The sequence below is a fragment of the Chionomys nivalis genome, chromosome 18 (assembly GCF_950005125.1).
Source record: "Chionomys nivalis chromosome 18, mChiNiv1.1, whole genome shotgun sequence".
NCBI lineage: Eukaryota > Metazoa > Chordata > Mammalia > Rodentia > Cricetidae > Chionomys > Chionomys nivalis.
Genome location: NC_080103.1, coordinates 2479790 through 2692356, shown reverse-complemented (window position 1 = coordinate 2692356; position 212567 = coordinate 2479790). Strand labels below are relative to the sequence as shown.

Below are 212567 nucleotides of genomic sequence, written 5' to 3'. Positions count from 1 at the left end.
TCGGAGATGATCACTTCTGCTCCAGTGTGCTTCCTTGCCGTTTGTGGATAGTTTCCCTCATCTGATGGGGGTTGGAGGTTTCCACGTGAATTCAGGGTGGCTGGAGGTTTAAGATAATAATTTGTCTCTGCCTTCAACCTTGAAGGGAATAAAATGGACTTGATAGACACTCTTTGGATGGTTAACGTACCTGTGTGTAAACAGGCGATGAAAAATAGGGGTAAACAGCAGACACAAATGGAGGCAGAAGTGCCGGCCTTTGTTCTGTGTTTGCTGAGGAATTGATATCTTTTAAGAAAAGGAGCATCCGGGGCTGGAGAGATGGCTCAGAGGTTAAGAGCATTGCCTGCTCTTCCAAAGGTCCTGAGTTCAATTCCCAGAAACCACATGGTGGCTCACAACCATCTGTAATGAGGTCTGGTGCCTTCTTCTGGCCTGCAGCCGTACACACAGACAGAATATTGTATACATAATAAATAAATAAATTATTTTTAAAAAAAGAAAAAGAAAAGGAGCGTCCAAGTACCCATTTTCAGTTCCAATTGGTGACCTTTGCAGTGGTTTCTGCCTGGGCCCCTTAGTGATTGGGTAAAGCCGAGTCCCTTTGTCAATTCATGATAAAACATGGGAGTTGAGGGAGAAATTAATCTTCATTTTTCTAAGATATTGAATTGGGAGTTGTCTGGAGATCAAATCAAAGACATTGTGTATGCTGAACAGAGCTCTACCCCCAAATATCCCCAGCTTCCAAGATTCTGATGTTTTGTGATTACTCCTCACTATAATCAACATAGCCCATCCTCGCTAACATGGTGATAAAATCCTGCATTCGTTTCTCTGCATCTCTTTCCTCTTCTGTGAAATAGATTGTTTATAGTTTCCATTCAACCCAAACTGCTTAGTTTTAGAATCTGAAACCCCCGTCATGGTAAATTTTCTCAGACTATAAGGAGTTGTGAAGGCACCTGCCTACTATCCTTTGCTCCTGTCTCAGCGATAGCCGGAAAAGTATCAGCAATTGTCCAGGGGTTCAAAGAGAAGTATGAGCTTCAAAATGAGGACTAGGGTAGAGCTAAGCAGTGCTATGAGTGATACATGACAGGCCCCAGCTCTCTGAGCCACCTTGCCTTTACCTGGAAAACGCTGCGAGCAGTCAGTGGGATGAGAGATACAAAAGTCTTTTGTAAAATGCAGGATGCTATCCAAATATGAGTTGTCTGGGGCCCGTAATGCCAGAGCATTAGAGCATTCCATCTTGGTAGCATCATCCTATACCACACAGCCCACTGCCTAATACCAACGCTCCTCTAGCCATGACCTGATAGTAGAATGTGCTTGCTCAGCTGGGCGTAATAGGTCCTATCTTGCCAGGCCCCAGGGTTATAAATTCAAAAGATCAGTTCTCTGCAAAGAAAGCACCTGGAGGAAGAGAAAAAAAAAAAACAGTTCATTAGCGCTCATTTTCCCATTTCCTTTACTCAGTGTAATTAGCGGCACAGAAGCAACCTCCTGGGAAGAACAGAACCTGTCCAAGCCAGAACGTGGCTGGGGGCTTTGTCTTGTCCTCCCTTGCACAAGCCCTGTTCTCCTGATGGTCTCTGTGATGCTCAGCCTAGGGCACATTTAATATTTTGAGACTCAAATTAATGTCCCCCTTTCCCAAAAGACACACTGGTGAAGACCCCTTTTCAAATAACATCCTGTTGTCATTCCTAGCAGAGGCTGGCTTCTCAGAATTACACTAGAGAAGAGGTTGAGGGGTCCCCAAAACCTGTTTTTCCTCAGAGCCCCCATGATCCCCTCATCAAAATAGATACCTACCAATGCAACACAGAACCTCAAAACAGGAAGTGCCTCTGGGGCCATCTGACCCAATTAAACAAAAATCCCTTAGCCTCAGAGAAGACACATGGGTTCTGTAGTAGGAGCAGTGGGCCGCACCCGCCACCCGGCTCCCGCACCAGCTAGCTTTACCCAAAATAATTACACGGAACCTGTATTCTTTTAAACACTGCCTGGCCCATTAGCTCTAGCCTCTTACTGGCTAATTCTCACATCTTGCTTAAGCCATTTCTAATAATCTGTGTAGCACCACGAAGTGGTAGATTACCAGGGAAGATCTTAACCTGCATCTGTGTCGGGTGGGAGAAACATGGTGACTGACTGACTCGGCTTCTTCCTCCCAGCATTCTGTCTGTCTACTCCGCTTACCTAATTTTCTGTCCTATTAAAGGGCCAAGGCAGTCTCTTTATTTAATCAATGAAATTAACACAAAACAGAAGACTCTCCCCCATCAGGGTTCAGCATCAAGGCCATCAGGGAACATGGTGAGGCTTTGTATAAAGTGTGGAATCTGGATGTTTTGGGGTTGTCTCATTTTCTCCAGGTCCTGTGCCTTTGGGGGAAATCCTTTGACCTTCCTCAGTCTAGGTTTTCTCTTTAATAAAACCATTCATTCATTGATGCTACAACTATTTATTGTCTGTTTACCATATGCTAGTTCTAATTTCAGACTGGAAACCTCATGGAGATCAGCCTTTCCTCTCACTCTTCTCACTACTTCTCTTTCTCCCCCTTACTCTCCTCTCTGCTCCTTACTCTCCCCCTTACTCCCCCTTACTCTCCCCCTTACTCCCCCTTACTCTCCCCCTTACTCTCCCCATTACTCCTCCCCTACTCTCCCCCTTACTCCCCCTTACTCTCCCCCTTACTCCCCCCCTTACTCCCCCTTACTCCCCCTTACTCTCCCCCTTACTCCCCCTTACTCTCCCCCTTACTCCCCCCCTTACTCCCCCTTACTCCCCCTTACTCTCCCCCTTACTCCCCCTTACTCTCCCCCTTACTCCCCCCCTTACTCCCCCTTACTCCCCCTTACTCTCCCCCTTACTCCCCCCCTTACTCCCCCTTACTCTCCCCCTTACTCTCCCCCTTACTCTCCCCCTTACTCCCCCCCTTACTCCCCCTTACTCTCCCCCTTACTCCCCCTACTCTCCCCCTTACTCCCCCTTACTCTCCCCCTTACTCCCCCCTACTCTCCCCCTTACTCCCCCCCTACTCTCCCCCTTACTCCCCCTTACTCCCCCCTACTCTCCCCCTTACTCCCCCTTACTCCCCCTTACTCCCCCTACTCTCCCCCTTACTCCCCCTACTCTCCCCCTTACTCCCCCTTACTCCCCCTTACTCTCCCCCTTACTCCCCCCTTACTCCCCCTACTCTCCCCCTTACTCCCCCTTACTCTCCCCCTTACTCTCCCCCTTACTCTCCCCCTTACTCCCCCTATTCCCCCCCTACTCTCCCCCTTACTCCCCCTTACTCCCCCTTACTCCCCCTTACTCTCCCCCTTACTCCCCCCTACTCCCCCCCTTACTCCCCCTTACTCTCCCCCTTACTCCCCCTTACTCTCCCCCTTACTCCCCCTTACTCCCGCCCTACTCTCCCCCTTACTCCCCCTTACTCTCCCCCTTACTCCCCCCCTACTCTCCCCCTTACTCCACCTTACTCTCCCCCTTACTCCCCCTACTCTCCCCCTTACTCCCCCTACTCTCCCCCTTACTCCCCCTTACTCTCCCCCTTACTCCCCCCCTTACTCCCCCTTACTCCCCCCCTTACTCCCCCTACTCTCCCCCTTACTCTCCCCCTTACTCCCCCCTTACTCCCCCTACTCTCCCCCTTACTCCCCCTTACTCTCCCCCTTACTCTCCTCCTTACTCTCCACCTTACTCTCTCCCTTACTCCCCCTTACTCCCTTCCTTACTCACCCTACTCTCCCCCTTAATCCCCCTTACTCTCCCCCTTACTCTCCCCCTTACTCTCCTCCTTACTCTCCCCCTTACTCCCCCCTACTCTCCCCCTTACTCCCCCCTACTCTCCCCCTTACTCCCCCTTACTCTCTCCTTACTCTCCCCCTTACTCCCCCTTACTCTCCCCCTTACTCCCCCTACTCTCCCCCTTACTCTCCCCTTACTCTCCCCCTTACTCCCCCTTACTCTCCCCCTTACTCTCTCCCTTACTCCCCCTTACTCTCCCCCTTACTCCCCCCTACTCTCCCCTTACTCTCCCCCTTATTCTTCCTCTCCTCCATGCCCTCTTCACTTCATACCCCCCCCCCGCAGACAAAGAAGATGCAGAGCTAACGTACATCAGTTAATGTTTCCCCCTCAGATCCTCCCTGCCACAGACATCCAGTTCTGAGCCCAGAAGGGGTACTGAGGCTGGTACTCAAGGCCCCCCATAGGAGCATACAGATCTTTGACTGTAAGGCCTTCCCTCCACGATGTGCATCTACTGTGAGCTGTGACTCTAAGCGCACACTCTGCTTCTTCGTCTTTAGGATCATCATAGAAAAGAGAAGCACAGGTAGATCACTCTTATTTATGACTAGTCCTAACACTTGGGACTAGTGGAACTCCGTGAGTTCCAGGCCAGTCTACAGTGAGTCTCAGTTTCATAGTGAGATCCTATGTATCCAAGAAAAAAAAACAAAAACAAAAACAAACAAAACAAAACAAAACAAAAAAGCCCCTCAAGACAGGAGCTACTTGTTCACAAAAGGCCACCATACCAAACTATGTGTTCTGCCTCTGCAACCTCAGCAGTCCCTCCTCTTCCTCCGTGAGTTACACTATCATGGTTTCAGTGTAAAAACACAGCTGTCATCTTTAAAAGAATCAGAAATAATTTGTGGACTGGAGAGATGGCTCAGAGGTTAAGAGCACCGGGTGCTCCGGAGTTCAACTCCCAGCAAACACACGGTGGCTCACAGCCATCGGTGATGAGATCTGGTGCCTTCTTCTGGCCTGCAAATAAACATGCAGACAGAACACTGTGTACATAATAAATCCTAAAAGAAATAAAAATAAAAATAATTTATTTTGGATCCAAATTTGAGTAATCACATCCTGGGAAACACCAGGTTCCACGTTGCCACATGGAAGCAATTTTCAGAGTTTTATAGTAAAAGAAAAACAAAACAAAAAAATTCATAAAAGAGGTGAGAGATAAATCAAGGTGAAAGATGCAGGTACAGCAAGAATACAACATCTTCATGCTGTCTGATGACAATGTTAGCTCTGAGGTTGGTGGAAGCTAATAGCCTGCTATATCAACAGATCCCAAAAGGTCCTTATCCATTAGTCACGGGATATTAGATTCCACACAGAGGTGGGCGAGGAATGGCTGTTAAGAGGGCTGAAACTAGTTCAAAGCAAAACAATTAGGCTCCGGGTCAGCACCGTTCCAACCTCTTCACGTCCCTGTTGTCTTTCAGTCAATCAGATTCTTTATCGGAATTCTTATTTATAGTTTTTTATACCCTGTATAGTTTTTGAAGTACTGACAGTTGGAGGGACTGACTGTAATATACAAAATAAAACCATGCTCTTAAAAACAAAAAGCAAACCCTTCCTCCTACAAGTTGAAAATACTTCTGGACATCTGGAAAATACTTCCTCTCTCCCCTTCCAGCCTAGGTTTTAAAAGTCATTGATTTTATTTACTCATTCATTAAACACTATACTGTTTTCTGTTCCTGTACACTAATCAAACAGCTTTCTTGTTAGTTATAAAACCTAATAGTGACTTTTCAGTTATTTTCTTCTGTTGTAGGATACTTTTTTAATTTAAATAACTTTTATATTAATGTAAAAATGAATTTGTGTCAAATTATGTTTAATCACCAACACCTGAGGACTATTTACAGTAAGATATTTCAACTGATTCAAAGGAAAATCCAAAGTGCCATATTTATATAGGAATTCTGAAGTGAATAAATTTACAAATATAAAAAATAAGTTTATTGGCGGGCAAGAATCTCAGAACCTTGTGGGGGAGAGGGAAGCAGAAATCTGAGTTTGAGGCCAGCCTGGTCTGCAAAGTGATTTCCAGGACAACCAGGGCTACACTTTTGAGGGTTGTCTTGTCTATTATTTTATTGTCGTGCCATCAAGTTTGCAGGAATGATACCAAAGCCTCTAGCATGGCTTCTGTAAAGGTCAAACATCCACATTTGCTTCCTCTGTATAGAACCTCAGAAATGACAGGCTCTACCCCCGAATCCCTTTAACTCTGGTCTTTAAGGCAAACCCCAGAGGCGAGGCCACTCTCTTTCCTTTACGCTTGCATGTCCACATGCCTCCATATTCAAGTCCACCAAGGCTGTTTCTCTTTGCCTCCTGTCTGCCTGATTCAGGCTGTCTTTTTTTCTTCTCTACATTAATGACAGAACATCTTCTCTAGTTTTCTGTGCCTCCAGCTCCATACACGGCAGTGCTGCTGGAAGAACCCTTCCAAATCAAGTCTGATGTGACAACATTTCTGGATTCTCTGTGCTTTCTGTTGGGGTAGGGATAAAATGAATCACAGAAATCAGGTTTTTGTGTGCCTCCATGAACAGAATTCCTTTTCTGTAGCCAAATTATTGGTTGAGCCTCTTCCTAGACCTTAGAATAACTTGGATCTTCCTGTTACAAGAGGCACACTAATTTTCACTTTCTTGTGAAACTATTTGGAATGAACGAGTGTTGGATGTCTCCTTGAAATCTTTTTGTCTGTTCAACTTTGTGTTTCCTAACTAATTCACAAAACACTTTTATAAAACCTACTCTGGGCTTTGCTCCTCCTTTAATTGACCTGACAGGAATAAAGATAGTCTAAAGAGAGACATATACCTTTCTGTTCAACTATCAGACTAATGAAACAATGGACACCAAGAAACCAAAATTTTTAGCAGGATCTTATGCTAGAAGACGGAAAAGGCTGGAACAGCTTATCTGCCAGAAAGAGATGTCATACAGTTCTGACAACCTGATGGATCACTCTGCAGTAGACACTAGCATCAAGATGAGGTCTATGCCTTACTAGGATGGCTCAGCCATGTGCACCTCTTGTTTTCTATTTAAATCTGTATGTCATGTCCGGCCTCTTAATGAACTTAGGGGGAATTGTCACTGGATCCCTTGTTCTTCTTTCTGTTATTGAATATGGGTGTTAGGTTACAACCTGTGCTCAAGTTTGGTACAACCATCCATCTTCAATAAGACAAGTTAAAGAGCCAAGTTAAGAGAGAAATGTGGGAAAGTGGGGATGTTTAATGTGGACCTTTCAAGGGGTAGGATGAAAAGATCCAGGGAACCCCAAAGTCAGTCTTCGGGGTTCTGAAGTGAGACCTCAGCTTAATTAGAGGGTCAAGGATATGTCCACCTAAAGAGTCCCACCACCTTTGACCTGTCATTCCATCCTTCTGTCTGTTCCATCCTCTAAGGTGCTCTCAAGTTATTAGAATCTGTTTCTAGTTCTCCCTCTGGAGGTGGTTTTTTTCCTTCTCCCAGCGTGAGATTCTTGGGAACATTCTCATTTTTTTGAGGTTCATTGTTTCAGTAATCTGATCGTCAGACTCAGCACAGGTGTTTCTTTAGAGCACCTTTGTTTCTGCCAGGCCTGTTACATTTCCAGTGTGGTGGCACTGCTCAAATGTTTCCCAGGGCATGGTGACACACTTCTGTAGAGACAGATATAGGAGGGTCAAGGTTCAAGGTCATCTTTGACTATATAGCAAATTAGAGGCCAACCTGGGCTACCTGAGGCCTTGTCTCAAAAAACAGCAACAAAATAAATAGATGGAAACATCAGGCAGGCAAGTTCCAGCAAAGCAGGGAAGTCTGCACTATAGGCCTCAGATGCTACCTCGTGAGATTCTCAGTCTTTGGATTGGTGGAAGCCAGTGGTCTATCAAGTTCAGAAAGGACTTATTTAGTAGCCACTGGATAATAGGTCAAACACAGAGATGGGCAATGAGTAGCTGAAGGGGTTTAAAAATAGTCCAAGATAATTTGGCTCCTGACATACAACATTCCAGCTCTCCACAGTCACAGACATTCTAATCATTAAGTCATCCTTGGAGAATCTTTTAAATTTTTTATTAGATTTATTCATTTTAGTTTATATATGAATGTTTTGTCTGTATGTATGTCTGAGCACTACAGGCATGCTTGGTGCCCATGGAGGTCAGATGAAGGCATCAAATCCCCTCTTAGAACTGAAGTTAGGGATGGTTGTGTACTACTGTGTGGCTGCTGGGAATCAAATCCAGAGTCTCTGCCAGAGCAACCAGTGTTCTTAACTGCTAAGTCATCTCTCCAGTACTGAAGAGGTTCATGTACATACTGGAGATCATGGCAAACTTATGCAGGCTTCTTCATCAGCCTGGTGTCCCCATCAGCCTGGTGTCCCCATCTTTGTGTCAGAAACTGGATCTCTATGCACACACCCCTTTGCCCTCTTCAGTGTCCTCTTTTTGTACAGGGGTGCTTAATTTCTTCTTCTTACCCCTATAAAATAGATCAGGAAAGAACAGGAATTACAAGAAGGGAGTACTGTTGGACACCGCTAGAGTTCAGAGGATATAGATAGCAGAAAACCATGGTTTCTCTTTAGGAATGTGTGGCTCAAAAACTAGAGCAATATTCCTGCATGCAGAAAACAATAAAGATGCAAGCACTAAGTACTTGAAGTCAAAATGGAGAATCAGCTTAGCAGTGAGCAAGAACCATAACTTCTGCTAAAATTTGGGATAGGAGATTCAAAGGAAGGAGGTTGCCTCCTTCTGCACAGGGACCCAGTAAACGAAAGGAGTAGCAGCCTTTTCACATGGAAAAGGACAGGGACACGAGACCATGCAGAGGCAGTCAACGCAACACATGCCCTGTGTGATTTTCCTGGGGCAGAAAGCAGCTCACACATTTCGTATGGACTGGGCAGAAGGACTAGGATGTCGGAAGACACCAGAAATTAAGTACTGCTCAAGTCCCCTGGACATGATGCAATACTCTGGAGGGGTTAGGTGGAGGAGCACAAATCTCCATGCATGCCCGGTGTGTTATGCAAGAAGCAGGAAATTTCCTCTCTGCCTGGAGAACCCATCTTGGAGACAGTATACTGTCTAGTAAGTTCTGTTGGGCTGCAGCATGGTAGACTGGAGCCCATCTAATGGCAGACCCAGAAGAATGTTGCTTATGGCTTGCTTGGCCTCACTCCTATGCTTGAACCCCCTCACTCTATCTTTTGGTGCTCCTAGGCTTGTCCTCGTCTCTCTGCCAACTCCATAGCCCTATCATAACCTCCCATAAGTTCTGTTCCCCAGCTCTGCTTCTTGTGTTTTTACTTTTCATTGCCCTCATGGTTTTGCTTCTGAGCTGTTGAAACTTTGTCTTTTCTTCTCACTTATCCACACCCTTTTCCTTCCTATCACTCCTTTGTGCTGGAGAGCTGGTGTTCAGGGAGGAGTCAAGTGACACACAAGGATGACTAAACTAAAACAGAACACAGGGAAGCTTGGCTGGCTCCTGCCCAGAGTGGATCATCTCTCCTTTCGCCTTTGTCTCCTCATTGTTTCCCGGTTGACGCCGGCTGTTATCATATATGAATGAATACCTCTAGAATGTGCTCCATAGTTTTGAGGTGATGAGAATTCTCTTAAACATATCCTAAGGGTAAGTAACTTTTGTGGGTGCTTGCTCTGTACTGCTTCATCTCCCAGAAGTTTGTTCTTAACTAAAGCCCAGAGGGTTTCTAGGAGGGAGGAGGAGGAGCAGGAGGAGAGAGGGAGAGAGGAACCCAGACTGACTCGCTAGGCTGATACCTCCTCGTGGTGGTCCTTCTGTGTAAGAGATGACAGCATTGCTTGCTTCCACTTTTGCAAAGTACCCAGGATAACTCTGGAAGAAACTGTGAGAGGCTGAGGCCATCAGATCCAGTAGCCTCATGCTCTTATCTTCTCCACCCTCAACCCTCTCGCCAAGTATTGGAGGGAAATACGCATTTGTTTCTGTGCAAACGCCTATATAGCTGGCAATGCCTGCCTGCTGTCCATGTGCCTGCTATTGGAGCAGATAGTGTCACTGCTTGTACACTGGAAACCTTAGTAAGTCGAGCTCAGCCACCTGCCCTCACTAAGCCAAATAAACAATAGTGAAAAGTAGTAAATATTTGTTCAAGTGATCATGTTAGAAAGAGGAACAAAGGAAACCAGTGATCCTGTAAAGCCCATTTTTCTGGGTCCTTACATGAGGTTTAGGTTTAAGTAAATGACAAGAAGTATGCATAACTAAGTGATCCTGGTCAGGGTGTAGCTCCCGCTATTATTGTCTTGGCTCCTGCCTCCCCTGTAAGGTGTCTGATAGGTTGTTAGGACTATGTGATCTCCTTCTAGCAAACAAGCCCCCCTCTGGCTGCACCAGGCCCCAGTTTTCTTCCTTCTCGTGCAGGACTACTCCAGTTTCTTAGTGTTTTGTGTTTTATTACTCTGGCAGACAAAGGGAGGGGCACAGACAATAAAAGACCTCTGAATGAGACTTAACATGTTTAAAAAATGTGCCTAGGTTTGGGAGAGAGAGAAAAAAAGAATATAGACAGTTATAAAAAGAAGTAAATAGTTTTAAAAAATAAAACAAAGTCCTGGTTTTGGAAATTGCTTACAGTGCTCTTCCTGTTTACTTAGGTAATATTATATTCTTCTGGAGTCTTTGATACAGTTGAAGAATATATAGTTATAATTATAGTTTTCCTTAGTTATGATAAAAGATAAAGTAGACATAAATATTTTAACTGTAATTCTTGCTTGATATCTGTTTTATTATATGTAATTTCACTTTGTTAAAGTTAAAACCTTCCTTTTTATTTAGACAGAAAATGGAGATGATATGGGATTCTGCTCTGTATGTTATGTATATGTTTTTTTGTTTTGTTTTGTTTTGTTTTGTTTTTTTTTTTTGGTTTTTCGAGACAGGGTTTCTCTAGCTTTGGAGCCTGTCCTGGAACTCCCTTTGTAGCCCAGGCTGGCCTCGAACTCCCAGAGATCCGCCTGCCTCTGCCTCCCGAGTGCTGGGATTAAAGGCGTGCGCCACCACCGCCCGGCATGAATATATTTTATTACTATTGGTTATTAAAGAAGCTGTTTTAATGACTTAGTAGAGTAAAGTCATGTTGGAAATACAGACAGAGATATAGAGAAAAAGTAGGCAGACTCAGAGAGATTCTATGTAGCTGCCAAAGAAGAAAGATACCTGCTGCCAGCCAGAAGTTACTGGTGGGCCACAGCATTGTGGTGATACACAGACAAATAGAAATGGGTTAATTTAAGATGTAAGAGTTAGCTAGAGATATTCCTAAGCTATTGGCCAAGCCGTATTGTAATTAATATAGTTTCTGTGTGATTATTCAGGTCTGGGAAGCTGGGAAATGCACAAGCAGTCTCTCTACAACCTTTGCCTTTATCAGAGCATTTTTTTTTTACAGTACTTGGCAATTAACACAGCAGGAACTGTCAACATGCAGAGAAAAAGAGAATTCAGAGTTCTCAGCCATGAATGTGATATCTATGTTATATCCCTCCCCTCAAGACTCAAAGATATTTGAAGAAAAGAGGTGGAAAAGTTATAAGAGCCAGAAATGGTAGGTAGATGATTTTAAGGAAGCAACGTTTTCTAGTCATGACAAGGCAGATGTAGATGTGAACTCACAAGAGACTGACATCATGCACAAGGCCTTATAGAGAAGGGCTGGTCACCCCTAGCCAAGGTGCTATTGGCATTTTATGGCTTCTGGGAGTGGGAGAATCATTTTTCTTCATTGGTGTGACAATTAGCATATTAACCACACTCCAAAGCAAGATTCATACCCAGCAGTAATTGACTAACACAAAGTAGACTCAATGATTTTTCAGAGAGAGAGAGAGAGAGAGAGAAAGAGAGAGAGAGAGAGAGAGAGAGAGACCAGAGCAAGGAAGAAAGGAAGTAAAGAAGAAAAGAAGAAAACTGAGCAAGCTGTGGAGAACAAGTCAGGAAATAGTGTTACTCTGTTCCTGCCTTGTCTTCCCTCAGTGGTGGACTCTAACCTGTAAGCCAAATAACCCTGTCCTGCCTAAAGTGCCCTTTGGTTGTGGTGCTTATCACAGCAACAGAATCACCTCTTTATTGGCGAAACTGGCTTATTGAAGTCACCCACTGTTTGTCTGTTGGATTACTCTATGGTTTTATGTCTAGTATTTGTTTCATGAAATAGTCCACCCATGTTAGTACATAGATGTTCAAAGTAGTCATTGTTATTTCTTTGTCTGAGTGTGCCACGACCTGTACGGAGGTCAGGAGACAGCTCTTAGGGAGTTGGTTCTTTCCTGTCACTCTGTGAGATCAAATGATAAAACTCAAGTCATGAGGTCTGTAGTCAAGCGTTTCTACCCCTGAGCCATCTAGCAGGTTCTATATGTTTAAAATTGTCGGGGCTGGAGAGGTGGCTCAGTGGTTAAGAGCATTGCCTGCGCTTCCAAAGGTCCTGAGTTCAATTCCCAGCAACCACATGATGGCTCACAACCATCAGTAAAGAGGTCTGGCGCCCTCTTCTGCCTTCAGGCATACACACAAACAGAATATTGTGTACATAATAAATAAATAAATATTTTAAAAAAATAAAATTGTCATGTTTTATTGATGTGCTTTTTTTCCTTAATCAGCTTGAAGTGACTTTACATTTTCTGGCTAACCTTGGTTCAGAGTCTATTTTGTCGACTTCTTGCTCCCTGGTTCCTTTTACTTGGAGTATCTCTTTCTATTTTCATGCTGAAATAGTGTCCATCTTTGATGATGAGGTACATTCCTGAGAGATAACTAATAGATATGTCTTGTTTTTTTAAACCATTCAACCAGTCTGTGCCTTATTTTTTCAACAGAAATTTTAGTTAATTTTTATTTAAAACTTCATTGAATGTGAAGTGTCCATCTTTACAATAAACAAATATAGTAACAATAACTCACACTAAAATAAACATACTTCTTCTGTTTAGATAGCCACTGCTTTTCTGTTTGGGGCAGTTTAAAGTTTTACTTTGGTCACAAAAACAAGAATGTATCTTTACAAAGGCTCAAAATAGACCATTTATTTTAAACAAAGGTGATGATTCACAAAAGACTATTAATAGAACCTTAACTAGCTGATACAAATCTAATAAGATTTATTAAAAATAAGTTATATCAATAACATATCTGAAAGATTCTTGTATAGATTATCAAATGAAGAAAAGAATTTATCAATGTATAAAAAAGAGAGTTTGTTCATAAAAAAGTCTGACAAATTACCATAAAAAGTGCAACATTCTTCTTGACCCCTTCTTGTCCAAAATTTTCCACTCAATAAAATAGCCAAGGATCTGAAACTGAGAAAATATATTTGAGTACAGTGTGTGAAACGTGATACTATTTTTTCTTTTTCCTTCTTCCCCCTACCCCATCATCGGAAGATTTTACTAACTCACAACAAGCTTGCCTCTTTAGTGTGCTGCTCAGATGTAAGAGACACTTCTCTGTACAGGAGTTTTTGGTTCATCTGTTTTCCACTGTCTCTTGATCCCAAGTTTATATGAATTCTTACATGCATCTTTCGGAATTCCCTGCTATTGCTTGGGTGTTCTCAATTGTGTTTTGTGGTCTGTTTGAGAATGAGAGCTTGGGAAGGATGTGTTACTATGGAGGAGACTGTGAGTCACTGGAATCCATGGCTGTAGGAGGATGCTGAGCTTGCGATGGACTGCTGGCTGGTCTATGACTAGCCAAAGAGTTGAAATAACCAAGAGCTCGTTGTTAACACAGTTTAGTAAGCATTCTTGGATGTGACCTGTAATTGCACCATGGATCTCAGTGGCTGCTGTCTCCCTTATCCTTAGAGACACCTGTTCACTGTACCAGGACATTTGTGGCATGCAGATGAGGTTTAGTGCAGCTTCCTTCCTTCCTTCCTTCCTTCCTTCCTTCCTTCCTTCCTTCCTTCCTTCCTTCCTTCCTTCCTTCCTTCCTTCTTTTTCTTTTCTTCTTTCCTTCCCTTCCTTCCTCCCCCCACTCTTTTTTTTTGAGCATCTTTCAACTGACCCTGCCTGAATGAAGCTATTCGTACACGTGGGCTCAAATTCATGCACATGGAGACTTGCCCCTAGTAATCTTCCTTTGAGGGCCTGAGTTAAGGCTTTCTCATCCTCCAGGCCACCTCATTCACAAGGAATACTTTGTCTTATCTGCTTGATAGTGAAGTTGCTGGTGTGGTGATGCTCCTTCAGATTGCAGTACAAGGAGATGCAGTTGCTCTGATGCAGCAAGTCCTACGTGTTGTAGAACTTCCACACACCCAGGGACTACTCTATCCTATCGTACAAGTAGGGGTAAAAAAATTATGGCTTGAAATCTGAAGGCCTTGGCTTGAACCACAAGTGCCTGCCTGGTGTCACCAAAGCCGATAAGGCCCAGTGTCTCATCATGGATAGAGACGCTACTGGAGCCACCTCACAGATCTGTTCCACGCTCTGTATGCATGTACCTTCCCCAAGCACATGGTACAGATGGGTACTGCCGATATAGATTGATAATGTGTCAGGAGGTGGAATACGCTGTCCCGTCCATAACCATAGGCAGGATGCTTCATGTGGTGACCCCGAGCTTGCCAGCAGCCTTGATATTCTCATTACCATAGTCACTCTCAGAGCCTTAAACTTCAGTCTTCCTTGGTGAGGGTGACAAGTGGTAGGTACATTGTGGCACCTACAGATTTATTTAATACCTTCTCGTGAGACTGTGTGTCTCAGAAGGCCACAGTGGCTGAGTCCTTCAGGATGGACATCTCCACCATGCAGTCTCTGCAATCTGACAGTGCCACTGGTGGGAGGGGTGTAAGCTATGGCTCATAATCTGAGGGCAGATATCTTCACATATTCTGTACAATCATTGTAGCTTGACTTTGAGTTTAGCCACAAAGGTCATTCTTTGTTGAACATGGAGATTAGGAATCAAAGGGCAAAGCAGTCAGCAGTTGCAAGGGGAACTCACAGGAGCAGGAGCTGTGAGTTGTGTGCCTTGCACCTGATATGCATGCGTATGAATCCAGTACAAGTGTGTCAACAAACTACAGCTCTGCTTTTTTAAACTTTTAAGCAGATGTGTTTTCTTCAGTTCACATCCTTTTACTGTGGCTAAGAAAACTTCAGCTCTTGTTGCTAGCTGTTGGTGTGTAGGAAGCCACCGCCTTACTGGCAGTGGCAGTGCAGGGGAGGGGTGTGGTGAGTGGTTGCTCAGGGCAGCATGGCTTCTGGCTGGATCTCCAGCTCCTCCGCTGCTCATGAACAACTTTAAGATCACACACACCCACACACACGATAACAAAACAAAACCCTTAAGCTCTAGAACTCCGAGTCCCATGATCTTCTGCCTCACGCATTTCTTTTACCTTCAGTCTATGTCTGGTGATTGGGGAACTGATGATTGAGAACATTAATATTTAGAAGTTATTGGAAAAGTGTTTATTAATTACTGACTTTTAAACTATTTTGTAGTGTTTATGTTATTATAGTCCTCATTTGTTCATTATTATTTTGTCTTTTAAAATGTTTATGATTGCATATTAATTATAAGTAATGATGAATTTCATTATGGCATTTTCATACTTTTTCAGAGTGTGTTTAGTCCATATGCATGCGCTGCTAATGCTTTCTTTTCCCCTTACACTTCTACTGCTGCACTTCCTTTCCAATCTGGTCCCTATTCTACTTTCATGTCTATTTATAGTTATTTATACAATACAAATCAATGAATTGCATTGGGGTCACATAGAGGAGAATGTGTGGGGTTTGTTTTAGAAGCAGGGTACCTTACCAGTGTTACACTAATGACAAGATGCCTCGTCTCCTATCAACCATTGACAGCATCTAGGTCCTCAGGAGGGATAAGACCAACTTGGTTCTCACACTTTTCAGGACAGGTTGCTTGTGTGAATTCCAGAGCTCAACAGATGGTCAGCATTCCAAAGCACTCTCCCTTTTCTTTGGGGTTTAAATTCTTTCTGATCCTGATGATCTTCCTGATCTTCAGGGATAGTTCTGAGTCTTGGAGGGGGTGACAGAGATGTTCCATTTATTTCTGGGCTTGCAACAATCCCTTATTCTCAGTACTTTGACCAGTTATGAGTATCTGAAATTACCACTGCATAATAAAGCTTCTCTGGTCACAATTAACATTTGTGGGAATTCATGGGCATAAATACAGTTATTTAAAAGGTAATTTGATAGCACATCATGTCCACTTAGTAAAAGAACCACAGTAGCTGCTCCCACAAAGTCCCATGACCTCTCCAGACATTAGAGTTACATAAAACATTGATTATCCCATTAACAGACTTGCCACTGTTGCACCAGTGGGGTTACCTTGTCTAGCTGGTCAGTATGATCACACACAGGGTCCACAGATGAATTGGTGATGATTCTTCCCCTGCAGCCTACATAGCACCACCTGGCACTATCAAGGGATGACAAGTAGAATGGAAGTTTTCAGCTCAGGTCCAGCTTGATCTCTGTGTTTTGCAACCAAGAAGGTGGTGCCATCAACATTAGAATGCCACCACCAGGACTATCTAGTTCTGGTGTGCACCCCACGGTACTGGTAGTTTGCCTATACTGTTTTGGGTGGCAGCTTAGGAGTCTTCCAACCTCTAACTCATTGAAGACTAGTCCACCTCTGGTGATAGATTTTTTTATTTAATAATCTTTGGTTTCTGAGAGCAACTTTATTCACTTATAAGAAGTATCTTTGTTTGAACTTAATTTTTTGAATGTGTATTAAGTATTTTATTTCTTTATGGTTTTCCATGCAACATCAACTTTAGTTGCCATTCCTCCCAATCTCCCCACCCCAATACGAAACTTGCACTTTCATGCCACATACATTCTTCCACCTTCTCCAACCAAAGACACCTTCCCCTTTCTCATAGTCTCCTTTCTACTTTCTGGGGATTGATAAGTATTTTTCCTTAGACAACCAACCTCTCTGCCGACACAAATAAACCTGATCAGACCAATTAAGACTGAGTTAGAAGATGCCCAGGTTTAATGGCTGCCAACACTCCTAGGTGGCCCCCAGGAAAACATAAAGAAGGGAACAGAGAACTGAAAGACCACGGGAAACCGGGAGACCACGTGTTCACTCTCTGGGGGGCAGTTTAAATAGCCTGTGGGAGTGGTCTTGACCTTCCCTGTGGAGGAGTGACTATTTGGTTGGCTTTCTCGGAGGTGGAGTTTGGGCCGAGGCAACTCCCAGGGGAGGAAGCTCTGAAATAGAACTTCTCACTCAAGGTTCCAAAAATGGAGGCCAAGGGGCTGGGGTAAAGCCCCCTAACTAAATAATCCAGATTCTTTGTATAAAGGGGTGCTAAGGTACTAAGGTGATGCTTTTAACCAAACATTCTAGACTTTTTTTGGATAAAGGGATGCCGGCTCAAGTGTGGTTACTTCCTGCCAGCATGGGGCGATGTGGGAGAGGGGAGAGCTGGGAGTTGGTGGACTCACACTCAGTGAGAGGTGCGGCTGGAGCGCAGCATCTGGTTTACTGTCATCCTGGAGATCTTAGGCAGCTGTTCCTGGAGGGAAATGAGAAGGCAGGTGGCTAGGTGGAAAAAAAAAATGTTATTATTGGCCCTATGAATGGGGCTGGCCATGAGAAGAATGGAACAGAGAAGCGCCCTGGGTGTACAGGTGAGGCTTGGGTGTATAAGTGAGACAAGAGAGCAGATATGCACTTTTAAAACCAGATTTTAGTTGGCAGGTGTCCTTGAGCCAGGAAAGTTGGTCCCAATGGTGAAGACCCAGGAGCTTGTGCAGGTGTTGATGTTGTCTGGAGGGCCCTTTGTAAGTTGGTCTTGGACCAGACAGCAGGAGTAAAATATGCTTAAAAAATGGGTGGGGTTAAAAAATGGGTGGAGACTGTTAGTTTTTACCAGACCAGATTTCTTGATAAAGTAGCAAAACTTTTAGAAAAATCTGCAGGTGTCTGTAAGACAGCTAAAACAAATCATTTTAGAAAACAATTAAAGAAAATTGGAAACTCTGGATTTTTTAAGTATACCTGAAACCTGTTAATCCTGGACTATGAAACCTGTTAAAGAGGTACACCGATTTGCATTTTTAGCAGGAAACTTAACAAATGAAGTAATGAGCTACCAGTACCTTAAGTCATCAAATGTCATTAGACAAATTTAAGAGGGATACATGAGCAAAAATAAGACAGCTTTTTTTTTTTTTTTTTTTTTTTTTTTGTTACCCAGGCATTCCCAAGTCTCTCCTTATTTCTTGACCAGCCTTAGACGCAGTACTTGCCATTAGCTGCAGAGTATAAGAGGCCTGAAGATTTTTCTGGGCGGCAGGGGGGAGGGGATTTAGTCTACCTCTCTTGGCAGGCTGAGAAGATTGATCCCCGGTGTAACATCCAGGAAGCTGATGAGGTGAAAGCCCACTTTTTGCTGTGTGGGTGGCTTTGCCATCCCCAAAGGCAAGGCTTGAGGTGGAAGGTCTACTGTAACCATGCATCTTCTTGGAGGAGCTATAGGATGCTGCAGGAGCTGGCATGTCTCCGTGTTAGAAGCTTTTTTTTAAAATGCCATACTGTCAGATCTGTAAAGGCACTTGAGAATTGGGTAACATTACCTGTTAGTTAAATTAGACATATAAGTTAAATTTAGACATGTATTTTACCCAATTAGTTACAGCTTACCAATGGTAGTAAATGTAAGAAGATAAAAAAGAATATTTTAATAAGTTAAAGAATACTAGCATATGTGGGTACTCTTACCCAAAATTGTGGTGGGGTCAAAATGGAGGTTACCCACATGTTTGTATTTCTCCAGAGCTGTTGTAATCTGGAGTTATAGGTCTTACAGATCATAAAACACACACTCAGAGAGAAACAAGACAAACATACTGTATAAACACACCTACATCCTCACACAGACATAAAACAAACATACTGTGCCAACTCACACAGACATAAGACAAGCATACTGTGTAAATGAGCACACATACTCACACAGACATAAGACAAGCATATTGTGTAAATGAACACACATACTCACACAGACATAAGACAAGCATACTGTGTAAATGAACACACATACTCACAGAGACATAAGACAAGCATACTGTGTAAATGAACACACATACTCACACAGACATAAGACAAGCATATTGTGTAAATGAACACACATACTCACACAGACATAAGACAAGCATATTGTGTAAATGAACACACATACTCACACAGACATAAGACAAGCATATTGTGGCGACATTATTTTAACAGACAGACAAAACATTTTTAGAAATCCGTGTAAGCTGACCAATTGAAAATTCCAGTGTAGGTGGCGGGAGCCAGAGAAGCGCACAGGTGGTCCCATTAAGGACCAGATTAGAAGATGCTGCAAGAGGGACAGAAACAAAAGATGGAGCACCTATAGAGTTTAGAGTGGAAAGATGGGCGAGAGTCCCGGTGTGGCCAGACTCTGCCAAGAATGGAGACAAGCAATCAACAGAGAAGTGGAGATGGGGAGCAGGAAAGGGAGTGGGAACTGGAGCATCCAGAAACCACGGGCCTAGGAGTCTTGTTTGTTTTTACATTAGGTGTTAGCCCCAATTTAAAAGGAATTTTGTAAAAGGCAGCCCAAGGGTGTTGGAGATTGGGCTTTGAATCACAAAAACCCATTTTACAAGTCTATGCCAAATCTTGCAACTCAATGCCTGTCACAATGAGTCAACCATGACAAGACTCTTGAGTCAATAACAGAGGTGTGTGTGTGTGAGAAGTGAGTGGGCAGAAGTCTCTATCCTCAGTCCCACCTCAGCGAGGTCTGTCTCGCAGCCTGGTGTCAGACACCTGGTATGGACTGTGACTCCAACAGGACAGCCCCCAAAACAACAAACATAAACTTAACGGGTACTGGACCCTACAAGCATGTATTTGAAAAAGAGGAACTCACCAAGACAAGTCGATCTTAGCCTGGGGGAGAACACAGGCAAGAAGGGAGTTTTCCAACACATGGGCCCTGGACCAGTGGGAAAAACAGCCTCCACCCCCCCCCAACCGTGGGACCTCCAAATGTTAAGTAGTTTTCCTTAGCTGACAAACCTCTCGACCGATGGAAATAATCCCAACCAGACCAAATCAGACTGAATTAGAAGATGCCTAGGTTTAATGGCTGCCAACACTGGTGGCTAGGAGAAAAAAAATATATTGTTATTATTGGTCCTATGAATGGGGCTAGCCATGGAAAGAATGGGACAGAGAAGTGCTCTGGTTGTACAGGTGAGGCTTGGGTGTATAAGTGAGACAAGAGAGCAGATATGCACTTTTAAAACCAGATTTTGGTTGGCAGGTGTCCTTGAGCCAGGAAAGTTGGTCCTAATGGTGAAGACCCAGGAGCTGGTGTAGGTGTTGGTGTTGTCTGGAGGACCCTTTGTAAGTTGGTCTTGGACCAGACAACAGGAGTAATCTGTAAAATATGCTTAAAAAAATGGGTGAGGTTAAAATAAGCCCTGGAGACTGTTAGTTTTTACCAGATTTCTTGATAAAGCGACAAAACTTGGCCCTGGAGATTTTTTTTTTTGACCAGAGATGTACACTTACTCTGTTATAAAAAAACAAACTGCACATATATAAATGCTAGACGCTAAAATCTGTGCACGAAAGAGAACATGTGGCGTTTTTCTAGCTAGGTACTCTTGCTTGATACATTATACATTGACAGCCATTTTTCTGAAAATTTCATGTGTTTATATTTTCCTTATGGCTGAATAAAATGTCTTTGTATTTTTGCCATTATCATTCATTATCCATTCATCAGTTGATGAACTTCTAAGCTAATTTTAGTTTCTAGATATCATGAATAGGACAACATTCATTACGAATGGGATAAGGTAAGAAATCCTTTGAGTGAGTACCCAGGAGTGACAAAACTGGATGGTATAGTAGTGCAGCTCTTAGATTTTTGAGAAAGCGCCACACTAATTTTCTATAATGTCTCTACTGGATTACATTCCCAGAAACAGAGGATAATAGTTGTTCTTGCTGGATGTGGTGGTGCACACCTTTATCCCAGCACTCAGGAGGCAGAGGCAGGTGAATCTCCAAGTTCTAGGACAGCCTAGGATATATATATATATATTTCACATACTTGTTTACTTGAGGACCCCAGCCATTCTGATTGGGGTAAGATGGAGCCACTGCCATTTTAAATAACATTTCAGTGGTGGCTAAATATGTCTGCATTTTAAAACATATTTATAAGTCCTTTGTGTCCTTCCTTTGAGCACTCTTTGGTTGGGAACTGTCTGTTTAGTTCCATGTTCCATTTTTAAGCTGGTTGTTTGTTTTCTTGATGTTTAGGGCTTGCTAGTGTTGTTCTGGTTCTTTGTATATTCTAGATATTAAGCCTCTGTCAGATAGAGAGCCAGTTGTGTTTGTTTTCATTCTGTAAGATTCCTCTTCAATCAAATAAAGGGATCCTTTGCTGTTCAGAAAACTTTCCTTTCATCTAGTCTCATTTATTAATTCTTGGGATTGAATTTTAAAATTACCTTAAAATGTTTATTTATTTTTATTTTCTGTGCATCAACTATGGTATGCCTTGTGCCCATCAGCAGAGAGCATTGGATTTCCTGAAAGAGGAATCACCACATTTTGAGAGCTACTGTGTGGGGGTTGGGAATCAAGTACAGGTCCTCTGGAAAAGCAGCTAGAGCCTGTAGCTACTGAGCCATTGCTCCAGCCCCATTAGTTGCTGGTCTTAATATTGTGCTACCAAGTTCCCAATTCAGAGAGTCATTTCTTGAGCTAATGAATTCAAGTATATTCCCTTCTCTATTTTCTATTATATTCAGGATTTAGAAGTTATATTTAGGTCCTTGATTCAGTTGAAACTTGAGTTTTGTGTAGGGTGAAAGATAAGAATTGTTTCATTCTAATTGTAGCTATCCAGTTCGACTAGAACCATTTGTTGAAGATACTGTCTTTTCTCCAATATGAACTGTTGGCTACTTTTAAAAAAGCTGGTAGCAAAAGAAACGCAGGCTTGAATGTGAGTTATATTCCATATGTCAGTTATATTCCATTGATCAGTGAGTCTGATTTCATATCAGTGTCATGCCATTTTTATTACTATAACTCTGCAGTATAACCTGATATCTGAGATTGTGACACCTACAAATTTGTTATTCAGAATTGGTTTGGCTATCCTGGAGATTTCATGTTTTCATATGAAATTTAGGAGTTTTTTTTTAAATTTCTATTAAGAATTACATTGGAATTTTTGTGGGGATTGTGTTAAATCAGTAGATCATTTTTTGGTAGGTTGGTGATAATACCAATCCATGAATGGGGGAGATGTTTCCATATTCTTTTTTTTAAATATTTATTTATTTATTATGCATACAATATTCTGTCTGTGTGTATGCCTGCAGGCCAGAAGAGGGCACCAGACCTCATTACAGATGGTTGTGAGCCACCATGTGGTTGCTGGGAATTGAACTCAGGACCTTTGGAAGAGCAGGCAATGCTTTTCACTGCTGAGCCATCTCTCCAGCCCTCTTTCCATATTCTTACATCTCCTTCAATTTCTTTCTTCAATGTCCTAAAGTTTTTATTTCACAAGTGCGGTTCTTTTGGAGACAAGGCCACACATGTGCAGAAAATACAGCCTCTCAGTGGACTACGAATCCCAGCGGTACAATGGAAAGCCACGCATGTGCAGGACATTTTCTCCCAGACACACCTGGACTTCCCCTTAAAAACGGGGGACACCTTAACCCGCCCCTTTTCCCTTTCGTCTCTTCACCCCCGTCCCTTACCTGTTGTTCCCCCTCCATTAAAGTTTGCCCACGTAGGACCCCATGTGTCTCGTGTCTCCTTCCCAACCCCGCAGAAATAATAACATTTTGGTGCTGTCTGCTTGGGGACCTGCTCGCCCCGGGGCCCTCACCTGAGGCCTTGGCTCCGGTTTTTCTCTTGGCGCCTCCCGGAGCTCGGGGCCTCCCCGGGACAAGGTCTGGACCGACGACCTGCGACCACTCCACGTGCTCCACTCATCTCAACGTGGCCCTCTCCAACCGTCAGGGCTAATTCGTGAGTTTACCTGGGTTGGCTAACCATCCCCTCTCACCCGGAGGAGGCCGGCCGAGCTCCCAGATTCCTCTGGCGTGTCCTGGGTGCGGTTGCTAACCCCCCCCTCCCCCGGCCTTCCACCCTAGGCTAGACCTGTTTTTATCTGTGCCCAAAAGTTTGGTGCTTTTGGTTCTTCTTCCTCCTCTCCTTTCCGTTCTTTCTCTGTCCTCTGTATGTACGGCCTTGTGCCCCTCGGCTACAATGGGTGGCCTTTGGGCTTAACTGTCCCCTCCTAGCCGAGACCCCCCATTTCCCGTCGAAAACTAGGATCGGGTCAGTTAGCCCATAACACAGTTCTCTGGGCACTCGGATGCCTGTGTCCAGAGCAACTGTGTTCGGGGCATCTTCGGGTGCCTTCTGCGGATATTTTCACGGTTCTAGCCATGGGCGCTAAGCCTTCAAAACCAATTCCCCCTTCTTCCCCCCTGGGACAGCTGTTGGAAGCTCTACAGCCCCACGCCTTAATTCCTTCTGTTAAATTATCTACACTCATCTGTCTTTGCTCTAAGGTTTGGCCCACTTATAATTTACAGGGCAGTTTTAAATAACCATGTCACGGGTCCTTTGACCCCGATATTCTATGGGAGTTAGCTAACTTTTGCCACTGCTCTGCTAAGTGGAAAGAAATGATGTACATTATGGCATTTTTTTACATGGCTTTAAAGACAGACCCCTCTACCGCCTCTCAATGTTCACCTGCACACATCTTCTTAGCAATGCCGCCCCCCCCAGGAACCTTCTGCTCCTGCTATGGACCCCGCGGACGAACCTCCACCTCCCCGGCCTCGAGGGGCTACTCCTTCCCGGTCTGCCCAATCAAACGGCGGTTCCTCCATTCCCCTTTCCTCCAAAGTTTCTTTTAGGCACAGAAAATCCTCCTCCAGGTCACCTAACTGTTCCCCTTCTAGTTCCCCAACAAGCTCCCATTCTAGATCTAAAGGGAAATTGCCCAGCTCCTCCGACATGGCTTCCCCCCGCCCCCGCCCCCACCGCAGGTCGCAGGAACGGCTGGAGGCTTCCCCCCGCCCCCACTGCAGGTCGCAGGAACGGCTGGAGGCTTCTCCCCGCCCCCACCACAGGACACACAGACAGCCTGAAACGTCTTCGGATTCTTCCCCATCCCCCTCCTGCCCTATCCCTCCCCCTCGATCTTCCAAAGCCCCTCTGGGCTCCCCTCCCGCCCGCCACCTTGCACCTTCTTTCACCCCTCCGCTCACGCGCTCGCGTGCTGGGAGTCTGATGCTGTTCAAGTCAGACCAGCCACCGTTCTGCCCTTGTGGGAAGTAGCCGGGGCAGAGGGCATAATGAGAGTCCACGTTCCATTCGCCTTATCAGAACTCTCACATATTTCTAAGTTACTCGGGTCATACACGGCTAATCCCACCAATTTCACAAAAGAATTTCAATATATAACCCAATCTTATAACCTAACTTACCATGACATTTTTATGATCCTGTCTAATAACTTGCTTCTCGAGGAGCGCAGGCGGGTCTGGGAACAGGCGAGACTGCATGCCGATGAAGTTCACCAAACCTTAGCCTCCCATCCTCCGGGGGCAGAGGCGGTGCCAGACCAAGAACCCCATTGGGATTATAACTCTCCTGGCGGCGTTTTGGCCAGAGACCGGTTCCTAACTTGCCTTATGATAGGGCTCCGCAAGACTGCCCTTAAACTGGTAAACTTTTCTAAACTTGCAGAAATTTTTCAGGACACTAAGGAAAATCCTTCCGCATTTCTTGACCGCCTTACCAAAGCCATGTTACAGTTTACGAACATGGATCCAGAATCCACTGAGGGCAGACAGCTTCTGATGACCCATTTCTTCAACCAGTGCTACCCGGATATCAAAGCCAAGCTCAGACGTTTTGAAAACGTGGCCTTCAAAAGTGTACCATGTCAGGAATGACAAGGCTCGTAATCACTGCCACTAACCGCACCCGCCCGGCCAGTAGAGGTGACAGACTCGACCCGTCCTGTTCGTGCTGCTATCCCGCCTCCCGGGGTGCATGAGCCACTGGGCCCATGCTTCAAGTGTGGTAAGGCAGGTCACTGGGCGAAGGGCTGCCCCAACCCTCATTGCAGCCCAAGGGGTCCCTGCCCAAAGTGTCACAGGGAGGGTCACTGGTCCGTAGACTGTGCTCGTGCATTTGATGATGTGGGGGCAACGGGCCCAGAGGATTCCCAGGTTGATCTATTGGGCCTGGCCCTGGAGGACTGAAGGTTCCCGGGCTCCTCCACCGACAACCCAACCACCACGCCCATCTGCATCCAGGAGCCACAGGTACTTCTCACAGTGTTGGGACGCCTCATTTCGTTTATTTTGGACACCGGAGCAACCTACTCAGTTCTAAGGGAATTTTGGGGACCAACCTCTCCCTTAAACTCCCCTATTGTTGGGGTAGGGGGACAGCCTTATTTTCCTCACCAGACTCCACCTCTCAATTGTATATTTAGAAATATCTTTCTCACTCACTCATTCCTAGTCTTACCGACCTGCCCAGTCCCACTCTTGGGAAGGGATCTCCTAACCAAGTTGGGGGCCTCCATTTCTTTCACACCCCCCACCCACTTTGTTCCAGATTCGTCGGTGACGCAGCTGCTTCTTCTCCTCGCCCCACAATCTCCTGACACTAACACGCCCTTTCCTCTTCCAGCCTCCCAAGTGGACCCTCTCGTGTGGGACACCCAGAATCCCACCGTCGCTAAACACCACTCCCCCATCGTTATTCAGTTAAAAAATCCCACCAAGTATATTACTCAAGCTCAATACCCCTCTCTTCCCAAAGCCTCAGAGGACTAAAACCCATAATTTCTGACCTTCTAAGAAAGAAGCTGCTCCGCCCCACCTCTTCTCCCTTTAACACCCCTATACTGGCTGTTAAAAAATCTAACGGAACTTATCGTTTGGTTCAGGACCTCCGACTCATTAATTCTGCTGTTGTTCCGTTGCACCCAGTTGTCCCTAATCCCCTCACCCTTCTGTCTAACATTCCTTCAGGAACCTCCCACTTCTCAGTTTTAGACCTCAAGGATGCCTTTTTCTCTATTCCTCTCAGCCCTCAATCTCAAAATATCTTTGCCTTCACCTGGACAGACCCTGATACTAATTTCTCCACACAATTAACCTGGACCGTCCTCCCTCAGGGATTCCGGGACAGCCCACACCTCTTTGGCCAGGCTCTGGCCTCTGATCTGCTCTCACTGTCCCTCCTTAAATCAAAACTGGTACTCTATGTCGATGACATCCTGCTGTGTAGCCCATCTTTGGAGACTAGCAGGACTGATACTGCTGCCTTATTAAATTTCTTATCCAAAAAGGGCTACAGAGTCTCACCCTCTAAGGCTCAATTGTCCACTACTCAGGTAATGTATTTGGGATTAACCATAACCCCAACCCAAAAGGCCATCACTCTGGACAGAAAAAAACTAATTCAATCTCTTACAGTTCCTTCCACCAAAGAAGAGGTTTTATCATTCCTGGGAGTGGCTGGTTTTCTGCGTTCCTGGATCCCCTCCTTCTCCCTCCTTGCCCGCCCTCTATACAAAGCAGCTCTCAGCTCTCCGCATGAGCCCCTTCTCCACCCCATCACCAAACCCTTCCAGAGACTCCAGCAGGCCCTTACCCAGGCCCCAGCCCTCCATCTTCTGGATTTAACCCGCCCCTTTTCTCTCTACGTAGCAGAGAAGGAGAGCTATGCTCTGGGAGTCCTAGGTCATCAACTGGGACCCTCCTTCGCACCTGTAGCTTACCTGTCAAAGAAAATGGACCTCACCACTCAGGGCTGGGCACCCTGCATACGTGCTCTGGCGGCCGCTGAACTTCTTATTCGTGAGTCAAAGAAACTAAACTTTGGAGCACCCACTACAATCTTCTCTCATCATAACCTGTCCAACCTCTTAACTTACAAGGGCCTACAGACCCTACCCCCTTCTCGAGTTCTTTCCCTTCAGGTGGCACTGGTGGAAGATGCCAGTCTCACATTTCAGTGCTGCCCACCCCTTAATATTTCAAATCTTCTACCTCAACCTAATGTTAATGATTCCCCATCCCATTCCTGTGTTGAGGTCCTAGAGGACCTACTGCCTCACCCCTCACATATACAGGAGGGCAGCCTGTCCCAGGCTACTCATACCTGGTACACAGATGGCAGCTCCTTTCTATGTGATGGGACTCGCAGAGCAGGTTATGCCATAGTATCAGACACGGAGATAGTTGAGGCAAAGGCACTCCCTGCTCATACTACTAACCAGCAGGCTGAGCTGATAGCTCTCATCCGTGCCTTTCAGTTGGCCGAGGGACAATCTTTAAATGTTTACACAGATTCTAAATATGCATTTCATATCCTGCTGTCTCACATGGCCATCTGGAGGGAGCACGGGCTTCTCACGACGAAGGGAGGCTCTATTACTAACTCAGGGCATATCATGGACTTACTAAAAGCTTCCCATCTCCCTAAAGCTATAGGAATTATTCACTGCTGGTCTCATCAGTCTGACAGCTCTATTGTCTCCAAGGGAAATAATCGAGCTGACAGAGCCGTAAGACAGCAGCACTCCAGAACACAGGTCTGCCTCAGCTACCTCAGGGAGTACTCACAGCACAGCCCACAGCCTCACAGACACCTCCTGACACCCAACAGATCCTGTCCTACCTGCACCAGCTATTTCATCCCAATGAAAAAGCTTTACTTCATTTTGTAAAAACGCATATCAAACCCACACCTGAGGATATCATGTTCCTAAAAGCTACCACTGCCTCCTGTCAGATCTGCCAAAAGTCATATCCCAGGACCAGATATTGTAGCTTTCCTTTCCCTACTCACCAAGCCAGGGGCTCCCTTCCGGGAACTGACTGGCAGCTGGATTTTACTCATATGCCCACAGTCAAAAAAATTAAATACCTCCTGGTGTTGGTGGATACAATGTCTGGGTGGGTTGAAGCCTTCCCCACCTCTAACAAGAGAGCCCAGACAGTGTCTGATATTCTCCTCCGAGAAATTGTTCCCCGGTTTGGACTTCCAACTTCTCTTCAGTCAGATAACGGCCCAGAGTTTACTTCCCAGATTTCTCAAAATCTGTCTAGGGCACTTGGAATCCCCTGGAATTTTCATATACCATACCACCCCCAGTCTTCAGGTAAGGTAGAACAGACTAACCGCTCTTTAAAGGATGCCCTCATTAAGATGTCACAAGAACTTCACTTCGACTGGGTAAGGCTTCTGCCTCTGGTTCTTCTCAGGCTTTGGGCTCTCCCAAAGGGCCCCCTTTTCATTTCACCATTTGAACTTATGTATGGGCGGCCGGTTTTAACCCCTGGCCTCCCATCGGGAACCTCTCCCCTTCCTGATCACCTGCTTACTCCCCTCCTTTTCCACCTATGTTCACTGCTGTGGGACTTCACAGATCACTCACTACCTCAACCATGTGCTAACACATGTCCACCGCCGGTTAAAATAGGAGATAAGGTATTATTCTCACCTCCAAGTCAATGTCCCTCACCCCTTTCCCCTAAATGGCAGGGTCCCCTCAGAGTAATTCTACTAACTCCCACAGCTGCCAAGCTCGAGGGAATTCCTCACTGGATTCACCTGTCACATCTAAAACCGTTCATCCCCACGGCTCAAGACAATCCTCCATACACGGTAACTCAGACAGGACCGTGTTCCCTCAAGTTCCAAAGGACAACAGGTTCAACCCCTTCTACTCCAGTCTAAGGAAAACAATGGTCTCATTTTTCATTTAATCCTCCTGTGCTAATACACCCTCCCTTCTCTAAATTCCTTAATAACCATCCAGTTGTCTCTACATAGAGGTTCAGGTGATAAGCAAATTCTTAACAAAGTTCCTGACATAACAGGTTCGTCACTGACTGAAGCAGTAACCCCTAAAATGTTAAGGAATATATGATTAAAATCTATTTCTTTTAAGACATTTTCTTTAAGCTCCAAGACACCAGCCTGACCCACCTGAACAAAGCAGACACAAGCGGATCATTAACGAAATAAGTATCATTCAATTAACAAAATAAGTATCATTTACTTTTTTTATTCTTAACCCCTGGCCTCCTCCCCTGGCCTCCTAAAGCTCCCCCCCCACTCCACCCCAAATTTCCCCTCTAATTTTTTCTCTCTACTAATGCGACTTTTGTTTTCCAGCATCTTAACGATGACCCAGCTACTCAAGAGCCAGACAGATGTGATCTCCAGACAGATGCGATTTCTTCAATCAGCCACTCGATGCCAGCGGACAAAACATTATCAACAGGACATCATCAGGACAATCGGATGCTCCCCAGATCCCTTGACGCCCAAAGTCAGCAGGAAGCAGTCATGAGAGACCAGGCTACGCCCCTATCCCCTACCCGTTAAGACCTTCAACCCCTCTCAATTTTTTTTTAATAAAACCAAAAGGGTGAAATGCTGTTCTTTTGGAGACAAGGCCACACATGTGCAGAAAGTACAGCCTCTCAGTGGACTATGAATCCCAGTGGTACAATGGAAAGCCACGCATGCGCAGGACATTTTCTCCCAGACACACCTGGACTTCCCCTTAAAAACGGGGGACGCCTTAACCCGCCCCTTTTCCCTTTCGTCTCTTCACCCCCTTCCCTTACCTGTTGTCCTCCCCCATTAAATTTGCCCATGTGGGACCCCGCGTGTCTCGTGTCTCCTTCCCAACCCCGCAGAAATAATAACAACAAGTATTTCACTTCCTGGGTAAGATTTAGAAAAGACACTTTTGAGACTATCATGAATAGTAATGTTTCTCTGATTTCTTTCTCAATAGCTTTTTTTTTTTTTTTTTGGTATAGAGGAAGGCTACTGATTTTACTGTGTTAATTTTGAATCTGGCTACTTTTCTAAACATGTTTATTAGCTGTAGGAGTTTTCAGGTTGATATCTTTAAGATCTTTTATGTATAAAATCATATTATCTTCAAAAAAGATATTTTTACTTCTTCCTTTCCTACTTGTATTTTTTTGTCTCCTAAACTTCTCTTATTGTTGTAGTTAAAACATCAAAAACTACAGGCTCAGAAAACATTGTGGAAGAGGGAACAAAAAGATTGTAAGATCCAGAGGATAAGGAAGTCTGCAATGATGCCATGTCTCCTAGAAAGGACAGGGAACCTAAATTTTTAACAATATGGCTGCCAAAACAATACCTAAGAATAATAGCATCAATAGATATGCTACGTGGAAAGGGGAAATCTTATGAAACACCACCACTACAGGAGCTATTGGCTATGGATATCTACTGAGAGAGGGAGAATTATCACCTGCCATGTAATCAACCTTGAAATCAAACAAATGTAAACGTCAAGCAACACTAAACAGACTCAGTTTTTTGTTTGTTTGTTTTTGGTGTGTGTGTTTAATACACCTGAAAGCACAAGAACAAACAATACCCAAAAAGTGTGGACAGGGAGAGTTAATCAAATTTGAGCTATGTTAAGTCTCAGACCCTGGGACAAGTGGCTGAGTGCTTATGTAGTATATCCAAATAGACCTGACTGCCAGGTGCCCCCAGTATCCTCAGTCCCTACCTGCTGTGTTATGTTTTTGTTCTTACTCTTTTATTCTTTAGGCTTTTTGGGGGGCCCACCACCCAGCTCCCAAATACATAGAGACTTATTCTCGGCCTTATCTTGGCCTGTTTCTTGCCAGTTTTTCTTAACTAATTATCCCATCTACCTTTGGTCTCAGGGCATTTATCTTTCTCTATTCTTGTATACCTTTTCTTTTTTCTTACTCCATGTCTGGCTGTGTAGCTGAGTCACTGTGTCGCTGGCTCCTGAAGTCCTTCCTCTTTCCTCTCTCATTTCCAGGTTTTTGTTCTTGTTTCTCCTTCCAGTTATCTTCTCTGCCTGTCAGCCCCACTTATACTTGCTTCTATCACGCTATTGGCCTTTCATCTCTTTATTAGAACCATCAGACATTTTAGACAAGTTAAATAAATGTAGCATAAACAAAAGTAACACACCTTAAAATAATATTTCCCAACACCTACCTGTTATAGGGTATGGTTGGCATACCCTGCCCTCTACCCTGAATTTTCCAGCTCAGGGCTAGGCTGCCCTTCACTATATAATCCAGCCAATTTTGGTTCCCTTCCTTTTTTTTTTAATCTTTAGCCCCCTTGGCTACTGCACCTGGTTCCCTCTCTCTTCTTTCCTTTCCTCTTCCCTCCTCTTCTCATGTGGCAGAGGCAATTCACAAGGGCTGCTGTTTTAAAGCAAGGTTTTCCTAGTAGATCTATTTTTTTAAACAAAAACTGAATCCAAGTTACATTATAATATATTCTAAACAGGAGTTGAATCACATGTATAGTATGTTGTAGCAGGCCAAAACTAATGACATAGAAATGAAGAAACAATACTTTTTGTTTGTTTTCTTTCTGATTTTTTCTTGTAGGCTATAAATGTCACTGAAAGAACTGCTTTTAATGTGTCTCAAAGGTTTTGTGTGTTGTGTTTCCATTTTCATTTAGTTCCAGCGACTTTTCATTTCTTTCTTGATTTCTTTTTCATTCATTAGCTAGTTCTTTAATCTCAATGAATCTATAGAGATTCACTTGGTGTTGACTTTAAGTTTTACTGTATTATGGTCAGATAGGATATATAGAGTTATTTTGGTTTTTCCTAATTTGTTCAGATTTGTTTTATGCTGTAGAATATGGTCTGCTTTAGAGATGCTTCCATACACTGCTGATTAAAAGCATATTCTTTGATGTTTAGGTGGAAGTCCATTTGATTTGTGGTGTCATTAATTCTGATGTTTCTGTCAATATTCTTTGTCCAGATGACCTATCTTTTGGACAATTAGTGGGGTGTTGAAATAGTTTAGTATGGGTTGAATGTTAATTTGTATCTTTAATTATAGTGGTATGCCAGTGTTTGGCACATATATGTTTAGGGATACAATGTATGAAGTGTCTTTCTTTATTTTTCTGATTTATTTTAGTTTGAAGTCTACTTTGTCAGACATTGAAATAGCGATATCTGTTTGCTCTCTTGGATTGGAGTTCTTTTTTTCCATTCCTTTATTTTAAGATTGTGACTATCTTTAAAGTCAAAGTTAGTTTTTATTACATGGCAGGAAGGTGGATTTTCCATCTTAAACCATTCAGCTAACGGGTGTCTTTTGATTGAAGAGGTGAGGCTATTAATATTTAATATTTTTATTGAAGTATGTGTGTTTATTGCAGTTATTTTATCTTTTTCTGTTTGTGTTATGAATCATACTCTGTGTATAGTTTCATTGCTTTTTTTCTCCAGTCTCATGAGTATGTTTTCACCCCCACTCAGAAGTATTTCTTCCAGTATTATCTGTAGGGCTGATTTGGTGGACATGAATTATCTTAGGATTTAAAAAGAAGATTTATTCATTTTTATTTTATATGTATAGGTATTTTGCCTGCATATGTTTCTGTACCACATGCATGCAGTACTCAAAGAGACCAGAAGAGGGCCTCAGATTTCTCCTGGAACTAGAGTTACAGATGACTGTGAGCAGCCATGCAGGTACTGGGAACTGAAACTGGGTTCTTTGGAAGAACAGCCAGTGGTGCTCTTAACTACTGAGTCATCTCTCTACTCCCTCTTTTAGAATTTTTTTTTTAAATCAGGGATCATTTTCCTTTCTCTTTCAACTAAGGCACACAGTTTTATTGGGTACAGTAGGCTTGGCTAGCATTCATGTTCTTGTAGAACATGGAGTACATTGCTCCTGGCTCTTCTGTTTCCCAAAGTTTTCACTGAGAAATCTGCTGTTATTTGATGAATTTCCTTTTATATGTGACTACGATTTTTTTTTCTCTTAAGCTTTCACTACTCTTTCTTTGTTCTGTATGTTTATTGTTTTAACTGATAGATTATGGGGAGTTTCATATCTAATCTTGTCTATTTGATATTCTGTATGCTTCTTTGATGTAGGAGGTCCTTCTGTATATGTGTTGCTTTCATTGGTTAATTAATAAAGAAACTGCTTGGCCTGATAGGACAGAACTTAAGTAGGTAGAGAAGACAGAACTGAATTCTGGAAGGAAGAAAGCAGAGTAAGGGAGAGCCACCATGGAGCTGCCAGGTCAGACATGCTAAATGTTTCCCAGTAAGCCACGACCTCATGGTGACATACAGATTATTAGAAATGGGTTGAATCAAGATGTGAAAGTTAGCCAATAAGAGGCTAGAAGTAATGGGCCAGGCAGTGTTTAAAAGAATACAGTTTCTGTGTGATTATTTTGGGGGTTAAGCTAGCTGGGTGGCTGTGAGGAAAAGCAGACCCTCCCTCCATCAACACTTCTTATATCCATAAGGGTGTGTCTTTCCTTATTTTGGGGGATTTTTATTCTATGATCTTGCTGAAGGTCTGGTCTGTGCCTTCGGCCTAGGTTTCTTCTTCATCTGTTCATATAATTCAAAGATTTGGATATTTTATGGTTCTTTCTGGATTTTATTAAAGATTTTTAAAAAATTGTTCTTTATTTGTATGGCCTAGCTCCTCTACTTTATCTTTGAGTCTTGATAGTACATCTACTTAATCCATTCTACATTCAAAGCTTTCCTATGAGTTTTCTAATTGAGCTATTGAGTTTTTCAGCTCCAACTTAATTTCAGTTTGAGTTCTCATTAATATTTTTATATCTCTATTAAGCTTGGTTTCCAGATCCTAGATCATCTTCATCATTTCATTCTGTCTACATTTATGTTTATGTTTTTTCATAGATATCCACTTGCCTCTGCCTACTGATTGTTGTGATTAAAGGTATATACTATCATGCTTTTCCTAAATGCAATTTAAAAATAAATTAAACTTGCTAAATTTGTTCTTTGAAACTTTCATACATGTTGTGGAACAATCCTTTTGTATACTATGAAGATTTGTCACTCAGATTGGTTTAATAAAGAATTAAATGGCCAATAGCTAGGCAGGTAGAGGTTAGGTGTGACTAGCAGACAAAAAGAGAGCTCTGGGAATAAGGAGGGTGATGTCTCAAGCCAAATGCATAGGAAGCAGGAGATGAACATGCTGTGCTGAAAAAGTGTACTGCCACGTGATAGGGCATAGATAAGAAATATGGGTTACTTCAAGTTGCAAGAACAAGTTAATAACAAGCCTAAGCTATTGACCAAGCATTTACAATTAATAATAAGTCTCTTTGTGGTTATTTGGGAGTTAGTGGGACAGAAACTCCTGCCTATATATACCTGTATATAATGCACATTGATTTCTGTTACCTCATTCTCTTTTATCTGCATTCCACTCCCAACAATCTTTCCTTCTCCCTACAAGTCCCTTTCCCACAGTCATATTAGGAATTTATGATCTCTAAATTTGCTTATCTTTTGTATATTCTTTATACTCCTTGAGTTCTTTGATGGAATTTATGATTGTTCTTTTAAGTTCTATATCCTAGGGTTCATTTAGGTAATTCTTATTGGAGAAAAGTTCTAGAGAACTGGCAGATTTGTATGGGGGTGTGTTTTCTTGATCCTTTATGTTGTTCTTAGTTTTGTAATGAGATCTGAGCATGTGGGCTTCTTGTGTTTGTTGGTTGTGTGTCTGGTGTGGACACAACATGTTGAGTTGGAGTGTAGGTTGTGAGTTCTGGTGAAGATGTACAGGCAGGCTTGGCATAGAATTTGGCTGTGTGTAACATGAGGGGGCTGGCTTGTTTGTTTTGTTGGGGTTTTTGTCCCACCCAGTACCCCACAACTGTTTAGGCCCAAAGAAAATCACACAAAGATCTCTGTAAGTTGTAAAGCTGATTGGCCCATTAGCTCTAGCCTCTCACTGGCTAACTCTCACGTCTTGATTAACCCATTTTTCTGATCTATGTTAGCCATGTGGCTCAGTACCTTTTTTCAGTGAGGCAGATCACATCCTGGTGCTTTGGTGGTCTGGGCAGGAGTGGGAGGAATCAACTTCCTCCTTCCCAGAATTTTCCTGTTCTCATTACATCATTTCTGCTTCCTGTCTGCTTTTCCTGCCTATACTTCCTGCCTGGGCAATCAGCGTTTATTTAAAACATGATTGACAGAAGACAGACAATTCTCTCGCACCAGCTGTGGTGCAAGTAGAATGTGTTAGGTCTATTAGATTTATGGTGTCTTTTAACAGAGTTTCTGTCTAGTAATTACCTGCTAATTATCGAGGGCAAAGTTTTTAAACCACTCACTATCACTGTGTTGGGGTCAATCTATTGTTTTACATCTAATAATGTTTCTTTTACAAATTTGGATGTCCCATGTTTTGTGTACATATGCTTAGAATTGTAATATCCTAGAGGTGTATTTTTTCCTTTAATGAGTATGAAATTTCCCTGCTTATCTCTTCTGAGTAGTTTTATTTTGGAAATTAAAATAACTACTACTGCTTCTTTTTTAATTTATTAGATTTTTTAAAAAAAATATCAATCCAAGTTTCCACTTTCTCCCCTCTTCCTATTCTCTCCACACACGCTCCCATCCCTCCCCCATCCAATTCTCAGAGAGGGTAAGGCATATTGCTTTGTGGAAGGTCCAAGGCCCTCTTTACTATGTCTAGACTGAGCAAGGTATATATCCAAAGAGAATAGAATCCCAAAAGGTCAGTACATGCAGTAAGGATAAGTCCTGGTGCCACTGACAGTGGTCCCTCAGTCTGCCCCAAAATTCAACAGTCAACCACATTCAGAAGGACTAGTTTGGTCCTATGCTTGTTCCTTCCCAGTCTGGCTGGAGTTGGTGAGCTCCCGTTAGCTTAGGTAAACTGCTTCAGTGGGAGAACCCATCATGGTCTTGACCTCTTCGCTCATATTCTCATTCCTTCCACTCTTCAACTGGATTTTGGGAGCTCAGTCCAGTGCTCTGATGCAAGTCTCCACCTGTTTCCATCAGTTGCTCCATGAAGGATCTATGGTGATATTTAAGATAATCATCAGTCTGATCACAGGTCAAGTCAAGACTGGATCCCCTCTTCTCTACTGCTTAGAGTCTTAGCTGGGGTCATCCTTGTAGATTTCTGGGAATTTCTCTAGAGCCAGGTTTCCACTAACCCTATAATGGCTCCCTCAATCAAGATATCTTTTTCATTGCTCTCTCATCTCTGTTCTTCCTCCATCTCGACTATCCCATTCCCTCAAATTCTCCTCAACTCTCCCCTTCTCCTCCCCTCTTCCCTTTCTACACTCCCTTCTCCACCAACCCTCATGCTCCCAATTTTATCAGGAGATCTTGTCAGTTTCCAATTTCTAGGTGGATCTATATATGTTTTTCTTTGGGTTCACCTTATTACTTAGCTTCTCTAGAATCATGAAATATAGGCTCAATGTCCTTTGTTTATAGACATACATCTATGAGTGAATACATACCGTATTCATCTTTTTGGGTCTGGGTTACCTCACTCAGGTTAGTGGGTTTTTTGTTTGTTTGTTTGTTTTTGTTTTGTTCCTTGAGACAGGGTTTCTCTGCAGCTTTGGAACCTGTCCTGGAACTAGCTCTTGTAGACCAGGCTGGCCTTGAACTCACAGAGATCCACCTGTCTCTGCCTCCCAAGTACTGGTAATAAAGTCCTGTGTCACCACTGCCTGGCTAGGATAGTGTTCTCTAATGCCATCTATTTGCATGCAAAATTTAAGATATCATTGTTTTTTTACTGCTGAGTAGTACTCTAATGTGCATATGTGCCACATTTTCTTTATCTGTTCTTCGGTTGAGGGGCATCTGGGTTGTTTCCAGGTTCTGGATATTACAAATAATGCTGCTATGAACATACTTGAACAAATGCTTTTGTAGTATGATTGAGCATCTTTTGGGTATATGCCCAAGAGTGGTATTGCTGGATCCTGAGGTAGGTTGATTCCAAATTTTCTGAGAAACCACCACACTGATTTCCAAAGTGGTTGCACAAGTTTGCATTCCCACCAGCTGGATGAGTGTTCCCCTTACTCCATCCTCTCCAGCATAAGCTATCATAAGTGGTTTTGATCTTAGCCATTCTGACAGGTGTAAGATGGTATCTCAGAGTTGTTTTGATTTGTATTGCAAGGCTGGATGTCTCAGCGGTCCTAGTCTAGGTGCATAGACTTCAGTCTATGCTGTGATTCCAAACAAGTTGGCTCTAATACTGGTGAAAGAATGTCTCAGGACTAGGCGAACTGACCATGTCTGTGGGAGCGTAGAAAAGCAGACGAAATGGAGAGTTATCTCCTTCTGTGCTCTTCTGTGGATTAACACCAGCTAGATGGGAAAGAGGATGTTTCCAGCTCAATCCCAGCTTCGTTTTTATCTTCCCATCCAACTGTGTGGTGTATGCACAGCTAAAACTCCACTCTTTGTCTCATTTTTTTTTCTATTTTATTAAGTTCTGTTCTGATGTTAGTTATTTATTATAGCTTCTGCTTTTGAGCTTCTCTTGTATGTTCAAGACTGTAAGATACATTGAGTCATTATTTCGGGTCTTTCTAAATTTTGAACTTCCCTCTCAGGACCACTTTGACTGTATTCCATAAGTTTTGGCTGCTGTACCTTCATTTTAATTCAATTATGGATTTTTTAAAGATTTATTTCTTATTTTCTTTTGTGGGCCATTCACTAGCATATTGCTGAACTTTCACTAATTCTTAAAAGTTTTGTAGATTCTTTTTGTTGATTTCTAGCTTTATTCTGTTATATTATGATAAAATAAAAGAAATTATTTCAATTTTCCTTTTTTGATAGTGTATGACTTATCTTAGATAAAGTTTCATGGCTGTTGAAAAAATGTGTTCTTCAGTGTTTAAAAGGAATTTTCTGTGGGTATTTGTTATATCCATTTGATATATGATGTCATTTAACTCAAATAACTTTAATCAATGACTTGACATTTAGGAGTATTTGTTTTATAAAATTGGTTTTATTTGTATTTTGTATGTATATGTTTAATATTGGATTGCCTTCTTGAAGAGTTGTTCCTTTACTCAGAATGAAGTGACATCATTTATCTTCTCTGATTAATTAATTTAACAAAATTCTGAAGTACATTTTGTCAGATGTTAGAATGGAGACACATGAAAGTTTTTCCTAGTCCTTTCATCTACAATAGCTTTCATAGTCTTCATACAGTAATGTCTAGCTTGGATGGTGAGGTTGTTTCTTTGAGTTGCAAATAAATGTATAACAGGTTTTGATCCAGTATACTAGTCTGTCTTTAAATAATTTTTTTTTTTTTTTTGGTTTTTCGAGACAGGGTTTCTCTGTGGTTTTGGAGCCTGTCCTGGAACTAGCTCTTGTAGACCAGGCTGGTCTCGAACTCACAGAGATCCGCCTACCTCTGCCTCCCAAGTGCTGGGATTAAAGGCGTGCGCCACCACCGCCCGGCTGCTAAATAATTCTTTTAAAATTTATTTATATATATATATTTATTTATATTTATTAGTGTACTTAATTGTGTTTGTACATGTGTGTGCATGTGTGTATGTGTGTGCGTATATGTCTATGTACACGTGTGTGTGCATGTGTGTGTTTATCAAGGCATATGTGTGGAGGTTGGAGATAATTTTGTAGTCGGTTCTCCTTTTCCACATTTATATGAATTCCAGAAATCAAACTGAGACATTAGGGCTTATGCAGCATGCATTTTACTTGCTGATCCACATCACTGGATCCCTGTATTTTTTAAATTGGGAATTGGGATCATTAATGTTCAGAATTATTATCAGAAGTATGTGTTACTTTCTGTCATTTGTTGATTCTGTATACTTATTTTGCTATTCCTCAGCTAGCTACTTTTCTAACATTATTTATGTTTCTTCCAGTAGCCTCTTGAATGTAACCACTTTATTATTCTTTTCAACCAAAAATTATTTTCTTAGGCAAAGGCAAATTATTTTCTTAGAGCTCCGCTGATGATCCTAAATGATTTTAGCCAAATTTTATCATGGAATTAATTGTTGCAGATAATTTTTCTGGGCTGGAAGATGTGGTTTTTCAGAACTTGAAATACATCCATCCAAACTTTTTTCACTTTTAGTTTCTATTTATACTTTAACTGTTATTCTTTCAGCCCGCCTTTCTGTGTGACATGGTACTTATCTCATGCAGATCTCAATGCATTTCTTTTGTTCTGTATATTTAGTATTTTAACCATAATATGATGTAGAAAGTTTCTTTTCTAGCTCTAGTATTTGGGTGAACTTCTCTTTCCCTAGATTTTGGAATTTTTCTACTTCAGTTGTTTGTAATTCTTTCCTGTGCCTGTATCAGTTACTTTTCTGTAACTGGGATAAAATGCATGACCAAAGGCCACCTATAGAAGAAAGCATTTAGCTTGGCATATGGCTCTAGACTGAGAACCCAAAATTGCAGGAAGACGTGGTAGCAGGTGGCCATATAAGAGACTGATAGATTAAACTACATGTAGAAATAAGGGAAGAGTAAAGTGAAGGCGCAGTGAAGAGCCTACCCCCAGTGACATACTTTCTCCAGTGTAGCTTCACATTCACATAACCCTCCCAAATATTATCACTGAGGATCAAGAGTCTAAAAACATAAGTCTATGCGTGATGTTATCCATCCAAGATACCACAGTGCCTTTGCATAATGTTGCTCTTCATCTATGCACATGACTCATAAACTTGGTTTTTACTTGGTATCTTGAGTAACTACCATATTCCATTCATATTTTAAAAATTTTATTTTTCTTGGCTGAATGTACCAATTCTTCTATTTTGTCTTCAGTTCCTAATATTCTGTCTTCTTTGGAATGTACTCCTATATTGATCATTTCAAATGAGGCTTTTATTTGCCTTACTAAAATTTTCATTTTCAAGTTTTCAGTGTGGATCTGTTCGTGTTTAAAAAAAAATTATTTATGAGTTTGTGTCTGTCTTAGGCAGTGTTCTGTTGCTGTGAAGAGACACCATGACCACAAAATTCCTATAAAAATGCATTTAATTGGGGCTTGCTCTCAGTTTCAGAGGTTTAGTTCATTTTCATCATGGTTGGAAATATGGTGTCATACAGGCAGACAGGATCATGGAGAAGTAATTGAGAGTTCTATATTTGAATCCACAGGCAGCAGGAAGAAAGCAAAAAAGTCATTGTGCCTGGGTTGGGCTTCTGAAACCTCAAAACCAGTGACATACTTCTTCCAATAAGGCCACACCTCCTAATCCTTCTAGTAGTGCAATCCTTGATAACTAAACATTCATATATTAGCCTATGGGGACGATTCTTATTCAAGCATATTATTCAGTCATTCAATCATCATAGTGTCCTCTTTGTTTGAAACTGTTTATAAATGTTCTTTTCATTTTTTGTTTAGAATTTGTCTATATCATTCTCATTGGTAGACATTACATGGGAATTAGTAGTTTTGGGGGGAGACATGGTATTTTGATTTTTCATGTTTCTTGTATTTTTGCATTGGTATTTGTACATCAGGAGTTAGATCTTTGTTTTTTATTATTTATGTCACCTTTCTTCTTTCTATGAAAGTGGACTAGGTTATAAAGGGGTCTATCCTATAGTTACAAAGATGCAGGATCTCCATGACATAGGACAACAACAAGATATCTAAGAGAAATTCTAGTGAGGGCCCAGTTTTGATAGTGTAGAAGAAACCTGAGGCCTCAAACCAGACCTGTGACTCACTGCAATGAACACTTGTAAGTAAAGCTATATGGACTAAAAGGTATACTGTGTGACTCACTGTGACACATTACAGATTCAACAATGAGATTTAAATTTTATCTTATTTTTGGGTGGTAGGTTGCAAGGGCAGAGGGTAGATAAGAAGGGACAAGGAGATAAATGGGATTGGGGTGTATTATGTGAAGTCCACAAAGAATCAATAAAAGTTAAAAAGAAAAGCAATAACTACCAGAGATTAGACCCATTATAAAATACAATAATAGTTTTAAAAAAACCCAAACACCTCTTAAGTATTAAGCCCTTTAGAAAGTAAGTGTCCACTGATGATAATGTATGTACTATACATTAAATACTATGTATATTGTGAGAGGGGAAATTTCTGAGTAAGACCAGTAATTAATATTGGACTGGTGGAAAAAGAAGAGCAAGGAAATGAATTGATACAGTAATGATAGATATGGGGGTGAGAGGTAGGAATTTTGGCCAAAGATAAAATGAAAAGAGAGAGGTGAAGAAATGCAGTTAGGCCATTCAAAATAGTACTGGTTCTTAGGGAGTTGATGCACAGAGACCTCACAAACTAGATCAGTCTATGTATCTTGGGAAAGTTTATGAAAAGGAAGATTTTTTAAAAAAAGCAAAAATGGGGGAGGATATGTTGTAAAAGGAGCAGTGGGCAGCTTCCTGGCGCCCGGCTGCCCCTTTTACAGTATTTGGCGCTCCAACATGATGGACTAAATCCTCTTAAAAACCTGAGAGGGCTTAAAAAGGAGAGAGAGTTTAACACAGTTCTTTGCTGTTTGCTAGGGCGTGCTGTAGAGCGATTTCCTGATTCAGCAACAGCAGCAGAAAAAAAGCTACGCCATTTTAAAACGCAGCTTCCTAGGCTGTGCCGAGGTGCAAACTCCGGCTATGGAGCATTGGTCGGCCTGATGTTTGTGTTCCCACTCGGGGTTGGGAAGAAAGTACTCTGAGACCAAGCCTGCGTTCTCTGCCTGGGCAGAGGGTGGGAAGCAACCCGCCGCTCCTTTTACAAGAATAGGGAAAAAAGGAAGAAATAGAGTAACAGACTAAAATAGAACTAGCCTGTTTAATTGATAATGTGTAATAAATAGTAAAGGAATAGGTACGAAGAGGGGAAAACAGGTATACAGAGTGTGAATGTAGTCTGCCTGCTCTTTCCTATAGTGAGCCTCTCAGCATTTCTTTCTGAGATCCTAAACACCTATCACTTCCTTCTTAGCTTCCTTCAGCATTCTTTATAAGGTTGGGTTTCTGATGCTGAACTTACCTCTGAGAAATCATTCCAGGTTTAATTTTCAAATACAGTTCTCCCTGTCTTTGGGTCATCTCTGGGGAGATCTTGTGGGAGACAATGCTCTTGACATTGGATAGTCTTTGCAATTGCAGTCACAGACGATGGCCATACTTCTGATTGGCCTATCAGGAATCTAGTTGTGAATGCTGGTCCCGTTTCTGGGCAGCTCTTTGCAAAGCTGGGTCAGGTTGGTCTACATCTGTGCCATTGGTCTTGATGCTCTGCAAGTTGCTTAGATTCTGAGTTTCTGTCCTCTGTCAATCTGATCTTGAGCATGTTTTCACACCGCCAAATATTGTGTTCTTCTGATCCACAGTTTCTTCTCCACAATGCAGAGGTATTCAGTGGGTCAAGTTTCAGTATATAGTCCCATACACTCACTTTGCATTTCAAATATCTTGAAAGGTTTATTTTATTTATGTGTATGCGCATGACTTTGTGTGACTGGACAGCACTTTCATGTGGATGCTCACAGAGTTCAGTAGACAGCATTCAATCCCGCAGAGTCAGAGTTCACACGGTTGTGAGCAGTTCAGCATGGATGCGGAGAACTGAACTTGGGTTCTCTAAAAGAGCAGGCAGCTCTTTTAATGGCTGAGCCATATCTGTAGTTCCTTACACTGAGTTTCCTAAAGTAGGATTCAGGGAGAGGCTCAGGCCACCAAACTGCTGCCTCGGTCATTAAAAATGACATTCTGCAGCCAGCTCTTTTGGTCAAGTGCTGGGAACACGGGTTTCCTGATGTCTCTTCTCCCTGTACCAGTGTCAGTGTCCTGTAACCACTGTCCTCTCCTTTCCTGCTCTTTTACGTGTCCATTCCTGAAAGTCTGATGCTTGTTTGCTGATCTTACACCATGGCTCCTCAGTCTGCTGTTGATGCTTCCTATTAGACAGGGGATGATGGAGGTGATATGGAAGTAAAATAAGAAAGCATACAGGGGCTGGAGAGATGGCTCAGTGGTTAAGAGCATTGCCTGCTCTTCCAAAGGTCCTGAGTTCAATTCCCAGCAACCACATGGTGGCTCACAACCATCTGTAAAGAGGTCTGGCTCCCTCTTCTGCCTTCAGGCATACACACAGACAGAATATTGTATAAGTAATAAATAATAAATAAATAAATAAATAAATAAATAAATAAATAAATAAAAGAAAACATACAGGCAGTCCTGGAAGCAGAAATTTTTTAAATTACAACTGAAGTGCTCTCCATGAAAATGAGACTGCACAAATGAGGGTCTTGAGATTTTTATAGGGTGGGAAAGAAGAATCCATCTGTAGGTCAGTTCCTACAGTCTGGAAGTGGAAGACAGCAGCAGGTTTGATGTGTGGATCACCTTATCAGAAGCTTTCCCAAGTGCAATCAGTCACGTCAGCTTTCCCTCCCAGAGCTGCTCAGTCTACCCGAAACATTTAGGTCATTAACCCTTCCTCTTGCTGGGAGTGAGACGCTTGCCAAATGGCTGAATGAAACCCTTCAGGACAGACTCTAGACTTTCTCTCTTGTATTGTCAAGTTTCTTGTTTTACCTTGCTGTTAAAGCCAAATGTATTTTGGCATTACCCATCTTTTCTGATAGGTGTAATTCAGCTTTCCCCTTGGATATTATAGTGAAATGGGTCTATGTGTAACAGTCTGTCATCTTTTGAATCTAAGCTGTGACTTCTTTAAGATACATGTGAAAGTTCTTTTTGTGGGGGGTGTTGTTTAATAGGGAAAATGAGGTTGATTGCTAGGGATAGGAGTTTATTAGAAGAACCATAAAAACATGAACAGACCAACAGAGAAGCAGAAGGAGAGTGGGAACTTGGGTGGGTTGGGTGGATAGGCCCCATCACTGAGACAGTCAGCATGTCAGAATTTGTGGCAGAAGTGGGGTACTTTTAAAAATATACCTGTTTAAGGGTGGGGTGAGGTGTCACAGCATGTGCCTACAGCCAGGCTATGTAATCCCCCGGTAGGAGGCACAGAAGGGTTGTGTGTAATAGTCAAGATTCTCTAAAGCAATGCTTCTCAACCTGTGACCCCTTTAGGGATAAACCCTTTCATGTGACCCTTTCATGGGGTCATCTGAGACCACTGGAATTTATATTGTACTTTATAACAGTGGCAAACTTACAGTTATGAAGTAAAAATGAAAATAATGTTATGGTTGGGAGTCACTACAGCATAACAATGTATTAAAGAGTCATAGTATTAGGAAGTTTGAGAATCACTGCTCCAGAAAAATAGAACTGATTATATATACCTATATATCTATATCTATATACATACATGTATATGAAATTTATCAGAGTGGCTTGTACACATTGCAGTCTGACTATTCCAACAGTGGCCATCTCCCAGCGGAAAGTTCAAGAATCCAATAGCTGTTCTGTCTACAAGTCTGGAAGTCTCAGCTGGTCTTCAGCATATGTAGCAATCTTGAAGTCGACTTTAATACCAGTGAAGGAATGAACTTGCCAGTGAGAGTGAAGACAAACAGGCAAAGAGCAAACACTTCCTCCTTCCACATCCTTTGCATAGACAGTCACCAGAAAGTGGTGGGTTTTCCTGCCTTAAATGATCCTTTAAGTGATCCAATCAAGAAAAATCCCTAGACATATACCCAGAAGCTTTGGTCTTAGTTAATTTCGGAAGCCAAGTTGATAATCAAGAATAGTCACTAAAGGGTGGGATGCAGGATTTGGTACTGATACCTGGATCCCAGGTGAGAGATCCTGGCCTCTTAGCTAAGAATTCACAGATAGGGCCTCAGCAGGGTGTCTGTGGGTATCTGTGAAAAGAGACTACTGCAGATATTGTTGCCAGAGCAGAGACTGGTTTCTAATATGTCATATTCACAATAACATGTCATGTTCACAATATATAACAAGATAGTAACATTTGATATTTGTTGGAGGTTCAACAAATACTGAGAAAGCCTTCTCTGTGGTCACTGGTTATAAAGAAAGGATTAAGACTGGGAACTTGGTTAGAAGAGAGTTCTAGATCAGGAATCCTGGGCTGTTTTGTGTTCAGGCTCTGGTTTGTAGTGTATTGGAGCCCATAGATTGTTTTTTCCAATGTTCCCAAATGCATGAACTGAAACACAGGATTACACAGGAACCAATTTATCAAAATACCATTCTTAAAAGAGTCAAAAAAATTTGTGTCATAGTCTTTTACCACACTCTTTAATAACGTAAGCAAACCCAGAAGATATAGTAACCATTATGGTTTCCAAGTTGTAGTGAGTGTAAAATTTTCAGGAGACCTACATTGAGAGACACTATGAAAGCATCTTGGTTCTATTAGTGGCAAAGGTATTACTAATACTGCTGAGTTTTGAGACAAAGAAAAAATAAATTCACTTAGAAACTAGTGAACATAAAGTCACCCCCATCCAAGTTCTCAGATCCACAAACCATAGCTAATGATCCCAGGCCAACATTAGAGGCAATTGGCTGAAATACACTTTCATTAGAATTTTTAAAGGGAGATTTAGGGATGGACAACTGAAGAGACTAAATAAACAAGGCACAAGGATTGACAGCATGTATGTGCCTGATCTTTCTTGAGTCTACCTGGGCATTCTCCTGACAGGGGGTTTGAGACAGAAGCAGCTGCAGCCTGACAAGGGCTCTACTCCATTACTAAGTCATCTCTTGTCTGAGCAGGTACCCCGAGTCTGTCTTTCTCCAGCACTTCTTGGGAAGTCCCTAGCTCCTCTAAGGCCACCCTGACACAATCTACAGAAGCTTGGAAAAGTTTCCCTATGGGCAGGAGGGAGGGCAGGGAACTCAGGTAAGTAGTGACCTTATCTGTAATTGGAAGGGAAGGACTGGTTAATCTCTCAATAAGGACAGGATAAAACTGTTGGTGTTTACTGGGGGTGAGGGAGTAGGACCCTTCCTTAGGAGGCTTGACAAATTGGAATGTACAAAACTGTGGAGAGTGTTTCTGTACTCTCACTGAGACTTGAGGTGGAATCTTCTGGATCTCCCTGGGGAAATAATGCAAGTCTCAGGTACAGACTTGGCTGTACCTATGAGGCCTTGTAAAAGTTCTCTGAATCCATTAGTAAAAAAGAGTCATGATAGATTTCTGTTCTCAGGAGGAATCAGGGGATGGTGTAAATGACTTTAATTAATATGAACAATAAAGTACAGTCTTCTAAAGTGATATCTGTAATTTCTCTTTCTCTGTCATCTTATTTAGAATAGGCATTTGTTAAATCAGAGACCATTGTAACTCCAGAGAGCTCGCTCCTGCTTTAACACTGTTCCATTTGTAGTGTAGGCCAGGCACTTATACTTTTTGCTAACATTAACAACGATTTTCCTATTGGGCCCTAATACAAAAGTTAAAGGAGAACTCTCTCCCAGGACTATTTTATTTCTTTCAATACTATGAGATGAGCATATATTTTTCTCCTCCACTTTAAACATGAGAAAGCCAAGGCTCACTAATGACCAACAAGTGCATCTTCTACCCTCCCAGCGCCTCAGAGTTAAAATGGATTTATTCAGGGAAGGCAGCAGCTGTGACAGAACGGGCACAGGCTAGGCCATGCTGTTTAAAGTGACTGTGAGGAATTTCTTTCTCTTGAACAGGGAGTTGCCATCTTGTTGGGAAATGTCATGGCATGAGGGGAGTCATTCCTCAAGAGAGTTTTCCAGCTCTGCAAACACTCAGAAGGTATTGTCCCCTACTCTTCTACTATTGGACTACTTCTGCCCTCTGGTGGTTAGAGGAGTGAACTACAGCAGTGCCAACATTTCCTGAATCTCAGCTGTGACAAGATTAGGAGTCCCACTCACTGTCCAGGATCCTTAACACACAAGGGGCAGCCCTGGGCATGGTAGTTTTGCAGTGCGGTCATCACTTGTCCTCCAGCAGGAAGGCTTCTCCATATTCTTAACCTAGGCCCCAGACACTGCTCTCTGAACCTGAGGAAAAGCTGTCTACTGTTGATGTTTCAAGAAACAGTAATCCTGGGGCCTGGAGAGAAGGCTCAGTGGTTAAGAGCATTGCCTGCTCTTCCAAAGGTCCAGAGTTCAATTCCTGGCAACCGCATGGTGGCTCACAACCATCTGAAATGAGGTCAGGTGCCGTCTTCTGGCCTGTAGACACACACACAGACATTGTACATATTGTATGCATAATAAATAAATATTTTTTAAAAAGAAAGAAACAGTAATCCTGTGTTGGTGTTTGGTATTTGGGAGGCAGAGGCAGGAGAATCACCCTAAGTTTGAGATCAACTTGATTTATACAGTATGTTCCAGGCTAGCCCAAGCCAGCCAGCACTTCATTGCAATACCCTACCTAAAACCAAAACTAAAACAAAAATCTCAAACACCTAAAGTCAGAGACCAAAAACAAGATGCCTGATTCTAGCCAGGCACTGGCTTGCAGTGAAATCTCGAGCAAACATTTAACGTGAGTTATCTTCTTAAGCCATAAACTGGACTCTGAAAAAGTGTGTGCTTGTTTGCAGCTGAGAGAACAGAGGCGCAAGGACTCAGAAATCAGGGCTTCAGAAAGTTTTCACCTTCAGGATTCCTTTGCAATCTTAAAATGGTGGAAGATCTTACAGAGCTTCTATTGATGTGTATTATTTTTATCCATAGTTACCAAATGAAAAATACCCCATAAATAAGGGTTCTCACCTTCCGCAGCCTGACACCCCATGGCCTTTCCTGTCCTGGGGAGGACAGCCATGGAAGAAAGGTTTCTCTAGATATGCAGCAGCCAGTCAAGAAAGGAGACACAGCTACCCTGACCTGGATACCTGGGCCTTTCCATCCCCGCAGAACCCAACCGTCAAAGGAGCAAGTTCAGCTTCCGTGTCCTGACTCCCCCATGAGGAGGTCAGCCATGGAAGAGCTGGCTTAGCTTCCCCACCATTGCAGGCCTTGAGAAGTTCAGCCATAGAAGAGGCAGAATAGTTCTGCCATGGAAGAGGGGGTATAACATCCACAGCTGGCTCCCCATACTCTGTCCAGCCCTGGAGTGGCCCACCATGAAAGAAGGAGCAGAGGGGAAACAGCTTTCCCTGCTTTACTCCCAGGGCCTATCCTGTCCAGGAGAGGCCAGACATGGATGGGGGCGGGTGCATCTTCTTTTGCCTAGTTCCCCAATGCCTGACATGCCTGTGGAGGCCAGCCTTGGAAGAGGGGGCACAGGTTTTCTAGTCTGCCAACCCAGGACATGGCCAGCCTTGTGGAGCCCAGCCTTGGAAAGAAGCAGGTGCAGCTACCTCGGCCTGGCTTCCCTTGGCCTGTCCAGCCCATGGAAGTCAGCCATGGATGAGGGGCATGCAGCTTCCCTGGCCTCACTCCCCAGGGCCTAACAAACCATGGGGAAGCCATCTGTGGAAGAAGAGGCACAGCTTTCATGGCCAGGCAGGTACTTGGAAAGGCCAGACTTGGAAGAGGAGGCACAGACCAGCCATGGAAGAGGGAGATGCACCTTCTCTGGTCTGTTTCCCCAGGGTCTGTCCATCCCATGGAGGCCAGCCATGGAAGAAGGTGGCACAAGTTCCCTGGCCTGGCTTCCCAGTGCTTGAATGGCCTGCAGAGGAAACCAGTGGAAGGGAGGGCACAGCTTCCCCAGACTGACTCCATAGGGCCTATCCATGCCTGCAGAGACTAGTCATGTACAAGGGAGGCAAAGTCCTCTCTAAGGCCTGGCCAGCCTTGTGGGGGCCATCTGTAGAAAATGGGGGCACACCTTCCCTGGCCTGACACCCCAGGGCCTGTCCTGTTCTGGTGAGGCCAACAATGGAAGAGAGGAGTGCCTTCTCAGTCCTGGAGATACCATTTGTGGAAGAGAGGGTTGCTGTTTCCCCGACCTGGCTTCCTATGGCATGGACAACCTTGGAAGAACAGGATGCAGCTACACTGGCCTGTCAGGTCCTGGGGATGCCAGCTGTGGAAAAGGAAATGCATCTTTCCCAACTTAGCACCCCAGGGATTGGCCAGCTGTGGGGAGTTTCAACATGGAAGAGAGGGTATAGCCTCCCTGGCTTTGTTCCCAAGAACCTGTCTGGCCCTCAGTAGGCCAGTCATAGAAGAGCAGGCACAGCTTTCCTGGCCTGGGAGGCTAGATATGAAAAAGTGAGCACAGGGTATCTGTGGAATAGGAGGCGCACCTAGGGCCTGTTCAGTACGGGGAGGCCAGCCCTGAAAGAGGGAGGCCTGGAGTACCTGGCTTGGCAGACGCTGGAGAGGTCAGCTCTGGAAGATGGGTCACAGCTTGCCCATTATGGCAGGCTCTGGGGAGGCCAGTTGTGGAAGAAAGCACAGTTCCCCCACATATCAACTGTGAAAGATGTAGCACATATTTCCCAGCCAAGCCTGACCTGGAATGATAGCCATAGAAGAGGGCGTGCAACTTCCCTGGCCTGATATGCCTGGGCCAGGCCAGCCTAGGGAAGTCTGCCAGAGAGGTCCACTGTGGAAGATGGGGTGCAGGCCTGGCATGGAACGTGTGGCAGAGCGTCCCTGTTTTGGACCCCCAGGGCATGTCTGTTCCTCGGCATGCCAGTTGTAGAGAAGGGGGCTTAGCTTCCCCAGGCTGGCAGGATCTAGACAAACCAGCTATGGAAGAGGAGGGTGAGCTTCTCTGGCATGGCACCCCAGGGTCTGCCCTCTCCTGGGAAGGCCAGCTGTGGAAGAGGGGTATCTCAGCCTGGCTCTGCTGGGTCTGTCCATCCTTGGAAAGTTCATCAATGGAGGAGGGGGTGCAGCTTCCTCAGTTTGGCTCCCTAGGGCCTTTCCAGTTCTGTGGAGGCCAGCTGTGCAAGAGGGTGGTGTAGCTTCCCTGGCTTTGCTCCTGAGGCCCTGTTTGGATCTGGACAAGCCAGCTGTGGAAGAGAGGGGTACAGTTTTCCTGGCATGGTACCCCAGGGAATGTCCTGTGCTGGGGAAGACAGTCATGGGAAAGAGGGCCTGCCTGTCCATGATTGGGGAGGCCAGCTGTGGGAGACGGGGGAGCAGCTATCCCATTCTGGCTCAGTCAGGTCAGTCAAGCCATGGGAAGGCCAGCTGTGGAGGAAGAGGCACAGCTTCCCTGGACTGGCATGTCCTGGAGAGGTCAGTTGTTGATGAGGGGACATAGGCTACTGGTAGATGGGGGAACGCAGCTTCCCTGACCAGGCTCCCCACGGCTTGTCGGGCCATGCCGAGGCCAGACATGGAAGAGGGTGGTACAACTTCCCTAGTATAGCTCCCCAGGTCCTAATCTGATGGAGGAGTTACTTTCATTTAATAAAGAAACTGCCTAGGCCCATTTGATAGGCCAACCCTTAGGTGGGTGGAGTAAACAGAACAGAATGCTGGGAGAAAGAAGCCGAGTCAGGAGTCGCCATGATTCTCCCACTCCAGACAGACGCAGGTTAAGATCTTTCCTGGTAAGCCAGCTCGTGGTACTACACAGAATATTAGAAATGGGTTAGATCAATATGTAAGAGCTAGCCAATAAGAGGCTGGAACTAATGGGCCAGGCAGTGATTAAAAGAATACAGTTTCCGTGTAATTATTTCAGGGCATAAGCTAGCCATGCGGGCGGCTGGGTGCCGGGGATGCAGCCCTGCCGCTCCTATTACAACAGAGTGGCGCCCAGCGTGCTAATGAACTCCACGTAAAACCTGAGAGGGCTTAAAAAGGACAGAAAGAGAATTTAAGACAGCTTTTTGCTGTTTCTGGGTTACGTGCCGCAAAGAAATTGTCCTGACTCAGCAACAGGAAAAAACTGGCTGTTTTAAAATGCCGGCTTTCTGGGCTGTGCTGCCATCGCGATCTCTGTCTGGCTCCTGCAGGAGACAGAATCTTTGAATGGAGCATTTGGAGTAAAGTGCTATGGCTTGCTTGATGGCAATGTGGACTGCTGTGTGCCTGGAACTGTGTGTGGCTCAGGGGCACCAAATGGCTCTGAGGCAGGAGGGCTCAGCTCTGCCATGCTGAACTGTGCTGGTCTCAGGCAGGAACTACCATAATTACCATAATAACAGCGCAGTTAAGGTTTCGACTGGGCAGGACACACACAGGCGATACCATATTATCTGTACATGGTGCAACTTAAGTTTTTAAGAAGTGCTTAACATTTTAAGAAATGCTCCTGGATAGTAAAAAAATTACAGATTCACAATAGAACTGATTCAGACACTGTTGGATGAATGTACGTAGGCTTGAGAGAGAGAAAATATATATATATATATATATATATATATATATATATATATATATAAAGAATAAAGTTAATGTCTTAAAAAAAGGGTAAAGTCTTTAAAGAGACAGAGTACAGATAGTTATAGATTAAAAGAAATAAAGAAAAATAAGCCACGTAAAAATGGAAAATTCACAGAGAGTCTGGATACTTTGTATTATTGTGTTTTCTTTAAAATTTTTGACTGTAAAGTAGCTAAATACAGAGAGACATTTCATTATATGGGCTGCCAAGCTAAACCAGAATGGATATAAGGGTATTATGATTTCAGAATATGAGTCTAAGGATATGATGCTTTGGAGAGGGTCTTCTTTTGTTTTCACAGAGGATGCGACCCTGTGGATTTCTTCTATCCCAATATGGTATGATAGACCATGCCCTCCTGAAAGGTTACTGTGAACACCCTCAAAATATTACTTCATTCAACTGCCAACTGAGATGACCCTGGCACACAGGTTATCCCATAAAAGACCTGAATAACAGCGCCCCCATACAGCAGGAAGCAGTTTGGAGAGAAAAAACTGTGCCCATGTTCCCAAATATTGTTTATAAATGTTCTTTTACATTTAAAGGGGGATATGATATAGATATGAATAATTTGCTTTGGTGTGGATTTGAAGGTCAATTTTGTTATATGTATATGCATATTTCTAATCTTTTTTTTTTAAATATTTATTTTTATTTATTATGTATACAATATTCTGTCTGTGTGTACACCTGCAGGCCAGAAGAGGGCACCAGACCCCATTACAGATGGTTGTCAGCCACCATGTGGTTGCTGGGAATTGAACTCAGGACCTTTGGAAGAACAAGCAGCGCTCTTAACCACTGAGCCATCTCTCCAGCCCCCATATTTCTAATCTTGATTAAGGTATTGTGACTATATAGTTCATTTAAAAATGTAATGTATATAGGTTGTTAATGGATAATCATCGATAATTGTCAAGCTTTTAGTCATGTTAGTTAGATTTTCTAGATGTGCATAGATATATTTCAGCTAGATAGGCATTCTTCATATCTTTCAAAGACTACAGAATATGGCATTTTAAATGTTTTAATAATTTAGGGCTTTTCATGACAATGAGACACGTCTGCTTCTGGCAGCACCAGCTACTTCAAGAGGAAGATGAGCATTGAAGAGGCTCCTTATGGAGTTTTATAGCCATTTGGGCAAGAAACTGCTCTTGCATGGACTGATGCATAAACTGGACACAAAGAACCCGCAGAGAGAGGACTGCTGAACTTGCCTAAAGGTGAGATGGTCTTTCGGGGTTCCTGACTCATGAAAGAGTCTACGAGACATTCTGCAGGACACAGCAGAAAGTGACTGAACTGTCTTTGGAATTTTCCTGCTTCATGAAAATGTCTGCTGGATATTATGGGCCTGAAGGCTGAAGATGGATGCCCCAACGGTACAGAGGAACTTTGAGTGACTGTCCAGGCAGTGAAATGTCTCTGTCATTTCTAGAGTTTTGGATTTCTTGTTTACTTAGGTAATATTATATCCTTCTGGAGTCTTTGATGAAGTTGAAGAATGGATAGATAGTTATAGTTTTCCTTAGTTATGATAAGAGATAAAATAGATATAAATATTGTAACTGTAATTCTTGCTTGATAACCATTTTGTTATATGTAATTTTACTATGTTAAAATTAAAGCCTTTCTTTTTTGTTTAAACAAAAAAAGGGGAAATGATGGAGGAGTTACTTTCATTTAATAAAGAAACTGCCTAGGCCCATTTGATAGGCCAACCCTTAGGTGGATGGAGTAAACAGAACTGAATGCTGGGAGAAAGAAGCCGAGTCAGGAGTCGCCATGATTCTCCCACTCCAGACAGACGCAGGTTAAGATCTTTCCTGGTAAGCCAGCTCGTGGTACTACACAGAATATTAGAAATGGGTTAGATCAATATGTAAGAGCTAGCCAATAAGAGGCTGGAACTAATGGGCCAGGCAGTGATTAAAAGAATACAGTTTCCGTGTAATTATTTCAGGGCATAAGCTAGCCATGCGGGCAGCTGGGTGCCGGGGATGCAGCCCTGCCGCTCATATTACAACACTAATCTGTCCTGGAAGGGCCAGTAATGGAAGATGGGGTGCAGATTCCCAGACCTGTCCATCCCTGGGAAGAACAGCCATAAAAGAGGGGGGGGGGACAGCTTCCCCAGCCTACACCTGAGGGTCTGGCCTGCCTGGGGAGACTAACAATGGAAGAAGAGGGGCATCTTCCTCAGCCTGGCAGGCCCTGGAGAGGCCAGTTGTGGTAGAAGGTCACAGTTGGCCAGTCATGTGTTGATAATTCAAGTTAATATTTGGTTCAGGAAATAGCTAGGCTAGCTAAAACATAAAATAAGTATAATTTTATTTATTATTAGGGGAAAACTCATGAAACAGGAATGCAAAGTCCAAGCTCAGCTGTGCAAAGAGAGCGCACCTAGGCTGTGCGCTCATTTTTCTCTGGGTCTCAGAAAGCCACATCTTAAAGGTATGGGTTGACAAAACTTCCCCATCACCTCCCCATTTTGTCTAAACAAGAGCAATCCAAACCCAATACAAAACTATATACAGTAGGAACAGACATCAAATATAAAATTGCAACCAACAAAAACAATATTAAGCAGGAACATGTGATAAATGCTTTAATAAACATTCTATTCTAAAGGGCGTAAGTCTTGCATCAAAAGTAGGCTTGGCTAAATCATAAGAGGAAGGTAATTACGACTATCTAATCTTTAACCCCATCGAAGGCCTGAGACGGGAGATAATATTACTTGAGTAGGCAGTGAAGCAGCTTCCAAAGCAAGCAGTATAGGATGGATACAATTGGCTACCTGAGAAATCACCCAAAGTCTCATTTTCAATGTTGAAGCAACCAACTTTGGCTAAGGCCTAGTATAACTGACAGACCATTTTCAGAGGCAGAAAAAATTTCAGAACTGTCTTACCCTTTCTTGGCAAGGTTTGGCAATCCTTTTCCTTGTGTCCTGCTTATCCAGTCTGGATACCATGTACTTTGTCAGTGGTTGAGGCATGGGCAGTTCTTTGCCCAAAGGCCAATTGTGCCAAGAAGAAAACAAACTCCGAGTAAAGTGTCTTTGGTGTTCAACATTCTCTCAGGAATAAATTGGTGTTGTCAGGAGCAATCATGCCTCATGTCAACAGAACCCTAAGTTATTTATTTATTTATTTATTTATTTATTTATTTATCTATTTATTTATTTTTAAGATTTATTTATTTATTATGCATACAATTTGCTGTTGGCAAGTATGACTACATGTCAGAAGAGGGTACCAGATCTCATTATAGATGGTTGTGAGCTACCATGTGGTTACTGGGAATTGAACTCAGGTCCTCTGAAGGAGTAGCCAGTGCTTTTAACCTCTGAACCATCTCTCCAGCCCTCACCCTAAGTTATTTAAATGCCATGTTCTGTAGATTCTTAAAATGGTTGAAGATTGCGTATCTAGGCAGAATACAATCTCTATGTATCTAAAGAACCTAATTAATCTGATTATATATATATCACGAACAACTATTGACCTATAATATTTAATACCTGCTTCACTTAAAGACTAAGACTTCATGTCAGAATATTAAATAATCTGTAAACAAATGTGCAGCAAATGAGGACAATGACCTAAAAATGTAAATAATGTATAAGTATCTTGATCAGAGGTAAGAATAATATATAATGCAATATGAAATATATTCTAAGAGTTGTATCAATGTACAAAATATCTTAAACAGAGGTAGAAAAATGCATGTATACAATCTGACAGTATAACTTTGCATAGGTGTATAAATATTGTAAACAGAAATAACAAATATAATTTTGAACTTGTATCAATATACAAAAAACTATGCCAGTATAAATTATCCATAAATAATAGCTCACAAGCATTCACTCCAGTACCCACTATTTTTATTGTGACTAAGTTCACACTAAATGATTTGTTATCTCATTTATTTTTTCCTTTTTTAAATCTCTAAACCTACATAGTTTTCAGCCCCAACCCTCTACCTTATACAAGTAATAATCAACAACCACTAAATGGTGTTCCCAACCCTGAGGACAAAGTTTGTTGAGCAACCAGATGTCATCTTCTAGAATTGCTCCCAGCTGTCATGGGGGCAATGTTCTTTTTATGGGATCCTGTAAAGTGATGGTTAAGTTTTATGATTACTGTCTAGTATAGTTGCAAACGATTTCTGAGCAGTTGCTAGGGTTTTTGCCAAAGTTCTTATTTGGAGCTCTGTCCAGAACATCTTGAGAAGGTGCACCATGTCAGCAGCTGGTACCCCCAAACTGGTCTTATAGTAGAGCTATCAGCATCATGATGTCATCTCAACCAAGTGGAGTTGTTGTTGTGGGGCCGCATCTTCTTCAAAGATTACCGCAGGAGAAGGAACTGTAGGAAACTCTATTATTTAAGTGGAAAATTCAAACATTATTCATATAGACATACATTCAATGAAAAATATGATATAAACAAAATAGGCCTGGAGAAAGTAAAATTTTTTCTAAAGTCTTCCTTCTGTCCCATAATAGCTGGCTCCTAACATGAGACAGAAATTCTCAATGTTCCTTTTAATAACATGTTTGGATTTAGAGAAGGCCAGAGCCATTGTCCAACTCCAAAGCCAGCGGTCTCTCTCTCTCTCTCTCTCTCTCTCTCTCTGTCTCTCTGTCTCTCTCTCTCTGTCTGTCTCTGTCTCTCTGTGTCTATCTCTCTCTCCCCATATATATATGTTTTGATCACCTGTCCTCATAAGTCATATTCATTTTTAACAATGACCCGTATTGGATAATTATTTTTCTTTGTCAGCATCCAAACATCCAGAGTCTCCTGAATATTTGAAGATATGTATTTTCTTGTAAAGACAAGAGCAAAACCCTGTCCAACCCTATATGGTTTTCTTACTGCCTGTATGACTGCCAACCTTTGTGGATGAGCTGTCACTTCTCTTCCTCAAGAGGTTTCTCTTTTTTAAACTGAATCTTCATTAATTTTGATGGTATCCATAGTTTTTCTTCTCCTGTGGATACAAAAGTGAAACCCCTTCCTCAACATAATACATCTCCTGGTTTCCATTCTGAGATCAACACATCCTTGAAGTGTACTGGTTGATTTAATTCAGAAGTTTTTTTTTTTCTATTATGTAATGTCTCTGCTGCTGTTGTCCCTTTCTCATTAGCATTAAGAAAATTCAAGGTTAATAAAGTGCTATGTAACCTATTTCTGAGGGTATTTTCCACTCCTTTCTGTTTGTTTAGCATGTCCTTTATAGTTCAATTTGACTTTTCTATAACTGCCTGACCTGTAGGATTATTTGGTATACCTGTAATATGCTTTATATTATAATAAGCAAAAATCATTTCATTTTCTTAAATACAAATTATGGACCATAGTCTGTTTTTATTTGTGCAGAAATACCCATTATGGCCGTAACTTCTACTAAATGTGTGATTACAGATTCAGCCTTTTCTGAGATCAAGGCAGTTTCCCATTGAAAATCTATGGTATGTGGTGCACATATTTTAATTTTCAAAATTCCATAAAGTGGAACACATCCATCTGCCAGAGTTCCTTTGAGTACCTTTTGGGTTACTCCCTGCAGGCATCAGTGTTTTGTTATAGAAAGAGCAAGTAAGACATCTCTTTATAATCCCCTTAGCTTTCTGCCATGTAATAGGAAACTCTTTCTTTAAACCTTTGCTAGTGACATGATATTTTCATGAAATTCTGAGGCCTGGAACACACTTCCAATCAATAATCAACCTTTATGCTAAAGAACTTGGCAGACCATATGGGATCAGATGTGTGTTATGTATATAGGACAAAGCCTATTTTATGTCTTGCACCTGAATGAATAACAGAGTCAATCCTGTATCATCTGGTATAAGTTCAGTTGTTTCAATATGCAAGGCAACTCTTTCTGCATATGTGAATCAGCAACTATATTGTGATGTTCTTTAAAATCCCTTAGTACCATGAAAACAGCATGTAATTCTGTCTTCTGGACAGAATTATAAGGGCTATTTCCACCTTACTTAATTCTTCTGATTTGTGACCTACCTTTTTTGAGTTATTTGCATAAGTATAAAATGTATGGGCTCCAGTTATTGATGCTTCATATACAATTCAGGAAGAATCCAATAAGTTCTCTTTATAAGGTTAAGTCTATCACTTTTGGGATAATTGCTATTAATTTCTCCCCAAAATTAGCACAAGCTGTTTGCCAGGGTTCATTGTCTTCCCATAACTTTTTTTTTTATTTCATCAGTAGTAAAAAGCACTAAAATCTCTGCTGGGTCTATACCTGCTAATTGATGAAGTCTCAATTTACCTTTTATAATTCAGAGAGTTTTTCCACATAAGTTTTAATTTTTTACTTGATTTATGTGGTAAAAATTCCATTCTAAGATAATATTATCCCTCTGCATTAAAATTCCTGTAGAGAAAATTTGGGAATGCAATGTGACTAGCATACAATTAAGATCTGGATTCATCCTATCCACCTGTGCCTCTTGTAATTTCTCCTCAGCAATTATCAATTATTTTTCCATTTCAGCTGTTAATTATCTGGGACTATTTAGGTCCTTGTCACCATCTAAGGTTTTGTTTAAATGAATTATTAGATCAGGTGTTATCCCAAACAGCCAGTCATAGATTGGAAATGTCTCCTAACAATCTTTAAAAGTCATTAAGAGTCTGCAACCAGTCTTTCCCAATTTGTGACTTTTTTTGTTCTAATTTTTTATAAACCTATTCTGTAACTTAGGTAACTGACAGAATTTTTTCTTTGAATTTTTTCAGGAGCAATTTGTAATCCTCATTTAGGCAAAACTTTCTTTGCTTCTTCAAACATTCTTTCTAAAGTATTTGCATTTGAATCAGATAATAAACTGTCATCTATGTAATGGTAGATTATAGACTTAGGTAATTGCTTACATATTATTTCCAGTGGCTGACTGGCTAACTTTGTCCCACCTCTTAAAGATATTTGGTTGACAATGCTTCCCCATCAGCCATGGAAAAGGATGGTACAACTTCCCAAGGGCCAGTTCAGACCTTGGATGGACAGCAGTGGAAAATGGGGGCTCAACTTCCACAACCTATATTCCCAGGGTCAGTCTAGGTCTGTGGAGGCTAGCCATGGGTGGCAGCTTCCATGACCCATCCCCCAAGGGCATTACCAGCTCTGCAGAGGCCAAATGTGGAAGAGGGGGATGAGCATCCCCAGCCTGGGTCCTCAGAGCCTGACTGGGCCTGGAAAGGCCAGTTATGGAAGATTGGGGCACAGCTTCCCCAGCCTGGCACTCCAGGGCCTGTTCTGTCCTAGGGATACCAGTCATAAAAGATAGGGTCTGTACAACCATGACGAGACCAGCCTTGGAAGAGGGTACACAGCTTCCCTATCCAGCCCTTGGAATCCAAGCCATGGAGGAGGAGGCCAGCTTGCTGGGATTGGCAGGTCCTGGGGAGGCCAGATGTTGAAGATGGGGCATTGACCAACTGTGGAAGAGGGACACAGATTCCCCAATCTGACTCCCTAGGGCCAGTATGGCCCTGTAAAGGCCAGCCTTGGAAGAGTGGGGTGCAGTTTCCCCAACCTGGACCCTTAGGGATACCCCAGGCCTATGGAGGCCAACTGTTGAAGATGCAGGAGCCGTTTTCCCAGCCTGGCTCCCCTAGGGCTGTCCAGACCTGTGGAGGCCAGCCATGGAAGAGAGGGCACAACTTCCCCAGACTGGCACCATGGGTGGAGATGCCACCCATGGAAGATGGGGTACACTTTCTCCAGCATGCCTACCCCTGGGGAGGGCAGCAATGGAAGAGAGAGGTGTAGCTTCCCTGGTCTAGCTCCCTCAGTCCTGTCCAGACTTGGGTAGGCCAGCCATGGAAATGGGGGAGGCCAGCTAGGGAGGAGGGTGTGCAGCTTCCCGTGCCTGTCAGGCCCTGGAATGGTCAACCATGGAAGATGGGGGCACAGTTTCCCCAGCTTGGCATCCCAGGGCCTGGCCAGTACAGGAAGACCGGACATGGAAGAGGGGTCCAATCTTTCCCAGCCTGGCAAAACCACGACTTGTCTGGCTCTGGGGAAGCCAGCCAGGGACATGGATGAGACCAGCTTCCCTGGCTTCTAAGGCCGTGGGGAGGTCAGCTGAGGAAGAGGAGTTGCAGATTCCCCAGGCTGGAAGGCCTTGGGTAGGCCCGATGTGGAAGGAGGTGCAGCTTCCCCAGCCTAGCTTCTTAGGGCCAGTCAAACCATGTGAAGGCTAGCCATTGAAGAGGGTAGTAAATTTTCCCCAGTCTGGCTACACAGGTCTGTCCGCTACTGGAGAGGCCAGCCATGGAAGAGGGGGTGAAGTGTTCCTGGCGTGGTATCCTAAGGCCTGCCTGGCCCCGAGGAAGCCAGCAATGGAATAGCAGGGTGCAGCTTCCTCAGCCTGGGTCCCCTGGGTCAGTTCAGAGCTAGAGATGCCAATCAGGGAAGAGGGTCTACATCTTGCCCAGCATGATACCCCAGGGTCTGTCCTGCCCAAGGGGGGCAATCATTGAAGAGGGGGGAGCATCTTCCCTGGCCTGGAACCCCAGGGTATGGCCTGTCCTCTGGAGAACAGATATGAAGGAGGGGTTACAGCATCCCCAGGGTTGTCCAGCACTTGAGAGATCAGTCTTGAAAGAGGGGGTGTAACTTCCCTGGCTTGTCACCACAGGACATGGCCTCTCCTGAGGAAGGCAACCGTGGAATAGGGGGGACATACCTTCAATGGTCTGACACCCCAGGATGTGCCCTGTCCTAGAGATCCCAGCCGTGGAAGAGGTGGGTTCAATTTCCATGGCCTGACACTCAAGTGCATGGCCTGTCCTGGGAGACCATTTGTGGAAGAGTGTGATGGATCTTCCTCAGCCTGGCACCCCAGGACCTGGCATGGCCAGGGAGGCTGGCTGTAGATACGGAGGCACATATTCTCTAGCCTGAATCTCCAGGGCCTGGCATACCTGGGGATGACAACTGTGAAGAGGGAGCACAGCTACCCTGGTCTAACTGGCCCTGCAGAAGCCAGCAGTGGAAGAGGGAGGCACAGCTTCCCTGCCCTGGCTCCCCAGGTCCTGTCAGACTATGCAAAATCTAACAATGGAAGAGGGTGGTGCATCTTTCCTGGCCTGGCCACCCAGGGCCTTTTCAGCCCTAGAGAGATCAGTCATGGAAGATGGGGCACAGCTTCCCCTGCCTGGCACTCCAGGGCCTGTCTGACCCCTGGAGGCCAGCCAAGGGATAGAGGGCTGCAGCTTCCCTAGTCTGGGTCGCCTGGATCAGATCAGAACCAGGGAGGTCAGCCATGGAAGATGATATACATTTTCCTTGGCCTGACACCCCACACTCTTGCCTGTACCCAGGTGGCCAGCCATGGAAGAGGGTTCACAGCATCCATGGGTTATCCAGCCTGGGGAAGGCCAGTCATGGAAGAGGGAGGCACAGCTTTCCTGGCTTGTCTTCCCAGGTCATATGCAGGTGGAGACTGCTCATTCATTTACCAGCTACCCAGACCTGAAATAATTACACAGAAATTACATTAGTTGAAATACTGTTTGGCCAATAGCTTAAGTGTATTTCTAGCTAGCTCTTACATCTTAAATTAACCCATTTTTGTTAATCTGTATATTGCCATGTTTCCATCCAGCATCTGTCCCCTTAGGCAGCTACATAGCTTCTCCCTGACTCTGCCTACTCTCTATATTTCTTCCAGCCTGACTATATTCTGTTAAGTCATTGGCTGAAAGCAGCTTCTTTATTAACCAATGGCAATAAGACATATTTACAGTATACAGTATCTCATATCAGGCATAGCCAGCCCTGGGGAGGCCAGTTGTGAAAAAGTGGGGTACTGTATCCCCAGCCTGGATTCCCAGGTACTGTACAATCCATGGAAGGCCAGTCATTGAAGAGGGGGACACGGATTCCCTGGTCTGGCATCTGAGGCCAGCCATGAAAGAGGGGTATGCAACCTCCCCAGCCTGGCTCCCCAGGGACTGTCATTTTCAGGTGAGGCCAGTTGTCAATGAGGAGTACAGACCTGGCAGACCCTGAGGAGGTTCTCCATTTAAGAGGGGGCACAACTTTCCCAGCCTGGTACTCCAGAGAACGGATGGCCCAAGGGAAGCCATCCCTGGATGAAGGGGCACAGCTTCCTTGGCAAGGTACCCGAGGGTCTCTCTGGTCCTGTGCAAGCTTATGCAGGCTGGCAGACTCTGTGGAGGTCAATTGTAGAGTAGGGGGCACAGGTCAGCCATGAAAGAGAGGGTGCAGCTTATCTGAGCAGGTACCCCAAGGCCTATCCTGTTATGTGGAGTCTAGCCATGGAAGAGGGGAACACAATGTCCCTGGCCTATGTCCCATGGCCTGTTTGACCATGCAGAGGCCAACTGAGGAAAAGGGGAGAACATCTTCCCTGGCTTGGCACCTCAGGACATGTCTGGCCTTGCTGAGGCCATTTGTAGAATAGGTCATTTGTCCCTGACCTGGCTCACCAGGACATTGTTGGACCTGGGGAGGCCATCCATGGAAGAGGATTCCCTGGGGGAGGGTAGTAGTGGAAGAGAGGAAGCACCTTCTCTTGCCTGGCTCCCAAGGTACTGTCCTGTTCATGGGAGGCCAGCAGTCGAAGTGGCAGCACAGCTTTCCTGGCCTGACATGCCCTGGGAAGGCTCTCTGTGGAAGAGGGGTATAGCATACCCAGGCTTGCAGGGCCTGCGGGTGGCCATTCATTGAAGTGGGAGTGCAGAGCAGCCATGGATGAGTGGGTGCAGATTCCATGGCCTGGTACCCCAAGGCATGGCTGGCTCAAGTGAGGTTAGCCATTGAAGAAGGTGCATTGCTTCCCTGGTCTGGCTCTCCAGAGCAAGTTCAGGTCTGTGGAGGTGAGCCATGGACAAGGGAGACACAGCTTCCATGACTTTCCATGACCTGTGTTGTTTTGCAGAAGCTTGTCATGGAAGAGGGGGGATAGCTTCACTGACCTGGCTCCCCAGGGCCAGTATGACCCTGCAGAGACCAGCCATGGCAGATGGAGGTGCAGTTTCAATGAACTGGCTCTTCAGGGATCGTCTGGTCCTGCATAGGTCAGCTGTGGAAGAGGGGGGTGTAGCTTCCCCAGCTTGGCTTCCCAGGGAATGGCCAGCCCTGGAGAAGTCAACCATGGAAGAGGGGCACAGCTCCCCCAGCTTGACTCTACAGAGCATAACCACCCCTGGAAAGGCCAGTTATGGAAGAGGGGAGCACAGTTATACCCACCTGGCTTTTGTTCTGTCAGGACCTCTGGAGAACAACCATGAGAGAGGGGGTGAGAAGCTTCCACAGACTGGCTCTTCAGTACCTGTCTGGCCCTGTATAGGAACCAGGGTGTCACAGTTCCCCCGACCTTTCTCCCCAGGTAATTTTCAGTCTTGGGGAATCCAGCCTTGGAAGAGGGGAGCCCAGTATCCTAGCCTGGCCCCCTCCAATGCATGCCTGGCCCTGGAGAGGCCACTTGGAATAGGTGGATGCAGGGAGCTGGGCCTGGCTCCCCAGTGCATTGCCAGCCCTGAAAAGGTCAGTTGGGGGATAGGGGACACAACATTCCTGGACTAGCTCCCCAGTGCATGGTTAGACCCGTGGTGGCCAGTCAAGGAATAGGGAACCTCACCTTCCACATCCTGGCTCCCCAGGGCATTACTCCCCAGAGACTGTCCTGTCCAGGGGAGGTTAACTGTCAAAGAAGTGGCTCAGCTGCCATGCTGATAGGTCCTGGGGAGGTCCCCTGTGGAAGAGGGCATTCCAATTCCCCAGGCATGAAGGCCCTGGGTAGGGCAATCTTGGACGAGAGGCAGAGATTTCATGACCTGGAACCCCAGAACATGGCCAGTCAAGGGGAAGCAATCTATGGAAGAGGGTTGGAGCTTCCTCAGCATGCCACCCCAGGGAATGTCCGGTTCTGTGGAGGCTAGGCATGGAAGAGGGGGGCAACACATTCCCTGGCATGGTGCCAGACCTTGCTCACCAGGGTCTGTCTGTCCCTGCAGTTGCCAGCTGTAGAAGAGGGGGCCACAGCTACCCCAGCCTGGTTCCCCAGGGCATGTTAGACCCTGGAGAGGATGACTGGGGTAATGGGGGATACACCTTCTCCACACTTGCAGGCCCTGGGGAGGCTAACTGTGGATGACAGGGGCATAGTTTCCCCAATCTTGCTTCCCAGGCCCTGTCTGGCCATGCATAGGCCAGCCATGAAAGAGGGGACAGTATTCCCATCTTGAATCCCCAGGACTTGGCAGGACCTGGGCAGGCCAGCCAGAGAAGAGGGCTGTGTAACTTTCTCAGCCTTGCATGCTTTGGCTATGGCGGGAATGGAAGATGTGACACAGGTCAGCCATGGAAGAGGGGCCAGAGCTTCCACTGCCTGGTCTCCAGTACACGACAGTCCCATGGGAGACCAGTTGTGAATCTTATTCAGCATAGATCCCCAGGGATTGGCTTTCATGAGGTGTCCAGCTGTGGAAGAGGGAATGGCCGATTCCCTAGACTGGCAACCCCAAGGTCTGTCCAGTTATGGGGCAGCCAGCTGTGGAAGAGGGGGCACAACATCTACAGGCTTGAAGGCTCTAGGGAAGCCATTCCCCAGAGGGGACCTCAGTTGTCCACAAGGCTCTTCAGTGTCTTTTCTGGCCCTGCAGAGGCCAGCTGTGTGTAGCTTTCCAGGCTTATCTCCCGAATCCATCGTCAGCCCTGAGGAGCCAGCTGTGGAAGAGACAGTTACAGTTTCTCCCATCTGGTACCCATGGGTTTCTCTAGTCCTCCAGAGGCTGACCGTGGAAGAGGGCTGTGAAGCTTCCAAGAACTGGCTCCCCAGTTCAGTTGTAGAAGAGGGGGCTCAACTTCTCCCACCTTACTCCTGTGGGTCTGTCTGACCCTCCAGAGACCAATTGTGTAAGGGGGGGAGGTGCAGCTTCCATAAACTGGCTCCCTATGGATAGGCCAGTCACGGAAGAGGGGAGCACAGCTTTCTAGTCTGACTCCCCAGAACATGGCTGACCTTGGGGAAGCTCCTGGGAAAAGAGGAGGAATAACTTCCCCAGCCTGCCCCCCCCACCCCCAATTGTCTTGTCCTGGACAGGCTAACAACTTCTACAGCCTGTCTCCCCAGGATGTGTCTTGATCTGCTGAGACCAGCTGTGGAAGAGGGGAGTACAGCTTCCTCAGCTTAGCTCTCCACAGCCTGGGCAGCCCTGTGTAGGCTAGCTGAGAAAGAGCAGGAGCAGGTTCCCCAGCCTGGCTCCCCAGGGAAAGTCTAGTGAAAAGTGTCCCTAGCCTGGCTTCAAAGGACAAGTCCTACATGGAGAAAGCCACTATGGAAGAGGGTTGCAAATCTTTCCTGGTCTGTCTGTCCAGGGAGTGGCTGGTGTGAGAGAGGCCAACCATGGAAGAGGTGGCATGATGCCCTGGGGAGGCCAGGTTTTGAAAAGGAGGTCACAACTTACATGGCTTGGAACCCTAGAGCTTGGCTGTCCCTAGAGAGGCTTCCCCTAGAAGAGCAGGAAGCAGCTTCCCAGGCTACAAAGAGACTGTCCTGTTCATGGGAGACCAACTGTCAAAGAGACAGTACAATTTTCCTGGCCTGACACCATGAAGAGGCTATCAATGGAAGAGGGAATGCAGATTCTCCAGCCTTGCAGGCTCTGGAGAGACCAATCATGGAAATGGGGTACAGGCCAGCCATGGAATGGGGGAAGCTTTCATCACCTGGTAATCCAGGGCATGGTTGGCCCAGGGGAGGCTAGCAGAGTATTAGGGGGCTCAGCTTTCCTGGCCTAGCTCCCCAGGGCCTGTGCAGCCATGCAGAGGCCAGCCAAGAAAAAAGAATGTGCTGCATCCTCTGCCTGGCCCCCCAAGGCTTGTACAGTCCTGCATAGGCTAGATGTGAATGAGGGGATGCAGGTTTCCAGGATGTCAGGGACCAGCCCTGACACAAATCATTTTTTTATACCAGAGTGGAGGTGTGGGAATAAGAACACAACTTGCACGACAGTATCAGGAGGGAGTTTCAGGGACCCTTCATGAAATCCTAAATTCACATCCTGAAATCACCTGTGTTTATTTTCCAAATTGCTTTTATATCAAGGTAAACATAGAGGAGGTAACACAATCTTCCTTAGCATTGTTTCCTAAGTATCAGGGGAATGAAGACACATCTATACCTATTGTCATGTCTGTGCCTAGTTTGTCACATAGACCGAAATACATCTCTTCTTCAGGTGACCTCCTGATTTACAATAGAAGGAGCACTATGACATCAGCCTATCCTGACCATGTTTTAGGTTGGAGTCAGGTTGTTTTACTATCAAAACCTGTGTGGCAGGTGCAAATTGTGCCTGGTAAGTTGCTCAGAATTCTTTGACTGCCTGACAATGTGGAATATGGACCTGTATAATTTGGCCCATACACCAGGACATAGCCAGCCCTGGAGAGGCCAGTGGGAAAAGAGATGGACTCAGCTTAACTGGACTGGCTCCCCGTGTTTGTCTGCTCTTCATAGGCCAGCCACGGAAGGGTGGCGCGAACCTTACCCAGACCGGCTCCCTAATGCAATGCTGGCCCTGGGGAGAACAGCCAGTGTATAGGAACCATAATTTCCCTGGCCTGGCTCCCCAGGGCATTGCAGGACCTTGGGAGACCAGCTGTGGAAGAATGGGGTGCAGCTTCCCTGGCCTGGCTCCCAGGGCATGCCTAACCTTGGGCAGGCCATCTGTAGAAGAGGTGGGCACAGCTCCCCGAGCCTGGTTTCCCAGGGACTCTTCTCTCCAGGGGAGACTAGCTGTCAAAGAGTTGGCAGTTTCCCTGGCCTGGCATGGTCTGGGGAGGCTATCCATGTAAGAGTGGGTACAGACCCCCCAGGCCAGTTGTGGAAGAGGAGGTATAGCCAGCCATGAAAGAAGAGGCACCACTTTCATGGTCTGGCACCACAGGATATGACCAGACCAGGGGAGGTCAGCAGTGTAAGAGCAGGCATGGCTTCCACCACATTGGTTCCATAGGGACTTACTGGCACTGTAGATGCTGGTTGTGGAAGATGGAGGCACATATATCCTGGCCTGGTTCTCCAGGTCCTGTGCACCCATGTAGAGTCTAGTCAAGAAAGTAGGGGTGCTGGTTCTCTGGCCTGACTTTGCAGGGAATTTGCTGGCTCTGCAGAGGCCAGATATAGAATAGAAGGACAAAACATCACCAGGGCCTGTCTGGACCATGTGAGGATATCTGTGGAAGAAGGGCTCAGCTTCCCAGGGTTGGCTCTCAGGGCCTGTCCAGCTATGAGAAAGTCAGCCATGGAAGAGGGAAGCACAGAATCCCCGGTACGGCTGCCCAGGGCCCTTCTAGACTTGCATAGTCCAGATGTGGAAGACGGTGTCACAGCTTTCTCAACCTGGCATTTCTCAACATGAATGTCTCTGGGGAGGCCAGCATGGTAAAAGGGGGCTGCATCTTTAATGGTCTGTAACCCTAGAGCATGGTCAGAGTTGGTGAGGCCAGCATTCAAAGAGGGAAAGACAATTTCCTGCCCAGGATCCCCAGGGCCTCTCCTGTATTGTGGAGACCAGCCATGGAAGAAGGGGCATAGCTTCCACAGCCTGTCAGACCCTAGGGAGGCTAAACGTAGAAGAGTGGGCACAGATTACCCAGGTGTGGCGGAGCAAATGAATGTAGACAGATTATATAGATATATACAGCTTTAATAAGGAAATAAACTTACAGGACCACAGGTTCCCGCGGAGCACCGGAAAAGCGGAGCCAAAGAAAAAAAGGGCTGCTGGGCTCACGCCCGGCAGATTTATCCGTAAACATTAGCCCGAGGCGAACACGCCCCCAATGGGTGGGGCTATGTCCCTACATCTCCCCCTTTTGTCTAAATAAGATAGAACCAAACCAAATACAACTATATACAATAATAACAAATAATAAATATAACAAAACAATATTGAGAACAAAACTTTTGCTAAACATTCTATCTCAAGGAGTCTAAATAACATAGAGAGTAACTACAATTATATCAGTTGTTACAACTGGAAAGGCAGGTAGAACTGTAGGTAGAGCTTTGTGGGAATTGTTCCGGAGGGATTTACCCACAGATTTAGTTAAAATATGCCTTTTTACCTCTTGCTCTTTTTTTTTAGAATTTAGAAATTTTTTAATCTTTTTAATTTTATTTACCATTGTCTTTTTTAATGTCTGAATCTCCTGTCCAGAATTATGTTTTAAAGCCTTTATTGAGGATTTTAAAGTATGAAGTTTGTCCATTAGAGATAATGTCTCATCTTTGGACATAAGTTTTATAGCATATACCGTGTCTTTTTGTACAGATAATCTTTTTGTCAATCTGTCATAAGTTTTAGACAAAATCCGATTGTCACATTTAGCAGTTTTGATTCTCTCAGTTAATGTTTTTGTTTTTATTGAAAGGGACTGAAGCTTACGATCCAAATCAGTTGTTCCTTCTTTCACAGTAATGAATTTCTCCTCAACATCAGCCTGTACCTCTTTTAAGTTTTTTTTAGTTTGTCGAGTTGTGTTAAACAAAGATCTGTTCTCTGCCTGGAGAACTTTAAACTGATTTTTGAGAAGATTGTTGTCATTTTCAATTGTTTTTAAGCGTTTAACCTCGTCTCGTAAAGACTTTATCATATTTTTATTATCAAACCATACAGTACCAAGGAAAACTACGAATCCCAGAAAGATCCATATCTGTGGGCTGACAGACACTTCTTGTAAAATCTCCCACATGGTACAACTGAAAAGGCTGTTAAAGTCTTGAATGGTAATGTTTTTAGACATTTTTCTTATTTATAAAAGAAAATTATGTACCTGTAATGAAGTTTTTCTGCCAGTGGTGGCTAAAGAAATGCACCTGAGTCCACGTGGTCTAAGCCAGAGCCGGTCTGAAACAATTAACTCAAAACAAAAATTATTGTACTGCCTGTTAAGGAAAGGGGTTGGTGGCTTTTACTTCAAAACCGCGGGTGCTTCAGTTAAATCAGGCAGTGAGGGTTTGGAAGAAGCAGGGAGCTATTAACTGCTCTGTGGGGGGGTCGCTGCTCTGCGACTATAGTGGCCTGGAGTGGGGGAAGGGAGAGCGAGCAGGGAGCGCGCTGTAAATCGCCTTCCTGAGCTCAGGCAACTGGCCGGGAAAGGTGGAGCTTGCGCCCCCCCTGTGCCGGGTCGGGGGCAAAATAGCCCCACGTTGGGTGCCAAATGTGGCGGAGCAAATGAATGTAGACAGATTATATAGATATATACAGCTTTAATAAGGAAATAAACTTACAGGACCACAGGTTCCCGCGGAGCACCGGAAAAGCGGAGCCAAAGAAAAAAAGGGCTGCTGGGCTCACGCCCGGCAGATTTATCCGTAAACATTAGCCTGAGGCGAACACGCCCCCAATGGGTGGGGCTATGTCCCTACACCCAGGCTGGCAGATTCTCTGGAGGCCAGACACGGAAGAGGGGTCTCAGTCTAGCCTTGGAAGAGGGAATGCAGCAACCCCAGCCTGGCTTCCCAGGACCTGTCTGGTCCCATGAAAGTCAGCTGTGGAATCGGAGCACAGCTTCTCAGGAATGGTTCCACCCTGCTGAGGCCAGCTGTGAAACAGGGTTGTGCAAAATCCCCAACCTGGCTCCCCAGGGCCTATCCAGCCCTGAATAGGTCAGTCATGGACGATGAGGGTACAGCTTCCCCAGCATGACTCCTTAGGGACTCTCCAGCCCTATGGTGGCCAGTTGTGGAAGGGGGTGGCTCAGTGTCCCCAGCCTGGCTCTACAGGGTCTGTCTAGACCTGCAGAGACCAACCATGCAACACGAGAGTACAACATCCCTGGCCTGGCTTCCTAGGGCTTGTCCAGGCCTGGAGAGTTCAGCCATGGCAGACAGGGTACAACTTCCCTGGCCTGTCAGGCCCTGGGAAAGCTAGACAAGGAAGAGTGGGCACAGCTTACCCTGGCTTGCAGACTCTGGAGGGCACAGAGCCATGGAAGAGGGGGCACAAACCAGTCATGGAAGGGAGGAACTAGGTTAGGTTCCCTGACCTGGCTTCTCAGGGACTGTCTGGCCCTGTGGAGGCCAGCCATGGAAGAAGTGGGTGCACCTGGCCTGTCTTAGATCCTCAGGGTCTAACATGACCTGGGGAAGCCAGCCATGAAGAAAGGGCACAGCTTCCCAGATCTGGCACCATGCCTGGCTCCACAGGGCCTGTCCGGTCTTGGTAGGGCCAGCCTTGGAAGAGGGGAGCTCAGTTTCTCCAGTCTTTCTATCCAGTGTTGGGGTTCAGTACCAGCCCACACCATAAATTATTTCTCCAGACCAGAGGGGAGGCACGGGAATAAAGACACAACTCACATGGCTTTATCGGGAGAGAGATTCTCAGTGACCTCTCATGAAATCCTGAGTTCACATCCTGAAAATTCACCCGTGTTTATTCTCCAAACAGCATTCATACAAAAATGTAACCTGAGGGGGAAATTCATTAGCATTCTGTTTCTGGGGTAGCTGGACTAAAGTCATGTCTGCAACTATGGCTGCTCTGCCTGAACTAACACCTCTTCTCAGGCGATCTCCGTAATTATAAAGATGGAGCAGAATGATATTACCATATCCTGATCCTTTGTTTAGGATGGTGACATCCTGTCTGGAAGGCCAGGTGACCACCTTCTGTGTGGTCAGACTGAAAGTCTAGCCACCATACAATGTAGAAATATGTAGGGTCTGTATAATATTGCTCCTCAATTCACTCTTTTTTTTTTGGTTTTTCGAGACAGGGTTTCTCTGTGGTTTTGGAGCCTGTCCTGGAACTAGCTCTTGTAGACCAGGCTGGTCTCGAACTCACAGAGATCCGCCTGCCTCTGCCTCCCGAGTGCTGGGATTAAAGGCGTGCGCCACCACCGCCCGGCCTCACTTAATAATTTAATAAAACCTGTGCTTCTGCAACAGGACAGATGATCATATTTGCCTTGGGCAAAGACTTTTCCCTTTACCCAAATTTACCCATCATCAGAAATCAGGCATATTTTATGTGAGCTCCTGTCTTAGGTTCCTGGGGAGGAGAAGCTTCAAACCCATCATTGACTGCTTACCTCTGTGAAGAAAAGAGATTAGGGGAGAGAGATAACTTTTGGGCTGTGTCTTGGAGCCATACTTTCTTGTCAGGACAAATCATAATGCTTTATGAATAATCACACTCCCAAAGGCTATAGTCTCCTATTTAAAGGAGAGGAGGATCACCTGAGTTGAAAATGTTTCTTCAGGTAGTTTAAAGCACCTATTAAATCTTTTACATTGTATCAAAATCTAAAATTCTTAACATATGCATTAAATCCAAACATTTACAGAGTGTGTCAAACTTTTCTCAACATCTTATAAGCAGTTAAAAACATTATCAGGCCAATACCTTAATCAACAATAAATCCACAATTAAATCCAAATATTTACAAGGCACGCCAAACTTTTCTTAGCATTTTATAACAGTTACAAACATTTTCAGGTCAATACCATAATTCTAGAATGGGAATTAACCACAAATCCACAATTAAACATATCACAATATTCTTAAATCCACATGAATCAAAAGGCAAGAAAAACTTTCCTGTTGGGTGAGAGCACAATGACAATGCTGCTATCGAATTCCAGTTCCAGTCTCTGAGCGGTTAAACCCTTAGGCTGTCTCCTCTTAAGTAAAGAGGGGTTTCAGTCACTCCTTATTTTGAGTCTTTCTTTCCCTAAGAAGAAAGTTTAGGTCTTAGGTCTCAGGTCCAATATTTTAATCAAATTGAGTCCTGTGTCCCAAAGATTAAAACAGTCAAATGTTCAGTCTGCATTTCTAATTTGGCTCCAAAGCAAACTGGATTCAGACTGCAGAAAATTGTAGTCATTGTGATCAGATCATCTCAGTAGTACCTCTGGGTCTGTGTGTGTGTCCTGGAGTGTCTGGAAACAGCTCAGTGTCTGTCCTTCAGTGCAGCATGGCACTTTGCAATGCAGAGTGGCAGCGGCAGATCAGGCACTCCTCTCTGTGGGGCCGGGAAAGACTGGAGCACTTCTCCAATTCCAACACTCCGACTCCTCTATGGGGCGTCTGCAGCTACGATGCCGTCAGGTCTGTCACTCCTTTCCTGTAGACGCAGTCATCTCATCCAGCTTTATTTTCTTCCTGTGAAAAAAAGCACAAACACATTCTTGACCCCAAATTAATATAGGCTGGGTCTTTTCATAATTAACTGCAAGAGCTTTTTAATCTTGCCTAAGAAAGGTCACCTTGGTGTCACCATGCCAGATGTCTGTCTGCAACTTTTAACCTTTTAAGTTGTTTCCAAGGAGTCATGGCACACTCCACAATTCTTTTTTATTGCTAACCATATACGCAGTTTTTCCATTGGAAGAGCCTTTTGTAAAAATTTTCATAACATCCTTTAATGGATCTTTAGCTATAATATTAGCAAAATATAGTTCTGTGAACTGTAGCAACAATCACCTGGGAAAAGATTATTACTCTGACCTTTAAATTGAGAAACACAATTTTCCAAGCATGAATATTTTAAAATTATCAGTTAATCTATTTTTTAGTATAAGAAACATTGAATATTGGCAGTACTCTGCTAAAATATCTCCCAGATTCCATCCTGCTCTTTTCTATTAGACAGGCTACTGCTTTAAATTAATAACATCCTGTTTTCCCATAAAACTGCTATATAATAAGTTTTGTACTTCATACACATACTTGCCATAGCTGAATCGTAATTAATATACTCTAGTTGCTGATCTATACTCCACCTGCTTGAGTACCTGTTTGGCAGCTTCTATAAGCTCTCTACTGGAAATTGGCTCATTGCTCCCTTTAAGAATTTTACTTAGTGGCTCAAGATCTCCTGTAAGAATATTATAACTAAGGCTTTTACCATTGTATGTCTAATTAAAAGTTTGTAAACTATCTTCCTTATTAGTTGCAAGATTGCCTAGCTGATAGGAAAATAGAAAAAAGAAAGCATATTCAACTAATGATGCTGGCCTAATTAGACATCATCAACATGTAGGAGAATGAAAACAGATCCATATTCATCTCTGTGCACTAAACTCAATCTTAAATGAACCAAAGACCTCAACATAAAACCAACCACATTGAACCTCACAGAAGAAAAAGTTAGAAGTACACCTGAATGCACTGGCACATCTCAAACACAGCCTCAGTGGCACAGACATTGAGTGAAACAATTAATAAATGAGATCTCCTGAAATCGAGAAGCTTCTGTATAGCAAAGGAAGAGTTAAAAACATCAGTGTATAGACTGCAAAAACATCCTTACTTATCCAATCCAAAATATACAAAGAACTCAGGAAATTAGTCATCAAAAGAACAAATAATCCAAGTATGTGGTACAGACCTAAACCAAAAACTCCCAACAGATGAATTTAAATGACTGAAAGACACTTAAAAATGCTCAAGCATAATATCCTCAATGATTAGAGAAATGCAAATCAAACAACTCTGAGATTCTAATTTATCCCTGTAAGAATGACCAATATTAAAAACACTGCTAATAACTTATGCTGAAGAAAATGTGGGGTATGAAAAAACCCCATTGCTGGTGGGAGTGCAAACTGGTACAGCCACTTTGGATTCTAGTATGGTGATTTCTTAGAAAATTAGGCAACAATCTACCTTAAAACTCAGCAATACCACTTTTGGACCTATATACAAAAGCTGCTCAACCATACCACAAGGACACGTGCTCAACTTTGTTCACATCATACTTACTTTGTCATAGCCAGAACCTGAAAACAACCCCAAATGCTCCTCTTGTACACCAAAGATAAATGAGAGACAGCATCCTTTACAATAGCCACAAACGCCATAAAATATCTTGGAGTAACTTTAACCAAACAAATGGAAAAATCTGTATGATAATAACTTTAAATCTTTGAAAAAAGTTAAGATATCAGAAAATGGAAAGATCACCTCTTCTCTTTGGAAACTAGAACCAACAAAGCAAAAATGACAGTCTTACTGAAATCAATCTACAGATTCAATGCAAATGCCCATTAAAATTATAGCAAAATTCTTCACAGATCTTAAAAGAACAATCCTCAACTTCATAAGAAAAACAAAAACTCAGGTTACCCTAAACAATCCTAAAATCCTGTATAGTCAAGGAACTTTTGAATGAATTACAATCTCTAACTTTACTACAGAGATACAGTACTGAAAACAGCTTGATACTTACATAAAAATAGATATAAGGAACAAAGGAACGGATATCAACCCACATACCCACAAACTGCAGATTTTTGACAAAGAAACAAAATTGTGAAATGGAAAAAGGAGGCATATTTAACCTGCTTATTTATTTTTTATAGACTTTTAACTGTTCTGAATCTGCAGTTCCCTGAGGCTACCTTTTCTTAAACCTGCCTGTCAGCCCCTGGCTGAAGCCAGGCCACAAGGCAGGGGGTAGGACACACATGCCCTGCATCTGCCAGTTCGCCATCACAAGCTCTGGTGGGTGTAGCTGTGCTGATTTTTAACTATCTTTTTTATTTTAACTTGTAATAATAAAATTAGGAGAATTCCTGAATCCTCTTCTCTGTTCTATTGACCAACTCTGGGCTGCTGACTGTGTGGGGTTAAATTTATTCTCTAAACTTACTCCTGCTTTCCCTTCGGGCTTCACTGTGCGGAGGATTAGAGTCAACTGGCTACTGCATGGGTTAAAACTCAGCTACAGTGCATGTGCCTGAATTGCGACAATCTCCACGGATACCTAGACAATTCTTGGGCCAAATGCCACATTTCCTTCACTTTTCCTACCTGTTTAAAAGTTGCATCTCCGTAATCATCACCTACAGACTCTAATTTTCTCTGCCTTTGTTTCTACTCCAGTTTAACTTCCTTTAGCTATCAACATATATAACTTAATACTCTTTCCTTACCCCATATATATAATTTATCATTTAAAAAATATTTTTACTCCTGATTTAAGTTTTCATGTGTTTCCATACTTCTTTAAATTCTGTTCTCTATTTCTGAGCGCTCATTACTCGCATATCCACCTGTGGTGCAGATTCCTCATATGCTCCTCCGTATGTCGGGTCACTTCTTCCATGTTTTTTTGGGTTCACCCATCAGTCCCACATCCGTGCACCATTATGTCAGGGTCCAGTACAAGCCCAGATCTTAAATTATTTCTCCAGACCAGAGGGGAGGCGTGGGAATAAAGACACAACTCACATGGCTTTATCGGGAGGGAGATTCTCAGGGATCCCTCACGAAATCCTGAGTTCATAACCTGAAAATTCACCCGTGTTTATTCTCCAAACAGCTTTTATACCAAAACGTAAACTGAGGGGGAGATTTATTAGCATACTCTTTCTGGGGTAGCGGGACTAAAGTCAGGTCCACAGCTATGGCTGCTGTCATGTAGCCTGGGTTAAAGCCTCTTCCCAGGCAATCTCCATAACTACAAAGAAGGAGCAGAATGATATTAGCATATCCTGATCCTTTGTTTAGCATGGCAACATCCCATCTAGAAGGACAGGTGACCACCTTCTGTGTGGTCATGTTCAAACTGGCCTGAAAGTCTGGCTGCCGTACAATGTAGAAATAAGTAGGGCCTGTATAATATTTCCCCACACTCCAGGCCCTGTCTGGTCATACTGAGGCCAGATGTCATGGGGAAACATCTTTCTCCGCCTGGCTCCCCAGGGCCTGTCCAGCCTTGCAAAAGTCAGCTGTGGAAGAAGGTGGTGTAGCTTCCCTGGACTGGCACCCTAGGCCCTTTTCTGGCCCTGCAGAGGTCAGCTGTGGAAGAGGGGAGCATATTGACCCCAGCCTGACTACACAGGATCTATCTGGGCCCACATAGGACAGTCATGGAAGAGGGGTCACATCTTCCCCTGCCTGGCTTCTGAGGGCATGGCTGGCACTGGGTAGACAATAGGGGAAGAGTGGGGTGCAGCTTCCCCTGTCTGGGACCCCAGGGCCATTCCTGTCCTGGGGAAGCCTGCCATGGATGGGGGTCACAGTCTGCCATGCCTGTCTCTCCAGGGCCTGTCCTATCTGGTGAATGCCAGCCACCAAATAGGGAGCAAAGTTTTCTGGCCTGACAGCCTGGCTAGCTGTGGAAGAAGGTGGCATAGCTTCCCTGGCCAGGCTGCCCAGGTCATGGCCAACCCTGGGGAGGTCAGTCATGGAAGTAGGGCATGCATTGTCTCAAGCCTGGCTCCCCACATCCTGTTGGACTCTGCTGAAGTCAGCCATGGAAGAGGAGGCACAGCTTCCCCTACCTGGGTCCCCAGTGCCTATCTGGCCATATGGAGGCAAGCAATCGAAGAAAGTGATGCAACTTCCCCAGATTGACATGCCACAGCCCCTCTGGCCCTGTTGAGGCCAGCCATCAAAGAGTGGTCACTGACCAGCCATAGCAGAGGGTGTGTAGCTTCCCCAGTATTACATCTCAGGAAATGGTCAGCCCTGGGTAGTCCAACTGTGGAAGGGGGTGAAACTTCCCTGGCCTGGCTTCGCAGGGCATAACAGGCCTTTGGGGAGGCCAGTCACAGAAGAGGGGGATGTAGCTTGCATGACCTGGAACTCCAGGGCTTGGTTGGCCTTGGTGAGGTGAGCCTTGTAAAGGGGGGCATGGGTTCCCCAGCCTGGCTTCAAAGGGCCTGTCCTGTCCTGGGGAGGCCAGTCATGGAAGAGGGTGCACACCTTCCCTGGTCAGGCAGGTCCTGGGGAGGCCAATCATGGAAGAGGGTGCACACCTTCCCTGGTCAGGCAGGTCCTGGGGAGGCTAGCTGTGGGAGAGGGGCTCAGGTCAGCCATGAAAGAAAAGGCAGTTTCCTAGTCTTTGTGCCCCAGGACAAAGTGATTAGGCCCAGTGATTGACAGCCATTGGAGAGGGGTGTGTAGATTCTGTGACCTGGCATCCAATAACTTGTCTTGTCCTGGGTGGCCAGCTGTGGAAGAGGTGGGCACAATTTCTCCGACATGCCTCCTAAGGTGGCTAGCTATGGCAAAAAGTGACTTACCTACCTGGCCTGGTTCTATAGTTCCAATTCAGCCTTGGCAGAAGCAGGTGCAGATTCCTGGGCCTAGTTCCCCAAGGACATTCCTGGCCCTGCAGAGGCCAGCCATGGAACAGAGTGCAGCATCCCTGTCCAACCAGGCAGAGTCCAGCAATGAACATGGGGGTGCAGCTTCCATTGGCTGGCTCCCCAAGGCCTGTCTGGCCCTGTGTAGGTCATCCATGGCCTTGGGAGTCTGAGGAAGAGCAGGCACTGATACCTCCAGCTTGCAGGCCAGCTATGGAAGAGGGGATGCATCTTCTCCCAGATGGCTCCCCAGGGACTGTCCGTACCTACTGTGGTCAGCCGTGGAAGATGGGGGGGGTGCAGCATCCTGGGAATGGCTCCTCAGGGACTGTCCGATCCTGCTGAGGTCAACTATGGAAGAGGGACATTGAAACTTCCTGGGTATGGCTCCCCATGGCCTGTCTGGCCAGACATGAAAGGGTGTTCCACAGCTTTTCTGCAATGGCTTGTGTGGCCCTGTGGAGGCAAGCCGTGGAAGAGGGGTCTCAACTTCCCCAGCTTGGCTCCTGAGGACATAGCTATCCCTGGGGAGACCATCAGGGTAAGAGGGGATTACAGTTTTCCTTATCTGAGTCCCCAGGGAGTGTCCTGTCCTGGGGTGGCCTGCCGTAGAAGAGAGAGGCCAAACCTCCCCGACCTGGCTCTCCAGGCCCTAACATGTCTTGGGAAGGCCAGCTGTTGAAGAGCAGACACAGGTTCCTTCCCTAGTAGGCCCTGAGGAGGTTAGCTGTGGAGGAAGAGGTACAGATTCCATGGGCTTACAGGCCCTGGGGAGGCCAATCTTGGAAGAGGGGTCACAGCTTTTAAGACCTTACACCCCAGGAAATGCCTAGCCTAGTGGATGCCAGTCAGTCTGACTACCCAGGGCTTTTCCATCTCTGAAGAGTCAGGCTGTAAATGAGGGCGTGCCCCTTCTTCAATCTGGCAGTCCCTAGGGTTGCTACCCATGGAAGAGTGGTAACAACTTCCCCAGCCTGGCATGCCAAAGCCTGTCGGGCCTGGGGCAGTTCAGCATGGAAGAACAGGCACACCCTTCCTGGCCTGGCAAGTGCTGAGAAGACCAATCATAGAAGACGGGGCACAGGCCAACCATGGGGGGGCACAACTTCTATCACCTGGCACCCCAGGACCTGCCCTCCCCTAGGATGACCAGCTGTGGAAGAGGAAGGCACAGTTTCACCAGCATGGCTCTCCATGTATGATGGAGGAAGGTCATTGGTTAAAAAATAAAGAAACTGCTTGGCCCTCATAGGTTAGAACATAGGTGGGTGGAGTAAACAGAACAGAATGCTGGGAGGAAGAGGAAGTGAGCTAAGATTCGATAGCTCTCCTCTCTGGGGAGATGCAATGCAGCTTCTCTCAGAGTCAGACGCGATGAAGCAAGCCGCCAGGTCAGACATGCTGAATCTTTCTTGGTAAGACTGGTGCTACACAGATTACTAGAGATGGGTTGATCGGGATATGAGAATTAGCCAGTAAGGGCTAGAGCTAATGGGCCAAGCAGTGTTTAAAAGAATACAGTTTGTGTGTTGTTATTTTGGGGCATGAGCTAGCCAGGCGACCAGGAGCTGGGGTGGCAGGAACACAGCCCGCAGCTCCTACTACAGAATAGCCCCCAACGTGTGGACGACTATATCCACAGAAAGCCTGAGAAAGCTTGGGAAAGAATAGAGTAAAGCATGTTTTCTTGGTAGCAGCAATTTCTTGGGTCTGCTCTGCTTGCTAGAGGCAAGCAAGCGCTCTTATCTAAGAGAGGCTTCCTGACTCAGCTTTAGCTGCAAAACCCTGCAGCTCATTAAGAGGTCCTGCCATGAAACACTTAAATGGTATTGATAAAAGCTGGCTTCATGCTTGTTTGTTTTCAGCTGTAGCAGGAAAAAAGTTGTGCTGTTTTAAAATGCTGGCTTTCTGGGCCGTCCTGCCAGGGCAAACTCTGACTGTTTGAGGCAGGAGGGCCAACTACAGAGAGAGGACTTGAGTGTTGTCTGTGGACATAATGCTGCAGCTTGCTTGTTGGCAGGGACCTTGAAACGCCAAAGAGTTGTGATGATAAACATGGCTACAACCAGTACCTCCGCCATGAGGCTGGAAAGCTAGGGAATGGGCTGGATCCAGTCTTCAAAGCCACGGCTTTAGTCCTACCTATATTGCTTGGTAAATTAAAGACTCGTGTGGTCAGAAAAAGAGAGATATACAGTAAAGAGAGATTCAAAGAAAAAGAAAATTTCTAAATGATTTACAGTGTGTTAAAAATATATGCAGGATAAAAGTTAAAGTTCTTAAAAGTAAAAAAAAGGAAGAAAGTAGTTGGGTGTGGTAGTACACACCTTTAATCCCAACACTTGGGAGGCAGAGGGAGATTGACCTCTGTGACTTCAAGGTGTGGTAGCACACGCCTTTAATCCCAATGCCTGGAAGGCAGAGACAGAAGGATCTCTGAGAGTTCAAGGACAGTCTGGTCTACAGAGTTATTCCAGGACAAATATATACAGAGAATATAAAATAAAAGTAAAAATAAATGAAATAGAGGTTAAAAATAAAGCGCACAAAGATGGAAAATACACAGAGAATTTTGATACTGTATGCTATTATGCTCTGTTTGAATTGTTTGAATGCCGAGGAAGGAGCAACAGCTGCTAAAAGATATTTGTTTATAAATGTTACTGAACTAATCCAACATAGATATTTTGAAAATACCTTGACTTAAGAATTTGGATCTAAGGATATGATACTTTGGAAAAGAGATTCTTCTTTTGTTTTCACAGACGATGACACCCTGCGGATTGCTTCCATCCCAATATGGTATGATAGACCACGCCCTCCTGAAAGGTTGCTGTGAACACCTTCAAAAAATTACTTCACTCAATTGACTGAGATGAACCTAGCACACAGGTTATACCCTGAAATATCTGATTAACAGCGCCCCCATTCAGCAGGAAGCAGTTTGGAGAGAAATAACTACGTCCATATTCTCAAATATTGTTTATAAATGTTCTTTTACATTTAAAGTGGGATATGATATAGGTATGAATAATTTGCATTGATATGGATTTTGCTTTAGTGGTTTAAATTTAAGGTCAATTTTGTTATATGTATATGTATTTCTGATCTTGATTAAGGTATTGTGATTGTGTAGTTCATGTAAAAATGTAATGTATATAGGTTGTTAATAGATACTCATCTATAATAGTCAAGCTTGTAGTCATGTTAGTTAGATTTTCTAGATGTACATAGATATATTTTAGATAGGCATTCTTCATATCTTTCAAAGATTATAAAATATGGCATTTTAAGTGTTTAATAACTTAGGACTTTTTGTGACAATGAGACACTCTACTCCTGGCAGCACCAATCTACTTCAAGAAGAAGATGGGCATCGAAGAGGATCCTTATGGAGTTTGATAGTGATTTGGGCAAGAAACTGCTCTTGCCTGGACTGTTGCATAAACTGAACACAAAGAACCCACAGAGAGAGGACTACTGAACTTGCCTAAAGGTGAGATGATCTTTCGGGGTTCCTGATTCATGAAAGAGTCTGCGAGACATTCTGCAGGACACAGCAGATAGTGACTGAACTGTCTTTGAAATTTCCTGCTTCATGGAAATGTCTGCTGGAAACTATGGGCCTGTAGGCCAAAGATGGATGCCCCAACGGTACAGAGAAACTTTGGGTGACTGTCAAGGTAGCAAGATGTCTCTGTCATTTCTAGAGTTTGAAAGTTGCTTATTTCTTGTTTGCTTAGGTAATATTGTATCTTTCTGGAGTCTTTGATGGAGCTGAAGAATAGTTAGTTATAGTTATAGTTTTCCTTAGTTATGATAAAGATAAAATAGATGTAAATATTGTAATTTTTACTTGATAACTGTTTTGCTATATGTAATTTTGCTAGGTTAAAGTTAAAGCCTTCCTTTTTTTTGTTTAAACAAAAAAAGGGGAAATAATGGAGGAAGGTTATTGGTTAAAAAAATAAAGAAACTGCTTGGCCCTCATAGGTTAGAACATAGGTGGGTGGAGTAAACGGAACAGAATGCTGGGAGGAAGAGGAAGTGAGCTCAGACTCGATAGCTCTCCTTTCTGGGGAGATGCCATGTAGCTTCTCTCAGAGTCAGACGCGATGAAGCAAGCCGCCAGGTCAGACATGCTGAATCTTTCTTGGTAAGACTGGTGCTACACAGATTATTAGAGATGGGTTGATCGGGATATGAGAATTAGCCAGTAAGGGCTAGAGCTAATGGGCCAAGCAGTGTTTAAAAGAATACAGTTTGTGTGTCGTTATTTTGGGGCATGAGCTAGCCAGGCGACCAGGAGCTGGGGTGGCAGGAACACAGCCCACAGCTCCTACTACACATGTACTCATGGGGCCTGTGCTGGTCATCCATGGAAGGGTGGCTCAACTTCCTCGGCCTGCTTCTCCAGGGCCTAGCTAGCCAGTGACTTCCTTGGCCTGCCACCCCAGGGCCTGTCTGACCATGGAGAGGCTGTATGTGAAAAAGGGATGCATAACATACTCAGGGCTTATCCAGGTCTGGAGAGTCCAGTCGTGGAAGATGGGGTACATCTTCCATGGCATATAAAGTGCTGGATAGGCCAGGCATGGAAGAATGAGTGCAGCTTATCCTGGGTTGCAGATTCTGTGGAGGCCAGTCATAGAAGAGGAGGCACAGGCCAGTCATGGAAGAGGGGATACAGCTTCCCTAGTCTGGCACCCCAGGACCTCATCTGTTCTTGGAAGGCAAGCAATGGAAGAGGGGAGCATATTGTCCTTGTCCTGACTCCTCAGGATCTGTTCAGTCCTACAGAAGAACAGCAGTGGTAGAGGGGGCACAACTTATCCAGCCTGGCTCCATAGGGATGGCTAGCCCTGGCAAGGCCAGCTGTGGAAGAGTGGTGCACGGCTTTCCCAACATGGCTCTCCAGGTCATGGCTTCCCCTGGAGGGCAACCATGGAAGAGTACATCAAGACTTCCCTGTCTGCCCCCCCCCAGGAAATGTCCTGTCCAGGGGAAACCAGGCATTGAAGAGGGAGGGGGCTCAGCTTCTCTGATCTGCAGACACTGGGGTGCCATTCTCATGGAAGAGGGAGCACAGATTCCCTGGGTTTACAGGCCCTAGGGAGGCCAGTCGTCATGGAAGAAGGGACACAGCTTCCACATTCTGGCACCCTTAGTCATTGCGAGCCCAGGGGAGGCCAGCCATGGATAGGGGACATAACTTCCCTGGCCTGGCACACCAGGGCCAGTCATTGAAGAAGGGGGTGCTGCTTCCCAACATGATTCCCCAGAGTATGTCCAGCACTGCTGTGGTGAGCCATGCAAGATGGGGGTACAGCTTTCTGGGAATAGCTCTCCAGGGACTCTCTAGCCCTGTGGAGGCCAATCGTGGAAGTAGGGGGTATAGTGTCCCCAGCCATTGGTCCCCAGCGTCTATCTGACCCTGCTGAGGCCAGACATGGAGGATGGGGTCCCAGCTTCTCCAGCCTTGCTCCCCAGGGTCTGTCCAGCCAATCAGAGGCCAGCTGTGGAAGGGCATGCTGCAGCTTTGCAAGCCTGGCACTTCAGTGTCAGTCTGACCCTGTGAAGGCCAGCCACGGAAAACGGGAGCACTTTCCCAGCCTGGCTTCCCAAGTTCTGTGTGGCCCTGCACAGGTCAGTTGAAGAAGAGAGGGTTGCAGCTTCCTCAGCTTCACTCCCAAGGACATGACTGGCCATGAAGAGGCCAATGGAAGCAGAGGTAGCACAGTTTCCCCCGTCTGGGTCCTCAGGGCCTGTTCTGTCCTGGGGAAGCCTACCATGGATGACAGGTTACAGCCTCCATCACCCGGCTCCCCAGCATCTGTCATGTCCTCAGGAGGCCAGCTGTTGAAGAGGGGACACAGGTTTCTGGCCTGTCAGGCCCTGAGGAGACTTGATATGGAAGAAGCGCAGTGTCCCTGGACTTTCAGGTCCTGAGGAAGCCAGTCATGGATGAGGGGGCTGAGGGCTGCCATGAAAGATGGGGCACAGTTTCCAAGGTCTTGTGCCCCAGGAAATGTCTGACCTAGAGGATGATAGTTGTGTAAGAGAGGGGAGTAGCTTCCCCAGCCTGGCTCTCCAGGACCTGTCTGTCCCTGAGGAAACAGGCTGTGGAAGAGGGAGTGCCCCTTCCCCAGCCTAGAAGGCCCTGGAGGCTAGCCATGAGTGTGTACAGCTTCCCCAGATTGGCCCTACAAAACCTGTCTGGCCCTGGGGTGTCCAGCCATGGAAGAGCATGCATACTTTCCCCAGAATGGCAGGCCCTAGGAAGGTCAGTTGTTGAAGAGGTGGCACAGTCCAGCCATGGAAGAGGGGGTGCAGCTTCCCTGGCCTGGCTTGTCAGGGCTTGGCCAGACCTGTGCGTGCCAACCATGGAGGAAGGAGGTGCAGTTTACATGGCCTCACACCCCAGTATATGGACAGCCTAGATGAGGCCATATTTCAAGGAGGGAATTGCAACTTCCATGATTCGGCTCCCCATGGCATATCCTGTCCTGAGAAGACCAGTCCTAGAATAGGGGGTACAGTTTCCCCAGACTAGCTCCCAACAGACTGTCCTGTTCAGTGGAGGCCAGCCCTGGACCATGGGGACACAGTTTCCCAGACTAGCTCCTCAAGGACTCTCTTGTTCAGGGAAGGCCAGGCATTGAAGAGGGGTCACAACTTACCTGACTTGGCTGAAGCTGGGCAGGCTCTCCATGGAAGAGGGAGCACTTATTTCCCAGACTTGTAGGCAATAGGGAGGCCAGTCATGGAAGATGGGGTACAGCCATTAAAGAGGGGCACAACTTTCACATTCTTGCAACCCCAGATATTGCCAAGCAGAGGGAGGCCAACCATTGATGAGGGGGTCACAACTTACCTGGCCTGGCACCCCAGGGCCTGTCCTGTTCTGAGGAGGTCAGCTGTGGAAGAGGGGATACAGGTTACCCGACATGACTCCCCAGGAACTGTCTGGCCCTGCAGTTGTCAGCAATGGAAGAGTGGGTTGCAGCTTCCCTGACATGGCTCCACAGAGACTGTCTGGCCCTACAGTGGTCAGACATGGAAGATGGAGGAGCAGCTTTCTGGGAATGGTTCCCCAGGGCATGTCTAGTCCTATAAAGTCCAGTCATGGAAGAGGGTGACACAGCTCCCAAAGTCTGGCTCTCCAGGCCCTGTCTGGTCACGTGGAGGCCAGAAGTGGAATAAGGTGGCACAGTCTTCCTGGCCTAGCACTCTAGGGCCTGTCTGGCCCTGGAGAGGACAACAGCTGTGAAAGACAGGGTGCAACTTACCCAGCCTGGCTCCCCAAGACATGGCTAGCCCTGGGAAGGACAGTGGGGGAGAGGGGTGGAAGCTTCTTTGACCTTGGTCCTCAGGGTCTGTCCAGTCCTGAGGAGGCCTGCCATGAAAAAGGTGGGCAAAGCATTCCTGCCCTGGATCCTCAGGGTTTGTCATATCCTGGGGAGGCTGGCCTTTGAGATGGGGCACAAGTTCCTGGCCTGTCAGGCTCTTGCAAGGCTAGTTGTGGAAAAGCGGTGAAACATCCACAAGCCTGTAGGCCCTAGGGAGGCCAGGTATGGAAGAGGGGCTCAGGTTTGCCATGGAAGAGGGGGCACAGTTTTCAAGGCCTGGCACCCAAGGACATGACTGATCCTGGGACAGTCAGTGGAGGGGATAGGGGGATGCAGCTGTCCTGCCTGGCTCCCCAGGGTCTGTCCTGTCCTGCTGAGGTTAATTGTGGAATTGGTGGGCATGGCGAAGGGCGGGGGGGGGGGGGGGGGGAGGAGGGGTGAGGTTTCACTGGACTGACTTGTCAGGCCTGTTCAGCCATGCAAATTTAACTGAGGGAGAAGTGGCATAACTTCCCCAGCCTGGCTCCCCAGCACTTTCCTAGACCTGTGGAAACCAGCTGTGGAAGAGGGGATCCCAGCATCCTTGAACTGGCTCCTGAGGGCCTGTTCAGCACTGTGCAGCCCAGCCATGGATAAGGGGGTGCTCAGCTTACCTAGCCTGGATCCCTAGTGCACACTGAGCCCTGGGGAGGCCAGCCAGTGGATAGGGAGGTGTAGCTTTCCTGGCCTGCCTCCATAGGGCATTTGTCAGCACTGGGGAGTCCAGTCAAGGGGTGCAACTTCCTCTGCCTGGCTCCCCAGAGCCTGTCCTATCCTGAGGAGGCCAGCCATGAAAGAGAGAGCACAGATTTCCTGGTCTGGCTTCTCAGGCCTGTCGTTTCATGCAGAGGACAGTTGAGAAAGGAGGCATAGCTTCCCTGCACAGTTCCTCCAGGCCCTGTCTGACCCTACAGATGCCAGCTGTGCAAGAAGTGAGCACAGCATCCTCAGCCTGACTCCCCTGTCCAGCTCTGTGAAGTCCAGCAGTGGAAGAGTAGGGGTGCAGCTTCCCTAACCTGGATCCCCAGTGCAATCTGACCCTGGGGAAACCACCTGGGGTTTGGGGACAAAGCATCCCACACCTGGATCCCCAGAGCATTGTCGGCCCTGGAGAGGCCAGTCATGTGAGAAGGGACACAGCTTTTCCAGCCTGTCTTCACAGCCCATGGTTAGCCCTAGAGAGGTCAGCCATGGAAGAGGAGTGTGCAGCTTCCCTGGCCTGGCTCTTCAGGTTATTGCGGCCCTGTGGAATCTACCTGTGAATGAAGGGAATTTGGTTTCCCCAGTCTGGCTCCCTGTCCAGGAAGAGGAGGCAAAGAATCCCTGGCCTGGTCAACCCTGGGGAAGTTCTCCATGGAAGAATGGGTACAGATTTACTGAACTTTCAAGCCATGGGGAAGCCAGTCATGGAAGAGCGGGTACAGTCTTGTCATGGAAAAGTGGGCACAGCTTACACGTTCTGCCACCCCAGGGCATGGTCGATCCAAGGGAGTCAAGCCATGGAAGAAAGGGACACAGCTTATATGGCCTATTACACCAAGGCTTGGCCAGCTCTGGTGACTCATGCAATGGAAGATCGGACACACCTTCCCCAGTCTTCCAGGCCCTGGACAGGCTATCTGTGGAAGAGGAGGCCCAGTTTCTAAAACCTTGCAGGCCCTGGTGAGGCAGGCCATGAAAGACAGGGATTTAGCATTCCTGGCCTGGCTCTCCAGGGCCTGTTCAACCATGTAGAGGCCAGCTATGAAAAGGGGGAGGGGCTGGCTTCTTTGACATCAATTCCCAGGGCCTTTCCATCCTTAGGGAGGACAGGATTGGATGATGTTGCTCAGTGTCCCTTTTCTGGAACCCCAGGCCTGACTGGCCTTGTGTAAGCCAGCCATGGAAGAGAAGAGTACAGCTTCCCCAACCTGGCTCCCTAGGACATGACTGGGCCTGGGGAGGCCAGTTGTGAAAGGGGGTTTACAGTTTACATGACCTGGCACCAAAGGACATGGCTGTTCTGGCGAGGTCAGCCATGGAAGAGGGGATGCATCTTTCACAGCCTAGCACCACAGGGAAAGGCCGGCCCAGGGAAGGTCAGCCATGGAAGGGGGCACATCTTCCCTGGTTTGGCATCACAGGGTCTGTCCTGCCCTGGGGAGGTCAGATGTGAAAAAAGAGGTTGCAGCTTCTGTGTCAGCTATGGAAGAGGTGCTGGCAGTTTCCCTGGCCTGGCATCCCGGGCCTTACATCCCTGTGAAGGCTAGATGTGGAATGGGAGCACGGAGTCCTGGGGCTGGCTCCCCAGGAACTCTCTGGCCCAGCAGATATCAGGGGCAGGAGAGGTAGGGACAGCTTCTACAGCCTGGCTTCCTAGGACCTCTTGGGCCATGTGGAGGCTCGCCATAGAATAGGGTAGTACAACAACCCAGTTTAGATCACCAGGGCCTGTCTGGCCCTGGAGAGGAAGGTGTGGAAGATGGGAGCAAAGCATCCCTGACCTGGTTCCCCAGGGCCTGTCTGGCCCTGCTTAGGTCATTAATGGACAATGGGGGTACAGCTTCCCCGGCCTAGCTCCCCTGGGCATGGCCAACCCTGGGAGGCCAATCATGGAAAAGGGATTGCAGCATACATGGCATGATCAGCATTTTTGAAAAAAACCACGGATCAGTGGAAGACAGCTGTCCCAGTCTGTCTCCCAGGGCCTGTCACGTCCTGGGAAGGCTAGCAATGGAATAAGGTGGCACAGCTTCTCTGGTTCTTGCAGGACCTATGGAGGCTTGCCATAGAAGAGTGGGCACAGCTTCCCTGGTCTTGTAGACTCTGGGGATGCCAGATGTGGAATAGGACAGCCATGGAAAAGGGGGCACAGCTTTAATGGCCTAGAACCCCAGGGCATGGCTGACTCAGACCATGGAGGTGTGTTCACACCTTTACCAACCTGGCTTCCCAGGGCCTCTCCAGCCCTGTGGATGCAAGCTGTGAATGAGGGGGGTGGTTCATCCTTGGCCTGGCTCTCCAGGGTCAGTGCTGCAATATGGAGGCCAGCTATCAAAATGTATGCATGGGTTCCCTGGCCTGACTCCCCAGGAACTGTCTGGCCATGAGTTGCCAGCCATGGAAGAGTGGAATGCAGCTTACATGGTCTGGCACCCCAGGGCTTGGACAGCCCTGTTGAGGCCAATTATGGTGGGGGGCATATCTTACTCTGCCTGGCTCCCAGGGCCTGTCCTGTCTTTGCAAGGCCATCCACTGAGGTAGGAGAACAACATCCACAGCTTGGCAGTTCCAAGGGAGTATAGCAGTCGAAGAGGGGGTGCAGCATCTACAGACAAGCAGGAATGGGGAGGCCAGTAATGGAAGAGGGGGGCTCAGGTCAGTCATGGAAAAGAAAGCACAGCTTTCATGGCCTTGCACCCTAGGCATGTCCATCCCAGGGCTCACCAGTCATGAAGAGGGGGCACAGCATACCCAGGCTGATATCCCAAGACCTGTCTCACCCTGGGAGTCAGCTATAGAAAAAGCAGGAAATGCTTTCCCAGTCTGACTCACAAGGGACTGTACATCCTTGAAAAGGCCAGTTGTGAAAGGGAGCACAACTCCAAGAATTTGGTTACCCAGCTCCTGACAAACCTCACAGAATCCAGATGTTGAAGAAAGGGGACCAATTTCCCTGGTCAGCCTCACCAGGGCCTGTCCAGCCCTGTGTAGACCAGTCATGGAAGTGACATCACTGAGTCCCCTGCCTGGGTCCCTGGGCATGGTTGGCCCTGGGGAGGCCAGCCATGCAAAAGGATGACACAGCTTCCCTGGTTTGGATCCTCAGGGCCCATCTGGTCTTAGCGAGGCCATCTGCTGAACTAGAGGGTGCACCTTCCACAGCTTGGCAGTCCTGGGAGAGGCTAGTGGTAGAAGAGGGTGTGCAGCATCCATGAGCTTTCAGGAATGGGGACGCCAGTATTGGAAGAGGGGCTCAGGCCAGTCATGAAAGAGAAGGCACAACTTTCACAGCCTGGCACAAGAGCATGAGTAGCCCTGGGCATGGCCAGTCATGATGAGGGGGTACAGCATATCTGGGCTGGTACCTCAGGACCAGCCTCACCCTGGGGAGGCAGAAGTGGAAGAAAGGGGTGATTCTTTCCCAAACTGACTCTTGAGGGGCTGTCAGTTCTTAGAATGGTCAGTCATGGAAGGTAGCACAACTGCCACAGCTTGGCTACCCAGGGCGTGTCAATTCCTGCGGAAGCCAGACATTCAAGAGGTGGGTACAGCTTCCCTAACTTGCCTGACCATGGCCTGTCATCGCTGAGTCATCTACCTGGACCCCCAGGGCCTGTTCAGTCTTAGGAGACAAGCAGTTGAAGAGGGCCACTTGCTTGTTCCCAGCTACTCAGCCCTAAAATAATCAAACAGAAACCATATTATTTGCAATACTGTTTGGCCAATACCTTAGGCATATTTTTGTATAACTCATATCTTAAGTTAACCCATCTCCATTAATCTGTGTATTACCATGAGGCTGTGGTTTACTGGGTAAAGTTTCTGTGTCTGTCTCCAGTGGGGCTAGAGGGCCTCTCTTGACTGCACTTTCCTTCTCCCAGCATTCAGTATAGTTTTCCCCACCTAGTTCTACTCTGCTCTATCAACAGACCAAGGCAACATATACAGAAGGACCTCCCACACCATTTCCCTTTTCTGTTTAAATAAAAAGAAAGATTTTAACTTTAACATAGTAAAATTGCATATAACAGAACAGGTATCAAGCAAGAATTACATTTAAAATATTTATATTTACTTTGTCTTTTATCATAATTAAAGAAAACTATAACTATCCATTCTTCAACTCCATCAAAGACTCCAGAAGGATATTACCTAAGTAAACAGGAAGTACATTGTAAGCAACTTTCAAAACTCTAGAGTTGATAGAGACATCTTGCTGCCTGGAAAGTCACCCAAAGTTTTTTTGCACCTTTGGGGCATCCATCTTCAGCCTAGAGGCCCATAGTATCTGGCAGATTTTCCATGAAGCAGGAAATTTCAAAGACAGTTCCATCTATATTGGCAGCTTGTCAGTCACTTGTAATGGCAAAGTCCATCAGTTGCTTTCTTCTGTGTCCTACAGAATGTCTGGCAGTCTTTCATGAAACAGGAACCCCAAAGGACCATCTCCCCTCTAGGGAAATTTAGCAGTCAGTTTTCTGCATGTCCAGTTCATACAGCATACCTTCAAGCAGCCCCTGGCAAGGGAAGTTTCCTGCTAAAATGGCTAGCAAACTCTATAATGAGCCTCTTTGATGCCCATCTTCCTCTTGAAGTAATTGGTGCTGCCAGGAGCAGATTTGTCTCACTGTCATGAAAAGTTCTAAGTTCTTAAACATTTTAAATGCCATATTCTGAAGTTTTCTGAAAGATTTGAAGAATACCTATCTAACTGAAATATATCTCTCTATATCTAGAATATATATATCTAGAAAACCTAACATGGCAACAAGCTTGACTATTATAGATGATTTTCTATTAGTCTATATTTCTTTCTTTTCTTTTTTTAATTAATTTATTTATTAAAGATTTCTGCCTCCTCCCCGCCACCACCTCCCATTTCCCTCCCCCTCCCCCAATCAAGTCCCCCTCCATCGTCAGCCTGAAGAGCAATCAGGGTTCCCTGCCCTGTGGGAAGTCCCAGGACCACCCACCTCCATTCCGGTCTAGTAAGGTGAGCATCCAAACTGCCTAGGCTCCCACAAAACCAGTACGTGCAGTAGGATCAAAAACCCATTGCCATTGTTCTTGAGTTCTCAGTAGTCCTCATTGTCCGCTATGTTCAGCGAGTTTGGTTTTATCCCATGCTTTTTCAGACCCAGGCCAGCTGGCCTTGGTGAGTTCCCGATAGAACATCCCCATTGTCTCAGTGTGTGGGTGCACCCCTCGCGGTCCTGAGTTTCTTGCTCGTGCTCTCTCTCCTTCTGCTCCTGATTTGGACCTTGAGATTTCAGTCCGGTGCTCTAATGTGGGTCTCTGTCTCTGTCTCCTTTCATCGCCTGACGAAGTTTAATATTCAAGAGGATGCCTATATGTTTTTCTTTGGGTTCATCTTCTTATTTAGCTTCTCTAGGATCACAAATTATATGCTCAATGTCCTTTATTTATGGCTAGAAACCAAATATGAGTGAGTACATCCCATGTTCCTCTTTTTAGGTCTGGCTTACCTCACTCAGAATAGTGTTTTCTATTTCCGTCCGTTTGCATGCAAAATTCAAGAAGTCATTGTTTTTTATTGCTGAGTAGTACTCAAATATGTATATATTCCATACTTCCTTCATCCATTCTTCCATTCTGAGATGAACAGAGAATTCTCAACAGAAGAAGTTCAAATGGCCAAAAGACACTTAAGGTCATGCTCAACTTCCTTAGCGATCAGGGAAATGCAAATCAAGACAACTTTAAGATACCATCTTACACCTGTCAGAATGGCTAAAATAAAAAACACCAATGATAGCCTTTGCTGGAGAGGTGGTGGAGAAAGGGGTACACTCATCCATTGCTGGTGGGAATGCAAACTTGTGCAACCACTTTGGAAAGCAGTGTGGTGGTTTCTCAGGAAATTCGGGATCAACCTACCTCTGGACCCAGCTATACCACTCTTGGGAATATACCCAAGAGATGCCTTATCATACAACAAAAGTATATGCTCAACTATGTTCATAGCAGCATTGTTTGTAATAGCCAGAACCTGGAAACAACCTAGATGCCCTTCAATGGAAGAATGGATGAAGAAAGTATGGAATATATACATATTTGAGTACTACTCAGCAGTAATCTATATTTCTTAATTATACATTACATTTTTAAATGAGCTGCACAAAGCACAATACCTTTATCAAGAACAAAAATATACATATAACAAAATTGACCTAAAATTTGTATCAATAAGCCAATATCTATGCCAATGCAAATCTCTGTAGCATATCTATAGCATATTCCCCTTTAAATGTAAACAAACATTTATAAACAATCATTTAGGAAATTTGAGCATAGTTCTCTCCAAACTGCTTCCTGCTTTTTGTTGGGCAAATTAATTTTTTGGGGATGTTCACGGTTACCTTTTAGGGTGTCTTGTTCCATCAAATCACATTAGTTTGGCAGGATTTCACAGGTTCTCATCCTCTGTGGAAACAAAGATCCTCTTTTTCAAAGCAATATATCCTTAGACCCAAATTTTGAAGTCAAGATACCTTTATGTTAGTTTAACTTAGCAGTCCATACAATTAAATGTCTCTCTGTACTTAGCTCATTCACAGTCAAAAAATTCAAAGGAAACACATTAATATACATAATCTAGACTCTTTGTGTATATTCCATCTTTACATGGCTTATTTTTTTATTCCTTTAATCTGACTCTCTGTACTCTGTCTCTTTAAAGACTTTGTTTTATTTTTTAAAAACCATTTACTTCTTTTTATATCTGCCTATACTTTTTTTCTCTGTCCCAAGCCTACATACATTTATGCAACACTGTGACTCATTTGGAGGTCTTTTATGTCTGAATCTGTCTTATTGTGTATCTGTAATTCTTTACTGACCAGAACTGCTTCTTAAAATGTTAAACAGCTTGGCTAATAATAAGGCTGTTTTGCCTTTTGGTTCTGCCCAATACACATGTTGGAGGAGGTCCATTCATTGCCTCTGAGAGCCGTTCTCTCCACCCCAGATCCATGGTCGGCTTGCAGCAGGCCTGCATTGCCATTAGGCAAGTTGTAGCACTGTGCTCACAAACCCCATTTAAATGCTCCATAGCTGGGCCTCCAGAAAAAGCTAGAGTTTGTGCACGCAGAATAGCCCAGGAAGCCACCATTTCAAAACTGCATGGCTTTTTATCTGCTACCACTAAATCAGTAAGATCCTTCTTAAAGGAGCTGCAGCATGCTGCCAGCAAGCAAAGCCCATTTGGGATAAAAAATGTACCAATTTTTTTTTTTTTTTTTTGTGTGTGTGTGTCCAGAATTCCTTTCCAAGCCCTCTCAGGTTTTATATGGATTTAGCCAGCACATGTTAGAGGGTCAATTTGTTGTAGGCTGTCACTTGTTTGTTCCCAGCTGCTCAGCCCCCAAATAATCACATAGAAACCATATTATTTGCAATACTGTTTAGCCAATAGCTTAAGCATATTTCTGTCTAACTCATATCTTAAATTAACCCATCTCCATTAATTTGTGTAGCACCATGAGGCTTACTGGCTAAAGTTCTGGCATCTGTCTCCAGTGGGGCTACATGGCTTTTCTTGACTCGGCCTTCTTTCTCCCAGCATTCAGTTTCCCCGCCTAGTTCTACTCTGCCCTACCAACAGGCCAAGGCAGATTTTTTTATTCATTAACCAATAAAATCAACACATATACAGAAGTCCCTCCCATGCCAGGGCACAGTTTCCCTATCGGGTCCAGGAGAGGCTTGCCATGGAAGACAGGGGGTGCAGCTTTCCCAGCCTTGCAGGCCCAGGGGATACCAGTCTTGGAAGAGGCAATACAGGTCAGCAGTGGAAATGAGGGTGCAGCTTCTATGGCCTGGCTCCCCAGGGCCTGTGTGAAGAGGGGTTACAGGTTTCCTAACCTGGTTCCCCAGGACTTGGCCAGCCCTGGTTACACCAAACATGGAAGAGGGGTGTACAGCCTGACCTGGCTCTCCAGTGCCTCTCCTGTCTTGAGTAAGCCAGTCCCAGATGAGAGGGTGTACTTTTCCTGTTTTAGAACACACTGAGGGAGCTGTTTCTGGAAGAGGGGCTGCAGGCTCTGGGTAGATCAGTCATGGAAGAAGGGACTCTGGTCAGCCATGGAAGTGGGGGCACAGCTTCCAGGGTCTTATACCACAGCCTCCAACATCATGGCCAGCCCAGAGGATGACAGTCATGGAAGAGGAGCTACATTTTACCCAGCCTGGCACCCCAGGGCCTGTCTGTCCCTGCAGAGGCCAGCTGTGGATGAGGATGGTCAGTGTCCCTGGCCTGTACCACCAGGCCCGTCTGGCCCCATAGAGACAAGACATGCAAGAGTGGGTGCAGCTTCCCCACAAGGCATCCCCTAGTGAGGGCAGCCATGGAAGAGTGGGCTCAGTTCCCCATCTTGCATCCACAGGGGTAGACCATCCCTGAGGAGGAAAGGAATGGAAGAGAGGGAGCAGCTTACCTGGCCTGGTAGATTCTGCAATGCTATTCATGGAAGAGGGGGCACAGGTTTACTGGGCTGGTAGACCCCAGGAGCCTTTTGTAGAATTGGGGGCTCAAGCCAGCTATGGAAGAAGGGGATGATCTTCCCTGGCCTGGCTCACCAAGGGCTGTCCACCCGTGCTGAGTCCAGCTGTACAAGAGGGAGGTTCAGTGTCCCTGGCCAGTTTCCCTAGGACTTTTTCTGACCAGTGGAGGCCAGCGGTAGAATAGGCAGGCACAGCATCCTTGGCCAAGCGTGTTCATCCCTGTGGAGCATAGCAGTGGAAATGGGGGGTATAGTGTTCCCTGTCAGGCTCCCTGGGGCCTGTTCAGGTTGGCTGAGGTGAGGGGTAGAAGAGGGAGGTGCAGTTTCACTGGGCTTGTCTCCAGGGGCTTTCAGGCCAAACAAGGCCAGCCGTTGTAGAGGATGGCACAGCTTGTAGGTTCTGGCTCCATAGGGTCTGTCTGTCACTACAGAGGTAAGAAGTGGAAGTGGGGATCATAGGACCCCTTGTTTGGTTCCCATGGCATGTCCAGCCCTGCGTATGCCATCCATGAAATAGGGGGTTGCAACATTCCTGGCTTGGTCCCCCTGCAGAGGCAAGCTCCAGAAGGGGGAACTCGGGTTCTCTGGGATGCATCCACACGACCTATCTGTTCCTGGGGAGGCCAGCTGTGGATGAGGTGGCCCAGTTTCCCTGCCCTGGAACCCCAGGCCTGTGTAGGCCAACCATGAAAGAGAGGAGCACAGCTTCCCAAGTCTGGCTCCCTAGGACATGACTGGGCCAGGGGAGGCCATTTGTGGAAGGGGGTTTACAGCTTATGTAGCCTAGCACCAAAGAAGATGCCCAGCCCTGGTGACATCAACCATGGAAGATGAAACGCATCTCTCACAAGTTGGAACTGCAGGCCATGTCTGGTCTAGGGGTGACCAGTCATGGAAAAGGGGATGTAGCTTCCCTGGCCTGGCACCACAGGGCCTTTCCTGTCCTGGGCAGGCCAGCTGTGAAAGAGGGTGTAACAGCTTCAGTGCTATGGCTCCCCAGGGGCTCTCCGGACATGCAGTGTTTAGCTGTGGCGGGGGGGGGGGGGGGTCACAGCTTAAAGCTTTCCTGGTCTGGTTCTCTAGGCCCTTCCATTCCTGTGGAAACTGGCTGTTGAATAGAGGGCACAGAGTCCCGGGCCTGATTTCCCAGGACCTCACTGGCCTTGTGGAAATCATGGGTGGAAGGAGGAGCAGCTTCTGGAGCCTGGCTTCCCAGGTCTTCTCAGGACATGCAGAGGCTAGCCATGGAAGAGGGTAATACAGCAACCTACCCACTCTGGCTCCCCAGGGCCTGTCTGGCCCTGTACCTTTCCTGGCTTGAAAGGCCTTAAGCAGCCATTTATAGAAAGGAAGATGCAGCTTCAACAGACTTTCAGGACCTAGGGAGGCTAGTCATAGAAGAGGGGGGTCTGGTCAGCCATGGAAGTTGGGACACAGCTTCAAAGGCCTTGTGCCCCAAGGCATGGCTAGAATCCCCTGAGCCATATAGACCCTATATCCAAAGAGTCTGGAAAATCAAGTTGGGAGCATAGGCCCCTGCCCCTCGCATCTATCCCAGCCCCCAGGCCTGGTCTGGACTCCAAATCCCAGCAGGCCAGGTCCTGACCCCTCCCTGGGGGTGGTCAGGACCACTCCCCAGGGTATTTAAGTGATCCCCAAAAAAGGAACACATGGTCTCCCTTTCTTCCTCCCGGGGGTCACATTTCCCCAGCTTCCTGGTTTTCCCCTCGGGGCCACCCGAGAGTACAGAACTCAGATTAAACCGGGATATTTCTTAATTTGGTTTGTTTTGATTTGGCTTGATTGGAAAGTTTTGCATCGACAGGGAGCTCACGTTAGGAAATATTCTTAACAGAAGAGGAGGTGCAGTTTGTCTGTCTTGGCACCCCAGAGCCTGTCTGTTCCTGCAGAGGCCAGCTGTGAATGAGAGGTCTCAATGTCCCTAACCTGTCCCCCCAGGCCTGTCCAGCCCTGAAGAGGCCAGACATGGAAGAGAGGAGTGCAACTTCCCCAGCCTGACTCCCAAGGGCCTGACTGGCCCAGTGGAGTCTAGCCATGGAAAAGGTTGGCACACCTTCCTCTGTGAGGCATGCACTGGGGAGGATAGCCATGTAAAAGTGGGTTCAGCTTCCCCACCATGCTTCCACAGGGTTTGACCAGCCCTGAGGAGGTAAGGAGTTGAAGAGAGGGCACAGCTTCCCCAGCTTGGCAGGTCCTACAATGCTAGTCGTAGAAGAGTGGGCACAGGTTTACCAGGCTGGCAGGTCCTAGGGAAGCCTGTCATGTAATATGGGGCACAGGTCAGCCATGGAAGAGTGGGGCGCATCTTCCCCAGCATGGCGATATAGGCACTCTTTGGTCCTGTGGTGGCCAGTCATGGAAGAAGGGTGGTATGGGATTATGGTCTGTATTCTGTCAATTATATTTTAAATAAATGCTGATTGGCCCATAGCCAGGCAGGAAGTGTAAGCAGGACAACCAGACAGGAAGTAGAGGCAGGTCAAGGAGAACAGCAGAATTCTGGGAAGAAGGAATCCCTTTCCTCTGCAGTCCTTGCCCAGCCACAGAAGAAGCAATATGTCACTGCCTTGCTATAAAAGGTACTGAGTCATGTGGCTAATACAGATAAGAATAATGGGCTAATATAAGTTATAAGTGTTAATAAGAAGCCTGAGCTAATGGGCCAATCGGTTTACAGTTAATGTAGATCTCTGTGTGATTTCTATGGGACCTAATGATTGTGGGGACCAGGCAGGACAGGAACCTCAGGCAACAGATGGTGCCCAACATGTGGACCACTGCATCCGTATAAAGCCTGAAAGAGCTCAGGAAGTAATTCTAGACATAAAATAATAGAGTAAAGCACAGCTTACTGATAGCAGCACTTTCTTGGGTGGGCTGTGCTTGCTTGAGGCAAGTGCTCTCCTTTAAGAGTGACTTCCTGACTCAGCTTTAGCTGTAAAACTTTGCGGTTCTTTTAAGAGGTCCTGCCACAAAACACTTAAAGGGTGTTGATGAAAAGCTGACTGCATGATTTTTGGTTTTCAGCTGTAGCAGGAAAAAAGCTTTGCTGTTTTAAAATGCCAGTTTTCTGGGTCGTACTGCACACTCTGACTCTTTCAGGTAGGTGGTCCAAATATGGAGCATTTGAGTGTGGCTTGTGAGCACACCACTGCAGCTTGCTTGCTGGCAGGGACCTTGAAACACCATATAGTTATGACAATAAACATGGCTACAGCCAGTACCTCCACCATGAGGCTGAAATCTCAGAAAGCTAAGAAATGGACTAGATCCAGTTGTCAATGTCACAGCTTTAATCCTCTCCATATTGCTTAGCAAATTAAAGACTCATGTCATCAGAAAAAGAGAGAGATATACAGTAAAGATAAATTGAAAGATGAAAAAGTCCTCTAAATGGTTTACTGTGTTTAAAAATATATGCAAGCTTGGGAGAGAAAAGAAAAAGGTTAAAGTCCTTAAAATTAAAAAGAGAGAGAGAGAGAGAGAGAGAGAGAGAGAGAGAGAGAGAGAGAGAGAGAGAGTAGTTGGGTGTGGTAGCACACACCTTTAATCCCAACACTTGAAAGATAGGCAGGCAGACATCTGTGAGTTCAAGGCATGGTGGCATATGCCTTTAATCCCAGCACTTGGGAGGCAGAGACAGGCAGATCTCTGTGAGTTTAAGAACAGCCTGGTCTACAGAGGGAGTTCCAGGGCAGTCAAAGATACACCGAGAACCTGTCTCAAAAAGTCAAAAAATTAAAAGTAAGAATAAAAGAAATAAAATAAAAGAGGTTAAAATAAAACCATGTAAAGATGAAAAATACATAGAGAGTCTGAATACTGTATGTTATTATGTTCTCTTTGAATTGTTTGAATGTTGAGGAAAAAGCAACAGCTGCTAAAAGATATTTGTTTATAAATGCTGCTTAATTAATCCAAGATAGGTATTTTAAAAATACCTTAACTTCAAAATTGAAGCCAAAAGATAATTTTCTTTGGAGAAGAGGTTTTGCTTTTGTTTCCACAGACAATGAAAGACTGTGGATTCATACTGAGTTAAGAAAAATCAGGTTTGATCAAGGAAGACCACCTGAGAAATTTCCACTAGGACAGATGGCCCAGACGCCTGAGTTCTACATCCAGAACAGATTCAAGATGCTGCCTGAGATGAAGGCCAGCCTTAGAAGAGTGGGATGTAGCTTCCCCAGACTGACTCCCAAGTGTCACTCCCTGCAGAGGCCAGCTGTGGATGAGGGGGGCTCATTGTCTCCTGCCTGCCCACCCCCCCAAGGCCAGTCTGGCCTTGCAGAGACTATCCATGGAAGGAGAACTGCAAGTTCACCAACCTTCCTCACCAGAGCCTTATTGCCTCTGTGGAGGTCAGCCATAGAAAAGGTGGGCACACCTTTACCAAACTGGCAGTCCCTGGAGAGGCTATCCATGGTATAGTGGTCACATCTTTACTGGATTTGACTCCTGAAGAGGCAAACTGTGGAAGGGGGGCCACAGGTCAACCATAGAGGAGTTCTGGGCCTGTGGAGGCCAGCTGCTGAAGAAGGGGGTGCAGATTGCCCAGCCTGTATCCCCAGGGCCTGTCTAGCCCTTTGGAGGCAATCCATGGAAGAGGGTAGCCCAACTTTCTCCACCTAGCTCCCCAGGGCCTGCTGACCCTGTGGAGGGCAGCTGTGGAAGATGGAGGCACAGCTTTCACTGGCTTACAGGACTAGGTGAGGCCAGTCATGGAATAGCGAGGGCTCAACTCCACTGATCTGGCTCCCCGGACCTATATGGTACTGGTTATGTCATTCATCGAATAGGGGAGCACAGATTCCCAAGCCAGACTCACCATTTCTGAACTCACATGTGAAGGCCATACATGGAAGTGGGGGGCACAGCTTCCCCTACTAGCTCTCCATTCCTCTTGGTCTTGCAGAGGCCAGCCATGGAAGAGAGAAGTGCAACTTCCCTGGCCTGCCTCACCACAATATGTCCTGCCCTGCAGAGGCCTGTTATGGAATTGATAGCTCAGGATCCCTGGCCTGGCACTTCAGGGCTTAGCCTGTCCTGAGGAAGCCAGCCATTGAAATAGGGATGCGCAGATTCCTCTGCATGGCTCCAGGGAATGTCTAGGCCTATGGTAGCAAGCTGTGGAAGAAGGGGCGGAACGTACCTGGCCTGGCTTCCCGTGGCCTTTCCTCTGCTTCAAAGCCACAAATAATAGGAATGCATCTTCTCTGGCTGGGCTCCCCAACCTGCCTGACCCTGCAGAGCCAACTATGAAAGAGGGGAGTGCAGTGTCCCTGGTCTAGCTCCCCAAGGTCTATCCAGCCTTGTGTAGGTCATCTATGGAAGAGGGGGAACAGCTTTCCAGTCCTGGCTCCCCAGTATATGACCAGCTCTGGGACACCTACCTAGGGTAGAGTGGTGTGCTGCTTCCCAGGTCTGGCACCCCAGGGCATGGCTGGTCCTGGGAAGAGGGTAGTGCAGCTTCCCCCACTTGGCTCCCCAGGGCCTGCCAGGCTGTGTAGAGGCCAGCAGTGGAAGAGGGGAACACAGCTTCCCTGGCCAGGCACAAAATTTGTCGCTTACCCTGTAAAGGGCAATCACAGAAGAGTAGGTTGCAGTTTCCCTGGCCTGGATCCTCAGGGCATGTCCAGCCCTGGGGAAGCCAGTCCTGGAAGCAGGGGTTCGGTTTACAAGGCCTGGCACCCCAGGGCTTGGCTGACTCTGGTGTGCCCAGCATAAGAATAGTGTGCACAACTTCCCCAGCATGCCCAGTGTTGTAGAGGCTAGCTGTGGAAAAGGTGATAGAGCTTCCACAGGCTTGCAGGCCATGGTGAGGCCATCCATAGAACAGGGAACCACAGCTGCCCTGGCCTGGCTCCCCAGGGCCTGTACAGCACTGCATATGCCATTCATGGAAGCGGGCACAGATTCTTCAACCAGTCTCTCGATGCCTGTCTGCACCTGTGGAGGCCAGCTGTGGAAGAAGGTAGCAGAGCTTTACTGTCCTTGCTCCTCATGACCTGTCCAGTGCAACAGAGGGCAGCCATGAAAGAGGGGCCTCAACTTCCCCATCCTGGCTCTTAAGGGCTTGTTCTTCCCTACAGAGGCCATCTTTGGAAGAGAGGAGTGGATTTTCCCCAGCCTGGCTCCCCAGGGCCTGTCCAGAACAGATGTGGGAGAGGGGAATGTTATGTTCCTGGCCTGTCCAGCACTGTGGAGGACAGTCATTGATGTGGGAAATTCAGAGTCCCTGGCCATGACCACCATGCAGAGACAAACCCTGGAAGAGGGGGACACACTACTCCCAGTCTGGCAGGCCCTGCGGAGGTCAGTAGTGGAAGAGGGGGCACAGGCCAGTCATAGTAGAGGTGGAGCAGTTTCCATGGCTTGGCACCCCAAGGCATATCTTATCCTGGGGAGGACAGCCATGGAATTAGGAGGGGGAGGACAGCCATGGAATTAGGAGGATGCAACTTCCTGGCATGGCTTCGGGGAGTGTTCAGGCCTGCAGTAGCCAGCCATAAAAAGCAGGGAACAGATTTCCCAGTCTGGCAGAGTCCAGTTATGGAAATGGGGGGCACAGCTCCTCTGCTGTGGCTCTCCAGGGCCTGTGCTTTGCTGTGGAAGTCATTTGTATAAGTGAGGAATGCAGCATTCCTGTCCTGGCTCCCCAGGGCATTGCAAGCCCTGAAAAGGCCAGCTGAGGAATAGGGGTCACAAGTCATATGGCCTGGCACCCCAGGATGTGGTCAGCCCTACTGAGGCCAGCCATGGAAGACAGGGGTGAAGTTTACTTGGTATGACTCTCCAGGGCCTGCCATGTTCTGGGGAAGCCAGTCATTGTAGAGTGGAGCATAGCTTACCTGGCTTGGCTCCCCGAGGTCTGTCCTGTCCTAACCTGCAGTCCCTGGGGAGGCTGTCCATGGACGATGGGACACAGATCCTCTGGTCTTTCAGGCTCTTGGGATGCCAGTAGTGAGAGAGGGAGTACGGACCAGCCATAGAAGAGGGGAATACAGCATCCTTGGCCTGGATCCCATGGCATGGTTGGTCCTGGGGTCATGGAAGAGGGGTCACAACTTACTTGGACTGCACTCTAGGTCATGGTTAGCCCTGGTGAGGTCAGGAATGTAAGAGAGGTTTGCAGTTATTCTAACCTGGTTCCCCAGGTTCTTTCCTGTCCTAGGAGGTTAGTTGTTAAAGATGGATTGGTCAACAGGTTCCCTGGCATTGCAATCCCTGGGGAAGCTAGCTGTGTAAGAGGAGACACTGCTACCTGGGTCTTGCAGGCCCCAGGGATGCCAGTTTTGAAAGAGGGTTTACAGGCCAGCCATGGAAGAGGGGATGCAGCTTTCATGGCATGGCATCCCACAGCGTGATTGCCCTGCAGAGGCCAGACATACAAGTGGTGGCCACATCTTCCCCAGCCTGTCTCCCCAGGGTCTGTGTGGCTCTGATGAGGTGGTACATGTTCCTGTGCATCTCTGTGGAGGCTGTGTGGAAGAGGGGAGCAAAACTTATCTGGCATGGCTCCCCATACCCTGACTTGGCTGATTGAGGGCTGCTGTGGAAGAGGGGGATGCAGATTCCCCTGCCTGGCTCCCCAGAGCCTGTTGGAACCTGCTGAAGCCAACCGTGGAAGAAGGGTGTGCAAATTCCTGATCTAGATTTCCAGTCATGTCTGTTTCTGTGGAGAACAGTCATAAAAAAGAAGGGGACCCAGTTTCTGTGACCTGTCTCCCCAGGGACTGACCAGTCCTGCTGTGGCTAGTCATGGAAGAGGAAAAGAGCCTGTCTGCCTCTCCAGGGCCTATCCATACCTGCCAGGGCCACCTGTTGAAGTGGGATGTGTAGCATTTCTAGCCTGTCTTTACAGGCCTGTCTGGCCCTGCAGATGCCAGCCATGAATGAGAAGGAAACAACTTCCCCTGCCTGGATCCCCAGGGCTTATCTGGTCCTGTGCAGTTCAGCTGTGGAAGTGGTGGGGCGCAGCTTTCCTGGCCTGGCTCTCCAGGACCTCTTCCACTCTGTGGAAGCCAACCATTGAAGGGTGGGCACTTCTACCTGTCCAGGATCCCCAGGGCCTATTTGGCCCTATGGAGGCCAGCCTTAGAAGAAGGTGGGGGCACAGATACTCTGACCTAGATTCCCAGAAACTCTCTGTCACTGCAGAGACCAGTCATGAATGAATGGGGCTCATCAACCCTGGCCTGGCCTCCCAGGCCTGTCCAGCCCTGCAGAGGTCAGTTGTGGAAGATGGGAGTGGAATATCACTGACCTGGCTCACCAGAGTCTGACCATCCCTGCAGATGCCAGCAGTGGGAGAGGTGGGTTCAGTTTCCTCTGCCTGGCAGACCGTGGGTAGGCTAGCCATGGAAGAGTGGCCACAGCATTACCAGGCTGATAGGCCTTAGAGAGGCAAGTCATGGAAAAGGGGCATATAGAGTACCCAACCTGGCTTTCCAGGTTTGTTTAGGCCTACGGAGGCCAGCCGTGGAAGAGGCACGTGCAGTTTCCTCGCCTGCCTCCTCAGGGCCTCTGTGGCCCTGTGGAGGCCATCCATGGAAGACAGGGCCACAGCTTCCCTGGTCAAGCTCCCCAGGGAATGATTGCACCAGGCATGGAAGAGTGGGTACTTTGGGTGCATCCCTGGAGTGACTCCCCAGGGCATGATCTCCCATGGGTAAGACAGTGGTGGAAGGGAGTTGAATCTTATATGCCTTGGCACCTCTTCTCTAGCCTGCCTTGTGGAAGAGGGGGACAGTTTTTTATGGGCTTTCAGGATCTGATATAACCATACATGGAAGAGGTGGGTGCAGCTACCCAGGCCTGCCTCTTCAGGACCTGTATGGCACTGTGTAGGCCATCCATGGTAGAGGGAGCTGTAGTTTCTCCCACTTGGCTCCCCAAAGCTGGTCCAGACCTGCCAAGGCCAGCCATGGAAGAGTGGCTTGCAGCATTCCAAGGATGACTTTCCAGGCCTGTCATCCCATACAGAGGCCTGCCATGGATGAGGGGGGCTCAGAGTACCTGGCCTCTCCCTCTAACCTGTCTAGTCCTGTGGAGGCCAGCTGTGGAAGAGGGGAGTGCAACTTCCCCCGGCCTGGCTTCTCATGGACTTACCAAGCCTACAGAACCCAACCATGGAAGTTGGGGGCACACATTCCATGGCCTGGCAGAGCCTGGAGAGAACAGTCTTGGAAGAAGGGACAGAGGCCGGTCATGGAAGAGGTGGCACAGCTTACCCAGCCTGGCTCCCATTGCCTAGCCTGTTCTGGGAAGGCCAGCCATGGAAGAGGGGGGGTATCTCCCTCCCACCTGTCTCCCTGGTCTGACATGACCTGTGGAGTCCATCAATGACAAAAAAGGAGCACAGCTTTCTCTGCACTCCTAAGGGATTGTTCAGCCCTAAGGAGACCAGCCATGGAATAAGGGGGGCACAATTTCCCTGGCCAAGCTTCTTAGGGCCTGTCTGAGCGCGGGAGGTACAGACATGGAAGAGGGGACACAGCTTGACCAACCTGGAACAGGACAGGACATGTCCTGGGGAGGTCAATCATAAAAGAGGGGGTACACCTTCTCTGGCTTGGCAGGCCCTTGCTACACTAGCCATGGAAGAGGGGGCATAGGTTCCTCAGGCTTTCAGGCCCCAGGTAGGTCAGTCATGGAAGAGGGGTCACAGTCTAGCAATGAAAGAGATGTTCCAGCTTCCATGGCCTTGCACCCCAGGGCATGGCTGTCCAATGGGAAACAAACAGTGGAAGAGCATGAACAGCTTCCCCAGCCTGGCACACTTGAGCCTGGCCTGTAATGGGGAGGTCATTCAGGAAAGAGGGGCATTCAGCTTCCTATGCCTAGCTCCCTAGAGCCTGGCTTGCCCTATTAAGGCCAGGTGTAGAAGAGGGGATCACAGTTTCCCTGTTCTGAATCCCCACGGCCTGTCTGTCCTTAAGAATGTCAGCCATGGAAGAGAGGTCATAAGTTCCTAGGCATGGCCCCCAAGTGTCTGTCCCACACTGTAGAGGCCAGCTGTGGAAAATGAGGGGCCACATTTTTCTGAATCTGACACCCCAGGGCCAGTCAGGCCATGCGCAGGTCAACTATAGCAGAGGGGAGTACAGCTTATCTGGCCTGGCTCCCAGGGCCTGTCAAGTCCTCTGCAGGCCATCCAGGGATGATGGAGTTATAGCTTCCCTTTTCTGACTCCTCAGTCATGGCCAGCCTGGAGAGTTGAGCCATTGAAGAGGGGGCACAGCTTACATGACCTGGAATCTAGGGCATCGCCAACTCAAGGGAGGCCAGGCCTGCAATAGGGGCACAATTTTCCTGGCCTGAAAGACCATGAGGAGTCTAGTGGTAGAAGAGGGGGTACAATTTCCCATGTTCGGGAGGCAAGTTGTGGAAGACAGGGCATGGCCAGCCATAAAAAGGGGGTTTGAGGCCAGCCTGGTCTACAAGAGCTAGTTCCAGGACAGGAACCAAAAGCTACGGAGAAACCCTGTATCGAAAATCAAAAAAAAAAAAAAAAAAAAAAAAAAAAAAAAAAAAAAGAAAAAAGAAAATAAAAGAAGAAAAAAGGGGGTGCAGCTTCCATGGACTTGTTCCCCAAGACCAGTTCCTGGGGATGCCAGCAGTAGAATATTGGGGCACAGTTTAACTAGTCTGGGTCTTCATGGCTTGTCTGGAACTGAGGATGCTAGCCATGGAAGAGGGGGGCATGTTCCTAGGCATGACTCCCAAGTGCATGCCCCATGCTGTGGAGGCCAGCCATGGAAAAGTGTGTGGTGGAGCTTACCTGACCTGGCTTCCCAGGGTCAGTCCAGCCTTGCAGAGGCCAACCATTGAAGAGGGGATGCAGGTTACCAGGCCTGGCTCCTGAATGTCTGCCCATCTGTGGAGATCAGCCCTGGAAAAGGGGGGGCACAGCTTTCCTGGCCTGGTTCTTCAGGGCCTGACCAGAAATGTGCAGGCTAGCTGTGGAAAAGGTGGGTGCGGCTTACATGACCTGGCACCCCAGGGCATTGCCAGGCCCGCAGAAGCCAGTAGTGGAAAAGTGGGTGCAGCTATTGTGGCCTGGCTTCGTAGGACTTGTCCAGTGCAGCAGAGGCCATTCATGGAAGAGGGCAGTACAGCTTGTCTATACTGTCTCCTCACGACCTTTCTGGCTTTTTGGAGTCCAGTCAAGGAAGGGGGGACACAGCTCCCCCAACCTGGCCTCTCAGGGCTTAGCTGGGACTGTGGAGGCCATTTGTCAAAGAGTGGGCTTTGTTTCCCCCAACCTGGCTCCCAAGGGCCTGCCTATTCCTGCAGAAGCCAGAACTGGAAGAGGGGCATACAACTTCTCCAGCCTGACTGTCCAGGGCAAGTCTGGCCTTACAGAGTCCAGTTGTGGTAGAGGGGGACACAGCTTCCCTGGCCTGGCAGACCATGGGGATACTATTTTAGAAGTAGTGGCACAGCTTAACTTTCCAGACAGGCCCTGGGAAGGTCAAGCATGGAAATCTGGACACAGGACAGCCATGGAAGGGGGCAGCAATTGCCATGGACTGATACCCCAGGGCATGGCTGCTCCAAGGGAGGCCAACTGTGGAAGAGGGTGTGCATCTTCCCCTTCCTATCCTGGGGAGGCCAGATGAGGATGGGGGTGCTACTTTCCAAGTCTGGCTCTCCAGGGTCTGTCCTGCCCTCTGGAGGCCAGTCATGGTAGAGGGAAGACAGCTTTCCCAGCTTGGCTCCCCAGGAAGTATTTGGCCCTGCACTGCTCTGGTATAATGCTTTTGGACACTGTAGAGACTTGTCACTTGCATTGTTTTAATAAAACACTGATTGTTCAGAGGACAGGAAGAAGTATGGGTGGGGCAATTAGACTAGGAGAATTCTGGGAAGAGAAAAGGCTAAGTCTGCAGCTGACACCCAGACACAGAAAGCAAGGTGTGAAGGTCTTACTGATAAAAGGTATCAAGCCATATGGCTAAACATAGATGAGAATTATGGGTTAATTTAGGCTGTAAGAGCTCATTAATAATAAGCCTGTGACAATAGGCCAACCAGTTTATATATTATTATAATTTTCTATGTATTTCTTTGAGTCTGAACAGCTGGGCTGCATGACTGGACAGAACAGAAACATAGTCTTACACTGTAGAAGCCAGACATGGAAGTTGGGGTAAAGCTTACCCAGCCTGGATCCCCAGGACCTATCTGGATCTGCAGAGGGAAGCCATGGAAGAGGGTGCATTGTGTCTCTGACCTGTCTTCCCAGGATCTATCTGGCTCTGGGAAGGCCATCTTTAGAGAAAGATGCACAGGTTCCCTGTCCTGATTATCCATGGCCAGCTGTGGATGATGGGTATACACTGTCCCTGGCCTTGCTGGTCAGCTCATGTCTGGGCCTACATAAGCCAGTCATGGAAGAGGGGTGTGCAGCCTCCCTGGTCTGGCTCTCCAGGAACTGTCTGGTTCTGCAGAGGTCAATTGTGGAAAAGGGGAATGCAACTTCCTCAGCCTGGCACCCCAGGGCCTGTTTGTCACTGTGAAGGCTGGTCTTGTAAGAGGGGCACAGAGCTTACCCAGCCCAGTTCATCATCCTGAATGGACCTGTGGAGGCCAGCCATGTAAGAGAGAGATGCAACATTCCTGTCCTGGCTCCCTATGGTCTTCCTGGCCCTGTGGAGGCCAGTCTTCAAGGAGGAAGTCCCAAAATAATTGGTCTGGCAGTCTCTGAGGAGGACCTTCAGGAAAGAGGAGGCACAGGCTACCTATGGAAGAGGGGTTGATACGTCCGTGACCTGGTTTCTCAGGGATTGCTGGGCATGGTGCATCAATGTGGGCCAACTATATCCACAAAAAAACCTGAGAGAGCTTTGGAAGGAATTCTAGACACAAAAGAACAGAAGTTAGCCCAGTTTCTTGGTAGCCACATTTTTTTCCCCAGATGGGCTCTGTTTGTTGACTGTAAGCAGGGGCACTGCATCTCCTTTAAGAGAGGTCTTTCTGACTAACCATTGGCAGCAAAGGCTGATTGGCTTCTTTAGAGTAGTTTACTGGTTCATGCTGGCATGAAAGACTCTGACCCTTTTGGGAGATCCATCTACAGAGCATTTGATTGGAATTTGTGAGCAGAGTGCTATAGGTTAATTGATGGCAAATTGGACCCACTGCATCCCTGGAGCTGGGGCAGAAAGCATGGTTCATAGAGTTGACAGTAAACATAACTCTGTCATGTTGGACTGAGAAGGGTCAAAAGGCAAAGCAGCCTTGGTCCTAGCCACACCCACAGGACATTTTTAAAAAGGTGCTTCTGGTTAGAAAATAATTACAGATACACAATAAAGACAGATTTAGACTGAATCTGAATGGGTCCCAGTGTATTTAAAAATGTCTTTAGAGAGAGAAGGAAAAGAGTATAGACAGTTATAAAAAGAATTAGTTTTAAAAATAAAACATAGTGTTTAAAGAGACAGAGTACAGACAGTCATAGGTTAAAGGAGTAAAGAAAAATATACCATGTAAAGATAGAAAATACACAGAGAGTCTAGATTGTGTGTATTAATGTTTTCTTTGAATTTTTGACTGTGAATGAGCTAAGTACAGAGAGACATTTAGTTGTACAGGATACTGCTGTGGGAGCTCCTTCCACTCCTTCAGCCAATAGCCTTTAAGATACCAGCCCACTTGTGCATGGTCTCTTTCGCTTTAAAAAAACAGCGGTAGCTCTGCTCTCTCCCTCTTGCTTTGGGCACCACTTCTGGCTACAAGACTCCTTTCCTGGTTGCAGAGAGGGCTGTTGTCTAGGACGGTGATCTGTAAGTTTTTCCTTGTAAATAAATAACCCTTTTATTAATCATAATTTCAAACAGGTGTGGGATTGTTTTGTGACTTATGCCTTCATCTGGAGCCCAACATTTGGTTTTAGAACACCCATCCCCCCAGCTTGGCTGCCTGTTGCCAGCTTGGCTTGGCATGAGCCCTCCCTCAGCTGCAGCCTGTGTGTAGAGCCAGCAGTTTAATATAGAATCTTGTGCAGTGGCTTTTCTTGCTGCAATTCTTTATATTTTCTTTTTACACACCTCAGATTGGCTTCAAGTCCCCATGTACCCTATCGTTTGCCTTCCGATGTGGATTTAAACTCCATACCTCCTGGGATCCACAGGCCTGGACAGTCTCTGCCTGCCTGGTTTGCTCTTTTCTGAGTGGTTTTTAAATCCCCCTTGCAGCGCAGCACCTATGCAGCACAAGTCAGAGCGCAAGTGGTTGCCAAACTCTGAAAACCCTCAGGGCCCCTTTTTGTCAAGTGGAGGCACGTGTGGCTTCTGGGTTGCTGTTCTCTACCCCTGGATTCTGGGTTTCTGGTTCCATGCATGGAATTGATTTAATTACATTTACTTTGTTGAGCAACTCATATTTCTCAGTCTTCAACAAATACCAATGCGAACACTGAAACAGGGCTGTTTCTGTCACCTTTGCATTGATTCTAGTTGCAACTTGGCAACAGTGTCACCTGCTGGATAATAGGTAATATGACAGTTTTCATTTCCATTGCAACTTTTACTGCTTTCTTTACTAATACAATGGATTATATCATGCAAGGTTTATATGACTATGGGGATACCTCAAATTACTGGTTACTAGGTTTCAGTTTTATTCTCCATATTCTATCATTAAGGAAGAATATGGCACTCCTAGGAATGATACAATCTTTATGGGTTAATAATGAATGGCTAGTTGAAAGGATTAAAATGATTGAAAATCAGAGGTTATCTGAACAAGTGGATACTATGATAGGCAAAATTGATTCCATATCCAAAGGTACTAGGAAGTTATCTGAAAGGGTTTAATTTGACATTCAGAAGGTATCACAAAGTTTTGATAAGTTAACAGACACAATGTACCTCCAGGATGGCAATCTACATGATATCCAAGAAAAGTTCAAAGAGGAGATGTTATCTTTAAAGGGGAACATTGAAACCTTGGAATCACAGGTGCAGAATGAGGACCAGAAAATGAGATACCTTAGTGAAATCACTAGAAACATATGCAGTTCAAGAGATTCAGACTTTACAAAAGACAATGATAAAAAGATTTGAAATGATTGAGGAAATTATTGGAGCTGGTGAACAGGGAAAGAAGCCACAGGATACAACATCACCACTGGCTGTCAGAACTGGTTTATCCAGGGTTTTAGCATCCTACCCTGTAATTTACTCTGACAAAGCATCAACTTCTAAAGGCTCAAAAGGAACCAAAGAAGGTAGATAGACGCCAATAGGACTGAATGATCTAAAAGAAATTAAGCAAGCTTAATTAGGGAGATGATAAAAACTTGGACTTCTAATGTCAGAGCTCCCCCCCACCCCCATGATTTTTCTCAGTTAGTGTCAGCAGTCCTGGATGATAGACCTTCCTTGATGTTTGGAATTTGTTTCAGAGAGGAATCCAAACATATGAAATGACAGGGAAAAGGTAAAAGTCTTGAGGTTTCCCAAGATCAACTTCTTGGTGAAGGCCCATATGCTGACCCACAGGTCCAAGCTCTTTGCAATGAAAAAGTCTTACCCCTATGCCACAAAACAGTCTTGAATGCTTGGGACAGGATCCAGGAACTAGGGAAAAGGATCAAATCATATACCAGGGTTAGGCAGGGACAGAGAGAATCCTTTACTGACTTTTTACAGAGATTAATTAAGACTGTACAAATAGGGATAACAGACCCAGAAGCTAGATGAATAATTCTTGAATCTCTGGCTTTTGAGAATGCAAACATAGAATGCAAAAAGATAATTGGGCCTTTAGGTTTAGATCAGTACCTATGGCTGAATGGATTCAGCATATGATGAATGTTGAGACTATAATGATGAATTTTGGGTAGGAGAAGTGATTTCCAAAGCAATGTGAAGACATCAAACTACCAGGTGTTTTAGTTATGATAAATTAGGACATCTGAAAAGGGATTGCAGGCAAAGAATTTTTAGGAATAATATTCCATCTGGGAATGGCAAAAAATAGGAGACCTTGGCATTCATGTATATGTAGAAGGTGTGGTAAAGCACAAAATTGGACAAATGAATGCATATTAACAACTGACAGTCAAGGCAGCCTGATACCATCGGGAAACTCCTTGAGGGGCCTTTTGTGGGCCCACAAGCCAAAAGTGGCCCAGTCACTCCCAGTAACTGTGGAGGACATGTCACACCAGGAAAATTAAAAAAATCTAGAACCTTCTGTGCAAGACCATAATATTCTAAATGATGGCTCAAATTTGGAGGATAAGTCAAAAATTCAAATAGGATATAAGAAGTGTGTGTTTTGGCAAACTTCTATAAATGATCAGAGACCAAAGCTGAGAGTATGTATAAATGGAATTGTAATTGTTGGCTTGATAGAAACAGGAGCAGATGTGAGGATCATCACTCCAGAATCTTGGCATCCAAATTGGCCTCTTCAAGAGGCAGATGTTCAATTACTAGGAATTTAACCATATCTCAAGTTGAACAAAGTACAAGATAGGCTGACTGTATTGGGCCAGAAGGTCAAAGAGGGAAGCTGAGGCCATATGTAGCTGATATTGCTATAAATTTATTGGGCTGTGACATTCTACAGCAATGGGATACCCAGATTAACAGTCCTGCAGTCCCCAAAACTCATAATTATGGGAAGGATATGATAAGGTACTATGAATAAAGGTCACCAGCCATTCAGTCAGGCTGTACAAGAACATGAAGCAACTAACAAACCTTTAAAAGTACCAACAACCCTACCTTTAAAATGGTTAACTAAGAAGCCATTATGGGTTAGGAAATGACCTCTAGCTGAATATAAATTGCAGGCTTTAGAATAATTGGTACGGGAGCAATTAGATGCTCAACATATTGAGGAATCAACTAGCCCTTGGAATTCTCCTGTGTTTATTGTAAAAAAGAAATCTGGTAAATGGAGAATTGTGACAGATCTAAGTGCTGTCAACAAAGTACTTCAACCTATGGCTCCTCTGCAATCTGGAATTCTGCCTTTTCTGTTAGCAAAAGGATGGGCTCCTATAGTTATTGATTTGAAAGGTTGTTTCTTCACTATACCTTAACAAGAAAAGGATAGAGAAAATTTTGTTTTCATAGTGCCTACTTATAATAATTCTCAGCCTACTAGGAGATACCAGTGCACTATGCTTCCACGGGGAATGCTGAATAGCCTCACCCTGTGTCAATACTTTGTAAGTCAGCCATTAGAAATAATATGTAAGCAATTCCCTAAGTCTATAGTTTACCATTACATAGATGACATTTTCTGATCTGATTCAAACATAGATATTTAGAAAGAATGTTTGAAGAAGTAAATATAATTTTACCTAAACAGGGATTGCAGATTTCTCCTGAAAAAATACAGAGAGGAGATTCTGTTAATTACCTAGGTTATAAAACAGGTTTACAGAAAATTAGGACACGGCACAAATTAGGAGGGACTGGTTACAGACACTTAATGACTTTCAATGATTGGTAGGAGCCATTTCCAGTCTACAACTGGCTGTTGGGATAACACCTGATCTAATAATTTATTTAAACAGATGGTAATAAAGATTTGAATAGTCCCAGAGAATTAACAGCTGAAGCAGAAAAGGAGATAATGGTTGAGGAAAAATTATAGGAGGTGCATGTGGATAGGGTGAATCCAAATCTTAGTTGTATTGTAGTCATATTGCCTTCCAGAATTTCTCCTGTGAGAATTTTAATGCAGAGGAAAGATATTATTTTAGAATCAACCTTTTTACCACATATACCAAGTAAAAAATTTAAAACTTATGTGGAAAACTCTCTGAAATAATTATAAAATATAAATTGAGACTTTGTCAACTAGTAGGTATAGACCCAGCAGATATTATAGTGCCTTTTCCTACTGATGAAATAAAAAAAGTTATGGGAAGACAATGAACCATGGTTCATTGCTATTTTTTTTGGAGAAATTAATAGCAACTATCCCAAAAATGATAGACTTAACCTTATAAAGAGAACTTATTGGATTCTTTCTCAAATTGTACACGATGCTCCAATAACTGGAGCCAGAAAGAAAAAAGAATTTAGAAAACATCTACTTTTCTCCATATCTATTTTTGTCTTTATCATACCTTTCATTGAATATATATGTCTTTATATGTCTATATAAAAAATGCTTAAGTTTTCCACAATAAACAATGAACTTTTCTGCAGTAATCTTTGAAGCTTCCAGGAAGAAGATGGGGCCCCACAACAATAACTCCACCTGGTTGATATGACATCATGCACTACTTCAAGATCTGTTTTGGGTACCACCTGAACAAGATGGTTACAACTTGGATAGCTGAAATGGTATTCATCTTGTACAACATTCTGGCCAGACCTCCATAGAATACTCAGAGATTATTTGAATCTTACCAGACTTTAATATTGAAACTTAACCATCATTTTACTTTCACAGGATCTTGCCCCCATGACAGCTAGAAGTAATTCTAGAAGACAACGTCCCCTCTCCCAGCAAAGTTTGTCCTCAGGGTTAGGGACATCATTTAGGGGTTGATTATAATTGTTATATGATTGAGGGTTGGGGGAGGAATTTTAAAAGCTCAGGGATATTTTTGTAAAAAAAGAAGCAGGAAAATTAGATGATGGGATAATAGATTGGTATTTGTGAGTTATTATTTATAGACAATTACATTGGTATAGATTCTTGTATATAGATACAAAGTTAAATTATATTGAATATTGTATACATGCATGCTTCTACCCCTGTTTAAAACATTTTTGTGATATATATATATACACACACATACATATGTATTTACCATATTGCAGTGTACATTTCTACCTCTGATCAAGATACTTATACATTGTTTACATTTGAAGATCATTGTCCTCATTTATTGCACAGTTGTTTACTGTCTTAGTCTTTAAATTACATAGGTATTAAGAATTATAGATCAATAGTCATCTTTGTCATACTTATAGTTAGACTAATCAGGTTTTTTAGATACATAGAGATTATATTCTGTATAGATAGTCTTCAACCACTTCAAATGTAGAAAATGGTATTTAAATAAATTAGAGTTCTGTTGAATGAGACACAATTGCTCCTGGCAGCACAGATCTGTTCCAGAGAGAATGTTGAGCGCCGAAGACACTCCACTTTGAGCTTGTATTCTTCTTGGCAAAACTGGCCTTTGGGTAAGGAACTGCCCATACCTCAACTACTGACAAAATACATAGTCTCCAGAAATTGATAAGTAGGACTGTCAAATCTTGCTAAGACAGGGTAAGATGGTTTTGAAAAATTTCTTGCCTTTGAAAATAGTCTGTCAGTTTTTCTAGGCCTTAGCCAAAGTTGGTTGCCTCAATGTTACAAATGAGAATTTGGGTGATTGTCCATGTAGTCAGTTGTATCTGTCATTTGTTGCATGTTTTGGGAATTGCTTGATTGCATATCCTACTCACTCAGGTAACATTATTTCCCTTCTATGGGATCTTTGATGGGGTTGAAGACTAGATAAGTGTAGTTACATTCCTCTCATGACTTGGCCAAGTTATTTATTAGATAAGACTTAAGCTAGTTAGAATAGAATATTTGCTCTTATTGTATATAATTTTGTATTAGGTTTAGAACTCTCTTATTTAAACAAAAGGGAGAGGTGCTGCAGGAAGGTTTACAGCTAATAATTACCCGCCTACTGGGGCGTGGCATAATACCCACTTACTTGAATGCCGAAGCACGTCCAGCCCTTCTCTTGCTAGTTCCCCTGGCTCTGTGCCTGGTCACCTGCTTCTTTGGGTCTCATGATTCAACTGGTCAAGCAGAGAATTCTGATATGTGAGTTTACTCCTTAATAAATGCTTATTTATTTCTTATTTCTGAGCTAGTGTGGGATTTCTTTTAAGCATCCAACCAACATAACTCCCAGTATATATGAAGATTTTTGTGAAGGAAGCATGTTTCTTTTAACCTTTTTATACACTGTTAGCAAAATTATAAGACTTCTTGAGAATTGCATGTGTTTATCTCTAAAGAGAATACAGTTTCCTTAAATTGTTCAAAACATTGTCAGATATATAAGGAGTGTTCCCCTAACAACTATATGCTATAATTTGAAAGAATCACCACATTTAATGATAGTGTATTTAGATTCTTAATAGAATCATAAGTTTACTCAAAGAAACACACAAAGATTTCTGTGAAGGAAGCATGTTCCCTTTTTTCTATGCACTGTAAGCACATTTATAAGATTTCTTGTGAAACACATATGCATTTAACTCTAAAGAGAAGACAGTTTCCTTAAACTGTTCAAAGGATTGTTATACATATAAAGTATGTTCCCCCTAGTACCTATAATCTGTAATTGGAAAGAATCATTATCCTTAATGGGGCTGTACTTTGCTACTTAATAGAATTGTGAGTTTGCCTCAATGAATCACAGGAAGCTTTCTGTGAAAGAAGTATGTTTCTTTTAACTTTTCTATGCACAGTTAACACATTGTAAGATTTCTAGAGAAACGCACATGTATTATCTCTAAAAAGAAGACTGTTTCCTTAAACTGTTCAAAACATTGTGAGACAAATAATGAGTGTTCCCCTAGTAACTCTATGATGTAATTTGAAAGAATCACATCAATTAATGAGTGTATTTAGGTTCTTAACAGAATAGTGAGTTTCCTTCAATGAAATGCACAAAGCATTTTGTGAAAGAAGCACGTTTCTTTAACTTTTCTATGCACTGTTAGCAAATTTATAAGATTTATCGGGAAACACACATGCATTTATCTCTAAAGAAAAGACAGTTTCCTTAAACAGTTCAAAGCATTCATCGATGTATAAGTGATGTTCCCCTAGTAAATATATGCTGTGCTTTGAATGAATCAGACATTTTTATGAAAGTGTATTTAGCTTCTTAGTAGAATCATGTGATTCCTACAAAGAAACACACGAGGCTTTCTGTGAAAGAAGCATGATTCTTTTTAAAATTTTCTATGAACTGTTAGAACATTTATAAGATTTCTTGAAAAATGCACATGCATTTATCTCTAAAGAAAAGACAGCTTCCTAAACTGTTCAAAGCCGTGTTAGTCATATAAGGGATGTTCACCTAGTAAACATATGCTGTAATTTGAACTAATCAGACATTTTTATGAAAGTGTATTTAGCTTAATAGAATCATGAGGATCCTACAAATAAACACTTGAGGCTTTCTGCTAAAGAAGCACATTTCTTTTAACTTTCCTATGCACTCTTAGTGCATTTATAAGATTTCTTTAGAAATACACATAAGTTTACCTCTAATAAGACAGTTTCCTTCAACTGTTCAAAGCATTGTTAGACATATAAGGAGTGTTCTCTGAGTAACTATATGTTACAATTTGAAAGAATCACCACATATAATAGGAATGTATTTAGCTTTTTAATAGAATTGTGAATTTACCTCAAAGAAATGCATAAAGCTTTCTGTGGAAGGAGCATGTTTTTAAAAAAACTTTTCTATGCACTGTGTTCTCATTTATAAGATTTCTTGAGAAGCACACATACATTTATATCTAAAGAGAAGACAGTGTCCTTAAACTGTTCAGACACTGTGAGACGTGCAGGGAGTGTTCTCCCAGTATCTCTATGCAGTAATTTGAAAGTTTACATCATTTAAGGAGAGTGTATTCAGATTCTTAGTAGAATCATGAGTTTTCCTCAAATAATATCACGAAGCTTTTTGTGAATGAAGCACATGTCTTTTAACTTTTCTCTGCACTGTTAGCAGGCACAAGCATTTGTCTCTAAAGAGAAGACAGTTTCCTTAAACTGTTCAAAGAATTGTTAGACATATAAGGAGTGTAACTATATGGTGTAGTTTGAAAGAATCATCACATTTAAGGAGACTGTATTTAGTTTTTTACTAGAATAGTGAGTTTCCCTCAACGAAATGCACAAAGCTTTCCGTGGAAATAGCACATTTCACTTAACTTTTCATTGGACTGTTAGCACACTTATTAGATTTCTTGTGAAACCCACATGCGTTTATCTCTAAAGAGAAGACAGTTTTCTTAAACAGTTCAAAGCATTGTTAGATGTTTAAGGAGTGTTCCTCTAGCAACTGTATGCTGTAATTTAAAAGATTCATGACATTTAATGAGAGTATATTTAGTTTCTTAATAGAATTGTGTTTTTACCTCAAATAAAAGGAGTGTTTTCCTAGTAACAATATGCTGTAATTTGAAAGAATCACCACATTTAATGAGAGTGTATTTGGCTTCTTAATATAAGTGTGCTTTTACCTGAAAGAAATGCATGAGGATTTCTGTGAAAGAAGAACATTTCTTTTAACTTTTCTGTGCACCGATAACACATTTATGAGTTTTCTTTAGAAATGCACATACATTTTCTCTAAAGAGAAGACAGCTTTCTTAAACACCATTGTAGTTGCATAAGGTGTGATCTCCTACTACCTGTATGCTGTAATTTGAAAGAATCACATATTTAATGAGAGTGTATTTTGATTCTTTATATAATCCTAAGTTTTCATGAAGAAATGCACGAAGCTTTATGTGAAAGAATCACATTTCTTTTAACTTTTATGTGGAGTGTTAGCACATATATAAGATTTCTTGAGAAAAGCACATGTGTTTATCTCTAAAGGGAATAAATACAGTATCCTAAACTGTTCAAAACATTGCTAGATGTTTAAGGAGTGTTCCTCTAGCAACTGTATGCTGTAATTTAAAAGATTCATGACATTTAATGAGAGTATATTTAGTTTCTTAATAGAATTGTGTTTTTACCTCAAATAAACGCATGAAGATTCTGTGAAGAATGTTACTTTTAACTATTCTATGCACTCTTAGCACATTTTAAAGATTTCTTGAGAAACGTACATGCATTTATCTCTAAAGAGAAAACAACTTCCTTAAAGTGTTCAAAGAATTTTTAGACATATAAGAAGTATTCCCCTAGAAAACTATTTGCTGTAATTGGAAATAATCACTGTATTTAATGACAGTGTATTTTGCTTCTTAATGAAAGTGTGAGTTTCCATCAAAGATAGGCATGAATGTTTCTTTTAGAGAAGCACATTTCTTTTAACTTTTCTATGCACTGTTAGAACACTTATAAGATTTCTTGAGAAACTCACATGCGCTTATCTCTAAAGAGAAGAGCATTTTCTTAAAGTGTTCAAATCATTTTTATACATTTAAAGAGCATTTCCCTAATGACTATTCTAAGATTTACTGAGACACAGACATGCGTTTATCTCTAAAGAGAAGACAGCTTCCATAAACTGTTCAAAGCATTGTTAGACATATAAAGAGTGTTCCCCTATTAACTATATGTGAAATTTGAAAGAATCACCATATTTAATGAGAGTATTTATTTTCTTAATAGAATCGTGAGTTTTCCTCAAAACACAGGAAGCTTTCTGTGAAAGAAACACATTTCTTTTAACTTTTTTATGCACTGCTATAACATGTATAAGATTTCTTGAGAAAGGTTGGTGCGTTTATTTCTAAAGAATAATTTCATAAACAGTTCAAAGCATTGTTAGACATATAAGGAGTATTCACATATTAACTATATGCTGTAATTGGAAAGAATCACCACATTTAATGAGAGTGTATTTAGCTTCTTAAAAAATCGTGCTTTTACCTCAAAGAAATGCATGAAGATATCTGTGAAAGAAGAATGTTTCTTTTAACTTTCGATGCACTGTTAGCACATTTATAAGATTCCTTGGGAAATGAGCATGTGTTCTGGCACTCACTCTGTAGACCAGGCTGTCCTTGAACTCACAGTGATCTGCCCGCCTCTGCTTCCCCAGTGCTGGGATTAAAGGTGTGTGCTACCACACCTTGGACTCACAGAGGTCATATATACCTCTGCCTCCCAAGTTTTGGGATTAAAGACATGTGCCACCACACCCAACTACTCTCTTTCTTTTTTATTGTAAGGACTTTAACTTTTAGCCTGCATATATTCTTAACACACTGTAAACCATTTAGAGGTTTTCTTTTTATCTTTGAATCTATCTTTACTGTATCTGTCTCTCTTTTTCTGACCACATGAGTTTTTAATTTTCCAAGTAATGTAGGTAGGATTAAAGCCACGGCTTTGATGACTGAATCCAGCCCATTCCTTAGCTTTATGAGATTCCAACCTCGTGGCTGAGGTGCTGGCTGTAGCCATGTATTTATTGCCAGAACTCTATGGCATTTTAAGGTCCTTGCGAGCAAGCAAGTTGCAACAGTGTGTCCACAAACAACACTCAAATGATTGGTAGTCAGACCGCCTGCCTGAAAGAGTCAGAGTTTGCCCTAGCAGGACGACCCAGAAAGCTGGCATTTTAAAACAGCATGGCTTTTTTCCTGCTATGGCTGAAAATCAAAATTCACACAATCAGCTTTTTATCAACCCCATTTAAGTGTTTCGTGGCAGGACCTTTTAAAAGAGCTGCAAGGTTTTGCAACTAAAACTGAGTTAGGAAGCTTCTCTTAAATGAGAGCACTTGCTTGCCTCTAGCAAGCAGAACAGACCCAAGAAATTATTGCTACCAAGGAACCATGCATAATGCTGTTATATTGTTCTAGAATTACTCCCCAAACTGTCCAGGCTTTATGTGGATGGAGTTGTCCACACTTTGGCACCATTCTGTAACATGAGGGTCTGCTTTTTTGGGTTTTTGTCTTGCCCAGTTTCCATAGTCAGTAAGGTCCAAAGAAAAATCACGGGAGAGTCTAGATTACATATAAACTGATTGGCCCATTAGCTCAGGCTTCTTGTTAACTCTTATAACTTATATAGCCCATCATTTGCCCATTATTATTATCTGTGTTAGCCATGTGGCTTAGTACCTTATTCATTGGGGCAGGTCATATCTTCCTTCTTCCATGTCTGGGCAGTACTGGGGAGGATGGCTTCCTCCTTCCCAGAATACTCCTGTTCTTATTGCCCCACCTCTACTTCCTGTCTGGTTATCCACCTATACTTCCTGCCTTGCTACTGGCCAATCAGCATTTATTTAAAACATAATTGAGAGAATACAGAATTGTCCCACACCAGAATTGTGAGTTTCTCCCAAAGAAACACATAAAGCTTTCTGTCAAAGCAGCATATTTCTTTTAACATTTCTATCCACTGTTAGCCCATTTATAAGATTTCTTGAGAAATGCACATGCGTTTATCTCTAAAAAGGAGAAAGTTTCCTTAAACTGTTCAAAGCATTGTTAGACATATAGGGAGTCTTCCCTGAGTAACTTTATGCTATAATTTGAGAGAATCACCATATTTAATGAGAGTGTATTTAGCTTAATAAAATCATGAGTTTCCCTCAAAGAAACACCCGAACCTTTCTTTGAAAGAAGCACATTTCTTTTAATATTTCTATGCACTGTTGGCACCTTTATAAGATTTCTTGAGAAACACACAAGCATTTATCTCTAAAAAGAAGACAGTTTCCTTAAACTGTTCCAAGCATTGTTACATGTACAAGGAGTGTTCCTCCAAGTAACTATATGCTGCAATTTTAAAGAATCACCACATAAAATGGGAGTGTATTTATTTACCTTCTTAATTGAATTGTGAGTTTCCTTCAAGAAATGCATGAAGCTTTCTGTGAAAGAATCACATTTCTTTTGATGTTTCTATGCACTGTTAGCCATTTATAAGATTTCTTGAGAAACAGTCATGCATTTATCTCTAAAAAAGAGACAGTTTCTTTAAACTTTCAAAGCATTTTTTAGATGTATAAGGAGTGTTCCACTAGAAACTATATGCTGTAATTTAACTAATCACCACATTTAATGAGCGTATTTAGCCTCTTAATAGAATTGTGAGTTTTCCTCAAAGAAATGCACAAAGCTTTCTGTGAAAGAAGCATGTTTCTTTTAATGTTTCTATGTACTGTTGGCACACTTATTAGGTTTCTTAAGAAACGCATATACGTTTATCTCTAAAAAGAAAACAGTGTCTTTAAGCTGTTCAAAGCATTGCTGAACATATAAGGAGTGTTTCCTTAGTAACTATATGCTTTAATTTTAAAGAATAACAACATTTAATGAGATAGCATTTACTTTTTTTCTTATAAACAAAATTTGGCATTTTATTTATTTATTTTTACTTATTAAAAATTTCCACCTCCTCCCTCCTCCCATTTCCCTCCCACTCCCACTCTCCCCACTTGCCCTCCCTCTCCAGTCCTAAGAGCAGTCAGGGTTCCCTGCCCTGTGTGAAGTCCAAGGTCCTCCCCCCTCCATCCAGGTCTATGAAGGTGAGCATCCAAACTGACTGGCTCCCACAAAGCCAGTCCATGCAGTAGAATCAATACCCAGTGCCATTGTCCTTGACTTCTCAGTCAACTCTCATTGTCAGCCACATTCAGAGAGTCCGGTTTGATCACATTCTCAAACAGTCCCAGTCCAGCTGGCCTTGGTGAGCTCCCATTAGATAATTCCCACTGTCTCCATGGGTGGACGCACACCTCGCAGCCCTGAATTCCTTGCTCATGTTCTCCCTCCTTCTGCTCTTCATCTGGGCCTTGGGAGCTCAGTCCAGTGCTCCAATATGGGTCTCTGTCTCTATCTCCATCCATCGCCAGGTGAAGGTTCTACAGTGATATGCAAGATACTAATCTGTGTGGCTATGGGAGAAGGGCAGTTCAGGTACCCTGTCCTCTGCTGCCCAAGGACCCTAGCTGGGGAAATCCCCTTGGACACCTGGGAACCCCTTTAAAGCTAAGTCTCTTGCCAACCCTAAAATTGCTCCCTTAGTTAAGATATCTTCTTCCCCGCTCCCATATCCACCCTTCCTCCATCTCAACCATCCCATTTCCCTAAGCTCTCCCAAATCCTTCCCTTCTCCCTTCTCTCTCCCCATTTCCCTTTACCCCCACCCCAACCCAACCCCCGTGCTCCCAACTTTTGCCTGACAATCTTGTCTACTTCCAATATCCAGGAGGATAAATATATGTTTTTCTTTGGGTTCATCTTCTTATTTACCTTCTCTAGAATCACCAATTATAGGCTCAATGTCCTTTCTTTATGGCTAGAACCCACTTATGAGTGAGTACATACCATATTCATCTTTTTGGATCTGGGTTACCTCACTCAGTAAAGTGTTTTCTATTTCCATCCATTTGCATGAAAAATTCAAGATGTCATTGTTTTTTTACCACTGACTAAAACTCTAAAGTGTATATGTGCCACACCTTCTTTATCCATTCTTCTGTTGAGGGACACCTAGGTTGTTCCCAGGTTCTGGCTATTACAAATAGTGCTGCAATGAACATAGTTGAACAAATGCTTTTTTAGTATGATAGGGCATCTCTTGAGTATATTCCCAAGAGTGGTATTGCTGGATCCTGAGGTAGGTTGACTCCTAGTGTAGAAGGAGCGGCAGGCTGTGTTCCCACCCAGCTCCCGCATGGCTAGCTTTATACCCTAAATAACAACACACAAATTGTATTCTTTTAAACACTGCCTGGCCCATTAGCTCTAGCCTCTTACTGGCTAATTCTCACATCTTGATTAACCCATTTCTAATAATCTGTGTAGCACCATGAGGTGGTGGCTTACCGGGAAGGATCTTAACCTGCATCCATCTTGGAGAGGAGAGCTATAGTGTCTGCCTCACTTTGCTTCTTCCCAGCATTCTGTTCTGTCTACTCTGCCTATCTCAGCTGCTGTCCTATCAAAGGCCAAGGCAGCTTCTTTATTAACCAATAAAATTAACACATCGACAGAAGACCTACCTACATCATTTCCCCTTTTTCTGTTTAAACAAAAAAGAAAGCTTTCACTTTAACATAGTAAAACTACATATAACAAAACAGCTATAAAGCAAGAATTAAAGTTACAATATTTATATCTATTTTACCTTTATCATAACTAAGCAAAACTATAACTGTCTAGTCATTCTTCAACTCCATCAAGGACTCCAGAAGGATATAATATTTCTAAGCAAACAAGAAATAAACAACTTCCAAACTCTAGAATTGACAGAGACTCTTGCTGCCTGGATAGACACCCAAAGTTCTTTTGTATGGTTGGGGCATCCATCTTCAGCCTACAGGCCCATAGTATCCAGAAGACATTTCCATGAAGCAGGAAATTTCAAAGACAGTTCAGTCACTTTTTTTTTCTGTGTCCTGCAGAATGTCTCGCAGACTCTTTCATGAATCAGGAACCTGAAAGGATCATCTCACCTTTAGGCAAGTTCAGCAGTCCTCTCTCTGTGGGTTCTCTGTGTCCAGTTTATGCAACAGTCCAGGCAAAAGCAGTTTCTTGCCCAAATGGCTAACTAACTCCATAAGGAGCCTCTTCGATGCCCATCTTCTTCTTTTTTTTAAATATTCATTTATTTATTTATTTATTTTATTTATTTATTTATTTATTTATTATGTATACAATATTCTTTCTGTGTGTATGCCTGAAGACCAGAAGAGGGCGCCAGACCTCATTATAGATGGTTGTGAGCCACCATGTGGTTGCTGGGAATTGAACTCAGGACCTTTGAAAGAGCAGGCAATGCTCTTAACCGCTGAGCCATCTCTCCAGCCTCGCCCATCTTCTTCTTGAAGTAGATTGGTGCTGCCAGGAGTAGACGTGTCTCATTGGCATGAAAAGCTCTAAATTATTAAAATATTAAATGCCATATTCTGTAGTCTTTGAAATATATGAAGAATGCCTATCTAACTGAAATATATCTCTATATATCTAGAAAATTTAACATGACTACAAGATTGACTGTTATTGATGATTAGCCATTAACAACCTATATTTCCTAATTAAACCTTATATTTTTAAATGAACTACACAATCACAATACCTTAATCAAGATCAGAAATACATAATACATATACATATAACAAAATTGACCTTAAAATCCATACCAATGCAAATTATTCATATCTATATCATATCCCCCTTTAAGTGTAAAAAAACATTTTTAAACAATATTTGTGAATATGGGCACAGTTATTTCTCTCCAAACTGCTTCGTGCTGAATGGGGGCGCTGTTATTTAGGTCTTTCATGGTATCACCTGTGTGCTAGGTTTATCTCAGTCATCAGTTTAGTGAAGTAATTTTTTGAAGGTGTTTACAGCAACCTTTCAGAGGGTGTGGTCTATCATACTATATTGGGATAGAAACAATCCATAGGGTCTCATCCTCTGTGAAAACAAAAGAAGGCCCTCTCCAAAGCATCATATCCTTAGACCCAAATTTTGAAATCATAATACCCTTATGATATCCATTCTGGTTCTGTTTGGCAGCCCATATAATGAAATATCTCTCTCTACTTAGTTCCTTTACAGTCAAAAATTTTAAAGAAAACACAATGTACATGATCCAGACTCTCTGTGAATTTTTTATTTTTATGTGGTTTATTTTTCTTTATTTCTTTTAATCTATAACTATCTTTACTCTGTCTCTTTAAAGACTTTACCCCTTTTTAAGGCATTAATTTCATTCTCGATATTCTTTTTCTTCTCTCTCCCAAGCCCATGTACACTCATCCAACAGTGTGACCCATTTAAAAGACTTTTATGTCTGAATCCGTCCTATTGTGAATCTGTATTTTTTTTTTTTTTTTTTTTTTTTTACTATCCAGGAGCACTTCTTAAAATGCTAACCACTTCTTAAAAAATAAGTTGCACCATACAGAGGTAATACAGTACTGCCTGTTTACTGCCAGTCTAAACCTTAATTGCATTGTTATTAGTATAATTATGATAGTTCCTGACTGAGACCAGCACAGTTCAGCACAGCGGAGCTTAGCCACTCCTGCCTCAGAGCCATTTGGTGCCCCTGAGCTGTGCACAGTTCCTGGCACACAGCAGTCCACATTGCCATCAAGAAAGTCATAGCACTTTACTCCAAATGCTCCATTCAAAAGCTATGTCTTCTGCAGGAGCCAGACAGAGATTGCAATGGTAGCACATCCCAGAAAGCAGCATATTAAAACTGTAGCTTTTTGCCTGTTGCAGCTGCTGAGTCAGGGAAATTTCTCTACAGCACGACCAGGTAAACAGCAAAAGGCTGTGTTAAACTCTGTTTTTTTTTATTTAAAATTAAGCTCTCTCAGGTTTTTAAGTGGATTTAATTGGCCATGTTCAGTACCACTCTATAGAAAGAGCGGTGGGCTGCGTTCCCACGCATGGCTAGCTTTATACCTGAAATAACAACACACAAATTGTATTCTTTTAAACACTGCCTGGCCCATTAGCTCTAGCCTCTTACTGACTAATTCTCACATCTTGATTAACCCATTTCTAATAATCTCTGTAGCATCATGAGGTGGTGGTTAGGAGGAAGGATCTTAACCTGCATCCATCTTGGAGAGGAGAGCTATAGCATCTGCCTCACTTCGTTTCTTCCCACCATTCTGTTCTGTCTACTCTGCCTATCTCAGCTGCTGTCCTATCAAAGGCCAAGGCAGTTTCTTTATTAACCAATAAAATTAATACATTGACAGAAGACCCACATATATCACTCCTAGTTTTCTGAGAAACTGACACACTGATTTCCATAGTGGTTGCACAAGTTTGCATTCCCACCAACAGTGGATGAGTATTCCCCTTACTCCACTCCTCTCCAGCATAGGCTATCATTGGTGTTTTTGATTTTAGTTATTCTGACAGGTGTAAGACGCTATCTCAAAGTTGTTTTGATTAGCATTTCCCTGATCACTAAGGAGGTTGAGCATGACCTTAAGTGTCTTTTGGCAGTTTGAACTTATTCTGTTGAGAATTCTCTGTTCAGTTCAGTATTCCATTTTTTAAATTGGGTTAATTAGAGTTTTAATATCTAGTTTCTAGAGTTGTTTATATATTTTGGAGACCAGACTTTTGTCTGATACAAGGTTGGTGAAGATCTTCTGCCAATTAGTAGGTTACCTTTTTGTGTTAATGACAGTGTCCTTTGCATTATAGAAGCTTCTCAGTTTCAGGAGGTCCAATTTATTCATTGTTGCTCTTATTGTCTTTGCTACTGGGATTCTACATAGGAAGTGGTCTCCTGTGCCCATGTGTTGCAGACTACTTCCCACTTTCTCTTCTATCAGGTTCAGTGTGGTCAGATTAATATTGACGTCTTTAATGCATTTGGACTTGAGTTTTGTGCATGGTGATAGATATGGGTCTATTTTCATAGTTCTACAAGTTGATATCCAGTTATGCCAGCACCATTTGTTGAAGATGCTTTCTTTCTTCCATTGTATACTTTTAGCTCCTTTGTCGAAAATCAGGTGTTCATGGATTTGTGGATTAATATCCGGGTCTTCAATTTGATTCCATTGGTCAACATCTCTGTTTTTGTGCCAATACCAAGCTGTTTTCCATACTGTAGATCTGTAATAGAGTTTGAAGTCAGGGATGGTAATGTCTCCGGAAGTATTTTTATTGTATAGGATTGTTTTTGCTATCATGTGTTTTTTGTTTTTCCATATAAAGTTGATTATTGTTCTCTCAAGGTCTGTGAAAAATTTTGTTGGGATTTTGATGGGGATTGCATTGAATCTACAGATTGCTTTTGGTAGAATTGCCATTTTTACTATGTTGATCCTCCTAATCCAAGAGCATGGGAGATCCTTCCATTTTCAGGTATCCTCTTCAATTTCTTTTTTCAAATACTTAAAGTTCTTGTCAAATAGATCTTTCACTTCCTTGGTCAGAGTTACTCCAAGATACTTTATGCTATTTGTGGCTATCATGAAAGGTGGTGTTTCTCTGATTTCCCTCTCTGCTTCTTTGGTCTTTGTGTATAGAAGGGCAACTGATTTTTTGGAGTTGATCTTGTATCCTGCCACATTACTAAAGGTGTTTATCAGCTGTAGGAGTTCTTTGGTAGAGTTTTTGGGGTTGCTTATGTACACTCTGGTATCATCTGGAAATAACAAAAGTTTGACTTCTTCGTTTCCAATTCGCATCCCCTTGATCTCCTTATGTTGTCTTATTGCTATTGCTAGAACTTCAAGCACTATATTGAAGAGGTATGGAGAGAGTGGACAGCCTTGTCGTGTTCCTGATTTTAGTAAAATGGCTTTGAGTTTCTCTCCATTTAATTTAATGTTAGCTGTCAGCTTGCTGTGTATTGCTTTTATTATATTTAGGAATGAACCTTGAATCCCTAACCTCTCCAATACCTTTATCATAAAGGGGTGTTGAATTTTGTCAAATGCTTTTTCAGCATCTAATGAAATCATAGTATGGTTTTTTTCTTCAGTATTTATATGATAGATTACATTGATAGATTTTCATATGTTGAACCAACCCTGTCTCTCTGGGATGAAGCCTACTTGATCATAATGTATAATATTTTGGATGTGTTCTTGGATTCGGTTTGCCAGTATTTTATTAAGAATTTTTGCATCGATGTTCATGAGTGAGATTGGTCTGTAATTCTCTTTCTTGGTTAAGTCTTTGTGTGATTTTGGTATCAGGGTGACTGTATCTTCATAAAAGGAGTTTGGCAATGACTCTTCTGTTTCTATTTTGTGGAACACATTAAGGAGTATAGGTATTAGCTCTTCTTGGAAGTTCTGGTAGAATTCTGCATTGAAACCATCTGGTCCAGGGCTTTTTTTGGTAGTGAGGTTTCTGATGACAGCCTCTAATTCCTTGTGATGTACAGGTCTATTTAAACTGTTCACCTGGTCTTGATTTAATTTTGGAATATGGTACTTACCTAAAAACGTGTCCATTTCTTTCATATTTTCCAATTTTGTGATATATAGGCTTTTGTAGTAAGATCTAATTATTCTCTGAATTTCTTCAGTGTCTGTGGTTATGTCCCCCTTTTCATTTCTGATCTTGTTAATTTGTGTGTTCTCTCTCGGCCTTTTCATTAGTTTGGATAGGGGTTTGTCAATCTTGTTGATTTTCTCTAGTAACCAGCTTTTTGTTTCATTGATTCTTTGGATTGTTTTCTGTGTTTCTATTTTGTTGATTTCAGCCCTTAGTTTGATTATTTCCAGTCTTCTACTCCTCCTGGGTGAATCTGCTTCTTTTTTTTTTCTAGAGCTTTCAGATGTGCTATTAAGTCACTAATGTGTACTTTCTCCATTTTCTTTATGTTGGCACTTAGAGCCATGAACTTCTTCTTATCACTGCTTTCACAGTGTCCCAGAGGTTTGGGTATGATGTGTCTTTATTTTCATTGAATTCTAGGAAGACATTAATTTCTTTATTTCTTCCCTGACCCAGGGGTGGTTCAGTAGTTGACTGTTCAGTTTCCATGAGTTTGTAGGCTTTCTGGGGTTAGAACTGTTGTTGAATTCTAACTTTATTCCATGGTGATCCAATAGTACACAGGTGGTTACTACAATTTCTTTGTATCTATGGATGTTTGCTTTGTTACCAATTATGTGATTAATTTTTGAGAGGGTTCCATGCGATGCTGAGAAGAAAGTATATTCTTTTCTGTATGCGTGGAATGTTCTATAGATGTCTGTTAAGTCCATCTGATTCATTACATCTGATAGTTCTCGTATTTCTCTGTTAAGTTTCTGTCTGGTTGACCTGGCTATTGGTGAGAGAGGAGTGTTAAAGTCTCCTACTATTAGAGTGTGGGGTTTGATGTATGCTTTGAGTTCTGTTAATGTTTCTTTTACATATGTGGGTGTTTTTATATTAGGGGCATAGATATTCAGGATAGAAACTTCCTCCTGATGAATTGTTCTGGTCATGAGTATAAAGTGTCCATCTCCATCTCTTCTGATTGATTTTAGTTTGAAATCAATTTTGTAAGATATTAGTATAGCCACACCTGCCTGTTTCTTTGGACCATTTGATTGAAAAACCTTTTCCCAACCCTTTATTCTGAGGTAGTGTCTGTCTTTAAGTTTGAGGTTTGTTTTTTGTAAACAGCAGAATGTTGGATCCTGATTTTTATCCATTCTCTTAACCTGTGCCTTTTTATAAGTGAATTGAGTCCATTGATATTAAGTGATATTGATGACCAGTGGTTGTTACTCTGGTCATTTTTATGGTGGTAGAATTTGTGTTTTTCCCTTCTTTGAGTTGTGCTGGTTGTCAGATGCTTGTGTTATTATGGATGCTGTTGGCTTCCTTGGTATGTGATTTTCCTTCTAGTATTTTCTGTAAGGCTGGGTTTGTGGCAACGTATTGTTTAAATCTGTTTTTGTCCTGGAATAACTTGTTTTCTCCATCAATGGTGAAAAAAAGCTTTGCTGGGTATAGTTGTCTGTGCTTGCATCCATGTCTGCAGCACATCTATCCAGGACCTACTGGCTTTTATGGTTTCCATTGAAAAGTCAGGTGTAATTCTGATAGGTTTACCTTTATGTGTTACTTGAACTTTTTCCTTTGTAGCTCTTAATATTTGTTCTTATTCTGTATGTTTTGTGTTTTGATTATTATAGATGAAGGGATGCTTTTTTTGATCCAGTCTATTTGGTGTTCTGTATGCTTCTTGTACCTTCATAGGAATATCCTTCTTTATGTTGGGAAAGTTTTCTTCTATAATTTTGTTAAATATATTTTCTGGGCCTTTGAGCTGAAATTCTCCTTCTTTTACCCCTATTATCCTTAGGTTTGGTCTTTCCATGGTGTCCCATATTTCCTGGATGTTTTGTGTTAAGAATTTGTTGGATTTGTTTTGTTCTTTAATCAGTAAGTTTATTTCCTATATAGTATCTTCAGTGTCTGAGATTCTTTCTTCTGTCTATTATATTCTGTGGTAATACTTGTCTCAGTAGTTCCTGTTCATTTACCCAGATTTTCCATATCCAGCCTTCCCTTGGTTTATGTTTTCTTCATTACCGTCATTTCATTTTTCGAGTTTTGAACTGTTTTCCTTACCTGTTTGATTGCTTTTTCTTGTTTTTCTTGGGAATCTTTGAGAAATTTATTCATTTCTTCTACCTTTTTGTCATCTCCATTTCTTCATGGCAATTTTTCACCTCCTCTTTAAGTTCCTCTATTATTTTCATAATGTTCCATTTAATGTCGAATTCTTCTATTTCTTCTGGAGTAGGGTGTTCAAGTCTTCTTGTTTTGTGATCCCTGGATTCTGGTGATGCCATGTTGCCTTTCAGGTTGTTGGAGGAATTCTTGCATTGGTGCCTGTCCATCTCTCCCTTCAAATGGAGCTAGGAGAGTCTTGGTGTCTTGTTCCAGTCTTGCTGTGAATGACTCTCTGTGTTGATCTCCTCAGTGCAGTAGCAGGAACTGTTCCTGTCTGGATGGAACTCCTCAGCACAGACACAGGGTCTCCTGGTAGTTCAAGAACACCACAGACAAAAGGGCGAACATGGGACAGGGCAGGGTTGAATGGAACACACGAGACCCTGCAGCAGGAGCTGGGGGGGGGTGGCTATGCTCTCTTCAGGGACAGTCTGACCCAGGATAGAACACACTCACTCCTCTGGATGGAACTCCTCAGCACTGAAACAGGGATAGCTGGTAGTCCAAGGACACCTCAGACGAAAGGGCAATTGTTGGGTCAGGGCAGGGTCGAGTAGAACACAGAAGACACTGCAGCAGGAGCTGGGGGGTGCCTGTGATCTCTTCTGTGACAGTCTGCCCCGGGATAGCACACACTCACCCCTCTGGATGGAACTCCTCAGCACCCTCTGGATGGACCTCCTTAGCACTCTATATTGAGATCTTTAATCCATTTGGACTTGAGTTTTGTGCATGGTGATAGATATGGATCTATTTTCATTATTCTACAGGTTGACATCAGGTTATGCCGGCACCATTTGTTAAAGATGCTTACTTTCTTCCATTGTATAATTTTAGCTCCTTTGTCGAAAATCAGGTGTCCATAGGTTTGTGGATTAATATCCGGGTCTTCAATTCAATTCCATTGGTCACCTTCTCTGTTTTTATGCCAATACCATGCAGTTTTCATTACTGTAGCTCTGTAATAGAGTTTGAAGTTAGTGATGGTAATGTCTCCAGAAGTACTTTTATTGTATAGGATTGTTTTTGCTATCCTGTGTTTTTTGTTTTTCCATATAAAGTTGATTATTGTTCTCTCAAGGTCTGTGAAGAATTTTGGTGGAATTTTGATGGGGATTGCATTGAATCTATAGATTACCTTTGGTAGAATTGCTATTTTTACTATGTTAATCCTCCCAATCCAAGAGAATGGGAGATTTTTCCATTTTCTTTTCTTTTTTCTTTTCTTTTTTCTTTTTTTTCTTTTTTCCCGAGACAGAGTTTCTCTGTGGTTTTGGAGCCTGTCCTAGAACTAATTCTTGTAGACCAGGCTGGTCTCAAAATCACAGAGATCCACCTGCCTCTGCCTCCCGAGTGCTGGGATTAAAGGCGTGTGCCACCACCGCCCAGCAATTTTTCCATTTTCTGATATCCTCTTCAATTACTGTCTCCAGAGACTTAAAGTTCTTGTCAAATAGATCTTTCACTTCCTTGGTCAGAGTTACCCCAAGATACTTTTTGCTATTTGTGGCTATTGTGAGAGGTGAAGTTTTTCTGATTTCCCTCTCTGTTTCTTTATCCTTTGTGTATAGAAGAGCTACTGATTTTTTTGAGTTGATCTTGAATCCTGCCACAACACTGAAGGTATTTACCGGTAGAATTCTCCGGTATAGTTTTTGGGGTCACTTATGTACACTATCATATCGTCTGCAAATAACAAAAGCTTGATGTTGTGGGAGCTGTGGGCTGCTTTCCTGCCACCCAGCTCCCAGCTGCCTAGCTAGCTTATGCTCCGAAATAACAACACACAAACTGTATTCTTTTAAACACTGCTTGGCCAATTAGCTCTAGCCCTTACTGGCTAATTCTCATATCCCAACCAACCGATCTCTAATAATCTGTGTAGCACCAGTCTTACCAGGAAAGATTCAGCATGTCTGACCTGGCAGCTTGCTTCATCACGTCTGGCCTGGCAATGAGCTGCATTGTGTCTAAGCTCACTTCCTCTTCCTCCCAGCATTCTGTTCTGTTTACTCCACCCAACTATGTTCTAACCTATGAGGGCCAAGCAGTTTCTTTATTAATTAACCAATGACCTTACTCCATCATTTCCCCTTTTTCTGTTTAAACAAAAAAAGGAAGGCTTTAACTTTAACATAGCAAAATTGCATATAACAAAACAGTTATCAAGTAAGAATTATAGTTACAATATTTACATCTATTTTATCTTTATCATAACTAAGGAAAACTGTAACTATCTATCTATTCTTCAACTCCATCAAAGACTCCAGAAGGATATAATATTACCCAAGTAAATGAGAAGTAAGCAACTTACAAAATTCTAGAAATCACAGAGACATCTCGCTGCCTGGATAGTCACCCAAAGTTCCTCTGTACCATTGGGGCATCCATCTTTGGCCTACAGGTCCATAGTATCCAGAGACAATTCAATGAAGCAGGAAATTTCAAAGGCAGATCAGTCACTATCTGCTGTGCCCTGCAGAATGTCTCGCAGACTCTTTCATGAATCATGAACCCCCCAAAAATCATCTCACCTTTAGGCAAGTTCAGTAGTCCTCTCTCTGTGGGTTCTCTGTGTCCAGTTTATGCAATAGTTCAGACAAGAGCAGTTTCTTGCCCAAATGGCTATCAAACTCCATAAGGTGTCTCTTCGATGCCCATCTTCTTCTTGAAGTAGATTGGTGCTACCAGGAGGAGACATGTCTCATTGTCATGAAAAGCTCTAAGTTATTAAAAACATTAAATGCCATATTCTCTAGTCTTTGAAAGATACGAAGAATGCCTATCTAAAATATATCTATGTATATCTAAAAAATCTAACATGACTACAAATTTGACTATTATAGATAACTATTCATTAACAACTTATATACATAACATTTTTACATGAGCTACACAATCATAATACCTTAATCAATATCAGAAACACATATACATATAACAAAATTGACCTTAAATTTAAATCACTAAGGCAAAATTCATATCAATGCAAATTATTCATACCTATATCATATCCCCCTTTAAATGTAAAAGAACATTTATAAACAGTATTTGGGAATATGGGCGCAGTTATTTCTCTCCAAACTGCTTCCTGCTGAATGGGGGCACTGTTATTTAGGTCTTTCATGGTATAACCTGTGTGCTAGATTCAATCTCAGTCAGCAGTTGAGTGAATTGATTTTTTTTTTGTTTTTTTTGAGACAGGGTTTCTCTGTGGTTTTGGAGCCTGTCCTGGAACTAGCTCTTGTAGACCAGGCTGGTCTCGAACTCACAGAGATCCACCTGCCTCTGCCTCCCAAGTGCTGGGATTAAAGGCGTGCGCCACCACCGCCCGGCAAGTGAACTGATTTTTTTGAAGATATTCACAGCAACCCTCAGGAGGGCATGGTCCATCATACCATATTGGGATAGAAGCAATACAAAGAGTCTCTTCCTCTGTGAAAACAAAAGAAACTCCTTTCCAAAACATCATATCCTTAGATTTAAATTAAAGTCAGGGTATTTTGAAAATATCTATCTTGGATTAGTTCAGCAGCATTTATAAACACATATGTTTTAGCAGCTCTTGTTCCTTCCTCAGCATTCAAAAAATTCAAAGAGAGCATAATGGCATAAAGTATCAAGATTCTCTGTGTATTTTCCATCTTTGTGCAGCTTTGTTTTAACCTCTATTTCGTTTATTTTTACTTTTAACTTTTTGCTTTTTGAGACAGGTTCCCTGTATATCTTTGACCTGGAATAACTCTGTAGACCAGGCTGTCCTTGAACTCTCAGAGATCCTTCTGTCTCTGCCTCCCAGGCATTGGGATTAAAGGTGTGTGCTATCACACCTTGAAGTCACAGAGGTCAATCTCCCTCTGCCTCTCAAGTGTTGGGATTAAAGGTGTGTACCACCACACCCAACTACTTTCTTTCTTCCTTTTTTACTTTTAAGAACTTTAACATTTAGCCTGCATATATTTTAAAGCACACTGTAAATCATTTAAAGGTTTTCTTTGTCTTTGAATCTCTCTTTACTGTATATCTCTTTTTCTGACCACATGAGCCTTTAAATTACTGAGCAATATGGGTAGGATTAAAGCCGTGGCATTGGAGGCTGGATCTAGCCCATTCCTTAGCTTTCCAGCCTCATGGTAGAGGTAACAGCTTTAGCCATTTTTATTGCCACAACTCTATGGCGTTTCAAGGTCCCTGCCAGCAAGCAAGCTGCAACACTATATCCACAGACAACACTCAAGTCCTCTCTCTGTAGCCGGTCCTCCTGCCTCAAACAGTCAGAGTTTGCCCTGGCAGGACAGACCAGAATGCCAGCATTTTAAAACAGCACAACTTTTGTTCTCAATATTGTTTGCTATATTTGTTATTTGTTATTATTGTACATAGTTGTATTTGGTTTAGTTCTGTCTTATTTAGACAAAAGGGGGAGATGTAGGGATAAGTCCCACCCCTTAGGGGGCGTGTTCGCCTTGGGCTAATGTTTACCTATAAATCTGGCGAGCATGCTCCCAGCGCCTGCTTTCCTGTTTCCTGCTCCCCGCGGGATGGTTGTTCTGTAAGTCTATTTCCCCATTAAAGCTGTATATATTTTTACAATCTGTCTGCATTCGTTAATGCCGTTACAGTTTGACTTCTTCATTTCCAATTCAAATCCCCTTGATCTCTTGATGTTGTCTTATTGCTATTGCTAGAACTTCATGCACTATATTGAAGAGGTATGGAGAGAGTGGACAGCCTTGTTTTGTTCCTGACTTTAGTAGAATGTCTGTGAGTTTCTCTCCATTTAATTTAATGTTAGCTGTCAGCTTGCTGCATATTGCTTTTATTATGTTTAAATATGAACCTTGAAACCCTAATCTCTCCAAGACCTTTATCATAAAGGGGTGTTGAATTTTGTCAAATGCTTTTTCAGCATCTAATGAAATGATCATATGGTTTCTTTCTTTTAGTTTATTTATATGATGGATTACATTGATAGATTTTCATATCAATCTATCAATTGATATCCCAACCCTATCTCTCTGGGATAAAGCCTACTTGGTCGTAATTGATAATTTTTAAAATATGTTCTTGGATTCTGTTTGCCAGAATTTTATTGAAAATTTTTTTTCTTGGTTTTTCGAGACAGGGTTTCTCTGTGGCTTTGGAGCCTGTCCTGGAACTAACTCTGTAGACCAGGCTGGTCTCAAATTCACAGAGATCTGCCTGCCTCTGCCTCCCGAGTGCTGAGATTAAAGGCGTGCGCCACCATCGCCCAGCTTGAAAATTTTTGCATCGATGTTCATGCATGAGATTGGTCTGTAATTCTCTTTCTTGGTTGGTCATTGTGTGGTTTTGGAATCAGGGTGACTATAGCTTCATAAAAAGAGTTTGGCAATGACTCTTCCAATTCTATTATGTGAAACACATTAAAGAGTATAGGTATCAGCTCTTCTTGGAAGTTCTGATAAAATTCTGCACTAAAACCATCAGGTCCTGGGCTCTTTTTGTTGGGAGGTTTTTTATGACAGCTTCTATTTCCTCATGACTTATAGGCCTATTTAAATTGTTTGCCTGGTCTTGATTTACATTTGGTAAATGGTTCTTATCTAACTAAAAACAAGTCCATTTCATTAATATTTTCCAACTTTGTGGCATATAAGCTTTTATAGTAAGACCTAATGACTCTTTGAAATTCCTCAGTGTCTGTTGTTATGTCCCCCTTTTCATTTCTGATCTTATTAATTTGCATATTCTCTCTCTGCCTTTTGATTAGTTTGGGTAGGGGTTTGTCAATCTTGTTGATTTTCTCCAGGAACCAGCTTTTTGTTTCATTGATTCTTTGGATTGTTTTCTGTGTTTCTATTTTGTTGATTTCAGCCCTCAATTTGATTATTTCCAGTCTTCTACTCCTCCTGAGTGAGTCTACTTCTTTTTTTCTAGAGCTTACAGCTGTGCTGTAAAGTCTCCATTGTTAGCTTTCTCCGTTTTTCTAATGTGGGCACTTAGAGCTATGAACTTTCCTCTTAGCACTGCTTTCATAGTGTCTCATAGGTTTGGGTATGATGTACCTTTATTTTTGTTGACTCTAAGGAAGACTTTAATTTCTTTATTTCTTCCTTGACCCAGGTTTGGTTCAGTAATTGACTGTTCAACTTCCAAGAATTTGTAGGCTTTCTGGGGGTAAAATTATTGTTAAATTCTAACTTTATTCCATGGTGATCCAATAAGATGCAGGTGGTTACTAATATTTTTTTTTGTATCTGTAGAAGCTTGCTTTGTTACCGAGTATGTGGTCAATTTTTGAGAAGGTTCCATGAGATGCTGAAAAGAAAGTTTATTCTTTCCTATTTGGGTGGAATGTTCTATAGATGTCTGTTAAGTCCATTTGATTCATTACCTCCATTAATTCTCTTATTTCTTTGTTAGGTTTCTGTCTGATTGGCCTATCCATTGGTGAGAGAGGAACGTTGAAGTCTCCTACTATTAGTGTGTGGGGTTTGATGTCTGCCTTCAGTTCTAGTAATGTTTCTTTTACATAAGTGGGTGCTTTTATATTAGGGGCATAAATATTTAGGATTGAGACTTTATTCTGATGGATTGTCCCTGTTATGAGTATAAAGTGTCCATTTCCATCTCTTCTGATTGATTTTAGTTTGAAGTCAACTTTGTTAGAAATTAGTATGGCCACACCTGCTTGTTTCTTAGGTCCATTTGATTGAAAAACTTTTTCCCAACCCTTTACTCTGAGTAAATGTCTGTCTTTGTGGTTGAGGTGTGTTTCTTGTAAGCAGCAGAATGTTGGATCCAGATTTCCTATCCATTCTCTTAACCTGTGCCTTTTTATAGGTGAATTGAATCCATTGATATTAAATGATATTAATGTCCAGTGGTTGTTAACTCCTGTTATTTATTTAGTTAGTTAGTTTGGTAGTAGAGTTTGTGTGTTTCCCTTCTTTGATTTATGCTGGTGAAGGGTCGCTAGATGTCTGAGTTATTGTGGGCATTGTTGAATTCCTTGCTTTGTGATTTTCCTTCTATTACTTTCTGTAAGGCTGGATTTGTGGCTATGTATTGTTTAAAATTGTTTTTATCCTGGAATATTTTGTTTTCTCCATTGATGGTGAATGAAAGCTTAGCTGGGTATAGCAGTCTGGGCTTGCATCCATGGTCTCTTAGTTTCTGAAGCACATCTATACAAGACCTTCTGGCTTTCATGGTTTCCATAGGGAAGTCAGGTGTAAATCTGATAGGTTTATCTTTATATGTTACTTGACCTTTTTCCTTTGCAGCTCTTAATATTCTTTCTTTATTCTGTATGTTTTGTGTTTTGATTATTATATGTTGAGGGGATTTTTTTTGGATCCAGTCTATTCAGTGTTCTGTATGCTTCATGAACCTTCATAGGAATATCCTTCTTTAGGTTGGAAATGTTTTCTTCTATAACTTTGTTAAATATATTTTCAGGGCCATTGAGCTGTACTTCTTCTCCTTCTTCCACCCCTATTATTCTTATGTTTGGTCTTTTTATTGTGTCCCAGATTTTCTGGATGTTTTGTGATGCAAATTTGTTGGATTGCTGCTTTCTTTGATACGTGCGTTTATTTTCTCTATGGTGTCTTTAGCATCTTAGATTATTTCTTTGATCTCTTGTATTCTGTTTGTTATGCTTGTATCTGTTGTCTCTGTTCATTTACCTAGATTTTCCATATGCAGCTGGCCCTCAGTTTGCGTTTTCTTCCTTGCCTCCATTTCAGTTTTCAAGTCTTGAACTGTTTCCATTACCTGTTTGATTGTTTTTTCTTGGTTTCCTAGGGTATCTTTTACAGATTCACTCAATTCTTCATACTTTTGTTATTCTTCTCATCCATTTCTTTAAGGGAGTTTTTCACATCCTGTTTAAGTGACTCTATTGCTTTCATAATGTCAATTTTTTCCTATTTCATCTGGATTAGGGTGTTCAAGTCTTCCTGTTGTATGTTCGCTGGGTTCTGGTGCTAACATGTTGTTTTTCAGATTGTTGGAATAATTCTTGTATTGGTGCCTGCCCATCTCTTCCCTCAAATGCACTCTGATGGATCTTCTGGTACAGGATCAGGACCTCTTGTTGGCCAGGGACCTCAGAGACAAAAGGCCTAGCTTGCTACTTGCAGGCTTAGTGGAACCAGGGACAGGAGTCTTGGAGGTCAATGGACCCCGCAGACAAAAGGTGAACTTGGCGGGGGGGGGTGTTGTTTGGAGCCAAGAAGTCCCTGCAGTAAAAGCTGGAGGTGCTGTGCACTCCCCTCTGGCTGGGCAGGTGCACACTTACCCCTCTGGGTGGGTAGCCTCAGAGCAGGAACAGGAACTGTTCCTGGGCCAAGGACCTCGCAGACACTAGGGCAGGCTTGGGGTTGGGGGCAGGGATGTGTAGAACAAAGAAGACCCTGCAGCAGGAGCTGAAGGGGCCCAGTGCTCCTTCCCTAGTTGTTCCGCTCTGCCCCAGGATGACACCCATTCACTGGTCTGAAAGATTGTCCTCAGCACAGGGACAGGATCCCCCTCCTTTTAAATTCTGATCTTGTTAATTTTCTCTCTCTGCCTTTTGATTAGTTTGAATAGGGGTTTGTCAATCTTGTTGATTTTCTCAAAGAACCAGCTTTTTTTTTTAATTTATTTTTTTATTTTTTTGGTTTTTCAAGACAGGGTTTCTCTGTGGCTTGAGCTAGAAAACATTGCTCTTTGGCTTTTGTTCTCCTGGTAGGAATTAAGGAGAATTTATTGTTTTTTTTTTTTTAAGTATTTGGTAGATTTCAATAGTGAAGTCATGAGGTCCTGGACTTTTCTTTGTTAGAATTTATTTATTCTCAGTATCCATCATTGGCTAGTAAAGGTTGTCTCCCCCTTCATGGTCATTGTTAGCAGGTATTTGTGTTTCTTCTCAGCTACAAAATTTCTTGGCCTATTATGATCAATAACATCCAATGATTCCTTGTAATACCCATGCTGTTGGGTATAGTTCCTGTTCCAACTATCATTTTGCTTGTGCATGCATGTATAGCTCATGTGCATCCTAAAGGGACCGGCCTTGTTCTGAAGTCCTGATGATCAGCTCTGAGGTATAGGTCCCCAAGGGAGCCATCTGGTTTGCCTTCTGGCATGAGGTACACCCAGGAACCTTCTCATTTTTTGTGCTTTATCTTGACTACAGCTGGCGAAGCATTCCTTTGCCATAAGAGCCCTATATAATCTTGCTCTTGCCAGGTTCATTGACTTTTTCATGCCCTTTCTTTCAACTTCCAATCTGGGTCTCAAGATAAGCAGCTATTATTGTCCTTGTGGTGTTCATGTACAGACTGTCCTCTAACTTTCCTGCAAGTATTTAAGCAAGTTTTTTTTAAAGCTATACATTTTTAAATAAGGTTTTAATGGGACATCGTCCCAGTGTGGCCATATGTGCTGGTAGTTCCCAATGATGGGGAAACTGAGAATAATCACTTGAACCCAGGAGTTCAATGCTAGCCTGGTAGATAGTGAGAGAGGCCCTACCTGAGAACCCAAAACCAAAGCAAGCCAAATTCACACCAGCAAAGCTAAAGAGACATCATATTTAGATGGGTTAAAGATCCATTTTCAGGAAGTTGTATAACTCTGCATCTGGAGTGTCTCATGGCAGGCCCATGTAATATTTCTTCTTCCAAAGAGAGACACTTAGGTTTTACAATAATAATAATAATAATAATAATAATAATAATAATAATAATAATAATGACAATAATAATTGGGGCAGTTTGAGAGAAGTGGTGTCTTAATGACTCTATATTGTACAATGTAAGATGCTGTTTGAGTGCTTTAGATGTGTCTGCATATCTACATGTATTTGAGGGTTTTTTTACATTTTGTAATGTATTAGCCATTTATTTTTTTATGATTGAATTGATTTACATTTAAATACCTTTTTAAATGCAGCAAGACCAGCTTTACACCTGGGCTGCAGTTAGTCAACCCACACATTCCATGGACTACAACGAAGGGCGGTTTCCCAGGGGAGAAGCATCCAGGCTTCCTGATGAAGAACACAGTCCCAAGGATGTTGATGCAGGTAGGATACGGGACATCCAGCTTTACAGAATTATGTTATGGAATGTGTAATTGCAACACTTGCTTGGGAGTGAGTCTCTAGTCTCTTGCAGGTATTTTTTTAAACTTATCTCCTGCAGGCAGCCCATTAAAATCAATGGGAGGCCTGAGACAATGTTCTTATGGCCGTGTCCAAAGCTGCTGGGCTAGAATGTAGAGAAGTAGTGGATGTACTGGGATTTTCCAGTCCTTTCTGCTTTTATTGAAGTTTAAGAACCATTGTCAACAGACACCCACCCACCACCAGGTTGAAACTCTACATCCTGTTTGGGCTAAGAGACCCTCAGGGGATATTTTTCTCTATTATCTCTGAATTTCCTTGCTTAACATTTTCTTTGTATCTCTAAACATTCTTTTCTTTACCTATAAAGATAACTGGAAAAGGAAAAATAGTGATGTAAATTACTTAAATCTCACTTTTAAATAATTATAGAATATTCCAATGTAACCTATATTTCCCTGAAAAATTATTATTTTTTCTTTTCCTTTTGTTGTCTTAAACAATTTTGTGTTCTTGGCTGGGAAGATAATATGAGACTAACCTCAGTGTTATTTGGAGAAATTCAGTAGAATGATGGCTTCTTAATAGACACCAGACTTGGTAAACTGATCAGAAGTAAGCACCATCTTCTGGTATAAAAATGAAGACTAAATGGAACAGCACTGTTTCTACCTGCAGATCTCCCCACACCAGGTTTTTATAAGTGATACTGTGGGTTTCAGAGCTTAGCTCTTGACCACTGGCACTGACTCAGTGAAGGGGAGATGGCCAAAGAAGCTGAATCTCAGCTTGTTGTGAAAGGGCAGAATATAAGACTATGAATTTGGGCTCTGCATTACATCAGCTTGGTGACATTAGGCAAATTTCCAAACTGCTGCATTTATTTCCTCATCTGTAAATGTTAATGAGAACAGCATCCACTGTGCAGCATGATTTGGAGGCGAGCATGAGTTCATGTAAATCATTAGAGTGCAGAATCAAGTGCCTGGGCCAATGGAAGTGCTCAGCCTTGTTGCTATAATTATCATTAAAGTTATTTCATGATATTATCTTCTTCATATCTTCCTTGAAAACCAACAATGACTCTGTCAATAGTTTGCCAGACTTCTGTCCACATTTTGCACAGCGTTCTCACCCTCTTGTTTTAAATCTCAGTTTCTTGGCAAATGTATTTCATCATGTATTCTTTCAAGCAACGAACCAAATGGGAGTCTACACAGTATCCCGCATTTCCCTTTTTAAATACCCTGTATTTTGAAGAAACTGTTTAGTATTCACTAGTTGGCATATAATCCAATAGAATAAAAATAAACACAAGTGAGTGAGAGAATATAGAAAACTGTTTCATGTAAGATTCTGTTCACTACAACACTCATAGACAGCAGTTGATCAAGGGTCCAGGTAGAATTCCACACATCAAAATCTTCAGAGAAAAGAGAGTTTTGATAGATAGTGACTAAAAATCCAACATAGGAATATAGACAATGTTGGTTTCTTTTTTTTTTTTTGAAACAGGGTTTCTCTCTGTAGCTTTGGAGCCCTTCTTGAAACTCCTTCTGTAGTCCAGGCTGGCCTCGAACTCACCAAGATCATATTCCTTCTGCACCCCAAGTGCTGGGCTTAAAGGTATGCATCACCACCACCCAACACATTGTTAGTTTTTTAAAAAAGAAAGACTCAAGTAAAGGTTTTGATCCCATTCTATGTATGATTGTCTTTGGATTAAAATGCTCTTGGTTGAAACTCATAAGTACAAATGCAGTAGCTTTAAGCAGTTTCATTGAGAGCCCTTGGAACAATGGTTTCTATCCTTTTCTGCATTCGCAACATTGGTTGGAATAATATTTTGATGCCCCTACTGTATATTTTTCAACTTTTCTGGCTGAATTAACAACACAGTTCTACAATACCTGTGAATACTTTAAAAGAATCTTTAGGTTATTGGAGTAGCGTTTGGCTGAGAATGAATAAAAAGTGAATATTTATGGGTAGACAAATGAAACTCGATCCCAGTCTTTCTTTACAAAAGCATCTGCTCTAAACAGATCAAGGGCTTTAGGATTAGACGTGAAATTTTGAAACCATTGTACACTTCATAGAGGCACAGGTAAGTAACGGTTTTGGAGACAGCTTTCCAACACCTCATTTTAGAATGATGAATTGCTTGAAATTACAATCTGTACATTCAAGAAAAGTTTCGGCAGAGTGAGGTGACAACCTTATATTTAGAATGAAAATATTTGCTTTCTTTACACCTGATAAGGAGTGATATCTATAGTATAAAAAACTAAACAAAAATGAAAAACAGTCTTTCAGTCGATAAATGGACAAAGGAAAAGAATTTAAAATGGGAAATGTAAATGGTGATTATAGATACAAAAAAACTCTTCAGCTATAGGGAAGTATACATGAAAACTGTGTCAATATTCAGTTTTATCCCAATTATAATTTCTGACTTCATTAAAATATGACTAGTAAATAATAATGAGACTGTTGGAGGAGAGAAGGAACATTGTTCACTGTGCTGGAGATGAATTAAAGCAATTGTGTCCTTCACAGTGTGTGGAGGGGAGTAGAGATATCATTGGTAAGCATAAGTTTGACTCAACAGAAGTATTACATGTTTTCCACTCATATATGGAATCTACGTTTAATATATAATAAATGTACATGCAATAGGAGACATGCAAGTTAGTGGAAAGGTTTGCTTAAATGAGATACTGTTGATAGGGGACAATACTGGGTAATTCAGAAGGAAAGCTAAACATAACATTTTTTTTTCTCATGAAGAATGTATGTGTGTGTTCATGCACACTTATACACAGACATGTTCAGTGAACACAGATGGGAAACTATGGTGAGGGGAAATCTCTCAGTGGGAATTGTAAAGTAGGATAGGAGAGTAAAACAGTGGCGTGTGTGTGTGTGTGTACACACATGTATGTGCTTAAAAGTGTCTTAGTGAAACCCACTATTTTGTGTGTTAGCTAAAGAGAAACTAGTAGAAATAATTAAGATATATATGGTCATACAATTGATTTACACATAATCAAAGAATTAATTACACTTAAAGTTCATCTTCTTAGTGGAATGGAAATGAGTAGTGGTAAGGGATTAGACATGCTCGTTTCACTCAAGTCCCTCACCATCCCACGACCGTGACACTGACCAACACAACAAATATAAACAGGTTTGCCTTAAAAAAAGCAATGAAGATACAGGCAATCCTGGAGGAATAAAAATAAAATCCTGTGTATGTATGTGTGCACGTCTGTGTGTGTGTGTGTGTTTGTGTGACTGTGCGTGTGTTCATGTATCAAGTGAGAAGTTGAACAAAAACGTTCCTGGGAAGATGTTCCAACAATGTTTATTTTCTGGCTGAATCAACTATATTTGTTTACAATAGAATCTAGGATGAAGCAATAGAGCGAGTCTGGGCTAGGTCAGCTCGCTGCAGTGTATCTCAGAAGAATCTACAATATTTTAAGGTCATCAGAAATGGATTCCTTCATTTCAAAGTGGAAAGGGGAGCATGAGCAATTGTGTGTCATTTCACTCGTCATAAGGTTGAAGCAACAGTTGCTTAGGGAATCTCACATTTTCTAGCCTCTAATATATCCAAATGATGTCGCTGATGGTCCCTTCGAAGAAGGATTTTAGAAGTCTGGAGAGATGGCTATGTGGTCAAGAGTGCTTGCTGCTCTTCCTGAGTTTAGTGTCCAATAGCTCACAACCACCTATAAACATGAGATCCAGGGGTCCTAACATTCTTCTATGTCCTGCACAGACAACCACACACATATTATTTTCACAAAACCAGATATATGCATGCACACATAAATAAAAACAAAGACAAATCTCAAGAGAGATGTTGTGTGGTGTACCGCAATGTGGTATCACTGGCCCATTTCTGTGTTTTCTCCAAATGTCTTGACACTGTTTAGCTAATGAACTAATGCAGGAGTACCAAGGATGAAGTGCTGTGCTCTGTCTCCCTGCGCTTGCCACACAATCCAGGGACAGAAGGATGGATTGTGTTTCTGAGTATTGGTGTGTGTGGGCAAGTATGTCCTATATTTTCCCTTTTGCCAGCTAGGTCCTTAGTGGGAATATCTTTTGTTGGTAGTGATGAGATGGTTCTACTATCAAAGAAACAAACAAGAACATATGATGAGCCTATTGGAACATCCCTCCATTTATACCTGTTATTAGAATTAAAATCATCTGAACTCTAGAGTCAAGGCTCTTGCCAACCCTAAAATGGCACTCTTAATTAAGATATATACTTCCCTGCTCCCATATCCAACCTTCCATTATCCCAACTATCCCATTCCCCCAAGTTCTCCCTATCCTCCCCTTCTTACTTTTCTCTCCCCATCTCCTCTTTCCCCCATCCCACCCCACCCCCCAGTTCCCAAATTTTTGCCCAGCAACCTTGACTACTTCCAATATCCAGGGGGATAACTATATGTTTTTCTTTGGGTACACCTTCCTATTTAGCTTCTCTAAAATCGTGAATTATAGACTCACTGTCCTATATTTATGGCTAAGTAGGTACATCCCATGTTCATCTTTTTGGGTCTGGGTTACCTCACTCAGGATTTTCTATTTCCATCCATTTGCATGCAAAATTAAAGAAGTCATTGTTTTTTACCACTGAGTAGTACTCTAATGTGTATATATTCCACACTTTCTTCATCCATTCCTCCATTGAAGGGCATCTAGGTTGTTTCCAGGTTCTGGCTATTACAAATAATGCTGCTATGAACATAGTTGAACAAATACTTTTGTAGTATGATAGGACATCTCTTGGGTATATTCCCAAAGTGGTGTTGCTGGGTCCTGGGGTAGGTTGATCCCAAATTTCCTGAGAAACCACCACACTGCTTTCCAAAGTGGTTGCACAAGTTTGCATTCCCACCAGCAATGGATGAGTGTGGCCCTTACTCCACAACCTCTCCAGCAAAGGCTATCATTGGTGTTTTTGATTTTAGCCTTTCTGACAGGTGTAAGATGATATCTCATAGTTGTTTTGATTTGCATTTCCCTGATTGCTAAGGAGGTTGAGCATGACCTTAAGTGTCTTTTGGCCATTTGAACTTCTTCCGTTGAGAATTCTCTGTTCAGTTCAGTGCCCCATTTTTTAATTGGGTTAATTAGCATTTTAACGTCTAGTTTCTTTAGTTCTTTATGTATTTTGGAGATCAGACCTTTGTCTGTTGCGGGGTTGGTGAAGATCTTCTCCCAGTCAGTTGGTTGCCTTTTTGTCTTAGTGACAGTGTCCTTTGCTTTACAGAAGCTTCTCAGTTTCAGGAGGTCCCATTTATTCAGTGTTGTCCTTAATGTCTGTGCTGCTGGGGTTATATGTAGTGGTCTCCTGTGCCTATATGTTGTAGGGTACTTCCTACTTTCTCTTCTATCAGGTTCAGTGTGGGAGCCTGAAATGGCCCGATCCTATAGCCATATTAATGAATATCTTGCATATCACCATAGAACCTTCATCTGGCGATGGATGGAGATAAAGACAGAGACCCACATTGGAGCAATCGACTGAGCTTCCAAGGTCCAAATGAGGAATAGAAAGAGGGAGAACATGAGCAAGGAATTCAAGACCGCAAGGGGGGTCACCCACCCACTGAGACGGTGGGGCTGATCTATTAGATCACCAAGGCCAGCTGGACTGGGACTAAAAATGCATGGGATAAAACTGGACTCACTGAATATGGTGGACAATGAGGGCTGCTGAGAAGCCAAGGACAATGGCACTGAGTTTTGACTCTTCTGCATGTACTGGCTTTGTGAGAGCCTAGCCTGTTTGGATGCTCACCTTCCTAGACCTGGATGGAGGGGGGAGGACCTTGGACTGACCACAGAGCAGGGAACCCTGACTGCTCTTTGGATTGGAGAGGGAGAGGGAGAGGAGTGGGGAGGAGGAAGTGGGGGAAGGGGGAAAAGGGAGGCGGGGAGGAGGTGGAAATTTTTAATTAAAAAAATTTAATAAAGACTTCCCTTGGTCCCTGGCTCATTGGGGCTACCAGGAGTCCCTGTGTAGGTGCTGAGAACTCCATCTGGACGGGTGAGTGTGTGCTATCCTGGGGCGGACTGTCCCGGTAGAGAGCACAAACGCCCCTCCCCCAGCTCCTGCTGCAGCTCTGCCTGCGCCCTACTTCCCTTGGTCCCTAGCACATTGGGGCTACCAGGAGTCCCTGTGTAGGTGCTGAGAAGCTCCATCTGGACGGGTGAGTGTGTGCTATCCTGGGGCGGACTGTCCTGGTAGAGAGCACAAACCCCCCTACACTAAGGCTACCCAACCAGAGCAGTGAGTGCCTGCCTAGCGGGCAGGCCTCAGCAACCCCCGAAAGGGAGCGCAGGCACCTCCAGCTTGTACTGCAGTGTCGCCTGTGTTCTACTCGACCCCGCCCTACCCCCTGCATTTGCCCTTCTTTCCGCGGGTCATTGGAATACCAGGCATCCCTGTTTTGGTGTTGAGGAGTTCATCTGGTAGGGAACGGTTCCTGCCCCTACACTGAGGAGATACACCCAGAGAGTTAGTCACAGCAAAGACTGGTCCAAGACACCAGGCCTCTCCTGGCTCCATTTGAAGGAAGAGATGGGCAGGCGCCAATGCAAGAATTCCCCCAACAACTTGAAAGGCAACGTGACATCACCAGAATCCAGGAATCCAGAAATAAGAAGTGTACACCCTAATCCAGAAGAATTAGAAGAATTCGACTCAAAAGTGAATTATATGAAAATAATAGAGGACCTTAAACAGGAGGTGAAAAACTGCCATAATCAATTAGAGATTACAAACAAAAAGGTAGAGGAAAAGAATAAATCTCTCAAAGATACCCAAGAAAACCAAGAGAAACAAGAAAAAGTAATCAAACAGGTAAGGGAAACGGTTCAAGACTTGAAGAATGAAGTAGAAGTAATAAAGAAAACACAAACCGAGGGAAGGATGGAGATTGAAAATTTGGATAAACGAACAAGAACTACAGAGTCAAGTACCACCAACAGATTACAAGAGATAGAAGAAAGAATCTCAGACACTGAAGATACCATAGAGAAAATAAACACTCTGATCAAGAAAACAGCATAACCAACAAATTCTCAAAACAAAACATTCAGGAAATCTGAGACACAATAAAAAGACCAAACATAAGAATAATAGGGATATAAGAAGGAGAAGAAGTACAGCTCAATGGTCCAGAAAATATATTTAATAAAATTATAGAAGAAAACTTTCCCAACCTTAAGAAAGATATTCCTTTGAAGGTCCAAGAAGCATACAGAACACCGAATCGACTGGATCAAAAAAAACCAAAAAAAACATCTCCTCGTCATATAATAATCAAAACACAAAACATACAGAATAAAGAAAGAATATTAAGAGCTGCAAAGGAAAAAGGTCAAGTTACCTATAAAGGTAAACCTATCAGACTTACACCTGATTTCTCTATGGAAACCATGAAAGCCAGAAGGTCCTGGATAGATGTACTGCAGAAACTAAGAGACCATGGATGCAAGCCCAGACTACTATACCCAGCCAAGCTTTCCTTCACTATAAATGGAGAAAACAAAATTTTCCAGGATAAAAACAAATTTAAACAATACGTAGCCACAAATCCAGCCTTACAGAAAGCAATAGAAGGAAAATCACAAACCAAGGAGCCCAACAATGCCCACAATAATTCAGACATCTAATGACCCTTCACCAGCACAACTTGAAGAAGGGAAACACACAAACTCTACTACCAAAAGAAAGAAAGAAAGAAAGGAAATATGACCGGAGTTAACAACCACTGGTCATTAATATCACTTAATATCAATGGACTCAACTCACCTATAAAGAGGCACAGGTTAAGAGATTGGATACAAAAACAGGATCCAACATTCTGCTGCTTACAAGAAACACACCTCAACCACAAAGACAGACATCTACTCAGAGTAAAGGGCTGGGAAAAGGTTTATCAAGCAAACGGACCTAAGAAACAAGCAGGTGTGGCCATACTAATTTCTAACAAAGTTGACTTCAACTAAAATCAATCAAAAGAGATGGAGAGGGACATTTTTTACTCATAACAGGAACAATTCACCAGGATGAAGTCTCAATCCTGAATATATATGCCCCTAATATAAAAGCACCCACTTATGTAAAAGAAACGTTACTAAAACTCAAGGCAGTCATCAAACCACACACACTAATAGTAGGAGATTTCAACACTCCTCTCTCACCAATGGACAGGTCAATCAGACAGAAACCTAACAGAGAAATAAGAGGATTAAGGGAGGTAATGAATCAAATGGACTTAACAGACATCTATAGAACATTCCATTCAAATAAGAAAGAATATACCTTCCTCTCTGCAGCTCATGGAACCTTCTCGAAAATAGACCACATACTCGGTAACAAAGCAAACTTACACAGCTACAAAACAATATTGGTAACCACCCGTGTCTTATCAGATCACCATGGATTAAAGTTAGAATTCAACAACAATGCTATCCCCAGAAAGCCTATGAACTCATGGAAACTGGACAGTCAACTACTGAACCACACGTGGATCAAGGAAGAAATAAAGAAAGAAATTAAAGTCTTTCTTGAATTCAATGAAAACGAAGACTCAACATACTCAAACCTATGGGACACTATGAAAGCAGTGCTAAGAGGAAAGTTCATAGCATTAAGTGCCCACTTAAAGAAAACAGAGAAAGCACACATTGGAGACTTAATGGCCCACCTGAAAGCTTTAGAAAAAAAAGAAGCAGACTCACCTAGGAGAAGTAGAAGACTGAAAATAATCAAATTGAGGGCTGAAATCAACAAAATAGAAACACAGAAAACAATCCAAAGAATCAATGAAACAAAAAGCTGGTTCTTGGAGAAAATCAATAAGATTGATAAACCCCTATCCAAACTAATCAAACGGCAGAGAGAGAATACGCAAATTAACAAGATCAGAAACGAAAAGGGAGACATAACCACAGACACAGAGGAAATTCAGAGAATCATTAGATCCTACAACAAAAACCTGTATGCCACAAAATTGGAAAATGTAAAAGAAATGGACACTTTTTTAGATAAGTACCATATACCAAAGTTAAACCAGGACCAGGTGAACAATCTAAATAGACCTGTTAGTCGCGAAGAATTAGAAGTTGTTAAAAAAGCCTCCCCACCAAAAAAAGCCCAGGTCCAGACGGCTTCAATGCAGAATTCTACCAGAACTTCCAAGAAGACCTAATACCTATACTCCTTAATGTATTTCACAATATAGAAACAGAGAAGTCATTGCCAAATTCCTTTTATGAAGCTGCAGTTACTCTGATACCAAAACCAACAAAGACACAACCAAGAAAGAGAACTACAGGCCAATCTCACTCATGAACATCGACGCAAAAGTACTCAATAAAATACTGGCAAACCGTATCCAAGAACACAATAGAAAAATTATCCATTATGATCAAGTAGGCTTCATCCCAAAGATGCAGGGCTGGTTCAACATACGAAAATCTATCAATGTAATCCATCATATAAATAAACTGAAAGAAAAATAACCATATGATCATTTCATTAGATGCTGAAAAAGCATTTGACAAAATTCAAGATCCCTTTATGATAAAGGTCTTAGAGAGATTAGGAATACAAGGGTCGTACCTAACTATAATAAAAGCTATTTATAGCAAGCCGACAGCTAACATCAAATTAAATGGTGAGAAACTCAAAGCTATTCCACTAAAATCAGGAACATGACAAGGTTGTCCACTCTCTCCATACCTCTTTAATATAATGCTTGAAATTCTAGCAATAGCAATAAGACAACATAAAGGGATCAAAGGGATTCAAATTGGAAAGGAAGAAGTTAAACTTTCATTATTTGCAGATGATATGATAGTGTACATAAGCGACCCCAAAAACTCCAGCAAAGAACTCCTTCAGCTGATAAACACCTTGAGTAGCGTTGCAGGATACAAGATGAACTCCAAAAAATGAGTTGCCCTCCTATAAACAAAGGATAAGGAAGCAGAGATGGAAATCAGAGAAGCATCACCCTTCACGATAGCCACAAATAGCATAAAATATCTTGGGGTAACTCTAACCAAGGAAATGAAGGATCTATTTGACAAGAACTTTAAGTCTATGAAGAAAGAAATTGAGGAGGATACCAGAAAATGGAAGGATCTCCCTTGCTCTTGGATTGGGAGGATCAACATAGTAAAAATGGCAATTCTACCAAGGGCAATTTATAGATTCAATGCAATCCCCATTAAAATCCCATCAAAATTCTTCACAGATCTTGAGAGGACAATAATCAACTTTATATGGAGAAACAAAAAACCCAGGATAGCCAAAACATTCTTATATAATAAAGGATCGTCTGGAGGCATTACCATCCCTGACCTCAAACTCTATTACAGAGCCTCAGTATTGAAAACAGCTTGGTATTGGCATAAAAACAGAGAAGTCCATCAATGGAACCAAGTAGAAGACCCTGATTTTAACTCACAAACATATGAACACCTAATTTTTCATAAAGGAGCTAAAAGTATTCAATGGAAAAAAGAGAGCATCTTCAACAAATGGTGCTGGCAGAACTGGTTGTCAACCTGTAGAAGAATGAAAATAGATCCATATCTATCACCATGCACAAAACTCAAGTCCAAATGGATTAAAGACCTCAATATTAGTCTGAACACACTGAACCTGATAGAAGAAAAAGTGGGAAGTACTCTACAACATATGGGTACAGGAGATCACTTCCTACGTTTATCCCCAGCAGCACAGACATTAAGGACAACATTGAATAAATGGGACCTCCTGAAACTGAGTAGCTTCTGTAAAGCATAGGACACTGTCACTAAGACAAAAAGGCAACCCACTGACTGGGAGGAGATCTTCACCAACCCTGCAACAGACAAAGGTCTGATCTCCAAAATATATAAAGAACTCAAGAAACTAGACTTTAAAATGCTAATTAACCCAATAAAAAATGGGGCACTGAACTGAACAGAGAATTCTCAACAGAAGAAATTCAAATGGCCAAAAGACACTTAAGGTCATGCTCAACTTCCTTAGCGATAAGGGAAATGCAAATTAAAACAACTTTGAGATACCATCTTACACCTGTCAGAATGGCTAAAATCAAAAACACCAATGATAGCCTTTGCTGGAGAGGTTGTGGAGAAAGGGGCACACTCTTTCATTGCTGGTGGGAATGCAAACTTGTGCAACCACTTTGGAAATCAGTGTGGCGATTTCTCAGGAAATTTGGGATCAACCTATCCCAAGATCCAGTAATACCACTATTGGGAATATACCCAAGAGATGCCCCATCAAATGACAAAAGTATCTGTTCAACTATGTTCATAGCAGCATTGTTTGTAATAGCCAGAACCTGGAAACAACCTAGATGCCCTTCAATGGAGGAATGGATGAAGAAAGTGTGGAATATATACATATTAGAGTACTACTCAGCGGTAAAAAGCAATGACTTCTCGAATTTTGCGTGCAAATGGATGGAAATAGAAAACACTATCCTGAGTGAGGTATCCCAGACCCAAAAAGAGGAACATGGGATGTACTCACTCATAATCGGTTTCTAGCCATAAATAAAGGACATTGAGCATATAATTTGTGATCCTAGAGAAGCTAAATAAGAAAGTGAACCCAAAGAAAATCATATAGTCATCCGCCTGGAGAGGGGAAGTAGACAAGATTGCAGGGCAAAAACTGGGAACTTGCGGGTGAGGTGGCATGGGGCAAAGGGGAAATGGGATGAGAAACATGAGAAGGGGAGGATGGGAGGAGCTCGGGGGATTGGGATGGTTGGGATATAGGATGGGTGGATACGGGAGCAGCGAAGTATATATCCTAAGTAAGGGAGCCATCTTAGGGTTGGCAAGAGACTTGACTCTAGAGGGGTTCGCAGGTGTCCAGGGAGATTTTCCCAGGTGGTACCTTGGGCAACTGAGGAGAGGGAACCTGAAATGATCCTATCCTATACTGATGAATGTCTTACATATCACCTTAGAACCTTCATCTGGCGGTGGATCGAGGTAGAGACAGAGACTCAATTTGGAGCAACAGTCTGAGCTCTTAAAGTCCAAATGAGGAGCAGAAGGAGGGAGAACATGAGCAAGGAAATCAGGACCACGAGGGATGCACTCACCCACTGTGACAGTGGATCTGATATATTGGGAGCCCACCAAGGCCAGCTCGTCTGGGACTGAATAAGCATGGGTTGAAACTGGACTCTCTGAGCATGGCGGACAATCAAGGCTGATGAGAAGCCAAGGACAATGGCACTAGGTTTCGATCCTAATACATGAACTGGCTTTGTGGGAGCTTAGCCTGTTTAGACACTCACCTTCCTGGACGTAGATAGAAGACCTTGGTCTTCCCGCAGGGCAGAGAATTTGGACTGCTCTTCAGTATCGAAAGGGAGGGGGAATGGTGTGGGGGGCAGAGAAGAGGAGTGGGGATAGGGGGAGGGGAGTGGGGGAAGGGAGCAATATTTGGGAGGAGGGGAGGGAAACGGGAAACGGGGAGCAGGTGGAAATATTAATTAAAAAAGAATAAAAAAAATTTAATAAAGAAAAGAAAAAAGAAAAAATGCAGTCAATAAAAAGTCATAAAATAAAAAAATTCTTACTTTATCCGAATGATACATATTCAAATATTAAGTCAATCAATCTACCAACAGTATTATCTCTACATTATGAGACTGTAAGTCTCTTAGTTTTTAAATGCTTTAAAACAACTAGATACTATTTTAATGGAAATGTATATTTTATAATTAACATATTTCCCCATAGCTATCAATTAGGTGCTACTTTTGCCTTAATAAAAATAAATGAGTGTAAATATATTGGTAGACAATGTATAATTGTTAATTAAAATATATATGAATAAATACATTTATAATTCTGAATAAAAATAAAATCATCAATCCTATCTGAGACTATCATAATGCATGCAATTTAAATTCTGTTCAGTAAATTATCTGTCTCTTAAATTAACTAGATTTGAATGAAGTTGATATATTTCAGTAATAAAAGATGAAATCCAGGGAATTTTAACTGTGCACATACAGTGTAAATATCTGCTTGATGTATTTTGTATTTTTGGACTGTGATTTATTTTATTTCCATATTTAGGAGAGAGACATATGCTGCTGATCTTACTGCCTTCTCTTTCTGGTAGTCAGGGCTAGCCGTTCACACCTGTGATCCCACGCTTGGGAAGTGGAAGCATTTGGATCATGATTTTGAGGATCATGAGCCTGTGTTCTAGAGCGAAGCCCTGTCTCTAAGCATATAAACAAACAACAGATTACATCAAATTATGCTTGTATGAACCCAACGATTTTAGATTACACTTAGAATTTTGTGAGGTTATTTAAAAAATACAGAACATCAAAAGATTTGTGAAGGATGTTATTACCCCCTCTTTGCTTTATGGTGGCTTTAAATCAAAATGGTATAGTTTTTAGTTGTTTTTGTTTGTTTTTCAAAGGGACAATGGAGGTGGTAGTTCTCTATATGCCTTCAAAGTGTAGTCACCGTGTTGACTGTGTAACCATTCTGGTATTTAATGGAGACACTTCCAGTCTAAGACCTGGTTGAAAGTGAGTTTGAAAAGAAGAATTTGGGTTGTAGATTGAGTGAAATGTGAGAAATAGGTCTGTCACTTTATATAAGGGACAGTCATTTGTATTGAGGAAGCACAATATAGGACTGAACTGAGCTGCTTTCTCAAATCCACGTGCCTAAGCATTTATAATTAACATTAAGTCTCCATGTCAGTTATTTGAAAACTGGTGGGCAGGAAAGAAAACTCCACCTACAGGCCCAAGTAATATTCTCAGAAGTAAAAAGGAAACAGGAGTGCATGGGAAGGGTGTGTGTTTCATGTTTGAAGACAGCCATGGGAGTAAGAGCATAGTGAGCTAGTTGGGAAGGTGGGATGTCTACAGAGATTAGGGAGTGTAGGTAGATAATACAAGGCCAGCAAGGCTGTGTTGAGGCTATAATGTTCATCTGAGTACAAGGAAAGCTTTCACTACAGCTTCCCGGTACATCATATTTTTTAAACACTAACTACACAAGATATTTCAGTAGCACTGTTGTGTACATCCTTTACGACACCATGGACAGTGACTGCCCTACTGTTATTTGCAGTGTCTTGTATATAACCCTGACCCTAATACACAAAGACTTAGACTTCTGCATTCATCTTGCCAATGAGTGGGCTTCTCATTTCTAAAATGCAGAGGATGGATGAGATTTTTTTATATACTTACATTTTCACATAGAAAATACTCTATAACTTCAACAACAGCAAAAATCTCTATTTATCCTAATGTGCTTCCAGTATGATGAATTTGTCATCTCGCAGAATTTCAAATGACAAGAACGGCTGAAGGTAGAAAATCCCTTCAGTTGAACAAATGCTTTTGTAATATGATAGGGCATTTGTTCAACTATGTTCATAGCAGCATTATTTGTAATAGCCAGAACCTGGAAACAACCTAGATGCCCTTCAATGGAAGAATGGATGAAGAAAGTGTGGAATATATACATATTAGAGTACTACTCAGCGGTAAAAAACAATGACATCTTGAATTTTGCATGCAAATGGATGGAAATAGAAAACACTATCCTGAGTGAGGTAACCTAGACCCAAAAAGATGAACATGGGATGCACTCACTCATAATTGGTTTCTAGCCATAAATAAAGGACATTGATCCTATAATTTGTGATCCTAGAGAAGCTAAATAAGAAGAACCTTCATCTGGATTGGAGCACTGGACTGAGCTCCCAAGGTCCAAATGAGGAGCAGAAGGAGGGAGAACATGAGCAAGGAAGTCAGGACTGCAAGGGGTGCACCCACTCACTGAGACAGTGGGGCTGATCTATTGGGAGCTTACCAAGGCCAGCTGGACTGGGATTGAAAAAGCATGGGACAAAACCAAACTCTCTGAACATGGTGGACAATGAGTGCTGCTGAGAAGCCAAGGACAATGGCACTGGGTTTTGATCCTACTGCATGTACTGGCTTTATGGGAGCCTTACCAGTTTGGATGCTCACCTTCCTAGACCTGGATGGAGGGGAGAGGACCTTGGACTTCCCACAGGGCAGGGAATCCTGGCAGCTCTTTGGACTGGAGAGGGAGGGGTAGAGGAGTGGGGGAGAAGAGGAGGGGAGGATGGTGAGGGGGAGGGAAATGGGAGGCTAGGAGGAGGTGGAAATTTTTTCAATAAGAAAAAGAACAAAACTACATCAGACTTATAAGATGAACACATAGGGAAAAGACCACGAGTGTAAATAAAGGATAAAAGAAAGTGAAAAAAAATTTAAAAAAAATTAAAAAAAAGAAAATCCCTTCAGAATCCCTTCTTACTCGTGCTTCCAGGTGGCAGTATTTATCATATATCATAGAAAGCAGATCATGGAAAGCAGAATCAAATTTGTCAAGACTTCAAAGAGTCTTAAAAATCCCTTGCTTCAAGACTGAGGTGGTCTCATCATGTATGAACTTTCACTAAGTGAATAACACAGTTAACATTCTTAAGTAAAGACTTCTTGGGAAAACAAAAATAAATTAGGAAAAATAATTAAGGCTGGTCTGCAGAACAGAGCATCGGGCGCCTCCTGTTTGTGAAGTATCTAATGACACAGTATGTCATTGTGTGTTTATTATAAAGAAAAGCAGTCATATTCACATGCTGCGCTAATGGTTTGGAAAAAAGGACTGGATATTTTTGGTACTTACTGTAAATAATACATATCTAGTGGAAGTTTTTGCTTTTAACTAAGGAAATGGGAAATTTTATTCTTTAAGGTATTGACTGTCTGCTTCCTTTCCAATCCAGAACCTCAATCCTCTATTTTGGAAAGCCCGAAAAAATGTCCAAACGATGTCCAGCAGGTAAGAAAGCCTCATTAGGATGGTAAATCCCCAATTCCGTTATTCACCTTCACACAGTGATAGATCTGTGATTGACATTTCCTCTCTGTACCAGAGGCTGGGCTTCCCAAGTGTTAGCTCGCAGGGGATCCAGCCAGGTGAAAGGAAATGTTCCCCTTAATTTACTCTTCGCAAGCCTATTCATCCTTCAAGTAGAACCATGCACAAGCTTTAAAGATCTATATGATTTTATATCCAACCAGAGAGCTGGATCCATCGTTTGCTGTCTCCAGCAGAAATATCAGGCCACATCCAAAAATTCTGTGCTGTAACATGTCTAAACACAGTTCAGGGGTACTCCTTAAAACAATTTTGGCATGACCTTCCTGATATCTAATAAAACACCCTTCACCTTGGATAGGAACAAGGCCTTTGTGCAAGGTTGGCAATGGCTGTGTTACTGAGCCCCGAAGACTTTTAAATGGCTTTAAAGGATGAGACATTTGATGACATCTTTTAAGACACTTTTATCTTTTATTACCCATGTCTGTAAGCCCCATTTTGGAGAGGCAGAGATAGGAGAAACCTAGAATCTCACTGGCATAGTCAAATAGCTTCATTGAGAGACCTTGCAAAGGAGGAGAATGATTAAAGGAAGACATTGAATATTGACTTATGGCCTCCACATGCCTGCACAAACATGCTCTGACACATGCAACCATGCATACACATAGAGAAATAAATAATTTAGAACATCCAGAAAGGAAACATTTCATAGAACAATGGCTGTGGTTAGCAGTTACTCTTTTGGATGATCAAGGAACTGTGGAGCTTATCTATAGGTATTTCCAACTATGCTTTTGACAATGGTTTCATCCTACATTAGAAAATAAGCTAGTCTACACTGTAAGCCAACAGGAAGAAGACTGGTTCTGGTCTATTGATTCTGGTCTATGGAAGATGAGAGGGCTCTCACTTTAACTGCAAACCCACGCTGGTTTCTGGTTAATGGATAGTGGTATATGTAGATTATGTAGGACATGGTGCCCTCCCTCTGAACTGGATAACTGCCAACATTTGAGAATTCCTCAGAGTGAAGAGTGAGTTCTGTTTTAAAGAATAAGTTTATTGTTACATTAAAGTGATCCTCTCAGAAGTGAGGTCAGACTATGAGGTTTCCTTAGAACTGGACAGTCCCAGGGTTCTCTACCACATACTAGCTAGATGAGCCTTTACTGTTCAGAATACAGCTGCTGTTAGGGACTGGGTCATAGTAATGTTCCCAGATTTTGGGTTGTCCTTGTTGTTTGTGTCAGAGGAGAGAGAGACCTGTACTGACTAAGTACACTAGCCATGCCTGGTGGCACCATCCTGTGGTTATTTAATTAGTTGCAATTGTGAAAATGGAATAGTAAGACCAGCAATGGTAAACAAACAAACAACAAAAAAAATATTATGTTGGAGCTAGATAGATGGTTTGGTGGTTAAGAGCATTTGCGGCTCTCTGCAGAGGACTGGGTTCAGTTCTTAGGTACTTATTCTTTGGCCTACGTAACCCTTACAGTAACCCTTTAAAATAACTACCGTGTTTGCCCTTTTACTAATAAAATGATATTTGGAGGAGCTAAAAGCAACTCTATGAAAACTATAAAAGCCATAAAAGTAAGCTAATATTTGAGCATAGGCATTTATTTCTTACGGATCCTATCATGCTAAATTTTCCTTTTATGTAGACAATATCCAGATGACTGTTTGGTACCATCTTATTGTGAAACCCTGGATGAATGAAATGTGATGCTCATTTCAAGAGTTAGATTCTATTATTTTTGAATTATATCTTTTGTAAGAGTCAGCTCTCCAGATATATAATAGTGATGTATAAGCCAATTACTTCACTTTTGTCTCATTCTTTTGAAGTTTTACTGTAACTTCTATGTGTTAAATCGTATTAAATTTTGAGTTTAATTGCTTGGGTGGGAGGACTTAACGGTTTCTGCCAAGGAAGCCTTTTGCAGTTTGCATCTTGGTCACTAGAGGGCAGCGCTGCACCTTTGTTAATTATCGCTGCTGTGGGAAAGGAATCCTCCAGGCCAGTTTGTTGTGTGTGGATGGTGAACAGCAGTGGTTTGCTGGCCCCTCAGGTGCTGCCTGTATATATTCTGTGGTGAGGACAGGAGATGTTCAGGACTGCTTAGCCAGACCTCCAATGTCTTTCTCACATGTGTGTTCAGATACCTGTTCTGTGGAATTTGTTGAATGAATTTTGAATGTTACTCTGGCCTATAATTAGTAATTCTAAGCGTCCATCATCCCTGGAAACAGCACGTGATCACATGATCGCTGTCTTCTGTCCTTTTAGATGGTCGGGTGCTTAAAGAAAACGCAATGGATTCTCATGAGCAAAGAGATGAACAGAGCTACGTTCTCAGTGCTTCTGTTGAGAAGCTTACAGAATCCAGGGGGTCTTTTTAAGGATAAAATTACATTCTTCAGCTCTCGATGACTTTTCAAAAGCATTTCTTCACCCTGGTTAGCTTTAAGCCTCGATGCTCGAGCCGGTTTTCCTGCCTCAGTTTTCTAGGTGTGCTGCTTTACCTGGTACTTGCTGGTTATTTTAAGTTTGTAATATGCTCGGAAGACTGTATTGTCTAAAGAATTGTTCCATAGGATTAAAATGAAACTTTTTCACCTTTAACAACACCCTGTGGTATTGAAGCTACAGTGTACATGGAAAATCCTTTAGGCCTGACTTGGTTTATGACGATCTTAGCTGTCCAATCAACACTTCCCAGGGTCTAGACAGTGGGGCTCAGGAGGTGCAAGGTAGTCAGGATGGGGGAGAAGCACGGATATTCAGTGGTGGAGGTGTAGGCACAACCCTGGTAACAGTTGAAGACAGTGTTTACCATGCTGTGCACCAGGGAAGACAGAACTTTCTTGGAAAGAACATTTTTGTTTTCTGGAAACTTGAAGGAGATCAGAGAATAGTGTAGGTATTTTAACATTCAAAAAAGGAGGAGAGACTCTTTCTTCAGGTCTTTGTTGTTGCTTTGAGGCAAGGTCTCACTGTGTTCCTCTGTCTAGCCTAGAACTTACTCTGTGAATCAGGCTGGCCTCAAACCATAGAGATCCACTTGCCACTGCCCACCCCCCTCCACAGCCAAGTGCTGGGATTAAAGGTGTATGCCATCAGGCCCAGATCTTGTATTGGCTTTAAAAATGAAAAGCAGTCAATTTTGGGAAGCAGGAAGGCTGTGTGTTTAGCAGGGTAGGAAAGAAGTGAATGCCACATGGTATTTTTGTTTTACTACAAAGCAGGGACATAGAGATGCCATGAAACTAACAGCTTGCTCTATTGAGTTTTAGATGGTATAAAATCAGTTCATGCCACAGCAACGCTGTCAAGGGGAGAAAGGTCCCGCCACTCAGGAGGTGAATCTGGTGGAATATTAATGAGGAGACCCATTGCTCATTAAAGAATACTTGCCTGTGTTCAAGCATCTTTTGGTCTGCTGTGTATAGGAGATAGGGAAAAATGGGAAGACTTGAGACAGCCAGGCCCCTTTCATGGTATCATGTCTGTTGTGTCTGTCATCCTTGTTCAGGTCTTGTTTAGGCATCCATGTTGGAGAGACGGTGTGGCTGTATCTTCTCTGATATTTTTAGGAGATGAATTCTCACCTAAATGTCCTGATCCCCTGGCTCTTATAATCTTTCTCCCTCCTCTTCTGCTATGACCCTTGTTTCACAGCTGCAGGAGTTGTGCTATAGACGTATCAGTTGTTGCTGGGCTCCACCAAGTCACTTGTTCTCTGTGTTTGATTGGTTGTGGTTTTCTGTAATGATTTCCATCTGTTGTGAGGGGATGTTTCTTGAATGAGGGGTGAGACCTGTACTTATCTGTGGATATATAAGGACAAATATTTAGAATGTAGTTAGAAATTATGTTGGCTTAATAAAGTGGTGGTTACATTTCAATTTCAAAGAATAAAAGTAGTAGGTATTTTAAAAACAATAAACAAAAATAAGGAAACAATCAGTTTAGTTATAGGGCTGTATCTTTTCCATATATCTATAAACCAACTTACAAGATACAGTGCGACTGCCAAGATACTTAATGTATGTTGTAGAATATTGGAGCGATTAAAGAAATTTAAAATAATAGTTGCCGAGAGACTGTAATGAAGAATAGTTTCTTGGGAAGGTGATTCCTCCATCAACTTAAGTTGTACAAGGGTGGAAGGAAAAGCCTTCCACAAGTGTGGAAAGAAGAGCCTCACGTGGGAGAAGAAAGTGGAGAACAGGAGAGGGAGTGGACTTGGCATCCAGGGGAGCTATGTCCGGTTGACTTGATGGGCAGCTTAGTGCTCTCCTTTTCTGGAAACTTGACCTTTGTTTTTGGCCTCTGGTGCCACTGCATGCATCTGGACAATGATTGAGCCCAGAGCCCATTGTTATCTGGGTTTCTGCCATAGTCTCCTCATGGATCTCCTTACTTTCAATCTTGATCCCTTCTAATCTCTTCCTGCACGTCGCCCCAAACTTATCTTTTTGAAAACACAAATTTGTTTCTCCCTGATATCTGCTTTGACTTGTTCAAGGACTGCTCATTGTGTCTCTAAAAAGTTTCAGGCCCATGAGTTTGATGTGCAGGGCCTCCCTCCTGCCATTGCTGTCTTGGCCTTATCTCTTGCTGTCTTTCCTACAGATTCAGCGTTGGTATAGCAAAAACACATCTCTTGAAGACTCCATTACCCTTCATATCTGCCCTCGCACGACCCTTCTATGCCCTCATATACTCTTTTATAAAATGCACTTCCATCTTAGCTTACACTTAGATACTTGGTATGAAAAGCCTCATTCTCCAGGGCCTATTTGGAGTCTTTACCCTGTAACTACTGTTTAGAATCACTGACTTTATGCACAGGGATTGGGAGTCTTTAGGATAATAGTATTGGTATTTTCCTTTTGTTCTTCTGGTATCTAATCCAGAGCCTGGCAGATAGGGAGAAGCCAGAGAAATGCTTGCTGAATGAATCAACATACAATGACCACACCAATGAGACAGAATGGGGCAGGTCTCAGAAATACTCACTGACTGGGGAACACTCACTCACCGAGGACATGGGCTGTGGAGCAGTTTTCCTGAGCACAAATCCCAGCCTCCTAGTATTAGGTGGAGACGAGTCAGAGCGAAACAAAAGCAGTCCCTGACTATAATGCTGGGGACAGATTCCCATCAGTAGTTGCTACTGCAGTAGGGAGACATTCTTGATCAGTGGTCACTACTGCAGTGGGGAAACACTCTGCTGCGAACTGAAGGCAGCTTTGGATTGTACAGAGGTGAATATTTTAGAGGGACGAAGGAGGAGCAAGGAGGGGATAGTGCAAGGCTTGGGAGAGTCAGGGAGTGACCATGACGACAGTCACTGAGAGTGAGCTTCAGCTCTTCACAGCAGCTAAGGTCAGTTGTGTCTGCTAAGCTGGCAAGGACAGGAGCAGCTGGGATTCTGTCCCATCTCAGAGTTCCAGAGACAGAGGCCTCATCTTTAGCTGCTGCTTAAACAGATAAAAGATGTTGGCAATCTTGCGTTTTCTCACACAGTTGCATTAAGGGAGAGTGTACAGCCATTCGAAGGATGCGGCCTTGAGACATATTAGTGTTTGTTCAAGTTTTTTTTTAAAGCAAGATTGAAGCCACAGAGGAAGCTGGTTACAGTTTGGTCAAGAGAGGATCTCGGTTAGACCTTGTTTAGTTTGTTTTCTCTTGTTTCAGAAAACTGAAGGTCAGGGGTTGTGTAATGTGTAAAAGTTGGAGGTTTAGTTAGTTCCTAGGGATGGAGGCTAGAATGTCCAAGAGGGTAGCACTGGCTTGTCTCAAGGGACTTCGCCTTCTATGACAGCAGGAGCTGTAGTACATGATGAGTAACCCAAAGGCCTAGCCTAGATTTTTCTTCTTTTCATAAAGTTACTAATTCACTGTACCCGAGTGATATCAGAAAGTCCTATCTACCCCCCAAAGACTCATCTTCAAAGGCCATTTCTTAAGGTATTTTGTTTTAACTACTTTAGGGGTAACATTTCCTGCTCGTGACTTGTGTGGTTACAAATTGTAACCATAACCAACCTTAAGTCGAACTTGGCATGCACTGATAATGAAAGGCTGAAATGAATATAGCATTAATTACTCTCCTCAGAGAAAAGTATTTTAATCTGTGCCTTAGTTTCCTCATCTGTAAAATGGGCTTGCGGTCTTTCCTACCTGAGGGGCTTAGAGGTTTTTTTTTTTAAATTATTATTTTAAAGCACATTAGTTTGTAAAAGATGATTTGCGGAGCTTAGGGCACCCAGTCGACCCTCAGATTGCTAGTTGTTATCGCATCAGAGCAGTCCTCTCTATTGTGTTTTGATCTTCTGTTGATATTGAGGATCCACCTTGGGATCTTTTGTACATGCTAAGAGCAAATGCTGTCTCACTGAGATCCACCACTCCTCGGTCTTCACGGGTTGCATATTTCCAAATTACTGGTGAAGACTGATGGTGGTGCTCACTTCCTGTGCTGCATCTGTGGTCACCTGCAACCTTGCACAGTGTGGCTAAGAATCCCACCCTCTGAAGTGTGTGTTTTCCCAGGTAAGTCTGCACAGAGGGAAGTCTATGAGCAAGCGTGCTTTGTATGGTCTGTTTAGTGCCCTACCTTTCACATATTTGTGTTATTTCCTTGGTGGTTTCACTGCAGGAAGTGACTTGACACTTAGTGTTAAAACGCTGTTGGTGTTCCCAAGTGTCAGAAGACCTTGGTGGACCCATTGGAAAACCTTCACCGTGGGCTTTGTTTCAGCATGGGCTAGAGTGTCAGGGGCCATCAGTTCAGTGTTAGTGAATCAATAATAGGTCTTAAATATGACAGCTTTCAACAAGGATACATGTTCAAAAAAAATTGCACATGGATCATGTGACAAAATGTGACCCGAGGCTTGATGGAGTCCAACCCTGTGTTTTCCTGGAGAACAGTGGCTTAGCATTGATTAATTGAGGGTTTTTGGAGGCTTTGCTTCTGACAAGTTTGAAGAACACAGGTTGAGTGTGTCTTATTTAATCCTCACAGTACCCCCTGCCATTGGAAGATGGGTAGTGGAGTGTTTGTCACAGAGTAACAGTGTGCAGTGGAGCCAAGTGGCTCATCTTATGATGGACAGGATAAAAAAGCTACAAATCAGCTAGGTGGGATGTGAGATTGCCTTCAGAAACACACAGCCAGCGTGTCCTCCACCCAGATTCAGCTTCCTGCACTTAGGGGGTTGTTAATCAATTAACCCTTTGAACTTGGTACCTGCATAATTCAATCACTCTTCAGTAGCCCTATGAATTAGAGACCACACATTCTACATAAGATCCTTTTAGGATCAACTATGACATGGGCTATCTTCATCATAAAGATCATTAAAGACCAAATGAGCCTGTGAGAAGTTAACATGTTCTCAGCAAGCAGAGGCCAAACACTACCAACAAGGAAATAAACTGCCTGGCAAAGGAACCTAGGATTGATCTGAAGAGGAACAGAAGAACCCATCAAGAGTGAAGTTTTGAATCACTGAGTATCTCAGCTAAGGTGTTATGTGATGCAGTAGGAACCATAGTCAATGACCAGGGTGTTGGGGGCTGTAACTGTGCTGGGTGCAAATTAATCTGAGTAACCTTGGAATCAACTGGGAACTGATTAGAAATGCGATTGAATTGCTAACCCTAGGGGTGGGAACAGCAGGCTATGGCTTAACAGGTCCCTGGTGATTCTTTTTTTTTTCGAGACAGGGTTTCTCTGTGGTTTTGGAGCCTATCCTGAAACTAGCTCTTGTAGACCAGGCTGGTCTTGAACTCACAGAGATCCGCCTGCCTCTGCCTCCCGAGTGTTGGGATTAAAGGCGTGCGCCACCACCGCCCGGCTCCCTGGTGATTCTTAGGAACATTCCTTGTAATAGACAGTGGCTCAGCCATTAGTAGGCTCAACGCTCTTAGGTCATGCTGTTTTGTTGGAGAATAAGATACAGTTTAGATTTAAGGACAAAATTTAGGTCATCAAATAACAAGAGCTAAGCTGTCAAAAGATGAAAGTGAAGCAGTAATGAGAAGGAAAATAAGCACAATTAATAAAAACTCAGGGTCAGAAATTGGGATTCAACCTGAAGATACAAAAAGCAAAACAGACAGCCACTGGCTCTTATCTCAATCTCAGTCTAAAATGGCAATCCTGCCTCCTAGTTTCTCAGAATGAGATTGTGTGTCTGAGAGTTATCTCCCCCTGCTCCCTGTTTTATATTCCTCTATAGAGCTGGGATTAAAGGTGCGCACCACTGGGATTAAAGGTGCCTGTCATTGTGGCTACTGGGATTAAATGTGCGTGTCTTTTTAGCTACTGGGATTGAAGGTGTATGTTACCATAATCTAGTCTGTAATCTAGTGGGACTGTTTTACCCTCAGATATTCAGGCAGTCTTTATTTATTAAAATACATTTGAAATGCCACTACAGGAAAAACTAGAAGTAATCACTGGAGAGGAGAGAGACAGGGGGTTTGGTAAACGATTTCTTTGAGTATATATAGCCAACTAAGTTGCCCAAAGGTGAAGTCTTTACCCTAGTCCCACCAAAGGGAAAGCAAATAAACAAAAACAAACAAATAAAAAACAAAAACAAAACCAGAGAAGGAACTAGAGAAAAATGAGAAGGTGGAACTTGAAGTTGTATTTGAAGTTGCTGAGAAAGAAGAGGATTTTATGAAGAAAGTCTTGAGTACTTGGAACAAGCAGGTTTAAGGTCACAGCGTTTACAGTAAGGACAAGAGCAGTAACAGGAGAGCAGTTACATTAGCATGACAGGGTCTGAGAAACACTGCACCACGAATGAGTGATATGAATCTTTTGAAGGAGGCCATTTGTTGGTTCCAGGCAATTTGATAGCTCAGACCTGAAATAGTTACAAAGAAACCATATTATTTAAATCACTGCTTGGCCCATTAGCTCTAGCTTCTTATTGCCTAACTCTTATATCTCAATTTAACCCATCTCCACTAATCTGTGCATCACCACGAGGTCGTGGCCTACCAGCAAAGTTTCAGCATGTCTGTCTCTGGTAGTGGATCCATAGCTTCTCCCTGACCCCACTTTCTTTCTCCCAGAATTCATTTTAGTTTTCCTTACCTAGCTCTGTTCCCCTATTGCTCTGTTATAGGCCCAAAGCAGTTCCTTTATTAACCAATGGTATTCACAAATTACAGAGGGGAATCCCACATCATGAATCCATTGTATTTGATTTCCCCTAAGCTTTATTTTTATGGTATTGGATAGTAGCTGGGTGTTAGTGCAAGGAAAGTAAGTCCTTAGGAGATGGTACTTTCATCCAAAGATAATGAAAAGAAAAGCACACTATCTACAGTGCATTTTTACCTGGTACTGACTGGGTAAATGTAGCCACATACTCTCAGAGTATGTTCCAGCAGTCTTCCAGAACATTAATTCAGTAGCTGGCTGGAAACACCAAAGGCATGAGAACCAAAGCAGCAGATTCCTCTCTTTTGTTGATTTGATTTCTCATTCCGTTGCCTCTTGGCCAATATATTATTGCTTCTACCAGGGTCCCTTATCAATGATTCCTGTAGCCTTTACATCAATCTATTGATCATCTTTTATGTAAGTATGACATGGTCAGTTAAGCAGTGATTATTTCTAACTCATCTCCCTCTCATGCATACCACATGTCTCATTTGTGTACCAGAGACTTTACAGATTCATTTTGGGTCAAGCACATTCTAATTTTTAACAATCCATTATCCATTTTATTATAAAGGGTGATGGGGCCAAGGAGATGCCACAATGGAGGATCACAGATTGAGGACTCAAGTTTTGAAACCCAGCACCTAGAGGAAAAAGTGTGTGTATCTGGCTGTATGTACCCATAACTCAGTAATACATGGGGTGCAGAGAGAGGTTGATTGCTGGGGCATGAAGGCTACCAGTCTCCTAAAGTTTGAAATTATTTGTGTTTTACTTTTATAAGTAATTATACTTGTTTAAAGTCTGGATTTATTTTCTATAGGATTTGATTATTATAGATCTGGAATGTCATTGGCTTATTCCAAAACCTTAGGGTGTTTTAGAATTCAAAACATGAGAAATAGAATGATGGAGGAAGGTCATTGGTTAATTAATAAAGAAACTGCTTGGCCTCATAGGTTAGAACATAGGTGGGTGGAGTAAACAGAACAGAATGCTGGGAAGAAGAGGAAGTGAGCTAAGACGCCATTTCCTCTCCTTTCTGGGGCAGACGCAATGCCGCCCTTCTCCAGAGCAGACACGATGCAGTCAGCCGCCAGGTCAGACATGCTGAATCTTTCCCAGTAAGCGCACCTAGTGGTGCTATGCAGATTATTTAAATGGGCTAAATTAATACATGAGAATTAGCCTAGAAGAGGCTAGATATAATGGGCCAGGCAGTGTTTAAAAGAATACAGTTGTGTGTTGTTACTTTGGGGCATAAGCTAGCCAGGCGGCCAGGAGCTGGGCAGGAATGCTGCCCACAGTCCCCTCTACAGAATGGCTGCTCAACGTGTGGACAACTGAATCCACAGAAAGCCTGAGAAAGAGTGGGAAAGAATAGAGTAAAGCATGTTTTCTTGGTAGCAGCAATTTCTTGGGTATGCTTTGCTTGCTAGAGGCAAGCAAGCGCTCTCATCTAAGAGAGGCTTCCTGACTCAGCTTTAGCTGCAAAACCCTGCAGCTCTTAAGATGTCCTGCCACAAAACACTTAAATGGTGTTGATAAAAGTTGACTGAATGCTTGTTTGTTTTCAGATGTAGCAGGAAAAAAGTTGTGCTGTTTTAAAATGCTGGCGTTCTGGTCTGGCCTGCCAGGGCAAACTCTGACTGTTTGAGGCTGGAGGGCCGACTTCAGAGAGAGGACTTGAGTGTTGTCTGTGGATATAGTGTTGCAGCTTGCTTGTTGGCAGGGACCTTGAAATACCATAGAGCTGTGGCAATAAAAATAGCTACAGCCGGTACCTCTGCCATGAGGCTGGAAAGCTAAGGAATGGGCTGCATCTAGCCGGCAAAGCCATGGCTTTAAACCTACCCATATTGCTCTGTAATTTAAAGGCTCATGTGGTCATAAAAAAAGAGAGAAATACAGTAAAGGGAGATTCAAAAGCAAAGAAAATTTCTAAATGGTTTACAGTGTGTTAAAAATATATGCAGGCTAAAAGTTAAAGTTCTTAAAGTAAGAAACAAAAAAAGAGGAAGAAACAGAGTAGTACACACCTTTAATCCCAACACTTGGGAGGCAGAGGTAGATTGACCTCGGAGTTGAACTCTGTGACTTCAAGGTGTGGTAGCACATGCCTTTAATCCCAATGCCTGGGAGGCAGAGACAGATGGATCACTGAGAGTTCAAGGACAGGCTGGTCTACACAGAGTTATTCCAGGACAAAGATATACAGAGAATATAAAATAAAAGTAAAAATAAATGAAATAGAGATTAAAATAAAGCTGCACAAAGATGGAAAATACACAGAGAATCTTGATACTGTATGCTATCATGCTCTCTTTGAATTGTTTGAATGCTGAGGAAAGAGCAACAGATGCTAAAAGATATTTGTTTATAAATGCTGCTGAACTAATCCAACATAGATATTTTGAAAATACCTTGACTTTAAAATTTGGATCTAAGGACATGATGCTTTGGAAAGGAGTTTCTTCTTTTGTTTTCACAGATGATGATACCCTGTGGATTGTTTCTATTCCAATAGGTATGATAGACCACACCCTCCTGAAGGGTTGCTATGAACACCTTCAAAAAATTACTTCACTCAACTGCCGACTGAGATGACCCTGGCACACAGGTTACACCATGAAAGACGTGATTAACAGCACTCCCATTCAGCATGAAGCAGTTTGGAGAGAAATAACTGTGCCCATATTCCCAAATATTGTTTATAAATGTTCTTTCACATTTAAAGGGGGATATGATATAGGTATGAATAATTTGCATTAGTATAGATTTTGCTTTATTGATAGATGTTTAAGGTCAATTTTGTTACATGTATATGTATTTCTGATCTTGATTAAGGTATTGTTATTGTGTAGTTCATGTAAAAATGTAATATATATATAGGTTGTTAATGGATAATCATTAATAATAATCAAGCTTGTAATCATGTTAATTAGATGTGCATAGATATATTTTAGATAGACATTCTTCATATCTTTCAAAGACTACAGAATAGGACATTTAACGTTTTAATAACTTAGGGCTTTTCATGACAATGAGACACGTCTGCTCCTGGCAGCACCAATCTACTTCAAGAGGAAGATGGGCATTGAAGAGGCTCCTTATGGAGTTTGATAGCCATTTGGGCAAGAAACTGCTCTTGCCTGGACTATTGTATAAACTGGACACAGAGAACCCGCAGAGAGAGGACTACTGAACTTGCCTAAAGGTGAGATGATCTTTCGGGGTTCCTGATTCATGAAAGAGTCTGCGAGACATTCTGCAGGGCACAGAAGATAGTGACTGAACTGCCTTTGAAATTTCCTGCTTCAAGGAAATATCTCTGGATACTATGGGCCTGAAGGCCGAAGATGGATGCCCCAGCGGTACAAAAGAACTTTGGGTGACTGTCCAGGCAGCGAGATGTCTCTGTGATTTCTAGAATTTTGTAAGTTTCTTACTTCTCATTTACTTGGGTAATATATCCTTCTGGAGTCTTTGATGGAGTTGAAGAATAGATAGATAGTTATAGTTTTCCTTACTTATGATAAAGATAAAATAGATGTAAATATTGTAACTGTAATTCTTACTTGATAACTGTTTTGTTATATGTAATTTTGCTATGTTAAAGTTAAAGCCTTCCTTTTTTGTTTAAACAGAAAAAGGGGAAATGATGGAGTAAGGTCATTGGTTAATTAATAAAGAAACTGCTTGGCCCTCATAGGTTAGAACATAGGTGGGTGGAGTAAACAGAACAGAATGCTGGGAGGAAGAGGAAGTGAGCTAAGACGCCATTTTCTCTCCTCTCTGGGGCAGACGCAATGCTGCTCTTCTCCAGAACAGATGCGATGCAGTCAGCCGCCAGGTCAGACATGCTGAATCTTTCCCAGTAAGCGCACCTAGTGGTGCTATGCAGATTATTTAAATGGGCTAAATTAATACATGAGAATTAGCCTAGAAGAGGCTAGATATAATGGGCCAGGCAGTGTTTAAAAGAATACAGTTGTGTGTTGTTATTTTGGGGCATAAGCTAGCCAGGCGGCCGGGAGCCGGGGGGGGGGAATGCTGCCCGCAGCCCCCTCTACAATAGAATTTATATTATCGCTGGATAGTAGGCTACCTCTTGTGTAGATGTGTGTAGTGTCCTCATTTGTCAGTCATGGGGCTTAAAATCAACAGCACTTGCAAATCTGAGGGAGATAGGCAGTGAATTACATGTCTCATCATTTCTCATCATGAATTACATGTCAACATTTACAAACTCAATTTAGTAGTAACTTACCAATGAGCAGTTTTTATATTCTAGACTCTGAAAGCATCTTGCTTTCATAACATAATAAAGTTTTAAAGTTGAGTCCATTAGCTTTTCAGTAAGAGCTTGCTTGAGTGTATCTTGGCTTCCCTTTTGACCATTGTAACCTTAATGTTACTGTAATGGGTTCTTTTCTGGGAATCAGATAATCTTAAACTTGGGAACATTTTTTGACGAACATTTTATTCTTTCAATGGCACTTTGTATTTTGTGATATTCAAGTGTTCAAACAGTTTTCAAGCACTAACCATCACCACCCACGTATAAGATTATATAGTAATAGAAAAATGTTGGCAATGTGATGGCATCGAACTCCAGCCAAACAGTAGGGCCTCTTCCACTGCTCTTGATGATTTGGGGACTTGAAACAATATTTTTAAATAGAGACAATCTCAAAATTGGTAATATATAAATGTATTGCTTTTTACGTGGTCTCAATCAGGTTTATCTTAATCTGTCTATAAGGATATAGTTATTATATAGATTCTTTATAAAACTGCCACCACTATACTTTGCCCTTCTTTTTAAAGTGTGATGTAATTTCTTTTATAGCTATTGCCAGGAGTATTGGATAAACTATTGCACAATTCTGGAAATGTTGAAAGCATTTTTGTAAAGAAGTCTAAGATAACAAAATGGATTTCTCCAATGTCAAGTCCCTTGAGAATCGGATGCATCCTCTAGTTGTACTCTGAGAGAAGGAAGATTAAGTTCCTGGCACTGGACACAGGGGAACAGACTCCTAATTTGAGGGCTTCTCATGGACCACAGAGTGCCTAGCAGTCTCTTGAGATTAATTGTGGCTTTGTCAGTGGCTGGACCCTGTAGATGGCCACTTCATGTAGGTCCTGAGCATAGAGTGTTTGCTTACATGGCCAGAAGATAGCCAGTCCTCTTTCTTGATAATGATCTATATTTACCATGCAAATTCCTTTAAAAAAGATAACCTAATAGAGAAATCAACTGTTACTATTGACAAGCAGTGCGGCCTTGTCTAAGAACACAACAGGAACTGTTGTCATGGATGCTGCAAATACTGAGAGCCAGCCAGCCCTTGACTGATAGTCCTGGATAAGCAATGCCAGATAAGATTCTTTGGTGACTTTTAGCTAAATTGAGGTCTGAAAACCTTATATACATTTGGCTACTCTATAACAGTGCCTGGGTGGCTGGTCTTTCTTAAGTAGTCAGTTAAGGTTTGAGAGACAATTACTCTGCTTCCTAGATGAAAAGTAGAGGTCGTAACTCCCAATATTTCATGGAGCAAGTCAAAGATAGTCAAAAAGGGAATGTAAATTCTGCATAATAATTGGGGTTACCCAAATTTTTTTATTTCTATGAAGCAGAAATAGTGTAAGAAGTAGGCAATTCTCTCATCTCAACTTTTCTTCCTTTGTCTTTGTCTATAAACTTATCTGTATGAGAAAAAGTTCTCTATAGAAACATTCCATCTCTTGTCTTCAAGAATTCCTTAACCCTGTATCTGCTGGCACCATACAGCTTACTACCATGTTTGTTAAAGATTTAGTTTGGGGATTTTATTCTCCTATCACTTTTCTCTGCCATATCTTAGTTCTACTTCTTTGTTATACACTTGAAAATCTTTGAAGCTTGGAGAATGTATAAGCGTCTTAGTTATCTTTTAAAAGTGAACGAAAGACATAAAAATATACTACATATTATTAAATAAAAATATGGATAGGTGGGCCCAGTATTACGAACCTATAATCCCAGCTGTAATTCAGCTCAAATGTTGAAGCAAGGGGATTACTAATTCAGAAACTGTCTGGATTGCAGAGGAAATTCGAAGTCTGTCTCAGAAGCATAGTGAGACTCTGCCTCAACATGGAAGACAAATCAACTGAAAAATGGCTACTTGTATAACTCAGTGGTTTAACATGTATGAGGCTCTAGGTTCAGTGCTTAGAATCACCAAATAAATAAAAAAAATGAGTAAATTCAATAAAATATTTGGCTCAGCCTCAAATCCTCCCCCTTTCTCATAAAGCACTGCTCAATATCCTCTGTGCTCTAAACGGTAATTATAACTAGAATCTGACCTCTGCTAAAGTTAGTTTAACATAGATCTCATAATGCTTTAAGCCACAAAATACAAATGCTCTGTGTGGGGAAATTGCCCATCTTAACATCAGGGAAGGTAAAGATACAACATTTGAATCATGTCTCAGAGGATAATTTATTTACTCAAAAGTTTTAACTAAAACATAATTTTAAATATAAAATTTATATAGCTCTCTCTTATGATAAAACGTTTTTATCCTCTTTCCTTCTCTTTATTACTTGATTCACAACTAAGGCTTTATGCACACTTGGCAAGTAGTCTACTGCTGAGCCCCAGCCTTGAACAAGTAAATGATGAGGTCCCTTTGCTTTTAAATATTGTTCTTTTGGACACACACACAACTAAATCAGAAATAGTGATATATTTTCTACCAGTTAGGCTTTGTTGCTGAATGAAATGAACACAAGAGATATCACTGCTTAATAATAAGATGATTTAATGGAGCAATGGAAATAAGAAAGTTCGAAGAATGTTCATGTAAGATGGAAATTTCAGCTTTTAATTCCGTTTTTTGCTTGTTTCTTTGTTTTTATTTATTTATTTAGTTTTAGTTTTTTTTGAGACATGGTTTCTCTCTGTGTAACTTTGACAGTCCTGAAGCTCACTCTGTAGACCAGGCTGGCCCTAGCTTACAAAGATCCACCTGCCTCTGCCTCACAAGTGCTGGTATTAAAGGTGTGCGCCACCATGCCTGGCTTCAGTTTTTGATTCTTTTTTTTTGTTTTGTTTTTGTTTTTCTTTTTTTAAAATTTTATTATTTATTTATTTATTTATTTATTAAAGATTTCTGCCTCCTGCCCGCCACCGTCTCCATTTCCCTCCCCCTTCTCCAATCAAGTCTCCCTCCCTCGTCAGCCCAAAGAGCAATTCGGGTTCCCTGCCCTGTGGGAAGTCCAAGGACCACCCACCTCCATCCAGGTCTAGTAAGGTGAGCATCCAAACTGCCTAGGCTCCCACAAAGCCACTGCATGCAGTAGAATCAAAAACACATTGCCATTGTTCTTGACTTCTCAGCAGTCCTCATTGTCCACTATGTTCAGCGAGTCCGGTTTTATCCCATGCTTTTTCAGACCCGGGCCACCTGGCCTTGGTGAGCTCCCAATAGATCATCCCATTGTCTCAGTGTGGGGGTGCACCCCTCACGGTCCTGAGTTCCATGCTCGTGCTCTCTCTCCTTCTGCTCCTGATTTGGACCTTGATATTTCAGTCCGGTGCTCCGATGTGGGTCTCTGTGTCTGTCTCGTTTCATCGCCTGATGAAGGTTAATATTCAGGAGGATGCTTATACGTTTCTCTTTGGGTTCAACTTCTTATTTAGCTTCTCTAGGATCACAAATTATAGGCTCAATGTCCTTTATTTATGGCTAGAAACCAAATATGAGTGAGTACATCCCATGTTCCTCTTTTTGGGTCTGGCTTACCTCACTCAGGATAGTGTTTTCTATTTCCGTCCATTTGTATGCAAAATTCAAGAAGTCATTGTTTTTTACTGCTGAGTAGTACTCTAATATGTATATATTCCACACTTTCTTCATCCATTCTTCCATTGAGGGGCATCTAGGTTGTTTCCATGTTCTGGCTATTACAAACAATGCTGCTATGAACATAGTTGAGCATACACTTTTGTTGTATGATAGGGCATCTCTTGGGTATATTCCCAAGAGTGGTATTGCTGGGTCCAAGGGTAGGTTGATCCCGAAATTCCTGAGAAACCGCCACACTGCTTTCCAAAGTGGTTTCACAAGTTTGCATTCCCACCAGCAATGGATGAATGTACCCCTTTCTCCACAACCTCTCCAGCAAAGGCTATCATTGGTGTTTTTGATTTTAGCCATTCTGACAGGTGTAGGATGGTGTCTTAAAGTGTTCTTGATTTGCATTTCCCTGATCGCTAAGGAAGTTGAGCATGATCTTAAGGGTCTTTTAGCCATTTGAACTTCTTCTGTTGAGAATTCTCTGTTCAGCTCAGTGCCCCATTTTATTATTGGGTTGATTAGCCTTTTACGGTCTAGTTTCTTGAGTTCTTTATATATTTTGGAGATCAGACCTTTGTCAGTTGCAGGGTTGGTGAAGATCTTCTCCCAGTCAGTGGGTTGCCTCTTTGTCTTAGTGACAGTGTCCTTTGCTTTACAGAAGCTTCTCAGTCTCAGAAGGTCCCATTTATTCAATGATGCCCTTAGCGTCTGTGCTACTGGGGTTATACATAGGAAGTGGTCTCCTGTGCCCATGTGTTGTAGAGTACTTCCCACTTTCTCTTCAATCAGGTTCAGTGTGTTCAGACTGATATTGAGGTCTTTAATCCATTTGGACTTGAATTTTGTGCATGGTGATGGATATGGATCTATTTTAATTCTTCTACAGATTGACATCCAGTTTTGCCAGCACAATTTGTTGAAAATACTTTCTTTTTTCCATTGTATGTTTTTAGCTCCTTTATCGAAAATCAGGTGTTCATATGTTTGTGGGTTAAAGTCAGGGTCTTCTATTCGATTCCATTGGTCGACTTCTCTGTTTTTATGCCAATACCAAGCTGTTTTCAATACTGTAGCTCTGTAATAGTGTTTGAAGTCAGGGATGGTAATGCCTCCAGACAATCCTTAATTGTATAAGATTGTTTTGGCTATCCTGGGTTTTTTGTTTTTCCATATAAAGTTGATTGTTGTCTTCTCCAGATCTGTGAAGAATTTTGATTGGGATTGCATTGAATCTATAGATTGCTCTTGGTAGAATTGCCATTTTACTATGTTGCTCCTCCCAATCCAAGAGCAAGGGAGATCCTTCCATTTTCTGGTGTCCTCTTCAATTTCTTTCTTCAAAGACTTAAAGTTCTATTCAAATAGATCTTTCACTTCCTTGGTCAGAGTTACCCCAAGATATTTTATGCATTTGTGGCTATCGTGAAATGTGATGCTTCTCTGGTTTCCCTCTCTGCTTCTTTATCCTTAGTGTATAGGAAGGCAACTGATTTTTTGGAGTTCATCTTGTATCCTGCCACATTACCAAAGGTGTTTATCAGCTGTAGGAGTTCTTTGGTAGACATTTTGGGGTTGCTTATGTATACTATCATATCATCTGCAAATAACGAAAGCTTAACTTCTTCCTTTCCAATACGAATTCCCTTGATCCCCTTATGTTGTCTTATTGCTATTGCTAGAACTCCAAGGACTATATTGAAGAGGTATGGAGAGAGTGGACAGCCTTGTCGTGTTCCTGATTTTAGTAAAATGGCTTTGAGTTTTTCTCCGTTTAATTTAATGTTAGCTGTCGGCTTGCTGTAAATAGCTTTTATTATATTTAGGTATGACCCTTGTATCTCTAATCTCTCCAAGATTTTTATCATAAAGGGGTGTTGAATTTTGTTGAATGCTTTTTCAGCATCTAATGAAATGATCATATGGTTTTTTTCTTTCAGTTTATTTATACGGTGGATTGTATTAATAGATTTGTGTATGTTGAACCAGCCCTGCATCTCTGGGATGAAGCCTACTTGATCATAATCGATAATTTTTCTAATGTGTTCTTGGATTCGGTTTGCCAGTATTTTATTGAGGATTTTTGCATCGATGTTCATGAGTGATATTGGCCTGTAATTCTCTTTCTTGGTTGGGTCTTTGTGTGGTTTTGGTATCAGGGTAACTGTAGCTTCATAAAAGGAACTTGGCAATGACTGTTCTGTTTCTATATTGTGAAGTACATTAAGGAGTATAGGCATTAGCTCTTCTTGGAAGTTCTGGTAGAATTCCACATTGAAACCATCTGGTCCTGGGCTTTTATTGGAAGGGAGATTTTTGATAACAGTTTCTAATTCTTCGTGACTAACAGGTCTATTTAGATCATTCACCTGGTCTTGGTTTAGCTTTGGTATATGGTACTTATCTAAAAAAATGTCCATTTTTTGCCTTTTCTAGTTTTGTGGTATACAGGCTTTTGTAGTAGGATCTAATGATTCTCTGAATTTCCTCTGTGTCTGTGGTTATGTCCCCCTTTTCATTTCTGATCGTACTTATTTGCGTGTTCTCTCTCTGTTGTTTAATTAGTTTGGATAGGGGTTTGTCGATCTTGCTGATTTTCTCCAAGAACCAACTTTTTGTTTCATTGATTCTTTGGACTGTTTTCTGTGTTTCTATTTTGTTGATTTCAGCCCTCAGTTTGATTATTTCCAGTCTTCTATTTCTCCTGGATGCGTCTGCTTTTTTTTTCTAGAGCTCTCAGGTGTGCTGTTAAGTCCGCAATGTATGCTTTCTCCTTTTTTTTTAAGTGAGCACTTAGTGGTATGCACTTTCCTCTTACCACTGATTTCATAGTGTCCCATAGGTTTGAGTATGTTGTCTCTTTATTTTCATTAAATTCAAGGAAGAATTTAATTTCTTTCTTAATTTCTTCCTTGATCCAGGTGTGGTTCAGTAGTTGACTGTTCAGTTTCCATGAGTTTGTCAGCTTTCTGGGGGTAGCATTGTTGTTGCTTTCTAACTTTAATCCATGGTGATCTAATAAGACACAGGTGGACACTGACTTTTTTTGTAATTGTGAATGTTTTTTTTGTTTCTGAGTATGTGGTCAATTTTCGAGAAGGTTCCATGAGCTGCAGAGAAGTAGGTATATTCTTTCCTATTTGGGTGGAGTGTTCTATAGATGTCTGTTAAGTCCATTTGATTCATTACCTCCAACAATTCTCTTAATTCTCTATTAGGTTTCTGTCTGATTGACCTGTCCATTGGTGAGAGAGGGGTGTTGCAGTCTCCTACTACTAGTGTGTGTGGTTTGTTGTCTGCCTTGAGTTTTAGTAATATTTCTTTTACATAAGTGGGTGCTTTTATATTAGGGGCGTAGATATTCAGGATTGAGACTTCATCCTGATGAATCGTTCCTCTTATGAGTATAAAGTGTCCATCTCGATCTCTTCTGATTGATTTTAGTTTGAAGTCAGTTTTGTTAGAAATTAGTATGGCCATACCTGCTTTTTTCTTAGGACCATTTGATTGAAAAACCTTTTCCCAACACTTTACTCTGATTAGATGCCTTTCTTTGTGGTTGAGATGTGTTTCTTGCAACCAGCAGAATGTTGGATCCTGTTTTCATATCCAATCTCTTAGCCTGTTCCTTTTTATAGGTGAATTGAGACCATTAATATTAAGTGATATTAATGACCAGTGGTTGTTTACTCCGGTTATTCTTATTGTTTTTGGTAGTAGAGTTTGTGTGTCTCCCTTCTTTGAGTTGTGCTGGTGAAGGGTCGCTAGATGCCTGAGTTATTGTAGGCAGTGTTGGCAATATTGGATTCCTTGGGTTGTGATTTTCCTTCTATTACTTTCTGTAGGGCTGGATTTGTGGCTATGTACTTTTTAAATTTTTTCTTATCCTGGAATGTCTTGTTATCTCCATTGATAGTGAACAATAGCTTGGCTGGGTATAGTAGTTTGGGTTTCATCCATGGTCTCTTAGTTTCTGCAGTACCTCTATCCAGGACCTTCTGGCTTTCATGGTTTCCATAGAGAAGTCAGGTGTAAGTCTGATCAGTTTACCTTTATAAGTTACTTGCCCTTTTTCTTTTGTAGCTCTTAATATTCTTTCTTTAATCTGTATATTTTGTGTTTTGATTATTATATGGTGAGGGGATTTTTTTTTGATCCAGTCTGTTTGGTGTTCTGTATGCTTCTTGAATATTCAAAGGAATATATTTCTTTATGTTGGGAAAGTTTTTTTTTTTCCATAATTTTGTTAAAAATATTTTCTGGGCCTTTGAGCTGTGACTTTTCTCCTTCTTCTATCCCTATTATTCTTAGGTTTGGTCTTTTTATTGTGTCCAATATTTCCTGAATGTTTTGTGATGAGAATTTGTTGGCTTTGCTGTTTTCTTTGATCACTGCATTTATTTTCTCTATGGTGTCTTCAGAATCTGAGATTCTTTCTTCTATCTCTTGTATTCTATTGATTATGCTTGTTTCTGTAGTCTCTGCTCGTTGACCTAGATTTTCCATATCCAGCTTGTCCTCAGTTTGTGTTTTCTTCCTTGCTTCCATTTCAGTTTTCAATTCTTGAACTGTTTCCATTACCTGTTTGATCATTTTTTCTTGGTTTCCCAGGGTATCATTTACGTATTTACTCATTTCTTCAAGCTTTTTGTTATACTTCTCATCCATTTCTATAAGGGCATGTTTTATATGTTGTTTAAGGGACTCTATTGCTTTCATAAAGTCAGTTTTTTCCTCTTCTCCCATGTTAGGGTGTTCAAGGCCTTCTGTTGTAAGATCATTGGGTTCTGGTGTTTTCATGTTGTTTTTCAGATTGTTGGGTGAATTCTTGCCTTGGTGTCTGCCCATCTCCTCCTATTGATGCTATCTAATGGGTCTTTTAAAACAGGATCAGGTTTCCCTGCTGGCCAGGGGCCCCGCTTGCAAAATGCCCTCGATCCATTTCCTGGCTCCCGTTGTGAGCCAAAATCCCTCTCACCACTCAGAAGGGTCTTCAGGACCAGGACCCGGCTCCCCGTTTGCCAGGGGTCTTGCCAACCAAAAGGCCTACCACTCTGTAGGCCAGTCACCCAAACAGAGAAACTCCTGCTGCCCTCTGCCACGAGCTCCTGACCCAGTGCCCAAACAGGCTAAACTGGGTGATCCCGTGGCCCCATGGAAGGGAGGGGGAGTGACGGTGGCCCCTGGGCACAAGCTGGGATGGGTCTGGGAGAGAGAGGTTGCAGTAGGGGAGGAGCAGCCCCAGCAGAGGGAACCAGCCCTCACAGACTAACCAGGGGGTCAAGGGGGTCGGGGAATGCTCCTGTTCCATTTCCTGTGTCCCACTGTGTGCCAAGAACACTCTCCCCACTCAGAAGGGTCTTCAGGGACAAGACCAGGCTCCCCGTTCTCCCGTGGACCTCGCCAATAAAAGGCCTACCACTCTGCAGGCTAGGCCCCCCCAAACCTACTTGATTTAATTGTGGTGGGGCGATCTGGTCTCAGTGTGGGCTTCACTATTTCATGCTTGGACTATCTCGCATCTGCCGCGTCTGCGCGCCAGTGGTCTCTGCAGTGTCTGCTCTGCCACTTGGGCCTGCACGCCAGTGGTCTCTGCTGCTTGGCCTTGCGGGCCGGTGGTCTCCACTGCTTGGGCCTGCGGGCCGGTGGTCTCCGTCGCTTGGGCCTGCGCTGGTGGTCTCTGCCACTTGGGCCTGCATGCCGGTGTTCTCCTCAATCGATAACTTCTATAGAAAACAATTGCAGTTTGGTATGTCCAGCTTTTGATTCTTAATTGACCTGGAAATCTGAACCCCTTGGAGTGATAGTCACAAATTAGAGTACAAATCGTAATTGTGTTCCACAGAAGCTTCAAGTTTTTGAATCCTTACTGTTGTACTCAGTGTGGCTCTCAGTGTTTTTGACTTCCTAGCCTCTCTATGCCTTCAGCTTCTAGGTTCTAAAAATGTCATGTTCCTCCCATTTCTATAAACAGAAGAAGGAAGCTTTTGGTTGGGTGAGCCAATAGTTAAAACATTGTGTAGAGTGGGTTTCATTCAAGAGATTGTTCTGAGCAGTCCAGTCCCAGTATGAGAACTGGCCCCAGGATGCTGAGGCACTGAAGGAGGGAGACAGCTTGAGGATCACAATTTATTAGATACTTACTCAAAAGTGTGGGCCTGGGCAGCAGAAAGAGCACCAAATCCCCCCGATTACAGTCACAGGTAAAGTTGTATATGTTGGTGAAGTCAAAAGGGGCTTCATCCAAGTCCGAGTACACCTGGGTTATTTCACACTAATATCAATGTCAGGGCATTTCTGACACTAGAGCCCAGCCATAAAGTTCCACATACCACTCAGTGTTCCTGTCTGTTTAGAGTGTGCTGGGAAACTATTGAGGGAAGGCTGATGAGGGTGATTTAGGAGTAATCATGGTGTCAGGACACAAGATGGCTGCAGTAAGATCAAGGGGAGCCCTTACAACAGTCTGGTACCAGTTATCAAGTGTAATATGTTTGTTCTTGCTTGTTTGTTTATTGTTTGCTGGCTGATGTTGTAGTTGAGGATTTTAAAATCACCAAATATTCGCTGAGGCTGCTATTGTAATTCCTGCTGTCAGTAGCTTTTGTTGAGTGTTTTGAGTAGATGGTCTGTGAATGTGAGAATGTGAATCCTTGTTAGAAGGACTGTATTAGCTGCCCCAGAGTGAGGTCATTATAAAACAATCATTTTCCTTTTTACACTTCATTTTTCTAGATGTCAATGATTTTATAATAGTTTATTATATTTCAATTGGTGATGTATTAGCTTAGTTCATATGATTTAAGAATTGGGTTTGGAAAATTTCTCTTATAATTTATTTCCTGCATTTCATTCATCAATGAACTTAGACTTTCAGTTTCTTATTTCTTTGTTTATTTTATGTGTGTGGGCACATGCAAGTCCAGGCATGCTTGTGGAGGGCAGAGAGCAACTGTCTGGAGTAGCTTCCCACATTCTAGCATGTGGGTTCTGGAGATCAAACTCTGCTTGTTAAATAAGGGCCTTTCCTTGCTGAGCCATCTTTAAGGGACCTGTTTTGTAGGCACAGACAGAAAAAATAAGAACTCTAGTTATATACCAAGATAACATGAGACATACTCTTCATTATTTCAAAGTCACTTGTGCCAGTTTTCCAGGAAAATGAGGATAATCTACACATTTAAGCAATCCAGTGACCCAAGAAAAAGCTGCATGATAAAGTCTTGTTAAGATGAGTTTGCATGGGAGAATTTTGTGTTTTGGTTAATTGTGTTTATTAGCATCATAATTATAGTATGGGAGTTGGTGTATTGATCAAATGGGAAACAAAATTGTATATAATAGAGATTTCTTTTTACCATGGACTGTTTAAAAACACATGACACCATTTTCATATATTAATACTTTGGTCTCTTGTGGGAATGTTGTTGAAAACTGATGATGTGAGGGTTTTTGTATGTGCCTAAGTTTACATAAAATGTATGCAGCCCATTTAAAGTGTCCACCTTCATAGCTTTTGGAGGCACATCAGTGGAAACTTACTGAAATGCTTTAAGTAAAATATTAAATTGTACTGAATGTGATATCAGGATTATGACATACTTTACAGTGTATATATCCATGATTTTATTTTCTCAATAGTTCTTCCCTTATCTTTCTTGGAGACTTTGACCACACTGAAAAGTTAGTGATTGCCTTTAAAATTCAGAATTACTGCAGAGTCTCTAGAAAACATCCCAATAGCATCAACTCATAGTGAGGGAGGTAAAAATATGTCTTGTAGAATGTTCTTCCCTGTTCTAGCTTTATTTCTGTCATAGTGACCAAAAGCAAGTCATCAGAAGAAAGGATATATGTGTCTTCTAATTCTGGGTTACAGTCCATTACTGAGGGGAAGTCAAGGCAGTAACTCAAAGCAACTAGTCAGGGCATATCCCCAGTGAAGAGAGAACTGAATGGAGGCATGCCTGCTGCCTGCTTTCTTCTGCTCAACTAGTTTTCTTCACTTATCTACAGTTGGGGTGGGTATTTGCATCCCACCCTCAATGAAGGTGATCAAGACAGTCCCCCACCCCCATGCCCCATGATCACAGACAGACTTGATATATAGACACTTTCTCTGTAACAGTCTCTTCCCAGGTGATTCTAGCTTTTGACAAGCTGACATTGAAAGCTAAGTGCCACAGTTGCCCATCCTCAATGACGCTGTATGAAGATGAGACATACAAGGATCCTAGGATCCCATTGGAGGATGCGGGAGCCACCTTTAAAATTGGAGGGTGGAAAAGAGGATCGACATAGAAATTTTGGTAGATGCCTTCTTTGACAGGATCTTTCTGGAGGGGCAGTCCCAGTGTGACTGTTGAATTGTCCATTCTTCTTTAGATGTTTGGATTTTTTCACTCTCTTACTAACAACAATGCTTGTCCTTGTCTCTCAGGAACTTTACGATGTGAAGTCTGAAGGACAGGCAACTGTAATTCAACAACTGGAACAAACCATCAAGGATCTGCGGACAAAAATAACAGAGCTAGAAAAACAGTATCCAGCCCTGGACTTGGAGGGCCCCAGAGACCTTCTAGGACTGGAGAATGGATTTCCAGCCTCTGCAGAAGTTGGTCTGGATGCTCTCAGATTGCATGGGAAGGTGGCACAGCTTACAAGAACTCTTCAGGCCAAATCAATACAAACTTCCCCTACAGAAGAGGGTGGGATCCTGACTCTGGCACCTTTAAAGTCACGGCCGGAAGGTCCACCATGCCCACCTGCAGCTGAAATTGGAGAATCAGCTGTTCTGCCCTCACCCTCTGGACCTCAGACAAAGTTCTGTTCTGAGATTTCCTTGATTGTGTCTCTAAGGAGAATATCAGTACAGCTTGAGGCCCAGTCAGTCATGCAGAATACATCACAACTCCGTTCTCTTCCTCCCTCTCTCTCTGGGTCTGATGGTCAAGGACTGCCCCTCCACCCTTCTCTGTATACTGGATTAGAAACCAGCCATGAACATTCTGTTTTGTCCTCCTTGGAAAACAGCTGTAATATCCCCCACCCCTTCCCGTACCACCTCTGCCTTGTACAGAGTCCTCCAGCTTCATGCCTGGCCTGGGCATGGCGATTCCCCCACCTCCTTGTCTCTCTGACATAACAGTGCCTGCTCTGCCCAGTACAACAGCCCCACAATCTACCAGTCTACAGGGAACAGAAATGCTGCCCGCCCCTCCCCCACCTCCTCCACTCCCAGGACTTGGAATACCCCCTCTCCTTCCTCTCCCTGGTGTGGAAATGCCCCCTTCCCCTCCTCTCCCTGGAATGGGAATACCCCCTCCTCCTCCTCTTCCTGGAGTGGGAATACTTCCTCCCCTTCCTCCTCACCCTGGAGTGGAGATACCTTCTCTCCCTCCTCTTCCTGGAATGGGAATACCTCCTCCCTCTCCTCTACCTGGAATGGAAATACCTCCCCCTCATCCTTTCCCTGGAGTGGGAATAGCCCCTCCCCCTCCTCCTCCCCCTGGAGTGGGAATACCCCCACCTCCCCCACTTCTTGGAGTGGGCATACCTCCTCCCCCTTCTCTACCTGGAGTTGCTATTCCTCCACCTCCTCCTCTCCCAGGTGTGGGGATTCCTCCAGCCCCATCTCTCCCTGAGGCAGGCATCCCTCCACCTCCTCTGCTTCCTGGCTCAGGTCCTTCCCTCTCCTCACAAGTTGGGAGTAGTGCTTTACCACACCTCAAGTGTGTGGATTTCTTTTTCCTCCATTGTCAACTGGCTTATTTGGATTGGGGATGAATCAGGACAGAGGCACTAGGAAGCAGCCAATTGAGCCTTGCCGGCCAATGAAGCCTCTCTATTGGACAAGAATTCAACTCCATAGTAAAAGGTAACTGCAAAGTAAGCTTATCCCTTACTGTAGAACTTTGTGGGGGAGGTGGAATTTAAGGTATGCTAAGTACACCTATAAAAGTTTCTATTTCTGACTAAAGGCTTAAAAAATGCAAATTGAATCCATGGGCAAACCAACTCTCCAGGATGAGTTCTGCAGCTTTGAAAGTTACAAACTTGCATTATGATTCTTGTTATTCATAAGAAGTCTTTCTGGAGAAACATCGTACATCAAAACTCACCCAAACTATGTGTGTAAAATAACTTTGAGAATGCCCTGGCACTTTTAGAGAAACAAGGCCAAGTCACATGGCCATGGTTGACAATGACCATCACAAACTAATACTTTTTCACCTAGTGTTCAGGTCACATACTATTTGTTCACACATAATCTGATTCTTGAAGACAGTGTTGAGGGTCTTGGTCATTAAATACAGGGGAGAATGTGGGAAACACACTTTAAATGCCATGAGCCCTTTTTGTTCTAGTTGATCATAATTCCTTGATGTATTTGAATGAAGTAGCATCCACTTAGAAAAAGCATCCATTTCCATGTCTTGTATTGATTTCTTTTTCTTTTCACTAAATCCCCACGGGATAGGCTGAGTCCCTGACTCCCTTTTCCAGTTCATTCTCTGCATGAGTGTCTTATCACTGTATACATTGATGAATCATTCTAAATTGTAGTCAAACTCACATTCTCCAGGTCCAGAACATGATGTTATCTTTTATTATTTTGCTTTGTATGAATAACTTTTACTCTTTCTTAGTGGCACTGCACGAACATGGAGGTATTAAGAAGAAAATTGACTGTGGGCAAGAGGGTGGCAATGTATATATACAGAGCATTTTCTTAGAAATATATATACTTTATATAGATTGATTTTTTTTATTTTTTTATTTTTATTAATTTTTTTTTGGTTTTTCGAGACAGGGTTTCTCTGTAGCTTTGGAGCCTGTCCTGGAACTAGCTCTGTAGACCAGGCTGGTCTCGAACTCACAGAGATCCGCCTGCCTCTGTCTCCCAAGTGCTGGGATTAAAGGTGTGCGCCACCACCGCCCGGCTTATAGATTGATTTTTAAAATTTTTTCTTTATTTACATGTATGTGTGTTTGGCACACATGTACAGGTATACTTGGAGCCTACAAGAGGTGTTAGATCTGCAGGAGCTAGAGATCCAGATGGTGGTTAGTTGCCTCACATGGGTGCTGAAAACAGTAAGAGTGCTCAACTTCAGAGCTATTTCTCCAGCTCCAGAAATATACATACATGTGTACATATGTACATACCTACATTCATAAATACATACATACACACATATATGCATGCAGGCATGTACACATATATACCTTATTTGTGCATTAATTAATCAACAAATTAATTAATTTTGAGATAAGATATCAAAATGCAGTCCTGGCTAGGCTAAGAATTTGCTCTGTGGCCCAAGATTGTCTTGAATTCACAGAGATTCAGTTGTCTCTGACTCTTGAGTTGGGATTAAAGGTGTATGTTTCCTTACCTAGCTTGTAGATACAATTTTTTTGTTTGTTTGGTTTTGGTTTATTTTGTCTTAACCCTCAAATAATCTAGTAGGTTAAATCAAATTTAGACATAAAAAATCAAGCATTCCTTTTACATCTAGCCCATTCTGACAGACTTTGCTTTGATGTGTCATGAAGTGACTTGATAATGAAGAATGTCAGAAAATAATCCCTGGAGAAATGTCTTACTCATAAATGACATTGTAACTTTTTCATTCAGTTGGTAAAACATTTCTTCCTTGTCTTCCTTTTGCTTTCCCTCCCCGTTTGTTTTCTTCATCCTCTTTGTTTTGGTTCATCATTATGTAGGACTTGGGTGGCTCTTTTATTATTCTTTTGCTCAATTTTAGAGACTCCAGACCATCACTTATTTGGGAGAAAATTGAAGAGCCCTCCATAGATTGTCATGAATTTGAAGAATTATTTTCTAAAACTGTGGTATGATGGATGAAGGTCATTGGTTAAAAAATAAAGAAACTGCTTGGCTCTCATAGGTTAGAACATAGGTGGGTGGAGTTACCAGAACAGAATGCTGGGAGGAAGAGGAAGTGAGCTCAGACTCGATAGCTCTCCTCTCTGGGGCAGATGTGATGAAGCTCCGACCCAGGATGGACGCAGGCTAGAATCTTCCTGGTAAGCACACGTTGGGGTGCTACATACATTATTAGAAATGGGCTAGTCCAGGTGCGAGAGTTAGCCGAGAAGAGGCTAGATATAATGGGCCAAGCAGTGTTTAAAAGAATACAGTTTGTGTGTTGTTATTTCAGGGCATAAGCTAGACAGGCAACCAGGAGCTGGGGCAGCAGGAAGACAGCCCGCAGCTCCCCACAACAGTGGTAAAGGAAAGAAAGAAACCCATTCCTGATACAATCTCAAAGACAAAGGCAAAACAAGTGAGTATTCCGTTACTTTCAATTTGGAGGGGCCCTCCTCTAAACTCTGAATTTTCATTAGCAGTCAAGCTTTGAAGTAGTTTATGGACTGGGTGTGTCTCCTTGGACCATTCTACAGATAGCAAGGAAGGGATGAGAATTTATTTATTTATTTATTTATTTTTATTTTTTATTTTTTTTATTAAAAAAAAATTTCCACCACCTCTCAGCCTCCCATTTCCCTCCCCCTCCTCTCCTTCCTCTTTCCCTCCCCCCACTCCTCTCCCCCTCCCTCTCCAGTCCAAAGAGCAGTCAGGGTTTCCTGCCCTGTGGAAAATCCAAGGTCCTCCCCCCTCCATCAAGGTCTAGGAAGGTGAGCATCCAAATTGGCTAGGCTCCCAGAAAGTCAGAACATGAAGTAGGAGCAAAACCCAGTGCCATTGTCCTTGGCTTCTCATCAGCCCTCATTGTCCTCCATGTTCAGAGAGTCCAGTTTTATTCCATTCTTTTTCAGTCACAGTCCAGCTGGTCTTGGTGAGCTCCCAATAGATCAGCTCCACTGTCTCAGTGGGTGGGTGCGCCCCTCACGGTTCTGACTTCCTTGCTCATGTTCTCCCTCCTTCTGCTCCTCATTGGGACCTTGGGAGCTCATTCCGGTGCTCCAATGTGGGACTCTGTCTCTATTTCCATCCATCACCAGATGAAGGTACTATGGTGATATACAAGATATTCATCAGTATGGCTATAAGATAGGGCCATTTCAGGTTCCCTATCCTCAGCTGCCCAAACAACTAACTGGGGACATCGCCCTGGGCACCAGGGAGCCCCTCTAGGTTCAAGTCTCTTGCCAACCTTAAGATGGCTCCCTTTATTAAGATATGTGCTTCCCTGCTCCCCTATCTGCCCTTCTTTTATCCCAATCATCTCGTTTCCCCAAGATCCCCCCATCCTCCCCTTCTCACTTTTCTCTCCCCATCTACCCCTACCCCCATCCCGCCCCACCTCCAAGATCCCATTTTTTTGCCCGGCAATCTTGTCTACTTCCCATATCCAGGAGGATAACTATATGTTTTTCTTTGGATTCACCTTCTCATTTAGCTTCTTTAGGATCACAAATTATAGACTCAATGACCTTTATTTATGGCTAGAAACCAAATATGAGTGAATACATCCCATATTCATCTTTTTAGGTCTGGGTTACCTCATTCAGGATAGTGTTTTCTATTTCCATTCATTTGTATGCAAAGTTCGAGAAGTCATTGTTTTTTACCACAGAGTAGTATTCTAATGTGTATATATTCCACACTTTCTTCATCCATTTTTCCATTGAAGGACATCTAGGTTGTTTCCAGGTTCTGGATATTACAAATAATGCTGCTATGAACATAGTTGAACAAATGGTTCTGTAATATGATAGGGCATTTCTTGGGTATATTCCCAAGAGTGGTATTGTTGGGTTCCAGGGGTAGGTTGATCCCAAATTTCCTGAGAAACCACCACACTGATTTCCAAAGTGGTTGCACAAGTTTGCATTCCCACCAGCAGTGGATGAGGGTACCCCTTCCTCCACAACCTCTCCAGCAAAGACTATCATTGGTGTTTTTGATTTTAGCCATTCTGACAGGTGTAAGGTGATATCTCAATGTTGTTTTCATTTGCATTTCCCTGATCACTAAGGAGGTTGAGCATGTCTTTTGGCCATTTGAACTTCTTCTCTGTTCAGCTCAATGCCCCATTTTATTATTGGGTTGATTAGCCTTTTACAGTCTAGTTTCTTGAGTTCTTTATGTATTTTGGAGATCAGACCTTTGTCTGTTGTGGGGTTGGTGAAGATCTTCTCCCAATCAGTAGGTTGCCTTTTTGTCTTAGTGACAGTGTCCTTTGCTTTACAGAAGCTTCTCAGTTTCAGGAGGTCCCATTTATTCAATATTACGCTTAATGTCTATGCTGCTGGGGTTATACATAGGAAGCGATTTCCTGTGCCCATATGTTGTAGGGTACTTCCCACTTTCTCTTCTATCAGGTCCAGTGTGTTCAGGTTGATATTGAGGTCTTTGATCCATTTGGACTTGAGTTTTGTACATGTTGATAGGTATGGGTTTATTTTCATTCTTCTACAGGTTGACATCCAGTTGTGCCAGCACCATTTGTTGAAGATGCTTTCTTTCTTCCATTGTATATTTTTAGCTCCTTTATCGAAAATGAGGTGTTCATAGGTTTGTGGGTTAAATTCCGGGTCTTTTATACGATTCCATTGGTTGACTTCTCTGTCTTTATGCCAATACCATGCTGTTTTCATTACTGTAGCTCTGTAATAGAGTTTGAAGTCAGGGATGGTAATGCCTCCAGAAGTTCCTTTATTGTATAAGATTGTTTTGGCTATCCTGGGTTTTTTGTTTTTCCATATAAAGTTGATTATTGTCCTCTCAAGATCTGTGAAGAATTTTGATGGGACCTTGATGGGGATTGCATTGAATCTATAAATTGCCTTTGGTAGGATTGCCATTTTTACTATGTTGATCCTCCCAATCCAAGAGCAAGGGAGATCCTTCCATTTTCTGGTATCCTCTTCAGTTTCTTTCTTCAATGCCTTAAAGTTCTTGTCAAATAGATCTTTCACTTCCTTGGTTAGAGTTACCCCAAGATATTTTATGCTGTTTGTGGCTATCGTGAAAAGTGATGCTTCTCTGATTTCCCTCTCTGCTTCCATATCCTTTGTGTATAGGAGGGCAATTGATTTTTTGGAGTTCATCTTGTATCCTGCCAAGCTACTAAAGGTGTTTATCAGCTGTAGGAGTTCTTTGGTAGAGATTTTGGGGTCGCTTATGTATACTATCATATTATCTGCAAATAACGAAAGTTTAACTTCTTCCTTTCCAATTCGAATCCCCTCGATCCCCTCATGTTGTAATATGAAGAGTGGGGCTGCATCCCCGGCACCTGGCCGCCCGCATGTCTAGCTTATGCCCCGAAATAATTACACGGCAACTGTATTCTTTTAATCACTGCCTGGCCCATTAGTTCCAGCCTCTTAATGGCTAGCTCTTACATATTGATCTAACCCATTTTTAATATTTTGTGTAGTACCACGAGCTGGCTTACCAGGAAAGATCTTAACCTGCGTCTGTCTGGAGTGGGAGAATCATGGCAACTCCTTGACTCGGCTTCTTTTTCCCAGCATTTTGTCTGTTTACTCCACCCACCTAAGGGCTGGCCTATAAATGGGCCAAGGCAGTTTCTTTATTAAATGAAAGTAACTCCTCCATCACCCTTATGTTGTCTTATTGCTATTGCTAAAACTTCAAGCACTATATTGAAGAGGTATGGAGGGAGTGGACAGCCTTGTCGTGTTCCTGATTTTAGTAAAATGGCTTTGAGTTTTTCTCCATTTAATTTAATGTTAGCTGTTGGCTTGCTGTAAATAGCTTTTGTTATATTTAGGTATGACCCTTGTATCTCTAATCTCTCCAAGATTTTATCATAAAGGCGTGTTGAATTTTGTCGAATGCTTTTTCAGCATCTAATGAAATGATCATATGGTTGTTTTCTTTCAGTTTATTTATATGATAGATTACACTGATAGATTTGCATACATTGAACCAGCCCTGCATCTCTGGGATGAAGCCTACTTGATCATAATGGATAATTTTTCTAATGTGTTCTTGGAATCGGTTTGACAGTATTTTATTGAGGATTTTTGCATCGATGTTCATGAGTGAGATTGGCCTGTAATTCTCTTTCTTTGTTGAGTCTCTGTGTGGTTTTGGTATCAGAGTAACTGTAGCTTCATAGAAGGAATTTGGCAATGACTCTTCTGTTTCTATATTGTGAAATACATTAAGGAGTATAGGTATTACGTCTTCTTGGAAGTTCTGGTAGAATTCTGCTGTGAAACCATCTGGCCCTGGGCTTTTTTTGGTAGGGAGATTTTTGATAATAGCTTCTAATTCTTCGTGACTAACAGGTCTATTTAGATCGTTCACCTGGTCCTGGTTTAACTTTGGTATATGGTATTTATCAAAAAAAGTGTCCATTTCTTTTACATTTTCCAGTTTTGTGGCATATAGGTCTTTGTAGTAAGATCTTATGATTCTCTGAATTTCCTCTGTGTCTGTGGTTATGTCCCCCTTTTCATTTCTGATCTTATTAATTTGCATATTCTCTCTGCCTTTTTATTAGTTTGGCTAGGGGTTTATAAATCTTGTTGATTTTCTCCAGGAACCAGCTTTTTGTTCCACTAATTCTTTGGGTTGTTTTCTGTGTTTCTATTTTGTTAATTTCAGCCCTCAGTTTGATTATTTCCAGTCTTCTACTCCTTGTAGGAGAGTCTGCTTCTTTTTTTTTCTAGAGATTTCAGGTGAGCTGTTAAGTCTCTGTTTTCTTTAAGTGGGCCCTTAGTGCTATAAACTTTCCTCTTTGGATTGCTTTCATAGTGTCCCATAAGTTTGAATATGTTGTTTCTTTATTTTTATTGAGTTCAAGGAAGACTTTAATTTCTTTCTTTATTTCTTCCTTGACCCAGGTGTGGTTCAGTAGTTGACTGTTCAGTTTCCATGAGTATGTAGGCTTTCTAGGGGTAGCATTGTTGTTGAATTCTAACTTTAATCCATGGTGATCTGATAAGATACAGGTGGTTACTAATATTTTTTTGTAACTGTGGAGGTTTGCTTTATTACCGAGTATGTGGTCAATTTTCTAGAAGGTTCCATGAGCTGCAGAGAAGAAGATATATTCTTTCCTTTTGGGTGGAATATTCTATAGATGTCTGTTAAGTCCATTTGATCCATTACCTCCATTAATTCTCTTATTTCTCTGTTAGGTTTCTGTCTGATTGACCTGTCGATTGGTGAGAGAGGGGTGTTGAAGTCTCCTCCTATTATTGTTTGTGGTTTGATTGCTGCCTTTAGTTTTAGTAATGTTTCTTTTATATACATGGGTGGTTTTATATTAGGGGCATAGATATTCAGGATTGAGACTTCATCCTGATGAATTGTTCCTGTTAAGAGTAGAAAATGTCCCTCTCCATCTCTTCTGATTGATTTAAGTTTGAAGTCAACTTTGTTAGAAATTTGTATGGCCACTCCTACTTGTTTCGTAGGTCCATTTGCCTGATAAGCCTTTTCCCAGCCCTTTACTCTGAGTAGGTGCCTGTCTTTGTGTTTGAGGTGTGTTTCTTGTAAACAACAGAATGTTGGATCCTGTTTTTGTATCCAATCTCTTAGTCTGTGCCTTTTTATAGGTGAGTTGTGTCCACTGACATTAAGTGATATTAATGACCATTGTTTGTTATCTCTGGTCATTTTTTTTAGTAGTAGAGTTTGTGTGTTTTCCTTCTTTGAGTTGTGCTGGTGAAGGGTCATTAGATGTCTTAGTTTTGTGGTCGTTTTTGGATTCCTTGGTTTGTGATTTTCCTTCTATTACTTTCTGTAAGGCTGGATTTGTGGCTACGTATTGTTTAAATTTGTTTTTATCCTGAAAAATTTTGTTTTCTCCGTTTATAGTGAATGAAAGCTTGGCTGGGTAAAGTAGTCTGGGTTTGCAACCATGGTCTCTTAGTTTCTCCAGTACTTCTATCCAGGACCTTCTGGCTTTCATGGTTTCCATAGAGAAGTCAGGTGTAAGTCTGATAGGTTTACCTTTATAAGTAACTTGGCCTTTTTCCTTTGCAGCTCTTAATATTCTTTCTTTATTCTGTATGCTTTGTGTTTTGATTATTATATGGCGAGGGGATTTTTTTTTTGATCTATCCTATTCGGTGCTTCTTGAACCTTCATAGGTATATCTTCCTTTAGGTTGGGAAAGTTTTCTTCTATAATTTTATTAAATATATTTTCTGGATCATTGAGCTGAACTTCTCCTTCTTCTATTCCTATTATTCTTAGGTTTGGTCTTTTTATTGTGTCCCAGATTTCCTGAATGTTTTGTGATGAGAGATTGTTGGACTTGCTGTTTTCTTTGATCAGTGCGTTTATTTTCTCTATGGTTTCTTCAGAATCTGAGATTCTTTCTTCTATCTCTTGTATTCTGTTGGTTATGCTTGTTTCTCTAGTCTCTATTCGTTTACCTAGATTTTCCATGTCTAGTTGGCCCTCTGTTTGTGTTTTCTTCTTTGCCTCCATTTCAGTTTTTAAGTCTTGAACTGTTTCCATTATCTGTTTGATTGTTTTTCCTTGGTTTCCTAGGGTATCATTCACTGATTTATTCAATTCTTCAAACTTTCTGTTATACTTCTCATCCATTTCTATAAGGGCATTTTTTACGTGCTGTTTAAGGGCGTTTATCACTTTCCTAAAGTCAATTTTTTTCTACTTCTTGATTAAGGTTTTCATGTCCTCCTGTTGTGAGGTCGTTGGGTTCTGGTGGTTTCATGTTGTTTTTCAGATTGTTGGGGGAATTCTTGTATTGACGCCTGCCCATCTCTTCTTCCAAATGCTCCCCTATGGATCTTCTTTTACCGGATCAGGTCTCCTTGCCTACTGATGTATCTTCCCAGTGATGACACTCCCCAGTGATGGCTCTCCTGATGCCGAGATCAGATCTCCGCGTTGGTTGGGTAACTCCTAAACAAAGCACCTACTTTGCTTGGTGCAGGCAGGCTATTGAGACAAAGGAACTCCCGCATGATTCGGCCCCAGCGTCCAAGCAGGCTGAGCTGGGTGATGTTATGTGCCCGAAGAGGGGAGGGAGGCAGAAGGGAGAGGGAGTTCTGGATGCAAGCTGGGTGGGATTGGAAGAGCAGGATGGGATTTTAGAATGTGTTGTTAAGTAAAACTTATTTAGGAAGAAGCACTAAAACTGTCCAGAAAGAGTACCCTGATTATTTTATTCACTAGCACCTATTTTCTGAACTTCCACCATTGTTTCTTCTTTGTTAGCGATGTTTTTCTCTTTTTAAGTTCACCTGGGTGTTAATATGCCTGGGAAGAGGCAAACAAGGAATAAGTCTAGCTCTTGGCATTATAGCTTAAGTGGATGCATTTAAAAACCAGTAGTACCATACTTGAAATATAGAAGAAAATCATGTCCCCTTTGAACATTTCTATCTCCTGGTAACTTCTTTAGTCTAACCCGTGACATGAGTCAGAAGAAAGAACAGGGATCTGAAGAAATGCATCTGAACATTTTGAATGGGTAGACCCCACCCATCTTGGTCAGCAAATGACATTCTGAACTTAGTGTCTAGGATGCCATTTAGCAAGATATGTGAAGACTCCATGATAGGGAACTATAGATATTTGCTATGGGTGCCAATCGTTCTGCATGGAATAGGGGAGAATCTACATTTGGTAACTTTGCAGTGGCATGGGATAAGAGACTAGGGAGTAGGTCAGCTTTAAAGGAAGGCCAATGTTCCAGTGTTCTTCTGGCCCAGTCCCCATATCAGTGACAGCCAAGGGTCGACCTTGTCTTTTTGCATCTGACAGAGAAGGTGCAGCCAAGTATATGGCACTGCATTACTTCTATGATATTTTAGAGCAGACAGCACTTGCACATTGGACACTGCTAAAACCATCCAGGGGTGGATGGTTTAGAATGGGACAGCCAAAGTCCTGGGATCTAGCTGACTGGATGGCCAGGCTAACCCTAGCCATTCTGTAAGGATGCAAATCTAGACAATATGTTGAATATTTACTGAAATTTTCAGGACTATTATTGTCTTATAGAAGCTTCTGGTAGCTGTAGGTCAATCTCTAGTAAATAAGACTAAGACCCAACATAAATATTTACCAAATGTCAAGAAGTATTTATTAAATTAACAGATTAGCTGATTGAGGGAGAAAGGCTTATAAATATCCCTGGATATTCTTAAACAGAGATTAAAATACAGAAATGTATTTGTCACAATAATTAGTACAAGACTATTACTACTACTAGGGTAAAGGAAGGATCCCCATTTTCTCAGATATGCATTTTTTTCTTTTTATTGAGCTATATATTTTTCTCTGCTCCCCTCCCTTTCTCCCCATTCCTAGTCTGCCCTTTCCCGTGATCCCCACACTCTCAATTTACTAAGGAGATCTTGTCTTTTTCTACTGCCCATGAAGATTAGATACATGTATGTCTCTTTTATCATATATATATATATATAGTTTTTTCTATTTCACATGTTTATTGGGCATTCGTAGTACTTCTTTTGTGAAATGCTCCTTTCTTTTTTCCTATTTCCCCTTGTCTTGTTTTCTTTTTTTTTTTTGAAAAAAAAATTTTCCCACTTCCTTATCGCCTCCCATTTCCCTCCCCCTCCTCTCGCCCCTCTCCCCTCCCCCCCACTCCTCTTCTCCTCCCTCTCCAATCCCAAGAGCAGTCAGGGTTCCCTGCCCTGTGGAAAGTCCAAGGTCCTCCCACCTCCATCCAGGTCTAGGAAGGTGACCATCCAAACTGTCTAGGCTCCCACAAAGCCAGAACATGAAGTAGGATCAAAACCCCATGCCATTCTCCTTGGCCTCTCGTCAGCTCTCATTGTCCGCCATGTTCAGAGAGTCCGGTTTTATCCCATGCTTTTTCAGTCGCAGTCCAGCTGGCCTTGGTGAGCTCCCAATAGATCGGCCCCACTGTCTCAGTGGTTGGGTGCACCCGTCATGGTCCTGACTTCCTTGTTCATGTTCTCCCTCCTTCTGCTCCTCATTAGAACCTTGGGATCTCAGTTCAGTGCTCCAGTGTGGGTCTCTGTCTCTATCTCCATCCATCGCTTCTATGGTGATATGCAAGATATTCATCAGTATGGTTATAGGATAGCTTCATTTCAGGTTCCCTATCCTCAGGTGCCCCAAGGAACTAACTGGGGACATTGCCCTGGGCACCTGGTAGCCATTCCAAGTTCAAGTCTCTTGCCAACCCTTAGGTGGCTCCCTTAACTAAGATATGAGTTTCCCTGCTCCCCTATCCAACCCTCCTTTATCCCCAATCACCCCAATTCCCCCAGTTCCACTCATCCTCTCCTTCACACTTTTCTCTCCCCATCTCCCCTCACCCCCACCCCCAAGATGCCAATTTTTGCCCGGCAATCTTGTCTATTTCCCATAGCTGGGAGGATATCTATATGTTTTTCCTTGGGTTTACCCTCTTGTTTAGCTTCTTTAGGATCACAAATTATAGACTCAGTGGCCCATATCCATGGCTAGAAACCAATTATGAGTGAGTACATCCCATGATCTTCTTTGTGGGTCTGAGTTACCTCACTCAGGATAGTATTTTCTATTTCTATCCATTTGCATGCAAAATTCGAGAAGTCATTGTTTTTTACCACTGAGTAGTACTCTAATGTGTATATATTCCACACTTTCTTCATCCATTCCTCCATTGAAGGACATCTAGGTTGCTTCCAGGTTCTGGCTATTATAAATAATGCTGCTGTGAACATAGTTGAACAAATGCTTTTGTCATATGATAGGGCATCTCTTGGGTATATTCCCAAGAGTGCTATTGCTGGGTCCAAGGGTAAGTTGATCCCAATTTTTCTGAGAAACCGCCACACTGATTTCCAAAGTGGTTGCACAAGTTTGCAGTCCCACCAGCAATGGATGAGGGTACCCCTTTCTCCACAACCTCTCCAGCAAAGGCTATCCTTGGTGTTTTTGATTTTAGCCATTCTGACAGGTGTAAGATGGTATCTCAAAGTTGTTTTGATTTGCATTTCTCTGATCGCTAAGGAGGTTGAGCATGACCTTAAGTATCTTTTTGCCATTTGAACTTCTTCTGTTGAGAATTCTCTGTTCAGTTCAGTGCCCCATTTTTTAATCGGGTTAATTAGCATTTTAAAGTCTAGTTTCTTGAGTTCCTTATATATTTTGGAGATCAGACCTTTGTTGCGGGGTTGGTGAAGATCTTCTCCCAGTCAGTAGGTTGCCTTTTTGTCTTAATGACAGTGTCCTTTGCTTTACAGAAGCTTCTCAGTTTCAGGAGGTCCCATTTATTCAATGTTGCCCTTAATGTCTGTGCTGCTGGGGTTATACATAGGAAGCGATCTCCTGTGCCCATATGATGCAGGGTACTTCCCATTTTCGCTTCTATCAGGTTCAGTGTGTTCAGATTGATATTGAGGTCTTTGATCCATTTGGACTTGAGTTTTGTGCATGGTGATAGATATGGGTCTATTTTCATTCTTCTACAGGTTGACATCCAATTGTGCCAGCACCATTTGTTGAAGATGCTTTTTTTCTTCCATTGTATACTTTTAGCTCCTTTATCAAAAATCAGTTGTTCATAGGTTTGTGGGTTAACATCCGGGTCTTCTATACGATTCCATTGGTCGACTTCTCTGTTTTTATGCCAGTACCACGCTCTTTTCAACACTGTAGCTCTGTAATAGGATTTGAAGTCGGGGATGGTAATGCCTCCAGAAGTTCCTTTATTGTATAAGATTGTTTTGGCTATCCTGGGTTTTTTGTTTTTCAATATAAAGTTGATTATTGTCCTCTCAAGATCTGTGAAGAATTTTGATGGGACCTTGATGGGGATTGCATTGAATCTATAAATTGCCTTTGGTAGGATTGCCATTTTTACTATGTTGATCCTCCCAATCCAAGAGCAAGGGAGATCCTTCCATTTTCTGGTGTCCTCTTCAATTTCTTTCTTAAATGCCTTGAAGTTATTGTCAAATAGATCTTTCACTTCCTTGGTTAGAGTTACCCCAAGATATTTTATGCTGTTTGTGGCTATCATGAAAGGTGATGATTCTCTTATTTCCCTCTCTGCTTCCATATCCTTTGTGTATAAGAGGGCGATTGATTTTTTGGAGTTGATCTTGTATCCTGCCTCATTACTAAAGGTGTTTATCAGCTGTAGGAGTTCTTTCGTGGAGTTTTTGGGGTCGCTTATGTACACTATCATATCATCTGCAAATAATGCAAGTTTAACTTCTTCCTTTCCAATTTGAATATCCTTTATCCCCTTATGTTGTCTTATTGCTATTGCTAAAACTTCAAGTACTATATTGAAGAGGTAAGGAGAGAGTGGACAGCCTTGTCGTGTTCCTGATTTTAGTGGGATGGCTTTAAGTTTCTCTCTGTTTAATTTGATATTAGCTGTCGGCCTGCTGTAGATAGCTTTAATTATATTTAGGAATGAGCCTTGTATCCCTAATCTCTCCAAGACTTTTATCATAAAGCGGTGTTGAATTTTGTCAAATGCTTTTTCAGCATCTAATGAAATGATCATATGGTTTTTTTCTTTCAGTTTATTTATATGATGGATTACATTGATAGATTTGCATATGTTGAACCAGCCCTGCATCTCTGGGATGAAGCCTACTTGATCATAATGGATAATTTTTCTAATGTGTTCTTGGATTCGGATTGCCAGTATTTTGTTGAGGATTTTTGCATCGATGTTCATGAGTGAGATTGGCCTGTAATTCTCTTTCTTGGTTGAGTCTTTGTGTGGTTTCGGTATCAGAGTTACTGTAGCTTCATAAAAGGAATTTGGCAATGACTCTTCTGTTTCTATATTGTGAAATACATTAAGGAGTATAGGAATTACGTCTTCTTGGAAGTTCTGGTAGAATTCCGCATTGAACCCATCTGGTCCTGGACTTTTTTTGGAAGGGAGGTTTTTGATAACAGCTTCTAATTCTTCGTGACTAACAGGTCTATTTAGGTTGTTCACCTGGTCCTGGTTTAACTTTGGTATATGGTATTTATCAAAAAAAGTGTCCATTTCTTTTACATTTTCCAGTTTTGTGGCATACAGGCTTTTGTAGTAAGATCTAATGAATGTCTGAATTTCCTCTGTGTCTGTGGTTATGTCCCCCTTTTCATTTCTGATCTTATTAATTTGCAATTCTCTCTCTGCCGTTTGATTAGTTTGGATAGGGGTTTATCAATTTTGTTGATTTTATCCAGGAACCAGCTTTTTGTTTCATTGATTCTTTCAATTGTTTTCTGTGTTTCTATTTTGTTGATTTCAGCCCTCAGTTTGATTATTTCCAGTCTTCTACTCCTTCTAGGTGAGTCTGCTTCTTTTTTTTCTGGAGCTTTCAGGTGGGCTTTTAAGTCTCCAATGTGTGCTTTCTCTGTTTTCTTTAAGTGGGCACTTAGTGCTATGAACTTTCCTCTCAGGACTGCTTTCATAGTGTCCCATAGTTTTGAGTATGTTGTTTTTTTATTTTCATTGACTTCAAGGAAGACTTTAATTTCTTTATTTACTTCTTCCTTAATCCAGGTATGGTTCAGTAGTTGAGTGTTCAGTTTCCATGAGTTTGTAGGCTTTCTGGGGGTAGCATTGTTGCTGAATTCTATCTTTAATCCATGGTGATCTGATAAGATACAGGTGGTTATTAATATTTTTTTGTAACTGTGGATGTTTGCTTTGTTACCGAGTATGTGGTCAATTTTTGAGAAGGTTCCATGAGCTGCAGAGAAGAAGATATATTCTTTCCTATTTGGGTGGAATATTCTACAGATGTCTGTTAAGTCCATTTGATTCATTACCTCTATTAATTCTCTTATTTCTCTGTTAGGTTTCTGTCTAATTGACCTGTCCATTGGTGAGAGAGGAGTATTAAAGTCTCCTACTATTAATGTGTGCGGTTTGATGGCTGCCTTGAATTTTAGCAATGTTTCTTTTACGTATGTGGATTCTTTTATATTAGGGGCATAGATATTCAGGATTGAGACTTCATCCTGATGAATTGTTCCTGTTATGAGTAGAAAATGTCCCTCTCCATCTCTTCTGATTGATTTAAGTCTGAAGTCAACTTTGTTAGAAATTAGAATGGCCACACCTGCTTGTTTCTTAGGTCCATTTACTTGATAAGCCTTATCCCAACCCTTTACTCTGAGTAGGTGCCTGTCTTTGTGGTTGAGGTATGTTTCTTGTAAACAGCAAAATGTTGGATCCTGTTTTTGTATCCAATCTCTTAGTCTGTGCCTTTTTATAGGTGAGTTGAGTCCATTGACATTAAGTGATATTAATGACCAGTGGTTGTTAATTCTGGTCACTTTTTAGTAGTAGATTTTGTGTATTTCCCTTCTTTGAGTTGCGCTGATGAAGGATCTCTAGATGTCTGAGTTAATGTGGTCATTGTTGGACTCCTTGATTAGTGATTTTCCTTCTATTACTTTTTGTAAGGCTGGATTTGTGGCTACGTATTGTTTAAATTTGTTGTTATCCTGGAAAATTTTGTTTTCTCCATTTATAGTGAACGAAAGCTTGGCTGGGTATAGTAGTCTGGGCTTGCATCCATGGTCTCTAAGTTTCTGCAGTACATCTATCCAGGACCTTCTGGCTTTCATGGTTTCCACAGAGAAGTCAGGTGTAAGTCTGATAGGTTTACCTTTATAAGTAACTTGGCCTTTTTCCTTTGCTGCTCTTAATATTCTTTCTTTATTCTGTATGCTTTGTGTTTTGATTATTATATGGCGAGGGGATTTTTTTTTTTGATCTATCCTATTCGGTGCTTCTTGAACCTTCATAGGTATATCTTTCTTTAGGTTGGGAAAGTTTTCTTCTATAATTTTATTAAATATATTTTCTGGATCATTGAGCTGAACTTCTCCTTCTTCTATTCCTATTATTCTTAGGTTTGGTCTTTTTATTGTGTCCCAGATTTCCTGAATGTTTTGTGATGAGAGATTGTTGGACTTGCTGTTTTCTTTGATCAGTGCGTTTATTTTCTCTATGGTTTCTTCAGAATCTGAGATTCTTTCTTCTATCTCTTGTATTCTGTTGGTTATGCTTGTTTCTCTAGTCTCTATTCGTTTACCTAGATTTTCCATGTCTAGTTGGCCCTCTGTTTGTGTTTTCTTCTTTGCCTCCATTTCAGTTTTTAAGTCTTGAACTGTTTCCATTATCTGTTTGATTGTTTTTCCTTGGTTTCCTAGGGTATCATTCACTGATTTATTCAATTCTTCAAACTTTCTGTTATACTTCTCATCCATTTCTATAAGGGCATTTTTTACGTGCTGTTTAAGGGCGTTTATCACTTTCCTAAAGTCAATTTTTTTCTACTTCTTGATTAAGGTTTTCATGTCCTCCTGTTGTGAGGTCGTTGGGTTCTGGTGGTTTCATGTTGTTTTTCAGATTGTTGGGGGAATTCTTGTATTGACGCCTGCCCATCTCTTCTTCCAAATGCTCCCCTATGGATCTTCTTTTACCGGATCAGGTCTCCTTGCCTACTGATGTATCTTCCCAGTGATGACACTCCCCAGTGACGGCTCTCCTGATGCCGAGATCAGATCTCCGCGTTGGTTGGGTAACTCCTAAACAAAGCACCTACTTTGCTTGGTGCAGGCAGGCTATTGAGACAAAGGAACTCCCGCATGATTCGGCCCCAGCGTCCAAGCAGGCTGAGCTGGGTGATGTTATGTGCCCGAAGAGGGGAGGGAGGCAGAAGGGAGAGGGAGTTCTGGATGCAAGCTGGGTGGGATTGGAAGAGCAGGATGGGATTTTAGAATGTGTTGTTAAGTAAAACTTATTTAGGAAGAAGCACTAAAACTGTCCAGAAAGAGTACCCTGATTATTTTATTCACTAGCACCTATTTTCTGAACTTCCACCATTGTTTCTTCTTTGTTAGCGATGTTTTTCTCTTTTTAAGTTCACCTGGGTGTTAATATGCCTGGGAAGAGGCAAACAAGGAATAAGTCTAGCTCTTGGCATTATAGCTTAAGTGGATGCATTTAAAAACCAGTAGTACCATACTTGAAATATAGAAGAAAATCATGTCCCCTTTGAACATTTCTATCTCCTGGTAACTTCTTTAGTCTAACCTGTGACATGAGTCAGAAGAAAGAACAGGGATCTGAAGAAATGCATCTGAACATTTTGAATGGGTAGACCCCACCCATCTTGGTCAGCAAATGACATTCTGAACTTAGTGTCTAGGATGCCATTTAGCAAGATATGTGAAGACTCCATGATAGGGAACTATAGATATTTGCTATGGGTGCCAATCGTTCTGCATGGAATAGGGGAGAATCTACATTTGGTAACTTTGCAGTGGCATGGGATAAGAGACTAGGGAGTAGGTCAGCTTTAAAGGAAGGCCAATGTTCCAGTGTTCTTCTGGCCCAGTCCCCATATCAGTGACAGCCAAGGGTCGACCTTGTCTTTTTGCATCTGACAGAGAAGGTGCAGCCAAGTATATGGCACTGCATTACTTCTATGATATTTTAGAGCAGACAGCACTTGCACATTGGACACTGCTAAAACCATCCAGGGGTGGATGGTTTAGAATGGGACAGCCAAAGTCCTGGGATCTAGCTGACTGGATGGCCAGGCTAACCCTAGCCATTCTGTAAGGATGCAAATCTAGACAATATGTTGAATATTTACTGAAATTTTCAGGACTATTATTGTCTTATAGAAGCTTCTGGTAGCTGTAGGTCAATCTCTAGTAAATAAGACTAAGACCCAACATAAATATTTACCAAATGTCAAGAAGTATTTATTAAATTAACAGATTAGCTGATTGAGGGAGAAAGGCTTATAAATATCCCTGGATATTCTTAAACAGAGATTAAAATACAGAAATGTATTTGTCACAATAATTAGTACAAGACTATTACTACTACTAGGGTAAAGGAAGGATCCCCATTTTCTCAGATATGCATTTTTTTCTTTTTATTGAGCTATATATTTTTCTCTGCTCCCCTCCCTTTCTCCCCATTCCTAGTCTGCCCTTTCCCGTGATCCCCACACTCTCAATTTACTAAGGAGATCTTGTCTTTTTCTACTGCCCATGAAGATTAGATACATGTATGTCTCTTTTATCATATATATATATATATATAGTTTTTTCTATTTCACATGTTTATTGGGCATTCGTAGTACTTCTTTTGTGAAATGCTCCTTTCTTTTTTCCTATTTCCCCTTGTCTTGTTTTCTTTTTTTTTTTTTGAAAAAAAAATTTTCCCACTTCCTTATCGCCTCCCATTTCCCTCCCCCTCCTCTCGCCCCTCTCCCCTCCCCCCACTCCTCTTCTCCTCCCTCTCCAATCCCAAGAGCAGTCAGGGTTCCTTGCCCTGTGGAAAGTCCAAGGTCCTCCCACCTCCATCCAGGTCTAGGAAGGTGACCATCCAAACTGTCTAGGCTCCCACAAAGCCAGAACACGAAGTAGGATCAAAACCCCATGCCATTCTCCTTGGCCTCTCGTCAGCTCTCATTGTCCGCCATGTTCAGAGAGTCCGGTTTTATCCCATGCTTTTTCAGTCGCAGTCCAGCTGGCCTTGGTGAGCTCCCAATAGATCGGCCCCACTGTCTCAGTGGTTGGGTGCACCCGTCATGGTCCTGACTTCCTTGTTCATGTTCTCCCTCCTTCTGCTCCTCATTAGAACCTTGGGATCTCAGTTCAGTGCTCCAGTGTGGGTCTCTGTCTCTATCTCCATCCATCACTTCTATGGTGATATGCAAGATATTCATCAGTATGGTTATAGGATAGCTTCATTTCAGGTTCCCTATCCTCAGGTGCCCCAAGGAACTAACTGGGGACATTGCCCTGGGCACCTGGTAGCCATTCCAAGTTCAAGTCTCTTGCCAACCCTTAGGTGGCTCCCTTAACTAAGATATGAGTTTCCCTGCTCCCCTATCCAACCCTCCTTTATCCCCAATCACCCCAATTCCCCCAGTTCCACTCATCCTCTCCTTCACACTTTTCTCTCCCCATCTCCCCTCACCCCCACCCCCAAGATGCCAATTTTTGCCCGGCAATCTTGTCTATTTCCCATAGCTGGGAGGATATCTATATGTTTTTCCTTGGGTTTACCCTCTTGTTTAGCTTCTTTAGGACCACAAATTATAGACTCAGTGGCCCATATCCATGGCTAGAAACCAATTATGAGTGAGTACATCCCATGATCTTCTTTGTGGGTCTGAGTTACCTCACTCAGGATAGTATTTTCTATTTCTATCCATTTGCATGCAAAATTCGAGAAGTCATTGTTTTTTACCACTGAGTAGTACTCTAATGTGTATATATTCCACACTTTCTTCATCCATTCCTCCATTGAAGGACATCTAGGTTGCTTCCAGGTTCTGGCTATTATAAATAATGCTGCTGTGAACATAGTTGAACAAATGCTTTTGTCATATGATAGGGCATCTCTTGGGTATATTCCCAAGAGTGCTATTGCTGGGTCCAAGGGTAAGTTGATCCCAATTTTTCTGAGAAACCGCCACACTGATTTCCAAAGTGGTTGCACAAGTTTGCAGTCCCACCAGCAATGGATGAGGGTACCCCTTTCTCCACAACCTCTCCAGCAAAGGCTATCCTTGGTGTTTTTGATTTTAGCCATTCTGACAGGTGTAAGATGGTATCTCAAAGTTGTTTTGATTTGCATTTCTCTGATCGCTAAGGAGGTTGAGCATGACCTTAAGTATCTTTTTGCCATTTGAACTTCTTCTGTTGAGAATTCTCTGTTCAGTTCAGTGCCCCATTTTTTAATCGGATTAATTAGCATTTTAAAGTCTAGTTTCTTGAGTTCCTTATATATTTTGGAGATCAGACCTTTGTTGCGGGGTTGGTGAAGATCTTCTCCCAGTCAGTAGGTTGCCTTTTTGTCTTAATGACAGTGTCCTTTGCTTTACAGAAGCTTCTCAGTTTCAGGAGGTCCCATTTATTCAATGTTGCCCTTAATGTCTGTGCTGCTGGGGTTATACATAGGAAGCGATCTCCTGTGCCCATATGATGCAGGGTACTTCCCATTTTCGCTTCTATCAGGTTCAGTGTGTTCAGATTGATATTGAGGTCTTTGATCCATTTGGACTTGAGTTTTGTGCATGGTGATAGATATGGGTCTATTTTCATTCTTCTACAGGTTGACATCCAATTGTGCCAGCACCATTTGTTGAAGATGCTTTTTTTCTTCCATTGTATACTTTTAGCTCCTTTATCAAAAATCAGTTGTTCATAGGTTTGTGGGTTAACATCCGGGTCTTCTATACGATTCCATTGGTCGACTTCTCTGTTTTTATGCCAGTACCACGCTCTTTTCAACACTGTAGCTCTGTAATAGGATTTGAAGTCGGGGATGGTAATGCCTCCAGAAGTTCCTTTATTGTATAAGATTGTTTTGGCTATCCTGGGTTTTTTGTTTTTCAATATAAAGTTGATTATTGTCCTCTCAAGATCTGTGAAGAATTTTGATGGGACCTTGATGGGGATTGCATTGAATCTATAAATTGCCTTTGGTAGGATTGCCATTTTTACTATGTTGATCCTCCCAATCCAAGAGCAAGGGAGATCCTTCCATTTTCTGGTGTCCTCTTCAATTTCTTTCTTAAATGCCTTGAAGTTATTGTCAAATAGATCTTTCACTTCCTTGGTTAGAGTTACCCCAAGATATTTTATGCTGTTTGTGGCTATCATGAAAGGTGATGATTCTCTTATTTCCCTCTCTGCTTCCATATCCTTTGTGTATAAGAGGGCGATTGATTTTTTGGAGTTGATCTTGTATCCTGCCTCATTACTAAAGGTGTTTATCAGCTGTAGGAGTTCTTTCGTGGAGTTTTTGGGGTCGCTTATGTACACTATCATATCATCTGCAAATAATGCAAGTTTAACTTCTTCCTTTCCAATTTGAATATCCTTTATCCCCTTATGTTGTCTTATTGCTATTGCTAAAACTTCAAGTACTATATTGAAGAGGTAAGGAGAGAGTGGACAGCCTTGTCGTGTTCCTGATTTTAGTGGGATGGCTTTAAGTTTCTCTCTGTTTAATTTGATATTAGCTGTCGGCCTGCTGTAGATAGCTTTAATTATATTTAGGAATGAGCCTTGTATCCCTAATCTCTCCAAGACTTTTATCATAAAGCGGTGTTGAATTTTGTCAAATGCTTTTTCAGCATCTAATGAAATGATCATATGGTTTTTTTCTTTCAGTTTATTTATATGATGGATTACATTGATAGATTTGCATATGTTGAACCAGCCCTGCATCTCTGGGATGAAGCCTACTTGATCATAATGGATAATTTTTCTAATGTGTTCTTGGATTCGGATTGCCAGTATTTTGTTGAGGATTTTTGCATCGATGTTCATGAGTGAGATTGGCCTGTAATTCTCTTTCTTGGTTGAGTCTTTGTGTGGTTTCGGTATCAGAGTTACTGTAGCTTCATAAAAGGAATTTGGCAATGACTCTTCTGTTTCTATATTGTGAAATACATTAAGGAGTATAGGAATTACGTCTTCTTGGAAGTTCTGGTAGAATTCCGCATTGAACCCATCTGGTCCTGGACTTTTTTTGGAAGGGAGGTTTTTGATAACAGCTTCTAATTCTTCGTGACTAACAGGTCTATTTAGGTTGTTCACCTGGTCCTGGTTTAACTTTGGTATATGGTATTTATCAAAAAAAGTGTCCATTTCTTTTACATTTTCCAGTTTTGTGGCATACAGGCTTTTGTAGTAAGATCTAATGAATGTCTGAATTTCCTCTGTGTCTGTGGTTATGTCCCCCTTTTCATTTCTGATCTTATTAATTTGCAATTCTCTCTCTGCCGTTTGATTAGTTTGGATAGGGGTTTATCAATTTTGTTGATTTTATCCAGGAACCAGCTTTTTGTTTCATTGATTCTTTCAATTGTTTTCTGTGTTTCTATTTTGTTGATTTCAGCCCTCAGTTTGATTATTTCCAGTCTTCTACTCCTTCTAGGTGAGTCTGCTTCTTTTTTTTCTGGAGCTTTCAGGTGGGCTTTTAAGTCTCCAATGTGTGCTTTCTCTGTTTTCTTTAAGTGGGCACTTAGTGCTATGAACTTTCCTCTCAGGACTGCTTTCATAGTGTCCCATAGTTTTGAGTATGTTGTTTTTTTATTTTCATTGACTTCAAGGAAGACTTTAATTTCTTTATTTACTTCTTCCTTAATCCAGGTATGGTTCAGTAGTTGAGTGTTCAGTTTCCATGAGTTTGTAGGCTTTCTGGGGGTAGCATTGTTGCTGAATTCTATCTTTAATCCATGGTGATCTGATAAGATACAGGTGGTTATTAATATTTTTTTTGTAACTGTGGATGTTTGCTTTGTTACCGAGTATGTGGTCAATTTTTGAGAAGGTTCCATGAGCTGCAGAGAAGAAGATATATTCTTTCCTATTTGGGTGGAATATTCTACAGATGTCTGTTAAGTCCATTTGATTCATTACCTCTATTAATTCTCTTATTTCTCTGTTAGGTTTCTGTCTAATTGACCTGTCCATTGGTGAGAGAGGAGTATTAAAGTCTCCTACTATTAATGTGTGCGGTTTGATGGCTGCCTTGAATTTTAGCAATGTTTCTTTTACGTATGTGGATTCTTTTATATTAGGGGCATAGATATTCAGGATTGAGACTTCATCCTGATGAATTGTTCCTGTTATGAGTAGAAAATGTCCCTCTCCATCTCTTCTGATTGATTTAAGTCTGAAGTCAACTTTGTTAGAAATTAGAATGGCCACACCTGCTTGTTTCTTAGGTCCATTTACTTGATAAGCCTTATCCCAACCCTTTACTCTGAGTAGGTGCCTGTCTTTGTGGTTGAGGTATGTTTCTTGTAAACAGCAAAATGTTGGATCCTGTTTTTGTATCCAATCTCTTAGTCTGTGCCTTTTTATAGGTGAGTTGAGTCCATTGACATTAAGTGATATTAATGACCAGTGGTTGTTAATTCTGGTCACTTTTTAGTAGTAGATTTTGTGTATTTCCCTTCTTTGAGTTGCGCTGATGAAGGATCTCTAGATGTCTGAGTTAATGTGGTCATTGTTGGACTCCTTGATTAGTGATTTTCCTTCTATTACTTTTTGTAAGGCTGGATTTGTGGCTACGTATTGTTTAAATTTGTTGTTATCCTGGAAAATTTTGTTTTCTCCATTTATAGTGAACGAAAGCTTGGCTGGGTATAGTAGTCTGGGCTTGCATCCATGGTCTCTAAGTTTCTGCAGTACATCTATCCAGGACCTTCTGGCTTTCATGGTTTCCACAGAGAAGTCAGGTGTAAGTCTGATAGGTTTACCTTTATAAGTAACTTGGCCTTTTTCCTTTGCTGCTCTTAATATTCTTTCTTCATTCTGTATGCTTTTTGTTTTGATATTATATGGCGAGGGGATGGTTTTTTTTTTTTTTTGATCCATCCTATTCAGTGTTCTGTATGCTTCTTGAACCTTCATAGGTATATCTTTCTTTAGGTTGGGAAAGTTTTCTTCTATAATTTTATTAAATATATTTTCTGGTCTGTTGGGCTGCGCTTCTTCTCCTTCTTCTATTCCTATTATTCTTAGGTTTGGTCTTTTTATTGTGTCCCATATTTCCTGAATTTTTTTGATGAGAATTTGTTGGCCTTGCTGTTTTCTTTGATCAGCGTGTTTATTTTCTCTATGGTATCTTCAGAATCTGAGATTCTTTCTTCTATCTCTTGTATTCTGTTCATTATGCTTGCTTCTGTAGTCTCTATTCGTTTACCTAGATTTTCCCTGTCCAGCCAGCCTTCTATTTGTGTTTTCTTTTTTGCCTTCATTTCAGTTTTCAGGTCTTGAACTGTTTCCATTATCTGTTTGATTGTTTTTCCTTGGTTTCCTAGGGTATCATTCACTGATTTATTCAATTCTTCAAACTTTCTGTTATACTTCTCATCCATTTCTATAAGGGCATTTTTTTACATGCTGTTTAAGGGCGTCAATCACTTTCATAAAGTCAATTTTTTCTACTTCTTCATGATTAAGGTGTTCATATCCTCCTGTTGTGAGGTCACTGGGTTCTGGTGGTTTCATATTGTTTTTCAGATTGTTGGGTGAATTCTTGCATTGGCGCCTGCCCATCTCTTCCTCCGAATGCTCCCCTATGGATCTTCTTTTACCGGATCAGGTCTCCTTGCCTACTGATGTACCTTCCCAGTGATGGCACTCCCCAGTGATGGTTCTCCTGGTGCTCCAGTGATGTCTCTCCTGGTACCAATATCAGATCTCCATGCCCAATGATGGCTCTGCTGGTTCCGAGATTAGCTCTCCCACTGATGGCTCTCCTGGTGCTGAGATCAGATATCCGTGCAGGTTGTGTAGTTCGTAAACAAAGCGCTTACCTTGCTTGGTGCAGGCAGGCCAGTGAACCAAAGAAGTCTCGCCTGCCTACTTGCCTTGAGGATTTGCCCCCAGTGCCAGACAGACTGAGCTGGATGGTGTTATGTGCGCAAAGAGGAAAGGGGGCAGAAGGAAGAAGGGTTCTGGATGCAAGCTGGGTGGGACAAGAAGAGAGAGGCAGTAGGCAGGGAGTAGAGCCCCTGCAGGGAGTCCAGGAAGTATAGGGTGGGGGATGAGGACCTTCAGAGTTCCCTGTCCCGGGATGCTGCCTCAGGTCACAAACTCACCCCAGTGATGGCTCTCCTGTTGCTGAGATCAGATCTCCGTGCAGGTTGGGTAGTTCGTAAACAAAGCGCCTACCTTGCTTGGAGCAGGCAGGCCAGTGAAACAAAGGAAGTCTCGCCTGCCTACTTGCCCTGAGGATTTGCCCCCAGCGCCAGACAGACTGAGCTGGATGGTATTATGTGCGCAAAGAGGAAAGGGGGCAGAAGGAAGAAGGGTTCTGGATGCAAGCTGGGTGGGACAAGAAGAGAGAGCTCAGATATATATTTTTAAAGACTCTTCCCACAATTGTATAGAGCATTATGAGGCTAGGTCATCTTATCTATTCTCATGGACTATGCCAAAGATGGAAATCGGTCCATGCAAAATCGGAGCAGAGAAGACAGAATATGGAAGAGAGCTAGGTAGTCAAAAAGGTGCTTGGCTATAACATGGGAAGTCTTTTGCAGAGACTAGATACTCAGCTAAATGAACCAGTCCCTTTGCCTTTCCTAATACCAGAAGCTTCCTTAAAGGGATTCGGATAAGAAAGACAGCTCATATGTTGTTGGGCATTGTAGAACTTCTGTGTTTTATATAATATTCCATTTCTGGCTTACTGTATTATGATTTATGTAGCATCAAAGCTTCAAACTAAAATCATTGGCATGAGATGGCCTCTTTGCATGTAAACACTACATCTGTGTTGAATACCACTCCAACAGAATTATTCACTCTATCACCAAGATATTTTGTAAACCTTAGGTAAGGAGCTTTGCTGGTATTCTAATTCACATGCACTGTTAGTGGCCTTACCGTTGATCTTCAGGTTCAGAAATTATGAAAGCATCTCTTTATCCTGACCCCTCATAAACCTTGCGATGCCAGTTTGGCCTGGACTTAGAACTGAATTCAAATTTATTTTTAAGGAGATTAAAAATTATTTTTGTTTTATTTTGTATGTAGGGGGCTGGGTGGGAGGGAATCTGCTTCAAAGTGATATATTATAGAAAAAAACTATACTAATTTTATTTAGTGTGAATGCCTTTGGAAGAAAACTGTCTCCATCCCATTTCCTTGAAAAATTTTAAATTATGTTTAAGGAAAGTATATTCTCAGGATGTGCGCAGGAACATTCTCTTTTATGGGCAATCTTTTCTAGTGGTATGTGAAGACATTTGCTGTCTCATGATGCATTCCCAGTAAAATTAATAGCTTTTAATGCCAAGGCCTACATTTATGGAGGTATTTCAAGAAATAATTCTTATATACAATGGACAGTAGAAGTTTTGCTGTTCTTTAAATACTTAAAAGTCACAAAATGATTTTCCAGGGACCTGTCTTCTTGCAATGGAGGTTTTGTTGAAAAGAACAAGTATTTAACAGAGTCCCTGGGATGGTTCCAATATCACCATGGGGACATTACTTGTGTTATGATAGTAAGAGGCTCTCTGCTGGATGCACTGCCCTTTGGAGTAATGCAAAAGAGAGTGATTCTCCAGATATCAAGTCAAATAGTGATTCTTTATTATTATTATTATTTATTTATTTTTATTCTTTTTAAAATTCTTTTTTAATTAAAATTTCCACCTGCTCTCCGTTTCCCATTTCCCTCCCCTCCTCCCAAATGTTGCCCCTCCCCCTCCCCTCCCCCTATCCCCACTCCTCTTCTCCTCCCCCCACACCATTCCCCCTCCCTCTCAATACTGAATAGCAATCCAAATTCCCTGCCCTGTGGGAAGACGAAGGTCTTCTATCTACGTCCAGAAAGGTGAGCGTCTAAACAGGCTAAGCTCCCACAAAGCCAGTTCATGTATTAGGCTCGAAACCTAGTGCCATTGTTCTTGGCTTCTCATCAGCCTTCATTATCCGCCATGCTCAGAGAGTCCAGTTTCAACCCATGCTTATTCAGTCCCAGACCAGCTGGCCTTGGTGGGCTCCCAATAAATCAGTTCCACTGTCAGAGTGGGTGGGTGCATCCCTCATGGTCCTGATTTCCTCGCTCATGTTCTCCCTCCTTCTGCTCCTCATTTGGACCTTAAGAGCTCAGACCGTTGCTCCAAATTGAGTCTCTGTCTCTACCTCGATCCATCGCCAGATGAAGGTTCTAAGGTGATATATAAGATATTCATCAGTTGTAGTAGGAAGCTGCAGGCCTGCTTTTCGTCCTGCCCGGCTCCTGCCCGGCTAGATTTATACCCGAAATAATGACACACAAACTGTATTCTTTTAAACACTGATTGGCCCATTTCTATTCATGTGTGTAGCACCTTGAGGTGCGCTTACCAGGAAGATTCTAGCCTACGTCCATCCTGGTTCGGAGCTTCATCGCGTCTGCTGGGGAGAGGGGAGCATGGCGTCTGCTCCAGAGAGCAGAGCTGTCGAGTCTGAGCTCACTTCCTCTTCCTCCCAGCATTCTGTTCTATTTACTCCACCCACCTATGTTTTAACCTATGAGGGCCAAGCAGTTTCTTTATTACTTAACCAATGAAATCAACAGATTGATATATGACACTCCCACATCACTTCCCCTTTTTCTGTTTAAACAAAAAAAAAAGGGAAGGCTTTAACTTTAACATAGCAAAATCACATATAACAAAACAGTTATCAAGTAAAAATTACAGTTACAATATTTATATCTATTTTGTCTCTTATCATAACAATGGAAAACTATAACTATAACTAACCATTCTTCAACTCCATCAAAAACTCCAGAAGGATATATTACCTAAGTAAACAAGAAATCCAAAACTCTAGAAATGACAGAGACATCTCACTGCCTGGACAGTCACCCAAAGTTCCTCTGTACCATTGGGGCATCCATCTTCAGCCTTCAGGCCCATAGTATCCAGCAGACATTTCCATGAAGCAGGAAATTTCAAAGACAGTTCAGTCCCTATCTGCTGTGTCCTGCAGAATGTCTCGCAGACTCTTTCATGAATCAGGAACCCCGAAAGATCATCTCACCTTTACGCAAGTTCAGCAGTCCTCTCTCTGTGGGTTCTTTGTGTCCAGTTTATGCAACAGTCCAGGCAAGAGCAGTGTCTTGCCCAAATGTCTATCAAACTCCATAAGGATCCTCTTCGATGCCCATCTTCAAAGTAGATTGGTGCTGCCAGGAGCAGACATGTCTCATTGTCGTGAAAAGCCCTAAGTTATTAAAATATTTTAAATGCCATAGTCTGCAGTCTTTGAAAGATATGAAGAATGTCTATCTAACTGAAATATATCTCTATATATCTAGACAATCTAACTAACATGACTACAAGCTTGACTATTGATGATTATCCATTAGCACCCTATATTTCCCAATTATACATTGCATTCTTAAGTGAACTACACAATCACAATACCTTAATCAAGAGCAGAAATACATATACATATAACAAAATTGACCTTAAAATCCATACCAATGCAAATTATTCATACCTATATCATATCTCCCTTTAAATGTAAAAGAACATTTATAAACAATATTTGGGAATATGGGAGCAGTTATTTCTCTCCAAACTGTTTCCTGCTGAATGGGGGCGGTGTTAATCAGGTCTTTCATGGTATAACCTGTGTGCTAGGTTCCTCTCAGTCGGCAGTTGAGCAAAGTAATTTTTTGAAGGTGTTCACAGTAACCCTTCAGGAGGGCGTGGTCTATCATACCATATTGAAATAGAAGCAATCCAAAGAGTCTCATCCTCTGTGAAAACAAAAGAAGAAACTCTTTTCCAAAGTATCATATCCTTAGATCCAAATTCTGAAGTCAAGGTATTTTGAAAATATCTATCTTGGATTAGTTCAGCAGCATTTATAAACAAATATCTTTTAGCATCTGTTGCTCCTTCCTCAGCATTAAAACAATTCAAAGATATATACTTCGCTGCTCCTGTATCCACCCTTCCTATATGCAACCATCCCAATACCCCGAGCTCCTCCCATCCTCCCCTTCTCATGTTTCTCATCCCATTTCCCCTTTGCCCCATGACACCTCACCCGCAAGTTCCCACTTTTTGCCCTGCAATCTTGTCTACTTCCCCTCTCCAGGCGGATGACTATACGATTTTCTTTGGGTTCATTATCTTATTTGGCTTCTCTAGGATCACAAATTATATGCTCAATGTCCTTTATTTAAGGCTAGAAATCGATTATGAGTGAGTACATCATATGTTCCTCTTTTTGGGTCTGGGATACCTCACTTAGGATAGTGTTTTCTATTTCCATCTATTTGCACGCAAAATTCAGCGAAGTATATATCCTAACTTAGGGTTGGCAAGAGGCTTGACTCTAGAGGGGTTCGCAGGTGTCGAGGGAGATGTCCCCAGCTGGTACCTTGGGCAACTGGGGAGAGGGAACCCGAAATGATCCTATCCTATACTGATGAATATCTTACATATCACCTTAGAACCTTCATCTGGCGATGGATCGAGGTAGAGACAGAGACTCAATTTGGAGCAGCGGTCTGAGCTCTTAAGGCCCAAATGAGGAGCAGAAGGAGGGAGAACATGAGCAAGGAAATCAGGACCACGAGGGATGCACCCACCCACTCTGACAGTGGAACTGATTTATAGGGAACCCACCAAGGCCAGCTGGTCTGGGACTGAATAAGCATGGGTTGAAACTGGACTCTCTGAGCATGGCGGACAATGAAGGCTGATGAGAAGCCAAGGACAATGGCACTAGGTTTCGATCCTAATACATGAACTGGCTTTGTGGGAGCTTAGCCTGTTTAGACGCTCACCTTCCTGGACGTAGATAGAAGACCTTCGTCTTCCCGCAGGGCAGAGAATTTGGACTTCTCTTCAGTATTGAGAGGGAGGGGGAATGGTGTGGGGGGAGGAGAAGAGGAGTGGGGGTAGGGGGAGGGGAGTGGGGGGATGGGGCAATATTTGGGAGGAGGGGAGGGAAATGGGAAACGGGGAGCAGGTGGAAATTTTAATTAAAGAAGAATAAAAAAAACAATTCAAAGAGAGCATAATAGCATACAGTATCAAGATTCTCTGTGTATTTTCCATCTTTGTGCAGCTTTATTTTAACTCTATTTTGTTTACTTTTACTTTTATTTTATATTTTCTGTCCTGGAATAACTCTTTAGACCAGGCTGTCCTTGAACTCACAGAGATCTCTCTGTCTCTGCCTCCCAAGTGTTGGGATTAAAGGTGTGTACTACCACACCCAACTACTTCCTTATTTTTGTTTTTTTTACTTTTAAGAACTTTATCTTTCAGCCTGCATATATTTTTAAACACACTGTAAATCATTTAAAGTTTTCTTTGTCTTTGAATCTCTTTTTACTGTATCTCTCTCTTTTTCTGACCACACGAGCCTTTAAATTACTGAGCAATATGGGTAGGATTAAAGCTATGGTTTTGCCAGCTAAATCCAGCCCATTCCTTAGCTTTCCAGCCTCATGGCAGAGGTACCAGCTGTAGCCATGTTCACCACCACAACTCTGTGGCGTTTCAAGGTCCTTGCCAGCAAACAAGCTACAACACTCAAATCTCTCTCTGTAGCTGACCTCCTGCCTCAGAGTCAGAGTTTGCCCTGGCAGGACGGACCAGAATGCCAGAGTTTTAAAACAGCACAACTTTTTTCCCGCTACATCTGAAAACAAACAAGCATTCAGTCAGCGTTTATCAATACCATTTAAGTGTTTTGTGGCAGGAACTCTTAATGAGCTGCAGGATTTTGCAGCTAAAGCTGAGTCAGGAAGCCTCTCTTAGATGAGAGCGCTTGCTTGCTTCTAACAAGCAGAGCAGACCCAAGAAATTGCTGCTACCAAGAAAACATGCTTTACTCTATCCTTTCCCAAGCTTTTTCAGACTTTCTGTAGATTCAGTGCCCCATGTCTGGGCGCCATCTGTAGTAGGGAGCTGCGGGCCTGCTTTTCGTCCTGCCCGGCTACTGCATGGCTAGCTTTATACCCGAAATAATGACACACAAACTGTATTCTTTTAAACACTGCTTGGCCCATTTCTATTCATGTGTGTAGCACCTTGAGGTACGCTTACCAGGAAAATTCTAGCCAACGTCCATCATGGGTCAGAGCTTCATCGCGTCCGCTGGGGAGAGGGGAGCATGGCGTCTGCTCCAGAGAGCAGAGCTGTCGAGTCTGAGCTCACTTCTTCTTCCTCCCAGCATTCTGTTCTATTTAATCCACCCACCTATGTTTTAACCTATGAGGGCCAAGCAGTTTCTTTATTACTTAACCAATGAAATCAACAGATTGATATATGACACTCCCACATCAATCAGTATAGGATAGGGTCATTTCAGGTTCCCTCTCCTCAGTTGCCCAAGGTACCAGCTGGGGACATCTCCCTGGACACCTGCAAACCCCTCTACAGTCAAGTCTCTCGCCAACCCTAAGATGGCTCCCTTAGTTAGGATATATACTTTGCTGCTCCCGTATCTACCCTTCCTATATCCCAACCATCCCAATGCCCCAAGCTCCTCCCATCCTCCCCTTCTCACGTTTCTCATCCCATTTCCCCTTTGCCCCATGCACCTCACCCGCAAGTTCCCAGTTTTTGCCCTGCAATCTTGTCTACTTCCCCTCTCCAGGCGGATGACTATACGATTTTCTTTGGGTTCAGTTTCTTATTTAGCTTCTCTAGGACCACAAATTATATGCTCAATGTCCTTTATTTATGGCTAGAAACCGATTATGAGTGAGTACATCCCATGTTCCTCTTTTTGGGTCTGGGATACCTCACTCAGGATAGTGTTTTCTATTTCCATTCATTTGTACGCAAAATTTGAGAAGTCATTGTTTGTTACCGCTGAGTAGTACTCTAATATGTATATATTCCACACTTTCTTCATCCATTCCTCCATTGAAGGGCATCTAGGTTGTTTCCAGGTTCTGGTTATTACAAACAATGCTGCTATGAACATAGTTGAATAGATACATTTGTCATTTGATAGGGCATCTCTTGGGTATGTTCCCAATAGTGGTATTACTGGATGTTGGGGTAGGTTGATCCCAAATTTCCTGAGAAATCACCACACTGATTTCCAAAGTGGTTGCATAAGTTTGCATTCCCACCAGCAATGAATGAGTGTGCCCCTTTCTCCACAA

At 42.8% G+C, this 212567-nt stretch overlaps 1 protein-coding gene and 1 pseudogene across 1 annotated transcript; one reads left to right on the top strand and one right to left on the bottom strand.

Moving 5' to 3' along the window:
• Positions 1-13439: 13439 nt before the first annotated feature.
• Positions 13440-14793, bottom strand: LOC130889862 (C-terminal-binding protein 2-like; annotated as a pseudogene).
• Positions 14794-17497: 2704 nt separating this feature from the next.
• LOC130889861 (formin-2-like) lies at positions 17498-185019 on the top strand. Its single transcript, XM_057793798.1, is given in 10 exon segments — positions 17498-17552; positions 24703-24893; positions 137761-137893; positions 153813-153868; positions 179411-180022; positions 180025-180691; positions 180694-180847; positions 182742-182844; positions 183234-183284; positions 184987-185019. Coding segments are annotated over 10 exon segments (2055 nt in total).
• Positions 185020-212567: the final 27548 nt, after the last annotated feature.